The following is a 250,133-nucleotide window of genomic DNA, read 5'->3' on the forward strand; positions in this document are numbered from 1 at the left end:
AATTCACCACCACGTATTCCGAGATTGGTGAATCCAGGACACAATGAGGAGAAGAAGAAGCAGAAGGAAAAGACGCATAAAAAGGGTGGTAAGGTAAAGAAAATTTTGACTGTGATTGAGTTGATCGCATTTGTGAGCGTAATGGGGTTGTTAATTGCTAGCTTATAACTGTGAACAAATTGAAAAACCATTTGATATGGGAGTTAAAGTTGTGGAAATGGCTTGTATTGGTATTGGTAATTGTTGCAAATCTGGTTCTTTAGCTTTGCTTTTATGAAGAACCAGATCCTCCCAAGATTCTCAGCCAAGATTAATCAAGATGCAATATCAGCTTAGATCAACTTCAGAGAATCAACTAAACCCAATAAGACTCGTAACAAAAAGGATTGATTACAAACTTAGAAACCAAAAACAGCAAGAAAACCAATCACACAAAACAGAGCACAAGCTTTAACGTGGTTCAGCCATTAATGGCTTACATCCACGAGTGAATTCCTCAGACAGCTTTATTGAATGATTCAAGAAGTTTGTTACAGAGATTCTAAGAACAAGAACAAGTAAGACACTTCCTCTCAGACTTCCCTCAATCTCTATCACGCACGATGATCTCCAAACCAGAAGGCTGCAGCTTATATACCAGTCTTGTAACAGCTCTAACAACCCAGATTGCACAGCTCCTTGACACGTGTACTCTGAGTCTGTTATTTAACGAACTCAGCTTCAGCTAACCATCACGTGAAGAACCCGTGACTTCACTTAAGTTGAGCATATCCAAAACGAACTCATGTGTTGCCGTTTCGAAACAAGGATTGGCTGTGCTTCTCACGTGATCACTTAAAGCTTCTGAACACTACTGGAAACGCTGTCGTTTGCTGGCAAAGGTGTTTGAATTCACCTTTCAGCCAACAGTAATCTTTTGTGGTCGATTGGTGACTAAATGGTTGATGATTGCTTTAATTTGCTTGATTGAAAAAAAACTTCAAGCTAAAGCTTATGGTTCTGTATTACTTGGATGGTTTGAGGAGGAGTGTTGAGGCCTTTATTTGGTTTGCTTTTGTTCTTTTGTCTTGGTGTTTGTTGTTTGACGACTGTGGAGTGTAGAGATCAAAAGAGACTAAAAAGATTATAAACTATATTACAAGAGGTTCTTGTTGCTTGTCTTATCGGGACTGTTCTGTGGATGGTTAAGACTTACTCATTTAAGTTACTGGTTGCTTCAAGATTATCAAAGAGATTCTTCGACCAGATTCAAGAAGCCTTGTTTGATGAGTATGTTATTTTCACTAGTTCGGGTCCACCACTAATACGGCTCACTGAAAGAGTAGGCCGCACGAATATGGAGAATGAAACTGGAAATCAAAAGGAGGAGGAGACGATTCATCATGTTAGAGGAAAGCGTAAAAAGATGAAGAAAATTACCGCATGGACCATGGAAAAGTTAATAAATCACATTAGCAGTAAAAAGCTGTCCATTGTCTCAAATGAACTTGATGACTATGAGTATGATGTACTTGGTGGTGACCAAAACAAGAATATTGGAAGCGAAAGCGAAGCAGAGGCTGCTGCTCTTCAGATTTTTCGGAACGTTGCCCGACCTGACAAAATGTGAGGGTACTTAAAAACTGCTAAAATTTCCACCCACATGCATTTTGTTCTATTTTTCACTTCTAGAATTATGGTCTCAGACTTCCCATGCCTACTGTTTTTTTGCGTTGGCAATGACCAGTTATATGGAAAAGGATGACCTCTTGCGGTTCTTTATAAAGGAAGAGGTGGACGAAATCATGCGGCGGTTGGGAGTGGCAGAAACTGGAAGGGTCAAGAGGTCAGATGTTAAGAACTGGGTGGTAAGTTCTTTTGTAAACTGTGCCCATGACTTTTTGTCAATTACAAATTTGGACATTTGGTAAGAACTTACTGTATACCATACCCGACCGTATGGGTGCCATTATAAAATTAGAAAGTCAATAATATTTAAAATAACCAAAAGCTATATGGTCGATAGGCTTTTTGCCCATATGCTTATGTATTAAGATCGTAAGGAGAATTTAACAAATTAATAAATTATCGTGGATCAAATTGGGAAGTATCCAATACATGCAAGCAAAGAATCCAAAAGAACAAAAGCTAAAGAGGCATAATGATAATAACCAATAACAGACAAATTTCAAATTAGCTGTTCTTTCCATTCCATTTCTCTGTGAATTCGTGAATAGATTACAAAGAATTGATTGCTATTTATAGGAAGCAATTAACCAGCTTTGAGTTATGAAAGCAATTTTAATTTGCATTACTCTTTACAATTATCTTTGATGAAATAACAGCACATTCTTTGAATCTCAAAAATTTTGTATGTAACACACTTTGTGAATTGATTAGTGTGATGTGCATACGCATCATAAATCATGTAGTTATTTTTTAAATTCACTTTCTTAAGTCATTAGTGTGAAAAACACACATTACTTAAAACAAAGAATGGATAGACGTATCTCATAACAAAAGAAAAAAAAACAAACAAATAATCGATTGTAGTTTGGGCAATTCATCAAACAATTGGAGCGTTTCCATATGTGCCGGTAATTTAATTTTTAGTAATTAAACCATTGTTATGATGCACTTGGTTTTTGCAGGTAAATGTTTACAAGCAACGGAAATCTCTGGCACATTACTTAAATAATTCCAAAGAAGCCATGCAAGAGTTGAACAAGCTTTTTACGGGGACTGTGATGGTTCTGATCATCATTGTGTGGTTGCTTATAGTGGGTTTATTAACCGCTAAAGCTCTGCTACTTATTTTATCCCAAGTTGTACTTGCAGTGTTCTTATTCGGTAAAACTGCCAAGAATGTATTTGAAGCCATCATATTTTTATTTGTGACACAGCCATTTGATGTTGGTGATCGATGCATCATTGATGGAGCACAGGTAATAATTACTCAGTCATCTTTCTAACGTGTATACATGTGATTAAATTTGTAATATTGATCGAGCAAATTTGCTTGACGCATTTTATATCGCAGATGGTCGTTGAGGAGATGCACATTATGACAACCATTTTTTTGAGATATGACAATGAGAAGATATTTTATCCAAATTCAGTTCTGGCTACCAAACCCATCAGCAATTTTTACAGAAGCGCAGTAGAGGATGCTGTGGAGTTCGCCATTGATGTTTTCACGCCAATGGAAAAGATTTTGCATATAAAATCTCGTATTAAAAAGTAAGTAAAATCTTTCAACTAAAACCTTCATAAGTCAACTCTTTCAACTAAAACCTTCAATGCGTGCATGCATCGCTAGATCATGATTTCCATAATTTATATTCGCTATAAACTTCAAAAGGCAGATAATGTGTTAACACATGGTTTACTATATTAAGTTTTCTTTTTATTTTACGGAAGCTACTTGGAGTTTAGGCCCCAACAGTGGAGTCCAACCCACAGTGTGGAGGTGAAGCATATTAGGGATGAGAAGATGATAATGGGTCTTTACATCACTCACATCGAATTACCGGGAGAAAATTAAGAGAAGATCTAGATTAGTCTTGGAGCTAAAGAAAATCTTTGAAGAAACTGGTATAAGAGTATATCATGTTCTGCCTCAAGAAGTTCAAGTCAGCTAAGTGGTATCAGCAACTTCAACCATTCCTCCACCTGAAAACTGATAATGGTGTCACTTCTTTCTACAGAGTGCTCTTTGTTGAGGATAAATCAGCTCCACACAACAGCTAATCCAAGATTGGCTAATAGCTTCCCTATATCCAATGCATATGTAACCGAATAATTTATTATAAGCGCTATATATATGTAAGCTAGTTCGTAGTTTCTCTTTGTAATGGGGTGTGTGTAGAGAGAGCACGAAGAGGCTGGGAATTGTAAGCTTGATTGCTTGCAATCATTTCATATATCTGCTAATTCTTTGAAGGGCAACCTTATAATTCTCAATGTCATAGCCAATCAAAAAATTGGCATGCATGAAATCAACGTCTAGCTATGGAGATAAAGAGCAGCTTTCTTATGACTCAATTTCTAAGTCCGATTTTCACTATTGTAGTAGCCTGCGTGCCTTTGTTAAAAAATAAATAAATAAATAAATAATAACAAAAAATGAAATTGGCCTGCATCAATATATGTAAATTGCAGGGTCATTTGCACCAATGAAATTGAAGCATGAACACACACCCTAAGTGTTTTTGTAAAAGTTCAAGTAGTCAACTTCACATCCGCCCGGCTGTAATGTACCGTGATTTAGGAGTAAATCATAAAGGCTGCTATTATTGTAACAAATTGAGTTTAAATCGATGAATAAGGTCTTCAATTGGGGGCTGGTCAATCAAACGGAACAATTCTGAAAGCAATTTTGTGTTAATCACGGATGGCAGGAAAAAATAAATAAAAAATGTTGTGGCAAACTCAATTACAATTTTTCCCTCGGTTTTCATACGAAGAACAATCGAAAATGATTTTCTTTTCCCTTAACTGATTTCATTACCCAGCGTAGATATCACTGTAGCATTTATATGTCCGTATATGTTGAATGGTCTTTATGTGAAATAATAAAAATTCTAGTCCTCAAGAGAACTAAATTAGAATTCTGGCACAGGCGAGTAAAAGAATTCGTCACGAGGAGAAAAAACTCAATTATTTTATGATAAGGGAAAATATTCTAAATTGTGTGTTAATTTCAATCATAATGGACACGGTCTGAAAACTAAATATGTAAAAATTAAAAAGAACTCTAATTAACTGGACCAGAAAACAATTTGAGATGTCAGATGTTACAGAAAATTAAGCGCATCCATAGAAAGTCAGCTTAATTATCTAGCTATAATTGCATTTGCACGTAATTAGCCAAATAATTCAGCCTGACTAATGATCAAGAATGCTGTCCACAGAGAAAATTAAATTAGTCAATGTTTTATCTGATTTTCGTTATGTAATTCTTTTAGACCTTAATAAATATGCATGTGAAATGCATTTGAAGATAGAAACAGTGTCTAAATCTCTCCACAAAGCTTGCAATATTGCCTAGGGAAATAGGTTAGAAAATTGATGACAATAAAAATAACGTCTGGGGTTAAGCATGTGATGTCCTTACACTATATTAGTTAATTAATCGCGTCATTACGGACTACATAACTTAAACATTAACATATGGGAGCCTTTATGTTACATTGAATGTACCATACACAACCAACAAGAACCACATAAATTGTGGGACCCACATAATTGTGTGGTTCTTGTTAGTTGTGTATGGTACATTCAATGTAACATAGCAAAATCCTTAACATATATCTCCAAGGTCAAATTTTACAAACACGTTGAATATTAAAAAAAAAAAAAAGAGAGAGCGCATGTGCTTGTATAATTTATAAAGAGCGACTTTGAAAACGAGCCTTATTGAAAGGTTTCAAATTTCAATTACATAACTAGGCCTTTGGGCGAAGTGGTTGTGAGGGCAGCAATTCAAGTCTCCACAAAAGAATTGTGGGGGCTAAAATATTTATAAGTCTTTCTCCATTGCGAAATGCGAATGGAGCAGAAACATCCCTCGTCTATGAGGGTCATTTATCTGGACATATACTTCATTGAATTTATGTAATAATGTAAGTCCCAATTGTGTATATCTGATTGTAAATATCAGTGCAAAATCTGCTATAATAATGTAAGTCCCAATTATATATATCTGATTGTAAATATCAGTGTAATATCTACTATAATAGCAGTTGTAAATATATGTGCAATACAATAATCTGATGTGTAATCAGTATTAAAAAAAATCAATTACATAATTAAGTAATCAAATACATATGTAAAATAGAAATTACAAAATGACAAGTCAATGTTTTGTATAGAATTGAAAATAGTTCATATCATTGGTTGGTGCAATCAATTTGCTTAAACGACACCGTCTGCTTTTCAGTGTCATAGCCAACCAAGAAATTCATCTGCATCAACTTACCATATATAGCAAGACTTTGATCAAATCCTTTAAATATTAAGCAAACAAGTTCTCTGCTAACCCTAGTGAAAGTGTTCAAAGGACTTAACTTCACATATGCACCAGTAAAATGTACAGTGATCTCTGGAATATTAAAATCAGAAGAAAAATTGTAACAAAGATCTAGCAACTCGTTAGGGTCTTTAATGGGTACTGCATTGATCAAACTTGAGACTACTGACACTAATTCTGAGCTAAACACTTGTGGCAAAAGTGTCAATGTAGTACCTGAATCAATAATAACATTGCCCTCTTTAGTTCCTGATGAAGAGCTATCAAGTACCTCGATTCTTTAGTTTCCTACACTAATTGCTTCAAGTGTAAGAAAGTAGACGGTTTTAGGAATTCTCGCAACCAAGGGAGTAAAAATCACCCAAAAACCTAAAACAACTCTATTAGTACCAAAGTTGATTTTGATTGATTTTGCGCCTCAAGTGATAATAGAGGTACCAAGCAATACGAGAATTTTCCACCCAATGTTGAAATGAGCTGAAAATGAGCTAGAAATGTGTTTGGTTACTGAGAAAAAGATCAAGAAAATGAAGGAAAATTATTTCACTTTTATTTATTAAAACGGTTGTACATAAAATGAATCTAAGCTGCTATTTATACTTGAATGAATACAAACGAGAATCTTCTTGCTAGATACTTCTAGAAACTCTATACACACACTCACACATTGAGCTAGTGGTTACTAAACCGTTACAACAATATTGCCAGCTCAGCATAACTAACTTATGATTATAACATACTCAGCTGCAAGGGAGACCATCAAGCTTATTGTGCATCCTCTGTAATCAGGCTTATTTAAGAATGCTCCGTAGATCGTATATTAACATTAGCATCAACATACTCTCTAACATCCCCCCTTAAGCGAAATGTTCCAGGAAGAACATTAAGCTTCCATCTCAGATAATGAAAATGACCATAAGATAAGGCCTTTGTAAAAATGCATGCTGTTTGATCAACACTCAGAACATAGCAGATATCAATTTGCTTAGCCAATACCTTTTCTCGAATGAAATGAATATCCAGTTCAGCATGCTTGGTTTTGGCATGATAAACTGGATTGTTTGCTAAAGCAATGGCTCCTTGATTATCACACCATAAAAAAAGAATGACATTTGATTTGATATGCAATTTAAAGAGTAAGGCTTGAATCCATAGAATTTCTGAGGTTGCTGAAGCTAAGGCTCTATATTCAGACTCTGTACTGGACCTAGAAACAACATGTTGTTTCTTTGATAACCAAGAAACCAAATTTGGACCCAAGAAAACAGCATACCCAGTTACAGATTTTCTGTCATCCTTGTCACCAATCTGCATCAGTAAAACAATTGAGCTGCAAACTACCATAGTTATAGAATTCTAAGCCAAAGTGAATGGTCCCTTTGAGGTAATTCAACAATCTCTTACAGGCCTGCCAATGATCAGGAGAATGATTGGAAATAAACTAACTTAGTTTATTAACAGGAAAAGCAATCTCTGGTTTAGTAAGAGTAATATATTGAAGTGCTCCAATTAGACTTCTATACTAAGAAGCATTATCAACAATAGCCCCTGAATTCTATGTAAGATGATGGGAGGTAGCCATAGGTGTAGGATATAGGCATCATTTATCCATGTTATTCTTGGCTAACAAGTCTGCAATATATTTGGCCTGAGATAAATGAATACCTTTCTCTGTTTTGGTTACTTGAATGCCTAGAAAATAGTTCAACTTTCCTAAATCTTTAAGTGTAAAAGTTTGCGGCATATCAGAAATGACTTAAAGAACTAGAGAAGAATTTGAACCAGTAATAATAATATCATCAACATAAACCAACACCAAAAGAATGTGACCATTATGCCACTTGTAGAATAAGGATGTGTCTGATATGCTATTAACAAAATGCCACTGATACACCATAGTTGTTTTAAATCTATCAAATCAGGCCCTAGTTGCATGTTTTAAGCCATAAAGAGCCTTTGTAAGTTTGCACACATGATGAGGCTTAGATGCATAAATAAAACCTTCAAGTTGTGACATATATACATCCTCTTCAAGAAAACCATTAAGGAATGCATTATTAACATCAACCTGTCTAATAATCCACTCCTGCATTACAACCAAGCTAAGGATAATTCTAATGGTTGAAGCTTTAACAACCAGACTGAAGGTCTCATTGTAATCCACACCTGGAGTTTGAGCAAAATCCTTGGCTACAAGTCCAGCCTTGTATTTAGAAATAGAGCCATCTGGGTTATATTTGATCCTGAATACCCATTTATTTTCTATGACTTTTACAGGGGAAGAAGGTTGAACTAGAGTCCATGTCTTGTTGGCTTGTAAAGAGTTAAACTCTTCTTTCATGGCGTGAAACCACTTTGGATATGCTAAGGCTTGTTTTACATATATTGGTTCTGTGGGAGCAGAAAGTAATGCAGCTAAATATGTTTTTGGTTTGAATATACCAGCCTTAGACTTAGTAATCATTGGATGACCAGGTGGCTGAGATGGTGGAGGATTATGAGGTGGAGAAGAATGTTGTGAGGAGTTGTGTCTGTGATTAGATGAGGTTGACTGTGAGTGAGGAGAAGTTGATGAATGATCAGATGGATCAATATAAGAAGAGGAGGTAGCAGTTACCTGTGAAGGCAAATGAACTGAGGGATTACTTACTATAGAAGCTGCTGACAAAGGCTGTATCATAGAATGTGAAATAGCATCTCTGGATTGAGAAGTAGAGAATGACTCAGATGAACAAGACTCTTGAACAAAAAAGAAATCAACACCTGACTGATAAAGAAAAGATTGCTTATTAAACACAACATGATTGGACACATACACCCTGCCTGATGAATGTAAACACTGATACCCTTTGTGATGTGAACTATAGCCAATAAAAATGCATCTTCCTATTCTAAACTCTAGCTTGTGTTTGTTATAGGGTTGCAAATAGAGAAAACAAGAGCAGCCAAAAACTCTGAACATATTATAATATGGTTGTTGTTGAAAAATTTTAAAGTAAGGTGATTGATTTTTAAGCACAGGTGTAGGTAATCGATTGATGAGATAAGCAGCTGTGTGAAATGCATTCCACCAGAAAATCAAGGGTAATTTGGCTTGAGCTAACAAGGTAAGACCAATATCAACAATGTGTTTATGTTTTCTTTCAATCCTACCATTTTGATGATGAATATGTGGACAGGGTGTCTAAAATGAATTCCAAAGGATAAAAGTAATAAAGAAAAAGACTTGAACTCTTCTCCCCAATATGTTTGTACTGATTTAATTTTTTTTGTTCAAATGGTATTCTATAAAGGTTTTGAATGTGATAAAGACAGAAAGAGCATCAAACTTAGCAGTTAATGGAAAGATCCAAGTGAATCTGTTGTAGTCATCTAAGATAAACAAATAGTAAGCGTAACCTTGTGTGGATGTAGTAGAAGAAAGTCCCTAGAGATCTATATAAAGAAGTTGTAATGGTTCAGTAGTTTTGGTATCAATAGAATTAAAATGTTGAAGATATTTTTGCCATATTGACAAGCATTACAAAAACTGAGTTTATGAATTTCATTAACATCAGCAGATGGATTGCAAGATTTTAAAACACACTTAAGTGCATGACCAGCTGGATGACCAAGTCTTTTGTAACGTAAATCAACATTGACTGACAATGAAGAGACTTGCATTGCAACTGGAGTATAGATATCTTTATTCAAATGAAACACATGATGAAAGAGACAGAATTAGAACTATTTGACACAGAATTACTAGACATAGTGCAAAAGGGAGAAACAGGTGAATGGAAAGTTTTGGAAGAGAGATAGTCTAAGATAGCATGCTGAGTGGAGGAAGACACTGCTTGAACTCAATATAGACCTTTTTGAGTAATCCCTTTAAGTAAGATAGTCCTTGTTCCTGGCCTTAATGGAACAGGCATTGCCAACAAATTCAACAACAACATTGTTATTAGTGAGTAAGATCTGTTGAAGAGATACTAGAGAGACAAAGAATGAAAAATGATATTGCAAAAACAGAATGAGAAAAGGAGTAAGAGATAGGATAGGCTGCCATTGATTAATGACTTAAGCTTAATTTGAGGGGGAAATTGAAGTGTTGATGCAAAAGTTCATATGATTCAAGTGCTTGTATAGATTTTATCAAGAAACAAACATCGTATTTGTTCTATAATATGAATTCAGATATTGACAACTTCCTCGATTATTGTTGCGTGGATTTTTGTTATTTGATATTTGCTTTGCTGTGAAATCTTAACGAAATCGTAGAAAAAATTATTTTAGCCAGATGCATATACATGCAGAAACGTGATCACACAGGCCAAAGTTAGCATTCTCACCTTATGGCGTAGTAACATCTAAATTCTTAATCTTTATGACTTCTCAAGTATGGACTTAATTTGACAATTTGTGTCAGATTACGATGACATTCATTAATTTTAGCAGTTTGTAACATATTATGATCACAACAAAAACTTAATTAATATCGGTAATGCCATATTTACGAAGTTACGAAACAATATAGTGCTCTTAGTATCCTAAGAAGTATGACATATCATATGACATTTTTGAAGAATTGTTATGTTATTTTTCTTGAAGTTGTTACAATCTACAACTAGATTACTATCTAGGATCTAGATCTAGTGGGAGTTTGAATTATATATATAAAGAACAACACAGACGTATATCGAAAAAAAATTAAAAATTTGTGAAAAATAGAAGCGATACCTCTACCTCATACCTAAGAGATATATACATTCATATTAATATTTGTCTAGATCTATTTATCAACCCATATTTTATAGAAGAGGGAAATTAAAAATTGAGTACGTGAGAAATCAAAGTGCCCTTTACATTAAGATTGAAAACGCCAAGTCACCAACCCACCACACGTGAGAAATCAAAGTGCCCTCTACATTAAAATGTAAAACGCCAAGTCACCAACCCACCACTAGGGAATAAAGTTGCTTACCATGTGTTACTTATTGCATCTTTTTTTTTTAATTACGTTATTTGTAATTTTTATTGTACGAGGAATTATTCTATCTGCGACTCAGATACAAATATGGATACGTGGAAATTGATTATGATTAATGTGAAACATAAGAAACTGAATATATCTCAATATCTAACATTTTTTATAGGGAATTCTAAGATATCTAAACTTAACTCTAATAATTGGGTAAATTAGAATGCGCTAAATACAGCACTCAAGTTTAGCCTGTATGCGTATTGTATATACCGTGATAGGCCAAATTTCAGTTCAGACAATTATTAAATGGTTTTCATAGGATTTTTTTTTCCCTAAATTATTATCTCGTCTCTTAAGGATCTTTTACGTGTTAAACGTGAAATGATTTTTTTTTCTGAATCATTAAAAAAATGTATGATTAATCAGATACGATTTTCTAAGTCCTAAGCGGTGCAGATGCTAATTACTTTTTTTAATTAACTATTTGAAATTGTTTTTCGTTTCATATGAAGCTGGTTATATATATTTTTTATTCATTTTTTAACTGCTTAGCACAGTGAGAACCCGATTTCTTTCTCCTTTACTTGAGCGTCCCTTTCTTACATTTCTAGATAATCACATATACTAACTAACCGTTCTCAGGAGTGAGCACCCTCATTTTTTTTAATATATCAGATTGTCCGAATTGCTTACAATTAATTAATAAATTCGAAAAATAGAGTTTCATTACTCTCATATTTATCTTGAGGACAACTCTGTACCTGATGGTTTGGCTAATAATATTAGTGCGTTTCAAGCTCTACAAATAGTTTGGCTAATATCATATTTAGCTTAGCGTTAGAATTATATACTCTCATACAATATGAGAATATTTCTTTAACACATATTGTGAAGCGAAAATAATACATTACTTAGCTGTTTCCAAACCATATGACAGATGCTTTCAAGAATTTATAAAAATACACTATACTTTCTAACCATGATAGATATACTCAATGAAGTTTGACAAAATCCTAATGTGGTCAGTACCAATGGTTTTATGAGGTTCAATATAACAGTTTAAGATGCCTAAAGACTCTAGATAATTTTTATTTTCAACATATACTTCAAGAGATATGTATGTGGGGAGTTGTGTGGACATATGGTTTACAACATGGTGAAGATACTTAGAGAGCAAGTCCGAACACGGAAGTCTAACCCATAGTTTGGTGATTAAGGATGAAAAGATGATAATGAGTCTTAATATTTTTTATTCCAAATATAAAAGTAGGAAAGAATTTGATCCATATTTATGTCCTATCGGGATTTTAAAGATCTTAGACAATCCTAGGCCACCGCTATCTCTCATGCATATGTAACTGAATTAATTATAAGTTATATACAGGGTGGGCCATTAATTATAAGTTATATACAGGGTGGGAAAATGGCCCACCCTCAGCGAGACCGCCAAGGCTATGGCCTTGAATTTAAATTATTGCTGTCGTTTAATAAGAAAATAATGAAATTCTTGCAGGTGTTCCTGTCCATTACTCATCACAATAAAGGTTTTTTTTTTTTAATAAGCGGGCCTCTCAAAGGAGGCATTTATTAATAATAAAAGAAACGAAACAATAATAGAGAAATTAGGGTACAGAATGGATCGTTCCCGTTACAGGAATCATAACATGTCTAATTACAAAAAGAGCGGTTATAAAATAAAAGATACAGAAACCACGTAGCATGTCTAACACTGAATTTATATTTTAGAAAAGCATTAGCATTTTGAGCAAGAAAATTTTAAATTTCAACATGTGGATCACTCAAACTATATCTTCACTCTTTAGTCAATTATTCCAACAGGATACTCTCACACTAATGAAAATATAAGATGAATTTAAGTAATTCTATAATATATATCAGTGTAGAAAAGTATTTAGAAAAAGCCTAAATTGTTGTAAAATTCATAGTAGCATGTCAAACAAACTGAATAGGCAGGAAAAAAAAAGGACAAACAAACACAAGAACAAAAAGATTGAAAAAAATGATTAATCCCACCACATTTTCATGAACCAATAATATAGTACTTCTCTAATGAGGGTCGGGGTGGGCATCGGTTCAATTCGGTTCGGTTTCGGAATAAATTTTTGGTTTTGGTTCAGTTCAAGTCCGAAATTCAAAAAACAAACCGTTCAGTCTTTAAGGAAAATAAAACCCTAACTAAAACCGATAGTTCAATTTGATTCGGTTTTTTTGTAATAGTTTGCTTATTGGGTTTGGTTTCGGTTTTTTAGTAACTATTTGCTTAATGGTTCGGATTAACAAATCAGATTTTCAGTTCAGGTTAACCTTCACACAAGGCCTACTATAATCAATGTATAATAAAGAAAATTAAAATAATTTACTGATTTGTACTAAAAAAACTTGCAAGAATTTTGGACTAAAATGAATAATTTTCAACATCATTGTCACTGCTTTAATATCAAAGCTTTTAGCACAAAATATAAATAAAGTAAGATAAGTTTCTATGCTATAATTTAATTTTCCAAAACCTAGGGACCGGGATATCTTGCCCTATTGATTTTGATCAAGGACCCTTTTACAAAGTTTGCAAAAAATATTAGGCCACAACAGAATTTCTATATGCAAGCATTTCCTAAACATTGGGCCATACCAAAATTTTATAAACGACAAGGATCCGAACGATATTATTAGTTTGATTCAAGTTTTATAACTTTTCATCCAAAATCCGAACTAAACCAAATGGTTTGGCTCGGTTTTTATATATTTGGGTTTTTAGCCTCAAAAAAACCAAATCGAAATAAATAAAAAAATTTGAACAGAACTGGACTTTTCAGTTTCGGTTTATTTTTAATTTTTTTCATGCGAACATTCTTTTAAACCATAAGGCTTAAGAGAGTTAGTTTTTAACTCTTAAGCAGCATTACTTTATAGCATGTCCGCATTTAAAAAAAAAAAGGTGTTCACACCTAATAATGATTATATATTAGTCATTCTCTAGTGTGGGTGCCCTTATTTTTTTATTCGGACATGCTTTTAAACCACTGGGTTTAAGAGAGTTAGTTTTTTAACTCTCTTAAACAACACGCCTTTATAATTTATTAAAAAATAACTCTCTTAAACAACTCTTTTAAACAGCACGGTTTAAGACCGTGTCTGCATAAATAAATAAATAAATAAATATATATATATATATAAATGTTCCAGTCCGAAATTTTAAAGTGCGGAAAAATGCAGGAAAGTTTTAAAACCGCATGGTTTTAAAAGCTTAAAACTGTAAGCCTTTAAAACCGTGTGGTTTTAAAACTTTCCCAGACTTTCCCGCACTTTAAAATCCATGACCAGAAAACTATTATATATATATATATATATATGGTGCCCTTTATCTAAGAATGCTTATATATTAGTCATTCTCTAGTGTGAGCGCCCTCATTTTATTTTATTTTTTCTATATGATCATTCTTTTAAATCATGGGCTTTAAGAGAGTTAGTTTTTAATTCTCTTAAATTGCACGGTTTTATATTTCATTCAAAAATAACTCTCTTAAACCGCATTGTTTAAAAGCATGTCCGCATTAAAAAAAAAAATAGGATGCCTGCACCTGAGAATAATTATATATTAATAATTTTCTTGTGCCTACACCCTCATTTTTTTTATGCGGACAGACTTTTAAACTATCGGGTTCAAAAGAATTAGTTTTTAACTATCTTAAATCATACGTCTTTATAGTCCATTGAACATCTTAAACCGCATGGTTTAAGTGCGTATACACAATTAAAAAAAAAAGGATGATCGTACCTAAGAATCCTTTTGTAGTGTGGGCGTCCTTATTATTATTATTATTTTAATACGAGCATGCTTTTAAATAATAGGCTTTAAGAGAGTTACTTTTTAAATCTCTTCAACTACACAACTTTATAGGGTAAAAGCTTATTTAGTCCCTATATTTTAAGATTAGTGTCTGTTTAGTCCATATATTGTTAAAAATGTCTCAAAACATCCATGTCGTTAAAGTATTGATACCCCTACCGTTACTTTTTATTTCTTTTGGCTTACTTTTACAGTATTACCCTTTTATAATAATTTTTTTGTTTTGACATTAATAAAAAGAAAATAATTAAATTACCAATTTCACCCTAGAAAATAAAAAATTATATTAATTTTTTTACAAGCACCATTTGCACACTTGGTAGTTTGCATACAATTTTTTACAATTAAAAATTAATATAATTTTTTTTATTTTTAGGGTTAAATTGGTAATTTAATTATTTTCTTTTTATTAATGTCCAAACAAAAAATTATTATAAAAGGGTAATATTGTAAAAGTAAGCCAAAAGAAATAAAAAGTAACAATTTAATTTTTGACAATTAAAAATTAATATAATTATTTTTTATTTTTTTGGGTTAAATTGGTAATTTAATTATTTTCTTTTTATTAATGTCCAAACAAAAAATTATTATAAAAGGGTAATATTATAAAAATAAGCCAAAAGAAATAAAAAATAACGGTAGGGGTATCAATACTTTAATAGCATGGATGTTTCGAGGCATTTTTAAAAATATAGAGATTAAATGGATACTAATCTTAAAATACATGGACTAAATGAGCTTTTACCCCAACTTTATAATTCATTCAAAAATAACTTTTTTAAACTGCACGGTTTAAGAGCATGGTCCGCATTAAAAAAAATATAAGGGTGCCCTCACTTGAGAATAATTATTTATTAGTTCTTATCTAGTACGGGCACCCTTATTTTTTTTTCATATGGGCACGCTTTTAAATCATAGGGTTTAAAAGAGTTAGTTTTTAACTCCTATAAACCGAACAACTTTATAATTCATTAAAAAAAATCCCTTAAATGACACGGTTTAAGAGCGTGTCTGTATTAAAAAAAATGAGCGTGTTAGCACCTAAGAACAATTATATATAAATATATATTAAACAAATATTAATAGCGTGTGATAAATATAATCTTTACATATGATTTTGATAAAAATAACAAACATATTATAGGTGTTTATTCATACGTATGTGAGAGAAAATTAACTTTTACTTCCAAACTATTGTGACAAATATTTGTTAAACATTTAAATATTATATCTTTTAAGTTACAGCTTTTCAACTGCAACACCAATCATATCATATCTTTAAGTTTCTTCAATCACAACTCAATCAAACTATGAAGTAAAAGACTCTTTGAATAATTGAATATCATACGACCCCTTTTGGGTTGTACTATTTTATATGATAATGATGTTTTCTCCTATTACCTTGTCACCCTTTTGTTTTCTTTTAAGCTCAACAACCGGAAAATTCTATGAAAGGGTGTCATTACGTACAAAATGGGGTGCCCGGCCTATTTAGGTCCACCTCTGATTACCTGTTTGTGTGGGTTACTACCATACAGATAATGTTAATTACCTATTTGTGAGGGTTAGTACCTTAAAGATTATGTTATGAAAGCCAAGCTTTGGGCTAAAGTTAGTTCAAACGTCAAGGGTCACTAGGATTTTCGGTTCATGATGACTATAATTGTTAGGCTTAAAAGAAGAAAAACAATTTTTTTTTTAAATAAATCATTCGTATAGTACTAACCTTCAATTACGATTTACTAATAAAGAACTTGTATTAAGAAAAATAAGATCATTTGTAGCATATGTCTAATCAGTAATCGAAATGGATTGAAATAAAAATCCGACCAAATTATTTATTTGTACTACATGAATTAGAATAAGAATAATTTGTGTTCTCATTAATGAGTTTTTTTTTTTTGGGAATCGAAATCAAAATTGTTACAATTTATTAAAAAGCACTTAGTTAACTATTGTCATCATTATTAGTCATTATATTAACAATAATACTAATACTTGCTTAGTCAAAATAATTAGTTTGTAACACAATTGATTGTCAAATGATGTGTACTAAATGATTGATTCATATGATAGATAATTAATATGATCTTTGGTCTGTTCACAGACAATTAATTCTTTTTGAGCAATTTGCTTGTTTATATTTTAAGCACCATCTAAAGCAAGGCCATGATCTTTATTTTCTTCATTTCTACATAACAATATTTTTTTAACCAAATGGTCTACTACGCTTCAGGCATGCCGTAGACAATTCCTCGATATTGGATTTTCATGTCGCTTCAAGGGCTAGTGTCTCCTCAGGGACTTCCATTGCTCCAAGGACTTACGTCTCTTTATGGATTTTCAACACTTCAAAGAGTTGTATCTGTTGGATTTTTAATCCAATAATGTTGGATCCTTAATCCAATGTTGAGCTTATTTGTGAATAATTATGTGTTGTGGACTGTCATATAAGGTTAAGCTCAATTAAAAGTGATCTATTTAGGTTTTCAGTATTATGAGCTTTAATGTATCTAATAAGGTGTTAGCTTTTAATGCGTAGAGACTCAATAATATTATAATTCTATGACGGGCAGAATTAAAAATACCCAGTGACAATAGGAAAATGTTGTCTATATAAGTGGCTGGTCCCCATGTCACACATATCTTTTTATTCTTTCTGAAATCTCATTGTCAGAGAGAGACCCTGAGAAAAACTTAAAGGATTCTCTAAGAGAACATATAGATCTGGAAGGCCAACCACACAACCCTATAGAGGAATTAAGCGTTATGGATTCATGTACACTTAAGCATAATTTTATTATTAATTCTTGGTGATACAACATAAATGTTCATGTGTTATAATTGATGGTTTTCACCAAAGGTTTTCTTGCCCCAACAGTATCACTTAAGAGACACATATTTCTTTGGAGACTTTTTTTTCTTTAGAAACTTCTATCTCTCTGGAGACTTTGTCTCTTCTAGGACATGTTCATATAGGACATGTCTCTTTAGAGACGTCTTTACTATGACCATTAGTTCATTTGGAACCAGTGATTAATGGGAATTTTAATTGCTCGAGCATTATTTGCAACAGAATCTTCTTTTGAGGAATTGTATTTTTAGAAACAAGTGATTTGCCACACTTTTGACATGTAGCAGACGTTTCATTATCTATCTTTACACTTGATTATTCGATAGGAACAATCATCTTAGTTAATGTAATAACATCTCTAATATGTAACTTGGTTACGTTTTCTGCATTTAGTAATGCATCAAGTGATTGATTTGCAATTTTGTTGTAAATGAACTATCTTTCATAGTTCATTTTCACATTGACTGGTACAAAGATCTAAATAAAACATAATAAAGAAATAAATGTATTGAGATATATTGTGCCTTAAGGTTATCTTAGGTGCTAATTAACTTAGTTCTTGTGTGGTATTGAGGTATTGTGCTTTTTCAGGTGTTGTAGAAAAAAATTATAGTTAAGAAATAAAAATTGATAGTGCATTTAATTAGGACTTTTAAAAAATAATTTTAATAAAAACAGTAAATATGTTATAGGTTTTCATTGTATAAATGTGAGAAAAAATCAACTTATTATTTATTCCCAACTATAATAATAAGTATTTACCAAATATTTGGCCGAGAAGGCCTCAAAGTCTTCGTCAACCACAGCTTTCATCCAACTGTATTATTTTTGTTGCCTCTTGAGGGCTTTGTTGTGGTGCTAATTGACTTGAAGTCTTCGATCATCAGCCACATAATCCCAATATGACCTAAAAGACTTCTGTTGTATGATAAAGATGTTTCTTCAATTATTTCGCCTCCCTTTCGTTTTCTTTTAAGCTCAAAAGCCAGAAAATTCTTGGAAAAGCTTGTGATTGGTGAACTTTTGTCCACACGTGAGGGCTCTTTAGGGAATTTCGTTTGATGATGACTATTGTTAAGCATAAAAGAAGACTAGAAATCATTCGTAATAGTTAGTATAGTTTACTAACCTTCGTTTACAAATTTTAATAATATAAAGGGTAAAAGCTCATTTAGTCCATGTATTTTAAGATTAGTGTCCATTTAGTCCCTGTATTTTAAAAAATACCTCGAAATATTTCTGTTGTTAAAGTATTGATACCCCTACTGTTACTTTTTATTTCTTTTGGCTTACTTTTATAATATTACCCTTTTATAATAATTTTTTTGTTTGGACATTAATAAAAAGAAAATAATTAAATTACCAATTTAACCCTAGAAAATAAAAAAATTATATTAATTTTTTTGCAAGCACCATTTGCACACTTGGTAGTTTGCATACAATTTTTGAAAATTAAAAATTAATATAATTTTTTTTTATTTTTTAGGGTTAAGTTGGTAATTTAATTATTTTCTTTTTATTAATGTCTAAAAAAATTATTATAAAATGGTAATATTATAAAAGTAAGCCAAAAAAAATAATAAGTAACGGTAGAAGTATCAATATTTTAACGACATGGATGTTTCAAGCTATTTTTAAAAATACAAGGACTAAATGTTCTTTTACCCTAATATAAAACTTAAAGTAACTCAAGTAAAATCATCATTAACATATAATATTTTTTAACACATCATTAACGTACAATAATATTTATTAACACTGTTTGCCTATTTTATGTTCACAGCTACAAATTTAGATATAATATTAGTATTTTTTTCATTTGGCTTAATTAACGGTAATACAATACGCTCCCACCCTTGTAAGTGGATTTGAAACTTTTTATTTTCAACATAAGAGATTTTAGTAACTCCATTAATAATGACACCCACAAATAAAATTAACAATTAGATAATATAGATAACAGTACTACATCATCGCAATAGATGATGGTCCAAATTAGTGATTAAGAATTTGTTTGTTTATAACAGGAGATGGAATAAAATTTAATTTCAGTTATAACAGGAGATGGAATAAAATTTAATTAGTGATTAAGAATTTGTTTGTTTTTAAATGCATTTATATTTAATTGAACTCTGGAAACTATTGCTCCAAGTGTATGAACAAAAAAGTCAAAATTTTGAACTTTTTAAACATATAATAATTGTTTTCACAAGAATCATATTTTTTTAATAGGCGTCAATTAATTTATATGATTAAATCTATTGTGTGGAAACAATAAATTATGGGTTCAAATTCCGCTTACATGAGAGAAAACTCATGTAAGAGAAAATTACGTAGTACGTATGTTTTCATGCAACTTGTCTTAGGATTGTTCTGTGGTGATTAATTGAGTTGTTATACGAACTCATTTAATTTGTACGCTTTCAAGCAACTTGTCTTAATTAGGGTTGTCTTGTGGTGCTTATTTGAGTTGTAGGACCTCTTTTGATTTGTACTATTTTATATGATTCATGCCCTTTACCCTCTTACCTTTAAAAAAAAAAAGATGATTATGATTTTTCTCCCATTATTGCCGCCTTCTTTTGTTTTCTTTTAAGCTCAACAGATGGAAAATTATTTCAAAGCATGGTATTGCGTGAGCTATAAAGTTCACACCTCAAGGGTCATTAGGGAATTTCGTTTGATGAGATTATTATCGTTAAGCTTATAAAATAGAAGACAAATATATTGCATACTAATCTTTGTTTACAAATTTAATAATGTTGATGCAAATTTTTGCTCAATTTACAATGATTGATTTGTGTTATGACTTTTTTCTAAATTAGGTTTTATTACTTATTTTCTCCTTGAAGCAAGTGTCTTAAATTACGTGTCTCCTTGTGGTAAATTATCTAGCAAAAAAGAAATAATTGTCAAAGGGGGGGCAGCGTGCCGGCGATAACCCTCTAACGCTTAAATCAGTTCTTTTTACTCAACTTTTAGAGGGAGAAAATCTAGAGTGAGATAAGCAGGGTTTTTGTACTCATTTTATGCTCTTTTTTCTCTTACCTTCAAATGAGGGGTCTTAGCCTTTATATAGGCAACTTAGAGTCAATTGGAGAGGTTATATGACACTTTTCTTGTGACAAATGTCAGCCAAAACCCATGCATGGAGACACATATTCATGTGTCAATACTTGTTCATGACAGGTAATCTTTGGACATTTGTTATGTTTTTGGGCCCTTAACCTTTAATGGACTTAAGCTTAAATTCAACACTTATATTGGTTTCTTACAAAGAGGATTGATTTTGCAATATTTTATTCGTAAGTGCATTCTGAAGAATGTTTGTTAGCCCGTAGGCTTATTCCGTAGAATGCTTATTGGCCCGTCGGCGCATTCCGTAGAATACATATATTTGCTCGTAGGCGCATTTTCGTAAGATGTATTTTTACTTATAGGCGCATTCCGTAGAATGTATTTGTTCGTATGTATATTTCGTAGAATGTTTATTTACCCATAGGCACATTACGTAGAATGTGTATTTGCCTGGAGGCCTATTCTATAGAATGTTTATTTGCAGTAGGTCCATTTCATAGAATGTGTATTTGTCCATAGGCCCATTCCGTAGAATGTATATTTGCCCATAGGCGCATTCATAGAATATATATATGCCCATAGGTGCATTCCATAGAATGCTTAGTAGCTCGTGTGCTCTTACTTAGAAATATTTTCTAAGTGTCGAAGTCATTCTTTATAAGGAGTGGACCTAGGTCATTTTTTTGTAAAGAATGGACCTGGGTTGTTCTTTGTAAAGAATGGACCTAGGTCATTCTTTACAAAGAACGAACCTCGATCACTCTTTGTTAAGTCATGCCTTTAGTACTTTGTCGAAAACTAGCCCTTTGGGCGTTTTATTTAGAACTATTTTCTAAGTTCCTAAGCCATTCTTTATAAGGAATGGATCTAGATTGTTCTTTGTAAAAAATAAACTTAGGTCATTCTTTGTAAGTATAGGACGGAGGTCGTTCTTTGTAAAGAATATATTTAGGTCATTCTTTGTAAAGAAATGACCTAGGTCATTCTTTAATGAATCATGCTTTTGGTGTTTTGTCATATCTTGTATTTAGATACTTTAATTAGAATTGTAAGTACCTTGGTCGTCCTACCTTGGCCGTCTTTATAGAGAATGGGCTTGGGTTATTTTATGTAAAATATTTTTATTGGGCCTCTAATTTTTTGCAAGTTTTTTGGACCTTTCATAATTTGGTCTAACAAATAATATAAAACTTATATCAACCAAAAAAACATCATCATTAACGTATACTTATATGTTGTGTATGGATATAATTTTCATTTTTATTTAAAATTATTTAATTTTTTATCACATATACTACAAAATATAAAATTAGTGAATTAGATAATATCTTTTATGTATAAATTAATTTTCATTATGATAAGCCATTGTTTGTTTATTTATTTATTTTATTGGAAAAGACATTAATTGACACCCAAAGTTTGCTTAAATTATCACACGTAAAACTCTTTAATGTCATAAATGGTCAAATAGACACTTTTTTTTTTTTACTATGATACCCCTTTTTTTATATAATTTTTTCTTTAAAAGGTAGGAAAGTGTGCAAAGTTTAAATCAATTTTTCAACCCTTACCTACCTCATGCTGGACCGTGGCTGTCCAAATAAAGCTAAGATACACTTAGACTATAGTCAAAACTATTATACTAAATAAAAATACAATATTAATAGAAATATAAATATAAAATATTAAACTATTATTAATATGTCGGATGATTTTATTAATACTAAAATCCATTAACCAAAATTTGACTTTAAAATTTATAGTAAATATAGTTGAAATAATTAAATAAAATTAAAGTGTAAAGTACTTTTTTATTATTAATTATTCCTTATTTAAACAATTCACAATGAATTATATCATTTATTTGAATTGTCTAAATTTATTAGGAGTAAAACTAACAAAGGAGCAAAAAAATTGAGAGAAAAAAATGTGCTGAGGCATTTTACAATTTATGGAGATGTAATGACCTTTTAAAATTAACTGCATGAATTATATCATTTATTTGAATTGTCTAAATTTATTAGGAAAAGCTATCAAAGGAGCAAAAAAATTGAGAGAAAGAAATGTGCTGAGGCATTTTACAGTTTATGGAGATGTACTGACCTTTTAAAATTAACTGCATGGATGTAGAAACATCTACCCAAGAGCCAAAGCGTCTGCGTACAGGAAAGACGTCGTAAAGAGGAAAATGTGATATAAACAAACTAAGCATGGAAAATGGTAAAATGTATGCTTTCGTTCGAAAATAAATAAATTGCATGCTTACTTCACCTATTGTGATGTCATCAAACGCATCCAATAACTATAAGATAAAAGTTAAGTTCGGCTACGTTGGATCAGCTCCATAATGGAGCACTGATGATGACTGATTATAGAAATAAATACTAAATCTACACTTACTAATACGATTTAATGGTTCTTATTAGTGTTCCACCATGGAGTTGATCTAACTTAGCCACTGCCTTATGCAATCCTTGATAGCTATTCCATGCATAGTTGTAGGCACCATCTTGAGCATCACAAAAAAGATTATCTAATTTTATTTTTTAAATATTTATTTATTTATGTGATAGATAACAAAGTAACAAAAAATTCTCTTATAAAAGTCTTCTTAAATATAAATAAGTTTAAATTATTTTAATTGAATTTTTCTCATTATATATTTTCAATAATAATGATACAAAAAAATAATATAATATTATTTAAAGAGGGTGAAATCACTCTTCAATATTATAGAAAGAGAAGACTCTCTCATTTGAATCTCTTAAAAATCCTTTTGTTGATGTAACTCTTCAAATAAGAAGTGAAATCTCATTAGAAAAGTTTTTTGGTGAATTTAATTTATATTTCCCCAAAAAGATCTCTATCGCATTCAAATAATAGACAGATTTTTAAGCCAAACAAATTTTAAAAATTTCCACCCAAGTCGCAACAATGAGATAATTGTCATCAGTTGAACAATAATGCTATTTTGGTCGTTTTAGCTGGGCTGTTGTCGGGCTTCATGCTGTGGAAAAAATCAATATTTTTCGAAGGAAACAGCATTTTTCTTCGCATAAAATTAACTCAAATACGATTAGATCCACAACAATCTTAGGTCAATATTGCTCAAAAGGTCAATATCCTCAAGCACAAATATCTAGCTCATCAGTCACAAAATTAACTAAAACACAACCAGGTCCATTACAATTATCTCAGACGTCGATCGTCAACCGCTGATTAATCTCGAAGAAAAAGCTTTGCTATAAGCAGGGCTGCGTCAAAACGAAACTTCCACTCAGGACTTTTTAACTGTTGACAGAAATTTCCCTCACTGCATATTTAGCTGAAGTATTGGCTATGGAATATTGCTACGTAAATCTCTTAACTAATTTGTAAGTATAAATACATGCTTGACAAAAATGGAATGGATGATAGAGCATACATTGGGAGCGCCCACCCAAAACTTTTCCAGTACAAATCTCACAATAATTTTTGCAACACACAGCAAATCATGTTTTCCTATGATTTTTTATTTTTTATTTTATTTATTTATTCATTTATTTTCAAGCATGATGAAATTAACACAAATATTTCATCATTTTGTTCAACAATCTATGACGTTTCTAAGTTGTTTATACGAATGTGACATTTTATTTAATTTCTTTTAAGGTTATTTTAGTATGACACATTTTCTTTTTATTTTTTTAAACAACAATGCTACTAGCAAATACATCTTAAGTAAAATTTCCTTTTAGTTTCCAATGCGCATTCATTCAACTTGTTTTTCAGCAGCATTTGTTTTGTCTTAGCCTTTGTGTTGTCTTGTGGTTCTTGACTCAAGCCTTCAGTCGACCGATATATAACCTCATTATCAATGGCAACTTAAGGACTTTTTGGCCGCCACACGACGACTACCCATGTTCATTTGTTGTTTTTCTATCCCTGTTTTTTCCCCTCCTCTTCCCTTTTCTGATAGAAAAATATTGGAACCATCTTATTCTGTGGGCCAAGATCATAAAACATATAGCAAGGGGCTTAGGTTTAATTTAGGTAACTTAAAAACTGAAAGTAATGCGCAAAATTTATAAAACCTGCTTGTTTTCATCATGACATCATAGCCCTTAGCTACACATATATTCATACAAATTGAACTAAGATCGCCGGTATTATATATTACATCATTAATTCAAAGGCTTAAGGGTGACTTAAAGTATAAGCAAAGTTGGCAGTCGCCTAAGGCCGCATATGTTATGAAGGTCCCATTGTGATCACCTAGACCTCATATATTAATAAGAGTCTTTTTTTTTAGTTACTTAGTATACTCATATTAATAGATTTTTTAAATTACTTATAAGACTAAAACCTTTTTTTAGGCTCTCTTTAATTAATAACTATCTTATAATTAATAAGCTTTATACAAATTCTATATTAATGTTAAAGAGTTATAATTAATAATATTGTCTAATCGTTAATTTATTATTAGTTTTTCTAAGAAAAAATTAAATTATTTATCTATTTTTAAAAAATTAATTTTTAACATTAAAAAATTTCTTGCACTCTTCTCTATAAAGAAAATTATATTTATTGGTTCACTTTTGAAGTAAAAAAAAAATATTGTTTCTTGAAATAATAATTCTAAAGGAAGTAAAAAAGATACCTTATTGACTACTTTTATTTTTTAAAATTTCTTATGCCATGTTGATTATTGATATTTAAAATATAGTTAAAAATTAATTAAACTCTGAACTCATTTTTGTATTAATCCAACAATATATTCCTTTTGAGTGTTGAGGCTGGTGAAAGTAAGGAGGCCTCATAAAAAGTAAGGAGGCAGCCCTGCAAGGGCTTGCTAGGATTTACCATTCGATAATACAAAAATGATAAGATTTGTTATTGTTGGATTCCAGGTTGAGATATTCATTTGCAGTAAAAGTTAGGGGGAGAGAGAGAGAGAGAACTAACAATTTGCGTGCATTTTGCTAGAAATTTAGTTAGCTTCATTTGAAATCTTCCATGGACATTAAATGTTGGCATGATTCAAATTCTCTTGCATATGAATGAAGGTTTGTGCTATGTTACATATAATATAACATAAAGCAACATTTGAGTTGTCACCCAAAATCAAAAAGTTGCAGCATGTGAAAATAATATCACGAATGAGTTTGTTTATGGATGCATAAAAAACTTTTAATTACCGTCAATCCATCAGAAAACCTAGAATATTCAATTTGAGGGATATTTTAATATGATAGAATTCTAATAACTAAATAAAGAAAATAAAAAGTTGGCTCTTATATCGGAAGTCTAAAGAAAAATAGTAAAAATCTTTAAAAGAACTAGGAAATAGGAAAATAATTTTTGCTTGAAATTCCTCAAATACCCTTGTGAACTCAGCAATTTTTTAAGGGAGATTGTCAATTTTTCCCTACTATAATCAATATAAACCATTTACCCCCTACTGTTTTTATAATATCCAATCACCCTTTGAAAGCATAATTTTATAATATTATCCTTATTTTCAAATACACTTTTATTCATACTTATTATAAGTTAAATATCTTATGAATGGAAATTAAAATAAAAAAATTAAGTATTAAAGACAAGAAATATATGTTTTGATACGAATAAAATATTTTTCTGTTCTTTTTATTTCATAAGTTAAATATCTTATGACTGGAAATTAAAATTAAAAAATTAAGTATTAAAAACAAGAAATCTATGTTTTGATGCAAATAAAAAATTAATAATAAAATATTTTCTGTTCTTTTTATTTTATAAATGTTTTCTTATAATACAAATTTTACAATATTTTAAAATTAAATGTAAAAAGTACAAGAAAAATATGTTATTTTTTATTTATCATTTAAGTTTTCTTATAATAATTTTTATCATTTTTAATAATTTTCTTACATATTGATTATAAGAAAATATTATAAAATAAAAGAGTTTGAGAAAAAATTTATATTAATTTTTTGTTCACATCAAAATATAGATTTCTTGTTTTTAATACTTAATGTTTTATTTTAATTTTCATTCATATGATTTATTTAATTTACAATAAATATGAATAAAAGTATATTTAAAATAAGAGTAAAATTATAAAATTGTACTATTAGAAAAATTATTAACTATTATAAAAATAATAGGAGTAAATGGTATATATTGATTACAATAAAAAAAAAATTGATAATTTCTTATTTTTTAACAATGTTAAGATTTTAGTAGTGAACTACGACAGCCCACACACGGACAAACCACAATACTAAAAATATCTTTAAAGTCTTCGTCAACCGTAACTCAATCAGTGAGCTAAAAGACTTTTTGAATAATTGAATGTGAGACGACCCCGTTTCGCACTAATTTATATGATAGTGATGTTCTCCAATATTATTGTCGTTTCCCTTTTTTTTTTTTTCTTTTTTCTTTTATGCTTAAGAACCGGAAAATTCTTTGAAGCATGTGATTGTGTTAGCTAGCTGAAGTTCACAAAATAAGGGTCGCTATGGATTTTCGTTTCATGATGACTATTATTGTTAAGCATGAAAGAAGAGAAAACCATTCAAATTAGGAGCCTAAGCTATGGTCCCCCCGGACCGTACATCCCTATGTCTCCAACATTAGATTTCATGAACGGTTACGATTAATTTAATTATTGTAACTTGGAACCGGTAATTAAAAAGTTTCCATGAGATGTTAAATGCTTACAATCTAATGGTTGATATTCATCCACATAATCTCTTTGAACACATAAATTCTCTCCCTAAAAATTAAATTTTCAATCTCTCAGTAAAATTCACACATCATCTTATTTATATTTAATTTATCTCTCTCAAAAATTAACTCTGGGTTTGTTTCCATACATATTCACGGTTTGTACTCCGAGTTATTTCTTATAAAAATTGGAGATTTGTACATTGAAACTAGGGGTTTCTTCGTTAACTCTGGGGTTTTTCCAATGCGTATTTGGGGTCTGTGTACTTTATGTTATTTCCATAAAACTTGGAGATTCATACATTGAAATTAGGGTTTAAAATTTATCGTGGGAACAGCAACGTTGTTTTTTGGGGTTTGCATATTTACTCCGGGATTTGATCTTGCTCTCGTTGATATTGGGGTTTCCCACCACGCTTTCAAGCAACTACTAAAGCAATAATTTTGCGTCTTATGGCTGTGTTGAGTTGCTTAAATGATCCATAACTCATGGAATCACGATATGAACTAAAAGACTTTTCGACTGTCATACGACCCCATTTGATTGGAACTATTTTGATACGATAATGTGTTCCTCCCGTTAATTTCGCACCCCTAATTTGTTTTCTTTGAAGCTCAAAAAGCAGGACAATTCTTTGAAAGCGTGTCATTGTGTGAGCCAAGCTCACACATCAAAGGCTGAAGACAAGACAGCCATTCAGACCATGAAATTAAATTTATATTGGCAACAGACTTAGTAAATGATGAACAATTGTAAAAGCATTAATTGACTATGGTCTTTTTATACTAAAAATTGAACAAAATACATTTAAGAAATTAGTCTTAAGAAAAAGCAAAAGCGTTTGCATAACAGAAAGACTTCGTAAAGAGTAAAAGGTGGTATAAGTGCATGCTTACTTCACCTGTTGTGATGTCATCATAGCTAGGCATCAAAAAATTAGAAGACAAGATCAAAGTTTTAAGCTGTCCTCAATAATTCTTATATGATTTATATTTCCCCAATAAACAATCTCGATTACATTGACATGTAGCTAAGCTTGATTCCCTTTCATCTGGGCTAAGTTCGCATGGAAGAAGTATTTTTAAGCCAAGCAAATTCAAAAATTGTCACCCAAGTTGCAACAATAAGATAAGGCTGGCGCTAACTTATATTTAACATAACTTGCGCCTCTCACAGCAATAGTACCCGGTCCAATCAGTAGTACTGTTGCTGTGAGAGGGCGTAAATTACGTTAAACGTAACTTAGGCCCTCCCATAAGATGGTTGTCACTCTAACAAAAGCTTACTGTTGATGCTGAAATCTGAACTAGTTGGTTAGAGACTCAATATCAGATCCCTGCATCAGCATTAAATTTGTTTGGTGGGAAGCTGCTGGTTGATCTCTAAGAATATTCTCTGACTATGAGCAGAACATTCATGAGCATATAATCTTCAAACTGACGATCAATAAGTACCTGAAATTACAGAGAATGGTCAGAGGTGCCAGAAGTTTTTCCGGCGTAAACCCTCCAACGCTCAAGTCAGTTATGGGGTTTACAGGAAAAACCAAATATGCCATTTTTCATATGGCTTAATAAACATTGCTTTAAAACCAAAAGCTTTTTGAATAATTTGCAGAAAAGTAAAATAGAGTATCCAGAAAGGATTTCTCCATCAGATCTAGAGAAAAAGGGCCCCCCCATTCCGCGTGGTTTTCTCGGGGTCTTTATAAAACACCTCACACCCACGACCTTAGATCGTGACAATAACCATTAATTGATCAAATTCGTGCCCTGTTTTTTCGGAGGAGCTTTGTGGTGGTTTATTTTAATTGAGTCTTTATTCTTGGTCATCACCTGGTCGAGGTGATCTGCTCAAGCTCATAGCACCTGATCGAGGTGATCTGCTCCACCTCATAGCACCTGGTCAAGGTGATCTGCTCCACCTCATAGCACCTGGTCGAGATGATCTGCTCCACCTCATAGCACCTGGTCGAGGTGATCTGCTCAAGCTCATAGCACCTGATCGAGGTGGTCTGCTCCACCTCATAGCACCTGGTCGAGGTGATCTGCTCCACCTCATAGCACCTGGTCGAGGTGATCTGCTCCACCTCATAGCACCTGGTCGAGATGATCTGCTCAAGCTCATACCACATGCTCATCTGCTCAAGCTCACACCACCTGGTCGAGGTGACCTGCTCAACCATTTGCTCACTTTCACTCGGAGGAGATCATGGTCACTCTATTTAATTCCTCAAACACTTACTATGCGAGAAAGTTACATTTTCTTGGAACTTGGAAGCTCATTTTCTTTCCTTTTTTTTTAATTTTTGGTCTTCTATTGAAAATTAATTAAATTTTTCAAATTATCTCTCCGTGTCCTCCTCTATATAAGCATAGACTCGTTGCCACTTTCTTATTATCTCACTCACAGCTTTGATTATGGCGACCTTCTTGAGTTGTGTATTCATTCTCTTCTTTCTTTGTTTTTATGTCGTCTCTCCTATAGAAGCTCAAACTGGAGGTTTCAGTGTTGAGCTAATCCACCGTGACTCTCCCAAGTCTCCCTTTTACAACTCCAGTGAAACTCCCTACCAACGATTGAGAGATGCTTTGACTCGTTCTCTCAATCGTCTCAATCACTTTAATCAGAACTCATCAATATCTTCATCAAAAGCTTCCCAAGCTGATATAATACCCAATAACGCGAACTATCTCATACGTATATCAATTGGTACTCCCCCTACTGAAAGACTAGCTGTTGCTGATACAGGAAGTGACCTCATATGGACGCAGTGCGAGCCTTGCCCACCATCACAATGTTACATGCAGGACTCTCCACTTTTTGATCCTAAAATGTCATCTACTTACAAATCTCTTCCATGCTCGTCAAGCCAATGTGCATCTCTTAACCAAAAATCTTGCTCTGGGGTAAATTGTCAATACTCGGTCTCTTATGGAGATGGATCCTTCTCAAATGGCAATCTTGCTACCGAAACTGTTACTTTGGGTTCAACAACAGGACAGGCCGTGGCTCTGCCTGGAATAACCTTTGGTTGCGGAACAAACAATGGTGGCTTGTTTAATTCAAAAACAACCGGAATTGTTGGCCTTGGAGGCGGCGATATTTCACTTATTTCTCAAATGCGAACTACAATTGCTGGTAAATTCTCCTATTGTTTGGTTCCAGTAAGCTCAACCAAAATCAATTTTGGCACCAATGGAATTGTTTCAGGTCCAGGAGTGGTTTCTACTCCCTTGACTAAAGCCAAAACCTTTTATGTTCTCACAATTGATGCAATCAGTGTAGGAAACCAAAGACTAGGAGTATCGACTCCAGACATTGTAATCGATTCTGGTACAACACTTACCTTCTTACCACAAGGTTATAACTCAAACTTGTTGTCAGTAATGTCTAGTATGATTGAGGCACAACCTGTTGCAGACCCTACAGGATCACTTGAACTTTGCTACAGTTTTAATTCACTATCTCAAGTTCCTGAAGTTACAATACATTTCAGAGGTGCAGATGTGAAATTGAGTCCTTCCAACTTTTTTGTGAAGGTCTCGGAGGATATTGTGTGTTCTGTTTTTACAGGTACCAATAGCGTGCCAATTTATGGTAATATAATGCAGACCAACTTTTTGGTCGGCTATGACATAGAACAACAAACTGTGTCATTTAAACCGACAGATTGCACCAAGCAGTAATTAATTGGGAAGCTTAAGTGATAGTCTCCACTCTACTGGAGTTTTGTCGAGTGACTTTGAAGCCACTTTCTTCGGCCGACCGACCGATTTCAAATTCTAATGCAACTGGAGCTGAAAAAATAAATGTAGTTTGCAATATTACTGGGGTGCCCCCCCCCCCCCCCCCCGGGGGGGGGGGGGGGGGGGGTGGGCGAGTCTGTGAAGCTTGGTTTTAATTTTGTAGTTCGCAAGATTGTATCATCCTACGAACGATTAGCTCGTTTTACTGTGTTTGGTTTTGAATCAATATGGCATAAATTAAGATATTTGATGTTATTTGTGTCACTGTGTCACTCAAAAGATCGTCAATCACTAAATCAACACAAAACACAATATCTGGTCCATTATTAATTAACAATCATCTATCAGTCGCCAACAGCTACGATATATATTCCACTCAACACTTTCTAACAGTTTGACATAATTAACTGCTTCACTGTATTTTCTTTTGTATTAATTACTAAAGTATAAGCTAACAATAGTATATAATTAAGATTTAATTATTCTGATCAGTTTCTATAATTCCCATAGCCCATTCTTTCAATATATATAAAAGCTTTTGGGTTGTCGTGTGGTGCTTGACTCTTAAGTCTTCAGTCACCGATAATAATTTTGCCCTCAATGGGAACTTAAGACCTTTTATGCTTCCATACGACGATCCGAAGACCATGTGCATTTGACTCTGCTGGTTTTCGGTCCCCCTAATTTTTATCTCCCTTTGCTTTTCTTTAACCTCAAAGAAGGAAAAATTCTTTAAACCATCTTATTGTTATTGTGTGGGCCGAGATCATAAAACATTGGTCATAACCAATAGTCCAACTCCTCAGTTAATTGCTTTGCTAAATATGAAAAGAACGCCGCTAAAACACGCCACTATAGTCCAAATAAAACCCTGTGTCTTGTTTCCATCATATTAGAAGAAATATAAATCTAATTAAATCCCCATAATTTCTTTATATAAAGCATTGAAAAATGATATTTATCTAATCGTTATAGAAACAACTATAAAATTATATGGTATTAATGTAGTTTTTTAATTAATTGTAACACCATATACAATAAAACCTCGATAATTTATAACCTCGGGACCATGAAAAATCTATTAATTTAGCTAGTATTAGTATATCGATAAATTAATAATTTATTAATTTATAAAGATAATATCACGTTCGTAATAGGGACTTTTATGAAGTGTGGTAGTATAATTCGATCTCTCAAAATCAAAAAGTTCTGATCCTTAATTCTTTATTGTCTCAAGGCTTGTTGTTGTTGGGTCTTCCCTCAAATCTTTATCATGAATATTTACATGTAAGCTTTAATTTTTTTAATTTAATTTACCGAATTTAGGGTTTTCAATTGTCAATATAGGATTTCTTATGTTGATTCCATTTTATTTGGAGCAATTTCTTGTATGTTTGGTTCATTTATTTTTCTTACATTTAGAAGTAATATATCAAAGACCATGAAAATTCTCATTTGTGCCTTAACAATCCGAAATTTTGTATATCATTCACATAATAGGTTTTTTCATCTTAATTATTTCTTTTTAGTTAGCAAATACTGAGGTGGATCTGAAAATTGTATCTTATAAATTTGGGTATATGGACATCTATTAGAATTTAATCTACGTTCATGCTTTTGGTCTTTAATTAATTGTCTGTCCCTGCCTCATCTTGCTTGAAACCACCTTTTAGTTGTTTCTTGCTGTTAATGTTTACAGCTTGTAGTAGTCTGTAATCATCGGAAAGATTTCTTTCCATATTTTTTTTAATACCTTTTTTTTTTCCTTGCCTAAGTGTGAAATTTTTGTGCTATATTTCAACAAATTGGGTTATGATGTAGATCCTTTTAAAGTCCCATGATTTCTTAATGATTTTAAGTCGTGAACTCAACGCTGTTTAACGTATCTGGGACTCGATGTACTCACTAAATTATTATTATTATTATGACTATTGAGGATGATGATAATCATCGTCATCATCCATATAAATTGCAAACTTGTTATATAATTGCCTGATGATGCAAAAAGGGAAAAGCAATAGAGATTAAAATTTAGACCTTTCATTTTAGTATTTCTTTAGGGAGGGTGATAAGAGAATCATTCTGTCGGTTTCCAACTAGACAATGCATATAGCTAAAGTTTTGCATCAATATTGTGATGTTGTGAAAGAGAGAAATGAGTTGATTGATGTGTAGTGTCTACAAACTTGGCACTGCAACTGCTGTGCAGTTTCTAAGTTTGAGAATATGTACTGATTTAATTAGAACTTGCAGATTCTTAACAGCCAGAATTTTCTCTTGAGCTACAACATATATGGGTTGCATTGGCATTTTAAAGGAGGGAAGACTTCAGTTGAGGTAGATCTTTATGATGTCTCATTATTTGTGGACTTTCCTTTACTAATTTCAGTTTTGTTGTTTTTGTTGGCTGTACTGTTGATTCTGTTGTTTTGTCACTTCTCTTATTGAGTTGATTTTATTTCTTATATACTAATATCAATCCCTCTGTCTGGTTAGGGTAATGGTTATTGTTGCATTTTTCCAACCAATTGATGCTTAAGTGCGATCCATAAGTGAAGATTTATCTTGCTGAATTTAGTCTCATGCTCGTGGTTTTCTTTTTGCTTTGTTTAAATGAAGATTTAAATTAATCTAAATTTTTTTGTTCTTGGTAGTTTTTTGGTTTTATTTGTTAAGCTAGAAAACTTGAATTTGACTTATTAAATTGGTCATTAGACACAAACAAGGTTATCAATAAGCCCATATTGCTTGATTATTTAGATTGTGCCCATACAAAAGGACTAAATGCTGAAAGTTCTCAAAAGTCTCTCAAAATTCGTGATAGCCTCGTGTTTTGTTTATATGATTAGCATCAATACATAATTCTTTTAGGTTAAATTGAATGCACTAGTACTAAAAAAAAAAGAAAAATTTGTTGTAGAAGGCGATATTTAATTGGTACAAAGGCATGAATAAGTTATCATAATTGCTCCTTGCATTTGTGTAGTTCGTTCATATTCTTAAATTGATGTCTAACTTAGGTACAAACTCCTGCAGAAGATTAATTGAGTAGATGGAATGTGAAGAAAAATAAAATGGCTTCCATGCGAATTACAAAATATAGTTATAGAATTTCTTTATTGATGTTTGAGTTGATTTATTGCAACATTTGATTTTCATTTCGTATTAGGTATTGCTATTTTTATCCTTTTGCCATATACTTATTATATCCTTAATGACCTTGCATTTATGGATTGCATGTCACTGTTGAATGGTTTGGATGAATGTAAGCGTGATTTGAAGTTAAGTACACCTTAATTTTTCTAATTTACTTATATGGGAAAAGTTTGTTAAGAAAGCATTATTTTGTTTCTTTTTTATTAACAGAATAAAATTCTTATTTATTTTTAAATTCATAATGCAGGTGATCAAGGATATTCTGCAAAAATGTATTGAAGAGTGAGAACAAATTGAAGATAATATTTAATACTTTTTTAAAGGTCACTAGAAAGTATAGAAGTATGATATATGATTATGGATGTTTAAGTATTTTTATTTTATCAACGAACAATGTATAATTTTTTTTTCATCAATAGAATGACTAAAATGATGTATTGAATTAATGAATTGAATGAAGAATAATTTCTTTTTCATCAATAGAATGACTAAAATTATTTATTGAATTAATGAATTGAATGAAGGGCATTGAAATGCTATGATAGCATGATGTTAATGTTTTTGTAGCATTTAATAAAAGTTATGTTAGACAATTGCAAGGGAACTGTACACGATTTGGTAGCGTTTTCTAAATGCTCTCTTTGAACAATGATAGCATTCACCTAAAGCGACAAAAGCTAATTGCATTGCACTAATTCAATGCTATGTATCATAATTTGTGGCATGTAAAAAATGCTACTAATGTGTAATACTTTTAGTTACACCGGCTAACTTAGCATTGTTCAAAATGCTACCATTCACTTTAATTTGGTAGCATTTTTCAGATGCTATCATACACTGTTTTTGTTGTAGTGTAATTAAAGAATATAGAGATTCTATCAAGCTGTATAATATGATTCTAGTTTGATTTTAATTGAGTAAATCAATGACTTGATAATTCTTTTGCTAGATTGCATGGTTGCATCACAATTAGATGATAACACATCAAAGAAGACTTTTTTGAGACAATATATTAAGTCAATTTTTCTCTTGTTTCTCTTAACCTATCACATAGAATACAACACTGGCTTCTCTTCTAAAAGTTGTAGAGAAATAACAATAACCAATGGAATGCATAAATCATTATGCTAGTACAACAAAGAAAATCTTAAACATATCATATGTGTTTAATTCTAAATTGGTTAATTATTAATTTATGTTTAGTTGAGTCCTATAGAAAAATAAGATTTCTTACTTTTCTACAACAATTATTGTTTAATAAATTTATTGAATTATTAATTTACTAAGTTGGGCCCACGTCTGAGTTGGCGAAAACTATTATTTAATCAATGTTATTAATTTATCGAGGTTCCACTATATATAGTGTTAATGTGTATTCTGTTGTCAAATATAAAAATAGTGCTGCTATTAACACCTCCACTTACAATGCAAATAAAACCCCTTTTTGGTCACAGTTACATCAAAAGAAAGAAAATCCATCCAAATACTCCCTGAACCTAATTTTAATAGATATTTTTGTTACATATATATCCTTTTGTCTCTTTAACGTGTTTTACAACCTTTTGTCTCTGTTTTCCCTCTCTACAATTGTTTTTCAACCTGATGACGGATTTTTAATCTTTCTGCAATTGTTTTTCAACCAGATGATGGATTTTTAATCTTTAATATTTATTCTTATATTTTGTAAAACTTCTCTTAATCTAGGCTTCCTTTCAATTAATTAGCTTTGTTTCTTAGTTTTTATTGCATACATTATGTATGATGCAATGCACTATATGAAACTTTAACAATTAGGTTTCCACTAAAAAAGAAGTGAATTTGAAAATGATCTCCTATAAAGATCAAAAGATTGCAAATTTGTTTTGAATTTGATTTGTAGTAAGATTTATAATACTTTATTGTCATTGATATAAATTAAACAACAATACACTTGGCGTTAAAAAAGAAATTAATGGAGTTTCAAATGAGATAGATTTTCATTTAAGGAAAAAACAAAAAAACAAAACTGGAACAAGCCAATAATGAAGGATTTGGTAATAAAACCATGATTAAGACAAAATAAATATTAGAGCTAGAATCCGCTAATAATTATAAAGATGATAAGGATATATTGAGTATATAGTAAAAGATGAAATTTCAAATTTTAATAATAGATCTATTGAGTATTATGATGGGTTCAAATAGAGCTCATCATAAAAGAAATATAAATAATATTAAACTCTTATATTCTCTAAATATAAAGCTTATTACACCTACACAATACACAGCCACTTAAACAATTGGACATTTTTTTTTCCTCCTTACAAACACTTATGAAAATTGATGCAGGTGCTCTTCGTTCATATATATATCGTGACAATAAACGGATTCTAAATATGTACATTTCCAAATACAAAATAATATTCGTTAGCGAGTATTTACTACAGTTAGAAACTCACCTCATACTTATGTTAAAGAATTTCTTGATTGATTTCTCTGGACATATTCCTGGGCATTACCAGCATGAATTTAAGGAAAAAATAACTAAATAATAACTAAAACAATCAAAATCCCCATACTCTCAAGAAACCTTTTGATGAAACGGAAACGTAAAGGGCTGAAAGATAGACGAAACACAAATTTTTGAATAACAAAGTTTGATTGAGTAAGCCTGAATTTAAAAAATTAGGATTTTGGACCCCTTTATATATATATAACCCTAAATATCGATAATTTAATAAAATAGATAAATTCAAAATATTATTTTATAATAAAATTCTCATAATTGAACTAAGAAAAGCAAAACAAACGGTGTTAAAATCCGATATTTAGAAAAAGAAAAAGATAAAATCCTAAAAAGAATTAAAAAAAAAGAAAATTCTTTAAAACTGAAAAATGACTAGGAAAGAATCAGAATTTCTAGCTTCTCCACGGGATAGAAAGCCAAACTTCGAAATAGTATATTATACGCTAAAAACGGACACCTATAGCCTAAGTTGTGCCCTCCGAAAGATACTTCACTCGAAATACACAACCATCCCACATCATCTTTGATATTACCATTACCTTATACTATTAATTAAAGATTGCGAATTTAATGTTCCCAACTTGCAACGATCTATGCTTTCCATTATTTTTTGCAAACAACATTTTCAGCATTTGAGTCGAAGACATGTACTTGTTTAAAAATTTTGCTAAAAACATGATTTAATAATAATACGGAATGTATTTGGTCCCTTATTAATAATTATGACGATCAGATTGTTTTAATTAGTTCCGTACAAAGAAATGAAAAGATGTGTGTAAATTGTATTTGTATCCGGCCTTTGACCTTTGAAAATTGCAACGTTAATATTTTTTCGTGCATCTCTAAATTACATTCTTTCATGATTCACTTGAAGATTATACAGCCAACAAATGCTACAAAATCCATGCAATAATGGAAATCATGAGTTGTTAATTTTTAAGAAAATCATTGTATATAAGGAAACTAGATTATATACGTTGAACCTTCCTTATTTTCCCTTTCTCAATTTCTTATTTCTAATTCATCTTTAACTCCATTTCCTCCTATATAAACACCCAAAAAAGTACTCTTTTTAGTTACAAATTAACATCTTATAATTAGTCATGGCAACTGTTAATGCTTTAGCAATTTCATTCTTAATTCTTTGTCTGTCTACTGTCTCCATAACAGATTCTAAGGGAGGCTTTAGCCTTGATCTAATCAGTCGTGACTCGCCTAAATCTCCCTTTTACAATCCTGATGAAACTCACCACCAACGAGTCACAAAGGCCTTGAAACGGTCTGTTAATCGTGTCAGTCATTTTGATCCAGTTATTATCACAGCAAGCACTGCCCAAGCTGACATAATCTCATCCCTTGGCGAGTATATGATGAATATATCAATAGGAATTCCGCCTGTTGAGATTTTAGCCATTGCTGATACTGGAAGTGATCTTATATGGACTCAGTGCAAGCCTTCACTGAGTGTTACAAGCAAGCAGCTCTGTTCTTTGATCCTGAACAGTCCTCAACTTACAAAGATCTTTCTTGTGACTCAAGGCAATGCACTGCTTATGAGAGAACTTCCTGCTCAACGGAAGAAACTTGTGAATACTCGGCTACGTATGGCATAGATCTTTCTCAAATGGTTCGACAAACGGCAGGCCTGTAGCTTTGCGCAATATAATCTATCATGGCAACCTAAGGACTTTTGGCTGCCAAAGGGGTGGCATCGGATTCGGATTAACCTCCAAATCCGATCGGATAAAAACTTTGCAATCCGATCGGATTTGATTCGGATTGGTTCGGACCCGGATCAATCCGATCGGATTGCGCTTTGCAATTAGAAAAACTAAATAATTGAATTATAAATAAAAAAAATAGTTGAACGGCAGCCCCAAACTAAATCCTTAAAATCCCAAACTAGAAAGAATCGAAGAAGCCCTTGCAGTCGCACAAAACCAGCCAAAGAATGGAAGAAGCACTTGCAGGTTGCAGCTGCACAAACCCATCCAAAGAATCAAAGAAGCATTTGTAGTCTGCAGCCGCACAAACCCAGCCAAAGAATCAGAGACGTTGCTACGCTTCCAGCTGAAGCCGCAAGCAAAAGTTGAAGTCCCAAAGCCAGCCGCTGCATTTATTTCTTTATTGCAAGGGTTTCCAATGGAGTCGGATCCATCAAAGCTTGTGAGTTGTAGAGGAATAAGAATAGATACTTTGACTTTCAAAAAGTTACAGAGATTTGGGTCTCTTGACTTTCAAGTTTTGTCTGTCTTTCTCCATTTGCTAGTTTGCTGCATTCTTTCTTATTTCCTCCATTTGCTAGTTTGCTGCATTTTTCTTATTTTGTGATTTCAATTTTGTATTGCAACTCAAAAACGATCTGAATTCATCTGATTTATTTTAGATCATCTGAATCCAATTTCATTATGGTATTACTGATCCGAAGAATTAATCCGAATTATTCATTCAATCCAAATCTGATTCGAACATATCCGAATATGTTCATATCGGATTCGGATCCGTTTTGAATTCGGATTACAATCAGATGAATTTTTTACCAAACCGAACAATTCGAATCCGATCCGTATCCGAATTTGCCCACCCTAACGGACAACCCCATGTTCATTTGTTGTTTTTCTATCCCTGTTTTTTCCCCCTCCTCTTCCCTTTTCTGATGGAAAAATCTTGGAACCATCTTATTCTGTCGGCCAAGTTTAGGTTTAACTCAGGTAAGTTAAAAATTGAAAGTAACGCACAAAATTTATAAAACCTGCTTGTTTTTATCATGACATCACAGCCTCATATATTCATACAAATTGAAGTAAGATTGCCGCTATTACATATTACATCATTAATTCAAGGGCTTAAGTGTGACAATAAGTATTTATGAAATAAGTGATCGCCTAAGGCTCCATATGTTAGGGATGGCCTCATTGTGATCATCTAGACCCGATATATTAAGAAAACTCATATTTTTTAGTTCCTTAGTATACTCTTAAATTACTTATAAGACGAAAGCCTATTTTTTAGGTTCTCTTTAATTGATAATTATCTTACAATTAAGAAGCTTTATACAAATTTTATATTTAATAATCTTAATGTTAAAGAGCTATAATTAATAATATTGTCTAATCCTTAATTTATTAGTAGTTTCTCTAAGAAAAAATTAAATTATTTATCTATTTTAAAAAAATCTTATTTTTTTAACATTACAAAATTTCTTCTGCTCTTCTTTATAAGGAAAATTATTACATTTATTGGTTCACTTTTGAAATTAAGAAAAAAAAAAGAATAGTTTCTTGAAAAAATAGTTCTAAAGGAAGTAAAAAAGATACTTATTGACTCCTTTTATTTTTTGAAATTTCTTACGCCATGTTGATTTTTTATATTTAAAATTAAAAATTAATTAAACTTTGAGCTCTTATATATTCCTTTTGAGTGTTGAGGTTGGTGATAGTAAGGAGGCCTCATAAAAAGTAAGGAGCTAGCCCTGCAAGGGCTTGCTAGGATTTATTATTAAAGAATACAAAAATGATAAGATTTGTTATTGTTGGATTCCAAGTTGAGATATTCATTTGCAGTAAAAGTTGGAGAGAGGGAGAGAAGGGGTGAGAGAGAGAACTAACAATTTGTGTGCATTCTGTTGGAAATTTAGTTAGTTTCATTTGAAATTTTGCATGGACATTAAATGTTGGGATGATCTTTTCAAATTCTCTTGCATATGAATGAAGGTTCGTGCTATGCTATATATAATATAACATACAGTAACATTTGAGTTGTCACCTAAAATAAAACAAAATCATAGCATGTGAAAATAATATAATGAATGAGTTTGTTTATTGATGTATAAAAATTTTCAATTACCATCAATCCATTAGAAAACCTAGAATTCAATTTTATGGATATTTTAATATAATAAATTCTAATAATTAGATATAAAAAAACGCCTCTTAAATTGGAAGTTTATAGAAAAAGATAAAAATCTTTAAAACAACTGGGAAAATAATTTTCTGCTTGATTGTTAATTTTTCCCTACTATAATCAATACATATCATTTACCTTTTGCTGTCTTTATAATAGTCAATCACCCCCTAAAAAATAATTTTACAATATTATCCTTATTTTCAAATATATTTTGATTCATATTTAATATAAATTAAATAACTTATGAATGGAAATTAAGATAAAAAAATCAAGCATTAAAAATAAGAAATTTATGTTTTGACGCGAATAAAAAAATTAATAATAAAATATTTTTTGTTCTTTTTTATTTTATAGACATTTTCTTATAATATATATTTCACAATATTTTAAAATTAAATGTAGAAAGTACAAGAAAAATGTGTTATTATTTATTTTATAATATTTTTATTATAATATTTTTTTATCATTTTATAATAATTTTGTTATGTATTTATTATAAGAAAATATTTTATAAAATAAAAAGTTCAAAAAAATATAATTAATTTTTTGTTTACATCAAAACATAGTTTTTTTAATACTTAATTTTAATTTTCATTAATATGATTTATTTAATTTATAATAAATATGAATAAAAGTATATTTGAAAATAAGGATACTATTGTAAAATTATACTATCCGGAGGATTATTAACTATTATAAAAATGGTAGGAAATAAGTGATATATATTAATTAGAGTAAAGAGAAAATTGAGAATCTCCCAATTTTTAGTAGTGTTAAAAATTTTAGTGATGAACTACAACAGCCCAACACCACAATACTAAAAATAATTTTAAAGTCTTCGTCAACAGCAATTCAATCAAAATATGAGCTAAAAGACTTTTTGAATAATTGAATGTCACACGACCCCGTTTTACACTATTTAATGTGATAATGATGTTTCTCCAATATACTTGTCGTCTCCTTTTTTTTTCTTTTTTTTTCTTTTAAGCTTAAAATCCGGAAAATTCTTTGGAAGCATGTGACTGTGCGAGCTAGCTGAAGTTCACAAATTAAGGGTCACTATGGATTTTGGTTTCTTGATGAGTATTATTGTTAATCTTAAAAGAAGAGACAACCATTCATATTAGGGTCCTAAGCTACGGTCCGCCCGGACCGGACATCCCTGTGTCTCCAACATTATATTTCATGAACGGCTGCGACTAATTTAATTACTGTAATTTGGAATTTTTTCAACCGGTAGTTAAAAAGTTTCCATGAGATTTTAAATGCTTACAATGTAATGGTTGATATTCATCCGCATAGTCTCTCTGAACACACACATTCTCACTCTAGAATTTAAATTTTCAATCTCTCTGTAAAATTCACACATCATCTTATTTATAATTAATTTCTCTCTCTCAAAAACTAACTCCGGTTTTTTTTTCCCGTACATATTTAGGGTTTGTACTCCGAGTTATTTCTTATAACAATTGGATATTGGCACATTAATTGAAACTTGGGTTTCTTCGTTAACTCTGAGGTTTTTCCCATACGTATTTGGTGTCTGTGTACTTTATGTTATTTCCATAAAACTTGGAGATTTGTACATTGAAATTAGGATTTGAAATTTTTTTGTGGGAACAGCAACGTTGTGTTTTGGGGTTTGCATATGTACTCCGGGATATGATCATGTTCTCGTTGATATTGGGGTTTCCCATCACGCTTTCAAGCAACTACTAAAGCAATAATTTTGCGTCTTGTAGCTGTCTTGAGTTGCGTAAATGAACCGTAACTCATGGAATCACGATATGAACTGAAAGACTTTTCGACTGTCATACGACCCCATTTGATTTGAACTATTTTAATACGATAATGTGTGTTTCCCGTTAATTTCGCATCCCTGATTTGTTTTCTTTAAAGCTCAAAAAGCAGGACGGTTCTTTGAAAGCGTGTCAATTGTGTGAGCCAAGTTCACACATCAAAGGCTGAAGACAAGACAGCCATTCAGACTATGAAATTTATATTGGCAACAGACTTGGTAAACGATGAACAATTGTAAATTTAAAGCATTAATTGACTATGCTACTTTTATACTAAAAGTCGAACAAAATATATTTAAGAAATAAGTCTTAAGAAAAAGCAAAAGCGTTTGCATAAAAGAAAGACTTCGTAAAGAGTAAAACGTGATATAAAGACAGTGAAAGTGTATGCTTACTTCACCTGTTGTGATGTCATCATAGCTAGGCATCAAGTAATTAGACGATAAGATCAAAGTTTTAAGCTGTCCTCAATGATTCTCATAAGTATTATGCTTATAGTTTAGTTTATATATATAATTTATATTTCACCAATAAACAATCTCGATTACATTGACATGTGGCTAAGCTTGCTTCCCTTTCATCTGGTCTAAGTTCACATAGAACACTACTAGAAAAATGGGCTACCATGACAGAGAATATATGTCATCCGACCCCTCTTATGACAGAGTTTCCATTTGTCATTGTAGCTCATCTCACAAATCTGTGACAACATTTTATCTATCACATGTTCCCATGACAGTGTATATTTATCACACATGTGTCACGAACCAAGCGACGTCGTTTTGAAAGACTTTCGAGAATTAATTGGAAATTTTAGCGGGTTATTTAAATTATTTTGAATTTGATGGGTTTCTTCAAAAGCTGTCATATATCAATGATTCACATTCTCTGTCATGAGATTTAAGGTTTAAAAAAGAATAAAATTATTATTTTTAATTTTGAAATTATAATAATATTAATTATTATTATTATTTAAATTCCAGAATTTTGAAATAAAAACAACAAAAACCACATTTAAAACTTGAATTAATTGAAATAAAAATTACATTCAAATTCATAAAAACTATCAAATACCAAATTGTGTGATGCGCTAAAAATTTCAATCACTTGAAACTTCCAACAAATAGCATCACAAAATATATGGTGAATCAAATCCGTATACAATATCTAATAAATCCTTTACAATATCCAATCACCAACACATCACTAGAAAAACAATTAATCCATAAAAAAAACACTCTTAGTAAATTCCCGAAAGCCACCAACATCACCTGAAACATAGGTTACAATAAAATGAGTGCCAAAAAAATACATATTAATATATTGCCCACTTACAATTAATCAAATTCATAATAAAATTCATCAGTGTCTAATTGATTTAATCAGCTTTGATACTAAAGGGAAAATGAGAATAAACAACCCAAGAGAAAATAGAAAATCACATTCGACAATTGACATAATGAAGCAGTAAGCTCACAAGCTGTAAAAGAGAAAAAGGGAAGAAAATAAAAATGATGATAAAGCAGTATAACCTGAATGCTTATGTAGCAGTGACAGTTGACTAGGTCTTCCTAAGAGTTGCTGGATTATAAAAGATTAAGTATAAACAAAATATTTTGCAACATAGTACATAGTAAAGAGAAATATAAAACCAAGTGCAATTAATGCCAAAGACGAGAAGAGAACTTTTAGTCTAGCCTTCTACAGATTTCAATTCTAAATTTCTAGATGAATTTTTTTAAAGAGTAGTTTTTCAAGACTACAATTTAATTAATGCACAACATCTAACCTTCCATATATAATTAAATAAAATCCATCAAAATCAAGCTAATAAAAAGAAAGGAAAAAGTTCTAAAAATCCAAAAGATAAAGAGAAAATGTAGAAAATTCTGGAATCACCAGAATCTCCTCAATCTACCAACTTTAATACCATGATTGTAGGCTTGCCAGTCTAAGCCCAAAGCGTAAAGCATAATCTAAAGTTTCCAGTGGGTGAAGAAATGATGATCTCTCAATCAATTCAAAAGGCAAAGACATTGTCGAGCGCATAAATTGTTAGCTTCTCTTCTACCACATCAGATCCTTGATGCAAAATTCAATGGGCAAGTAAAGGGACACATTGAGATAAATATTGGTCAATTTAAGAATTGAAAATGGAAGAAATAAGTTTAAATATTAGGACAGTCCAGACCAGGGGTTAACATGATAATGAAAAATTATAAATCTCATGAGTTATATATATACAAAAACCAAAAAAAGATAGATAGGCTGGAATCTCTTGGTTCTTAGGAGCAAAAGTATCATTATTTATGGACCAGCTGTTTCAATTTTTCCAAAATTACATCTTCAATTTAGCTTTGCAAGACCATTCTTTGCTCGGCTAGTTTACCTAGTCACCAACTCTGATTGTCCATTTAGGATTGAATCTATATACTCTTATATAATGTCTCTTCTGGAGGAAATAAGCAGAAAAAATATTCTAACTAGATGAGACCCTTTAGTGTGATGATGCTACGCAATGGATGCTTTAAATGCATCCAATTTAATTTATGATGCTAAAGGACCACCGAATACTGAGGACTAGTAAGTGCAACATGGACCACAAACCAAAACATTTCCAATTAACATAGCACAATATGTGACAAATCAAATTGAAAAAAAAAATCTTCCAAAAAGTTCAACATGTCAATTAAGAGAAAAATAATAGGATGCACATTAATACATCCATAAACAGCCTAGTTTCTCTATCAACAAGTTAGTCATAAGCACGAGTCAAAATAAATCATTTGACTGAAATGGTAGAAGACCAAGCAAATAAATGCAAGTACCACCACACAAAGCATTTGCATTTCCAAAAGTGAATTTCATAAAGTTTTTGCAGAAGATATCTTTCTAATAAAAAAAATAAACACAAGTACCAGTCAATTGTAATGGGTTTGAGAACCACATATACCTCTAAATTTGATTAAAACCTTGAAGTCACAGAGGAAATTTTTCAGTGTGTTAACAACATTGATATTCAGCAAGGCTTTGTGTATGAGATTCAGCTTGTGCAGCTTGGGCAGTGACCTGTGCTAGGGCCTGCTAGTGCTTCATTCTAAAGGCTCCCTAGGTTGCATCCAATGAATCAGGGAAATTAGTAATAGATAAACGCAAAATTTGGATACCCAAGTAACATAATGCCAGTGAGGCATGACATACAAAGCAATATAGACAATACAAGTTATCACTCACTCATTCAAGCTCTGGTCATCAAATTATAACCGGAAGCTAATACTCTTTCATTCTTGGTTGCTAATAAAGTTGTGACTAGATTGGAGAATTTCTCACATATTTGGCTTAAAGCTACATAAAGATCTCTATATCTTAGATATGGGAGTTAAAAGTGTTCACAGTTTACATGAAGACAATTGGATCTCCAACACTAGTAATACCAAGAGCTTTTCTTTCATTAATTGTTTGCATTAACCATATGCTTCATCTAAAAAGGGATGAAACTAAAATCAGGAAAGAAAAATGCCCGATTACCATTAAAACTTGACCTGGATAGCCTACTATCCAGTCCATTTGGATATTTAGAATACCAAAACAAGATGAGATTATCTCAGCAATGCACAATCACATTACAACATTGCTCAAAATGTTCTTCTTTCAGATTAATTAAGTCAAGAGTTTTTATCCCAATTACAGGGCACATTTATAAATTCTATAGTAAACGCTTCAGCAAGCTCTAATTCAAAATTCCATAGTAAATGCTTCAGCAAGCTCTAATTCAAAATTCCAACCGACTGCTAACAAATCAAGGCAATGAAGAAAATTCTCCATCCCTCCAAAAAAAAAATCAAAATTCAAACCCAAGGATTATTAGAATTTAAATGCGAAACCCAATAAAAATGAAAGCTTTCCTAAACAAGCTAAAATCTAATGAATAAATGAAGAAACTTTAAGTCTGACAAAGTTAAATTGAATTACCTGTGTAGGCGAAAACAAACTGAAATTTAGCGAGTCAAGCAGAATTGCGGGGCTCAACCTGGGCGGCACCTAAAAAATCGACGGCGGTTGAGCAATCACCAGACCAGCCGATATATTCTGATCAGAGAACCCCAAACCCTAGTGTACAAATGAAGGAACCCATCAGCTTACTTCTCACAAAAGAAGACAGTAACAGCAACTCGAACTTGAAGAAAATCTAAATTAAGAAGACATTAGCTATAGCTCGGAGTTGAAGAAGGTAGTAGGCTACCGGCAACAACCATTAAGTTGCGAAACAAAAGGAAATGGGAATAGCCAGCAAGCTAGAGATCGGGGATGAGGACGAAGACGAAGACGAAGACGAAGACGAAGAGCAGCAATTTGTTGTCGGCAAGCAGCACAGCAGATGACCAAATCTGTGTAGGCAGCGTGATTGTGTGTTTGTGTGTGATTAGGTTTGGATTAAGAAATTAGGGCTTGCCATGTGAAGCCGAAGGGGAGTCCAACACTTAAATTTTTTTTTATTGGTATCAAGATACGGTGTCGTTCCATGCCCAAATTGGCCCATTATAAATTCAATGTTTCATTAAATATTAATATGCTATCATGTGTATTTGATAGATAAATAAACTATCACAAATCTATCATGTCTTTACGATATATGAACATTCTATCACATGTCTGTCATATTTTTATGATAAATGATTAATTTTTTAAAATCTATCACAAAAATTCTATCATAGTAGCCTATTTTTCTAGTAGTAGAAGAAGGATTTTTAAGCCAAACAAATTCAAAAATTGTCACCCAAGTTGCAACAATAAGATAATTGTCACTCTAACAAAAGCTGACTACATGAGAGAGTTTCATTTTCTTGGAAGCTCATCTTCTTTACTTTTTTTTTTTTTTGGTCTTCTATTCAAAATTAATTAAATTTTCCAAATTATCACTGTGTCCTCCTCTATATAAGCATAGACCCGTTGCCACTTTCTTATTATCTCAATAACAGCCTTGATTATGGCAACCTTCTTGAGTTGTGCATTCATTCTCTTCTTTCTTTTTTTTTATGTAGTCTCTCCAATAGAAGCTCAAACTGGAGGTTTCAGTGTTGAGCTAATCCACCGTGACTCTCCCAAGTCTCCCTTTTACAACTCCAGTGAAACTCCCTACCAACGATTGAGAAATGCTTTTACTCGTTCTACCAATCGTCCCAATCACTTTAATCAGAACTCATCAATATCTTCATCAAAAGCTTCCCAAGCTGATATAATACCCAATATCGGAGACTATCTCATACGTATATCAATTGGTACTCCCGCGACTGAAATACTAGCAGTTGCTGATACAGGAAGTGACCTCATATGGACGCAGTGCGAGCCTTGCCCACCATCACAATGTTACATGCAGGACTCTCCACTTTTTGATCCTAAAAAGTCATCTACTTACAAATCTCTTCCATGCTCGTCAAGCCAATGTGCATCTCTTAACCAAAAATCTTGCTCTGGGGTAAATTGTCAATACTCGGTCTCTTATGGAGATGGATCCTTCTCAAATGGCAATCTTGCTACCGAAACTGTTACTTTGGGTTCAACAACAGGACAGGCCGTGGCTCTGCCTGGAATAACCTTTGGTTGCGGAACAAACAATGGTGGCTTGTTTAATTCAAAAACAACCGGAATTGTTGGCCTTGGAGGCGGCGATATTTCACTTATTTCTCAAATGCGATCTACAATTGCTGCTAAATTCTCCTATTGTTTGGTTCAGGCAAGCTCAACCAAAATCAATTTTGGAACCAATGGAATTGTTTCAGGTCCAGGAGTGGTTTCTACTCCCTTGATTGTTAAATCCAAAACCTTTTATGTTCTCACAATTGATGCAATCAGTGTAGGAAACCAAAGACTAGCAGTTATGTCTGGATCGACTCCAGGAGGAGGCATTGTAATCGATTCTGGTACAACACTTACCTTATTGCCACAAGGTTATAACTCAAAACTGTTGTCAGTAATGTCCAGTATGATTGAGGCACAACCTGTTGCAGACCCTAAAGGATCATTTGAACTTTGCTACAGTTTTAATTCACTATCTCAAGTTCCTGAAGTTACAATACATTTCAGAGGTGCAGATGTGAAATTGAGTCCTTCCAACTTTTTTGTGAAGGTCTCGGAGGATATTGTGTGTTCTGTTTTTAAAGGTACCAATAGTCTGCCACTTTATGGTAATATAATGCAGACTAACTTTTTGGTCGGCTATGACATAGAACAACAAACTGTGTCATTTAAACCGACAGACTGCACCAAGCAGTAATTAATTGGGAAGCTTATTCGATATTCTCCCCTCTACTAGAGTTTGATCGAGTGATTTTCAAGCCACTTTCTTTAGCCGATCAACCGATTTCAAATTCTAATGCGATTGGAGCTGAATAAAATCTATTTAAATAAATCTATTTCATTTTGTATTTCGCAAGATTATATCATCCTACGAACGATTAGTTCGTTTTACTGTATTTGGTTTTGAATCGATATGGTATAAATTAACTTATTTGATGTTATTTGTGTCGCTGTGTCACTGAAAAGATCATCAATCACTAAATCTAACACAAAACACAATATCTGATCCATTATTAATTAACAATCATCTAGTAGTCGCCAACAGCTACAATATATATTCCTCTCAAGAATTCCTAACCGTTTGATATAATTAACTTCCTCACTGTATTTTCTTTTGTATTAATTACAAAAGTACAAGCGAACAATAATATATGATTAAGATTTAATTATTCTGATCAGTTTCTTTTAATTCCCATTCCCCATTCTTTCAATTTTCTTTTTTTTTTATAATTTTCAGTTGCCTTATTTTTGTCTAAGCTTTTGGGTTGTCGTGTGGTGCTTGACTCTATAAGTCTCTATTCTTCAGTCGCCGATAATAATTTTGCCCTCAATGGGAACTTAAGACCGTTTTTGGCTGCCACACGACGACCCGATGTCCATGTGTATTTGACCCTGATGTTTTTCGGTCCCTCTATTTTTATCTGATTATCTCCCTTTCCTTTTCTTTGATCTCAAAGGAGGAAAAATTCTTTAAACCATCTTATTATTATTGTGTGGGCCGAGATCATAAACATGGGCCATAATCAATAGTCCAACACTTCAGGTAATTGCTATATTAAGGCGGCGATTATTTTTTTATTTGAAATCTAAATAGATTTAAATTAATCTGAATTTTAAATAAAGCTGAATGTTTAAATTAGAATGATATATTTGTTTTTTTCTGCCTGAATCACTAAAAATAAATATTAAGTTATTTTTTAACTTAAAAATCTGAAAATTAATATTTTTACATTTATGCTCCTAGAAATTATAAATGTTAAATAAATAATAAACATATCAAATAATATAAATAAAATAATATATTATCATAACATAAATCATATTCAATTGGATACAACTCTTCACTATGTTATATTATATATGTTAATCAATTTTATTGTAGTTTATGTGTTTTATATGAAAAATATTAATAAAAAATGAAGATGAATAATTTTAATATGAAGAAAATAAAAAGATAAAAATAATAATAGTCTACCACTATATATTAGCACAAGTTATATAGAGATGGGTAATAATACTAATTATTAAGTTTTAGTTAGATAAGAATGAAAATTAATTAATTAGATAGGGAGAAAATCTTTTAATGATATCTTTCAAATTCTTTAGATTAAGAAAAAAGCAAAAAAAATTAGCTTAATAACTTAATGATTTGACTGATTAAAACTAAGTCAATTAAGTCATTAAGTAAAAAAAAAAAGGGCTCCTAAATATAAAAAAAATGCTGCTATAAACGCCTCACTATAGTTCAAATAAAACCACGTGCTTTGTTTCAATTATATTAGAAGAAATATAAATCTAATTAAATCCCCATAATTTCTTTATATAAAGCTGAAAAATGATATTTATTTAATTGTTATAGAAACAAGTACATAATCATATGGTATTAACGTAGTTTTTTAATTAATTGTAACACCGTATACAATAGAACCTTGACAAATCTATAACTTCGGGATCATGAAAAATCTATTAATTTAGCTAATATTAGTATATCGATAAATTAATAATTTTATTAATTTATAAAGATAATATCACATTCGTAATAGGGACTTTTATAAAGTATAGTAGTATAATTAAAGAATACAGTGATTCTATCAAGTTGTATGATATGATTCTGATTTGATTTTAATTCAATAAATCAATCACTTAATAATTCTTTTGTTAGATTGCATGGCTGGATCACAATTACATGATAACTCATCACAGAAGACTTTTTTGAGATGATATATTAAGCCAATTTCTCTCTTGTTTCTCTCAACATATCAAATAAAATACAATACTGGCTTCTCTTCTAAAAGGTGTAAAGGAAGTAACAACAACCAAGGTAATACATAAATCATTATACTAGTACAACAAAGAAAATCTTAGACAAATCATATGTGTTTAATTTCAAATTGGTTAATTATTAATTTATGTATTAGTTAAGCCCTTTTAAAAAAAGAACTTTTTAAAATTTATTATCTAATAAATTTATTGAATTATTAAGTTATCAAGTTGACTTAGGACTGAAGAAAACTGTTATTTAATCAATATTATCAATTTATCAAGTATTAATTTATCGATGTCCTATTATACATAGTGTTAACCTATATTCTGATGTCAAATATAAAAATAGTGCTGCTATTAACGCCTCCCCTTACAATACAAATAAAACCCATTTTCGGTCATAGTTACATTAAAAGAAAGAAAACCCATCCAAATACCCTCTGCATCAAATTTAATATATATTTTTATTTCATATAAATCCTTAAGTTAAATTATTGTTATAATCCAACTCTTTAACGTGTTTTACTACCTTTTTTCTTTTTTTTTCCCCCTCCCTATCATTGTTTTTCAACCTGATGATGGATTGTTAATCTTTAATGTTTATTCTTGTATTTTGTAAAACTTCTCTTAATCTAGGCTTGTTAAGATTAAATGATGAGTCATATCATTGTTACTTAGGTGGAATGCTTAGTCAAGTGCTGAGCTGGATTTCTGTTTTGTAAAGTTGTTGAATACCCGCTAAGAGTTGGTTACGGTTTAGTTGTTTGTAGCTCATGCTTTGCATGCTTTAGAAGATTCTAGGCTTCACTATAAATATCATTGTATCAATTCAGATTAATAAGATTTTACAAAGCATCTTTTCTGTTTTCAACAATTCTCTCTCGTTTACATTTTCCTTTACTTTCCTGCCTACCAAACAGAGCTTCTACATTTGACATGGTATCAGAGCTAATTTTCAGATCAATCTAATGGCCTTAACAAGTTCGAGTTCACAGCTAAATACTTCCTTTACCTTCACCACTCCAATTAAGCTAGATCGCGCTAATTACACGATCTGGAAGCAGCAAGTGCTTTCTTCAATTCGTGGAAATGGATTGGAGAGCTATATTGATGGATCTAAACTCTGTCCCACTCAATATCTGTTGTCAGAGTCTGGAATAACTAGTTCTTCGAATGCTGAAGCTCAAGCACAAGAAAATCCAGAATATGGAGCATGGAAGCGTCAAGATCAACTACTGCTGAGCTGGATCATGTCCTCCATAAGTATCGATATACTAAGCCTTGTGGTAAACTCTCAAACCTCCTTTGAACTTTGGAAAAGTCTAGAAAAGCAATTTGGATCTGAGTCCATGGCAAAGAAGGTTCATCTGAAAATGCTTCTTAATAATTTGAGAAAAGGCTCTCTGTCAATGACTGAGTATTTTACTAAACTCAAAACAGTTACTGATGGTCTTGCATTAGCTGGTAGTCCTGTTAGTGATATTGACTTCATAACTCATCTCATCACTGGATTAGATCATTCTTATTATCCGGTTGTTGTTTATGTCGAGGCCAATATGTTGAAAATGGATCTGAGTGAAGCATACTCTATGTTGCTAACACATGAGGCTAGGCTTGCGAATAATAAACTTAGTGAGAATAAGGAAATGAAAAGCAATTATGCAGCAAACATAGCTCAATCTGGAAATTTTCAGAAGAAAGGGGGTAGCTCTAATAACTCTCAAGGGAACTGGAATCAAGGCAGGGGTAATAACTGGAATTTTAATGGTGGAAGGAGTGGTTTTACTGGAAATGGAAGAGGAAATAATCAAGGACAAGGCAGGGGTAATAACTGGAATGGTAACTTCAGAGGTAATCCTGGTGGCTTTAACAATGGATATGGAAGAGGTGGTTTTGGTTCTGGTGGATTTGGAAGAGGAAGCTATAGCTCTGCAGCTGTTGTTTGTCAGATTTGCTTTCGATACAATCACACTGCTGCTGAGTGCAGAGATCGATTTAACAAGAACTTCATTCCAAACTATCCACCTCAAAACCTTTTTCCAGGACAACAGCAAGGACCAAGAGCAGCCTTTATGGCCACTTCTGAGGGAGTAGCAGATCAAGGTTGGTACCTTGACAGTGGAGCTACTCACCATCTCACCAACTCAGTGCAGCATCTGAATGATGGTAAACTCTACTCTGGTTCTAATTCCTTGCTTATAGGAAATGGTCAGGGCTTACAAATCACACACATTGGCTATACTTGCTTTTACACCTCTTGTGGTTCATATCTTCATCTTCGAAACCTATTATGTGTTCCTAAAATCACCAAAAATTTAATAAGTGTTTCAAAACTTCTTGCTGATAATAACATCACTATTGAATTCATTTCTGATGCATGTTTTGTTAAGGACAAGGTGAAGGGAACACTACTTGCTCAGGGGATTGCTAAAGGTGGCTTATACAAGCTATTGTCATGTGAAGATTCTGTGCTATCTTTCAATATCTCAACTCTTAGTCTAAGTTCTATGATGTCAGTCTTATTTTCCAGTCCAAATAAAGAATGTCTTTCTTCTGTTGCGCTCAATAAAGAGTCTGTTACAAGTGTAAACTCTGCAAACTTTCTACATAATAGACTTGGTCATCCAAGCAAGCATGTTATTCAAATCATTTTGAAGAATTCTTGTATGTCTTCCAGTTACAATAATCAACACTCATTTGAATTTTGCAATGCTTGTCAACAAGGAAAGTTGCATAGGTTTCATTTCTCAACCTCTGAAATTAGAACTAAACAGCCATTAGAATTAATTCATACAGACCTTTGGGGACCTGCCTCAGAAATGTCTATGAATGGTTACAAGTATTATATTTCATTTGTTGATGACTATACTCGGTATAGTTGGATTTTTCCTCTTGTTCTTAAATCTGATGCTTTAGAGACTTTCAAAACCTTCAAACGATTGGTTAAAAAACAGTTCAATATGCCCATCAAAACCTTGCAATCAGATATGGGAGGAGAGTTTAGAATTTTTCATTCTTTTCTTCAACAAGAGGGTATTCAATCTAGGTTCAGCTGTCCTCATTCACATCACCAAAATGGTGTTGTTGAAAGAAAACATAGACATATTGTTGAGACTGGTCTAACCCTTCTTGCCCAAGCCAACCTGCCCTTATCATTTTGGTGGGAAGCTTTTCATACTGCATCCTTTCTCATAAATAGAATGCCCACATCAATTCTGAATAATATGTCACCCTTTCAAAAGTTACACCATCAGTTACCAGATTATCAGTTTCTTAAAGTGTTTGGATGTGCCTGTTATCCCCTCCTCAAACATTATAATTCACATAAGCATGATTTCCATTCTAAAAAATGCTTATTTCTGGGGTACAGCCCTCTTCACAAGGGTTATAAGTGTTTAGATAAATCAGGGAGACTCTATATAGCCATTCATGTTCAGTTCAATGAGTCTGAATTTCCTTATTCAGAAATGTTCTCTTCATCCTCTGTGTCTCAGTCTTCTGTTGATCAATCAGTCTTCTCTTCACCACTTTGTACTCTGCATGACAGTAGCTCGTATCAGTCTCCTGCTGCATCACCTTGTTCAGCTGTGCTGCCAACACCAGGTTCTTTAAATTCAAGACAACATCATGAAGCTTCTTCTTCATCAACATCAGTCCCTCACCAAACACCTCACATATCTCCTTTGCCTCAACCACCAATTAATCAACATTTCATGACCACAAGAGCCAAATCAGGCATTTTCAAACCAAAAACTTTCCTTACTGTCACACAAAGTTATGAACCAAAGAGTGTTAAAGAGGCTTTAGCTGATCTCAAGTGGCACATGGCCATGAAAGAAGAGTTTACTGCTCTGGAGAAGAATCAAACCTGGACATTGGTACCAGCAGACACAGCAACAAAAATTGTTGGTAATAAATGGGTATTTCGGGTGAAGTACAATCCAGATGGGAGTGTTTCAAAGTTTAAAGCCAGGTTAGTTGCAAAGGGATTTCATCAGACTTATGGCATAGACTTCTTTGAAACCTTTAGCCCTGTTGTTAAGCCTTGTACTGTCAGAATTATCTTAAGCCTTGCTGTCATGCATCACTGGTCAGTTAGACAGTTAGATATCAACAATGCTTTTCTAAATGGAGAGCTAACAGAGGATGTATATATGCATCAGCCTGCAAGATTCATTAATTCACAATATCCTTCTCATGTGTGCAAATTAAATAAAGCCTTATATGGTCTCAAACAGGCTCCAAGAGCCTGGTATGACAGACTCAAAAACTCTCTCTTACAGTGGGGTTTTCAAGCTTCAAAGTCTTATATTTCATTATTTTTTCAACACAATGAGAGGGATATAGTAATGGTTCTCATTTATGTAGATGATATACTTGTTACGGGCTCAAATACAGTTTTCATAGAAAAGGTTATCAAGCAACTTGGTTCTGAATTTGCACTCAAAGATCTGGGGGATTTCAGCTATTTTCTTGGTCTAGAAGTTACACCATCAGCTGAAGGGTTGCATTTATCTCAGACAAAATACATTTGTGATATTCTAAGCAAAACTAATATGCTTGGTAGCAAAAGTTGCAATACTCCTATAAGTGTTTCTGAGAAGCTTCAAAAAGACTTAGGCAATCCATTTGAGAATCCATCTCTTTATAGAAGTGTTATTGGTTCACTTCAATATGTAACTTTAACAAGACCTGAGATAGCATTTACAGTTAGTAAACTTAGTCAATTCTTAGCAGCTCCTACTGTTCTGCATTGGCAAGCCTGCAAAAGGCTGCTCAGGTATCTTCAAGGCACAGCTCCTTTTGGCCTCCAGTTTCATCATTCTGGTTCACTCAACTTGACAGCTTACTCAGATGCAGATTGGGGTTCTGATCCAGATGACAGAAGGTCAATGGGAGGTTATTGTATGTTTCTTGGCTCAAACCTTGTAAGCTGGTCATCAAAGAAGCAAACTCTTGTTTCTCGATCTACTGCCGAATCAGAGTATCGAGCACTTGCTTCAGCCACCTCTGAAGTGTTGTGGATAACCTATCTGCTGAAAGAGTTGAAAGTGCAGCTGGACACATCTCCTCTTTTATACTGTGACAATAAGAGTGCTGAGGCTTTAGCTAGTAATCCAAAATACCATACAAGAACTAAGCATATCGAGCTGGACCTTCATTTCATCCGAGAGCATGTGGCTAAGAAAGAATTCACAATTCAGCATGTATCAAGCTCAGACCTACTTGCTGATATCTTTACTAAGCCATTATCATTTGATCATTTTGCTTACATGAGATCTAAGCTCAATGTCTCTCCAAGACCTTGAGCTTAAGGGGGAATGTTAAGATTAAATGATGAGTCAGATCATTGTTGCTTAGGTGGAATGCTTAGTCAAGTGCTGAGCTGGATTTCTGTTTTGTAAAGTTGTTGAATTCCCGCTAAGAGTTGGTTACGGTTTAGTTGTTTGTAGCTCATGCTTTGCATGCTTTAGAAGATTCTAGGCTTCACTATAAATATCATTGTATCAATTCAGATTAATAAGATTTTACAAAGCATCTTTTCTGTTTTCAACAATTCTCTCTCGTTTACATTTTCCTTTACTTTCCTGCCTACCAAACAGAGCTTCTACATTTGACAAGGCTTCCTTTCAATTAATTAGTCTGCTGTTTCTCAGTTGTTATTGCACATATTATGCATTATGCAGTGCACTCCATGAAACTTTAACAATTAGGTTTCATTAAAAAGAAGTAAATTTGAAAATGATCTCTTCATAAAGATCAAAAGATTACAAATTTATGTTGAGTTTTATTTGTAGAATTGTAGTAATATTTATAATACTTTATTGTCATTGATATAAATTAAACAACAATACACGTGGCGTTAAAAAAAATAATAATAATGGATTTTCAATTGAGATAGATTTTCATTTAAGGAAGAACAAGGGGAAAAAAAACCAACTGGAACAAGCCAATAATGGAGGATTTGGTAATAAAACCATGATTAAGACAAAATAAATATTAGAGCTAGAATCCGCTAATAATTATATAGATGATAAGGATTTGTTGGGTATATAGTAATAGATGAAATTTCAAAATTTAATAATAGATTTATTAAGCATTATGATGGGTTCAAATAGACCTCATCGTAAAAAAAATATAAATCATATTAAACTCTTATAAATCTAAAACTCATTACACCTACACACTACGCAACCACAGCAACAATTGGACTTTTTTTTTTCTTCTTACAATTTACAAACACTTATGAAAATTGATGCCGGTGCTCTCCGTTCATTTCTTGTGATAATAAAAGGATTCTGAATATTTACACTTCTGAATACAAAATAATATTCGTTAGCAAGAATTTACTACAGTTTGAAATTCACCTCATACTTTTGTTAAAGAATCTCTTGATTGATTTCCTTGGACACATTCCTGAGCATTACCGGCATGAATGTAAGGAAACGACAATTAAGACATTCAAATCCTCATAGTCTCGAGAAACCTTTTGACGAAATGGAAACATAAAAGGTTGAAAGGTAGATGAAACAGAAGTTTCTGAATAACAAAATTTATTGAGTAAGTTTGAATTAATAAAATTAGGGTTTTGAACCCCTTTATATAATATCCTTAAATATCGTAAATTTATCAAAATAGACAAATTCAAAATATTATTTGATAATAAGATTATCCTAGTTAAACTAAGAAAAGCAAAACAAACGGTGTCCGATTCCAATATTTAAAAAAAAAGATAAAATCCTAAAAGAATCATGAAAAATAAGAAAATATCTTAAAATTAAAAAATGAATAGAAAATAAGTAGAATTTCTAGCTCGACCATGTAATAGAAGGGCCAAGTTTTAAAATTGTATATTATACATCGAAAATGAACCCTTATAGTCCAAGTTATACCCTTTGAAAGTTACCTCGCTCATAATATACTACCAACCTACATTATCTTTTAGGCTGCAGTAGGAATGGACACTGCCGCTGAATGTCCAGAACAATTAGCTTGACTAAACTCCACATTTTTCTCACATGTTTCCATTAGGTAATGTTCGGCGCGAAATCTGATAAGAATGTAACACATCCCGCGCTTGAGGCTGATGGGCTGAATTGGGTTATTGGGCCTAATATCGATTTTCATATGTAGGCTTCAGTTGCTGTCAGCTTGGATTCAAGAGTTCGCTGAGATCCGAATGATCAAAGAAAGCTGACCAATACCATGAAAAACTAGTCACCAAATATCGTACCATGCGAGAGCCCTATCGCCCAGCCTAAATGACAAATTTAGTGTGTGTGGGGAATTTTGAGCCTTGAGTTCTTGAGCTCTTGTTTCGACTACAAGTGGATAATTAAACCAAAAAGGTTGTTCTCGTGTACATTGCATTTGCTTTTATGCAAATAATGGAGCTTATTTGGAATTTGATAAAGTTTGTAATTGTGTTAGCTCTATGGTTAGGAAAAAAATTTGCCTTTTTCCATTCAATAGATACATTGTGTAATTGTGTGTTTCGTGCCTTCATTGTCTCTTTGATTACATATGAATTTTAGTGGTTCTACAATTTTTCTTCTTTACGTTTGAAGAGTGGACAAGAGTTGATTCGGAATCGATTAAGGTCGAACAACAAAACAAAAATTTGGGGTGGTTATTCAAGAATCCAAAATTAACCCAATTAAAATTGATGCTATTTAGATATTGCTGTTATTTTGTTTTAATTAAGATTTTGTTAATTATTTATACAAATAACTTCTGATTTCTCTTATGTTTTAGTTACTTTGACTTTCTCGCAAACCGACCCAACGCCTTATTTTATTAATGATAATGTAAAGGGTTGAGTTGGATTATAAAGATGGGACAAAATTCAACCCCAACTCGATAAATGATCCGGGATTGTTTAGATCGTGGGCTCTGAGTTATTTTAGCCCATCCCAAACTGAATGGTCTAGAAGACAAGAGCCTTAATGGGTCCTACTAGCTTTTGTATTAAAAATATAAAATCATCAAATTCAAACCTGCTCTGTTCTCCACTCTATTCATCTATCCACACTTTTTGGCTTTGTGAGTTGTGAGTGCTGACTTTTGACATAACTCGGCTCTGATCGTCAGTTGGGAGCCAACATATTAACATAAAATATTAAATATCTATGAAGCGCAAGGTTTGTACTTTCTTTTATCTTTGGCAATTGACATGAAAGAAATGGAAAAAAAAAATTTATATACGTCAGTTCTTACATCATTTCCCATCTAAATCAATACTACAAAAAATTAAAAATTGATGCTGAAGCCATTTTACATTTGAAAAATAAGGGATAATTTGAGTCTATTTAAGCTAATTTTAAGAAGGTCAAAAACGAAAAGTACAAATATAGATATAACAAGGATCAGCTAATGGCGGAGGTGAAGCTTCTGAAGACATGGTCTAGTCACTTTGCTTTGAGGGTTGTTTGGGCATTAAAGCTGAAGGGTGTTCAATTTGATTCCATAGAAGAAGATCTCTCCAACAAAAGCCCTTTACTTCTTCAGCACAATCCTGTTTACAAAAAGATTCCTGTGCTTGTACACAACGGCAGAGCAATCTCAGAATCTCTGGTAATTCTTGAATATATTGATGAGACTTGGAAGCAATACCCTTTGCTCCCTGATGATCCTTATGAGAGTGCCAGGGCTCGATTTTGGGCCAAATTCAGCGATGATAAGGTAAGAATAATTTCTCTTGAAATTAGTTAACAATTGATCTTACACTCCAGGACCTATTTTCAAAAAGTTGCTTTCTAGCTCGACACATGAGTTTGAATCATGATTTTATTTGTTGGTTGCATGTAAAACAGATGTATAAAAGATTTAAGGATGTACAAAAGATTCAAAGGAATGTAATTTGGCATATCTCTTCGATTTCAATATATATCACAGGTTTTTCCATCAATATGGGGTGTTTTCATCAAACAAGGGAAAGAACAAGAGGAAGCTTTTGCTCAGGTTTTTGAGAATTTTAGTTTTTTAGAAGAAGAGTTAAAGGGAAAGAAATTTTTTGGGGGAGAGAAGATCGGATATGCAGATCTTGCATTGGGTTGGATTGCTGAGAGGGTCTTTGAATTGGAAGAGATTGGTGTGAAAGTTATAGAGAAGGAGAAATTTCCATTGGTGTCAGCATGGATGCAAGAGTTTCTTAAGGTTCCAGTAATCAAAGAAAGCTTGCCACCTCACGAGAAACTAGTCACCAAAATGCGTGGCATCAGAGAGAAATATCTTGGAGCTGCACATCCTGAATGAACTGAATTAGCAGCTTCTTGTTGTGAATTGAATTAGCAGCTTCTTGCTGTGATTCAGGTTTATGTAAAAAATAAAATTGATGGAAATATGCGTGCTCTTGATAAAATACAGCAATAAGATTTCTGAGCACAATAGAGGTATCTATTGTCAGTGAACATTATCGACTTGGTGAACTATGAAATTGTTTTGTTTCTGATACATGGTTGTTCTTATTGCTGCCGTATTGCTATTGTATTTACTAGTTTCGATCAATTGATCACAGGGTCTTTGAATTTTACTAGTTCTAAGCTTTGTGCTTATTTGCTTCAACGGAGAGATAATGGTCTAGTAAAGGCAGTTGAATTTGACCTTGTAATTAGTGCCCTTTTTTCTCAATGCTCATTAAATCTGAAAATCAAATAAGAAGTTCATAATGATAAATGACCTACAAAGAGAAACATGCAAGCCTAGGACAATAGAGAGGAGAAATCGAAAACTACAAATAATGAGGAAGAGAACTTATTGTATTATCACACATCAAATGAAAATTCTGAAACATAAGAACACAAATAACAGCAACACAAAAACATAAGGATAACAACATAAACATAAAAACTAAAATACTTCACAATTAATCACTACTTAGAGCAATCAGTTGGTTTGAAAGACACAGTCTTTGCCTTTGTATCATATCCCACCAAGAAGTTCGCCTGAGCCAAGTTGCCATAAATTGATTGCCCTTCCATTCCTTTAAACGTGAAGCACACACTTGTGTCACTTGTCCTGATAAAGGTGTTCTCAGGACTCAACACCACATCTGCGCCGCTGAAATGTACTGTGATTTGTGGAGCCTTAAAGTCAGAACTATAAGGGTAGCAAAGATCAAGGACCCCCTCAGGATCACTAATGGGATCAGCTTTGATCAAATCGGACACTGCTGAAGTCAATTTTGAGACAATATCCGGAGGCAAAAATGTCAATGTAGTTCCGGAATCAATAATGATGTTGCCCTCTGAAGCATCATCAAAATGAATTTTCTTTTTGCCGACACTGATTGATTCCAATGTAAGAAAGTAAAATGTGTCAGGATCCTTGGCAACCAAAGGAGTAGTAACAACCCCAGTTCCAGAAACAACACCATTGCTTCCGAAATTGATTTTGCTGGAGCTTTCAGAAGATAGAAACGGAACCAGACAGTATGAGAATTTGCCACCAATTGAAGAACCCATTTGAGTAACAAGCGAAACAGAGCCGCCTCCAAGGCCAACAATGCCAGTTGCATTTTCATTGAAGGTTCCATCATCGTTATGCCCACAACCAAAGATTATATTGCGCAAAGCTACAGGCCTGCCATTTGTCGAACCTAATGTGACAGTCTCAACAGCAAGATTACCATTTGAGAAAGATCTATCGCCATACGTGGCCGAGTATTCACAAGTTTCTTCCGTTGAGCAGGAAGTTCTCTCATAAGCAGTGCATTGCCTTGAGTCACAAGAAAGATCTTTGTAAGTCGAGGACTGTTCAGGATCAAAGAACGGAGCTGCTTGCTTGTAACACTCAGTGCAAGGCTTGCACTGAGTCCATATAAGATCACTTCCAGTATCAGCAATGGCTAAAATCTCAACAGGTGGAGTTCCTATGGATATATTCATAACATACTCGCCAAGGGCTGAGATTATGTCAGCTTGGGCAGTGTTTGGTGTGATAATAGCTGGATCAAAATGGCTGACACGATTAACAGATCGTTTCAAGGCCTTTGTGACTCTTTGGTGGTAAGTTTCATCAGGACTGTAAAAGGGTGATTTAGGCGCGTCACGACGGATTAGATCAAGGCTAAAGCCTCCCTTCGCTTCTGTTATGGAGAGACTAGACAGACAAAGAATTAAGAATGAAATTGCTGAAGCATTGACAGTTGCCATGACTGATTAAGATGTTAATTTGTAATTAAGAAGAGTAATTTTGGGGGTGTTTATATAGGAGGAAATGGTGTTAAAGATGAATTAGAAATGAGAAATTTAGATAGGGAAAATAAGGAAGGTTCAACGTATATAATTTAGTTTCCTTATATGCAATGATTTTTTAAAAAATTACCAACTCATGATTTCCATTATTGCATGGATTTTGTAGGATTTATTGGCTGTATAATCTTCAAGTGAATCGTGAAAGAATGTAATTTAGAGATGCATGTAAAAATATTAACGTCGCAGTTTGCAAAGGTTAAGGCCGGATACAAATACAATTCACACACATCTTTTCATTTCTTTGTACGAAACTAATTAAAAGAATCTGATCGTCATAATTATTAATAAGATATCAAATACATTCCATATTAAATCATTTTATTAACAAAATTTTTAAACAAGTACATTTCTTCGACTCATATGCTGAAAATGTTATTTAAAAAAAAATCATGGAAAGTACAGATAGTCGCAAGTTGTGAACATTAAATTCGCAATCTTTAATTAATAGTGTAAGGTAACGGTGATATCAAAGATCATGCGGTCCTATCACCTGTTACAACTTGTTACATATTTTTTAATAGAGTGTAAATTACAGCAGCTGTAACTTAGCAATTATCTTATAAAGACGATAAGGATATTGGGCGTATTAGTGGGATTATAGAGTAATAGATAAAATTACAAACTTTGATAATGAATTGACTAAATATATGGATTTATTAAGTATTATGGTAAGTTTAAATAGCTTCACCCTAAAAAAATAAATCTGATTAAACCTTTATATTCTCTCCATGTAACGCTCTTTACACTTCCACACCAAAAAAATAAATTTGAAATTCACCGCATACTTTTGTTAGAGAATCTCTTGATTGATTTGCCTCGCCACATTACTGAGCATTACCGGCATGAATTTAAGGAAAAGATAATTAAAACATTCTAAATCCTCACACTTCCAAGAAACTTGTGGTATTACGTTGTATGATTAATTAAAAATATTGTTAATAAATGATTTAACAATATTTATGACGATTGGATTCTTTTAATTAGTTGGTACAAATAAATGAAAAGACGTGTGTAAATTAGGGATGGCAATGGGGAGGAGAGGGGAGGGGACCAATCTCCCCGTACCCATCCCTAATATTTTGCGCATGTCCCCATCCCCGTCCCCTCCCCATCCCCGTTAGAATTGCTTTAGAGAATCCACATTCTCTCCCCGAATAATAACAAAGGATTCCCGAGGGTCTCCGATTCTCAAATAATTAATATATTTTTTGCTTTCGTTTTTGAGTTAATTATATTAAATAAAAAATTCAAATAAAAGTAAAGTTCGAAATATATCTTGCATTAACATTGTTCAATTACAAAAGTCACATGCAAAATACAAATTATCAAAATAATTATCTTTGTCAATCTTCATAATCCTATAATAAAAAGAGAAAGAATTTACTTTTATATCGATAATAAAATAAATGAAATAAATGTAGATACTTAATTAATATTTTTAATAAAATAAAATAAAAATAAAAATTAAAACAAAATTTTTGGTCTAATAGAATCTACCCGGCCTTTTTAATGTCCTAAATAAAAATTTAAAATTTTAATTAGTTAATTGGGCCTAAAAGTTTAATAATATAAATGTTTTGATGTTTTTTATTTTTACCAATATTTACAATTTTATAATATAATTCAAATTTTATTATTTATTTACTAGTAATTTTAAAAATTAAAATTAAAATGGGGGAAATGGGGAGGGGATGAGGATTCCATCTCATTCTCTTCCCTTTCCCGAATAAAAAACTGGGTAAAAAATTTTCTCTATCTCTTTCCTGAATAAGAAATCGGGTATAAAATTATCTCCGTACTCTCTCCAAATGGAGAAAATCTCCGAGGATACCCCTGTGGGAATTTTTGCCATCCCTAGTGTAAATTGTATCCGGACTTTGGCCTTTGCAAATTTCAACGTTAATATTGCATTCTTTTATGATTCACTTGAAGATTATGCAGCCAACAAATCCTACAAAATCCATGCAGTCATGGAAATAATGGATAGTTAATTTTTGGAAAAAAAAAATCATTGTATAAACGCCCCAAAATTACCCTTTTTGATACAAATTAACATCTCTCATTTGTGTCATTCTCAGTCATGGCAACTGTTACTGCTTTAGCAATTTCATTCTTAATTGTTCGTCCCTGTAGTGTCTCCATAACAGAAGCTACGGGAAGGCTTTAGCCTTCGCCAATTTCTTTCAGCTGACGCAAATAAGCACTGCGTTGTGCAACGCTTAGAACTTTTATCAAACACCTTGTAGTCAATTGATCCAAGCTCGTTAACAACAATAATAGAGCAATAAATAGCCTAATACAAACTAACGTGTACAAACCGATATGATATGAAAGTGATAACAGTTACTTTTTTTTCAGTTATACAAATTCAGTTGGTTTTACACAACTAATCTTCTCATGCCATGAATTACAACAAGAGGCACTGAATTCATTTAGGCTATGCAGCTCCAATAAATTTCTCTCTGATGCCGCGTATTTTCGTGACTAGTTTCTCATGAGGGGGCAAGCTTTCTTTGATGATTGGAACCTTAACAAACTCTTGCATCCAAGCTGACACCAGTGGAAATTTCTCCTCCTCCACAATTTTCACACCAATAATCTCTTCCAATACACAGACCCTTTCAGCAATCCAACCCAATGCAAGATCTGCAAACCCGATCTTCTCTCCCCCAAAAAATTTCTTTCCCTTCAACTCTTCTTCTAAAAATTTCAAATTCTCAAAAACTTGATCAAAAGCTTCCTCTCGTTCTTTCCCTTGTTTAATGAAAACACCCCACATTGATGGAGAAACCTGCATAACATATATTGAAATCCAAGAGAGATCTTGAATTCATCGGTTTGAATAAACTCATTTGCATCAACTGAATTTTAATAAATTTCAAGAGAAATTACTCTTACCTTATCATCGCTGAATTTGGCCCAAAAGCGAGCCCTGGCTCTATCATAAGGACCATCAGGGAGCAAAGGGTATTGCCTCCAAGTCTCGTCGACATATTCAAGAATTACGAGAGATTCTGAGATCGGTTTCCCGTTGTGTACAAGCACAGGAATCTTTTTGTGAACAGGATTGTACTGAAGAAGTAAAGGGCTTTTGTTGGAGAGATCCTCTTCTATTGAATCGAATTGAACACCCTTCAGCTTTAATGCCCAAACAACCCTCAAAGCAAAGGGGCTTGACCACGTCATCAAAAGCTTCACTTCTTCTGCCATCAGATCTTGTTTTGCACCTCTCAGAGTCACAGCTGAGCCTCGCTATCTATAATTCATACGTGTATTGCTTGTTATTGACCTTCCTAAATATTAGCTTACATATGGGTGGATTTAGATTAAAATTATCCCCTGTTTTGCATCATTCCACTATTCTTCCAGTATTGATTTAGTGGGGAAATGATGTAAGAGATGACGTGTATATAATTTCCTAGAGGCGTCTCTTTCTTCTTTTCGTGCCAAAGTTGAAAGGGCTTCTCACAATAATAGTATCCGATCCTACCAGTAGTACTGTTAGTGTGAGAGGGCCGTAAGTTACGTTTAAAAATGTGTACACTATCTTTCAAGAACGGGATATGTCACTTATGCCTCATAGATATTTTATGTTAATGGGCTCCAACATATAATCAATCAGAGCCGAATGATTGTATATTTAATTGTGGCACAAGGTGGAAAAATGTGGGCAGATGAATGTGCTGGTTGCAGAGGACATTTGATTTGATGATTTTACTACAAAAGTTAAATGGGACCAACTTTACAATTAGTCCACAATATTAGGTTCTTGCCTTCATTGACAATCAGTTTGGAGTGGGCTGAAAAAACTCAGAGCCTTTATTCTAAATTTATCCTCGTTAGAAATTAAAAAAGTACTTATTTTTCTATTTTTTTCTTTTCTCTCTCATGTGCACAATTTCTCTCTCTCTCCTTCAACAATTACCATTTTACCCATTTTCATGACCACCAAATCCATCATAATATTGAATTACATTTATGAGAGCATTGATTTGAATGGAATCCAAAATAAGAACTCAGTGCTGAATTCCAAATCTATTTTATATGTCATTGAAATCCTATTTTACTTTTTGATTGTGAATCAAAGTATCGAAACTTTTACGCGTCCGTACTATAAGCATAGCCATAGCTTAAAGGTGGCTGATGAACCAAACTTTGCTTCATTTTGAATGTAATTAAAAAAATGAACCATTAGGTGTCATTATCCTACCCTGATGGTCAAAAACAATTAGAGACTGGCTGATGGTAGAGGCTTTGCTAAAGGGGTGGTGACTTATTAATGACTGAGAAAAAAAAAATCTCAATATATGATTGAAAAATCTCAATTGCGATTTGGCCAGGTGTTGTGCATAGTTGATTTGAGGATTTGATATGTTTTTATTCATTAAAAACTTTGTTCCCTGTGTTAAACAAAGAAAAATATTAAAAAATAATTAAAAATAAATGTTGTTCAATATTGGTAATGGATTTTGTTGTGATGAAGGTGAGTATGGCGGTGATTCCTAAAAGAGAGAGAGTGGATGAGAGAAAAAAATGCAAAAGTTAAAAAAATAAATATATTTTTAATTTTTAATGAAGATGATTTTAGAAATAATGAAGTAAATTGAAAAAAGAAGGTTGCCGAAATAAATAAAGGACTCTTTAATTTCTCATATCTATATAACCCGACTCAGGCCTTTTTAAATTGTGGACTATGAGAAGAATGGGTGGGGTTAATTTAAGACAAGTGACTTGTATAAATCTTCCAATATTCGGTAAAAATGTAAAAATAAAATGTACAAAATAAATGAGATTAATTTTATCCCTCTCTAGACTTTCTTACTCATAAATTTCCGTCTAAGGATTTTTGATGACGTAGCCAACACTTCACTAGTGTTTTGTGAAGCTTTCATTAGCAAAATCATCCTAGTCGAGTCCAAAGAAAAAAATTCATCTTATTCCTTGTTCAAGAAAAAGACAATAATTGCAAATTGCAATCGAATAAAAGGAGTTTATCCTAACGTCTTTCATACGGAACAAGATAAAAAGTAAAGTGAAGAACACGAAATGCAATATATTAAAGACAAAAAATAGTGCATTAGAATATATGTTTCTTTTTATCTTTTAACTTTATCTTCATTTTAATTTTAGGATCACAATTCTCTCTTAATTTGATCATATCCTGAGTAAATAATTCAATTACTGATTGATAGTTAATAAAGAAAAAATAACAAAAGTTAAATCTTACCCATATATTATTATTAAAAGACACACGGCAGAAAATTTTAAAAAACTCAATAAAAATCATATCAAGAAACAATCATGTTCCTTAATTTTGTATAGACGTCCACGTGTGAGCACCATTGACTTATCCTATTCCAAGTCCGCCATTGACTTATCCTTTCCAAGTCCGCGTAGATGAAGGGCCTGAAAACTTTTCTACTTGACAATTGGGACTGAATTTTTCGCCAAATAATCCACGTTTCTTTCTCAGTTCCTTTTCAATTATTCATTAGTAATTAAAAAAGAAAAATTGAAAAAGAGGCTTTTGTGGATAAATAAGAGCAAAGAAATTAGAGAAAGCCAAGACACTTTGAACATATCAAGAAATAGAAGTGTTATCAACGGTGACATATCATAACCACAAATTTAATGAATTTTCAGGCGCTTTTAAATAATTTTGGTAAGAATAAAAGTTTAACTAAAATAAAAATAATAATAATAGTGGTTTGGTGAGATAGAAAAATTATTGAAATAGCTTTTGTTTTTGGGTTCTTATATGAGCAACCCAGAATGGTTTTGGTTCGACCCTAGTCCTCTCGTGCGGACCACTCCAAACCAACTCATCAAGTCCACTATTTAGCATAGCCGGGAGAGGTAAAGAAGACTTGTCATAACCAACTAAAATTCATTTGTATAACAAAGACAATGAAGGCATGAAAATACATCATGTATGTATTGAATGGGAAAAGGGAAAAAGGCAAATTTTATTCCAATCTTTAGCGAATGAGAAACAGAACATTCATGAAGCTAACACAATTACATTCCTTATCAAATTCCAGCAATTAAGCTCCGTTATTTGCATAAAAACATACACAGCTAACATCTACAACCAGACAACCTTGTTGGTTTAGCCTCTTGCAGTCGAAACAAGAGCGCAAGGCTCAAAATCCCCCACACATACTAAATTTGTCATTTAGGCTGGGCAGCAGCTGCAACATAAGGCTCTCGGATGGCACGAAATTTGGTGACTAGTTTTTCATGAGGTGGCCAGCTTTCTTTGATTACAGGGGCCTCAGCAAACTCTTGCATCCAAGCTGACAGCAGTGGAAACCGCTCCTTTTCTATCAGTTTCACACCAATTACCTCTTCAAATACGCCGATCAAATTAGCAAGCCAGCCCAATGCAAGATCTGCCAATCCAATCTTCTCTCCACCAAAAAATCTCTTTCCCTTCAGCTCTTCTTCTAAGAATTTCAGAGTCTCAATTGCTAGGCCAATAGCTTCCTCTTGTTCTTTCCCTTGCTTAATGAAAGCATTCCATATTGATACCAAAACCTACATCATTGAGAACAATATTGTTATGTCGCATCAATTTGTTCAAAGAATTTGATTAGAATAAACTTAAGAAAATCGATACTGACCTTATCTTCACCAAATTTAGCCCAGAAGCGAGCCCTGGCTCTTTCGTAAGGATCTTCAGGAAGCAAAGGATTTTGCTTCCAAGTCTCATCAACATATTCAAGAATTACTAGTGATTCTGAGATTGGTTTCCCGTTGTGTATGAGTACAGGAACTTTTTTATAGACAGGATTAGATTGAAGAAGTAAAGGGCTTTTGTTAGAGAGATCTTCATCTATGAAATCAAATTGAACGCCCTTGAGTTTCAATATCCAAAAAGCTCTCAAACCAAAGGGGCTTGACCACGTCTTCAAAAGCTTCACTTCTTCTGCCATTATGAGGCGTATGTTTTGCAGTTCTCATAGCGGAGCCTTGCTATTTATAGTATTAAATTATTGTTATTGGCCTTTCCAGAAAATTAGTCTAAACATGAATGGGTATAAATTTTCAATTTTAAAAAATTTCTGCCATAATTAATTCACAGAAAAAAAAATTTTATTAGATCAGAGAAAATAATTAAATTTTATTATTACTAGTTTATATTTCAATGTCTTTGGCATCACAAATAAAAGAGCACTGCAATTATTTTTTTAAAAAAAAATGAAAAGACAAAACGCTGATAAAATCAACATCAACCTCGAACGTAATTGATAACACGATAATCCCAATTCTGTCTGTACACTATTTTTTTTCAGCATTTAGTGTTTTTATTATTTTTTTCCCAAAAAATATTGTCGAATGACGTGAGAAATGATGTACATATTTATAATTTTTAAAGGAATCACTAACTCTTCAGACTTCAAAGCTCAAACCAAGAAAAGAAAAAGAAAATGATTTTTTTTTTAATATATGAGGACAAAAGAATATCGTTAGAATTAAATGTTAGAGTTTTATTGGTATTTCGAAGTATTAATGTCCCACATTTGAGGGAAGATAGAGAAATCATTTTTATATTTGATTTAAAATTAGTGATGTATTTGATTTAATTACAAGTTACAGTCCAAATAAATCAAATCTCGTTGTGATTTAGATTATTTATTTTGAATTAAATTATGAGGCACATGCATGATTAATTTAAATTAAATAAGTAAAGTGGGTAACTAATACAAATTAAATTAGGAAAAAGATTATAGAGGGTTTTTCTATACAAATGAGACATGCAAACCCTTTACGGCAAATCTATGACCTTCCTTCTATCTCATGTTTTCTTCATCAATTTTTCTTTTGTTGTTTCAAATTGTTGTCCTTGGAGTGCAACCTCACAACAGTATCAGCATTGAATCCTAGAGATGAATCCATTTATTCTTGTCCTTTATGCATCGAAAAATCTTCCTATGTAAACCGTATCAACAATTACCATTTATATTTTGAACTTTCAAAGAGGGAATATTGACTTATTTTTTTCAACATGAAACACATGTCTTAACGCTGCGTCAGACTCGTTAATTCAATAGTCAGGGCGGCCCTCCAATTAGGCCAATGTAATCAGAGCCACAAGTATAGTTATCTAATTAGGTCACTAAGCGATAGATAAAATAATGTATGGGAAAGTAGAGGGCAAATTGATGAATGATTCTTACTTTTCTCCGCGCGCAGTGCACTACATAAAGTTAGTAGGTGATGACTTATTAGTTCTCTTCATTTTTACACAATTTCAAATTATTAAATAGAGGCAAATGGATAGAAATTTTAAATTTATGAACAATTTCTTGGCAACGGAGGGAAAAATGTGCTGACTTATGGGTACTCTTGATTTTTATACAATTATTAACATGGCATGTTAATTAGAATATAAATTTTTGGTCCTATGTTACAACTGTGGCAAGGTACCACACTCCTATGCTCAACAGATGACCACATTTCTCTTAAAGCATGCCGGTCGAGTTGGTTAATGAAAGGTAAATTTACTTGTAACAAAACTGTGGTAATAGGCAACAATATTTTGGTCGGTTGTGGGTAACAAGATTAAGGTCAGATAAAATTATATAGTGGTTAGAAACAATTTAAAGGTTTAAAACAGATTTGTGTAAGATAATAGCAATCTCAAAGGTAATGGAACAAAAAATTGGTCATCAGCATCAATTTATAATTATGGAAGAATAAATCCTAAAGACTTCTACAAGCGAAGTAACATTGTGGATGAATAATGTAGTTAAAGTATATGTGTGCTTGCTACAAGAAAGCATATACAAGTTTACCAATAATGTAATTATCCACAACAGAACAATTACGATAAGATATATTTAATGATGTATTATGGACTACAGTGTATCCAAGTAAAGGAAATTCAAAGAAAATGCTCAACTACAAGGAAAGACTAGTTCCCCTAAATAATTGTTTCCAATAGCCAGTAATGGAACTTGCCCATTCCCACTCTGTTTCAGTTTAAGCTGATGAGTACCCAGAGTCAGAACATGTGCTGCAGAGCGGACATCAAACAGTTGGCCTATCCGACATCTTCGAACCCTAATGCATGTGGGTACATCTAACCAAATAACCCACTCTGCTTTCGATTTCAGAAACTCGAATAGATTACATCTAACGATTGCCTACAAGTGAGAGGCTGTTTTCATGTACTATTTGATCGGAAAATTTTAGTTCCCCAAATTCGATCCTGTACAACCAATTTCAGTCTTAAGTGCTGCCAAAAGATCAATGTCGAGATTTTTCCGTGAAATTCCTAATCACTGGTTGGAAAATTCTGAAACTCACGCTCTGTTAACAGCTCCTAGATGAATACACAACCGGTTGTAAAGGTTGCCAGTGGCTGATTAAATCATCCAAAAAAAAAAAAACTCACTAAGAAAGGATTTGGTGACACTCTCAAAGCTATAATTCTAGTAGCTGACTCATTAAAATTATGCTCTGAACCTATGAAAAGGTGTAAAGATGAGATGCCAATTGCATTCTGTAGTGTTTGGTCCTATGTATTTGATTCTTATATAGAGCCGGAACTTTCGCAAGGTACAATGCAATCAAGGGTTCCGTGGATCCATCGAAACAAGATAATTAACATAATTGTTGCTTGAAGAATTATAAACTATTAAAGATCATTCAATAACTCTCTCTCTGTTTTTTTTTTTTTTGGAAAAAGATTGATAGAGAAACATAAACAATTTGTTAATATATGCATATGTGTCGGCAAGAATTGCCACAAATTATAAAAATTGCTATTCTATTTATTCTACGAATTTAACATCACAATTATCAAAGCTTTCATATGGGTAGGGACTAGGAAGAAAGTAGCAGAAAGACAATCACAAGAAAACACTGGATATGTCGGCAACTCCTGGACAGGCGGCCAAGATATCAAATTGTAGCATGATAAATAATGCTTTTTTGGGAAGATAAATTAAGTTGGATGATCCTGATAGATCAAGAGATAAGAGTCTAATGTACCCCTTCAGGCACTTCCGAATTTTTTTTAATTAAACCTATTCCACGTTAAACTCAATTACAATTTCTTTTAATGTTTCATCTTTCTCAACATTACAAATTTACAATTGAACATAACCAAAAAACTTTGTTTACAAATAATAATGAAAAATTTTAAAGACAGAAAGATAAAAAGAAAGAGGGGGTGTCTATAATATGTGGGTGTACATAAAAACATTTGAATATATACATATATAACACTGAATGTGGGTTTCTGCTTAAAAAAGGATATGGATTTTATTTAAACTTAATTTTGTGTCATTTCATGTAATTTTAATGAAGACTAAAGTTGTAAAATACCTAAAGGAGCTTTCAAATGTTTTTGGAGGGTTGTCAACAGTTCAACTTGGCGGCAAAACCTGATTGATACCTCAACATTCTACTCTTTTTCTTCACGAGCCAGAAACGTAAGAGCATTGTAATAAAGATGATTTACCTTAGAAAGCAAGCAATCTAAAAGCTTTGTGCCAAGTCTCACTTGCTACAGAGCTATAAAACCCCAAAAGCTTATAGAGCTACGTAGCCCCAAATCTACTTGGGTGTCGGAGGATTTCGCCATTGACACTGCTGGCGCCCATAACCATCGATTTTATTCCAAGGACAACGCGTAGGAGCTAACCCCCTTGTCATCATAAGGAAATTGGTACTTGCATCCCAATTTTTAGGGCTGCCAACTCAGTTTAAAACACGGGCGCAAGCAGCATAAAAATTCGTGTGTGTGTTGCAGAGAAGACAAAACTGTGAAATACTGTAAATTTTTATTCAATCCTATGGCACGTGAGAAACAGAACATCGATGACAACACAAGTATAAAACAGAATCATCAATCATTTGCAGAAACCTGACAATTATTAATCTGCTAACTCGATTCATTTAGGCAGTGCAGCAACAAGAGAGGCCTGCCGCACGGCATGAAATTTGGCCAATAGTTTCTCATAAGGTGGCCGGTTTTTAATAATCAGAGGAACTTCAGCAAACTCTCGCATCCAAGCTGACAGCAATGGGGACCTCTCCCTTTCTATAATTTTAAAACCATCTACCACTTCCAATACACAGACAGTATTAGCAAGCCAACCCAATACAAGCTCTATCAATCCAATCTTCTCACCGCCAAAAATTTCTTTCCCTTCAGCTCTTCATCTAATGATTTCAAGTTCTCAAAAACTTTACCAATAGCTTCCTGCTATTCTTCCCCTTGTTTAAGAAAAAAAATCCCATATTGACGGCATAACCTTCAATATTTTATCATCCGAATTATATAAATTATGCTATGTGTGTTAAAATTAATTATTTAGCTAACCTTATCGTCGCATAATTTAGCCCAAAACCAAGCCCTGGCTCTCTCATAAGGATCTTGAGGAAGCAATGAGTGTCAATGTATTCAACAATTACCAGAGATTTTATTGTAAACAGGATTACACCGAATAAGTAAAGGGCTTTTATTGGAGAGATCTTCATCTATGAAATCAAATTGAATACCGCTTAGCTTCAATGCCCAAACAATCCTCCAACCAAATAGCTTGACCATGACTTCAACGTCACTTCTTCTGCCATTGTGAGCGAGGTTACGTTGTTTGAAGCTCTCGCAGCTGAGCCTGTACATGCTATTTAGTCTAATTATGAGATGCTAATTGCATTTTGTAGGATTCCATCCGCGGATGCAAAAAAGATTGACTCCGTTACTGCTTAAAGATATATTAAAGATCAATTATTTGTTTTATCTATGGCAGCAACAGGCGCAACACATCATTAAAATTGCCATTCCATCTGTTGTATATTATATGTATTCATTCACTGATAAAATTATCATTTTTTTTAAGAATAAGATTATCAAAACTTATAACAAGATTTTAATATTTCTATTTATGAATAAAAATAGGCCAAGATGTGCATTAATCTCTCACTTAGTGATTTTTTTAATAATTAAAATGGTTAACTCAATGTTAAGTCAATAGGATCTGGTCTAGGGATTTTCAAGTAGTTTTTAATTAACTAGCCATTTAAGTTCGAATTGCTGTAATCCCTTACCATGTTACAAATTTGTTAGAATAAATCATATAACTTACAAGATGATCCTAACCCAGATTTTAATTAATCAAGTAATGGAAATCTTATAAAATGTAAGCAAAATAATTATCAAGAATATAGGACAAATTAAGGAATTGAACAAGGCATTTCAAATCCAAATTTTATTGCACCTTTAGAAACCCAAAAACACTTGCGCCTTGAGAATTAGCTTAATAGCTTATTTTGAACGCCCTTTTGTGAAGTAGATCTCCTAAAGGGCATGGCATTTGGTTGTCTCTATCTGGCTGGTTTTCTTTGATTAAAGGAGAACCCGAAAAGAGTGCCATCCATTCAAATAATAATGGAAACTTTTCTTCAGTGACTAATTTCAGGCCAGTTACCTACACAAGCATGTTGACATAGACAGCAGGCCAGCCCATAACAAGGTCTACTAATTCCGTAGTCTCTCCACCAAAGTACCTTCTTTCCTTTCAGCTCCTCTTCTAGATATTTCAAGCTCTCCAGGGCTAGGATTATAAGTTCCTGTTGCACTTTTCCTCGTCTAAAAGTAGCACCCCAAACTGCCGGGAAAATCTACATATATTAATTAATATTAACATGAAAGCACTTCACAAAATGCTTTATATATATAGATAGAACAACTTAATTTGATTACCTTATCGTCACCAAGTTTGGCCCAAAAGCCGGCTTTTTCCTAATAAGCAAGGGGCTAGGGTTCTAGTTAAGATTAAGCCAATTTTATACAATGGGTTTCAAGATGGTAGAATGAAAAATTAGTATCACTAAAAGCATCCTATTTACATCTCATTTATAAGAAGCTCGGTTGAGTGGGTTTTAACTAGTTTCTTTAACTGATTATATGAGTTTGAATTCTGAAAGAGGTAAGAGTTAAAAAAATCAATTTGCCCACTTCCTTGCCTTTAAAAAATGTATAATAAGAAAAATATTACATTAGATTATTAAATAATCTATTTCAGTTTAGATTTTCTGTTTAAGGTGATTAGGTGGCTGATCGAAAAAAGGGAAAGCAGGATTCTGGAACCATGATACAATTATGATACTTTCAAAATAAAAATAAAAAAATTGAAAGAGAGAAAGAAAGAAAAAAGTTGAACAGCACAAACTGTTTACAATCTTATTAGATTTGGGGTATAGTACTGTTAAAGTAGCTCATTATTTAAGCAGCTCTATAAAGCCACGTCAGCAAAAGGTTGTTAATGAAGAATAACAGCTCAGCATAGTTTGTTAAAGGTCACTGTCCAGCTCATAAAATTGTTATGTAATAAATTGTAGCTAGCTTGTTAGTTAGGGAAAGTTTATTAGTTACAAGCGGTAGTCGCGTGTAAGCATGAACATGTAAACGATTGCTATGGACTGAATCTTCTGGAAATTCATATCTTCATTTTCTCTGAAATTTTCCTTTAAGCCAAACAGCATATCTCTGTTTTTCTTCAAGTACAGTAGCTATGTTGTGATAAATTAAAGCTATAATAAATTTGATTTAAAGAAGTTGAATGTAGAACTTGAAGCTCGTATCTCATAATACCCAAAGTCGAGAAAGTTCGAACATTAATAATTGTATTGTAGTCAATCCTAGCTATCACTTTTTATTTTCTTTCGTTCTATCCTAAGAATCTTCAAGAAGATGAGTTCCAGCTTTCTAGCGGCCATATTTCTCCTAGAAATTGTCCCTTGCTCCCTTCATTCCGGATGCCAAAGCATACAAGCAGCACGTGTCATAGATTCCCAAAACAAGTATACAGGAGAGATCGAAAATATTAGGATTTTTCTCGTTTTGATCATCATCTCTACGATCTGACAATGAATGGATCATTTGCAGTAAAAAAGGCATACTATATGTACACAATGAATTGAAACTTTGTTGTTTAAATTGTTGAGCATAATAAATAAGAAAAAGTGGATGTGAGATTGTAAGTGGCTGATATGAAAGCAAGGAACTTTGCCCTTTTTAGTTGCCTTCTCCACCATTTGTTTCCTCAAACTGCAAAAGTTACTTTTCTTTCTTCGCATCTTTATTTTCGGTGTATTAAACCATTTGGTATGTGAAAACGACATTGAGCCCCGACTAATCCAGATTCGAGTCAGGTAGGATCACTAGAGCGGCAAAGCTCTCCTAACAAGTATTTAACACAGTTGTATTCCCAAATCTCAAACCAAAGACCTTACTTAAACTAGAACAATCCCATATCAGTTGATCTACGCACTTATTGATTTTTTTTGCATCTTTATTGATTGCCTTCTTGTGACCTCATCTCTTTTATATTTGTTCTCCTCTCAACTTTTCTGAGTAAAAAATTTCTCCGTGCCCTAACTTCATCTAATTTCCATGAACCTTATTTGTTTCATATTAAACGAGAGCGGGACTTAAATCTTTTAAGGCATACAAATGTTATAGTAATTAATCCAACTATATAATCATATGGCAAACGATGTAAAAAAAAAAATGAAAATCCTAAAAAGGTGATAGAGCGACAATAAAAATAACAGCACACCCAGCCTATTTTATAGTGTAATATTATTTTTATCGTCATTATATTAAAATTTTTCGGTTTGAATATCAGTGAACAAAAAAATAAATTTATAATTTTTTTATCATTCTATGCCGTCGGTTTGATGTAGGCAGTAGGACCCTCCGTCAACTGCATTTGTTCCCAATGTTTGCACGTATATAGCATTAATGGACATTTTTAAAACCTGAAAGTGCTAGCGATGACAATTAAAGTATTGAGAGAGTACCTAAAGTCAAGCATGCGGTTGTGATTTGGTGAATGAATTATGGATTCGGTATGTTCAATAAAGAAATCTACTTTACAGAAGAGACAGAATCGAGTATATATATCCTTTAATCACCCTTTTAATAAATATTACAGAAAAAAGTATCAACAAAGAAGAAAAGTTGAGCCTTAGAAAAGTATTTATTTATTTGTTTCCTGAATCTTCCTTCCAAATTCACTATAATCCATTAATTAACTACAGAATTTGTTGATTCTACTTCGCTGGAGAGAGGATTAATGGCTAACTAAAATTGTAGATAATCATGTACGTACCAATTTCAACTATGAAGTGTGACCCATATTCAAAATCTAAAATGCAATAGTCATTCTAATACATAATCACAAATTACTAGTGACATTACAACTTATTTAAAAGCCTAAATAGTATATAAATAAATCAAGCTTGATATCGTCATTCATCAATAGTATACTATATACTACTAATCTTGCTTACACATCCTCGGCAACACATGCACGGCAACCACTTGAAACCCCCTCGGCGGATCCACCAACCAAGCCCTTGCTGGCGAAGCAAGCACGTCCACAACCATAATCCTCTCCCCATTTTCACAAACTGCACAAACTCTCCCTCTCGCCGCCGTGATTTTCTCGGCACCTTTGAGCTCAGCCAGCTCAATCACCTCATCCCACCAATCATGATCAGCATCATACTTGCTCAAACGACCTTTCCCTTCATTCACCACATACAGCTCCTCCTCATTCATCGTCGACGCCGCCGGCCCGTTCCACCCCGCATGCATTCCTTCGGGCATTTCCTTCCATTTGTCCAACTCAACGTTATAAATGGCACCATCTTTAGCTCCATTGCCTTTAAGATTCACCATGCAAAGATTCCCCTTAAACCCTACTGCTTCCACGGCTTCTCTGCTAAACCTACCATCTTTGAGCTGAGCTTTCTTCTCCCATTTCCAATCCTCACGGTCACTCTTCAAATCCCATTTCTTCATTGATCTCGCAACGTCTCCTCTATAGTGGGCCCCAACTCCGCTTGCAACGTAGACTACACCGCCAACGGAACCCATGGCACACCACCGGCGAGGGATAGAGAGTTGAGGGCCGAAGAACCAAGTGTTGGACTGAGGGTTGAAGGCCAATGGGCTAGCAAGAGCAGGGAGAAAATGGGGAGTTGTGGCGGCGATGAGGACGAGATTGTTACGCACTCCTAAAGATTGCACCGGGAGTTTTCTCGACAAGAAAGACGGGTGGCGGTAGAGGAGGCGGAGAGGAGGGTTTTGAGGAGGGGCGGGGAGGGGGTTCCATGTCGATGAAATGGGGTCAAAACAAAAGAATTCCATTGATGAGTTGAAAGAATAATAATTATTATTATTATGAGATGGTTTGTTGTTATTGAAGAGGAGTGCGTAGAGGGAGAAGAATGGAGGGAAATAGGGAGAGTAAAGGAGGCGCCGCCACGAGTGGCAAACAGAGAAGAGCAGAGCAGGAGGGAGAGAAGAGAGGCAGCGATCGGCTAGGTGATTTGGGAGGCCAGGCAGTAATAAGAGTATGGTTTCATTTTGTGTGCCATGATCAGAAGTACTATTATTGTTATTGTCGTTGATGATTTTGCTACGATTTGAGGTGGATTGATCCATATCAATCCATATGGGAATTGCAAGGTTTTGTTGTGTGTTCTCTAAATTAATTTTGTGGGGAGAGTTTGTCTTCTTTGAAGCTAAGCTCTCATATCACTTCATAGGGCGGCTTAGTATTTGTTCATCGAAAAAGGTCGCCTTCTAATTAATGCTATGAAGGACAAGGCTTTCTTTTAACTTCTTCCTTCGAATGAGTGTGTTTGTAATTGTATTTGTATGAAATTTTATAGAAATGACAAAGGGGTTAAAACGCTGTTTTTTTTTTTTTTTTGTTGAAAAAAAAGCGTATAAAGTTGCGTGGAGTCAATGTAATTGCTTAAATCTGCCTAAGGTTACACTCTATATACTAAGGTTACACTCTATTTTTATCAACATTTCTTATATTAATAATTGTCTAATTATAAATATATCAGTAACAATCTCATATAATATGAGTTGTAATCTGAAAATTAATTTCATGTAATTTTAAAAAAATTATAAATATAAAACAAAAACTTATCTGAGAGAATTTTTGGTTCTTAGAATATGATGATTTATATCTATTTAATGGGTTCCTCTATGGTGTTGTAATTTTTTTACAGCATTAATAATGTTTTAATTGTATACCATTGGATTTAATCAATGGTACACAATATTTGTAGTAAAGAAAAAATAAATAATTTAAAAATAATGGCAAACAGTTTGTTAACCGTCTAGGGTGGAGAGTTTTATAAAATAATTATGACCACCCTTAGAGTTTGAAACAATTTCAGTTAAATAACATATTTTATTTAAAATTATTTTTCAATACTCATTTAAATTGAAATGTGATAATATTTTTTAAATAAATCTTCCAAAATCTATTACTATTAAGTGTAAAATATAATGGTAGGTTTTTTAAAACAAATCAAATAAATAAGTTGCAATTGTAAAATTTATATATGATATAACACTAATAAATAACACAACTAAGTATATATACTTAAGTAAATGCCACATGTCACTTTATTATTTTCACAAAAGCTAAATCTAACACATATTCCTAATTAACTTTAGTTTATGAATCATGAAAGATTATTTTATTGTTATTCTTTGATAGTAATTATAAAATTTTTATGTTACGAAAAGTCATTACTTTTATTATGATAATTAATAGTGGCAATAAATAAAAGATTATATCAAATAATATTTAATGGACAAAATGAGGAACAAAAATCATTGTATGTTTTTATATTTCCATTATAAAAACATGGTTTGGGATACTTTAACTTAAAATTTTGACACAAAATTTGAGTCACTAATATCTCATAGTCTAATGGTTGATATTGAAAGTCAAAGCAACATTTTATAATGTTATATCCTTCGCCATTGAATTGCATGAAATAAATAGTTTAATTTTTTGTTAAAAATTTAAATCAAAATATTTCTCACTCTACAGTTATATAGACATATATATTTTTCAATAATAATTGGTGAATAAAATATTTCTCATTTGTTGTGACTCATATAGTATTATTAATAATAAAATATAAAATAGTTTATTGCAATGCCTTTTATTATCATTATTGTTTAGGTATTAATGGTTTGTAATTAAATTCATACAATACAAATTATTATAAGACTTTGTGTTAAATAACCTACTTTATATTATATTTTATACTTAATGGTAATTAATTTAGGAATATTTATCTAAAAAAATTATCATATTACAAATTTAAAGGAGGGTTAAAAAGTAATTTTAAATAAAATATGTTATTTAAGTTAAATTGTTTCAAACTCTAAGGGTGGCCACTGTTAGTTTACAAAAATTCTCCACCCACTTAACAATGTGTTTATCATTATTTTTAAATTATTTTTTAATATAAATATTGCATACCATTGATTAAATTTAATGATACACAATTAATACATTATAGATGCTGTAAAAAAATTACAACATACTAGAAGAACCCCTATTTAATATTTAAATTATAAATATTATTGCAATTAATAGATGGGCCGTACTAACCATTCACTACTTTTCCAAGATTTCTTTAATATGAGAGGAAAAAAAATGATATCACAGTTGGGTTTCGATTATTAATTAAAGCAGGTAGGCTGTCTCTCACCTCAATATGTGTAGACGATTCATGTGGGTGGTCCATTAATGTTAAGCTTTTTTTATCTTTCCCATGTCTTGAAAGTGTCGAATAATTCACCAATAATGATACTAGATGGGCCATTTGGTGAGCCTGAAATTTGTGACAACTGCTTCCTTCGATTGGTACTGTAGTTGTCGAAGCTTGGGGCCTGCGTCTCAGTTCGATTGGTCAATTAGTCACTATCTTAAGAAACTGATCTTATCTTATTCTACATCAAAATTTCGGATCAATCTATGTTATATGGGCGGAAATATTGATCTGGCTTTGAATTTCAAACTATCAAGTTTTGGCAATTTTTATTTCTTAGGTGGGTTTTTTCACTTGGTCGTAGTGATCTTTTGTTGGGCAATCATTGCGCCTTATTTTTGTCAAGAGTGAGAAGACGGTTAACACTCAACTAAAATTCTCTTAAAACTCCTTTTCTAGTTAATTATATTTCAAAATATCATTCTATTTAGGGTAATTTATGAAAATAATCATAAAACTTTATTTGACCTTCTAAATTTTTCTTATCATAACTAACCAAATATTAATTTTTTGGACCAAATAGTCTTATTACTTTCAACAAATTTACAAACAAATGTTACTCCTAAAAAATCTAGAAAAAATCAGCACCTCAACACTCTCAATAAATTATTAAATCTAATCACTCTCAACAAATCACCAAACCCTATCAAATATTGCATGACTGAAAATATAATCATCAATTAGAAAGTTTTTTAAGGTCAGTGTTTGTTCTTACATAATATAAACTTTTAATATATTAATTTTATGATTTAGGTTCAAATTGATAGGTTTTGTTGTAAATGCTATTATTTTCCATTCATAAAACAATGTGGCTTCTTAAAGAACTTAATTTGAGTTAAGAAATTAAAAAAAAATCATTAAAAACAATAAAAACTTGAGGTAAAAATGAAACTCAAATAATGTGAGATAAGGGTATTTATGTGCGGCAAGCACTTGTCGCACATAAATATAGTGGTATTTATGTGCGACAAGAACTTGTCCTACTACCTTTCGCACATAAACTTCCTTGTGGCTCATAATCATAGTACGTGCCACAACTATATAAAATGTATCAGATACCTTTCAGAGGTTATAACTTAAGCTATATGTGTTCCTTTTTAGCTTATAATATACTGTTTCGAAACTTGCGATAAGACGAATCAAATCCCGAACTCTAAAACTTACTTGTCACACATAATCATAGTATGTGCAATAGTCATGTAAAATATGTCGCATATTCATCATATCACATTTTGTAGTGTGTAATCATATTTGTTTTATTTTTTAATATGCTTCAAGCTTAATGGATTCAGTTATACTTCAAATGTATTATGACGGTTGGTTGGAGATATTGGCGAATGGCTGTAAAGAGTACGTGAATGCCAAGAATAGATTTTGTTTAGTTTGAAAAGATTGTGTGTTTGATCAGTTTCTTTCAATAATGGATTATGCTTACTATTATCACAATTAAGACAACTTTCGCAGTTCATTCCTTAGTCCGGGTGGATTATACTTTACTATTTTGGATTTCACCATGTATCTTTTACAATTTATGTAATTAAATTATTATATTACATTTATAACAAATTAAGAACATTAACAAGTTAAGACATTAAAAAAAATTGAAATTTTGTACGACAGGTTGCTTGTCGCACCAACAGTGCACCAAAACTGTCTTTGATGCAATAGCCAACATGTGTACCAAATTCACCATCCATGATACTTGATATGCAAAAAAACACATCAACAAATTCAACAAACACCCTGTCGCATCTTTTCATTCTTGATTACATAAAAATTAAGCACAAATTATCTAAGAGACATTTTATTAAACACCTAATGTGTAATAATTGTAATTCATCCATTTAACAAAATTTCTTTTCATTATATCCCTCTAACAACCTATAATAATTTGTAATTCCATTCAATTCATAAAAAAAAAATGAAACTAGCTTACTTAGGGTTTAGGCTATTTTCAATTTGTTGGATTCGTTTTGGATTTAGGTGGATTTGATGGATTCGAGTTCGTTGTTCATCTTTGTTGTTGTCGTTTCACGTCGCCATCCGCTATTGCTGTTGATGATTCAAAAGAAAAAAGCTGGTTATGGGTTGGTATGGGAGAGAGGGAAGTCTCGATTGAAATGAATTGGTGCAAAAAACTTATGTTTTGGTAATTAGGATAGAAATAATTATGTAGGGTTATATTAGAAAAACCATAAAATTTTATGGCCATTTTCATAAATTTTCCTTTAAATAAATGTTTTTTTATTTATAAATCTTTCAAACTTTCTCTCTCTAAAAAAATCAACGGCACTAGTTTCCTAAAAAGATAAATAAAACAAAAAAACTGATTTTTTTTTTTTAAATCAACATCCAAATAAAAAAAATTAGTAAAAATAATAATTCTCCAATATTTAGAACTTGTAAATGATAATAAGTAAAATGTAATTGCTCATGGCTATATTATTCTTCTTAAGAGCTCTTGTGACTGCATCTCACATTGAGTATGTGTGTCTTACTCCTTCTCTTATCAATAGGATCATGTTTCTTTCTCCTTTTTTTTTTTTTTCAAAAATAGAAGAGAGAGAGACAGAGTATGAGCTACTTTGGAAAGAACAAATTTTGAAATTGGAAAAAAAAAATTCATACCAACGAGAGAGAGAAAATATAAATGGAGTCTAATTCTATTTGTATGTCTTCAAATGTAATTGTGATACAAAAGGAGTTTTATGACTTTAATGAAAATGTGCCAATAATCCAACCTTTTTTTGTCAACTACACGTTGACGGGCTGGGGTTTCATAAGCGTTTTTGTGCTTTATTAGAAGAGTAGTCCTATTACCGCACCTCCATTCCTTTTTAAACACCCCATCCCATTGATTGAAGTACATATTATTTCTAACAACACGCATTATATCTTGGGCCTTGAAGGCTTGGGCTTTCTATGAATCTCTTTGGTAGGCCTACCCTACATGCAAGTTGGATAAATAAATGAAAGAAAAATATTCAAAGAAACATATGATTAGGGGAAAATAGAAAAATAGATTGAAATTCAATCTTGCTAATAAATAAAATGGTTATTATCGTTTCAAAAATTATGAAATAAAAAATAGGTACTAAAAATATTAGAATGTAAGCCGTTTACTATTATATATGTACAAGATAGTATATTTTACTATATTTTTATTAACATAATTGTAGAAATAATGACATTATGCTGCAAGAAATGAAGAAAAAGACATTGCACTCAAATTTGCCAAAAATTGTAACATATATTGAAATTTGAAGAATCAACCTATATTATAGAATAATGTTATTTGCACTTGATAATCCATGCAAAATTACACATAAGCACTAAAGATAAACAATTAAACATTTCACTACAAAACAAATTTATTTTATTAATTTTGTCTTTTTGTACAAATGTTGTGGTTCTATTTGTCATGCGTGATTTTTTATACAAATGTCATGTGAAAAACAGCTATTTCCATCATTTGAAACTCATCTGTTATTCTACAAATTTTTTACCTTTTTTAAATGCGTTTTCACCCATTAAAAAATGAAATTTAAAAAAAACTCTATCTAATTTTATTTGTTATTTATTAGATTATTGGCTAAAAATTAGTACTTTATCAGTAAAATATAAGATTTTGTAAAAATGTAGTAGAAAAGCATAACATACTTATATTTTACGCTCCTTTGTTGTTTCTTGAACTCTGATGCAGCGAAACGATAATAAATTATTAATAATTGAAAGAAGTGAGCTGAAAATATACCACTTAAAAACAGAAATCTTACACCCCCCACCCCCCGCCCCGCCCTTTTTTGTTCAGCTACACTACACCGATCACGTGTTCAATCTCATAAAACTTTCACTTTTAAGATTCAACCGTCAAAGAATCTGCCACGTCACAGATCCTAGTACTGACCAACGATGAATCCAAATCCACGTGTCTTTAACCCAACGATCTAAAATTAAAAAACTGAACGTCACATCTCGTGTAGACGATTTCCTCTTCTCTCGTCAACACTAATTTTGTCTTGCCCTGGAAGCTACCTGCCAACGATAACAGCCGTTGAAATTCACCAGATCCAAGTATTCAGCATCTAATCATTATCTCCATTTTTGTTCATTCATTTCATTAAAAAAAAAAAAAAATTTACAGATCGTTAGTTAGCCTTCTCCCTGCGGCGGCGTTTCGCGTCTACTCAGTATCAGTTCCAACTCCATCTCCATGGGACAGGTTTTAGACAAATTTCACGGTATTATTATTATTATTTTTTTCATTTTTCATTTTATTTATTTATTTTCTTCCGTACTAGTTGATTGATTATCTGATAGCGATTACGGTGATATTAATTCATTAAAGCAGAAACGCTGCACAGTTACAATTATACCCTTAGATATTGCACAAATTTTTTGTATATGCCATTAGTCTTAACACGGTGAGCAGGTAAGGAATGGAGGCAAAAACAGATAAGATTGATTACTGATAAGGTATACCAGCGCATCAAAAATCAATCTGGAAGGGCAAATTTGGCTTTTGAAGATCTGTATATTGCTGTCCTCCTTGTGTACAAGTGAGAAGCTTTCATTTGAATATGATTAATTTTAAATTCTTTTTTTTTTTTCTTTTTGGGTTTGTATAAGTTAGTTAGCCGGTTAGTTTATCTTTTAAGTAATATTACTTACTTCAATGTTGTAGTGATATTAATAAGCATCTGCCCGGCCCTCATTTTGATCCACCCTCTAAAGAGCAAGTCAGAGAAATGATGAAGGTACTCTAATTATTTTGTACATTGATGAATAGCTTAACAGCTTGGAATTGAACTTTTTCTTTAGAAGCTCTGATTTTTAAAGTTCCATTAAAGCCAAAGAACTTGATCGTGAGGATGAGATAGACAATTGCCTGTAAGGTTGTTTCCTATATGTAAAAGATCTTACTGATGTAGATAAATTGTCAGTTATCATTACATTTCGAGAAAAAATGAACATCGCAAGTCAGTTTAGGCCTTTGTCTGTGCTTGTGGAATGGGCGTGTTTCTTCTATGGATTGGGTTTTACTTTGTAGATTGTTGGTCGTTTATAAATTTTCTGTGGGGTTCCATTGCTTGATTAGGAGCTCAGTTATGTGGTAGATGAGTAAGAGGCCCTGTGGCTGTTGGCATCAGAACATGTCGAGAAAGATATGTTAAATTGAGGGAAAAAAAAGTTTCTTTATGGATTATATTCAGCTAAATATTTCAGTTGACTTCTTGATGAATGTCAACCTCTTTATACTTTTGATTCACTTTTCAGTATATGAAACAATCAAAATTATGCGGGAAAAAGTATTATGCTTGTGGGTTTTGTGGTCGCTTGTTTATATTTGGTTAATGCTTACCATCCTTTTACATGGTGCTTGGTACTTGAGAGCCTATCTACATGTACAGTTCTTAAAACTCATGGACAAAACGCTTGTTTATCTGTATACAGGAATGTGATTTGAACCTTGATGGGGAACTCGACCATGAAGAATTTGTGAAGTTTATTCAGAAGCTAACATCAGATACCTTTATACTGGTTAGTCAGGGACTACTCATCACTTTGGTAGTAGCACCAACTGTGGCAATGGCAACAAAGAGGGCTACTGAGGGTGTCCCACACGTAGGGAAAGTGGTGCAAAGGGTGCCAAATTCGATTTATGCATCCCTTGTAACTCTTGCAGTTGTGTGGTTTCAAAATTCAGGACGGCAGATTGATTAGAGTGTTCATAATTTCCTTTCAGTTGAACCATCCTCTATGTATACAAGATTACTTCTTATCATGTGCCTGTCATTGGTAGAATAAGTTGAATTGTTGCTACTTGTTATATAAATAATTTGCAACTCTAGAGAAGAAACATAATTAGAATTGTATTACAACTTTTCTATTGGAAATTTGCTATGATGGTTGTTTCTACTAATTGTAGAATCATGTTTTGTTCTCCACTTAGATATTACCGCTTTTCGTGTATTTGTATGTGTGCTAATGGCTTATTCTGAGTGGAACCCTAATGCATCACAACCATGGTAAAAGATTTATCAACTTGATACAGTTTCTACATCAAGTCATTCTGTCTTGTACAATTAATCCTAATTAAACATTGGTAAAAAATGGAACTGATACTTAAAAAAACTCATAATTGCACTTTAATAATTGTAGTGAACAGTTAATACACACAGGCCAACTTTCCGAGAAATCTAAGAAATTAAAGAATCAAGAAGCATTTGCTATCAATGCTGAATTACCCTAGTTAAATTGTTACAGGCAGGTCCAGCATCAGGTCGATAGGTCATGAACCAAGTAAAATCAAGAAATGTTCAGCATTTCTAGCTTACGTTTGGTCACGTCAAGATGTTCTGCATAACAGTTGACAAATAATACTGTATTAGAGTTGTTCTGCACAGAGGAAGAAGATTGTAAAGTGGAAGGAAAGGTTATTTACTCTGCTCAGATGCTGTTGCTTTCTGATTAGTTGTACGGAAAAATATGTTCCCATTCTTCTGATAAACAGCCTGCAGGAGGGGAACAATGAGTGTACGCCCAGTTGAAAAGTAACATGCAGTGTCAACGTATATACAAAAACATGTACTACTTCAGCCCAGTGAAGGGATTGACAAATGCAAGTATATATTCAAATTATTGCACTCCAGCATAATTACAAACTTCTATAACAAGGTTTCAATAACTCCCTATTGTCACAAACCGTAATTTCAGAAGATAAAATAAAATGAATGTGCCAATGCATTATCTCCATCCATTCATGCATCTGACAAAGCTGTTAAAAAGTAAAGAAAGTTTTGATCCCTTCCGGTATGTATGAGATCATGGCACCCAGGCCAAGAGCATAGAGAATTTGCACTTTACAGTTTTTGGACTTCTTTTTATAACCAAAGATTAATTTATAATCTAATTATTCAACCGCCAAGACATGGCATGCATAATCCCCAAATAAGGAAATAAGGATTTAAAAATTCGTTTACTCCCAAAACTTTTGAACATACTAATTCAAGTTTAAATCAATTCAAGCACATAATAGCTACATGGGAAGTGCACGAGAGAGCGACATTGAAAAATGAAAAATTCAATAAAAAGAAGAAAGAAAAACCTGAATACATCTCCTAAATTTGGTACTTCCTTCAATGAATTATAAAATAGTATCTCATAAATTTTGTTGGGAGCAGAAAACTGTGCGAAACTACTCAAAATTTCAGCCTTCTACTCCAAAATTTAGCAATCACTCAAAATCATGTATTTGCTGGCACAACTCATATCAAGTTTCATCCAACCAAAACTCCAAAATTCCAATTCAATTATGCAGGACTCAACTCAAAAAATGAGATTTAAACCTCCAGAAACCATGAGTCCCAAACTCACGCCCGCTTTTCTAACGCCATCCTAAACATTAGCCATTAACATGGACCAACTTCTCAAGCATTGGACAACCTTTGAATTCTTTTCCCAGCTATTTCAATTGAATTTGAAAATTCAAGAACTTCAACTCAACCACCATGCTCTAAAATAATCAAATGTAAGTTCAATAACAAAAGAATAATATGAAATTTTCAACAATCAGCAATAATTTAGGTTTTATGCCAAGAACTAAACGTAATTAACAAGTCAAGGTTGCAGCAAGACACTATGAGATATTCGAAGAAACAAAATGAAAACTAAATGAGCAGTGGAAATTTAACGCAGTTAGCAGAGCAATTAGAGCTAACCCGAGATGAGGAAAGACTGTTGAGCTCTGCAATTGCAACCTCATGGCTTTTTACCTGAAAATTTTTAGCAAAACAAAGTCTTATTTAATGATAAAACTACAATCGAGAATTAAAGATAATACAAAGAAAAAAAGAAAAAAAAACCGCTTTGATTAAATGGGCTTTGAAGTCTGAGGCATTTGAGGAGGAAGAAGAAGTTGAATATGCCATCACTCTTTCTTCGTTCTGCTCTGGCCTGTGAGTGAATTATTATGACTCTAGTGCAAAAGCAAAATCTCTGATTCGGTGGTATTTTCGGTTCGGTTTTCTTTAAAACCGAATCGAACCGGCTCAGTTTGAATTCCTGATAAGTTTTTGGGACCGATTAATTTGTGAACCACTCGGAACCAACCGACTTGATGTTTTTTTAACCGTCTTTGCCGGATTGAGTGGCCACTTCCTCACAACTGTGAGGGTAGTGGCAAACCCCCAATCTCTCATAAATATTAAAAAATATTAAAATTTTAGCAGTGTTATATAACATTTAATATAAAATATAATTGTCTGATTATAAATATCAGTTGTAATTTTATATAGTATGAGTTGTAATATAAACAATAGTCTCATATAATTAAAAAAAATTGTTTCTGCAAAATAATCTATTAATGTCATCATGTCTAAATGTCGCATTAGTTCACAACATAATATGTGCACATATTTTCAAGATCACACACTTCTTTAAAATTGAGAGCTACCTAATTTCATGAATACAACACAAAAATAATTAAACTCATTTCAAATTGAATCCATCTTCGTTTATTAGTTTTAAATAAATCATCAGAAATTAATTAACTAACTTGCAAAGGTGTAGTAATAAAATGTTCGTAAGTAAACTCTCTCCCCATTGTTATAAGCAAAAGAGTGACGACTAATCAGAATGATATGCCTCTAAATTTGAATCATTGGGTTTGATGAATTCAAAGGATTTAAACGAGAAAAAAAAGAGTAATGATACAGTCACAAACTCTTGTACAAACTGATGTGGCATGATAAGATTGGTTGAATTAAATATCACTTGGCCCACATGATTTGTTTTTATTAATTTATATTTTCATTCAACCAATGAATTAATGCCACGTCAGTTTGTACAAAAGTTTGTGGCTGTATCATTACTAAAAAAAAAAAAAAATACTCCATTTCTTGCATATATATAAAGTATGGAAAGCTAAAAAAACGCTGGTGCTTTCACTATTTCTAATTACTTCAAAAACCTGCCATTGTAGGCCAAACTTACCAATATTACTTAACGTGGTTTTGCATTTGTTTCAAGATTTATGTACATCAGAACTTAGCCATATAACCAGCTATTGATAATATGATAAATTGTAGATGAAATTAATTAGAATAATTGCATGCTTGTTTAGTAATTAATTTCTTAACACGAATGCACACGTGACAAAACACATTATATTCTATATTGTTGTATGCCTGACTGACTTGATAACTCGGCGGGGGGGGGGGGGGGGGGGGGGGGGTAAAGAAGAATTTCTTCAAGATTAGATACCAATTCGACCATTACTACTTGTGTTTACTTGTGTGAGATGAACCTCTTCTTCAATTCAAACACAAGTTCTGATCTTCGACTACTCTTCTCCCCATAATTTTGATGGTTCATGGTGTGGGAAACACATACAGCCATCTTCATCTTGTCCACATTCTCAATTTCCTTGAATAAGACTGCTTGTTTTGGGTTCCAATACTTTGGCCTGCGCTCTATGTATACGCATGCATTCAATAGTAATATAAGTAAAAGTAATTAATTTGAACAAGAGAGTTGAAACCCTAATTTAAAAAAAATATATATCTAACATAGTAAGTAGAAATTTTGAGGTCAATCAATTGCTTACGCTTGTATAGCTTTCTTAAGGGCATTAATAGCATCAATGAGAAATTCTAGAATATCTCAGATATACTACAACCAATTAATGCATGCATGACAAGTGTAATTGAATTTAATACAACCACCACTTGTATGATAGTGGTTCAAAATAAATACACACAAGTCATGGTATTATTATTTGTTGTATGAATGACATGGTACCTCAGACGTATTCTAGAATTTCTCGAAGTGGAGACATCAATGGTGAAATCAACAATAACTCCCATGTCAGGGCTTCTCCTCAAATTGCTTATAGGCTTTGTGACCAGAACAGAGTTGGGATGGTAAAATTTTTCCATATCATACCATAAAAATACATAAGTCAGCATGTTCATTTCTTCCACAATCATCTTCACCCAGAAGAAAAATGTAGATTAACTTCCAAGACAATCTAATTGAGATAAATTTAAATCAGAGTCTGTTACTATTTAGATTATTCTAAAATGCAGCTGCTAAAATGTTTGGTAAACAAAATGTGTGAGTATATGATAAGAAGCCACGTAAGTTAAAGAGGACACCTAAGCCTAACAGCAAATATGAAAGAGTATGCTTGAGCATGAAAGCCATGCATGAAACATGCATCACGTGGAAATAACATGAGAGCAAGTTCTGGAGCAAGTTTCAGTTGGTTTACTACGTCAACTAATCGTGGCAGAGTTGGTAGGGACTAGGGATCATATCTTTAGTTGTTGCATTTGAGTTGTATATTGTTTCGAGTTTATAGCTAGGTTGTTTAATAAATATTTGCTACTTCTTATTGTTAGCTTTGTTTATGCCGTCATTCACGGTTGCAAAACAGAGTTGTTTGTTACATTTAGAACTATTAATAAGCTCCAGTGATTAATAAAGAATTAGGTAGAAAATTATTCAAACTCTTTGTCTTGTGGTTGTTGTTCTCACCCGAAGAAGAACATTTTAATTTTATTGATCGATTGTAGCTAGCTACTGACTGGGACCGCATCAGTATATATGTATGTCTGGGTGTGTGTGTGTGTGTGTGTGTGTGTGTGTGTGTGTGTGTGTGTGTGTGTGTGTGTGTGTGTGTTCTCAAGTTCCAATGCCCTCATTTTTTAATGGGACACGTTGTTAAGCCGTGCGGTTTAATAATATTAAAAACTGATTCTATTAAACCGCAAAGCTTAAAAACATATCCGCATAAAAAAATAAAAATAAAATATGAGGGCACCCGCACTGAAGAAGGGCTATATCAATACAAGAATTAAGGCCTTTAGCGACAAGTGTTTTAGCAACAAAGTTGTCTTTGTTGCCTTAAGTGTGTTATAGCAACATAAAAAATATTTTTTTGCCAAATACTTAAGAAATAAATTAATATTTAATTAACATTTTTAGCGACAAATATTTTGTAGCTAAAGACATACATTAGCAACGAATTAGCTTTTTGTTGCTAAAAGTTTTAGCGCCAAACTAAATATTTTGGTGCTAAAACATTTAGTGACAGAATCCTCTTCGCCAAATAGTTTTGTCACGAGAGAGTGACCAATGGCGACAAAAAATAATTTGTTGCCAAATCTATGTAATTAAAATTCTGAATTTAAAGATTTAACTTCTTGACTTTTTGTGACAAAATTTGAGTTTTGTTGCTAAATGTTTATTTATAGCAACAAATTCTAATTTTGTCACTAAAAGTCAAAGATTAAAGATTTAAATCATTTTATTTCTGCCAAAATTTTTAAAGTTTGTCACGAATGTATATTTTTAGCAACAAGTGTAGAATTTTGTTGCTAAACAAATTAAAAAATTTTAAAGTAAAAGGCAGGTGGTTTTCCGACAAAACAAGTTTTAGCGACAAAATTTCAATTTTGTCGCTAAAGACTCCATCTCTCTATTTATATCTCATACACTTTATTTTTTTCACTCTTTTATTATTTCATTCTCTAACTTTTATTCTAAATTATCTCATTTATAAGTTTCTTTAACTTTCATTTCCTCATCTCTAATGTATAATTCTCATTCTTTCATTCTCTAACTCAATCTCTATCTTCTTATCTCTTCTATTTCTCTTCAATATGGTGTAATTTTTTTTATTTATCTTTTTTTCATTACAATATTACATGATTATTACATTTACAAGTTAAGTAATTATTGTTTGTGTTTTTTTGTAGGAAATATTGAAGTTCAATCACACCACGAGATGAAGAAAATCAATAAAGTTATATTCATTTGTAATTTAAAAAAATAGATATTACATCTTGTAATAATTTTTATGTATTTGTCATCAATAATAATAAATCTTTTGTATTAATTAATTTTTTTTCTTAGAATGGTATTAATTATCATTGTATTTAATTTAAAAATTTTTGATATAATAATTTTGTTGAAAAAAAAAATTATTTCTACACAATTGTTTTGTAGTAAAATTATTTATTCTATTTCTTAGCAACAAAATAATAATGTTGTAAAAAATATTTAGTGCAAGGGCAACAAAAGAGTTTGTTGCAAAACAATTTCGCAAACTAGCTGGACACTATTTTACTACGAATCTATTTTGTTGCAAAAAGATGTTTAAGGCGAGAAAACTTTTGTTTTGTTTGCTGAATATAGAGCGCGACGGTGCTAGGCTGACGACCTTAACGAGAAACGTATTTTTGTTGCAACAATCTAAGGCAACAAAATTTATACTTTCAGCAACAAACCCTTGTTGTTGCAAAAGGTCATTATTGTTGTAGTGTATATGTATATATATATATATATATATATAATGAAAAGTCACAACACCTTAATTTTAAATAAGAAGCCCCAACTTATTTATCTGAACATCGTCGATAACACAACGATCACCAACATCAAAGGGGTGCATGAAAAACACAAAGATGATGGATTCAAAGGTGGTTTTGTAGGTGTTTTGAAACATGAATCCAACAAACAGCAATTGGGAAGTGACAACGAAGACTACTTGGGTTGTGGCCAATCCCATTACCAAAAAGGAAACCACAATTATAATCATACTCACAATAGCACTGGCCAATTTGTGGAGTTGCTGAACAACAGTCTTGGTATCATTCAAGGAAAATGTGCCAAAGTTTTACGTTCGATGTAAGAATGCCTAAACAATTAGTTTGAAGACTGTTAATTAACAAGTATCGTAAACAGTACTTTAGGCGCAAACTCACCTTCATATGGTTTTTTTTTGTTAGGCTTTGACTTAGGATGTTCTCTTACTTATTATTTGTTTCTTTTATTTGCATTTGCTACTTTTCTTTTGTTACCTATTTCTTTCTTTGGCTTGAAAGTTTTGGTTTATATCCCCTCCAAATGTTTTTATTTTTATTTTTATTTTAATTTACAAGTAAGGGGTCTCGCCTAACTCCCACCCTATGGTGGTTAATTTTTAATTAAAAAAATAAAGATAAAAAAAATTCCACTTATTGCATATATAAATTATGAAAAGCTAAAATACTACATTGGTACTTTCACAACTTTTAATTACTTCAAAAACCTGCACATTGCAGGCCAAACTTAGCAATATTAATTGACGAGGTTTTGCATTTGTTTCAAGATTATGTACATCAGAGCTCAGAAGTTTAGTTGAAATTAATTCGAATAATTGCCCACTTGTTTTGTAATTAATTTCATAGCATAAATTTGCACATGACAAAACATATTATGTTATATGTTGTGTAGCTGACTTGGTACCTTACAGGTAAAGAAAAATTTCTTCAAGATTAGATACCAATTCCTCCATTATTGCTTGTGTTTATTTGTGTGAGATGAACCTCTTGCGGCAAGAGATGATACTTGATACCCAAGTTCTCAAAAATCTTCTTCAATTCAAACACAAGTTCTGATCTTCGACTGCTCTTTTCCCCATAATTTTGATGGTTCATGGTGTGAGAAACACATACAGCCATCTTCATCTTGTCCACATTCTCAATTTCCTTGAATAAAACTGTGTGTTTTGGGTTCCAGTACTTTGGCTTGCTCTCTATGTATCTGCATGCATGCAACAGTAGTGTGAATACAAGTAATTAATTTCAACAAGATGAAAACCTAATAATAATAATCTAATTAACATATATAAACAGTAAAACTTTGAAGCCAATCAATTGCTTACGCTTGCATAGCTTTCTTGAGGGCATTAATAGCATCAACAGAAGTGGAGACATCAATGGTGAAGTCAACACTATCTCCCATGTCAGGGCTTCTCCTGAAATTGCTTATAGGCTTTGTGATCAAAACAGAGTTGGGATAGTAAATCTTTTCCATATCATATCTTAAAAATATAGTAGTCAGTATGTTCATTTCTTCCACAATCATCTGCACCCAAAAGGAAAAAAGTAGATTAATTTAACCTCCAAGAAAATCTAATTGGCATAAATTTAAATTAGGGTTTTTTGTAACTATTATACTTTAACTTATTTTAAACATGGCTACTAAAATATTTGATAAAGGATATGTATATATTCCGGAATTTTAAAGTGCGGGAATGTTCGGGAAAACACATAAATCGTATGGTTTAAGTATTTTAAGTTTTAAGCCTTTAAAACCCTATAGTTTTAAAGTTTTCTCGGATGTTTCCCGCACTTTATGATCCAGGACTAGAAAACTACTATATATATATATATATATATAACCCTCATTTTTTTTAATGTGAAGAAACTATTAAATCATGTGATTTAATATAGTAAGTTTAATTAACTATTAAACAGCATGGTTTAGTAGCGTGTTTATAAGAAAAAAAAATAAAGGCACCCACATATGTGTGTGTGTGTGTGTGTGTGTGTGTGAGAGAGAGAGAGAGAGAGAGAAGCAATGCAGGCACCTTCATTTTTTTTTTCATACGAACAGGCTGTTAAATCGTGCGATTTAATAAAATTAGTGCAGACACACTATTAAACCGCACACTTTATAGCGCATTAAAAAATGACTTTATTAAATCACACAGTTTAACAACGTATCTTCATTAAAAAAATGAAGGCACCCACCTAAGAATGATTTTATGTATATAACCTTAATTTTAAGGAAGAAACCCTAACTTATTTACCTGAACACCGTCGATAACACAACGGTCACCAACATCAAAAGGGTGCATGACAAACACAAAGATGATGGATTCGAACGTGGTTTTGCAAGTGTTTTGAAACATGAATCCAACGAGCAGCAACTGGGAAGTGACCACGAAGACTACTTTGGTTGTGGCCAATCCTATTACCAAAAGGGAAACCACAATTATAATCACACTCACAATAGCACTGGCCAATTTGTGGAGTTGCTGAACAGCAGTCTTGGTATCATTCAAGGAATGAGCCAAAGCTTTACGTTCGACGTAAGCGTGCACCTAGACAATTAGTTTGAAGACTGTTAACTAGCAAATACTATACACACACACACAAGGAATTATTAAGTTATATTTAGTTTTGAAGTAATTATTCGAATGCATTAACTGATACACACACACTATTGCGTGGTTGAATTTAATTATAAAATGTACATGTGATTTCTTACCACCCAATTTCTGAAAGAAGACTTGGAGATCCTGCCAGTTTCGAGGGCACCTTCAAAAAGAGGAAATATTGTATGCACCTCCTCCCTCTTTAAGAATCTTAGTAGATCTTGTTCTTCTATATACCTACAACATTGAAAAGAATAGTAAAATATTAATGAGACGATATATATGTATGTGCAGTAATTCATAGTTACTTATGGAATGGCCATTTCCCCCAAACATTATTTCTTTTTTTTTTTAATTGTCCTAACATATCCAAAAAGACGGTCGCTTAGTAACTCTATAAACCATTTTGAAAATTAGTATAATATATATAATAGCTCTAAATCCAAAACAAATTCCAAGTGGAGAGTCGAAGGCTGGGCTGGGTGGATGAACTTGGGGCCAAACTTGCCATTAATTGGATGGACCAACCTTCCATTCAATTAAGCCGTTAATGAGTAGCCTGTGGCGATATTTAATTTCCTCAACTTATCTCACTAAACACTACTTTTTAATTAATATTATTCTTATATAAGAGAATCTCTTTTATTTAAATGACAATGGCCTCGAGAGTCTCTTTGGTAACGTCTAGGCTAACCACTGCCCAGCATACTAAGATATTTTGTCCGGTCAAATTAGAGTAATGGTACTCACCGGACCCGACCTTGACTCACGCCGAAATGATTTTTGAAAAAAAATAAAAAAGATTGATGTGAAAGAATATATTTCTAACTTGCTGAGTGAGATTTGAGTGGATCTAATAATGGGGTGGGTACCATTTCTCCTCAAGGTGAGGTGGCATTCAATATAAACAAAATGATCAAACATAAAACAAACGGAAATAAAATGATAAAATGAACTTCCCAAAAAGTAAACATGGCTCGTTCTTAATTTAATTATGATAAATATATGCTCTAGTGCGGGTTAAAGTAATACGTCCACTACCACTAACATTTCACTGACTAGATAATGTATTTGTTCGAACTAGTAATGGTAAAAAAATTAAAGCTAGTGCTATCTGTAGTGCACCGACTACATTTGACTTTAATGATTACTACTTAAAGTTCTTTTGTATGAGATGACATTTCATGGAATCATGATCACCATGTAATAAAAAAATATTAATGTATAAATTTAATGGGAAGAAAGAATCATTCATATAGTAGAACCTATACATTATAAAATTAAGTGCATGCGCATTACTAGCTATCAATAGTAATTAATAATATAATTTACCACCACCTGAGCCTGAATTTCAAATTCAAATCCATAATTAACTAAGAAATTTAAATTTTTATGAAACTGTTTGATCAACTAGTAGACATCTAATCTGATTATTTAAGGACCGAAAGAGAAAAAAATTTCAAAAATCGCCTATGAGAATATATATATCTCTGAAATCAAATGGATATGACCAGTTTTGCAATTTTCCATAGGTACTGAATACTTTTCAAAAGTAATACTATGTTTCTAGCATATACAATGAAGGGCATTCACCAGGACCGGGAGCATTCACTATTATTTCTCTTTTAAAGATACTATTGACAAGTGACGGACAATGAATTAAAGCAGCAAATTAAAGAAAGGCTGACGAAACTTGGTGTGAAAGGATGGAGTTAGGTTAATTAGGTATTGAAAGAGAAATAGGTGGAAGAAACCTACCACCCCGCTGAATGATATTAACTCAAATTCTTGCCATGTGAAAGTGATATCAAATCAAGGAGTAAACAGACATGATGTTCAACATGTACACTTCACTTTGAAAACAGTATGTCTCATCTTTCTATGCGTAAAAAATATTGAGAAAAATGATGAGTGTGGAAATAACAAGAGTAAACTATCCAGTAACATTATTCTCTTAGTCTGAAAAAATTAAATACATCGAAATAAAACTTTACAACTACCAACATATCCTATCTTCAATCAATTTAAGGTTAAGCAAACCGATGAGTCTCTTGTATACACACACACATATTTCAAATTGATATGTTGTTTTGGATCAACATCCTCTCATAATATGTTTTTCTCTTAAGTAAAATTTATTCAAACGATTGATGGTTAATAAACTTAAAAAAATATAAGCGGTTAAATCTTAATTATACACTGACATGTAACACAAGATCTTTAAAAATTTAAAAGAGATCTAATCATGAGAAGATCCTAATTTATTTATTCAATGACCAAGTAGTAATTCAAACCCATAATTAAAAAAAAAAATTATTTAAACTCTTTTAAACAGTTGAAAAAAGTACAAAAGACTAAAATATTAGAGTAATTATAAATAAAACTTTTTAACAAATATTTTGGTCTTTTCATATATTTTGTCAACGTCTGGTGCGTTCAGTATTTTTCTCTTTAGCAATTGGACCACCCTGCTAAATGATAACTCTAGCCCTTGCCACGTGAATGTGATTTCAATTCAGTAAAACAGAAATGCTATTCAGCACACATCAGTAGTTCAGTACTGATTTTAAAAAAAAAAAAAAAAACATATCTATCATTTTTTTTTTCTTTTTTACGGAAAAAATGATAGGGAGACCGGAGACTTAGTTTTGACACATGGCTGAGCGAATACGGCAAAAACGACGGCGTTTTGTGTCGGATTATGTCAGAGTTATTTCTCTTTGTCAGCTGTCACAACTAAAGAACAAAAACTCAAAAAGGCGTATGTCAACCCTCAGACTGAGTCACTGAATATGGTTGCTCAAGTGTAAGAAATAATGAACTTACTTGGCTCCGTGCTTGGCCACATGCTTGAAGATCCTCTGAGCAGTAGTCCTCGCTTCCCATTCACTATTAATCTCTGACTCCGCCGCCTCAAATTCATCCACCGTCTTCGAAATCGTCGACAAACCAGATGACCTAACGTACTTCACAAGCCTCTTCACACTCCAAGCCGTTGCCCTTCTGTGTAAACTCAGCCTCTTCAGCCTCTCCATGTCGATCCTCCTCGACCCAAACTTCTTCGACACCGTCCGTCCAATAACGTCGCGGTTTCTCAGCCTCGCCGGCAGAGATTTCGATGCATGAAAGCCATTCAGCGGCAGCTTCTCCATCTCAGTCTCATCCAACGGCGGCCCGGACAAAGCATCAAGAATAAAGTGATGAAACACGCTCTCTTTCATGCGGTCAAAGAACGTTGTTACGTGAAATGAAGATGCAAGAACTTTAACCAAAACTATTTTCAAAAGCCAAATAGTGGCTCCAATAAGCACAGCTACTAGGGCACGAAAAATTTTTTTAAGCACAGGATTATGTTTGTGAACATTGGGGAATAAAATCATCCAAGAAACTAAAGCAAACCCTAGCCATGCACAATTTTGAAAGCTCTTGCGTAATCCATAAACGAAGTAAAGAACTTTTTCTCTAAGCATGAAGTTGCGTTCTATGAGGAAAACAAGAAACCCTACGACCCAACCGGAGACAAGGCGGCCGCAAAATAGAACCAGGATCATGAGACACCATTTCCATAACTCTAAGCCCCATTGAAGCTTATCTTGCAGGGATCTTAGGGTTAAGGAGCATACTAAGCAAGTCATGATGATGAGAAACAATGTCCATTCAATCAATGCTCTCTTGTTGATCTTTCTCTCCTTTCTTTTTCGGTACTTGGCTTGTGTATCATCTTCTCCGTCGCCTCCAATGTTCTCGAACCACTCGTCGTCGTCATCGGAGGAGGAGGAGGCGTCGTCACGTGGGTTTAAGGGTTGGTGATCATCGGATTCGATGATTGTTTTGGGAGGAAGAAGGTGGTTTGGTTCTGCAAAACGGGCTTTGGGTTTCGAGAAGCTGAGGCCGCGTACGGTTTTGTTCGTTTTTGGTGTTGTTTGCGACGGCATCGGATTAATGTTATTGGTGGTGGTCTCTGCCGCTGATCCTTTGACTTCAGGGCTAAGATGGTCCATGAAGAGAACCACTTGATCGGCGGTTAGTATTTGAGGGTCTGCGTTTTTGTCCTCCATTAGCAAAGTTTATGTATAAAGAGAGGAGATTTGTGAATGAATTGAAGTTTATGTGTAAAGAGAGGAGATGTGTGAATGAATTGAAGTGAAACTAAGGAAATTGTTAATGTTAAAGGACTATATATATATGGATCGAGAGATGGACATGCCACTTGTTACATCACCTGTGCGTCCGTTTAATGTAATTTCAATATGCATACATTTATTTTAGAAATGGTGAATCATAACGCGAGAAATGAAACAGTTTCATTTGATACTTTCCCTTATATTTGTATGAAGCAGAGAAAACATGTGACTTGTTGAGTTCTTGAACAAGTTGCTGGATATTTGATTTTGTTCTGTTTTTGTAATTGTTAGGAAATTTCTTTTGTGGGAACCGAGTATTTTTAGGTAATTTTTTTAATTCAATTAATAAAATATTGTAGCTGATTTTTAGTTGTATAATACCAATCTTACCTTTAATTAATTAATATTTGCCCAATTGTTGTTTGATTTATTCTTTGATTTATCGTGCTTTCACTTTATATATATATATATATATAATTTTAAAGCTTTTCTATGTGGTAAATTTGACACATGTTTTTCCTTTATATCGTGAAAATTTGTTTAATGCAAAATTACTTTAGTAATTGCATAATTGGACCCAGTAACAACTAAGAAGTGAGGGCGCGCAATTGTCAGTATCAGTCTTTAATCATCACTTGTTATATTTTAATCAGATGCATGATCGTGATTAATTAGTGTTCACGATAATGCTTCTGAGATCTCTCATGATGTTTCCGAAATCATAATAATCCGAACTGTAGGTCAAAAAAATTACAGCACGAGGGCACTCAATTGTGCCAGCTAGCCTGGGCTTTAGTTAAAGTTGTGATTCTTATCAAATTTGTACTAGAAGCCTTGATGTAAAATAAAATTATAAAATTTACCCGAACTTGGGCTAATTACTTTAGACTTTGGTGTGGACAGTGGAGCGGGGTCTTGCATGCTAATTGATATGAACATCCTTTCATTTAAAAAATAAATAAATAAAGGTATAACATCATTTTTGATGCCACGTGCTCTTTTTCAATTTAATGCTTGAAAAGATATTGGCAAAAATAACATTAACGCGTACTAATTTATTCACTTTATTGTGAACATGATAAATCAACATTATTTATAATTATTTCTGTCAGCATTTTGCTAACTTTTCATCACTTTTAACATTTTTGTACTAAAATAAAAAATAATGATGTTAGATAGTTAACTATTTTAGAAATAAAAATCATCCTTGAAAAGCTAACGCAATTAGCTTAACTCTTGCGACAGAAGCAAGAGAAAACCATCTTAGAACAACTTAAAAATTTTGCAAAAAAAGGTTGTGAGAATGGTGTTTCAAAAAACTCAAAATAAAAAAAAAAAAAAAAACTTATGAATTGGACTTCTTCCATTGGCATTAGAACAACTGAAAAATTAGTTCTCAACGCAGTTGATGCTGTATGCAGGACCATACCAAACAAAGATCGCGGACTTTGTCGGTTTACAATAACGCGACTCATTAGAAAAAATAATTACAAAAAGAAAGTGGTTCATTTTTTTAATTACTGGAAAGACTATATGCTCATGTCGACATTGGGTCAAGTCCTGTGTGGTTGAAAATTCATATGTTTGAGCTTCATTTCCCATCAATTTAAAGGTATTGAAACTATATATTACAATTTATATAAATTTTGGAACCATATCAAAATAATAAATTTGGAATCAATAATTTAAAAGATTATTAGTAGTTCTCTTTGAAACTTACGCAGCACACAGCCATGTGAAGAAACATTTAATGACGAAAATCGCTGCTTGAAAAGTGGGGGGATGTGCAAAACTTCAAACTAATAATGTAAATTCAAACACATGAATCACATGGAGATTTCTAAATTAAGTTTTCCAAAGCATTTTTCCTTTTCGCTCGTGCCTATAAATCACGGAAGAGATTTTTGAGAAATGAATGTACAGTTGTGAAGGCTGAAAAACGATAGGTTCATACAATGTAGTTTCTTGCCCCGCCAAGCTGCAGCATTCAGATTAATTGCCCAAACACAACCACATAACCCCACAAGCCCCACAACCGCATACACACTCTCAACAAACACAGAGGAAGGGAGAGATGATATTCCCTTTCAGTTTCTCAAATCACTGCAGTGTGCATTTTTAATAATCAAACGAACCCCTGATACCCTCAAGGCTCTCTCCTAGTGATAACCTGCAAGGAGAATTGAATGAACGTTATTAAATGGGATTTCTATCTCCAAACAACTCCTGAAAAGGTTAATACCATGCTTGTGTGTTTTTTCGAAGAAGATAGCTCAACTACATTTAACTAAGAGTTCAACAAAATGAAAAAACCCGAACCCTGATTGGGTTTCTACACTAGTTGTGTTCTTCAAACTTCATAGTCTAAACTAAACCCTACAATTCTTTTATGTTATGCGAACTAAATTTAAGATTAAAAACAAAATTGGAAACAAAACCTGTCTTAGCATAAAGAATCATTCCAGAAATAGCACGAGCTAAAATCCACAGATGGGTTTTATGAATAGTTGTACAACCAGGGAGACTTTGATGTGGCAATGAGAATATGTCACTTTATTTACATTTACTAGAATCAAGATAAATGTGGAGACAGCAGTATAAAATCGTTACTAGACAAAGAAACAACTTTCCCACAGCTTTAGCATGTGAGCATAAATTGCGCACAGCAACAACCTAAGAGATAAATCAAGCTAGTAAACTAAGGCTGGACAAAGTTACTAAAAGAAAGTCTGACACCTTCTATTGAACATAAGTTTGTAATATACCTAAAATATTTTCAAGATATCAATCCGACCAAGCCAAGAAACAACATGAAACATGAAATTTCCCTAACGGTCCTACTTCATCTTTGTTACTTCCCAGACAATGAACTTACCGGTAGAAGTTCTATCCAATTAAAAAATGATTGTACATACAGGGGAAAAGAATAGCAAGAGATAGGATCCCTACAAAGTCTCTAACCACAATCCATCTCCAATTGACAATTTTCACTATTAACTACAAAAGCCAATTGCATATAAGATCTAAAGCATGTTCCTCTGTTATCATCTAACTCTACTTTTGCGTATTATGTTTGGGATTCTTCCTCTTCCCACCACCGCAGAATCAATTTGAACCTTTATTCGCTACTATGTACTTGCAGAATTATATCCAGTGTTATATCTCCTGTCAAAGTGTTATAACTTCCATGGTTGTCAGTTTTGTCTCCTTCGTCCCTAGAGCCCTTCACTGTCTACCATCTTATTCACAGTGAACTAATTGTTTGATTGTATTTTAAAAAGCATCTCTCCAGACGTTCCCATACCATCATAAACCTAAATGGCCTTAATTACTAATAAGCACATCTAAATTCTGTCTGTCTTCTCGTCTCATCACTTTCATCTATTAAATCACACTCATTTAGGCTACCATGTCTTTGGTTGTAGTCATCATAACAGAACTTAGGTTCCATAAGCATATATCCCTCATTGAATTCTACCTAGCACTTCACTATACCATAGTTTTGCTCTTATTGGATGAGAATAGTTTTGCTCTTATTGGATGAGAAACACAGCTTCAGAATGCTCGTCCTCTTAACTTTTCCCCACAATCCCCTCTATCCCTTGGTACAAGCTTCAGCTCGGGTTCATCATAACCAGATGTGATACAGTGAGAAAATTTCTAGATACAGCTTCCACAAAGCTTCTCAGCATCAAGTTACACGACAAGGAATATATATCACTTCCATATAAAATTTTGATACCGAGTGAATTAAAATACTATTTCTGCCATATCAAATTCATAGAGAAATGAGCCACTCGGCCTTGGGCCGAGTGGTCAGGGCTGCTGCCCTCCAAGTTGGAGGGCAGCAGTTCGAACCCCCACAAATGCATTGTGGGGGTATTCCTTCCTCAATTAAAAATTGAGTGAAGGTAGTTTATTTCCTTACCCAAGAGTGAGGAGTAGACATCCCTCGAATATTTATGAGGGTTAAAATCTGGGCAGAGCTCCATTAACATTGATGTAAGTTGGTCCTAGTAATAGTCTGATTTGTAAATATCAGTTATAGTCTCATGTAATATGAGTTGTAGTTTGAGCATTAGTCTCATGTAATCAAAAAAAAAAAATTCATAAAGAAATGGCGAACTTACTTATGCATGCAGTATTTGAATTCTTGGCTCCGAACAAAATCTTTTTCTCCTTCTTCAAGCTACATTTGAAACAAAATGAGTAATAAATAATGAAGATACAAACTATAATAATGCTAGTTAATTAAGAATAACCTGAAATGAACTATCTTACTGGATCACTCTCATAAACAAACTCATAGCAAGTAGGGGAAAGGCATCGCAAGGCGCAATTCTCTTTCGCTATCATTGAAGACTTACATTGCGGACCCCATAATCCACTAATTTAATCAAAGCACAACAAGCAAAACAATGAGAACAAGGCACAGAAGACAACCTCGTCAGTATCATACATTTACTTATCTAGCTGCAGAAAAAACAAACAGTCTAGCTCGCCGGTTTGATGTTATACAGAATTCTACAAATTTTACTCTCTACGACGTTTTACACTTTCAAGTACAGAAACAAATCCTTCTATATACAGCAATAAAATACAAAAAGAAAACCAATTTTCAGATATAATTGGAAAACCAGTTTAAAATAAAAGTCAGTTTGTTGTTATTCCTGTGGTAATATTCCTATTATATCCAGAAACTTTGAAACTGTATGACAAAACAACAGAGATAGAAATTACAAAACTATAATGCAATTAAAAGTTTCCAATAACAAAAATAAAGTTCATCAATTTTATTGAGCAGAAAACCATTACCTTTCTACATCAGCATAGCAATCCATCTTCTTCTGTCTCACCTCAATGTCCTTTTATTTTTTTTTAAGATAAATAAAAAAACAAAGAGATTAATACACACACGAACGAAATAAACAAAATTATCCATTAATTTACGAAAAATAAATAAATAAAATTGACTTACAGATATCGGGCGACGAGATTTGGCGAGGACTGGAGAAGCAAACAGAAGAGTCGATGCTATAAGAAGAAGAAGAATTAAAAGAGAATTTCGACGAATCTTGCGGCAACTAACCATTACTGGATACCAAACTTTGAATCTCTCTGCTCCTAAATTTGTGAACTTGCAGTGATTATATCTCTCTGCGCGCGTGTGTGCGAATATATTTGTTTTATATGTTTAATAACTTGGATTTGGAATAGTGTTGGAGTTGGAGTTTGATTCGTTTGTCGAAATTAATAGTGGTTAGAAAGTACAAGCAGCGGATACTGTATTTCTGACTCGTCTTAAGATTACATTTTCGTTTAGCCCCAAGAGTTTTTGATATATTTAAAGTCATACTCAAATGTTTTGACAATAGTCATTGCGATCCCCGCATGAGTATGCTTGTTTCCATCGAGTTTAAAATGTCCGAACCAAAAGATGCTCAACGATTTCACAAACCTCTCGTACTAAAATTTCGTTGACCCTTTTTATAGTAGAACACGCACTTTATTACATATATTTCTACCATTAAAAAAAAAAAAAAAAACTATACATTACATAGAACACGCACTTTATCACTCGAATTATCTTGTTCAAGAAACGGGAATGGTGACAGTTTTAGGTTTTCGAGACACTTCAGGCACCTTCTTGGCCACAGTGACAGTCAAAACACCATCCTTGTAAATAGCTTTAACCTCCTCAAGATTTGAGTCCTGAGGAAGGGTGAATTTTCTCATGTTTCTTGCTCGACGCCTCTCGATTCTTATCGCCTTCACCGCACCTTCATTCTCAGCAGATTGCCCCTTCTTCTTCTACCCAGATATGTGCAGAATCCCATTATCCACCCTCACCTGTTAATAATCATCATCATCCCACGTTAAAAACTTGTCAGTAATTGATTAACCTAAAATTTTTATTTTTAAGTTAACGTGTGTTCTAAGAAAACATGTACATACTTTGATGTTGGAGGCTTCAAGACCAGGCATGTCGAGAATAAAAGAATAGTGAGATGGATCTTCATAGATATCAGCCGGAGTCCTCAAAATGGCCCTTGCATTCTTCACGTATCGCCGGCCCGGCTGTTGCAGCATCTTCTCCATCTCCTCCGGCTTATCTCCTCCGGCATGTTGTTCAGCGCCTTCTGCATATCCCTCGTCAATGTCTCCACCATATTTCTTTTTCAAATTAGATAGATATCAGTTTATCTGTAGCTGAGCTGAAATCAAAATTGCAATGATACGAGTGGAGTAAATAATTTTAATTGCTTGTAAGTCGAGGAAATGAAAAGCTGGTGTTGGATAAATATATATGAGGAGCTTGATAGTGATTAGTTAGGTGCGGTTGAGACACAAACTTTGAGAAGCTGTGTTGTGTCTTGAATTGAGAATAAACCTCTAGAAAACCCCGTGTTCTCTGCCTAGAAGCTGACGTGTTCGAACTTTTAACATTGGTCAAAACTATCATCGTCTAGTACATAGTTGCAATCCTCTTCAAGAAGCCAAAATATCGTTTTACAAGAGATATCAAAACCTTACAACCAAAAAATCGAAAAAGAAAAATCAAGAAAGAAAATGTGGTTCGTCACCTTGTGTGATGGGCTAAAAACAACATAATTTTCTGATCAACCAAACAGAAAATTCACGGATTTAAATTCACAAATTTTACATTTTTCAGTAGTGTCCATTTCTTCTGTAGATGTGCTTCATGAGGGTGCAACTACCTCCATATCATCAGGTCTGTTCTCAGGAAGAATAATTTCTTCTGACAATATAAATCTATCGGTTGCACCGAATATATGGGCCATTTGCAGAACTGTCGTCCGACAAATAGTTGATGTTGGTAGGAGAGAATCTGGGAGCGAAGGCATGCACTCCGGCAGGAATTCCTTCTTGTTAAAGGTTGGTTTGTATAGCGTCAAAACTGCTCGACAGAATAAGAATCTGCGACAACATAGATAGAAAAGGTTTTGAAATCATATATTTTTCTGAAGTAGTTTTAATTTCTTCATAGCATTCTAGTGTGAATCACATCATTTGCAGGACCAAAAAGTTCAACCCCCCATAAAAACAAGGTCAAGGATTGAACAGTACCTCAGAAGAAGCCTACGTAGGAATGGATCTCTTAAAATTTGTGCCCATACTAGATCAAGATTGTCTGATGTTGCCAAAGTTGATCCCCAGTCATTTAATGATGACGAAAGAAGCTTCTCAGCCTCGGTATAGGTATCCTGAAGAAAAATTTCCTCCATCAAGACATAATAACAAACCAAAGAAATTACCAATAACAGTGAATATACAGAATGGTAGATTCTTACGCACCATCTCATTTTCAGAACCCAAAATACCAAGCAGCAGACAGAAGGCCTGCAAGGGGGCTGTGAGAAAAATGGTGAATGAGCTACCACTTGGGCTGCGAGAGAAATCAGTACCAGCAATGGGAATTGTACTACTCGGTGATATAAGGAGTGCAGCTGGCTCCCCTTTTTCAGATCCTTTTATAGCCTGCAAGCATTCATCCAATGCCATGATAACCTCTCATAAAGGTTAAGCAATTCATGGATAGTGGCTGGGACACTACAGAAACCACTCAAGTGACAATTAACACTACCTTAAGTTTTTTCTTTTTTAATTTTTTTTTCCTTTTTCTCCTTTCTGAAAATAACAGTAGATACAGTTTTGAATGACGAAAATATTGTAACTTCAAATAAAATGTCAAAAACTAAATAGAGTAATCTTAGGAGGGACACAGCATTAGAAAAAAGACGCATATGCATTTTCTAAATTCCCGCATTGTATCTCCTTTTCCAAGTCCTCATTTACACATAAAACCCAACAAATAATTAACAATTGATTCTCCACTTTGAATTATTACGTAAAACTAATAAAAACTTCAACCATGAGCATAATAGAGAGTAAGAATCCACAAGCTTGCCTTAAATGCTTCACTGCCATCACTGTCAATGACTATAAAAAGCGGTCTTCTTGTGAAGGGAATAATATCAGAAGGATAAATGCAATTTAATCCTGAAAGAGAAGTATGTCAGTAAAAACAAACTACAATCTTTGTGGAATCAAGAGTTGAACATTACAGAGACACCAAACAGAACAATATCATATTGTATGACTGATATTGATCACATTTCTGAAATAAAGTGCCAATAAAACCACAGCAATATATACATATATTCGATGGTTTTTGTTAATGTTTAACAGATTATGAAAAATCATTTTTTAGGAACAGATTCAAGCTATTGCAGAGCTCATTTTGCATGGTATTTCAATCTAGAAAATTACTTTAATGATTAGTCACTTTCACACTGCAACAAGCTATTAAGAGGGGCAAGATATAAAGGGAAGAAGAGATGCCTTCCATGTCAAACCAAATTGAAATTGAGATTGACCCGCTTTTCCCTCTTTTTCTCTCACCCTCTCTCCTTTCTATTTCTCTCCTCTCCTCTTATTCCTTCCAACCAAACACGGGCATTGTGTTGAGTCATAATATAGCTGATTAAATCTCACATGTAAACAGTATAAATAAGTTAAAATAACAACACAAAAAATCATGCCCAATAGGAAGAGAGTGTATAAAATGATATTGAAGTGCCGCCATGCAATCTCCTCAACCTGGTTCAGAGAAGTGGATCAGGTTATCACTTGGATAGCTGAATGAGATAGAGTACCTCTATTTCCACGAGTGCCAAAATGCAAGCAGCCACCAAGGTCATCCATGCAGTCTCCTTTATTTAGCCCCAAGGTGGGGTTTGGGCTATTACATGGGGAGATGAATGGAGAAGCAGAGGTTGCATCTGAGGAGATGGTATGAGACTGAAAATTCCTGTTAATGTTTTCAGCAGCATTTATTGAATTTCGAGCACCTGATGGTGATGAAAATAGAGTTTTCAACACATTCTAAAGCAATCTGAATCGAGTAGAAGGCATAAAACATCAAATTCCTATAACAAACAGAGTTTCACAATCTTGAACTCGGGCATAACCAGAACTTGTGTTACCTGATGCAGATAAATAAATTAATAGAACGCCATCATGGGGGAGCTCCTCACAAATTGTAGCCAGAACCTGCCAAGAGAAACTACAGTGATTGTAACCTGAAAGAAGATAGGGATTAAAGCCTGGAAAACATAAAACCTTATGAAGTTCCTAGGCAAACATTATTTCTTAGTTGCAGTCTAGATAAATCATGCCTATTAGCATTATCCACTGCACAAGATTGGCAAAGCCTCCACCTCCGGAAGAATAATAATAACAAAAATAACTAAATGCCAGACTGTTAAATCATATTGATTGAAATTTAATCCATAAGCTCCCCATTTTTCTCATAAACCTATATCATGTAGATAATGCAAGATCATTTTTTTTGCAAATAATAGGAAAGTTTTCCAAGGATCCTCAGTTAACCAACTCTTAAGGTATTTAATGGCATGAAAAGTGCTTTAAAAAAGACAAAAAAAGTAAAAACTATGACCATGAGTAAGAAAAAATCTCTCTCCATGTAATGGCCTTGAGCTCCACGATGAACAATGGTATCTACAAATTTCAACTGACCTGCCTAATCTTGACCAAAAACCAGGAAAATCCTTGAAATTTTTAAAGAGTAACTACTATTATAACTTGAATATTTTACAACCAAGGTAGAGAACATTGGAAGTCATTACAAAGAGGCAGGTGGCAGATTGAAAAGATTAATAAGTCATACTCACTGCAAGAAAATGAGTCACAGATGGACGATATAAGATGGCTTTCCGAGGGTTAGGTGGTAGAGAAGGATCAGCAATATCCTGAGAGTAATTTATGCGACTAGGCCCTGGGCCCCCATTCTGGCCAGTTTTAATATTACTTGACTGGTAAAATGAACCACTGGGTTCCCACTCCAGGCACTGAAGCATCCTAAAAGTATCAAGAGTGAGCTCCGAAAATTTGATCTGTTCAAGAAATCAACAACAAATGAAACGAAAAACCATTATTTTAATGTATTACGTACAGTAATGTGAAAAGAAATAAGTCACCAAGTCATTTGAGTTAGAAATTAAGCATAGAGCATTTCAACTTCCATATCAATGGCAAGAAGAGAAAAAGAAAAACTTTAATACCTAACCTCATTATGATGATAGCTGCTAAGTATTGCATCTCGCAGTTTTAAACTTCTCACAGATGCAGAAACGTGTGGCAGATCATCTGGACGGGGATCCAGTACAAGGCTATATCTTAAAGGCCTGATATTCATAAAAGCCGTGTCAGCTTTCAAAAACCTAACTATTTCCTGAACCACCAGCTTCCATTCCTTAAAGTCAGTTTCCTGGAAACAAGATCATCTGAAGGTCATTATCTGATCTGTCTACAGGCCAACAAATGCCAAGTATTTCTTATTCCCATTCACAACATTCAAGAAAAGTCATCCAAATGTCACATGATCAAATGGCTTCAATGTGCATAATACAGCAGTTAACCCAAATGGGACCATGATAAAAGATGAAGCCATAACAATAACTTATGCTGCAGGTCAGTTTAGTTCATAAAATGACACTCTGTTAATGGTTGCAACCAATTTCAAGCATTATTCCATACTCCCTAAGAAACTTGAAAGAGGAATAAAAAAAATTTATTGAAAATATTTTCAGAATCCTAATTATTGTTGGAATTTCAAACAACCCTTCCGCAACATACTGCCCCTTGCCAGGACATTTCCATCGGTCCTTTATAGTGCATCACTTTTCCCAACCCAACAATGTGTGAATGAGCTGTATAACTATTATCTTTATCTTTTTTCTGATAAGATATAACTTTTATCTTTATCAAGTCTATGGTCTCAAATAGATGCAAAGAAAACATTATACATAGACTAATATAAAGAAAAAGAAGAAGAAAATGTTCATTATTCAGAGGTGATAACCAGAGAAGGGGGGGTGGGGCGGAAGTACCTGAAACACCCTTTTGCATTCATCAAGCCACATTTTCAGCTGGTTAACCAGCTGATGCACCATTTCACGTCGGTTCAAAACTAAACAAACCATCAAAAACCTAGCAAGAAATCTCAACTGTTTGTTGGCCAAATTGAGATGCTGATGCAATCCATCTCTGAAATACTCCCGCGTCAATATCGCTTCATAGAAGATATACGACTCAGACAAATAACTCATATCACTTGTCCGCATATATTGTCCAAAATAAAGCTGAGCAATCCTGGAGGCAATCTCTCCAATCTCATATCTCTTGAGCCCCGCTTCAACAAGCTTCTCCCTGTTTTCTTGCTGAAACTTCCACAACTGCGTGTACACCTTGAATACCTTGTAAAAGTACGTATCGTACCTAAAACAACACATTTTAATTAACTTTCTGTATACTTTTACTTCCTCTATTAGAGTATTTCCAAAGATAATACAATTGAAACACGTCTTCTTCGATTCAATTCATTTTATGTGCATTTTCTCAGTGGGATTGTTTATCCAGTTGCATTCTTCTCGATTAGAAACAAAAACTCATAGCTTCTCCAGAATCAACATTAGTACATTAATTCAAAAGCACCAGGTGAACGGCATTTGGTGTTTCATTATACACGGATTTTATTTAGCAACAATAATAGAATTTCTTGAAATTTATTGCTTTAACTGATAAGAAACACTGAAGAAAAAGAAATCAATCTAAAACGAATTCGCAAAAATGAAATTCTAATCAACTAAACAGCCGCAAATAATAGAAGACTAGTGAATAAAAATTAAAAATTAATTTTTAAAAAAGTGAGTTAACGAGAGAAGAACCTGTTGCGTTCATAGTAAGGCAAGTCTCTGATCTTTGAAAACTTCTTATCGGCTTTTTCAACAAGAGACCAATACACTTCACTCACTGGAATATTGCTACTATAACTCAAATTAGTGCTATTTATATTTTGCTGCGACATTTGTTTTCGGCTTAATTTCTTCACATCATCGAGCGGTCGTCGTTTCGATTGGATTCTCGTGTCGTTTTGCAGTGATCCGATCACGTGTAAGAGATGAAGAATGGGGAGGGGGAGAAGGTTGACGAGGAAATTCCGGTGGGCTTACAGACTGAGAAAAGGGCGACTCACCGGAGCTGGCGATTTTGTGTGCGTGAGCAAGTGAGCTTCCTTTTGAGGGTTAAAGTAATTTCTACCTTTCAATTTAACTGTGATTGGTAACAATCTGCGGTCAAAAGAAATAAGCGGTTTATTAAGTTTTCGATAATTTGATATTATACTAAACTAAAATTTTACCATCGAGATGTAAAGTAATATTCTAATTCATGTTTTTAAGATAAAATTCATTCTGAATTGATTGAGGGAAGTTTTTTTTTTCCCCTTTCTCTAGGCTCATGAAAAATAAAATAATATTTAATTTACGATAACTCTCTGTCAATATTGATAAAAATAAAGAAATTCTCATTTGATTTTTTTTCTTTAATCACCATTAAACTAATTCTCTCCCGACCAACGTATTCGAACACTTAAGTGGCGTTTGTTTTTTAACTTAATGACTTAAATTAACTTAACTTAATTAATTAAGTTAATTAGAGATGTTTGTTTTTATAATTTAATAGAGATGTTTGTTTTTATAACTTAATGAGATTTTTTTGATAATTTTGACTTAATAAAATAAGTTAATTTTTTTGACTTTTTACTTAATAGAGAAATATGAATTAAGTCAATTACTTGTTAATGTCAAAAATATCCCTGTTTTATAATTTTTTCTCTTTCAAAAAAAAAATACAAATTTTCTAAATTTAGCAAGCAACAAACACTATTTTCCTCCAATTTCTAGCATCTACCTTTAAAAAAAATTAAATCCATCCAATTTATCTCCAATTTCTATTTATTTTGGGTTAAATTGTAATTTTGAGGGGTAAAAAGGTCATTTTATTAACATTTCGTTAAATCCACTAACGGGAATTAGACGAAAGTGGACGAATGCAACAAAAAATAAACTTTAGGTGGCGCGCTGAAAAAAAAAAGTATTTGTATATTTTTTTAAAAAGTAAAATAAATAGGTGGACGAGTGTAAATTTCTCTTATTTATTAGATTGAGGAGTGAGTGTGTTTATTTATAAAAATTAAACTAAAATCAAGGAGCAGGTAAATCAATTGGTATAAGACTGTTATAATTTAATTAAAATTTTTGATTCGAGATTTGAGAATACAACTACGTTAAATATTCGTTAAGAAAATATTTTATCACTTTAGTGATCTTACTTAAACTTGAACATGAATTAGTCTAAGTATAATGTGACATTTGGATATCAAACAATTAATATATTAGAAAAATAAAAATTCAATTAAATAATGAGAGTCGCAATGATGGGACCCAGCGAAGGAAAGTCATCGAACTCAAAAAAATTATCATGAGAAAAATGATAAGACCTCTAGGTATCACTAGAATGACAAAAGACAAAAGCGTGTCATAGCGATGGCAAAGTTTGATCTTGTCTCATTAGGGTGGCGTTAAACCATACGTATAAAATTTTGTTACAATGAGAACAGGAAGAAAACATTTTTTAGTTGTTTTGACTTTTGAAAGTACAAATATGCTCGTTTGACTGAAAATACACAATATAATGCAAGATGTGTATAATATACACATTTATATATATGTGTGTGGGTGTCTATATATATATATAAAAGAATATTAGTGAGATTATCATTAATAAATAAAAAAGTATAGATCTTAAAATATTTGTTAATGAAAATATAATTTTTAATGTATTAAAATCTGTGTGTTTTCACACTTTAATAAAATGAGAATGTTCTCATTAGAAAATAATTTCACACACACACTTTAAGATGTCTACTTATACATTTTTTTTAAACTCAAAGAAAATGCTACATCTTTTTTTAATATTAATTATATAGATTTTCTCATGTAAATTATTTTTATTTATAAAAAATATCTCACATGTTAAATACTTAAATTTACTCCTAATAATCGCCCTACATATAGCTTAACATGTAATGTATGATATATTAATACTAATTATCCCACAATCGATTAAAAATAAATAGCAAATGAGGTGTTATGTTATGTGATGTTAATAGGATGAATCTCTCTCTAGGATATCATAACTCTATTAAATTTCTATCACTAATATGTATATAAAAGTTTAAGGTTTCGCACTTCCCAAATATTTTCTCTATTTCTTTTTTTTTTTTTTTTTAAGAATGAAACAGAGTAAAAGACCACAAAAAGAAATAATCAATAAAATTTCCTTAATAAACAATGAAAAAAAAAGAAAAAATGATGATGACATAATCTATGATTTAAGCGATTGCAAAGCGACTGACAGAAGAGTATGGAAGCTGCTGAGCTGGACCCCCTGGACAGATGAAAAATCCCACATAACCATCCCAATTTCTAATTTTATCATTAAAAAAAAAAACACACACACAACCTTTTCCTCTTTTATCTCCAAGCTAACTCTCATTTTCAACTTACTTTTTTTTTTTTTAAAAAAAAAAGTTTCAACTTACTAATTATACGTACATGACTTTCTCGAATTGGGATATGCTTCCTCATATATTAATATTATTAAATACAACTATTTGAAAACTTCCTCCAACGACCGTCACTTGACTTGCTTTTAAGTTTTAACAAACTCTCTTATTCTCTCTCTGGGGCATGTATAAATTATAAACGAGTGAATATTGTTGGATCTGCACCTCATCAGATTTCGCCTTTTTCACAATTTCCTTTTTTACGCAAAAAAAAAAAAAGAAAAGAAAAGCAAGAAACATCTTTCAGTTTCTGCTAAATCACAGGTAATTTGATATTTAAATACTTATTTCCGTAATTTTTGTTTAATATGTTTTTGATATTATTATTACTGTTTTTATTGTTGTTCTTGCTGTGATGGGATGATTGGATACCGAGAAAATTGGATAATCTATATCTTTGTTAATTGTTACTATCACCGTATCTTTTTCTTTTCTCTTTGATCATTTTTGTTTGTATCTTTCTTCTCATGTAGAAAACTTCATTAAGAAAATTTAAGTAATTTGCTTCAAAGGTTATTATTATTATTAGTTACGAGTTCGTTAGCTGGAACTTTCGACACTTGATGATTATCTTATTTCCATTTGGCTGTTGAAACTTTGAGTGGAGTAAGCCTTATCTAGTGGTCAATAATGGAGTAGTTGAACTGACAATTTAGCAAGCGATCTCTTATACTTCTTGACAAGTGAATCTAAATTGCTTAATTCTTAGTTGCAAAGATTAAAGGAGAAGATTTCGAGGTACCTCGAAAGAGAATTATGTATTTTGCTTTACCGGCATCAGTTTCTACTGTTATTGATAAAGTTTCTAGAGCCTCTCCTTTTGAGGACTGGAATGTTGTTGAGTGTGACTTCGTCTTTTGTTGAGATAGTGTGTCGTTTCCTTTAATATAATTCTTCGAATATTCTGGTTTCAAACTTAATTGACCTTTTTGTATGTGCTACAGCTATTTTAGCTACTAAGTTGTGTATAGTTTTTATGCTAGGGAACATGTCCTCTAAATATTGAAGATATAGAGAGTTTAGTGTTCTATTTGCCATTAAGTACTTAAAAGTACGAGCAGGTATAGACAATTTGAAGGATTTTTTTTTTGTTGTGATTTGAATCATAGATGGATCCTGTAGTTTGGCCATCTTGCTTTTTGTTTGCAATAATTCGACTAATTCAATTCAATTTAATGCTGGGCGGTACTAATGGTTCGTCATCATATACTTAGTGTGTCTGGATAATGTTGGTATCTTGAAACTTTATTCACAAAGGATATTCTTATATGGAAAATCCTGAACATTGTTTTCTGGAGTGTGTATCATTGCTTAGATGAGTTAATTCTTTCATTTTCAATCTTTATTATTATTATTATTATTTTTAATATTGTGTTCCATGAGGATTTGGTTCTTTATGCAGGCATACTATCACAGTAATTGTCTATGTCTTCACCTCTGCTTATGTACTCTTGGCAGTTGTAGACGAATTTTTGGATGTGGTTATTATATGTGTTATATTTGTCTTCATCTGTATAAAAATATGAAACAGGAGACCAGGATGAGGTCAAATGCAAGATTTTGTTAGTGATAATGGAAAATGTTAGCTGTGGTGATATCAGAAATTTTGTTGAAGAGGACGTAGAACCGCCAATGCAATGTCTTCTGGTAACAACTCTATGCATGGGCTTAACAATCATAGGTTTCAGGCTAAAAACTCTGATTTTGTAAACAGGTAACATCTTTATCCAGGTTCGCTGGAAATGACTGCTTGTGCAAATTCTTATCTGAGATTTTATATTAAACTATGTGGGTCTGGCACAAGTTTAGAATCTGATTGCTCAAAATTGATTTGAAGTAGAATATATGTTTTGTTCAGTAGGCATAAAATTGAAACACATCTTGCTCCAACGAAACAGAAAGAAGACAATTTCATTTCTTTTCAAGATCGAGAGGCTATGGTACCACTACTCTTGCATTTTCATGCTAAACTTTCCATTATAAAATTACAATGAAGATTCTAATTCTCTTGCATTAAATAAAATTATGGCAGGAGCTTTATTCACGAGCTAGAATGCAGAAAGAGGAGATCCATAGTCTTCGTCAACAAATTGCTGTTGCTTGTCTAAAGGTTTAACATTTCTTTGCTTGCCTTTTCTTGTCTGCATGTGGAAAGTATACATTCACTGCACTTTTATGTTTCTGACATAGGCTAATCTGTATCATATCAGGAATTGCAGCTTCAGAATGAGAAATATACACTGGAGAGGAAAGTCTCTGAGTTGAGGATGGTTGTTTCTCTTGAACAATAATCTCTTAATATGCATATGCATATATATACATACATACATATTAAGTAATGTTGTTTTGAGTGTTAGGCAATTGATGAGAAGCAAAATGAAGCAATCACTTCTGCCTTAAATGAATTGGCTCGAAGGAAAGGTGTTCTTGAGGAAAATTTAAAATTGGCTCATGATTTGAAGGTAAATAGCAGGTTCCACATATATACCTTGTCCAACAACAAGGTAGAAGTGTTTACAATGGTATGTTATATTTAAAATAGTAGGCCATAAGTCCATGATTGAACACAGGCAAACAGTTAGTACTGATATGAGTGACAATATCAATGTTTTGAAAATGGAAAATTACAGGCATTTTAAATGGCTCTTGACATGTATGTATGGAGATGTTAATTTATAGTTTCTAGTTAAGTTATAGTAAACTAAATTCCCCGTATGATCCTCTTGAAGTTAAGATTCTAATATCAGCTTTCATTAAAAAAAAGAAAAAGGAGAAATTGATTGTAACAGAACAACCTCTCATTAGATAAAGCACCTTAAATTGGTTGTGAACTTTGGTCTTTATCTATATGCTAAGATTGAGAGAAGATTTTACTAAAACAAGGAAGTTGACGGGCAAAGACAGTACTGCTTTGAAACCTAACCTTATTGAAACAGAATGAGTTCTCTAATAATTAGTGGTTTAGGTTTTATGGATTGTGTCTGAATATAAAAATGCTCCCTTTTGTGGCCCAAGAGCTTCCCAGAAATGGATTATACTAAACCCTATAAGTTTTTCATTTAGTCAGGTCCACAGGTTTCATCAGTAAATTGTACAATATGAAGATAATGTACTGCATTCTGTAATAGCGATCACATAGGTAATAGCATATATTGTCTACGATAGTGCTGAGATAAAGCCAATTTGATGAATCTTACCTTTGTTTGACAATTCTGCTGCAAAATAGGTTTCATGAGCTTTATAATCAGTAGGTTTCTTTCTTCATGACTCCATTTGAAGTCTAGATGATTTCTTTCATGCTCAACCATCTAAACCAATATATAAAGTTATTATTGGTGGATATATCTAATATCCACAGATTTGTGATAATAATATGTCAGTTTTACTTTTCTCACAAATCACCTTAGCTATTGCTTCTCTGATTCTCCTTTTGTATACATAATTCTATTTTAAGTGCAACTGTTTAAGGTATCGCTTTGCAGGTTGCTGAGGATGAGAGATATTTTTTCATGTCATCTATGCTTGGATTACTGGCTGACTATGGTCTTTGGCCTCATGTCACAAATGCTTCTGCCATATCCAACACTGTAAAGGTATTAGCAGAGCAAAGCTAAACTATTTTACCCTGGTTACAGAAAAGGAAAAACCAAAAATCACCAAGGTATAAAACAGTAGCTAACCTTGTTAGAATCAAAGGGGAACTGAAAACTGCAAAAGGCAGTCCTCAAGATATTCATAATGTTGGAAACACATTACTTACTTTTCTGTTTCTGGAATTATATTTTCTGATACTTGTCTATAAATTAGGACTTACCTATCATTTTCTTTAACATCTGCAGCACCTGTATGATCAGTTACAGTCGCAGATTCGAACTTCTTACGTAAGCTTTCCTTTCACAAAATTTTGCACCTCTTTTATTAATTATGAATCATAGTTCATTAAATACATTACATATTCTTGTTTCTCATTCACTCAAAATCATGAATGCAGTATCAATATTGCATCAGAAGAGAAAATACTTCTCCATAGGTTGGGTAACTACAAACCTGAGCTTTATGTAATTTTTGGTCTACCTCTTCGGATCAATATATATAACCTTGCTTCTCCATGTTTTTGCATTGGACCCTTCAATTTTTGAGGTGTAAATATTGAGAGCTTCCTTTCATCTTCCTAATTTTATGTGTGCATACAGCCACGTTCGCAGAGGAAAATAAACCTATCAATGGAACTCCCTGTTATGTTTTTCCAGATTTTTTTTCTGTTTTAAAAATGTACAATTGTGCAATATTACTTGGTTGTCCCTTGTAGTTGTAAGGTGGAGGTTGCTGCATTTATTTTGAGTTTGACGTATGTCTAAATTTTTTTATATAACTTTTTAAGTTGGTGATATAGGTATTTTTTTTTTAACTTCTATCACAGGATAGAATTAGAGATTTAACACGAGAGGGAGGAACTGATGCTGGAGCTGGATCTATTGACACGGTAGTACTGGCATGTAATCTACTTGATTTCAATCTTGCTGCTTTTCTTATCTTTTCCTCGTCTTTACTGTGATAATTTTTCAATGTTTTTGTTCCCATTTTATTATGACATTCTTTATGCTATTTTGCATTCTCTTGGTTGCAGGATCGGCATGGTGTTCCTATGCATACACCCAATGCTGCTGATCGTCCTGAACCAACTGACAATATGCCAAGAACCATTCATGATGACAGTCATAGTGAAATGAAAAATTTATTGCATAACAGTCAAATGCAGCAGCTATTCAATAATGATAGTTCTCAGGGTTTCTCATTTGGTTCCAACAGGTTAGGATGATATATTTTATTTTGTCTTGCAGTTTTAATCTTCTTTATCTCGTTATATTTGGCTATTCATCTTGTTATTTCATCAGATATGATGAAACTTACTTTAGCTACCGTTTAAACAATTGTATATTATTTAGTCTTGATGCAAAGCTTTTAAATCCCAAGGAGCTTGTATCTTATTTCTTTTTATAAAATTAAAAAGAAAGAAGAAAAAATGCCAAGGATATATATGATACTTTGGGGTCATCATTTCGTGTGACGGCATGTTTTCTCTGTTATATTTAATAAAACATATCTGATGTACATTAGCATGTTTTGTTGGCCTGATAGTAATAATGCAGATTTTCTTTCATCCTTGAGTATTATAGCTTCATCTTGTCTATAAATTGTATTTTCTCCTTTTTTTTGAGATTGACAAGCTAACTTGGTTGTACATGGGAAAACTCTTTGGATTTGACCAAGTTGACTTGTGCAAGTAGAAGCAAAAATTGGCTTGAGTAGCCAAATTGCGTGTTCATTGGTCTGTCCGATGGGTCTGTCCATGGTTACTCTTGGCCGCCCCCCCCCCCCCCCCTTCTTTTTCTGCATTTAATGACATCACAAATTTGCATGTTTAGTCATGGCAGGTGCATCACTTTCGAAATGTGCTAAAGAATTGTTACTTGTATTCTTTAGTCTCAAAATGTTGATGCATTCGGATACAGAAAAACACCATCGCATTGCTGGATCCTGATCACTTAAAATCTAATAATATTCAGAGTGACTATGTTTTCATCTTTTCCTTTTCATGCATTCAAAAATCTGTAATTGTTGAATTTTTTTTTTTGAAAGGGCAATTTTTAGTTTGAATTGAATGGAGTTTATGTGTGTCATGCTGTGCAATTTTTTCTTTGAACATGCATTATTAAGCAGGGAAATTATTTTACATTTTTTCTGATTAAAAACCCCTTTCTTCTGATATTTTTCAGTTCTTACCTAACCATGCATTTGATTCTTAACAGAGAAAATCTTGGCAATGTTCCTAATGCATTAGATTTAAGGGTCGCCAGGGGACCAGAAGAGATGAATGCATGGTTTCCAAGTACACACAACGAGATTGCTTCCTCTATTTCTGAAGGTTGTTGATATATATTTTTTGGTAAACAATTTATGACTTTTTTTGGAATCTAAGATGGGTCATAGCAATTCAGGCGGCCCTGGTATTGAGGGATTTCAAATTATTGGTGAAGCTACACCTGGAGAGAAACTTCTTGGATGTGGATATCCCGTCCGTGGAACTACTCTTTGTATGTTTCAGGTGAAAATTTAAGTTATATGAACAGTGAAATATGTTAAGCAGATATTTGCATAACGTATTAACATTTAATATCTTAAAAATTTGTGTTTTAGTGGGTTCGTCATCTCCAGGATGGCACCAGACATTATATTGAGGGTGAGCATTGAAATAAAGTTTTGACTTTTTGCCGATAGGCTTGTTAAAATATTTTGATTTCCATTTTAATTTTTGGTTCAGGAGCCACAAATCCAGAGTATGTTGTCACAGCTGATGATGTTGATAAACTAATAGCTGTTGAGTGCATACCAATGGATGATCAAGGCCGTCAGGTAATATATTATAGAGTGATGTTTATTGCATGTCATATAACCAGCATTTCTTTTTCTTTCTGCACATAAAAAACCATGCATAATCTTCCAACTGATGTTAAAAGTTAGTATATGAGTTGAGATCTTTCTGGTCATAAAATATGTGGGACCTTACGGATAACCGGACCAAGTGCACCGCCATCTGTTCTCTAAGATTGACATGACTTATTGAACTGTCATGAGAAAACTGAGATATTTCTTTTTGGATTCAATCCTAATATGTAAACTAGATGATGCTTCCATTCCTGAAGTAGTTATAGTTGATCAAGACTGCTGCGAGGCAATTGCATCTACATTAAAAGTTTCATTTTCTCCTTGTGGTAGTGAATTTAGAATTTTAATATGCATATTCATATGCTTATATTCACAGTCATAGAGTTTATATCACTTTTCTGGGGAAAAAAGGCAGTTAAATTGTTGGGAAATCGTTGGGAGATTCGGTTTTTCTGCCTGTAGACATTTTTTGAAACTTGTATATTCTTGTAAAAATTGAACATGTTAGCTTGCTTGATGCTTGCTGAATTTATACTTCCTCTCTTTTGGCTGCATTAATAGATCCCTTGTTAAATATGAAGTTTATTTCTTTCAGTATTCAATTTAGCCTTTTGTAATGCTCCACTAAAATCTTCTGAGTGACACAAAAGTTGCAACTTTTGATGTTTTTGGTACATGAAGATGTTGTCTTCCTGAACATTTCTCTTGCACGACTTGATGTTTTCAGGGGGAATTAGTGAGGCGTTTTGCTAATGATCAGAACAAGATAAAGTGCGGTAAGTGTCTATGATTAGACTTGATTTATGTTGGACCTAAGAGTCATAAAACTCGGTAGTGTTGTGAACATTGCTTTTGCAGTATAATCTGACTTCCTTAAGAATCCAATGAAAGTGATGTTCATATACTTAACATGCATTTTAGTAACTTGGTAGATCTCGAGTTGATACAAGAGGTCTGGGTTTCGAATCGCACTCACATGGGAGGGATGTAATGTCAATCATTCTATGCTCAAGTATTAAATTTTAGAAATAATGAAAATTTGTATTTTAGTAAGTTGGTGAAATCTATAATGTTGGATGCACATTATAGTAGAGCCTTGTTTGGACCTTTGGGTAAAAACGTAGGCTGGATTCCATTGAACATTGATCGGTAACTTTTTTCCTCATGTATTGATTTATTGTGAAAAAGAAGAAAAAAATTGCTTGAAGTGACTTGGAAAGTATCAATTCTTGGTTTGATGCCTCATATAGTTTCAGCTGTTGCTCTTCTCATCTTGAAAAAGCTATTTGCATTTTAGAATAGAGAAGTACAGATATGCATATCACTAGGATAATATTCTAATTTGTTAGGTTTTCACCCATAAACTTTTGTTGTTTGCATAGTCTGACTAGCTCTTTTGCAGACCTCGGTATGCAGAGCGAGATTGATGCATACATCTCCAGAGGTCATGCCACATTTAGTGTTTTAATGCTGGTAGGTTTTATTTATTTAGCAGTTGTTCCAAATATGTAATGTAAGTGTTTATTTGACAAAAGAAACTTTCTTGAAATATTAACTCATTAAAAATAATATTCTTGAATATTATAATTCATTTTTTTACATTAAAATTATAACACTATTTTAACATATAAGTATATTTAAATTTATTATTAAATATTCATAATATTTAAATTTAAATTTATTATTAAATTAATATTAAAAATATTTAGTTACATTTTGATAAAATTATAAATTATGAAATAAGTATATTATAATTGTTGGAAATATATTTCATAGATAAAAATAAAAATTTATTTGAATGAGTATTTATATTTAATTAATACCATGACGTTGATGGTATAATAAATAATTCAAAAAATTTTAGTTAATAATAAAAAATTGTAATAATTCAATTAAACTATGATTAAATAATTATTTATTTATTTTTAATTTATTTTAATAATGACAATAATTCTTTATTGTTGCTATCCAATTTAACCTTAAACTACACCAAACCCAAGACAGTATTAAACATAGTCAAATGTCATCCTACCTCATCTCATCCTATTCTATCCTATCCTACATACCAAACACAAGTGATTTTAATAATAACATTATAGTATATGATTCACTCTTACAGAGGAAAATGAATTTCACTTTTAACTCACATTGCAGCCAGCTGCCTCCTCAACCACAGTTCATGAATGTGAAGTCTAATATTTGTAATCCCAAAACTATTGTAGGTAAGAGCATAACAAAATTATTGTAGCATGTAGGGAAAAGGAGGGAGAATTCTTTGAAAAAAATTCTCAAGTTTACAAAATGTTGAACTTAAAGTCAAGGATCCCGGGCACATAAAATTAAGAAAGATAAAAAAGAAATGAAAAAAGAATCCCAAGTCATCTGTTCCAATGTATCAAGAATGTGATGTAGCCTTAAAATTTTCTTATTCTGCAAGGAATGATCCTGGAAGGCTCATCTATTCTTCATCCTTCATCGGTTTTTATTTTGTACTTTCCCAGATTGTTTACTTGTGTAAAATGTCTTTCTGCTTTTCCGTTGTACAATAAATTCACAAAAAGTAATGCAAAAATGTGAAAGAGTATACATCTGTTGTAACTTAAAGTTTTGCTACGACTTTAACAGATGGATTCTTCTGAGAATTGGGAGCAGGCAACTCTTATATTGAGACGGTCGATTTACCGAATCAAGATCGATAGCACAGAAGCTATAATTGAAGAGAGATTTCCAAAGGAAGTGTCGGTATGATATTTACATTTGATATGGCCTGTGAACAAGGAGACTTTTTATTTTAATTTTGAGTGCAATAGTTATTATCATAGCTCAAGTCAGACCACTTGTTGAACAATAACTGACTGACAAAGCATAATGTATATATTGCATTCAAACTATTCGCCCTTACTGCCAAGTTTAGTGAACTCTTAAATCAATTAATTACCAATGTGTAGTGTAATCTATAATTTTTCTGCTTAGTAATAAGTAAGTACTCCATTGATATCATTGGCAATTTTTAAACATGAAAGCTAGTAGACATCATTATTTCATTTTTGACAAATTCTACATTGACAACAAATCTTGCAAGGATATGCATGGTTAGAAGTTGTTAACCATGAGCACCTTGATTGAACATTTTTTTTAAAATTATTTTGGTCAGTTTGAAATTTGAAATACGATGCAGTTTTCCTTAACTTTTAGGATTACATAAATAAATAAATAAAAAGGTTTGATTTTAATAAAGCAGAAAGTTCCATCACGTGTATGTGAACATTTCATAATTTTTTTTAATCTTACTGATATTGCAGATCAAAGTTCCTTGTGGGCTCTCAACACAATTTGTTTTAACATTCTCTGATGGTTCTTCATATCCTTTCAGCACGTACAATGTTCGGTAATACATTACTTACTTTAAACATTTGAATTTCTCATGGAATTGATTTTGTTATTCTTGATTTATTTCCTAATAAATCATCATTGCATTACCTCATTGTCCATTGTTTAGTCCATAGTTTTGCTTTGCTGGGAAAAAAAAAATTAATAATTAGTCGAAGGGGAAAACACAGGACCTGTTGTTTATTTTTGCTACTGATAAGTATAGTTTATTTGTGCTACTGATAAGACTTAAGACCTATACATTCATTTTCCTGTTTAGTTCCAGTTTCTTATGCCCTACTAAGTTTCAACTTTCTTTCCTTTTTCCCAACAAGACTGTAAAGTGAAACATGTTCTTGTATAAATTTTATCGCGGCTCTCTTTGGATAATTGTGAAGACTCTTTATTTGGTGCATTTATTAACATATCAGTTTCTTACTTGAGGCGTTTGATAATTTTTTTTTGTAGAATGCGCGATACTCTTGTGCTGACAATGAGAATGCTCCAGGGCAAGGTAATGTTCCTTATATTTTTGTCATTTGAATTAGTATGCAATCTGTTTATTCTGACCACTGTATTTCGAACTGGTATATCTCTGGAGCAGGCATTAGATGACAAGCGAAAGGGAAGAGCTTAGAACCTTTTTCCTTCATTCAAGTATTGAAGTATAGATTTATAGTCACCGTTCATTCATGACTAGATAATTGAAGATAATAAAATAGCATCAAGGTTTGTACCATAATTTGAATTTGGTGTGAGCGTATTATAGCTATCATTGTAATATTATTATTAATCACAAATGCATTGTAGTCAATTTTTCATATATACATGTATTTTGTGATATTAACTTAATTTTTTTAGGTAATGGCCAGGGTAAAGGTTTGATTCTAGTGGTAAGGAGTGAGTTTTTTATAATTCGGGTTTTGAGTTTGAACCTCACTAGCGTGTATGCATTAATAATAAGAAAAATAATGATCAATAAATTTTACTCTAAATATGTTGTGTTGTGCAACTTCGGCATGATATGCACGTTAGTATTAAAGTGTAATCCTTTAATCTTTTTGATTTTTTTTTTTAAAGAAGCTGATTTGTAAGAAAAGAAGTTATCTTTAAGAGGCGTCAATTTGTGTAATCGTGTTGTGTTTTATTCTATTATGTCAAATTTAAACTAATATAGATATGATGCATTTATTAATAGCGTTAAAACATTGAATTTACATATTTAACATATTTAATAAAAAATAAAATTTAATTAAAAATAAATGCCAAAGTTTTTAAAAAAATTAATCATAAACAAATTATCATGACATGATAAATTTATAACATAATATAAATATGATATGAATAATTAATCTAATGTTTGACATATATATTAATTAATTTTTTAATAATATTATCATTTTCCAATATTTATCAACACATACTAATTTTTTAGCATTTGCGGTTACTCCCTCATTATTAATTTTCATACGGGCGTGATAAATTTGGTAATTTAATTAACAATGGATGTAATACAGTAGTGTACAAATACAAGTCTAACGGTAGGATGACAGATGGTTCAAATTTATTTATTTTTTTTGAGAATACAAATAGTTCAAATTTTGATTGCACATACTAGAGCAAGAAAGTCAAAAACGAACGTGGCAAGATGAAAAACTCAATCTCAGGATGGCCTACAAGATAATTTGGTCAATTTTTTTTAAAAAAAATATTAGGAGCTAATCCATAATTCGTTGTCTTCTACTGATAGAAGTGGGAACTTTCCTGCAATTTTATTCCAATTTTCTCTCCAATTTCCTCAATTTTTATCTGACTAACAAGGTAGTTGAAAGGAATGGAGCACATTGAAACGGGGAGAGTACCTCTCCGCTCAGTCAATAGCAGGGTAACATAATTTATTCACCTAATTTTAATTTCTCAGTCTTTGTCAAAATGACAGATATGTGTTGTTGATCAACTATAGTAAATAGAAATTAATACCTAATTAACTTTCTTTTGTTTATATTTTGAGCAGTTTTGCATACATAAGTGTAATTGATTGACTGACTACATATAGTTGAGAAGAAAATTTAGACACAAACCTTAGCAAGTTTCATTTTTAGCCAGTAACTAGACAGTTTGATGGTTGATTGTCGTTTTTTCTTAGTCCCTTGGTTTTTCTGTAACCCACTTTCGATGATTGAAGAATAACCAAGTCTCAATTACCTAATTACTCAAACTCCATACTTGCTGCTGAATGGTTTTCAGGTAGTTTATTTGACAGGACACCTGAGTTCAAATCTAAGGGGTGGTAGAGGCTAAAAAATTGATTTTGGCCTTTGCTCACACTCCTAACTTCTTAAAGAGAAAAGGAAAAATTTCCAGACTTCTCATACCATCACAAGAAACCTTGCCTGTTGAATCACATTTGTTTTCAATATCTTATTTTCTTTATCTCTCGGTTTCGTTGAGAGACTATTTTGACGATTTAAGAATACTCATTTTCATTTGATCTAATGTTACCTTCACGCATTGATTTTCGAATATTGATTTTCAAATTATGTTCTTTTGATGGTTGCAAAAGGAATTTACCTTCTACTTGATTGAGAAATGTGAGTGCGTGCGTATATATATTTGTATTTTTATTGCTCTTTATCTTATCTGACTTTCATCTCTATATCATAGGATTCTGAGGTGCCTTGTAAACATAAGAAATGTGGACTTGCAATTTTGTTCTTTATCTTGGAGGCTGTATCAGTTGTACTGGATATATTTGAAAAAAGCAAGGGGGCTTCTCTTGCTGCGTTCCTTTTTTCAGCATTTGGTTTTGCTATGACTATTTATGTTTGTTTTTTGGAAAGAACTTTCACTGCTATCAAACCACAAGCTGACAGGCAACTTGGGATATTAGATATTGCCTTCTCTGTGCTCCAATTGATTGCTACATTGATTCATCTTATTCTTTTAGTTTCTGATGCGAAGTATAATTATAATGCATCTGTTCTTTTTCCACTAGCCTTTGCTATCATTGCTGTCCTGTTTGTTTTTAAAGAGAGAGATACATCTACTGACTCGTCTCGACAAGATTTGTCTCCGTCAGCTAATGATTCTCTACTTAGTACTCCTTTTGAGCTTTATCTGAGTGGGATTACGGTGGAAGGTGACAACTCTGAGAATAACTTACGCTTGTCTGGACAAGTCCAAGGTGGTGGATATTTTTATCTATAAAACACAATTTTATGACCTTTGCTGGAATTTAATATGACTCATTGCAAACTCAGAGGGCCCTGGGATTGAGAAATTTCGGATTATTGGCGAAGCTAAACCTGGAGGGAAACTTCTTGGATATCCCGTAAATGGGACTACTCTCTGTACATTTCAGGTGAATTTTTGTGTTAACTTGTAATAGAATTGAAATATGTTAAGGCACTTTTGTACATAATGCATTAACCTTTTGCATTTTAACAATTTATATATTAGTGGATTCGTTTTCTTGAAGATGATACCAGGCACTCTATTGAGGGTAAGCATTGAAATGTGTTTTGACTTCTTGGTACTGTGCTAGTTAAAAGAGTATTTGACAAGTCATAGCCTTTTATTTCAGGAGCCACAGAACCAGAATATGTCGTCACAGCTGATGATATTAATAAACTGATAGCTCTTGAGCACACGACAATAGATGATGAAGGACACGAGGTACCAATTTGGAATAATGGTTTTTATGAATGATATCTTTGTTATTGAAAGTTCATGTTTCAACAGCTACAACTCAAGACTGTGTAGTTCAAAATATGTGTATACATAATTTAATGATATTTATGTCATACTCAGCGTTTTTTTTTTGCCTTTTGAGCGTGAACAAGCAAGTATTTAAGCTACCGCAGGTACTTAGTGTTGATAGATTTGAAGGAATTAAAGGAGATCTAGAGTTGACTAATTAATTCTTTGGATATCCTGAAGTTTAGGGATTGTGTTACTCTGTGCTGAGTTAGGAAATAACTTTTTGATATTCTTTCCCTTTCCTAGAAGCATAAGTTAGCCTAAGTTTCTGGTGTAATAACTTTTACATGTATTTATAACAACAATATAATTCAATTTTTCAGAATTGTTTCACTCAACATTTTCCCACTACAATTAATTTATAAAGGTAGTATTTTATTTTTGTCATCAAAATGAAATCTACTGACTTCTTAGAGTTCATTAAGCCAGGTGAGAAGCAGTTGAATTTACGCAAAAAATCAGGTCTCTGTTCTTACCTCGTGATAGTGAATTTGGTATATAAATAATCAAAATTCATATGATTGTATTCCTGGTCATAGGGTTTATTACTGTTTTTTGACAAGAGTAGTTTAATTAGTCTCATTCTGTATTCATTTCCTCACATTGTCTACAATATTATTTATCCCTTGTTATATATGAAGCTTATTTTTTAATCATTCTTCAATTTGACAATTTTTTTTTCAAGAGACATAAGTTGCATCTGTTGGTTTTAGTGCCGTCCTGATTATTTCTGTCATGGCATTTGATGTTATCAGGGAAAATTGGTCACTGTTTTCGCAAATGAACATTCCAAAATCAAGTGTGGTAAGTGGATATGATTTTAGATTGATGTTTGTCAAACCTAAATATATTTAAAGTTATGTTTGTAATATTTATGACTCAATATTATCATGTTCTCCATGTGTGGAGTGGAGTTCTGTTTCCAGGATGAAGCATCAAGCTCATGCTCAAGTCCTAAGCTTTTTGAATGTTGGATCTTTATGAGCACATAATGGCTTCCATAAAGGATAAAAATAATATGTGCCATATTTCATGAAATTTCTTCTTTATACAAGTTACTGGTGCTTTCAATGTTCAAACTGCCCTGACTTTTCACTAGATAATTTTTGAGCCTCCACTGATGTTGTTCTGGGTTGTAGTACTATGCAGTTGTATAATAATGTCTTTGCACTTCTTCTAACGTTGAAACAATGCACCACTCAGTATTGTAGATATGCTAATGAAATTGTTAATATCACAATTGCAGCTGTAAGAGGTCTTGTTGAATAAGTTGATAAACAATGATTTATGAAACTTATAGATGTGTATTTTATATTGGTTAAATTAAGGTTGTGTGCACATTGTTATAGCCATCTGACTGTGGCTTTGAACTGAAAATGTGAGAGTAGTTTTTGTAGAACGTGAATTCCCATCCACCGAATTATTTAGAGAGAGAACAGTTGCTTGAGGTGACTTGAAAGACCAACGCTTGATTTGACACCAGATATTGTGTTAGCTGTCACTCACAACTTTTGCAAACTAAAAGAGTTAGTTAATTACATTTTAGCATGGCTACAGAGTTGATTGGTAATTGTATGATAACTTTATAATTAGTTTGAATTTTGCCTCAGAAATTTTGTTGTTTGTGTAGTTTTCTGATGTGCTTCTTTGCACGGCTGCAGATCCGGATATGCAGAGCAAGGTTGACATGCACATCTCCAGAGGGCAAGCCGCATTCAGAGTTCTTTTGCTGGTAGGTTTTCTTTTAGCCATTAAATGTTACACGAAAATGTGAAGAGTATTGGATAACACAAATCTTTTGCTACAACTTCAACAGATTAATTCTTCTGAGAATACTTGGGAGCCAGCAACTCTAAGCTTTACACAGTCTAGATTCCACGTCAAGATCAATAGCACAGATGTTGTGATATCTGAAGGGGATCTTTTTAATATAATTGAGGTATGGTACCTTACAGTTGATGCAATATCCATGAAACAACAAGGTTATCAATTTTCATTCTAAATGCTTCGGTTATACTGTAATTCAAATGGTCAGCTTGTTGAACAAGGTCTGACTACAAAATTCATTCTATTTATTGTGTTAACAATTCATACTAGTAGCTAAGGGTGGGCTAAAAGACTGAACATCAAACTGAACCAACCAAACCAACTGTTTTTGTACTTCATCCAGTTTGCTTTATTTTATTTTACAAGAACTCATAATTAGTTTGATTCGGTTCAATACTAGACTGTATGGACAACTGAGGATTGCTCAAGAACAGACTGAAAACACAAAATTAAGCCAAATCTGTTTCATTCAGTTTGGTTCATTATTTGGATCAGTCAGAATTTTCTGAACCAATTGATTTTCAGTAAAAGTAAAGCCCAATCAAAATCAAAAGCTAGCCCATAAATAGGTTGCATCAAGTTTTGGGCTGGTGTTATCATGTGGAAGGTTAATGTGCACTGTGAGTGAGTTGGCTTTGATACCATATGGACCATGGATCTAACTAATACTCAAAAGAGTTCGTGAGTTGAGTTGCCTCAAGCTTATATACTGAGCCCATGATTTATTCTTAGTGTGACATAATCATAATCTCTCTAACACAAGATACAAGGTATTAAGACTGTGAGGATGTGTATGGGTAAAGACGATTAGGCACGAGATTTCTGCTCTACCTTTTGCTTCACTAAAATATTATTTTTGGAAATCGTAGGATCATGTGAAAAGGATTTGATTTTGCTTTCAACAAAATGTTCAATTATCTATGTGTAAGACTTCACATATTTTTTCCATCTTATTGACATTGCAGATCGAAATTCCTATTGGGCTCTCAAGACAATTTATTTTAAGACGCTTGGATGGTGAATCCCATTATTTTATCACAAATAATGACCGGTAATAGATTACTTGCATACATTTGAAGTTTGCATGGATTGATTGGATAGCCTTGATTTAATTTCTAATAAATCATTATTACAAAATTTTTATGGTGAAGCTTTTAATAGAGTAGACTTCATTGTCCATTGTTTACACCCATAGTTTGGCATACCTAGCTACTGGTTAATATCATTAGAGAGAAAGGACCAACCGTTGCCACTTCCACTAAAGGCTAGAAAAGCAGAGATGAGGTTGAAATTGAATTTGAGTCCTCATTATGATGTTTATCATTCTCTATTGTGCTATTGATGCTAAATTACAATTGTTTATTTTGAAAGAAAATAATTGGAGAAAGACAAAAGAAGCTAGAACAGAGCAAAGGGTTTTCCTTAAGACCATTTATTATGCCTTGCACAGTTTTCTACTCTCTTTCACCATAAAATTATGCGTGTGGGACTTCATTTTTTTGTAAACTCTGATCGTGGCTTTCTTTGCAAGATTCTGAAGATCAGTATTTATCTGGTGTTTATTTACTAATTAATGTCATGCTTCTAATGTGATGCATTTGTTTTATTATTTTTTTCCTTGGTAGAATGCGGGATACTCTTGTGCTAACCATGAGAACGTTCCGAAGAATGGTACGTTCTTTCATAATAATGTGTAGTTAGCAATGTCCCAAACTTTCTTCTTGTTTGGTCTTTGTTTTAATCTTTCTGCTCATAATTTAAAGGATCTACTTCCTGCATAAAATTACAATATAAAATTTTTTAAAAAAAATATACATGACAATAAAAATTCAAGTTAAAGAAGTACAAAAATTCACAACAATAAATTACAACAAATTTGGAAAAAGAGATTGATAGCTTTTTGTCAGGTTAATGTTTGTTTAAAGACATTTTTCTAAATGGTTTAATTTCAGGTATTGCCACCCACTGTAGCAGCATTCATTCCAACTGATACAGAGCTAGTTACTTATCATCTAATGAACAAGGTGTCTGCTCGTAGTTATGAACAACTTGATCGATTTATCAAAGACATAGAACTTTATGATTATGAACCTTCAGAGCTCTCAAGTTTAGCGTATCACTCTGGTCACGACAAGAAGTACTTCTTCACACGCTTAAGCCACCCTGCAAGGACTGTTAATAGACAAGCTCAGGGTGGATATTGGAGGAAAACGGGGATGCCATCTTACGTTAATAACAAAGATGGAGATGCAGTCGCTAAAAAGACTTCACTGACCTACTTTAAGAAGCAGGATCCAACATCAAAGCCAGAGAAGACTCATTGGCTCATGAAGGAATACATGCTTCTCAAGAGTCAACAACCGAATCAGAACGATGAAACTCCATGGACCCTCTGTGTTCTCTACGATTTCCAAAGAAAAAGAAGAGAGGGGCCTTTTAAAAGAACAGAGAAAAACCTCTGGCGCCGAAACAACTGTTAATAGACAAGCTCAAATAGCTGCAACTGATCAGCTTCCATGTAATGCAAATGGCTTGGGTTGAACAAGGAGACTCTGATTGCGGTGAAAGAAAAAAAAAATTCCAGGGTTACGCTATAGATATAAAGTTTATATCTCGACTTATGTATCACATAAATTAGCTTTATTGATTCCTTGTCTTTCCATCTTATTGTCGCATGTCGAATTTTATGAGATTCAGCATTTAGTGTATTAGTAGATAAAAAATTTATCCCCCAATTTTGTAAGTGTAACAAAACTCAGCATATGAAGTAGTTTGCCATTGTTAATCTCACCACTGTGTTTATTCTTAGCGTAAATTTTGGATCGCGTCTCTGGCGAATTGACTGTTTTTAAAATTTTTTGTTTTACTTTTCAAAAACTTCAGTCTACTTCATTATTTGGTCAAAAGATAAAAGGGTTGGTTGATGAATTTCTTTGGTCTTTCAGCAATAATAAGGGGTAAATTAAGAGAGGGGTTTGAAAATAAACAGTCCACGAGGAAAGAAATTTGAAATTAACCCTTATTCCTGTTATATTGGAGACAATATGCTTATTACTCCAAAGACTCACCTTAAGTTAAATATGCATAAATATGAAGGACTTAAGTGAAAATATATCGATAATGTTTCCCGCGAGCGTGGACCGAATTTAAAAGCGAGTTTTTTGATGTTTTGTCCTTGTTTTTATGATTAGACAGGCAAGACAGCCATTTTCGTCAATCTTATTAATCTCTAATTACTGAGAATTTTCCTTCGACATTCTCGTGCAACGACTGCATGGAGGAAACCATTTTTCTTCTAATCATTTTCCTTGTCATTCAATGTCTTTGAATTACGAAACGGTTGAAAATTAAAAAAATGGACATTGAAGGAAAGACATTGCCTCGCCGTTCTAGAAGATCAATCTTGAGCAAGGTAACTTAATTTTACTCGCCCACTTTTATTTTTTGTTCATAAATTTTAATTCCCAACTTTCTGTTGTTTATTTTTTTGAGCAATCTGTAGACACACTGCGTTGGTTATGTACTTGAATTCAGCTGCATTTGACATTGGCGCCAGAAATAAACAATTTCAGAAATTAGATGCAAAATTCAGCAAGTAATGAGATATCTGTCAAAATTGGCTGCATCTAGAAGTGTTGAATAAACAAGAATGGTTGGCATGGCTGCATCTAGAAGCTTTGACAAGAATGGTTGGCATGGCTACATCTAGAAGCTTTGACAAGAATGGTTGGCACATGGTTTTGAAAATTGAACACGGCTTTCACCCACCAAGCTTTGATGAACACGGTTTTGAAGAAGATTTTGATACCCACGGCTTTGACTTTCTTGGCCATCATTTTGCTATAAATACAAGTGCAAATGAAGAGCTTATTCATTCCATTATTCAGAGAGCAATTTAGGGAGTCTGAGAAAGAATTCAAGAGCTTGCATTTATGAGCTCTTATTACAGTGATTGAGAGAGTTTGGGTGTATTGGGGTTTTTGAGAAGTGAGCCAAAATACTACAATACTTGTAACTCCTTTTCACTAGTAAAACATTTCCTTCTGTCTTCGCCCGTGGACGTAGGCTAAAAGCCGAACCACGTAATTTCTGGTGTCCTCTTTTTGTTCTTGTTCTTTATTTTCTTCCAATTTTACTTTAACTGCGTGTCTGCTTTGCCACTCAATTTCCTAACAGTGGTATTAGAGCTATTGGTTGTATTTTTTGGAGTCAGTTACTGTTCACGTATACGGCACTGTTCACGTATATGGTTTGTCTACACATACAGTATACGGTACTATTCACGTATACGATACTATTCACGTGAAACGGTGGAAGCGATCCAAGAATTTTGCGGTACAAAGCAGGGAATAGTGGTGTGAGTAAAGCAACTATGTGATTTTGTACATGTCTAGGAAAGTTCTGTCACAAAGGCGATAAGAGCCTAAGGAGTCTGGGTTTTAAGTGGAACCATTGTGACCCCTCCAGTCTTTCCTGGGAACTTTCCTGGTGTGCATTCTCACACATACTCACAACTATTCAAGGTGGTACACTAACTTGTGTGCAGTATTTATCAACAAAATGGCGGCAAAGTATGAAATTGAGAAGTTTAACGGAAATAATTTTTCGTTGTGGAAAATGAAGATGAAAGCTGTATTGAGGAAAAATAATTGCTTGGCAGCAATTGGAGAAAGGCCCATGGAGATAACTGATGACAAGTGGAACGAGGTAGACGGCAACGCTATTTCTGATCTACACTTGACACTTGTGGATGGAGTATTATCCAGTGTGGCAGAGAAAAACACGGCGAAGGAAATATGGGATACTCTCACAAAATTGTATGAGGCCAAGTCACTATACAACAAAATCTTCTTGAAGAGAAAACTCTATACTCTTCGAATGACGGAATCTACAATGGTGACCGACCACATCAACACATTGAAGACTCTATTTTCACAACTCACAACGTTGGGTCATAATATAGAGGAAAATGAACGTGCAGAGCTTCTACTTCAAAGTCTACCAGATTCGTATGATCAACTCATCATCAACCTGACGAACAACAATCCAGTGGAGGGTCTAGTTTTTGACGATGTTGCAGTCTCCGTATTAAATGAGGAGAACGGACGAAAAAATAAGGAAAACAAACAAGCAAGTTCGCAGCAAGCGGAGGCGCTATCGGTGACGAGAGGGAGATCAACAGAACGTGGCCCCAGTGGGAGTCAAAGTCATGGTAGATCAAAATCCAGAAGTAAGAAGAATGTTAATGCTACAACTATGGCAAGAAAGGGCACGTCAAGAAAGAGTGTTGGAGTAACCAGAAGAGAAAAGAGGACAAAGAACCTGAGTCATCAAATGCTCAGGGGTGTGTAGCAAGTACCTCAGATGATGACGAAATTCTCTACAGTGAGGCAACAACTGTTTCAGAAGGCAGAAAACGACTATGTGATGTCTGGCTTATAGACTCAGGAGCTACTGGCACATGACCTCTCGGAGAGAATGGTTCCACACATATGAACCTATCTCAGGAGGATCTGTATATATAGGTAATGATCATGCCTTGGAGATCGTTGGTATTGGTATTATCAAAATAAAAATGTTTGATGGTACAATTCGCACAATTGGAGAGGTACAGCATGTCAATGGCCTGAAGAAAAATCTATTGTCTTTGGGACAAATGGATAGTCATGGGTACAAAACTCATGTGGAGAATGGAATTATGAAGATCGTTAAAGGCGCGCTTGTATTGATGAAGGCAGAAAAGATCGGTGCTAATCTATTCATGCTTAAAGGAGAAACACTATAGGAGGCTGATGCGTGTGTCGCGTCAAATGGAGAAGAATCAACGATGATGTGGCATCTCAAACTTGGCCACATGTCAGAACAAGGCTTAAAGATTCTCTCTAAGCGAAAATTGCTTCCGGGGCTCAAATTGGTAAGTTTACCATTTTGCGAGCATTGTGTTACAAGTAAGCAGCATAGATTAAAATTCAGTAGATCTATTGCTAGAAGTAAATGCATTCTAGACTTGATCCATTCTGATGTTTGGGAATCACCGGATATATCCATGGGAGGTGCAAAGTACATGGTGACTTTCATTGATGATTATTCCAGAAGATGTTGGGTGTATCCAATTAAGAAAAAGTCAGATGTATTTCCTGTGTTTAAAGAATACAAAGCGCGGGTGGAACTTGAATCTGGTAAAAAGGTCAAGTACTTGAGGACAGATAATGGTGGATAGTATACAGACGGTGAGTTTCTTGCTTTCTGTAAGCAAGAGGGTATTCAGAGGCAATTCACGGTGGCATACACTCCTCAACAAAACGGAGTTGCAGAGCGGATGAACAGAACTCTTACAGAAAGAATAAGAGTTATGTTGAGGACTGCTGGTCTACCCAATTCATTCTGGGCAGAAGCAGCCAAAACTGCCTGTTATATAGTAAATCGATCACCATCTACAGCGATTGGGTTGAAGACAGCAATAGAGATGTGGACTGGAAAGCCAGCTGATTATTCCTACCTACATGCATTTGGATGTCCTGTGTACGTGATGTACAATGCCCAAGAAAGAACAAAGCTGGATGCAAAATCTAAAAGATGTATCTTCTTGGGGTATGCTGATGGAGTAAAGGGGTATCGTCTGTGGGACCCCACTGCCCACAAGATCGTCATCAGCAAAGATGTTATCTTTGTAGAAGATCAACTGCAAAGGAGAGATGAGGATGATGGCACTACAAAAGAAAAGTCAGAGATTGTGCCAGTATATGTGGAAAATAATCTAGAAGATTCAGATTCTTCTGAAGCAGCACCAGAGCACGAGGAACAAGAACCAGTCGAGTCCGAGACTCCAGAAGTTCGCCGGTCAACTCGTGAGAGACGACCGCCGGTGTGGCACTCGGAGTATGTCACAGAGATCAACGTTGCATATTGTCTTCTAACGGAGATGGAGAGCCATCAACTTTCCATGAAGCTTTAGAAAGCTCAGATATTGCTTTGTGGATGACAACAATGCAGGAAGAAATTGAAGCTCTACACAAGAACAAGACATGGGAACTTGTACCACTACCACGTGGAAGAAAAGCCATCGGAAACAAATGGGTCTACAAGATTAAGCGTGATGGCAATGACCAAGTGGAGCAGTATCGTGCAAGATTGGTGGTGAAAGGCTATGCTCAGAAAGAAGGTATTGACTTCAACGAGATATTTTTTCCAGTGGTTCGACTCACAACAGTCAGAATAGTCTTGGCGATGTGTGCTACATTTGACCTACATCTTGAGCAGTTAGATGTGAAAACTGTATTTCTTCATGGAGAACTTGAAGAAGAAATATATATGCTCCAACCAAAAGGTTTTGCAGAAACAGAAAAGGAGAACTTGGTTTGCAGGTTAAACAAATCTCTTTACGGTCTCAAACAGGCGCCGAGATGTTGGTATAAGAGATTTGATTCCTTCATCATGAGCCTTGGATACAACAGACTCAGTTCAGACCATTGTACATATTACAAGAGGTTTGAAGATAATGATTTCATTATTTTGCTGTTGTATGTGGATGATATGTTGGTGGCAGGTCCCAACAAAGATCGAATCCAAGAATTGAAGGCACAGTTGGCTAGGGATTTTAAAATGAAGGACTTGGAACCAGCAAACAAGATTCTAGGGATACAAATTCATCGAGACAGAAATAACAAAAAGATTTGGTTTTCGCAGAAGAATTACTTGAAGAAAATCTTGCGACGCTTCAACATGCAAGATTGTAAGTCAATTTCTACCCAATTTCCTGTTAATGTCAAATTATCCTCAAGTATGTGTCCTAGCAATGAAGCGGAGAGGAAGGAGATGTCTCGAGTACCGTATGCATCAGCAGTGAGAAGTTTGATGTTCGCTATGATATGTACAAGACCAGACATTGCACAAGCAGTGGGAGCAGTCAGTCGATACATGGCGAATCCTGGTGGAGAGCATTGGATAGTTGTGAAGAGGATTCTGAGATACATCAGAGGAACCTCAGATGTTGCATTATGTTATGGAGGATCAGAGTTTACTGTCAGGGGCTATGTGGATTCAGATTTTGCAGGAGATCTTGATAAAAGAAAATCCACTACTGGTTATGTGTTTACACTTGCAGGATCAGCTGTAAGCTGGGTTTCGAAACTGCAGACCGTTGTGGCTTTATCTACAACAGAAGCAGGGTACATGGCAGCTACACAAGCTTGCAAGGAAGCTATTTGGATACAAAGGCTATTGGAGGAGCTCGGGCACAAACAACAAAAAATTTTTGTGTTTTGTGACAGTCAGAGTGCCTTGCACATTGCAAGGAATCCAACTTTTCATTCCAGGACAAAGCACATAGGAGTCCAGTATCACTTCGTTCGTGAAGTAGTGGAAGATGGAAGTGTGGATTTGCAGAAAATCCATACCAAAGAGAACCTAGCAGATGTTTTGACCAAGCCGATAAACACTGATAAGTTTGTCTGGAGTAAATCCTCTTGTGGCCTAGCAGAAACGTAGGCAACATAATTATGGCGAAGCAGAAAGAATGGTGTGGAGATTGATTGTTTTTCAATTTAATCTCCAAGTGGGATAATGTCAAAATTGGCTGCATCTAGAAGTGTTGAATAAACAAGAATGGTTGGCATGGCTGCATCTAGAAGCTTTGACAAGAATGGTTGGCATGGCTACATCTAGAAGCTTTGACAAGAATGGTTGGCACATGGTTTTGAAAATTGAACACGGCTTTCACCCACCAAGCTTTGATGAACACGGTTTTGAAGAAGATTTTGATACCCACGGCTTTGACTTTCTTGGCCATCATTTTGCTATAAATACAAGTGCAAATGAAGAGCTTATTCATTCCATTATTCAGAGAGCAATTTAGGGAGTCTGAGAGAGAATTCAAGAGCTTGCATTTATGAGCTCTTATTACAGTGATTGAGAGAGTTTGGGTGTATTGGGGTTTTTGGGAAGTGAGCTAAAATACTACAATACTTGTAACTCCTTTTCACTAGTAAAACATTTCCTTCTGTCTTCGCCCGTGGACGTAGGCTAAAAGCCGAACCACGTAATTTCTTGTGTCCTCTTTTTGTGCTTGTTCTTTATTTTCTTCCAATTTTACTTTAGCTGCGTGTCTGCTTTGCCACCCAATTTCCTAACAATATCTTGATGGGCTTGATTGATGATTTAATATTGCTTCGTTTCTTTTATCTTAGTTTTGGAAAGATTTGACACTTAACTTGATAAAGAAAGTGAAGAGTATGTTTTATGAGCCCCTGTCTTTGTTCTTTACTACTTCATATGTTGACATTTAGAGATCCTAACCATAAATTCACAAAATGTAATGCAAAAACGTCAAAGAGTATACTTGTCTCGTTATTCAAAGTTTTGCTTCAACTTTAACAGCTAGATTCGTCAGAGAATTGAGAGCACAGAAGTTGTAATTGAATTGAAGAGGAATTTTCAAAGGAGTTGTCGGTATGCTACTTACATTTGATACAGTCTGTGAACACAGCGAAATTTTTTATTTTCATTTTGAATGCAATGTTTATATTGTAACTCAAGTCAGACCACCTGTTGAACAAGAACTGCCTGACAAGCAAATTGTAATCATTGCATTCAAAGAATTCATGATTAATCAATAACTTTTCCGCATAGGAATCAGTACTATATTGATATCATTGTCCAGTTTCTAAACACAAAAGATACTAGATATCGTTACTTGATGCTTGCTCTTATTGATTGCAGATCAAAAAGTTTCATCACTTACATGTAAACATTTCATATGGCTTTTTTTATTTATCTTATTGATATTGCAGATCAAAGTTCCTTTTGGGCTCTCAACGCAATTTGTTTTAACATGCTCCGATGGTTCTTCACGTCCTTTCAGTACATACAATGTTCGGTAATATACATTACTTTAAACAATTGAATTTTGAATTGATTTCGATACCCTTGATTTTTTCCTTTCCCTAGAATAAATCATCGTTGCTTTACTTCATCATCCATTGTTTTTATCCATGGTTTGCTTATCTAGGAAAAGGTTACAAACAGTCAAAAGAAAACATACATGACCTGTTGTTGATTGGCATTTGGCGATAAATAAGCAGGGTTCAAATTCAAAGTATACTTACAGGGGGCAGCTACTTTGCATCAGGGGTTTGGTACCCAAGTCATTTGTCTTATAGCAGAGTGACCTTTGGATTTAATCTAATGGCTGAAGAAGAGACACAGCACGGTAGCTAGTAACCTGACAAAAAGGTAATGGCCCGGTAACCTGCAAGGGATCCGCTTTTTGACAAAAAATAAACGACTGTAATGGGTTGGAAGTAGTTAAGTATCGCATGCAAATAAAGGAAAAAGGGTGCATGCAAGTTATGGTTAAAAGCAAGACATTGGAAGAGTGCAAGTATGGGTTGGGGTAAGATGGATTTGAAATTTTTGAAAATAGGGATGAAAATTTTAGGAAGTGGATTTAAAGGTAGGGTCAGGAATTGCATTGCGTACTTGGGGGAAAAAAGGAGAAATATCAAATTTAATCATGAAAGTAGCGTGACATTAATTTACAGTAAAGTGACCGTATAATTAGTTTTTTTTGGAAAATTTGTGCATGAGTAAAGTAAATGAAAACTAGATTGGAAAAAAAATGTGAAGAAAAAATATGTACCGGGTAATAATAATAATTATTATAAATAAATAAATATTGATCAACGAAAAATGACAGTCTAAATTGAGGTGAAGTATAAGTTAAAAGAGGAAGAAAACTAAGAGAAAACTATCTTGAGCTTGATGAACCAAACACCCTATCACAGATTTTCTCATCAATAGTTTATCGCAGGATGAGTGTTTTGTGTAAGGAATCCAGCTGGCACTTAGATGAATTATAACATACAAGTCGCTAAGTCGCTAAGTAAGGCTAGAAATCAATTATGAACAACAACAACAACAATAATAATATGATAATGATGATGATAATTAGCGTAATAATAATAACAATAAAATTAAAAATAGTAAATCACCAACCAAGAAATAGAGGCTTAATTGAGATGAAGGATAAGATTAAAAAAAAAGATAAAAATATAATGGACTATTGTGTATGGTAATTGACATTAAAATATAAAATTAAACAAAATTTATTTATAAAAAAATTATGGAAAATATTAAAACACAGCTGAAAATTAAGATTACAGACAGTTTGAGAGAAATTGAGAAGAAGAGAGATGCCCAAAAAAAAAATTGAGGTTCTATTGATAGAAAAATAATTTTTATAATGTAATAATTTGCTGTTCATCATAAGCTTCATGCATGTTTTCCTCACAACCATTAGACGGAGAGCGAACGACTGGTGTTTTTTTAAGTCAACAGTACCCATGGAATAATTTGAAGCGTCTGATACGGTCAAAGAACGGTTGAGATTTGCAGGTTAATGTGTGGAATTGGTTGACCGGAATACAAAGATTCGAATACTACAACTTGCTTCACCAACCATGGTCACATGGGATAATCGTGGCCATTGAATCATGAACAGTTGAGATTGAGTCAAAATTGTCAGCTATCCTAGGTAATCATATCTATTGTAAGCTTATGTAATCATAAAATCAGTTACGGTCAACAAAAAAGGTCAATTTTTTTTACAGAAGCACAATTATCAGGCGGTCTTGATTAATGTTAAGGTTTTCAAACATGTTGAATAAAACATTGACATCCGTTTATCTGTTTGGAGACTTGAAAAATGTGAAATTAATATTTTACCTTATAGACAAAAAAAATACACGTAATTATATATAGTTAAGATATAATAAATAAATCATAATATATTACATGAAAACAAATATAAATTATCAAGTAAGCACAAAATAAAAGTATTATCGGTTGGTAAATAAACAATTGTTAATACTAAAACCTGTGCATAATTAATTACTGTCCACTTTGTGGCTTAATGGTTTTCAAAATCGTCATGCACTGAAATTGACTTGCATTTTTTTTTTCATGCATGGTTAGCATTGGATATTGTGGGGCATTATCTTGTAACTCAAGGTTTTTAAAGTGGTTATGTAAGTTGATGGAATAAGGTATTGCATTGAAGAAAATACATGATATCAATTAATGAATTTGTGTGTTAGCTAAATTTTTGGTTTCAATACCCAAGTAAATTAATGAAACTTATATTGAATAGTAAAGCTATGTTGTTAGCCTCTTCTATGTTGATAAATAAATAAGTTCTAACATTAATCCAATAATTATAGACTGTATTAAAAAATTAAACAAGTATATGTCCTCCCTTACGGCGCCTTACTCTCTAGTCTGTCTCATAAATTGACTTACGGTTTAACTCTCTCTGCCCCCCAAATCCTACCAGACAAGAGCCAATTTGCGTATTTTTTTTTCATAAGTTTTATAAGCAGAAATCTCAATAGCAAAACCTGGAAATTGTTCAGTGGAGTTCTTTAGAGATGTAATATTCCCTATTTGGGAAAAACCTAATAAAATAAATATTAAAGACTTTCAGGAACAAAGGATTACATATTTTTTCTTCCGATCCTTCTTCTGTAATGTCATACTCATCTCCTAGAGTTATTTTGTTACTGTGATTTTGGCTGAGATGAACAGTTTTTTATAGAAAAATATTAATGGTCATACTTTCATCAGTACTTTGCTGTAGCTCAGGCATTACTTTGCTCAAAGAAGATTAAGGGCTTGTAAACATTCTATCAATAACCTAAAGCTATTACTAACTGCAATGGTAGTTGATAAGATAATTGCACAGAGCAATAGGTCAAGAATCATACTGTAACAAAGAAAAGATAAAGGAAAACCTTTGTTTTCAAGAGTGAAGATGATGGCTTTTATTTGCCTCAAGAAACCAAATGATTTAACAGTAAATATTGTGAAATTTTGTGTGTTTGATGCTTCGAATTTGTTAGATTCTTATCTCATCCATATTAACATCCCATTTTACAGTCAGAAAAACTTAGCGGTACTCCCCCAGGTAATCATTTTTTGGGAATATAACATATCAACTCCTCTTGGGGAGGACCTTACTAGGTTAATGTACCTTACTCCTTACCCCTTGAAGAAAAGAGTTGAGGGGAGAAGAGTAAGGGGTAAGAATCCAACTCTCAAAACACAAAAATCAAATTTCAATCCACTGTTGATGTTTAACTGATCAAGCCTTCCCAGTGCCAATTCTTATAATCGCAATGATCATTTTTATTTATTTATTGTCAATTACCAAGAAAAAGAAAGGCTGCATTTAGTCAAGTCTCTGAAATATATAAACATACAAAAGGCGTTTGCATTTTTTTTAAATAATTAACTATGAGTATTTGTATTACTAAATAATGAGCATTTGCATAATTACATACAAAAGATATAAAACATGTTATTACTTACTAATGTCTCAAAGTTAATTTTCAACCCTGTCGCAACCCATGTAGGATCCATCAATAGTTTCAGAATTTCATTAACCTCAAAATTTCCATACATGTGCAAGATCTCATCAAGTACATTTTTTATTCTACAGAACTCAATATGATTGCCCTCCCGCAGTTATAGTAGCTTCACAAGCTGCACGACATAGAAAACTTGGATCAGATACACAAGTACAAATAACAAAGAAAAAAATGCTAAAATGTTAAAAAGTTTAGAAAGAATGATTGCGGTACAAATTGCTTCGATGCGCATAAGAATAATTGTATTGAGCATGTTCCATCCATGGAGAATAAATTAAAAATATTATGGCCAAAATCAAAGAGCATTTAATCTACCATCAGTTTGTAAAATTGTCTTAAACACCATCCAACAAATTATGACAGAATCCATGAGTGGTCAAGCATATGATATTAGGATAATAGCAAAATGTCAATAGAAAAAAAACAACAAATAGGAAAGAAGAGCAGTCAAAAAGACAAGAATTACATCACATGCAAAGTAATTTTTATAGCAAATATTTACAGAGTAAATTAACCTAACCTTACCAAAAGCTTAGAGATCAAAATCCATCATGAAAATCAGGCAGAATGCTCAGCAAAAGCAAGGACACCAAACTGAGATTTCTTCTTCAGCTCATGTGGGACTGGCCCAAATATTCATTTTCCTATTGGTCAGGCTGCTGTCTTGGCTGATGATTTTCTTTTTCCTAAATAAAAAGCATAGCACTGCAGCATTGTCATCAAATTTGACAACACTTCAATCACAACAACAGCCCAACAGCTTTCACAATCTCGCCTTTCTTCACTTTAGCATTAGGCATAACTTCTTTTACCGATACAAGAATTGTGTCCCCCAATCTTACCACTTTCTTCCCTTTCAGAAGTTGCATGCACATCATTTTCACCCCTGAATTGTCCGCAACTTTTAAGACGGTCCTCATTTGAATGAAAGTGCTTTGTCCCTGCAAAATTGCAAACCGAATGTTAAGGTCACATACAAGAGTCAATTTATCTAAATTTAACGCAAATAAAAAAAAAACTACATATTTTTCATCTAATTTCCAGCAATCTGAAGCTTAGCATCAAGAATAAAAAAAGGCAAATACAAATCAATATCTGAATTTAATTTCCAGCAATATGAAGCTGAGCATTGAGAATAAAAAAATGCAAATAAAAAGCAAGCCACCATATTCATACCATATGCAAGTAAGCAATTACTGACGACACAAAAGCTTCATCTCTTTAAGCTTCCTCAAATGAATCAGTACAATGGCACAAAACTCACTAAGCTAAGTGTTCTTGTTTCCAGACACAAAACTGAACTGACTTGCCCAGTACACTGCAAACTTGAGGACATATACTCTCAACACAAATTAACACAGTGGCAGCGGAATCTTCACAAATTCATAATCCTAGAGAACCAAATTTGGAATTAATGACGCAAATTACCTCCAGAAATTAATTACGGCAGCCGATGGCGGGTGAAGCCGAAAGAGTGAAGTTACAAGTCAATTTTTTGAGACATCCGAGGGAGTGAGGCAGCGTGAAGGAGCAAGACACAATCGACGGGGAAGAGAGAGAGCCGATGATAAGAACGGAGCATGGTGAGGGAGAATCGATTGGTGGTGAGAGTTGTGCCCTGAGGAGGTGAGATTGGTGGCGCTGTGAGTGAGGTGAGATTTGGCGAGAGTGAGAGGGAGAATGCGCGTGGGCTTTGCGTGAGATTCTCACTACAGTAAGAATTTGTACTGGAACTCTTTCAGCCAGTTACCCATTTTTCAATGGTTAAATCTCAGACCTCAAATTCCTTTGTTAGCTATCTAATGGCGCATTCATTAAAAGACAAGCGACTGGGGTAAAGTAGCTGGACCCATACTTACATACACTCAATTAATTTTGGGGCTTTAGGCCAATTGTTTTAATTAGACCTTTTAAAATATTTGAGGTTAAATATATGTATTAGTTTCACTAAAAAGTTATTTATTTAAAATCAATTTTTCTAACTTTCTTAGGTGCAAAATTATTGATCAAATTTTTATATTCTAATTTCGCTAATATATTTTTCTCAATATAGCTAAATCATTTAACTTTTCTTTCGACTTAGTTGATCTTAAATAAGTTTTTATCAATTTTAATTTTAAAAAAATTCTTCAATTACTAATTCTTCACTCTAATTCACATCATTTTTACTACTTTTGACAAACTTATCAAGATCTCCTTTTTGGGATCGAACTAATTTTTTAATTCTTCTCTTTTTTTTCTCCCTAGTTTTTTGTATCTTGGTGCACATTTTCTATTAGACATTTTTTCCTTTTCAGTGAAAGAAGAGTAAACAAGCAAACAGTTAGACTAGATAATTAAAAAAAAATAACTATAATATTTAAAAAAGAAACAACAACAATTGAATAACACAACTAATTAAGAAGAGAATAGTAAGAAAAAAATGGATATTTGAAATTTAACTTTAATGGATTGAAATTTTAAACAACAATGATCAATGGAAATAGTTGATTTTTTTTTCTTAAGCAAAAATTAAAGAAAGTCTTTTTTTCCATTATGCATTAAAGCATTGAATGTGTCATGCCTTTTTCTTTTAATTGATAAAAATAATAATGGATAACAAGTTAACAAATGTGTGACTTTTATAGAGTTTTAAATGAAATAACATTAAATAGTGATTTTGTAGAAATTTGATAATTTATTTGAGTAAAGAATATAAATGAATAATTCAATAACTATAATGTTGAAGAAAAATATGGGGCTTTCGTATACAGTGGGACTCGAGACAACTGCCTAAGTTGTCTAGAGGAAGAGCCGACCCTGGTTACATACATTATATGATTTTCGAATTTGTTTGTGCTATTCATAAGATGCATAAATTCATTTTCTGCTTAGTTCCAATTTCTTATGCCGTACCAAGTTTCAACTTTCTTTCCTCTTTCTCTACAAGACTATACAGTGAAAAACATCATTCTTATATAAAATTTTATCGCGGCTCTCTTTGCAGAATTGTGAGGATACAATTCTTTGGTGCATTGATTAATCTTCTAGTTTCTTACTTGAGGTCCTTGATATATTTTTTTTTCTTTTCTATTTTGTAGAATGCGTGATACTCTTGTGCTGACAATGAGAATGTTCCAAAGCCAGGTATAGTTTTGTCTCTTTTTTCGCCCCATATTTGTTGGTTGAATGGATATGCCGTCTGTTTATTCTGACCACTGTACCAAACTGGTATGTTTCTGAAGCAGGCGTTGGATGACAAAAGAAAAGAAGCATGGGGACGCTTTTCCTTCATTCACAGTACAGATTTTTAGAGTCACTATTCATTCATGGTAGAATCTAAAAACTGAAGATAATAGAATAGCATCAAGGCTTTGTATCATAGTTTAAATTTGATAAGGGCATATCCTAGTACTTTCTACATTTCATTGTAATATTCTTAGTTAGTAGATAGCACATGAATGATCAAAATGCTGTTGTTAAATTCTACATGTATTGTCGCATTAAGAAATGATCAATAAATTTTGCTTTTAGTATTGTATTTCACATTTATCAATTATACAGTTTTTTTTAATAAGATTTACCGATAGATTATCAAATTATTTAAGACTCAAATGTAGAGATCACAGTTAGGGATGTCAAATAAATTCAAATTCGCAAGTAGAAGATGGGGATCCACACGAATCCGGATCTGGATGCAAGTGCATCTAGAAAACCGGATATCTGGATCCAGATAAATTTTATTTTAAATTACAAATTAAATTAAAAATATATATTAAAAATTAAAAATAAAATTTATTTGTGGATTTATAATGTTGTTGTATATTATTCATGTTGAATTATTAATGGTTGGATTATGATTGAATTTTATTTGATATTATTAGGTAAATTATTGAATTTTATTTTAAATCAAAAATTAAATTTTATTTGTGGATTTATGATGTTGTTGTATCTTATTCATGTTGAATTATTAATTGTTGGATTATGATTGAATTTTATTTGATATTATGAGGTAAATTATTGAATTTTATTTTAAATTAAAAATATACATTAAAAATGAAATAAAAAATGAAAAATTAAATTTTATTTGTAGATTTATGAGATTATTTGTATGTTATTCATGTTGAATTATTCATTGTTAAATTATGATTGGATTTTATTTGATATTATTAGGTAGATTATTGAATTTTTAAATTATATATTATATTATTAAATTTTAATTTTTACGGATCCGGATATCTGAAATATCCGCCCGGATCCATTGCCGATATTACCCGCATCCGAATCCGCATCTTTTTTGCGGATCCATATGCGGATCCGAATTTTACCAACTCTAATCACAGTTAAGATTCCTAACATTACTCTAAACTAAAACCATCAATAATATGAATTACTCAAAACTAATCATAATGATACCAAGATTTCAAGCATATAAAGGCCTTACAATAGGCATCTATGATTGACAATCATAATGAGTTGTATAAGCCAATTTTTCCAATGGACTTATCTGAAGTTCAATAAATATAAATACTAAGGGGCTGAGCGATAACATATCTCTTATCACGAAACGTTTCGTGGGATTTGTTTCCCCCCTAAATTGTTCGCGGTTAAAGCTTGAGACTCATTGACTGAGTGGGGACTGAGGAAATTGCTCTGAACTTGCCAACGACTTGCTTTGAAACGACACGATGCAAGAAACCGTTTTTCTTCTTATCATTTTCTCGCATTCAATATTTTTGAATCAAACACACAGTTGAAAGAAATGGACATTGAAGGAAAGAGATTACCTCTCCGCTCTAGGAAAATCAATTATTTGAGTCACTTATCTTCAATCTTCAGCAAGGTGACTTCATTTATTCACCCTTTTTTATTTTAAATTTCGCAATCTTGATAATAAATTTAATCACCCAACTCGCTTTTTGTTTATGTCCATGAGCTTGTTTAGATACATGATGTGATTCCTTGAATTTGATTTGAATACTTTTACTGCTACAGAGAAGGGGATTTAGAGGTTGTTTTGTAGGCTTTCTTAGGTGTTTTTTGTTACTCTAATTGTTTTGTAGGCTTTCTCATGTGTTTTTTGTTACTCTATATATAGTATATAACTTGAGAGTCTAAGTACAGGCTTGTGCATTGCTTGGTAAAGATGGGAAACCTGGGCCTGCAGTTTTGTTTCTTTTCCTGGAGGCTGCATCAGTTGTGCTGGATTTTTTTGAGAGAAGCAAGTGGGCTTCTCTTGCTGCATTTCTGTTGTCAGCATTTGGTTTTGCTATAAACATTTATGTTTGTTATCTGGAAAAAACCAGCGCAGAAATCAAACCACCAGCTGAGAGGCAACTTGGGATAGTGGAGATTGTCTTCTCTGTACTCCAGTTGATTGCTACATTGATTCACTTTATTCTATTGGCGTCAGATGTGAAGTACAATTAAAGTGCATCTGTTGTTTTTCCGCTGGCCTTTTCTGTGATTGCTATTGTGTTCGTTTTTAAAGAGGAAGAAAAACTTACTAATTCATCTATTGCAAAAGATTCATCGGACGATGATTCTGTACTCGGAACTCCCATTGAACTGGATATGCGAGGGACTGTTATGAATCACGGTAACCCCAAGAATAAATTACGCTTTAGATCCAGACTATGCAAAGAAGGTAGATTCTTTTTTTTCTTCTTTTTTTATATATGAAACAAATTTATGACTTTTGCTGGAATCTAATAATAAGACTTGTTGCAATGCAGAGGGCCCAGGTATTGAGCAGTTTCAGATTGTCGGTGAAGCTACACCTGGAAAGAAACTTCTTGGATGTGGATATCCTTTAGGTGGTGCTCATCTTTGTATGTTTCAGGTGATTTTTTTTTTTTTTTCTTTGAGCTTATACAAACCGTGAAATATGTTTGGCAGTTATTTGCATAATGTATTAACATTTAATATCTTAACAAGTTGTGTTTTAGTGGGTTCGTCATCTGCAGGATGGCACCAAACATTATATTAAGGGTGAGCATTGAAATAAGTTTTGACCTTTTTGTGCTTGTTTAAATGTTATGACTAATATGTTCAAAATTTTTTGTTCAGGAGCCATAGAGCCAGAATATGTTGTCACAGCTGATGATGTTGGTAAACTGATATCTGTCGAGTGCATACCAATGGATGATCAAGGCCATATGGTATATATACAGAATAATAATTCTGTTATGTCATTCCTAGGTCCTTTTTGTCCTATTCTTTTCATGACTGAAAAGCTTAAAACTGGTAGCTAATGGACCAATGATTATGCTCTCTCATCTATGAGGCATGTGAGCCAAACACCACAACACAGACTTAAAAACAGACACAAAAGCAACTTATCATAGTTGAAATACTACATGAGGAGATTCTAAATGCTAAGTTGTCCCTTTAAATAAAAATTTAAGCCGTTATAATGGCTTAACAGTAGTATTAAAGCTCTAACACATTAAAATTCAAACATAATGTTTTCAGCTGATATTGAACTTTGTTATCTCAAGTGATATTGGAATATTCTCCATATGCTACTGATATGTAAAGTTAGTATTCCATTATCATCGAAATCAAATCCTGAACTGCTTTAGGTGATTATATCTACACTGAATTTGGAATTTCAGTACCCCGTTGCATGATGTATTACCATTTTTCCAGAAGATTAGTTAAATTGGTCTCAGGTTGTATTATTTTCTCCCTTTGTTTTGTTATTATATCCCTAGTTAAATATGAAGCTTATGTTTCCCAACATTCATGGAATTTAACTCTTTATTTATTTATTTATTTACTTGTGCATTTGTTATAACTTGCCCCATTACAATCTTTGAAGTTAAAAAGAAAAAAAAGTTGCTACTGTCGAATTTAATGCCTGAAAATGTTGCTATCCTGACTATTTCTATCATACTTTTTGATGTTATTAGGGGGAAATGGTGGAGGCTTTTGCTAATGGACATTCCAAAATCAAGTGTGGTAGGTTTATATGATTGGAATTGACAGTTATCAGGCCTAAATGTCATTGAAATTCTCAAAATGAAATTTATTAGTGATGTAATTAAGTTCTCCATATGTGCACTGATTTTTTTTTTTTCCCAAATCTTCCATCAAGACCAAAGATATTGGAATTTTGAATCTTTTTCATCACATATTGGATCTTACCAAGAATTAAAATAATTTTTTGTACCATCTTCATGAAGTCTCTAGTTTGTACAAGTTATTGATCTTTTCAATGGTCAAATCTTTTTCATCAGAAGTTCTTTGAGCCTCCACTGATGTAGTTTTCAGTTGCATTCTTTTGTGGTTAGTAATTATGTCATCAATTCTCCCATTAATGAGACATTATTTTTGTACAACTTAATATTGCAGCCATGCCAGTGAAATTGTTAACATCACGATTGCAGCTCTAATATGTCTTCTTGAATAAATCAACAAAAGATGGTGTTGGGATAATCATAATGGCCATTTGTTTGTAGCTTTCAGTTGAAAATGTGAGACTGATGTCCATTCAACCTAAATTTGTCACCTGTAGCCTTTTGCATTGATTTATTATTAAAACGAGAAAAGTAATTGCTTGAATTTACTTCAAAACCCAATACTTGTTTTGATAACTGATATGCTGTCAGCTGTCACTCATACTTTTGCTTGTTAAAACACTTAGTTTACATTTTAGGATAGAAAAGATGTGTATTCAATTTTTTTGAGCTTTTCCCTGAATTATTTGCATAACGTTCTGATGAGAAACTTTACAGATCCGGAAATGCAGAGCGAGATTGACATGCACATGTCCAAAGGCGAAGCATCATTCAGTGTTCTATTACTGGTAAATTTCTTTTATTTACTAAATGTTACACAGAAATGTCCAAAGTATTGGACTTGTGTCGTAACATAAATTTTTGCTACAACTTCAACAGGTTCCTTCTTCTGAGAATCAGGGGCCGGTAACTCGACCGGCAACCCTAATCTTGAGACGGTCAAGTTTCCAAATCAAGATCAATAGTACAGAATATGTAGTGATTGAAGAGAAATTTACAATTAGATTATCGGTATGCTACTTACAATTGATGCACTGTCTGATTGATTAGATTATTAATTTTCAATTTGAATTAATTAATTACACTACATAATGTCATTTTGTTGAACAAGGTCCAAGAAAGAAAGAATATCCTATTAATGATTCAACAATTCATTGTCAGCTTTGATGGACTCTTTAAATCAATCAGTTATTTCTTTATATATTAGAAAATAAATTTATCTTTCAGAGGCAAGTGCATTATTGATCAGTCACTCGTTTTTTCACATGCAAGATACTAGATATCATTACTTTATTGTTTTTTAAACAGTGCAACATGGACGACTTATAAGATATGGTTGAAAGATGATTAAGCACGAGATTTTTTAACCCACCTTTCTGCTTCAGGTTAAAATGCATATATATTTTTGTTCTGAAACTTGTAGTATCCTGCGAAAAGCTGCAGAAAAATTTTCTATTATTTATATGCAATGCTTTCATTATCTTTTCCCATCCTATTGATATTGCAGATCAAGATTCCTTCTGGGCTCCCAACAGAATTAATTTTAACATGCTCTGATGGTGCTTCGCATTGTTTCAGCACATCTGATTTTCGGTAAGATAATACACATTAATTATGCTTGGAAGTTATTTTGTTCCCAAATAAATTAGCAGTACATGTTCTTACAACAAAGTTTGTAATTGAGGCCATCCTTCATTGACCATTGTTTACACCCATAGTTTCCAACTTCTAGCTGCGAGTTAAAATCATTCAAAAGAAATTGTAAGGGACCCCTTGTCACCAAGTCCACTATAACTTGTATCTGTAATGATGTTTATCTTATTTATTTGGGCTATTGATACATTCATGATTGATGGAATATTTTCTGGGTAAGGGACTAAGTGGAGAAAAACAGAAGTAAGAGGCTTGTGTTTTACTTGGACCATTTACCATTAACGTACAGTAGTATGTAGCATAGCCAGAAATTTTCATTTAGATTTGTGGGGGTAGAGTGTCTAAGTGTAAGAAGGATATGTGGATGGTTAAGTCTAATATAATTTTTCATTTTCTTGTTAAGGTCTTATGCACCTGTGGATCCCAATTGCCTCTGCCACCAAACATGAAAGTCTTATGACTAATTTTACAAATGTTTCCTTCCAGCTGTCATGGTCTCTGGGATTCAAAACTCTTGTTAAACAAACCCAGTTGAGTAAACCACCATCTTTTCCATTTGAATTTCCCATCAGTTGGGCTGAAGAAATGTCTGCAAGAATAAAAATCCTTCAGTTGGGTTTATATATAGACACTACGTCTTTCCTAGTAGGGACTAAGTTTTGAAAGGTGTCAAATGTAAATCTTAATGTCAGATACTCTTCTCAAAAAAAAAAAAAAATGTCAGATACTCATGATAATTTATTTCTTATACCCTATCAAGATTTGTTTTTCTTTCCATCACTATACATAAATTATACAGAGAAATTTCATTGCTTGTAAACTTCCATCATGGATCATTTTGCAGAATTGTTTATGTGGTACTATCTGGTGCATACAACAGAAAAACTAGAATTGCATAACAGTGATTTCAGTTTGTTTATTAATGTACTGCGCTCTAACATGATGCATTTGATTTTTTTCTTTTTCCTTGGTAGAACTCGTGATTCTCTTGTGCTGACCATGAGAATGTTCCAAAACCAGGTATGTTTCCTCACTAGAGCTGCACCTAAGTGATTTCTGCATACATGTGAGTTGTCCTTTTTTTAACCCCAACAAATCTTGATGTTCTTACATACAATCTATGCTAGCGTAAGAAATTTTCTATCATCATTTGATGTTTATTCTCCAAGAAGTTTGCTTTGACCTGAAAAATAAGAAACATTATTATGAAATCTCCATGATTTTCCTTTCTTTTTCATTCTTTTTATGCTTTTTTAACTGCAAGATTGGTTTTAAGAAGCATCATCTCCATCCAGTATCTAGTTATAGTAGATGGTTATGTTATGTTCCATTGAGGATGGTATCTAGATATTTATACGGATGTTCTAATTTCTGGTAGAGATCAATTAGTACGGATCTATGAAGATCTTTTCTACATGATTAATATCCAAAACTAATTAGTCGGACAAAATTTCCATGGTTGAATTGCTAACTTGGACACCATGCTTCCTTAGATCACCCTTTGATTTTATTTGATCCTTTTTCCTTTTCTTTTCTTTCTTTTTCCTTGAAAAAGGCAAAACAGGTGACTAGAGCAAAAAGAATTAAGCCAGATGAATAAACTGGGAATTTTTCTCTTGGTAATTGGGTCATTGAAGCTATCAGAATCAGCGGCATTTTGTACGATAGGGCTGAAAAGGTATCTTACTATCATTTACTATTAGTTTTGCCTTTGTTCTTTTTATCTTCTCTAAAGGCAAAGCTAACAGTAAATGATAGTATGATACCCTATAATTTTGATGGAGTATTCTTTGTGGTCAAAATTATAGGGTATCATTCTATCAGTTACCGTTAGCTTTGCCTTTGTTCTTTTCCATCTTCTCCATATTATTTCTATATAACACATTATTCACTCATGAATGCCCATTGGTCTGCATTTAAAGTGATCTAATTTGATAACCCATTTGTTTATTCTGACATCTCTATTTGGAATTTTACATTATGACAAGAGAAACATAAGAGCATAGGCCTTTCTTCTTTCGAGTGTACATCTAGGCGTCTTAATCCATTCTTGGTTAAATATGGATAATTATAAATTAGCATCAAGCTGTTTCTCTAGTTTTCATTTAGTGAAAAATAAATATTTCCTAAAATTTTCTCACTGTTTGGGGTGGGAATTTCACCATGCTACTTGTCACAAGTATTTACTCTTTCTTGATTGAGACAAGACTGTACCTGATTGGAAATTGGGATTTAATGGTCTACAATCCGCTTGATTCTGCTGTTTAGTTTAGAGAGTAAGGCTCAAAAGTATGTTCAGGCATTAGTATGGCCTAAATAAGCTCTTATTGCAACTTTGAAAATGGTTGTTTACTTGAGCAGCAGACTGGGGCCTAAATAATAATGGCACCTGTTACAAATACTAATGTGAGAGTAGAATATATCAGTGGATAATGGAGAACCAATAATATTAATGTTCTAGGGTTGTTATAGGCTAGAAAGTGTAATTAGGGAAATGTTTCTTGAAAAATCTAGATTTTTTTTTTTTTTGGTTTTCCTCCTAAAAGAATTGTGAAGTCTGCTGTTAATAGAAATTCATTTCTCCCTTTGTATTTATTACCACTTATGCTTGCATACCTTTGCACTTATTTGCACCCATGCTTACACGGCCTTGTATGTACCTTTACATTTATATTTCATGCATGCTTAGTTATTTTTGTTAAAAATTTTATGAACATTGTATTAATTGTTAGCCTTGCGGCCTTGCCTATTGGCTTTAAACATGATTAACCTTTACCACAAGTTTTCACCGATCAAATTAACATTGTTAATATTTAATATCCTGCATGCTTTGTCCATGCATTTAATTCAAAGATGGCGCATGCATTTCACAAGTATTTATTCTAATGCATGCTTTTTATTGAATATTATGTGCGTTTTGTCTAAGCGTTAAATTTGCTTATGCATGCTTGCTCTATGCACTCAATTGTGATGCATCCTCTTGCTAATTCAAAGATGACTTTAAACATGTTTAACCTTTGCCACAACCTTCCACAGGTCAAATCAACATTGTTAATGTTTAATGTCATGCATACTTTGTCCATGCATTTAATTCAAAGATGGCGCATACATTACATGCATTTATTCTAATGCGTATATTGCATTAAATGTTATGCATGCTTTTGTCAAACCATTAAATTTGCTTATGCATGCTTTGTCTATACATTCAATTGTGATGGATGCGCTCTAAAGTTAATCTTTTTAGTTTCTAATTATTTATTTATGGCTATTAACTCTTTGACTTTTAATTCAAAAATAAATAAAATAAATAGTTGATGTATATGAATCAGCAATGTGTGCATATGATTTAAGATTTAGTGTTTTAAATTAGATTTTTTTTTAATAGAATGATTTTTTTTTATTAGCTCATTTCACAAGAAATTCTCTTACGTACTAAGGTCTTTCAATTAGATTTAATCCAAGATTCAATGTGAGTTGAACTTTACTCTAATCTAACTGTTCTTTTAAACCACAGTTTATAGTGGTTGCCCCAACTTGGGTCTATCATAAATTACGTGCCTTACAGGTTGGAATGAATCTTTGGGCTTAACATCGATTTTTCAATCCACTTGGCAAAGCGATGGAAGCATTAATACGGTCATTCATTTCAAGAAGTCTTTTAAATGTATTAGGGTCATTTTCATTTTCGTTTATAGGTGTAGCTTCCACAACGAACCAAATAAATGCAAAGTTATCGTTTCTAATCATTGAACATATTTTTTTGTTCGATTAAAACCCTTTTAAGATCTCTTACAGCATTTACAAAATTTAACATATTTCTCGAATCATTTCTACAAAATACACAAATATTTTTAAACTGTCGAGTTGGAAATTCTGTCATTATGACTTTTGAATAAAATGTGGAGGTTTTAGGTGTTTAAACCAAACTCTTTGAAAGGTTTGTATTGATAAATCTAGCAACTCACTCCTTATATATATACAAATTGTTGATTATATTTTTACACTCTTTCTTCTGACATTTGAAAAAAAAAAGGAAAAAAAAAAAGCAAGATTGTGCATTTGACTTTTGGTACTTAGAAGCTATAAAGGTTGTCTGGAAAACAAATTTCCTTGTCTAGTAATCATTAAAAAAAAAATCCACAAAGTCTTCTTTACATCGACTGTCAATGTACTCAAAGTGCTTGTAAGACTTCCCAAGTGTTAAATAGATTGAATAAGATTTTGGCATTATATTGAGTTCAAGGGAGCTGCAAAAGTTTTTAATTGCATTCACCAAGAATGGTAAAAATAATAATACAACGCGACGGCTACTACAAGCCAAAGGAGGGTCTGAAGGAGGTGTTGCACTGATTTGAATCTTGGACTTGGACTAGATCCTGTTTTGTCAAAGCGATTGGGTTTGTTGGCTAACCCCAAAGGAATGATTGGTGCCATATCTCAATTTAGTATTAATCTGGCCTTTTTTTTTTTTTTGGGTTTCTATGGGATTTGATTTCAAGGCAGGAAATTTGATTATGCGATCCGTTTGTCTCCGACCGCACATCTTAAATAATCAAAGGGACTAAAAATTCTACCTAAAAATCAATCGTAGGCCTAAAGGCCTAGTCTTATCCATAAGGTATATATTTCTTAGTACACCTAAGCCATTGTATAGGGGCAATCACAGTAGGTTGTGGTTTGGAAGGTATGGAAACATTAGAGTGAGGTTCAATTCGTATTGAAGTTTTGGCTAAACCTACTTGGAGGACTTTAGCCCATAAGGGAATGTCTTGTGAAGCGAGCTAGTCAAGAATTAATCATTTAAAAAAAAAAGATAGTTTAAAACACTAAATTATAAATTATATACATATTATTGATTTACATACATCGACTATTTATTTTATTTACTTTTGAATTAAAGGTCAAAACGTTAGTATCTACAAATAAGTAAATTAGTAGCTAAAGAGGCTCACTTTGGCAAACATGCATTATAATTGAATATATAGATAAAGTATTCATAAGTTAATTTAACTCATAAATAAAACATGTATAACATTTAATGCAAAGCATGCATTAAAATAAATGTATGTGATAACTTGTAAAATGCATACACCACCTTAAGATTAAACACATGGACAAAGTGTGCATGACATTAAATGTTGGCAATATCGATTTGATTGGTGGAAACTTGTGTTAAAAGTTAAACATGTTAAAAGTTAATAAGCATGACTAACAACTAATATAATACTTATAAAATTATCAACAAAAATGACTGAATATGCATGAAATTTTATGTAAGAATGCATGCCAATAAATGTAAAGGTGCATGCAAAGTCGTTCATGTAAGAATATGAGTAAATAAATGCAAAGGGAGAAATGAAGCCTATAAAAAATAGGCTTTATAATTCTTTTAAGAGGGAAAAAAAATTATAGATTTTTCATGAAACATTTTCTAAAACGGTTTTCAAAATACATTTATGTCAATTATCTCACATTTTTTCTAATTAATAACAACCCTAAAATATCTTAATATTAAATTATTAGTTCTTCTCCATTGGTGTAATCTACTCTCACATCATTATTCACAGTAGGTGTCATTGTTGTTTAGGTTTGAATCCATTATTCAAGTTTAATGAAACAACAACCATGGACAAAATCATAGCACCAACTTATTTTGTGTGAATATACTTTGGACTTTACTCTCAAGACCGCATAATAGAATTAGGTGGATCTTAGGCCATTAAACTCAAATTTTTAATTAGGCCCAGTTTTATTTCAATTAAGAAAGTCTCATCTTTGTAACACATGGCCCAGTAAAATTTCTGCCCGAATTATTCTATAAATATAAGCAATTTCTTAAACATCGCAATTGAATAATTAAAATGCTACAATTACTGTTCACAATTTGAGTACTGATTATGTTTTGTTATTTGAGATCATCAACCAAGCAGTCGGAGCCGCCGCTTGCAGCGAAGTTATTTGATGGACCCAATTGCAGTTCTGGAAAATAAATAAATACATAAAATTCTTTCCCTTATTGTCTTCAGCTTCATACGTCTTCGATGATCAAACTTTTTCTCTCTGTTTCTTCCTTTTAAACTATCAATTTTTCTCTTGAAATTTTTTAACAGCAACTTATTCGGTTCTTCCATTTGTTATCAAACTTTTGGCAAGCACTTTCAAATAAGGCATTTGATTGCTTTTATATTGTTTTTCTTAAAATAAAATAAAATAAAATAAAATTCCTCTGCACGTATCTATGACAAAGGGGCTTCTCATTCCAAGAAGTCAGGTTGGATTTATATTTTGGAGGAACCATAAATTAGGCTTTATTTGTATTGTCGTTTGAGATTTAGTTTCCAATTTTGCCATGCCGGATTTTCTTTTTTTGGGGGGAAAAAAAAAGGAATGAGTACTACTATTACACGGTATCTTCATTGACATGCCATTACGTGTGACAATTGATGATAAGTGACGCATCATTTAGATACAAATTACCAACTTATATTTCCAAACTACGTAAGCACTAAGCTATTTGAAACTATTTGGCCAGAAAAATTCAGGAGATTCCCATTGAAAATTAATTCATTTTAAGTAAAATTTCTTCTTGACTCCCTCAAATTTGCAGGGTCTATGTTATCACCTCCTAAAGTTATTTTTCCTCATTATTGCCCTCGTCGGACCAATCCTAATTTCACCAGAGTGTGTAAGGATATATGTGTATATCAGTGGAGCTATGATAAATTTTAAATTTGGACGTTCATTGATATGGATGAAACTATGGTGCAACGGTTGCACCGTACCACTCAATTTTGTCTTTTTCAATTAATTACATCTCAATACCTATATTTAAAAAAAAAATGAATAGACACTAGAAGTTACAAATTTTTATATATGAGTCCTCTTTTGGGATAAAAATGGATTTTAAAAATATTTAACTGTTACTATTATTAATATTTTTAATGTCATTATTATTATATTAATATTATTGTTATTATTATTAAAATTTATTATTTTAAATATTGTCATGTATTATTATTACTACCATTAAGGATTCTCATTGAAAATTAATTCATTTTAAGTAAAATTAATATTCAACAAAAAAATTCATTGTTGCAAACTCGTTCATTCTTTAATTTCTACTATCGAATTGTATGGAATTAATGAATAAGAATTTTTTTTCACAATTTTAAAAATTAAGATAAAAATTCCGTTTTAATTATAGATGTGTAGGGCACACAAATGTTGAGTTTCTTTTTTTTTTTGGTCCCCTATTAATTATCTTTCTTATGACATTATTACTTTTTATGGGGAGTGAGGTTACTTACGCTCTAAAAAATAAATAGTATAAATATACCCACAATGTCATTTATTATTAAGGACATTTTAATATAAATAACTAATAATTTAGTATAGACACACTTATAATGCACAGGTGCACCCATGAAATGTATAGTGTAATTATAATATTTTAAACCCTATTTTTTATTCTCAACAAACCCATTGCATCACATAAATTTGTTAGTTTTAACTAATATTAACTCTTAAAACTCAATCAAATTACTGACCACTCTTATCAAGGAAATCATAACTCTCAAGTTCTCCGCTTATTATGATGTAGAAATTATACTAATCAAATTCTCTCTCACACTCAATAAAATTCTGCCATTTAATTTTCATATCAGTGGGGCGTAGCAGTTGTTGATTATTGTTTGCTAAAGGCTTGACATAAATTGCTTATTTATTGTTTTGATTCTGAAAAGATAAAATGGCTTATTTGTTTTTCAATATCTAAAATAATAATACATATAATTTGCAGTGTGGACAAGAATTATTGTATAATGGGAAGAGCTTTTATGGAATCTTAGTTAAACTAATATTTGAAAGCATATAAGAACTCCTGGTGTCATGAATGTATGAAGAAGAAACAAAGAGGAAGCCTTAAGTGTATGTTTACAATTTTAAGAGTGTACAAAGTAAAATTTAACTTTTCAAAATACAATGAATGAGTATCCTGAATAAATAAATGGGTGTTTGGATCGTTCTTTTATAATGCAAATAACTCCATCCTTTCTAATTTCTATGGTAGTGTAATTAGCTAACTTAATCTAACAAGAAAGTCAACATCCCATTTTTCCTAACATTATGGGTCACTGCCTCTATGATACTCCACGCACACGTTATCTCCTCATCCAATAAATTTTTGCCACGATGCTTTTCACGTGACTATTTCCACTGCATCTATTTCATAGACGTGGCAACACACTATTTGTCAATTCACCAAAGAGTGTGGTTAGCTAACTTAAGCTTCCACACAGAAATGAGAAATGCCAAGAGAGTCTACTCACCTACACTTCACCAACCAATTAAAGCTTTGGACATTTTGATTAAATTCAAGCAACTTCCTAATTCACCACAAAAGAAACTCCAAAATTAGTCAACAAATTATCAACCCTGGTTGAGAAAAAAGCCCAAAAAAAAAAAAGGTGGGCAAAAGCACTTGAGGAAAAAGAATAAAGTAGAAGATAAGATAGAGACACATCAACTCCCCATCGACTCTACTTTTGCTTTCCTTCCCCTCTAAGCCCCAACTCTTTTTCCTGCCAACCTTTATCTTCTTTCCACGAAGACACTGCCCTTAAACAAACTGCTTTTCAAAATTCGGTACACTGAATTTCTCATTTTAGATTGAAACATGAGTACTTCAGTTGGGAATAATCAAAATCCATGGGCACCATATGCTACCTACAAAGATTGTTCGCAAGCGATATGTAGCATATATTGTCCTCAAGGGTGCTACACAATTTTCCCACCGCCCCCTCCATTTAACCTGGAAGATGAAGATGATGATTCAGGCACTGATTTTTCTCCTTTGATCATCGCGGTCATTGGCATCCTGGCAAGTGCTTTTATCCTTGTCACTTATTATACTATCATCTCTAAGTATTGTAAAAGAAGGAGCGATGAAACTGGCCTAGAGTTCAGTGAAAATCGAGATCAAATGAGTGCTGATGATCAGGCATGGCAGCTTGGTAACAATGTTGGTTTAGATGAAGCACTTATTAAATCTATAACTGTTTGTAAGTACAAGAAAGGTGATGGATTGGTTGAAGGCACAGATTGTTCAGTCTGTTTAAGTGAGTTTCAAGAACATGAAAGCTTAAGGTTATTGCCAAAATGTAACCATGCATTTCATCTTCCTTGTATTGACACTTGGTTAAAATCTCACTCGAGTTGCCCCCTTTGCCGGGCCACTATTATTTCATTTCCCGCTGCTCAAGCTTCAGCTCCAGGGGAAGTAAGTGAATCTGATGCTAATGTTTCTGCGCATCAATATCAGCACACAAATGACGCTGCTGTTTTGGTGATACATGACATCGAAGACGGGGTGAATAATGAAGCTGTTGTTAGCATTGTTGTTAATGATGAGGCTCCAAAGACACCAAATGTTCAAGATGATAGCATAATTGAAGTTGGGGTTGATGCATTGCCAATTAGAAGATCAGTTTCATTGAACTCTTCTTCGTGTCAAGGTCCATTCTTGGTTGCTGATATTTTAAGCACAAATGAAGAAGATGATGATGATGCAGAAATTCAATTGGAGAGCACTGAAAAGATTAACAGTAGTAGAAGCAAAGTGATGAATCTTGTTAGAAATTCTTCTCTTGGTTTGAAAAGATCAATTTCAACAGGGAGATTCAAGTTCACAAGGTATGGATCAAAAGATGGAAATTCCGTTATTATTCCAAATTAATTTTCCAGGAATGTTCTAATCCCCCCCCCCCCCTCCCCTCCCCTATTTTATTTTTATTTTCTTCTGTATCATATAGAACATACCCACATAGAGTTTTAATTGGATTTCACAAATTTTTATTTGACTTTGAAGATGAACTTAGATTGCTATTGATCAGTCTTAATGAAGTGTTCCAACTTGACAATTTCCGCATTTGAGTTACATAATGGATTACAACCTTAATCCTGGATACTCATTGATTATGATACAGAAGTGTTAGTGTTACTTTATTAGTTCTTTAGTAATTATTATAAACTTAGTTGGTACTATTAATAAATTAAATAAATTTTTGTTCCAATTGATGGAGAGTTATTAATGATGTTGAAAAACTAATGAGAGCTTTTGGTGGGTGGTAGAGAATTTGTGTGATTGCTCACATTCGTTTTTTATTTTTTGGGCCAATATTTTTAAAGTTAGTGTAATCTTGAGCTGGCGTATCATAACCTCTGCCAGCTAATTAAAGAAATTAAAGGGTAATTAAGGTCTATTATGAGAGTGCTGACATATTCTTCTTCCTTGGACTTAAATATTTTTCAAACATTTCATGTCCAAAGAGGAAAATTTTGAGAAGAGTAAAAAATACTAAGAAAAAAATTGAAGCTTGAATTGGTTGAAGTTAAGAAATGAAAACTGTTGAATTCATTCATCTCAAAAGCCCTTATTCTACAATTTTAGTTGTAAGGGGAACTTTTTTTCCTAGATTCATTTAAGGAAAAAAAATGAATACATATAAACTTGCCCCCCCAAAAAAAAAAAGATTTCCCACAATTTTATAATTGAATTCATAACTGTTTTTGTACATATTTTGTTCTGTTTAGTTTATTCAAATTAAACTTCAAACTAGCCCTGTTTCAGGTTCTGCTTGATGCCTGTTTTTTGGTCATCATACCCAAGGATCGTTTTTTTTTCTTTCTAATCTAGTCATAATTTTTTTCAATTTCCAGGAGATAAAAAGAAAAAAAGAAAAGGCAATAATTAATTGGATTTGACCCATAATTGACGCTGGTTTCATGTGGGATTTTGATAATTCTTGGTTTTATTTATTCCCGAGGGATCAAAAACAGTTAAAATTGCTTCTAGGGTTTATCATTCTCCTTCAAGTTTAACTCTTAATGGAGTCTTTGTTATTGAATAAAGAGTTCAATGTACCTTGAAGTAAACTTTGCTTTGCAAAAGAGGAAACACTAATTGCCCTGCATCTACGACTCCGTGCCTTTGCCCTGTGCTCACGCTTTGATTCAATGCTTTAAATTCAAGGCATTGAAAGAGTAAGTGGGCACATAATCGATGGGGAATCCAATCAACACAACACATCATGTCTCAACTCTCAACTGTCACTTTAATGTGAAAAATAATGCACCGTTTTTCCTTCTAAGATTTTTCGTCGTGACCGCAAAATTTCATCCATCAAATTTGGTATAATATATCATACTATTGTAAAATCTCTATATAGCTATATTGTTGGGACTTGAGACTGGAGAAATTTATTTTTATAAAGAAGTTATAACACAATAGGGTATAGTACAAAATTATTGTCTTGGTTTAATTATCCTTAATGCAAGTGATATGAGCTAAATTATATCATGTATTAATAAATTAATAAGTGAGTAAAAGTCAATAGATAGATATCAATAAAAATGATATATAGTTTAAAAAAACTAATACAAAAAGTTTCATACCAGAAAGTTACAAACATACTTGATAAGTTAGAAATATTTTGGCTTCAAAAAGAAGATAACTATACTGACCAATTACTACATACTAGCAAGTTGAAAGGTGTGGTTGGAACTTTAAAGAACAAATTATTGTCACAAGCAATTTTAGAAAGATATTTTGTTCCATCTTAATTATTTAATGTAACATGACATATATTTTTGAAATATTTATTAATATGTGGAGGTAAGTTTATTAAGACAAGACTTATTAAAAAAAATATAACTTATTACAATGTGGAGTTTATTCCTAATTATAACTGATCCCAAATTGAGATCATAAATTTTTATTACTATGAAGAAGTTATTCTTATATAGAGTATTTTTATTTGAAAGTTCTATTATATATTTAGATTTCATTAGAGCTTATCTAAGTAAAGATGAAGTTAAGAAAATTGTCGCGATTAAATAATTAATAACCCGATATGGGATGATATAAACTCATGACCGTATGAATAAGAAGAGGAAATGCGAACGAATTGAATTAAAGAATTATTGACAAGAAGAATATAACATGCTAAAAATTTATTCTTTCCCTTCCCATAACTTTTGACTAACCATTTGAATCTTTAGCATCATTTTCAGTAATTATAATTTTTTTAAGAAGGAATGTGTACCACTAGGCCAAGACCCAAGATGCCATTTACATTTGAGTATCTGACAAAATTGTCCAACTTATTTCTTTTATCTCTTAATCTAGAAAATGCTGAGATACCAAAATTGCTTTATGAAAGATTGTCTGTTACCCATCAATCTACAATTGAATATTTGACGACACATAAGATTTGACATGAAATAAAGTTGTTCAAAAAAAAAGAAATGTTGAGATTTAACCTTCAAGATTTATACCAAAGCAAAGAAACAAAACAAGAAGAAGAAAAAATAAAATGTCGATGATAAGATGGGTACGAGTATTATAATAATGTGTGATCCCTTCTGGCCTTTTTTCTATCTTCAGTAAAAGCGATTGCTAAGAACAGTTGTACATGTGTGCCAAGCAATTTAGGCTGTCCACATACATATTAACAACTTTTCAACCACCTTTGCCGTCGCCTATCAGCATCATATTGTGTGCCTGTTCTTTATTTTGTGAGGATCATAATTAAAAATGAATAAATCTCTTCATTTCTTGTCCCAAGTTACAAGGGTTAAGGTGACAAGTGACAGCGTAGAAGAATCTTCTTAGCACTTATGCTGGTTGTGGTTTGGGTTGTGTTTGGTTTTGGGCCGACCCGGATGACATAAAGTCCAAACCAAATGGGTCGGATACAGTTGAGTTTTGACATAAAGTACATTTATATATCCGTACATTTCGTTTCAGGCAAGTCTCATCCTATTATTAAAAAAAAAAAATGAAAGAAAATCCATTTCATTCATTTACAGGCACACAATTTTTTTTATTCACAAGAGTAACAGGTAGGTCAAGTCTCATCTTATATTCTTGTTGTTGAAAAATTAAAGAAAATTCATTGGTTAAAGCTTGACATGCATGTACAATTTCTGAATTCACAAGTTTTTAGAGCTTTCCCCGAAATTTGTGATCACTTGAGGATGTTGGATTTCTTGTAGACAATTAGTTAGCATTTTATATGTGTCAAACTAATTAAAAATAATTAAACACGCATGGCATATGCTTTTATTCCTTAGAAAATTAGCATAACCTCTCTTTCATCAATTAAAGTATTTTAAATCTACAATTAGACACTCAAAATGGTGTTAGTTTATTTTTAATCAATTTAAATATATATATATACACACACACACACAACAACACATTGTAGAGACTACACAACATGATCACTGCCTAGTTAATTCTTGTTTTTTTAATTACTCGACAGTTTCTTATGCATTAGAACAGCACCAATATTAATTAGACATATAGACTGAAGGACAGTAATTTTAAAAGAAAAAAAAATCCTATTTATTACTCAAATCTTCTTAGTTCATTTATCTAATTATATCATGTTACGTCAGTTTATATATCTTTGTATATATTTGTTCACCCATCCGGATTCACATTTCATATCTTATGGATTACTTTGAATGAAAATTAATAATTTTTTTTAATACAAAACTAGAAAAGATATTAATTAAACTAACCCGAATACAGTAAAATAATACACACAATTTCAAAAGTATATATTCAACCTATCTTCCCAAATATGTCTTACTTGCTCATAAAAGAAGAAAGAAAAATAAATTGCAAATGCCCATACATACATAACTTTTGTTACATCACCTAACAGCCCATGCATTAGCTTCGTAGCAAAACAAACCTTATTCTGTCGTCATTCATTGATTCCCACACGAATCTCATTTCAACTTCTCCTTAATATCTTTTTGCGTATCTTTCTGTTTCATCATCTGCACATTCATATAATAAGTTCACCTTAAAAATCAAAACCCCATTATCAAAAGCAAAAACAAAACAAATAAAAATACACAAGAGCAAAACCGCAAAACCCAACCCAAAAAGTAAAAATAAAAAATAAAAATAAAATAAAAATGGTGGCAGAAATCACTTCCTCTTCTCAATATCCTTACCCCATCAAAACCATAGTGGTTTTGGTTCAAGAAAACCGCTCGTTCGATCACATGATTGGTTGGATGAAATCACTAAATCCCGAACTCGACGGGGTCACAGGATCCGAATCCAACCCCATTTCAACGTCCGACCCGAACTCCCCCCTCATCTACTTCGGGGACAAGTCGGTCTACGTCGACCCGGACCCCGGCCACTCCATCCAGGCCATCTTCGAGCAAGTCTTTGGCCTGACGTGGGCCCAGTACACGTCATTATCGTCGTCGTCATCTTCTAACAACGAGGAGCTTCACGTTCTTCGTCCTAACATGCAAGGGTTTGCTCAGAACGCTGAGAGTACTCAAAAGGGAATGGCGGCGAGCGTCATGAACGGGTTTAAACCGGATATGGTGCCGGTCTACAGGGAGCTGGTGGCTGAGTTTGGTGTCTGCGACCGGTGGTTCGCGTCGGTGCCGGCCTCGACGCAGCCCAATCGACTGTACGTGCATTCCGCGACGTCGCATGGGGCCACTAGTAATGATACCGAGAAACTCATTGAAGGGTTTCCGCAAAAGACCATATTCGAGTCCTTGGATGAAAGCGGACTTAGCTTTGGGATTTATTATCAGTACCCTCCTGCAACCCTTTTCTACAGGTAAATAAATAAATTAATTAAATAACTAATATTGAACTTATTAGATATCCGGTAATCAGCTGAATTTGTGCCGGCACAGGATTAACGGCTAGGATTTTGCGACTGATTTTCTGCTGAGTGTTAAACTCAAATCCCAATCATTGATCCAGTGCTCAACACATAAATTTTGTCTATTAATATTACTTTTGTTGTTGTTTTTTTTTTTAAATTTTTGATTAATTTTAAATTTTAATGTTGAACCGGTCGAAAAGGAAAGCGAGTTTATCGATATGAGTAGTTTGCTGACATACGGTTCTAAGGCTCAGGACTCAGGAGCGTAATTTTGCTTCGACAAGAAAGAATTCATGTTGCGTGTCTTGTTTGGTTGATATAATAAGGCTTAAGCTTTACTCGCTTCAAGACGGTCGCTGTAGTTGTTTTATTAATTAGCTAAAGTTTTACGAACGATTGAGACGTTTAATAATAAAATCAAAAAATTATAATTTTATTGGATATATATATATATATAAGATTTCAACCAAAATTACATGTGGATAATTTAATTAGAAAGAAAGTCAATCGAATAAAACATTAACATTTAATATTATATATATGAAGAGAAGTAAACACACACTTTAAGAGTTTGGTAGCATTATTCTCTTTTTTTTTGTTGGTCTAATATGTGAATACGTCTGGAATTATTTAGATGTTTAATGTTAAATTACAATAGCGTAGTTTATCAATTGCTAATTGCTATGAGGGACTGTTTGTCAATTCCGTGTGCGTAGTTGTTTGCCAATTTTGTGTTGTGAAAAATTTTCAATTCGACGTAGGCAGATAATGAATTTCTAGAATACCTTAGAATAAGAGTTGGATATTTTTCAAATTTTAAAAAATGTAGTTTTTTTTTTTTTTGGAAAAATAACTATAAAATTATCTAAACAATTAACAAGACTTGAAAGGAAAATTTATCAATTTTATATCATACACATAATTTGTAATAACATGTATATTGATTCTTGCATATGAAGATGAGATGTCACAAGGTTTTTTGACTTTTGTGCTACACCATAACAAAGTTTTTTAATTGTAATATAATATTTCTTCAAAAAAAAAAAAAACTCTATAATTTGTGCGGACACGGCTTAATTTTTGTTCTGATAGGATAATTTATTTGTTCCCAGAAACCTAAGAAAATTGAAGTACTTGAAGCACTTCCACCAATTTGATTTGCATTTCAAGAAGGATTGCGAAGAAGGGAAGCTACCAAACTACGTGGTGGTGGAGCAAAGATACTTCGATCTCCTATCTGTGCCGGCAAACGATGATCACCCATCGCACGATGTCTCCGAAGGACAAAAATTTGTCAAGGAAGTTTACGAAGCACTGAGGTCTAGTCCCCAGTGGAATGAAATTTTGTTCATTATAACATACGATGAGCACGGTGGATTCTATGATCACGTTCCGACGCCCGTTACCGGAGTCCCCAGTCCCGACGATATCGTCGGCCCGGAGCCCTATAATTTTAAGTTCGACCGCCTCGGCGTTAGGGTTCCGACGATCTTCATTTCTCCTTGGATTCAACGCGGAACACGTAAGTCTGACTCTAACCCATTAATTAATTTCTTTTGCATGCAATGCATTCCACTGAAATTCTGTTAATTTTCGACTTTTGCGTATTGTAATTTTTATCAAATCAAGAGTAAAATATTGAAAGAGATAACCAAAGCTTCTTCTTCTGTTTTTTTTTTTCCCTGTGAAAATTATACAGTGCTGCATGGGCCTTCAGGGCCAAGTCCTACATCAGAGTTCGAGCATTCCTCCATCCCAGCAACAGTAAAAAAGATTTTCAATCTAAAAGAGTTTCTCACGAAACGGGATGCCTGGGCCGGCACTTTCGAAACCGTTCTCAATAGAACAAGTCCGAGAACTGATTGCCCTGGTAATTAATTACAACACTTTCTTTAATTCATCACTTATGTTCACGACATGAATATTACAAAATTATAAGGGGACAGGAGCACCTTGATTCATCTCAGTACTTATTTTTACCACTTGGATTCCTGACACAGTTTTTAAAGAGGGACCTTCCAAATTATTATTATGACATTAATCTCTTATGGATATGTATGTATTGGCTGTTGCAGTTACGTTGCCTGAGCCGACGTTGAAACTGCGGGACGGCGAAGCGAATGAAGATGCAAAACTCACCGATTTTCAGCAAGAATTAGTGCAAATGGCAGCGACATTGAACGGTGATTACAAAAAGGATATTTATCCGCACAAACTCGTCGAAGAGATGACGGTTGCCGAAGGCGCTAAGTACGTTGAAGATGCATTCAAGAAATTCCGTGGGCAGTGCGAGAAAGCCGAGGCAGAGGGCGTCGATGAGTCCCAGATTGTTGTTGTGCCAACCCCTACTACAAAGCAACGAAAGTCAAAATCTTTTGGTCGCAAATTGTTGTCTTGTTTGGCATGCAACAATTAAATTGTGACTCGTTCCAAAATGAAAATTTTACATTTTTCTACGCACGGTAGGGATTTGAAGATATATGCTGATGGAGATTGTTAATTTACTGAGCATTTACATTATTATTTGTACAGTGTCATTGACTTAACTTTTATTAAGAAGTACGACGGTGCCTAGATTCGATCTGTGTGTAATTAATTTATTATTATTATTATTATTATTATTATACTTTATTGACTAAGAATATATGTGTAATTAAGTATTGATAATATAGGATGGATCAGCTGCCCTTTACAAATTACAAATACCCACTTATTTTTACATTTGATAATATTCCTTGAACTGAAGATGAATAATATTAAATTTGTCAATGTTAAATGCTCAACAATTTCTTTTAGTTTTCTCTCTTCATCTCAATCCCACCTAAATCACTCTCTCTTCTCTCTATCTTTCTCCTCTATTTTAATCTCTCTTACAATCACACAACGATAATTTGACTCGTATCTATCTCATGAGTTATATGCATAAATCACAATATAATTAAAATACTTTTTTGGCCTAATATAAGGCGGTCACAAAGTAACTCCAAAACGACAGAATAAGAAAAAATCATATGCGAAGATTTGGACCAGAGTTCCTGGTTGCTTCAATGACATCAATCTTACGGCATCCTTTCTGTGATTACATCAATAAATTAACTTGTTTCTTGATTCTGTGATATTATGACAGATATTAAAAAATAAACTTTTTAGAGAGATCTTAAATATTGAATGATATTTATCATAAAATTGATTTGCAGGTATACGTGCAAACCAAAGAAAACATAAGAGAGACAGGGACTGAAGTGATTGAGGTGAGGTTCGCTAAAAGAAATTGTTTTTTCTTTTTATAAGAACTAAAAGAAGTTGTTGAATATTTGCCATAATATATTGATGTTGACAAATCTAATCCGTTAATTCATTTTTCAATCAAACAAATATTATCGAATATAAAAATAAGGATATTTTCAGGGGATGCTCATGTGCCCCTATAATCATATTGTTAAATTTACTTCTTTAAAATATTAGCGTAGCTCATATTAGAACCGAATCCAAATTCAAAAATAGTACCCGAACTGCTATATATATTTTTATAATAATATTGGGGCGGAAAAAGAAGGCCCATGAGAGGCTGTGGGTCGGCACGACAAGGCTCACTATTTGTTTCGTGTTGTGTCATATTGTGTCTTTTTTATTGCTGAGGTTCGGTCCTACACACTTGCCAAGTCTACGCTTGCTGTGTCATGAGTAGGGGTGGGCATAAACCCACAATCCATGAGTTTATCCAAACTCAAATTAAATTAAATGGTTTGGATTGAATAAATTATGAAAATGGGTTAGATGTGGGTTTTACGTAGAAAATCATTTCATTATGGTTTGGGTATGGTTTACCCATGAGTTATGGACAAAACCCCAACACTCAAATTTTTCAAATAAAATAAATAGAAACAAAATAAATGAACACAAATAAGTGAAAGACCACCATTAAATTTTTTACGGCGTGATCAATTGTCAACAGTTAGAAAATGAAAATAACAGTAAAAATAAATTTAAATTAAATAAATATTATTGTAAATAACATAAATTTTTTTGCTTATTTATAAAAATAATTCCTCCGACATGGAAGGATCATCATAGAAAGAGCAGGAGACTCTACAAAGAAGAAATTTATTATTTATCTTATAATAAATTTTTATTTGTCATTCAAGTTTTCTTGTAATAATTTTTTTATCATTTGACTAATAATTTTCTTATATATTTATTATAAGAAAATTTTCACAAAATAAATAAGTATAAAAAAATTTTATTATTAATTTTTTTGTTCATATCAAAACATATATTTCTTATTTTTAATGCTTTATTTTTTATTTAATTTCTATTCATGTGATTTGTTTAATTTAGAATAAATATAAATAAAAGAGTAGTTGAAAATAAGGGTAATATTGTAAACTTATACTATTATGGGGGTTTTTGGCCATTATAAAAGCAGAAGGGGGAAAAATAATATATGTTGATTACTGTAGGGGGGAAACTGGCAATCTCCCTAAAATTAAACGTATAAGTAGACAACATAACGCAAAACTACCAAAACGATAAATAAAAACAAATATTGCATAATTAAATAAATAACAAGTGACAAAATTTATTATTAGATTGTTAATGTCAAGTTTGTGAAAGTTTATTATTAAAGTGTACGTTCTTATTTATTGAGAAATAATAATTTTTGTGATTAAACTTTATTTTGATTTTCTAGTATTCTTTAATTTAAGGATTAAGTTATTGTAAAATTTATAATTTTTATCCACTATATATTTTTTATATTTTAATATCAATTTAATAATTAATAACAATTAATAATTATTATAATTTTGATATAATTAAATTTTATTAAAATAAAAATTATTTTGATAATAAAATTCAAACCAAACCCAAACCAAACCCAAATGATTTGGTTTGGTTTGGGTTAAAAATATTTGGGTTGGTTTGGGTTGGATCGAAATTTTTATGGTTTGGTTTGGGTTGACTTAAAATCCAACTCAAACCAACCCATGCCCACCCCTAGTCATGAGGTCATGCTTAAGAAAAAAGCACGATAAACTTTTTTCTTTTTTTTATTTTCATTTTTTTAAGAGGACAAGCCAAGTTGTTGGTACATTTTTTCTAGCTCATAAGTCCACGTGCCTTTAGATAAATTCAATAAAATCAAAAGTTTAAAATTTAAGTTCATATTCAATAATAACAAACTAATAATATTAAGAGAATGTAACATGAATTCTTTTTTAACACTTAGTAGTTATAACAACAATAATAAATTTTTCGTAAAAGTTAACTTAATTATTAATTTGGACTTAACATAGAATTATAGATCATACTTCATAATAATATTAATACATATATTTTATAAAATCTTGATGTTTTTAATTTTATTTATCAAAATCATGGTATCATCTATTCATTTAATAAAGTATAACATAAAACAATTAAAGTTTTTACTTTTAAACTATAATTAAACAAAGCCCCCAAGGGCGTGGTCGGGTTGATAACAGCATCAAGCTTGTAGTAGGTAACGCCGGGGTTTAAGTCTTGGGGATAGTAAGGGGGAAAAATAAAAATCTATTTGGGCTTTGCCCCCCCCCCCCCCCGCCCCCCCCTTTACTTTAAAAAAAACTAGAATTAAATGAATTTAAAAAGAAATCTAAGCTAATAAATTACATTAAAAGATTTCAATTGTAAGTTATATGTAAAATAATAAAATTTTAAGTTTAGTTCCATTAAAAAGTGAAACATGCTTGTTTCAAGGCCTTTTTGACATGTCGTGTTTTATCTCATCTCTAATCGTACTGTACTTTTAGGGCGCACATGCATAAAATTCTCAATCTAGTCCACGCGCATGCCGTGCCATTTGCAAACTGGCCCATTGACCATCTTTAATTGTGTTGGAATATTTATGAATGGAAATGGAGATTTGGTTCGGGGATCATGATCCCTATCCTTATCCCCAAACTTTGTGGCAACCCCAATCCTGTTCATACCCGAAATGTGTTATTTGTGCTAAATAAGGGATATTTTCGATAATCTTCTAATGGAGCGAGAAACACAATGGGGGTCGGTCCCTAAATATTTTTATTTTAATTTTGAAAAATGCAACAAAAAAAGGAAAAACTTATTTAATAGTGGCTAGGGGTGTTCATAATCCAATATGATCCGCTCAATTTGTCTGATCCGTAGAAATTCAATCCGTAAAAATCTGATCCGTGGATTGCTGGATTGGATTGGATTAAAAATTTGATAATCCGCAATTGGTGGATTAGATATGGATCTACTTCTGTAAATCTGTAAAAATTCGCGAATCTGCAAAAAAATAAAAAGTATTTATTTAATTAAAAAATAAAAATTGTATATATGACATTAGTACTTACTAGTAAATAAATAAGTTAAAATATAGTTATATTAACATTATATTATATTTTATTCGATAATAATATAAAATATAAAATAATTAAATAAACAAATATAGCTTCCTAAATAGTTAATTTCAATGTACTGATCTAAACGAATGAGATTTTTTTCGTTTTGGTATGTTATATTTTGAAACTTTAAATGTATTTTCTAGCTTTATTTAAATAATTAATTTATTTAAATCTTATTTAATTTTAAATTTGATAGATAGTAAAATTATTTTTATATTAAATTTTTTTATTTAGTTAGTTTGTGGATTTGACAGAATTAAAAATTTTCAGTCCACAAACCAATCCGCAAAATGGTGAATTGGACATGGATTAGGTCAAATCCGCATCCGATCCGTAGATGTATGGATTGAATTTAAATTGAATTTCATCAATCTGTGGATTGGATTGGATTGAAACTTTATAATCTACAAAATCGTAAATCGAATATGAATTGATGTCCAATCCGTAAAATCTGATCCGCGAACACCCCTAATAGTGGCAATCCTGCAACTCTTACTCGAAGACATGGAATCAACCTCTTGTTAGATATGGACGGGAAAAGTTACTTGCAAAAGAGCTTAATAGCCTATTCTTTTTTTTTGCAAACTAGTTATTACTTATTAGCACCAAACCTCTCAAAAAAAAGCCTTTGTCCAAACTCTTTTTGTACTCACATATCTCCCTTTTCTCACTTCCTTTGCCCATGAGGTAGTGATTTTTAATAACTTTTATAAAATATTGAAAGAAATGGACTCAACTCAAAAAGAAGAACAACCATATAACAATGAACCCTATAAAGATTAAACTTTACGGAGTCTAAAGAAGAAGAAGAAGAAGACAAGCAAGTGCAAGTGGGTGATGAGAAAAAGAATATGAGTGGTGCTCAAATTGGAACAAATGAGCAGATAGCAGAAAGAATTGGGCTCGACTCATTCGGGTCATATATAGGCCTCCAGATATGACCCGAATGAGTCGAGCCCCATAGATACGGGCTCGCAAAGATTTTTACATCCTTTGGAATATTTCACGGTTAAACGTCTAAGGGACCATTCCCACCCAAATTTAGAAAATGAGACTCTTCCCACAATAAGTACCAAACGATGCGTTTTGGGTGCAATATAAAAGGACCCATCTCACGTGACACACATATATGCACCACAACACACGCGTAACAGATCTCACGTTAGACTCACCGTTTCTCCAATTGCTCTCACGGAAATCTCACCTCCATCTGCTCATCCTCTCGCTTTCTCTCACAGTGGGTTTCTCCACGTGGTCTCTCGGCGTGGGTTTCTCCATTTGCTCTCTCTCTCTCTCTCTTCTTTATCCTCTCTGTTATCTTGATGTCGCTTCCCCCTCCGTTCTCATCGTGGATTGCATCTCTCGGCTTGCTTTAACTTTACTCTCCCAGCTTTAGTTGTTGTTTACTGTCGTAGTCGATTTATAGAGGTAATGCCAAAATTCCGTGAGTTGATTATGAATTTTTGAAAATTCAGTTGATATTGTGAGCAAGTGAGGTAGTTTATATTGATTTTTAATTGCACTTGGATTGATGGGAAAATTAGTTTAGATAGGTTTGATTTGTAATTGCATTTTCGATGGTCTTAGGAGCTGATTGAAATGACTTTGTGCTGGAGATGACACCATGATCACTATAACGGGAGCTTGTTTTATGCCATTATAGTTTTGGTAAAATACCAATCTAGATGAAATTGTTACTGTATTTTGTCATAATCTAAATCCTAAATAATATAGCAACTGCTATTATGAGTTTCCATTATTTGAGAAATCTATGGGATTGTAATATGAAAATGAAACATGTTTGTAGTGTGTTCTATAATGTATGTTGTGAATATGAACAAGCAAAATTTGGAAAAATCTTATGCTTAGTTTGGCTAGATTGCAATGCGCAACTCTTTAATTGTATACTGGTAATACTTTTGTTTGCCAGGCTTGAGCTTTGATTTGAGAATCATTATTTTGTGCCGTTTATATGCTATATGTGATGTTTATATTAGATAATCATCATTCTGTCTGTGCTATTTATATGCATTATGGGTTGTTGTTTATATTAGAACAGAATTTGTTCAATTCAAACACAACTGAAAGCTTGTGATAAATGCTGCAAAAGCAATAAGGTTTTACGAACTTCACGTACAAAAGAAAATCTGAATCGTAAATTTTGGAAGTGTAAAGGATGTGGGGCTTTTGAATGAGATGATGATTGGAAGAGCAGTGAATGTAATGACTTTGGAGGGATGACAGATCAAAATATAAACCAGAATAAAATTGAAATGTTGTTAGGAGAAGTCCGCAAGTTAGGGCATCAAATCGAATGCTTATCTTTTCAATTTTAATTGTTTGAGCAAAAACTTCAACAAAGACGACAACGTCAATTGTCGGAGGGCGAACTACAAAAAAAAGAACCAAGTGTTATTGTAACATACGTCCCATAAATAATTATAACTCTTTTAATATGTATTATATTTAAGTTTTGTAATTAACTAATGTACCATTATCTTTCTTTCTTTTTTTGAATTGTATCATGAATGCTTCAGTGGATGTAAATTATTGTTCGCAACAATAATGTTAACATATTAGCTTCTTTTATTAATATATTTGCTTCTTTTGTTCTGTCAGCTGACTTATATATTATATTTGAAGTTACTGATAATTGTTGCACATTAAAAAACATTTAAGCTTGAGATTAACACATATACCTAAATGCATTCATTTAGGAGACAATTTATTCATAAAACCAACATCCTGCATACCCTTCAACCATTCCAGTAGCACACGACTAAAGAATGAAATCCATGCAGTAAATGATAAATCTATTAAAGGACCATGCCTAGAACCAACTAGTGTACACCAATATTCCAATACCACATAACTAAAACTACCGATATGCCATTAAAGGAAAAATATACCATTACAAAAATAAATCCATATATGAAATCCACAAGCTCACATATCATAGCCAAAGGCTTGTATTCGAATATTAATGAGAATAAAACAAAAACAATGCTATTCTACGACATCACTTCGAAACTCCCTATCAACTACATATTCATTATCTTGCTGAAATAGTAGCTGGTGAAAATGTCCATACGGCTGGAATTGTAGTTCCTATTAGGGGTGGACAAAATCGGGTTCGGTTCAACTAGATTGGATTTTGGGTTGTTCGGGTTTGACAAAAATTAATCCGAATTTACAACCCGACCCGATAATTCGGATCGAATCGGGTCGGGTTGTAAATTCGGGTTGAATTCGGGTATATTAGTTTCGAGTTGGCCAACTTTCTTGATTTTGTTACTAACTATTTAAAAACACATAATTACAACAATTAAATACTAAATATTAATTGTTTAATTTAACCATATATACTATCAATTCAAAGCTTAAAAAAAGCTTCAAAAGTGAAAACTCAAGATTTAAAGAGGAGAAACTCGGGTCGAATAGCTCGGGTTGAAGGCTTGGAGCAGTAGAATGTAGATTGGTAGCACCTTGCAGCAGATCAGCGGCACTTGCGGCAAATCGGCAGCACTTGCGGCAGATCGGTGGCCACTGACACGTAGCAGCAAACCGACGGACACGTAGCAGCAGATCGACGGAGGCGTAGCAAATCAGGCATGGAGACGCGCAATAAATATGGCATGAAGATGCTGGTGAGGCTGTGACTTGTGTGGTGGCCTCTGTTGGCGGCTTGGCATTGGCCCAACGCCGTTGGCGGTGACTGTGTATGTGTTTTGTGTAGTGAGATTGGGGATTGTGTAATGAGATTAGGGGTTGAGGAGGGTTGTGAGTGCTTGTGTTAGTAATTATGTATTTTGAAAATGGGAATTGTGATTTGTGTGTGCTTTAGGTTTATGTTTTTTTTTTTATAGCAACCTGATTGGGTTTTCGGATCGAATCAAACTTGATTCGATCACAACCTGATCAGGTTTCATTGTTTTCATTCGATCGGGTTTTTTTTTATAACCAAATCCGATCCGAACCCGAAATTTTTTCGAGTTGGATCGGGTCGGGTCGGGTAATTCCCTAGTTCATATTAAAAGAAAAATTAAATATTTTGTTATAATAAAAGAAAGTAAAGTAGATTAGATGAAAATGTCCATGCGGTTGGAATTGTGGTTCCTATTAAAAGAAAAATTAAATATTTTGTAGCCTGTTTTTGCATTAGGTTGGGACTTTAAAATATTCGTAGATTTGCTTCTTGTCTCACCACTTCTCCAACAAGCAAAAGTCACATTTCTAAGTATCCCATCACCATCCTTTCTACTAGTTCTCCACATAACCGGAAATCATTTTCTTTTGTTGTACTCTTTGAAGTAAATAAACAGATCAGTATCACTATTGAATGACATCCCAATTATTAAATCATCGTCCTCCTCAATTTTCTCCAACTCTTCAACTTCGATGTCCTTTTCCATATTCTTTATTTCTAAAAAATTAAAATAATTCATATTGACAAAGTGCAAGCAACAAAATGAAAATAATTCATTTTAACAAATTTAATTTAAAAAAAAACAAAATAATTCATATTAACAAAAGTAGCAAAAACAAAATTAAATTTCAGCACAACCTCAGAAAACTAATTCATATCCTATGCAAGCTACCCTTGTTTAAGCTTCCATGAAAAAATCAGCACAACCTTACAAAACTAAACTAACTGATGATAGAAATTGTGAAAACAGATTATCATAATAACAGTTGAATCTAAAGCTAAGTGTTATTGTTTTCAACATAAAACTAAACTACCTTACTTGCTCAGTATTCTCAACACAAAATAACATAATTTGTGTCTTTGATTGCAGCGTATTTATTTATTTCGTGCTTAATATTAACTTTGTAATACACTTGAATGTTTGCTCCATCCTGCCTGAGGCTAGACTTGCAAATCAAAGTTATAAAATTCTATGGCTGCCGAACATGCTCCAAATCATGTTTTCTTGCATAATCATCAGTAATTATTAAACAATTAAACAACATTCTATAATTCCTAACCGCAAGTTTTAACAATTAGTCAATATAAATTAACATAATAGCAGCTAAGATGTCACAAATTAATAATTAGCACAAAAAAATTTCTAGTTAATGAAGCAAACTACCTGCAGAAATTGATTGTCGCAATCGACGATAAGTGAAGTCAGTCTCCAAGATGCAACTCAATTTCTCACACAGCCAAGACAATGAGACACTGTGAGAGAGACTCGATGGATTTCACACTGTGAGGGAGAGTCCACGAGTGGAACAGAAAACATCATGGGAGAATTAGTTGCTGAGATTTCTAGCTTGAGTGAGGAGTGTATTTGGTGTGAATGAGAGGGAGAGTGACAGCATTGTGTGAGATCTATTGCGCGCGTATTGTGTTTGTATGTTCAAACAGTAACCTTTTATATTGCACCCAAAACGCACCGTTCAGTACTTATTGTGGTGCTTGCTGTGTGCTGAATATTGGTGTTGCCCAAATTTTTATCATGGGTTGGAAAAAATTTCACATAAAATAAGGGTTAAAATGAAATTTACCAACTTCTAGGTATAAGTTACAGTTGGCCCCCTTACGTGTATTTTTCATGCCTAAAGTGCACCTAGTTATATGATTTCTCCATTTTAGTACTCATATTTGGCCCTCTCAATATTATCGATTTTATGTTTTAGCCCACTCAAATTTATGATTTCTATATTATGACTTCCCTTGAACTAAAATCTCGATTCCGCCACCGCTGGCCATCGCCAGTTTCCAGTTGTTGCCAGCCACTAGCAATATGTCAATCTTGGATTTGATTGGAGATTTTTTTTTAAACAATTTTTTTTATTACTATATCTAATATATTTAAATAAGACTCTTCCGTACGTCACTCAATTATGCAACAGTAGATATAATTTAAAATTTGAGCTATATAGCTGGCTTTAATTTTTAAAACCTGTAACGACTGGTCCTTATCCTCACATCAAATTACACTCATGACATTATATAAGGGTCATTTTTCTACTGTCTATAAAATATCTACCCGATGCTTGTTATTTTATGTCCACTAGAAATTGATATTTATATATGTATATAACATTATTGATTGCATTTTGAACATGTTTTTGCGAAAAATCACGTGGTGGAATCTATGCGCGATAGATCGGTCCATTCAATAATTTTCTTAATTATCCTTTTTTTGTCTATTTCATGATCTGTCTCATCTGTCTCACATACTGATATTTAGCACTACACGACAGCGCTGTTTCATAATGATTAATGTAATTGGAGAGTACTCGATCACCACACATTATTTAACTAATAAATTCGATATCTTTATTGGAACTGATTGGTTTGAACTTTCAACTTTATCATGTAGGCTCTTTCTCAAAGTAAAGAGCCAGGCTGTCACCTTTAATCATTAATCGAAGAATTAATTAACGATAAATATTCAACATTGTGATCATTTCATACCCCGAATTCACTCATGCAACTCTCTCTCTCTCTCTCTTTTTAGGTCTTTTTCTATTGTTTTTGGGTTGATTAACTAAGAATGATTCTTATTTGTCTTGGACACGCTTATTTAGTCTACTTAGTATTATTATTATTATTATTATTTTCAATAAAAATATTAAATGAGGTCATTTTCATCACCTTACCTGATCCTCGCGGTCAAAGATACATATAATTTCAATAGAAAAAAAAGTTTCAAAATTATCATAGCATGTTGTGTGTTGGAGTCATTCAATGTGTACACTCTGATGCATCAGTTGGATTCGTGTTACACGCATTTCTTATTTATCTTTACTTAACACGTTTTAAAACATATATTAATTACTAAAGTAAACGTTTTTTTTGTGAATATTCTTTTCCTGATTTCCTCTCACTATCCCAGGCCCTACCAAATTAATAAATTTAAATAAAATTTTTTTTATTTCTTACATAACCCGGCATCTTTCTCACGCTTTCCTCTCCTCTCTCCCTCTATCTCATTGTCTTTCTATAAATATCTTCGGACACAAATAATCGTCAAAACATCGTTATTATCACATTGAAAAAAAAAATAACACAAAAATGGTAGCCGAAGAAAGCAGCAGCAGCCCCATCAAAACGGTGGTCGTTTTGGTGCAAGAGAACCGCTCATTCGACCACATGCTCGGCTGGTTCAAGTCACTCAACCCAGAGATCGACGGCGTCACCGGTTCAGAATCCAACCCAGTCTCCGCCTCCGACCCGAACTCCACCCACCTACAGTTCAAGAACACGGCAGCTCACATCGACCCAGATCCTGGACACTCATTCCAGGCCATATACGAGCAAGTTTTCGGCAAGCCATGGGACTGGAACAACCCCGACCCGAATCCCGAGACGGGTCCGAAGATGAATGGATTCGTGCAGAATGCTGAGAGCATACAGAAAGGGATGTCGGAGATTGTTATGAACGGGTTTAAGCCTGAAACTTTGCCCGTCTATAAAGAGTTGGCGACTGAGTTTGCTGTCTGTGATCGGTGGTTTTCCTCGATACCGAGTTCGACTCAGTCGAATAGGCTGTATTTGCATTCAGCGACGTCGCATGGAGCTACGAGTAACGATACGAATAAACTTATTGCAGGGTATCCTCAGAAGACTGTTTTTGAGTCCCTGGAAGAAAATGGACACAGCTTTGGGATTTATTATCAGTCTTTTTCGGCCTGCTTTTTCTACAAGTAAGCGTATTCAACTTTTTTAATTAGTTTCTTTTTCGGTTTTAATTAACAAAAAAGAAAAAAAAAATAACGATGATTATGCTCGGTTCTTTAAAGCTGTTACAAGTGGGTACGCAATAATTTGTAGGGTACAGTTAGTAGTTTCATAAACTTCTATCAACACAATAACTGAGGGTAAATGCTCTGAGCTAATTTTTCCAATTATTTTGGATTATTTTAAATATTATATAAAAGATTTTTGTTATAGACGTATTTAAGTATTTTGGTTAAAATCTATATAATTATTATTATTTTTATATGTTGTAGGTTAATTTTTTTAATTTTAAATTATACAGTAGACATGACATTTATTTTTATTACCATAAATTTATAATTTAAACAGTAATTTTTAAGTAATTTTATTTAACTAATTGTAAGTTTGAATCCCGAATAAACAAATGATTAAACACTTAATCTGGCCTTATTATGGCACCGGCTTAAAAGTTGAAGCTGCAAACAACAAAGGTTTCGTTTGCTATAACTATTTAAATAAAGCTGGTTTAAATAAAAATTTTAGTAGTAGAATTTTTATAAGTAAAGTTTTTATTAAAAAAAAATTAGTTATTTGATTATCAATGAGAATTTATATTAAAAATAATAAAATTATTTTAATAAATAATTTTTTAAAATTATATTATGAAAAAAATAAAATAAAGTTATTAAATAAAAAAATTAAATATTTTAATATTTAAAAGAAATTTTTTAATCTCTACTGTTAAAATCTAAATCTGAACCTATCAAAAAAAAAAAAAATCTAAATCCGAGTTTTTACTAATAAAGGTAAAATAATTTTTTATATTCAAATGTTTTATTTTAAAAAATCAAATAATAAAAAAAATTAATAAAAAATTATGAAATTAAATAAACATGATGAATATTAAATAAGTAATAGCAAATAGTAGTAAGCCAATCGATCTCGAAAGTGCTTGCTATGAACTTAGATTCAACGACTCTGGCCCCACGTCCGCACCAAAACAAAATATTTGAAAGACTTTGTGGAGTGATCAGCTGGGCCACGGTGGATTAAATTAAAAGGACAATGACATAACGATAATTCTTTTTTTCAATTAATTGATGTAGTGTTACACGAGTAATTAAATGAAAATATTATTTAATTTATATAAATTATTTTTATTATTTTATATTTTTATTCAACTAGTTATATAATATCACATTCAATTTATAAAAAAAATAATTTGTAGAAAGACATCACTCAAATTGAAATAATGGCCGACTAACTTATATTTTTGTTCTATGATTAACATTTAAAGGTCAAATTTTTAATAGATTTTTTCCCTTTTTTTTAAAAAAGAACCAAAGAACCGTTGACGAATAAATGATAGTTGTTTATTTCGACAGGAGAGTTTGACTCCTCCTCTAGTTAAACTTCATAACATTTTTTTGACTTGTTCATGAGTTTATCAACACGACCGAAAAAGCTGGGTCCAGCTACATCAAAATGTCAGCTTTTTTTTTTCTTTTTTAATTATTAAATGGGTTTTCTGTCCTAATCTTGATTGTATTTTTTTTTAATTTTTTAAACTTTATTTCTATTGTGATTTTAATGTTCATTGACCTCATCCACTGGATATGATCTCATGAACATGTTTTAAATGAATTAAATCCTCTGCAAAATTTAACTACTATTACCGACCAGTCAGACAGCAAATTTTGTTTAAGACAAGTTTAGGTTACGAGATAATCTTGATTCGTTTTAAATTATAATTTTAATATCTCAAAGATAATATTTTTAAGGTTAATAGTTAATTCGTCAGGAACTAAAAATAAAAAATAAAAAATAAAAAAAAAGAAACAGATTTACAGTTCAACATGCATTATGAATACAGATCGGATCAAGGTTACCTAGTAGCTGGCGCATCGGATGCTTATTCCTTGGTTTTAATTTCAATCTATAAGTCAAAAACAATTGAAGCCGAATACTTTAATCAAATGCTATGACAATTAAGTGGGACAAGAAACTATTTTACATTGAATAAAAGAACATTTAGCAAGAAAGCAGCTCGATATTTATCTTAATTTTACGAGTCAACAAAGCAATTCCATCGATTAGCTGAACTTTTTGTAGCATAAAATATAGTTTCTTTTTTTTGTTTGGGGGGGGGGGGGGTTTGGGGGACTAATATTTCTTGTTGAATTTTGATGTGCTTTCATTTGGGGTTAAAATAAAACATAGATTAGATGTACCCAAAAAAAAAAATTAATGTACCCAAAAAAAAAACTTTAATTTGATCTTCCTAAACACATTCATACATTTAATGTAGCAGTAGCAGATCGATTTGATCATGGCTATATAACTAATAGATCCCTATATTTTTATCGTTTCATATATATATAAATATATTTTATCAGGAATCTTAGGAAATTGAAGTACATAGACAATTTCCATCAATTTGATGTAAGCTTCAAGAGGCATTGCAAAGAAGGGAAGCTGCCTAACTATGTGGTGATAGAGCCAAGATATTTTGACTTGTTATCACTGGCCGCGAATGATGATCACCCGAAGCACGATATAGCACAAGGCCAACAACTTGTCAAGGAAATTTATGAAGCCCTGAGAGCAAGCCCCCAGTGGAATGAGACCTTATTCCTCATTATTTACGATGAGCATGGTGGCTTTTACGACCATGTTCCTACACCGGTAACCGGAGTCCCGAGTCCCGATGACATCGTTGGCCCGGAGCCGTTCTTTTTCAAGTTTGATCGCCTTGGTGTTAGGGTTCCGGCCATCTTGGTTTCTCCTTGGATTAAACCTGGCACAGGTCAGTCAAATATGAAATATTCTTCAACTCCTATCTCTTATAAATTTTAATGTCCCATTTTGCCCTTTTTGTTAGTTTTTCGTTAGCTTTTTTCTTTTAATAAAATGATATATTTTTAAAAAAGTAAAGGGAGTGGGTAAAGTTTAAATCTTATTTTCTTCATAATTTAAACTTGGAACAACTAATAAATTAAAATTATTTAAAAGCCATTCAATCACACTGGAAATTTAATATTAATTAGTTTAATTTTCACAAAAGAAGAATCGATCCATCTTTCTTCTTAATTATGTATTTTTTTTAAAAATTATAACCAAAGGTTTTGTTCATTATAATGCAGTGTTGCATGGGCCCTCAGGGCCACATCCTACTTCACAGTTCGAGCATTCCTCAATTGCAGCAACCCTTAAAAAGATTTTCAATCTCAAAGAATTTCTCACCAAACGAGATGCATGGGCTGGAACTTTTGAAGGAGTCCTCAATAGAAGCACTGCAAGAGCGGATTGTCCTGGTAATTAATTAATTAATTAATTAATTAAACATTAATTATTCACGTCGATTTTATTTAATTAACGAAAGCACTAGCGATCAAGTGAAAGCGCAGACTAATTAATTTTGTAACGCACGTATTACTTGCGCAGTTAAATTGTCAGAACCGGTGAGAACGCGTGACTTTGATGCACGAGAAGACGATGAACTCAGCGAATTCCAGCAAGAATTGGTGCAGCTTGCGGCCGCGGTCAAGGGGGACCTTAACAGTGATTTTCTCCCGGACGATCTTCTAAAGACAATGAATGTTGGCGGGGGGCTGAGCTACGTTGAAGATGCTTTCAAGAAATTCTTTGATGAAGGCAAGAAAGCTAGGGAAAATGGTGCCGATGAATCCGAGGTGGTGCTGATGCCAAACAGTACAACTCAGTCTGGGTCTCAAAGGGCTGCACCAAAAACCTATCTCCAACAAGTATTTTCTTGTTTAATTTGTGATAATTGAGCGTGTCAATAAGTCACTCTGAAACATTCCTTGTGATTTTGAAATGTTTGATGTAACGTAGTGGGCTTGGTCCTCAGTGTGTTTGTGTGTGTGATATCTCCTCATAAATTTTGTTTTTTTTTTTAAGCAAGTAATTCAGCTAGTTGTTTCTTTCTTGTACAATGCTTGAGTTGGCTCACGTTTCACAATTTGCTAGATATAAATGAACTGGTTTATCATAAGTATTTGTTTATTTATTATATTTTTTTAATTTTTGATAAGAATGACTTTCATAGAAAGGACCAGAAGCTTAACAATACAAACGCCGCTGGGGCGTGAAACCAAGAAGGCAAAAAGTACAAATTTGTTGTGGAGCGCGAATGCAAGGTTACGTTCGACTTAAGTACCATGAACAAGTTAAAAGACCTATGACTCCAGTCTAAATTAATGCAGCCTCAAACAAATAAAACATTAATCTTAAAATATTCAGACACTAAGAATTTATAATAAAGGAGAGGAAAGATTTTACAAATAAAATCTCTAAAAACACAAGGAAATTTATGGGGTTAGTCCTACCCACTTCAACTAGGTAAAATTTCCTACAAATTGCGGGAAAAAAAAAAGTGGAAGTATACGATTGCACACAAAAATTACAACACAATTTTAGAAAACGAAAAACAAAGTAGATATACATAAAACAGAAGAAATAAACAACCGCAATAGCGCCTCCAAAACAAATAAGCCCAGCAAAAACAGTAAGCGGCAGAGCAAAACAGCAACTAGGCTGTTGCCAAAGCAAATGACAGCTATGAAGGTTAGGAAGTGGCCGAATAACGAAAGCTAATGGTGGGATGGGAACGGCATCCAAGTGAAAGCGATAGTCACAATTGGTCGAGAAATAGGAATGGCAGCAGGCAGCAGCAAGGAGCCTTTTCATGGCCGTAACTGGATTTGAACCACAAACCTGCACAGACCCAGATCTTGAAAACAAATTCTACCACCCACCTCCAAAACCCACCAATGGTCCATGCAAAAAATCACACACTAATCTCTCACCAAACACACGGAGTTTTAAGCCTTCTATTTATAAAATACCGGGTTTTTTAGAAATGTTGGGCCCATAAATAGCCCAAATCGACGAACAAAAGTCCAAGTAAAACCCAAGTTTAGCTATATATGTAAGCAAAATCGAAAATTTGAAAACTAAGCAGAAATGAACAAAGGAAGTGGAAGAGAAAACCAGCAGGAGCGGGAGCAACACTGCTGCATTTCTCACGAATTTCTCAGAGCGGCAAACTGTAACCCTGACAAAATAGCCGTTATACATGCCGCAGCATCACCGTCTGATAGAAAATTGATCAACGGCTCTCCTTCTTCCTCTTATAATCCTCCGGTGTACGAAGGGGACGGTCGCTTCACTTTCTCTGAGGTGTTGGCGTCCGTTGATTCCCTCAGCTCTCGCCTCCGCTCCATTCTCGATCATTCTGATGACCCGCACTTGATCCTACCCCTGACCTCAGGTTACTAGTTTTACTTACTTTTTATTTTTATTTTTTTCGAATTTTGAAGTTTAATGCGAAAGTTTCAATTTTCAAATTTAAGGCTATGAATAGGGCTTTGCAATTTTCAGTACAAAGTACTTAATAAGTGCTCTTAGATAAAAAGTGATTCTAGGTGCTTTTACATTAATAATTTTGATTCAAATTAACAATTTTGGCTTAATAGCAAGGAATAAATTGGATAGTGACATGCCCCTTCCTGTTGACATGTTATCTTCTTCAGCGTCTTTTGCATCAAATGAAGTGCAACCAGCTGCTGAGTTTATCAATGCATATAGACCAAAAATTATCGGAGTATATATGCTGCCATCAGTGGAATACATAATTTCTGTTCTTTCAATTTTGAGAATTGGGGAGGCTTTTTTGCCGCTTGATCCTACGTTGCCAAAAGATAGAATATTATCAGTTATTTCTTCTTCAAATGTTGGCCTTATTATTGCACGTGGATCTTCGTTCAATGAAAGTGGCATCGGTTATTACCTGCTTGATAAATCACATTGGCTTATAGAAAGTGGCATTTGTCCGGTCTTGTGCTTTTCCATGGAAGAAAGGGTGGAAGATACTATTGGTCGGTCAAATATTGTTTGTCATTGTGAAAATGAGAGACAAAGATCATTCTGTTATTTGATGTACACGTCAGGGTCCACGGGAAAGCCTAAAGGTGTATGTGGCACTGAGCAAGGTAAGCAGTTATTTGAAAATTGCCTCTTCCGTGGGGCTTATCCAAAATTCTTGTTTCTGAGTGCTTTGATTTTCCTGTTTCCCTGCAAGATAGTACATATCGATGATGTGATTCCTTTACTTTCTCTTTAAGGTCTTTTAAACCGCTTTTTATGGATGCAAGACCTATATCCCCTGCACGGAGAGGAGCTTTTATTGTTCAAGACATCAATTAGTTTTATTGATCACTTGCAAGAATTTCTTAGTGCTATTCTTACTGCTTGTACGCTGGTTGTACCTCCAATCATTGAGCTGAAAAAGAATTTAATTTCTATCATCCATTTTTTGCAGGTACAATTTATCTGCTATGGTTTACGGCTACTGTCTGACTGTCCTTCCCGTTAAGCTTGTTATATGTGGGCAGCTTTATATTAGCTGTGGTAATGCGATTAAGATTGTAGCAAAACACAGAATTTAGTTGCCCTCACTAGCAGTTTTGGTGGTCAACAGAGCATTCACTGCTTGATGGCCATATAGTAAATATCAATATTATGTTCTGAATAATAAAGAGAGGGTTAAACAACATCTTAATCATATCCTGGTTCTGTTAGATATTACCTGATCAATTCATCATTATCATAAAAGCTTAAGGTTGTTCTTGCATAATGTTTCATAAATCATCTTTGTAGACTTGTAGCTTATAGCAGTTCTTGTTTACCAACATTTTTTTTGGATTAAAATGTAATGATTGTAATTAGACAGTAGAAGTACCTCAGTTAAGAAATGTTTCAGAAAGCTTAAAGTACAAGTTCTTTACAATTGTCACAAGAATTCCGTTGTATGAAGAGGAGTTATTTGCCTGAAATAACTTGATTGTGATTTAGTTAATTTTATTCAATTTTTGTCTTCGTCCATTTTGTTGTTTTATTTCTGGATCTGAGTCATTCTCTTACTGATATTCTGAGTCAATTATAAATGAGTATCATCTTTTGTCTTTTTATTGTAGGCTTACTCTATCAGTAGGCTCACTACTGTTCCATCACTGATGCGGGCAGTCCTTCCTGCTTTGCAAAGTCAGCATAATGTGCATGTTCGTAGTTCGTTAAAATTGTTAGTGCTGAGTGGTGAAGTCCTACCTTTATCCATGTGGGGTATTATTTCCAAGTTATTCCCCAAGATCTCTATCCTTAATTTATATGGCAGTACAGAGGTTAGCAGTTGAAAATCTCATTTTTGATTTGTTATTTGATAAAAGTTATTAAATTGTGCTACTTTATCTCTTCTAAAGATATTCACTCGTGCCACTAATCTGGAATGCATGGTTAGGAAGTTAATATTCTGGAATCATTCTCAATTCTCTAATTTTTTATGTTCTTTCTTGTTTATCACATGATTGTGCATTCGATATTACAATGAATATTATTCTCTTATATGAGCTGAGAAAATGAAAATGCTTGCTCTTGATGCTAGTACTTGAAGGGTTGAGATAATGACTTGAAAAAGTTGTTGCAACAATATTGTGTGTCACAAAGTCGTGCTTTTGATCTTAGGATGAAACAGTATTTCTATTATATGCCTTTCCTTGAATGCTATTCTTGAATAGATGAATAATTGGCTTGAGAAAGATTTTTCACGTGTATCAGCTATCCTTTAGATTTTACATTTAATGACTTATATGTCCATTTTTGTATTAAGGTATCTGGAGACTGCACGTATTTTGATTGCAAGAGGTTGCCAAGTATTTTGGAGATGAACACTCTTGAAAGTGTACCAATTGGTTTACCAATTTCTAATTGTGATATAGTGCTTGTTGAAAGTGATACTGGTAAACCTGATGAGGGAGAAATATATGTTGGTGGTCTCTGTCTATCCAATGGATACTTTTCTGAATCAATTGTTATGCCTTCGGAATATGTAAAGTTGCATAACAACTCCATTTGTAACTGTTCTGTCAGCTGTGGAAGCCAAATGTATTTCAGAACTGGGGATTTTGCACGACGAATTCAAAGTGGTGATTTGGTTTTCTTGGGTAGAAAGGATCGTACTATAAAGATTAGTGGGCAGCGTATGGCTTTAGAGGAGATTGAACATACACTAAGAGGCCATCCAGATGTGGTTGACACTGCTGTGGTTTCTCATAAACATCAGGGAGAACTTGTCATCCTTGAAGCATTTATAGTATTAAAAGAGAAGAAAACATCTAGTGAAGCATTCGTATCATCTATCAAGAGTTGGGTGAGCAATAAACTTTCTTTGGCTATGATTCCCAGCCGCTTTGTCTTTATGGACTCATTGCCAATGACTTCAAGTGGAAAAGTTGATTATGCATCGTTATCAGCTTCAACTTCTTTCACCATACCTGCTCAACATGATGCTGATGAAACTAAAGCTAGTGATCTTTTGCAAGTTATCAGAAAGGTTTCCCCTCTATAATTGATACTCTCTAACATAGTTATTGATGTAGTTATTAATGCTCCGAAAAAGTCTTGTTCTTTTGATTTGTCTGACACTTCCTGGACAATCATTATTGTAAGGTAGTAAATGAGTCTTAATGTTCAAATTTGATTTATCTTCTAGCATATAATCTGTGTTTTACCATTTTCATTTTACTTCATCTTTAACATTTTACTTTCCACTAATCATTAAACCCTTCTCAACAACATTGCCTTATCAAAGAACTGAAACTGACTGTTTTAGAATGATTCTGACAGGCTTTTGGTGATGCTTTGATGGTTGAAGAGGTGTTGCACGATGACAATTTCTTTATCATGGGTGGTAATTCTATTGCTGCAGCATATGTTGCTCATAGCTTAGGAATCGATATGAGATTGATTTATAACTTTCCAACTCCATCCAAACTTGAAATTGCTCTTCTGGAGAAAAGGGAATTGTGCAATTTAGATGTTAGTGCTGATGCTAATTGGAAGTTGAATCGAGAAGAGGACAAGGAGCATCAGTTTCATTCAGGTTATTCTCCCACCAAAAATCATGCTGTTGTCTCTAAACGCTTGAAGGTGAATTCAAACAAATATTTTAAACCAGAACTTAATCATGACAAGGATGGTTTCCCTTGGAATTTATCTTCAGTACCCATGTCCTGTTCATTTAGCCGCTGTAACAAGGTTATGCATGAAGAAAAGTTCAGAGGGAATGCTCTATGTCATGTAAACTGGTCAGTAGAGGCTCCTAGAAATAAAAGAGGTTTTATTCAAGAATTGTGGAAAGTTCACATGGAATCTTGTGTTGATGCATCACCACTCGTTGTTCTTAAAGACTCGGATATTTATCTATTTGTTGGATCTCACTCTCATAAATTTATATGTGCTGATGCAAAAAGGTAGGGACCATACTATATGCACTTTGAAAATCAAGTTCTATCTTTTGTAAATTTCTAGCAAGGATTAAGGATGTTATGTTATGGCGACTATTCGAGAATTAATCTTTTTATTAGCATACGATGCAGACTCCACAATAATGTTTGAATTTTCATTATCTTCTGCTGCAAATGATAGATTTTCGTTACTTACAGATTTCATGTGACTTACAGTATCGCCTGAATTTATCTTTTATGGTTATAAGGATGACGTGTATGTACTTCATGGATCAGATAATGATTTTGTCACATCTTTGGAATGTTTAATGGCTGATGTAGTTGGAATTTATATGCACTTTATGCATCAGGCTATGCTTGTGTCTCATCATTGGAATGTCTAATGGCTAAAGTTGTTGGAGCTCGCAAGTCCTCTATCAATGCTACTTATCATTTTCTTTTAAATGATAAACGAAGGAGTGATGTTTAATATTTTACAATACTGTTTGTTAATGTTTGCCTCTAGGAATCCTAATTCTTTCTGAATGTGTATCATGCTCTAACCAATTCAGGATGAACTCTTCATCTTCTAACTTGACTGTTGTACCGTCACATATCTTAGGAGCTCTGTCCTGTGGGAAATCAAATTAGAAGGACGGATCGAATGTTCAGCAGCAGTTCTTAGTGACTTTTCTCAGGTTTTCATTCAATTGTCTCTGCTTAATCATTTTGTTTCCTTCCACCCTTGAGAATTAGAAAGGATTTTTGTATATTTTTTGTATTTGGTTAGGTGGTCGTTGGATGCTATAAAGGGAAAATATATTTTCTTGATTCTTTAACTGGCGATATCTATTGGACTTTCCAAACATGTGGTGAGGTATGATAAGTCAAAAGCTTTATCATATTGCTTTCATTTCTTGTGTAGAAGTTCAATGTGCATCAATCTAGGATTAGTATTATTTTTTCTTACCAGTTTGCATTACTTTGCTGTCTTTGTGGTTCCTCTAGCATTTATTTCTTGGGTTTTAGTAAAATTAAATTGGAATTATGATTGATATTAACATTTGTTGAAGTTGCATCATGTTTTCTTGAGTTCAATTTGCTCTTGTCCATTCATGTCAAATAATCAACCATTTTTTTGCTGGTCTGCTGACACTTCTGTTGTTGATTGCTTTTGCCACATTTGAAGGTGAAGTGTCAGCCACTTGTTGATGCGCCAAGACAGTTGATCTGGTAATTCTTTAGCGTGCTTCCTCTTGCCTTTTTCTTATGTTAGGCTAGGAATAATGAACGATGCACTCTAATATCAGAGATAACCATGTTGGTTTGCCCTCTTTTGGGTTTCATATAAGGTTATTGACTAATCATTTGTGGAATTGTGGAAATTTAAGATTCTGCTAGTCAAAGTCTTGCAAGATTAGGATTGCTTAAAGTGTTATATTTTAGGACTTTGGCATGACTTTTGAAAAGGTTAAATTTTGGATTAGCCCCCTCGTGAAATAACAATCTTCAAAATACTCTCAAACTATTGTAAACATCAACTTATCCCTATTTTTGTTAAGAAGATAAAAAAAATTATCATCAACATGCCCCTGGTTTCCCCTTATCTTTTAAACAAAAATGAGGGTAAGTTGAGGTTTACAATAGTTTGGAGGTTATTTTGAAAGATTGTCATTTCACGAGGGGGTAATTTGAAATTAACCGTTTTGAAAAATATCTCACAACTCTATAGTGGTCAGTTCAAGATTTAATCTAATGAACATGCAGGTGCGGCTCACATGATCACAACTTATACGCTCTTGACTTTCGAAACTACCGCTGTGTTTATAAGCTTCCATGCGGTGGAAGTATATTTGGTTGTCCCGCAATTGATGAGGTAAATATTTTCAGTAAATTATTGATTTGTCTAATCAATTCTTTTGGCTTACAAAACAATTGGGAACGGAATACCTAATTCATCTCTGCAGGATTTTATTTTAGTTTATTCACTTGCAATCAATATTTTTATTGTTCATCTTTATTCTTGTAGTACAATATATCGCCTTTTGTTGTGATATATTTGTTCATATTTGTACATCTTGCCTAGAATAAGAGTGACATTCTTATCCTTGTGTGTTACCTTTTAGTTTTAACCAAGTCTGCCTGTAGCAAATGATTATAGCACCATAAGATCATGTCATTATTCTATTACTGTCTATTGGTATATGTTCTGAATGTACTTGTTGGCTTATTTACTTCATTGTTGTTAAATAATGGTACAGCTAATGGAACATTGTTGACTACTCTTCGTGCTTATAATTTATGTGATGTGTGATTCAACCTTACTGTAGGTTCATAACGTGCTTTATGTTGCATCTACCAGTGGCCGGCTTACAGCAATATCAGTGAAGGTAGAAGAGACCGCAAGTTAATCAATTTATCAAGCCATTAACTTCTAGAAGGGTAGATTTTATTGAATAACTTGGGCTATATGAGCAACATCAATAGGACACATTGCTCTAATTGCAGTCTTGTATGCAGCTACCTAACTGGATTTCAACTACATCCATGCCTATCTATGAATGGATCTTAGCCGTAAATTAGATACGTTAACTGTGCCTGCCTCATAGAGGTGGTACAGAGAAGTTGTATATATATTTACTATCACCATCCTTGTTGCCTGGATTCTTTCTTTATAGTCAAATTAAATGTAATACTTCTGAGAGTTTGAACCAGAATTTGTCTATTAACATGGTCATGTAACCAGGATATTCTATGAAACCAATCAAATATAATGTGTTAGGAGTCATACATGCACCCAATGCATAAATTTTATGCAAGCTGCTGTTAGAGGTGATTCCCATCAAATACTGCAACCTAGTTAAATATATTTAAGCTCAATTGACTAGTGTAAAATTGTGCAATTATTTAGCAGTTAAGCATCATATATTTCCTTTCTGCATGGTTGATATGTCCAAAAGAGTGTTGTCACCATGTTAAAACTCAGTAGTTTTTCCCTTCTAAAAAGAAATATTTGTTACTGTTGGTTGAATTGTAGGCATTGCCATTCCATACTCTGTGGTTGCATGAGCTAGAAGTACCAGTATTTGCTTCGCTTTGCATCACTTCTGCAAGTAGATACGGTATGTGCTTTCGACTATATCTCGTTAATAGCTGATTCTTGTGATCTGTGGAAGATTTAATGAATTATACTATTTATAGAAAAATAAAATATAAATCCTTGATATTTGTGTGCCTGTTTTTGTGGCAGTTATTTGTTGCTTGGTGGATGGGCATGTTGTTGCATTAGATTCAAGTGGATCCATCATTTGGAGGGTATGGACTATCATTGTTTAATTTTCAAATTCATACCATTCTACTTATTACTTCATTTGGCAGAGTTATGTTGTATGTCTTTGCTTCATCAATGGTTACATTATGCAATTTCATAATACTTTTTCAGTGTAGAACTGGTGGTCCGATATTTGCTGGGCCCTGTACAAGTTTTGCTCTTCCTTCTCAGGTAAAGCATCATCTTCAGGTTCGATGTTACAAAATTGTTAGTTATATCTTTTTTATTAAATTGAAAATCTCATCTGTTACTTCAACTTTTGTTAATAAAGCAGTAACTCTTGAATGAAAAATACTATCATACCGTCAAGCAATTATCTCACATGTAAACATATGAAATGGAATTATGACTTAAAGGAAGTAACAATATTATCTCCAAAGGATAGTCTACATGGCTTATAACTCGTAGTGGAAGCAAGAGGTCATGGGTTCAAGTCCAAGGTGATATTTTTAGTTTGGGGTTGGGAGAGGTGGGGTGTAATGTTGAAAACAAAAAGAGGAACAAAATTGTTTCTATGATTAGAGCTGATGACACATTTATGAGACACATTCATTATGAAAGCCTTGATATTCAGTGATTTCATGAATACGAATGGCTTCTACGGAAGCATTGGAGAAGATGGCGAGACATGAGTTTGGAGTCATAGAAACAGAATTCCTGCTTACTGGCTTAAATTTCATGATAGCTTTCATGTCTTGATCATGGTTATGACACTGATGAAATGGTTAATCACAGCCTTTTTGTTCTTCCAGTCAGTTTGATCATTTTTGCATTCAGGCTTATATTTTATCCAATATAAATGTCAAGCTTCATTCCTGACCTAATTCAGAAAATGAGGAAAGTTAGAATTGGCTTGATCTAAAATTTTGCGCGTTTCCTCTTAATGTTACAGGCACTCGTATGTTCCAGGAATGGAAGTATTTATTCTTTTGAACAGGTAACAATTCAGATAGCAATCTAATTTAGTTTTATGGTTTTGAAATCAAGAGTTTTTGGTGCGTGCTTTTTTGTTTTCTTGGACAAGATGATACTTGTAGATATGTGCAGACATGATCTACATTTAATTCGAAAAGCATAAACGGTGTTGAGATTGCCAGACAATAATTCTACCTATGTTTTGTGAAATCGTCATTTAAGATACTCTCATCAAGAAGCTACCGAAAACCAATCCTCTTTACATAACGCTTGATGTTCATGAGCTGTGTATAATTCAGGAAAGCGGGAATCTTCTTTGGGAGTACGGTGTTGGAGATCCAATTACTGCTTCTGCATATATTGATGAGCATTTGCAATTGAAATCGGAATCCTCCCTTTCGATTGACAGGTAAAACAAACTACCTGTAGGACATGCAACGAAATATGACCTAGTACTGTAACGCATCAGTCTCTCCATTTCCAGGTTGGTTTGCGTATGTACCAGTTCTGGCAGCATACACATTCTTCGTGTCAATTTGGATGTCACCAGGAAGGAAAATCAATCGAAAGATCCCATGGTGCAGGAATTCGCAAAGCGGGAGCTGCAAGGTGACATATTCTCTTCACCTGTGATGATTGGTGGCAGGGTTTTTGTTGGTTGTAGAGATGATTATATTTACTGTATTGCCCTTGAAACCCAACGCCTAGAGGAAGAATGAAGAGTTGTTTTGTTTTCAATAATTCTCCTTTTCCAATTTTCTCCATTTCAGTTTTGCAAAGAGGTTTCTAACGCTAAAAATATCAAATGCATGCTTGCGTAGATGATCAAAACATTGAATCGTTGTTAGCTGTGGATCTTCTGGATCTTTAATGTGAGATCTAAATCAAAATCCTAACTTTAATTAATTTCCCAAAATGTTAGAAATCAGTTCCTATGGCAAAATATTCAGGGAGCCATGCCTTCGGTTAAGGACCAAGGCACCACTTTCTTTTGATAACAATTTTTTTATTTTCTTTCTTGTTACATGTTTTTTTTTTCTATATATAGCAAATTCTATCTTATGCTACAACAAAATTAGTTAAATTAGAAAAAGAAACCCCCCGTTGGATGCTGTGACTCATCTAATTTCTTGAAACCCAAAATGAACAAGGTCCTTCTGTGATTCGTGTAATTTCTTGAAACCCAAAATGCTTTCTCCGCTTTCCAATTCTTAAATCTCGTTGGTTTCTTCACACTTTTACTAGCCTAATAATTAGATTGAATCGTGCCCCAAATTGAACAAATTAATAAAACCAGTAAAATAGCTTATTTGAAAAACAAACCCCCCGCTATCATCGCCTTTATATACTTGATCTGTTTTGAAACTCTTTCTCTTTGATGGGCTCCTCCAAGTCTCCCATCCGCCGCCACCACCTCCTCCTCATCTAACCAAGAAATTAAATTTATCGAAGAGATATCAAGTTGATAGATCATTCAATCAATTTTCATTTTTTGGGGTTCTTTTTCTTTTTCAAAAAGGAAGATGGAGGAAAGAAAAGGAGATGCAAGAATATACATAATCTCAGGTTTTTTATTTCTTAGTGTTGTCTCTGGTGGAATTCTTTTAGGATTATACATGTTCCTGCCGGAAAAATATTCCTCGAATTATTATGCAGTCGCAGGGTTGATTCTTGTTGGTGTTCCTTGGATCTTTTGGTTCTTGGCTTACGTTTACAAATGTTGTTCCCCATCATATGATGAGAAGCGAAGCCTAAAAGGTCAGGTAACGCGCAGTAATACTGCATCGCCGGTAACACCATTGCAAAATGCAGCCAGCCCGAGAGCCAAGCCTACGTCCCCCACCGAGGAATTCCGCGGCGAGGAGTCTAACAGTGGCCGACGTGTTCATTTTGGTGAAGTTATTGTTCTGGGAAATGAAGAAAAAGAGAGCATTAGCAACGTTGAAATTTGCCAAAATGCGTCCAGAGAAGAGCATTGGCGCATGATATGCGAAAGCCTAGAGGAATCTGATGATAGCAATTTAGCATCAAATGATAACAAAGGTTTGATTGATGAAAGGGGAACGGAAATGCCATTGCCTTTGTTATAGCTGGATGTTAGATGAATATAGAGGTTAATTTTTTGTTGTGATTTCATCCATGCATGGACCAATTTGATGATATGAGCTATTAATTGATGACAATATGTCGCCATGCAACCGTGATATCAAATGAGTGACTGTGACAAATAGAGAGAATAGAATGTCCATGGCCTAAATGAATGCCAAAAAGTTTATTTTTTGTCGACGAGAGAAGAACAATGATGTTCGTTGGCATGAGGCAACAAAAAGAATCAAGAGTTGATTTTCGATGGATCGTCGCTGGATACTGAAGTTGAATGCATTTTGCAGGAAACGGATTAATTTCAAAAGGTAGTGTTTGTGTATTATGATTTACATTATCAACAAGTTGAGATTGAATTATTTGATGGTGTGATATGAGAATTATAACTCTTCTTTGACTTGGGATTCTGATTTGGCGGAATCCAGGGCTATATTGAGATTGATCCAAACTTCTGAAGAACTATATGATAAGGGTTTTCTTTAAAATAAATAAATAATGAATTTAAATGCCGTATCCAATTCCTAGAGCATGAAATGTATTTTGTGAAGTTAGTGAGCAGAGATATAGTCTAAGCGTTCAAACAATGGATATATATATTGAATCTTTATTGATTTATTATATGAATTAATGCCTTGTAAAAAAGCATGCATGGAGCTGCAACAAAAGGAGTAACCCTTAACACAGAATGGGAATTATTGACAATTAAATGTGCAATACATTTGAAAGAATTGCTGACTATAATCAATCAAATAGAACATATATATTCAACGTTAAAAAAAAAAAATCGTGACGGCAAAGTGGATATTCATCATCCTCCGAAATTTTCAGTATAAAAGGTACGTATTCACTTCATATATGAGAAATTAAATTCTTGATCTACAAAAAGTTCCAAGAAAATAATAGACCTAATAAAGGGTGCATTTGAGATTGAGGTTGGGCAGCTATAATTTAAAAACTACAGTATTAAAGTGTTTAGTAAACACTAACTGCTGTAACTTGAAAAATAATATTAAAATAGTATTTCACTTGTATCATAAAAAATCTATTATATCTTTAATAATTTTGTCAAAATCATTATTTAAAATTTATATTTATTATAAATTATTAATTTTTATTTCGTAGTTATAATTTTTTTCCACAACAATCGTAACTTAAAAGTACATCAATTCCAAATAAAACCAAGAATCTAAATCAAGTGCTTCATTATAATTAGTAACCAAGAAATTAACTTAGTTACAAGACTCGTGTATCTCTATCTTAGGTGCATCTACGTACCCTTTACCCATGGCTTGTTCTTCTCATTGCATCCATCACTCGCATCTTTTGGACAAAAATGCTTAATTCATGAGTGCTCAAAACGCATTTTGGTAATTGCATGCAGTAACAGTGACGGATGGCTGGTAATGGCCTCCTTAAACGGAAGAAATGAATGAATGGTTTAGAGGAGAAGCCACAGTGAGAGTGGAGCGTCTGGAGTGCATTTGAAATTCTTACACAGCCATTTGTATGCACTGTTTTACACTCTATTCAAATTTCCTTCACCCTTCAAACTAAGTTCAAAGCGGTTTAGAATTTTGATGATATAGCCTTACCTAAAATCCTGAAGATAGTGATGTTGTGGTAGAGCATGAAGATGTCGCGATTGCTGAAGATGTTGAAGCTGGTGTTCCTATTGTTGCTGGCAATAATGAAGTTGTTGAGGTTAATAGTAACCGCTGCAAATGGCGGTGCTGTTGCTGCTGAAGAGATCCCGCATGGTAAGGCATGAATAATTATGCATGAATTCACAAGAAGGCATACAATATCTCAAAGCAAAGCACCATATTTCAAACTTCTCATACCATTCCTAGGACAAAATCAGACCGAAAAATACATCACTGCAATCATGAGTGCAATACAAAATAGGAAACTAAATCAATAAATTGTTATCATTCAGGTTCCACAACATTCAAACTCTTAATACAGCAACCCAGTACAAACTAGGAACTATATATTCAACAATAAATATTAACATATAAGCTATACAGAGCACTTTAAGTTACTTCACATTACAGTTACTTGATCATATTTCAGATACCCATATCATCAAAACATGCCCTTTCAATTAAGGGTCTCTAACCTATGCCTGGGTACATGTTTTTAAGAAATATAAACCAAAATTTGTTCCTCCTAACTGCCACAAGCCATGCACTCTTCACGGTTTGTTAGAGAGCAAACCACCTGTGCCATCTTGGTTTCATCATCTACCACCAACTCAGGCTTTTCAGGCTTTTCCTGTATCACCAAGAGTTGAAATTTTATTATTATTGAGTATACAGAGAAACTGATTGTTAAAATGATGGTAAACAACAAAAATTGTTACCTTAAAAACAGAAGTATCTACAGTAAACTTGATGGCATCAGCAGCAGCACGTGACCGTAGATAGTACATTCCTGTTTTCAATCCCTGTAGAAACAGTGAATGTAAACAAAGCTAATAAGCAAATATTATGCTACTACTATATTAGCAACTATAATAATTAGTAGGAAACATCTGGAGAATATGCAGCGCGTTACTCTTTCTACTACTATGTTGTACTATAGAGAAGAAATGTTTTCAAAATAAATAATTAATAAAAATTATTTGAATTTTTTTTTTCAATAACACTCGAGATGATAAAAAATTTGAGCCTTTTATTGGTATTGAAAATAAGTTATACAGCAGTTAATACCCTTGACCATGTACGGAAATGCAATGAAGTCACTTTTTTAAAGTTTGGTTGATCCATGTGAATATTAAGGCTCTGACTCTGGTCTATATAGCACCCTCTATCAACAGCCATATCAACCAGCATCATCTGCTTGATTTCCCAAACAGTCCTGAACAAACGATGGGAAAAAAAAAATTGACTTCTTAGCCAGGGGCATCATATGGGAAAAATTAAAGGTGGCAAAGACAGCAAAATGACAAGTTCATACTTGTATATCATTTTTAATTCCTCAGGGATTTCTGGAATCTTCTGAACAGAACCATCATCGTATATTATCTTGTTCTTAATAGTAGGAGACCAAATACCCATCTCAGTTAAGTCGTGAAGAAGATGCTTGTTCACTACAACAAATTCACCACTAAAGGCAAAGAGACCGTGAGAAAAAAACATATGATAATTAGTCTTTTAAAAAATTAAAAACATACAATAATCAATCTTTTAAAAAACTTCAAATGAGCTGTTAGGGCAAACCTTAGAACTCTGCGACTGTAGATGTTAGAAGTATATGGCTCAAAGCACTCATTGTTTCCAAGAATCTGGCTGGTCGAGGCAGTTGGCATTGGTGCTACAAGAAGTGAATTTCTCACTCCATTCTTTGATATCATATCTCTAAGTACTCCCCAGTCCCATCGATCTGATGGAATTACATTCCACATGTCAGGTTGGATAATTCCCTGCACAATAATTTTATATTTTAAAATTTAACTAATAACACTGAACATGCATAGAGAACCAGGATTAATGTCATAGGCAAAAGTTTTTTTCTAATCTCTCACTCCATGGCAGGTGAAATCTGGCAGTTTAATCAGTTTGATTGGGTAACCTGAACATAATTACTGACCTATTCCAATGTCATGAAATAAACAAGAAAATATCTCAAACCCTTCATAAAAACTGGCAATTGGCCTAAGAATATCAATGTGAATAATGAATACAGGTAGGCTTCAGGATGTCAGATTAATTGAAGGATTTGTGATTGGAAAGGATGAAGTAATGGTTTCTCAACCTTCAATTTGCTGATGATACCATCTTCTTTCACTCAAGTGATGAGGAAAAGTTTACCAACCTTTTTAAAGTGGTTGACCATTTCCGTGCAGTTTCCGAGATGAGTAAATTTAAAAAAGAGCTGTATTTCTGGTGCCAATATCTCTGAGAACAAGCTGCTTGACTTAGTTTCCTCAATGGGGTGTGAGAGTGGTGAATGGACTTTGAAATACTTAGAATTACCTCCAGGAGGGAATCCCAAGGCTGGAGAACCTTGGGCTCCGGTTTTAGAAAAAAGTTGATAAGAGATTGGATAGGTGGAAAAAAGCTTGTCTCCCTAAACGTGGGAGGTTAACATTGATTCAATCAGTTCTCTCTAGCCTACCAACTTACTTTGTCTCTTTTTCACATTCCTATTTCAGTTGCTAAAAGAATAGAGAAGTTTATGAGGGATTTTTGCAGGAAGGAGTTGGGGAGGGAAAAAGGGATCATTTGGTGAAGTGGCGTATGGTGTCTCAGCCTATCTGTAAGGGAGGTTTAGAGTTGGGCAATTTGGTTAAAAGAAATAGAGCCTTGCTTGGTAAGTGGCTACAGAGATTTTCTTTCGAAGTTAACTCTTTTTGGCATCTGGTAACTAGAAAGTATGACATTCATGAAAATGAGTAGGATACTGCTGATGTCAATAGAGGATCCAGTAGATGTCCTTGGATTTAGATATCGAACAGTAGAGCTGGTTTTTTGTCAAATATTAAGTTAGTTATTGGTAGTGGGCAGAATATTAGATTCTGGGAGGATGTTTGAGTGGAAGAGAGGATGCTTAGTGAGTCTTTTCCTCAGTCATATAGTCTTTCTTTAGGACATAATTGTTCTATAGCTAATATGGTGAGGTTTTCATCAATACAGTGGAGTTGTGACTTTAGATTCTTTAAAACTTTGAATGATAAAGATCTTCAACACTGTTCTGACTTGCTTAGGATTTTAGAGGAGTTCATATTGATAGGATAAAAGAAGATAAGAGAGCTTGAACTTTAGAAAAATCAGGTTAACTTTTCTACCAAATCATACCTTCTCAGTCTTATAGATGGCTCTAACCCTATTTTTGTCCCCTCTAATCTGATTTGAAAAGCTAAAGTTCCCTCAAAGGTGAAGAAGATGGTGTGGGCTGTTGCTCAATCGAAGATTAATTCCAATGATGTGATTCAAAAGAGAAAGATCAAGTAAAGCTTTATCTCCGGATCGGTGTCTTGTGTAAAAATGCTTCAGAAAGTATTGACCACTTATATCTTCCCTGCTCAGCTGCTTTCTTCTTATGGTCCAAGTTGGTTAGTACTTTTAAATTGAGTTGGGCAGCACCTGCAACAAGCTTTTCTGTTCTCTTGGAAAAAATATTTGAGACTTAAAGGTAGAGTTAAGGCTTCTGTCTTATAGGATTTCACAGTTATGGCTACATTTTGGGTCCTATGGTTGAAAGAAACTTAAGAATTTTCTAAAACAAAGTGATGGAGGATTACATGTTTCTTTGGGACAGAGTTAAATTCTGGGCTTCTATCTCTCCACAATTTAAAGATTTGTCTTTCTTCTTTGTTTTGATTAATTGGGAAGCAACTGTGGTGTAAGTTCATTAGTTAGAATTTTTATCTTATAGGATTGACAGTTCTTGGGCTTGGGGATCTTTTACTTGTCCTTATGGACTTCTTGCCCCTCTCTAAGTGCATTTCCTACATCTAATATAATTATTTTGATTCTGAGCAAAAAACATAAAAAAATAGAGGCTGACAACAGTTCACAGAAACACAATGAACAAACTAACATGGAGATATTCACAATCAGAGAAAAGCAATCATGGTGCACATGCTTCAAAATACAAAAACTCTTATAAGGCTGTATACCTTGCTCACAGGGCTATTATGATATGTTTCATAGGGACCTTCTTTTGCAGCTATCTCCGAAGAAGTTTTCAGAGCATGGTAGTAAATGGTTTCAAATATGTCTTTGTTCAGTTGTTGAGCCTGAAATTAACATCTCACGGATTATTAGACCCAAACAGTTCCAAGTTATAATTCAAGCTGCAGCGGGATAGTTGGGGATTATCAATACCTCTGGTGATTCAAATGCCATTCCAAGTAAGATGAAGGTATCTGCTAGACCCTGAACTCCAATACCGATGGGTCTATGTCGCAAATTTGACCTTCTGGCAGTTTCAACAGGGTAGTAATTAACATCAATTATTTTGTTAAGGTTTTCAGTAACAATTGCAGTAACCTGTCCAACAAGAACAAGCAAGCAAAATCAATCAATCAAGTTTAAGGACGAAATAACATTATCAGTTATAAGGATGGGCATGTCAAAATAGGGCTATGCCAAACAATTCACAACCAATTTACTGACACAAACCTCAGCTAATTTTTCAAAGTCAAAAAATCTATTTTTAGAACCTCTGCTCCCAACAATCCTGGACGGATGCGACTCCACTGGAACATCCTGCAATAAAACAATGAAATGAATAACTAAAATGAACAACAAAACCACAGAAATAGGAACTTCATTAATTATGTACATCATTCACCTTCTCTCTAACAAATCGTGGTAGAGAAATAGATGCCAGATTGCACACAGCAGTTTCTGTTGGACTGGTATACTCAATAATCTCAGTACACAAATTTGAAGATTTAATTGTTCCCAGATTCTGCTGATTGCTTTTTCTATTGCAAGTGTCCTGCTCAAAACAAGAAAAGAGAACTAAATTCTAAGTGGGGCATATCAGAAAAACTAAAAAGAAAATGTATAGGAATAGAATAGAAAGTGAAATATTTTCCTTCACACACCTTAAAAAGCATATACGGAGTTCCTGTTTCTATCTGGGATGTCAAAATTTCAAACCACAGATTTTGAGCCTGGACAACCTTCTTTGCCTTGCCCTGAAGGCATAATAATAGAGAAGTTGACAATTAAATATTTATAGAAAAAAGAAGGGAAAAGAAAGGAGTTCACATCCAAACAATCTATGCAGTAAAGCCAAGAAGGAAAAACTGAAATTACCTCTCTCTCATAATGTGTGTACAATTTCTCAAATTCTGCACCCCAGCAATCTGCCAGTCCGGAAGCTTCATTAGGACAAAATAATGACCATTGCCCATTAGTCTGGACTCTTTCCATAAATAGATCAGGCACCCAAAGAGCATAGAAAAGATCCCTTGCCCGGTGTTCTTCCTACAACAGAAGATGATGCATTGCTTTTGTTGACAAATATAGTAGCTGGACAAAATTTAAAAAGCATCCTAAAAATTATAACAAAGCTGAAAGCACTCATATCTATTGAACATCTACCAACTTAAAAATCCATCACAATATTACTCGTGACAACCATATTCAAGTATCCATCTCACCATACCTTTCCATGGTTTTTCTTAAGATTAAGGAACTCAAATATATCAGCATGCCATGGCTCCAAGTAAACAGCAAAGGCACCTACAATACAAACATTACAAGTGATATTTTAAAATATAGTACTGATAAGCATTATATATGTAGCACTATAAAAGTAAGAAACAACATGAAAAATACCCTTTCTCTTGCCACCTCCCTGATCCACATAACGGGCAGTATCATTAAACACCCGCAGCATTGGGACAATGCCATTGGATGTCCCGTTTGTTCCACGAATATAACTTCCAGTTGCACGAATGTTGTGAACTGAGACACCAATACCTCCAGCTGATTTGCTGATAACAGCACACTCCTTCAAAGTTTCATAGATTCCTTCAATACTATCATCTTTCATACACACCAAGAAGCAGCTGCTCAACTGCCATAATAAATCATCAATGGTGTCAGCATAAAATAAGAAAATGTCTAAATGACATTTATCGTAACTAAACATGCCTGGGGCCTTGGAGTTCCAGCATTAAAAAGTGTAGGAGATGCATGGGTGAACCATCTTTGGGACATCATATGGTATGTTTTAATAGCAGAATCAATATCATCCTTGTGAATTCCAATAGAAACCCTCATCAACATATGCTGAGGTCTTTCTACAACCTTCCCTTGGACCTTTAAGAGGTAGGACCTCTCAAGGGTTTTGAAGCCAAAGTAATCATAGTCAAAATCCCGATCATAGATGATCTCACTGTCAAGACAAGCAGCATTCTGAAACAAAACATTCAAAAATAAAACCATTACCCTGCCTTCCTTATACAATACCAAAATTGTACATGTAACATTTTTAAAAAGGGAATAAACAAAGCAGAAGAATGGAAGTCAGCGTATGATTTGACAAGAGAACCAAATAAAATTCATAACAATCAACATAAAAAATATATAATGAAAAAAGAATACAACATTGCTAATTCACTCCTAAGAAGCAAAGGCACCTGATGAAGATAGATTTTAAGACTTATATATTTTTTAATCTTAGGATATTTGTGGAACAGATCGCAAGTGCTCTACATTCACAAGACACATACATCACATCAAAATATAACATTTATGCAACAAAAATTGAATTTGCTAATACCTTCATGATTATCTCATAAATATCATCAGCAATCAAAGGGGCCTTCAGCCCAGACCTTTCATTGTAATGGTTATACATGTCCTTGATCCTGCAAATTACCCATCAAACTAACTCGAATCAACTGCTGCCTCACTAAAAGTTCATGTTACTTCAACAAAAGGCTGATTTGATTAAAAAAGGAAGCAAAAAGAACCTACGTTTCCGAAAATGATTTCTTAGTGTTCTTGTGAAGATTTGAAACAGCAATTCTCGCAGCCAACTGTATTAAAGAATTTAATACAACATAAAATAGACAAATACTAACAAAACCCGGCAATCAAATCCATTTAAAACCAGAAAGATAAATAAAGACCCAGATCTTGAAAAATCAAAATGAACCTCACAGAACAAAACCCAGATACAAAAAAACACTCACAGATGCATAATCTGGGTGGTTAGTGGTCATAGCGGCTGCCGTTTCAGCGGCCAATTCATCGAGCTGGCTAGTGGTGACGCCTTTGTAGACTCCGGCACAGACTTTCTGAGACACAAGCACGGGGTCACAGTGCTCAGTGCTGAGGCCGTAACTCAACTTCTTCAGCCTCGCCGTTATTTTGTCAAAATGAACCGCTTCTTGCCTCCCGTCTCTCTTGACCACGTACATTCTGAAACTTGATTTCGACTTCTCTTTTTTTCTTTTTTGTTTTTGTTTTTCTCAGTAAGGAATTTTGTCGAACAAGTTGTGCGCACGAGAAGAAATGGGAGAGAGAGAAGCAACAGCGGGCATGGAGTTAAATAAGAGAAGAATAAAGTTATTAGGGCGTTTGAAAATATCAAATTTTATTTTAATTTTTCATTATTATTTCCGTTTGAAATTCGCGCCAAAATTTCCCACTTATCAATTTTAGGCGCGCTTTATAAACGAATTTCCGCCGTTTGGATTGGACCTTTAGTGAACACTTTAAGCATTCACATTTCTTACGTGCCGCGCGTGGCGCAACAAAAATAATTTTGGAATGATGGAATGTTTTCAAAATTCACATGTGATTTGGTAAAGTAAATTTAAAATGCATTCTTCAAAGCAATTTGGACAAAGAATTACAATTTTAATGATTGAAAATAGTAATTTGATTTCTTTTTATGGCATATTTTTTTCAAAATTCTAAAAGGTATGCATTTCTCTCAAATTATGCAACTTTATGATCGAAAGTAGTAATTTCAATTTGTTTTATGTCATTTTTTTTTTAAATTCTAAGAGACATGCATTTCTCCTTTTTTTTTGTGATTGCAGTGATTAATTAAAAACATTTTAATTATTCATTTAATTAGGTCATTGACTAACGTGCGATTTTATAAATGTACTAAGACAGTTTATTTATAAGGTAATTGAGCTAATTGGTCGCATTCTTGTCTCCTAAAATGATTTGTTGTGAATGCCTAAATCTTTTTCATCTTTGAGTTAGACTTTTGATAATTGTAATGTAAATATCAATTACTGGTGCGGTAGCTGAAAGCATACAATTGTAGCATATTGCTTGTTGTTTCTTCTTATTGAGTGATCGTGGCATCGGCAGATACCACAACTCTTTCTTCATTTCTTCATCACTTCTTCCAACAGCATTGACTTACACAGTCATCATATGCCTTGGCAAAAAGCACAGGTCAACTCTCGATGAGCTTAGGTCTGACCCTTTGCATGAGAGCTTTAACATGAGCCAACAAAATGTTAGGCACACCGTGAGAGAGTTTGAATAAAGGTTTAAAAAAAAACTCAAGGCAGACCCAACCCTTTATATATTTTTAAGTAATTAAATTAAAATAAAAAATTAATTTCCAATCATTTTAGATTCCCCTATCAAGTTTAATCATTCCCAAGTCAAATGGTGCCTTGAATTAAAATTTAGTATTAAAAAAATTAAATCTATAAACATTTATTTATTTATTTTGTGATAATTATTTTCTTTAATTCATTATTTATTAATTATTCTCTCATTATAAGTTTACAACAATTTTAAAAAATGTTTTGAAGCCTAGGCCCAGGCTAAGCCTACTTCCCTTAACATGGGTTTGAGCATGAGCTTAAAAAATTCAATCCGGCCCATCAATTTGCCATCATAAAAAATCGCAACCTAATCAGACAAAGAGAAAAAACATGTATATGGGCATACATAACAATATAAAGTCAATGACAGATCCATCTCAAGTCCACTGAAGGATTCAACCCTTTTTTTTTTGGTGGGGGGGGGCAGCATTTATCATTCTTTTTATACTTCTTTATACTTAAGAATCACCTGCTGCTCTCCTTGAGGCATATCAACAAAGGGATAAGACTAAAAAAGGGAATTGACAAAGCACCAGAGGTTTCTGATAATCTTTTAGAAATTATTCCGTGCATACATTTTGCCCTGCTTCTTGCATCTATTATCATGGCATTTATGTTTACGTGGATAAAGAAGCCACAAGATTGACTAAGAGGCTTTCAATTTTTGGTATGCAAGTTAATCTCAAGATTTTGGATACCCTCTTGTTTGTGGCTTGTGGATCTTATTTTTTTAAAAATTTTTTTATGCTTAAATTTCCAGCTAATTGATGCTAGTGCATAGCTCTGTTACGTCGTCAGAGAATATCTCTTTAATTCTCAGGTGTGGTTTCTCAGACTCGTCTGTGGTTTTGTTTATGAATGCCTTCTATCACATTCCAATTGTTGATACTTGAAAACATTCAATTAGGGAAGAAAGCTAATTCTCTCATTTGATTTGCAGGGTTAGTACTTTGATTCCTCTGGTATTGCAGCAGTATGGGGTATCTTGATTTACATCCTATATGCCATTATTCTTAATGCAGCCATAAATCAATGTTTTATTATCAATTATTAAAGTGAAGATATTATTTTAGCTTTTGAAGTAATTCGAAAAATGTTAATTGTTTGTTTTCGTTGTTTTACAGTTCAGGTTGCTTGAATTTTTTTGATTGCTTGGCTTGTATTTACCATTGGCCATATGTTTTTTTACGAAGCATTTGTATAATATTGCTGGTCTTGTTTTAGAGTTCAGGAAGCTTGATTTTGAAATTGCTTGCCTTCGTTTCTGATTCGATTGTGATTATAGTAGCATTTAAACTTACAATATATATATATATTTTTTGGGTATTAAGTATGCATGGATGTGTACTGATAATAGACAAAAAGGAAGCAGGTAAGACTGAGAATGAAATTCATGGATTTGTGACAACTAAACTCGTCAATGATTTTTTGCGACCTCCTTGAGTTTTTGTAGTCACAAAAGACCTTTTGTTACACTCACGCCCAAGCTACGGTAAGCTTTGGGACGCTCATGTAACCTTTGTTTACCGTCATATTGAGGTCACATAAACCACTATTTCTCATAGTGAGTATAATAATGGGTCTTTACTTCACCCACACGAAAATCTTTGAGAATTATAAGGGAAAAAGATAACTAGGAGATCATAATTATTGTTAGAGCTAAGAGAATATTAATTTGAAGAAGGTGCTATAAAAATTTATCATATTCTATCTCCGGAAGTTAATGTCAGCAACGTTGATTCGGTGCACAAGATTGATCGCAAGCTTAAAGTATGTTAATATGTTGGAACATGCATTTCATAGACAGATTGAGTGAGATTCAACTGATCCTCGACATTTCAAGGCAAACCAAATGCATACAATCAAATCGAATATGGGTGTGAAAATTTGAAATTCATTAATTCTGCTTTCCGTAATAGGGGAACTGAACTGAAGCGTGTATAAAATTAACTCGGACTTAAGAAACTCCATGTGCTTAATTAATGTAAGTTGGCAATTACTTTTCTTCAATACAATTAGGTTCACATTAACATACAATTAAGATGTTAGGTATATGAACTTTAATTAAGCATAGTCCTGATGCTCATCAAATACATAATTTACGTAGATGAAGTAGGACGACAAAAGCACTTCCCAATTAAACCTTCCAAAATTTGAAATTTATTAATTCTGCTTTTCGTTTACGTAGATGCAGTACGAGGATAAAGCACTTCCTAATTAATCCTTCCAATTATTCAATTAATTATTGGCACAAGCAGTTGGCTTAAATGAAATCATCTTTCGCTCAATGTCATTCCGACCAAAAAGTTGGTCTATAAGATGTTACCATAAACCGTATAGGGGCCAGTGTGGCCTCTAAAAGAAAAACACATAACGACTTTCGAAATATTCGTAAAAATGTTAAAAGGACATAACTTCACATCTGCACCTCTAAAATGTATTGTAACTTCAGGAATGTGAGGTCGTGAACTAATGTTGCAACAGAGAAGTTCAGAGAGGCTACCCTCGGGTTTAACTCCTTCAAAAAGTTGTGCATCAATCATTGAGTACATTACTGACTTCAATTTTGAAAAATACCATTGTGGCAATAATGTCTGTAGACTACTAGAATCAATTAAAATATCTCCTCTTCGAGTTGATCTAGACATAAATTCTAGTCTTTGGTCTCCTACACTAATTGTTTCAAATGTGAGATGATATAAGGTATCCTTATCAAGCATGGGACTAGAAACTACCCCGAGACCTGAAACAACTCCTTTTCAGCCAAAGTTGATTTTTCTTGACTTTTGACAGCCTAGGCAATACGAGAATTTACCTGCAATTGTAGCTCCCAACCACGAAACAAGTGAAGTATTGCCACGTCTAGGGCCAATAATGCCAGTAGTTTTTGAAGTGAAGTCGCTTCCATCATTGTTGTGTTTGCAACTAAAGATTGTTTTGGTAGTGCCACCAGCTGTCCGGATGTTGAACCTAGAGTAATAGCTTCCGTAGCATAATTTCCCCTTGAGAAGCTTGATTTATATTCTATTGAGTATGTGCAATTTCCTTTGGAGCAAGATTTATGAATGTAAGTGGAAGAATTTTTAGGATCAAAAAATGGAGCACCTTGCTTAAAACATTGTGATTGTGGGCAAGGCTCACACTGTATCCATGTTAAGTCACTTCCTATGTCGTTTCAACAGGAGGAGTACCAATTGATATACGCATTAGATAGTTACTACGACTAGGTATTATATCAGCTTAAAGAGTTTCGCTAAGGTTGCAAAAGGGAGATTTTGGAGAGTTTATGTGGATCAATGCAACACTGATACCTCCAATTTGAACCTTTGTTGGAGAGATAATATAGAGACAAAGAAAGAAGCAAAAGAATGCAAAGCTTAAGGATTTTGCCATTAAAACGACATTGAAGTGTAAAAAGTGAGAATAAGTAAATGATTATAATTGTAAGAGAGATTAACTTGAAAGCTTTCTTGCAAACGATCAATTGAAGTATGATTTTACAAAAGCTTCATGACATATTTATAGATTCTACTCGGGTGCTCATCTTAGGGATGTGAAAGTAGGCTTGACATATTTAAACAAATTTCACTTCAATTATACTTCTTCCATTATTAAGGGCAAGACAAGCTTTATGGCATTTAATAGAGTTCGGTCCGAGATTAATGCCAAACATTGTATTAGGCATCAATTTAAGAGATATATTAGATGAAATTTTACTTAAATGGTGGATTGATTCCTTTTGATTGTTGATGATTTGGTATATGTTCTTGTTACATCATGGTTGGCGTAACCATATTTGTTTCACATTGATAACCACATTTATTTGTGCTTAATTTCAACCTATGGATTAACTCAATTAATGCTTTAAAGGAAAGATGTAGACAAGTTTTCATAAATTAACTCAATGTGAAAATTAAGATTATTGGAGACTGAAACATCAAAGTTAAAGTGATGTCTGGTCTGGCATGCATATTTTGTTCTTTAATTAGAGCCAATGTAAACTAGATTCGAGGTCTAATTTATCCTTAGAATCCAAGATTTAGGATTTGAGGTGAAAGTGGTTTAAACTTATCCTACAATTTAAATTAAAATGACGAGAATAAATTAAAGTGAAATCTATTGAAATAAAGTACTTGGGTATCTGGATTTGCATCAACATGATCCATGGCCTAAATATTCCTTATTATTGTCAATTAAATCATGAGGGGGGTTTCCACTCTTCATGAATCACGCTCTAATCAATATAGTACTAAGGGCTTATCGTGCCAAATTGTAATAACCTTATACTAGGGAGTCGGTTAAACAAGTGCGGTATCTGGACAAGATTATTACTATTGTTACCCTAAAGGGCTACATATAATGTAATTTTGATGATAACAAACATGTGTATTAAGCGATTTAATAAATATTGTATTTCACAATTTTCACTAGTTTTTTAAGGATAATATTTATGCAAGTGAATCAAGTGAAATCAAGTTGAAGACACTAAACGAACAACGGCGAAATCAAGAATAAAGCTTAGAGCTCAACGGATAAATTATTGTGACAAATTCTTGTAAAGCTGGTATGATTTAATTGATGCATGATTTAGCATTTGAGAAGCTCAAGAGATTAATTCAATAATTACGTTTCATAAACTAAAAGGTTTTATTCTTATAAAGTAGAGCATTTTGTGGATTTGAGTAATTTGGACTTAAATCCAAAGTTTTGAAATCTTTGATTTTAATAAGTATTATTATTGAATTTCGGAGTTGGACCTTTTTACAAACATTTGAAATGTTTTGGGCTATACTATAATTTTTGAATATTTTGGACTAAAGTGAAAGATTTTGAGAACTTTGAAAAATATGGGGTATTATGTTAAAAAAGATCTCTTTGAGAAATAATAATATATTTGGGGTCATAGCATAATTTTAGAAAGTTTTGGAAAGATAATGATTATTAGGAAAGTAGTTGAAATTGGACTTATTTGAAAAGTTTTATGACGTTTTGGGCTATAGTAGAATTATAAAAAATTTTGGGCTAAAGTGTAATTTTAGTGAACAATGTTACTGTAGTAAAATTCAAAAATAACGGTAATATCACTGTTACAAGCGGCTAGCCGGATAAATCAAGCGGCTAACTACTTGGACACTGGAATCAAGCGGTTAGCCGGATAAATCAAGCGGCTAACTGCTTGGGCACTGGAATTTAGCTATAACGGCTAGTTTTCGGGCTCTAACTATAAAAACTCAACTCTAACTTCATTTTAAAAACTAATGCAAGTATAAATAAGATCATATAACATATATTGAGCTTCTATTTTGCAAATCATCATTTATTGAATCATCATTGAACTATAATTTGTTTATCCACTCTTAAAGAGAGTTTCATTGTTGTGATTTTTATTTCTCATCAAATTGTGAGTGTACAAGTGTGAGAAACACTTGGGGTGAAGAGATTGGAGAAATAATCTCTTGTTGCAAAGGCCCATTGACAACTTGAAAGTCAATTGTAAACATTTGAAGCCTTGGGAGGCTTGTATAGTGAAATCCTCAAGCCGGATGAGCTTAGAGGCGTGGACATAGGCAGGGATAGCCGAACCATGTAAAATCCTTGTGTTTGTTTTCTCTTTCCTTACTCTTTTAATATTGTGCTTGATTGAATTTATTGTTTTTTATTTAATTAAGGCAAAAGATTAAATTATTGTGCGAATTGTATTGTATAAGATTTAAAATCCCAATTCACCCCCCGCTTGGGTTGCATAACTTGCATTTCAACTATTTGTTGACGAAAAGTCAAAACATCCACAATAATAAGAGGGGAAGAGAAAGTAAATTTACCAAATAAAGCCCATGACACATGTTGAGACTTCACCTTTAACCCAAGCTTGAGAGAAAATTAGTTACTCACAATTAAACTAGGAGTAAAATAGAAATTTATTAAAATACATAGAAAATACAAGATCGAGAATGAATTACAGAAAATGGAACTCAAAAATGAATTCAGGGGAACTAAATTAGAGGGAGCCCCCTTTGTATAGATACATTGAGTGAATCATGGTGATCAGATTAAAAACATTTTGGACGCTCAGGATTGCGCCATATCATCGGTCAACAGTACGTAGTTTGACCACACGGTTTAAATAGTGACGCGGTTTGACCACGTGGTTTGAATATTGATGCGGTTTGAACAGTTAGGCGGATTGAATAGTGACGCGCTTTAGTTGTAAATAATCCCGTGTATATTCATGTACCGTACACATAATTTTTGGTCCACTAATATGCTGCCACGTCGCTGATCAACAGTATATAAGAATTTTAGTCCAATAGAATCATAACACCTCATCATTGATGTCCCTAACATAAATGATGTTTTTGTGCTATGAGGTCGATCACGACGTAAGGCTCGAGAGATCTTAAACATGGATTATTTTCAAGTTGAATTATTTTTTGTTGTTTTAGATTTGCAACTTCAAGAGCTAAATAATTGTTTCAATGAGGTGAATATGGAATTGTTTCTTTGTTTGGCATGTCTATGTCCAAATGACACATTTGCTGCTTTTGGTAAGGACAAGTTAGTACATCTTGCTTAATTTTATCCAAAGGATTTTTCACCAATAGAGCTTATAGCACTTAAGACTTAGCTTCAAAATAACGTAATGGATATGCGTTCCAGTACAGAGTTTGTAGGATTGAAGGGAATCGGTGACCTTGATAAAAGAATGGTTGAGACAAGAAAGATAAGGTGTATCTATTAGTATCTTTGTTGATGACATTAGCATTAGTTCTTCCAGTTTCTATGGCCACAGTAGAGAGAAGAACATTTTCAGCAATGAAATTTGTGAAGAATGAACTTCGGAATCGGATGGGAGATGAATGGATGAATAATAATTTGATTGTTTATATAGAAAAAGATGTATTTAATAGTATTGATAATGAGTTTATTGCACAACGTTTTCAGAATATGAAATCGCGTAGAGAACAATTGTAAATGTGTTACCAAAAATTTTATATATTCAAGTTTCAATTTTTACATTTTGCTGTTATTTAATTTAGCCCCCGGTAAATTATTTTTCTAAATCCGCCACTGTGTTTCAGTGTTAAAATTGAGAACTAAAAAGGGCATCTTTTTTAGTAGTTGGTTCTTATCACTTCGGTCAAGTATATACAAGGACCCTTGGTTTGACAATTAAGTTACTCCTACGTAAACTTGCAATTTGTCTGTCGTAAATTGTTGATTATACATGAAAATTTGGGCGTGCTTCTACCCTCTATTAAAGAGTTGTAAACCTGCCACTTCGGCCTTGGCCGAAGTGGTGGGCTGCTGCCCTCACAAGCATTGTGAGGGCAGCGGTTCTAGCCCCCACAAAAGCATTGTGGGGGCTAAATGTTCTTTATATCCTTCTCTCTTGCGAAATGTAAGTGGAGTATGGACATCCTCTCCTGTGAGGGGTTATTTGTATTGGGCATGTACTTCATAGAATTCATTGTAATAATGTAAGTCCCAATCATGTATATCTGATTGTAAATATCAGTGTAATACCTCTGCTACAATAAGCAGTTGTTGTAAATATCTGTGTAATGCAGTAATCTGATGATTAATCAGTCTCAAAAAAAAAAAAAAAAAAAGAGTTGTAAACCTGTTGAACATTCCTATTACCATCAAAATTAAGTTTCTGGTATCTTAGTTGATCATTGACAGTAGCCCTTTGCTTGTAGTTGTGGACTATTGATACAACAACTATATGCAGCAGTCTAGCACTCCAGTGGCTACAAGTTGGAAAGTGGAGCTTGGCATATTTTGGCCCAAGATATTCGCATGATGCCATAACAGAACCATTATAATCTAAGCAAGTTTTGTGATGTTTTTAATTTAAATATAAATAAATCTATAATGTATTATCATTTTAAAAAAAATACATTACTCATATGTTATAAAACCAACCGTGAACTATTACTAGTGGTATTTTAAGGTATTGTATCTCACAGTTTGGACACCATTAAATAGATCACTGATGTTCATAATCTAAAAAAGTAAAAAGCAATAAGAAATTAAATCATAGATAAAGGAAAGATAAGTGAAAAGGATTGTTAGTCCCCTAACATTTTTGGGGAAAGGGATATAAAATCCCTTAATATCTTAAAAATGACATGTAACCCCTAAATTCTACTAACTTTCAATTCATTTTAACTGAGAAAAGAATAATATAATATATTTATAAACAAAAAACACTTGTATTTATAAGAAATGACGTGTAAAATTTTTTAAAATCTTCCTTCCTGAAAGACTAAAATTGTGCCTGCGATTGCTTTGAAAATTAACAAAATTTAGGGATTATATATCTTTTTTTAAAATATTAGGGATTTTATATTTCTTTCTCCAAACATTTAGACGCTACAGTTCCATCTGTTTATTATTAATTTATTATGCTACAGATAAGAAAACGCGCCAAGGTGCCGCCTTAATTTGAAATTCAAATAATCAGAGAGCCGTTACCGCTCCAAATCGAAAACCCTAATAAACCCCCCCCCCCCCCCCCCCCCCAACCAGCACCGCTTTAGTTTCAAAATTCATAAAATCAGAGAGACGTTTTTTCGATCCAAATCTAGATTTCCGAAATTGAAAGAAACGCAAAATTATAACGTCTCCTCTGGCAGCTTCCGAACAAAGCAATCCAAATAATTTCTTTAGGTTCTGCAGCAATTTCACAGATTTATGAAGAGATAGGGCGGGAGACAAAAAGAGAAAAAGGGAGATAGAAGAAGTGGAGCGAATCAAGAGCGATAAGAGATGTAATAAGAGACGCGCAGGTCTCTTTGAAGAGGCCCATCAGTTTCTCGCTGGTGCTTCGTCTGCCGAGTCTTGTAGCCTCTGGCTTCAGCAATTGCTTGACAATTACGATTCCTATGGGTTTAGTAAAGAGGAAATGATCATGATGAGTCGGCTCATCGATTTGGTTAAAGCTAAAGTCATCTCGGTGAAGGCCGCTCGCTGTTTCTGTTGAGAATCGTCATTTTTTAATTTAAGGTATTTTTACCGGTTTGATTTTCGTAATATTTCTTTCTTGATTTATCTTCCCTTGGAATTTGATTTAGGGTTTGTTTCAGGGTGCGTTTTGAAAAAAGTAATCTTGTGAGGAAACGTGTTATGAAATTATGGGTGAGTTAGAATTAGGACTTGTGTGAGAGTGCCTTGTCTAGAAGTGAATCTTCGTACTAAATCTGCTTTTTGAAACAGAGCATAGACAGACTTTTTATTGAGAAGCACTTTCCAGTAATTTTCTAAAAAGGATTGAAGTGTCTATTTGAGTATAAACTACTAAACTAGATACAAAAAATGTCTTTACGATGAATGTTGAGTTGTGTCCCACATTGGCTAGTAAAGGGGAGATGCTTGGGTTTATAAGGTGGTAGGTCATTCCACTTAAAAGGTTAGTCTTTTGAGTTGGATACGTAGAAATCTTATGCTAAGTCCCTCCAACAAGTGGTATCAGAGCTAGACCCTAGTAGCCGGAATGTGGTGGTGGAACAACTCAGGTTTGTCGGATGAAAGAACCGGAGTCCGGCGGTGGTTTCGTCTGAGGGGGGGATTGTTGAGTTGTGTCCCACATTAGCTAGTAAAGGGGAGATACTTGGGTTTATAAGGTGGTAGGTCACTCCACTTAAAAGGCTAATCTTTTGAGTTAGATACCTAGAAATCTTATGCTAAGTCTCCCAACAATGGATTTAGAAAAAAATTGCTTTTAGAGAAATTCTAATACTTGAGACAATTGAAGTAGAAAATTTCTTAGGATGTTTGGTAAAATTTATTGCTTTGTTTGGTTAAGAGAGAATGGAAGACCCACAGAACTGACACTTTATGTTTGCTTAACCTATGATGCAGTGCACAATGTGATCTTTAATTGTATGTTGAAGCTTCCATATGTCTATGGTAGATTGTTGGGTTGCAAGTATGGTTGAAAAATTAACAATTTCGCAACTTTGACGTGTTATCAAACACTTAACTAATTATTTGCAATGTCTGTATGCATCTCTATGGTTTTTGAACTTGTTTAACACATATCATTAGAGTTTAATTTATGGATTTATCATTTGGTCCATTACTTGGTGTTATAACTGTTTTCTCATGGTTTAACATTTTCTTCCATTAAACTGTAAAAAAACAAAATGTTGGTTTGACGTCATATGAAACTTTCGTTCATTTTATGTCTCCTCTTCTTGTTGTAGCATGCTGGAAGACTCCTGATTGGGATTTATAATATTGTTCTTTTTGAAGGATTATCAAGGCTCTTAGGTGAAAATCTTTGTGGCTTTGTTTGTGGATGTTAAGTAAGTAAATCACACAAATAGGATTAACAAGCCAAATGGATTTTTTTTTAAATTTTTTTATGAAGAATAAATCAACTAATCTTTGAAACTTAACGATTTTGTGAGCTGCGTAGTCCCGTTGATGCAGTCTCCTGTCACTCTATTATGGCTGATGTCTCTGAATTAATGCTAGTTTCGGGTAGTCTTGTGTAAATTGGATAAATAGCTGGATATGGCGTGTTGTTTTGGTGGTTATGATCTCTCCTGTGGATTTGCACAATAAAGGCTTGGTTTCTGAATGAACTTTTGATTTGCCAGTAGATATATTAGCAGAGTGCTGGCAGGTTCTGGTGGTTCCTTCTGACTTTGTTGCTGTATTTGATGTGATGGTCTGTCTGTAGATTTGATTTAACTATGAGATTTGGAAGCCAGTGCTGTTGATTTTGTACCGGTTCTGGACAAAATAAGTGGGTGCACCTGTGCCTTATGGTGCAGTTATGTTCTTGAGGAATCTCTGGAATCTTATGATTGCTGTTTCGGTTTTTAACTACGCTGGAATCGGCTGGATAAGTTGGTCTTAAGCGAACCAGCAATGCTCATTGTACCTACCATGAGTTCCTTATTCTGCATAAATTCCAGGCACCTCGGTACAGTTGACCAGTAAACCAGCTTGTAACAATACCTCTTACTATCTGGAACTTCGAGTCTACGAATTTGATCGACTACTGCCCACTTGAGCTGGCGGACTATTGATGAACGACTATATCTCACAGCTTAAGAGGCATTTTATAGTAGTTTACCTATAAGTTCTTCCCAAAAATATTCTGCAGTTATAATATAGCGGCAAACAGTCTGCTTATTCTACATCAGATGCTAGGATGTTTGGTTTCAGCGGAGGAAAAAGCAGTTATGATGATTGTCAAAAGCCATAGTTGTTGCTTTTCATCAATCGCATCACCTGGTCAGCTGATATCTTCTGCTCTTTTAGATGGATTAGTTTCCTGAAGTTTGAGGTGCCACAGATTTTGAGGTGCAGAGTTTGGACTTCACCACCATTTTCATTTTGCATGGCAGATACTTCTAGTGTTCTATTCTTATTTCTTAATTTCTTTGCCCTTTCTTTTGGAGATTGGACTTTGACGTTTAAGCTTTAAAGCTTTGCACAGACTTTAAGTTTTTTTTTTTTCCCTCCTCCCCCTAATGATGTTAAGATGTTTGCATTCAGTTAATTCTTCCTTTGTTGCGGTGATTTTTAAAAAAATTTACAATATATTAGAAGTTTCTAACAGTTGATAAGATGTTAACATATTATGTAAGTTTTCACTCTCAATTCCAACCCCCACCCCAAACCCCCACCCTTTTTTTGAGATACTCTTAATTCTTATTAGTCTAATAATACAATTTGACGTTTCTGTGCATTGAACCCTGTAGATTCAATCTTTGTTCTTGTTCTATGCAGTGAGTTTCTGAAAAATTGTAAAAGGTGTTGCTTGTTAAACAAGTACTGAGAAAACCAACAAACTACTACAAAACTTGACTGCATGTAAATTTCAGCAAAACTAACCAAAAACAAGAACTATACGTGAGGCGGACAAATTCACAACCACGGACAATATCCAGCCTACAAAAGGTGAACACTTTACACAGCTTTATATGTTTCTTTGTCAGACAAAAGAAAAAAAAAATGATACGCTCTAATATTACTATCATTCATGCATTGATGGAACCTCAAGGGATCCCTGAATCCTGATGTTAACTGGTCGTTGTTCACCTAGTGTTCAAATCAAAATTCCCAACTTCACGCCACTCCTCCTGCGTGCCTGTGTCTCCATTTTCAGTTTCCTCATCATTCAAGAAATCTTCAGACGGTTCCTTTTCATCTCTCTGTGTATTGTTTCCCCATCCATTCATCATTTCATCCGGGTTCACAACTGGTTCCTGATCTCCTATATCATGCCCAATTGCAAGATTGTTTCCTTGAGAACCAAGTGCGCTTGCTCTTATTGGACCTCGGGCCATCAATTCATCACGAGCATGAGACTCCGCTCGAGCGTGCTCTGCCTGGACCATGGCTTGCATTCGCAACCTAGCCTCATGAGCCTCCCGACCAGCCTTCTCCCTTGACTCTATTTCAGCCCTCAATTCGAACATGGCTCGTTTCTCTTCTTGGAGGAGAACTTGCTCGATCATCAACCTCTCCTCAGATCGGAATTCACCGATAGCTCTTTTGCGGGTTATTATGTTAAAGGCAAGGGCCTGTTTCTCAAATGTTCCCGTGAACTCTGCGACTTTGGCAGCAATGTTGTTGTCCCACTGCTGTGAGCGAGAAGGCATCTGTCCTGTTGTGTCAGAATCAAGGATTCTATCATCTTCCTCTGCTTCATAGTCTGCTACAACATGGTAAGGAAGTAATCTACAAAAATAGAAATGAAAAAAATATGAATTCATAACATATCTTCTCATATCAGCGCTGCAAATCAGTGGAGTAAAATTTTGTTATTAGTGTACTACTTCCATATCATCTTCGTTTTCTATCTGATAAGCAGTACATTCAACACATGCAACTAGCAGATGGAACTATCCTGACTTGCCCTTTTCTATTTCTTTTGCAAATGAAAATGGAAAATATTCTACCTGCACTTGCCAAGTCTTCTTTCATTACATCTAAAAAACACCTAATCATGGGCTACATTCACAAAAATGAATACTATCAAATATAAGTGTGACATAATTGAATACTAGACCCCACATTAGAAATCGAAAGAAAGTGAGAAACCAAATTCTAGCACATAGGAGGAAAAAAAGCGTAAGGTTTGTACTAATATTAAGGCCATTCCAGAGAAAATGATGCCTTCTTCTACAATGTAAAACCTGGTGATGCTAGTGGATCAACAATTTAAAGTCCTTCATCAATATAATAATAAATCTTTGGCATTGTATCAATGAGTACTTGTGATGTCAAAGCTACATATCATACGCTAAATGCATGCTTCATATTTGATGCTTAGAGGAGAAACTCAAGAGAACTTTTCTGCCTCTGTTTGCTCCCTGCTTCCAAATTCAATCCACAAATATCATTTAAGATTAACAGGGAGTAAAGGGAAACAGGGATGGGGTTAGCCCCAAGTAACTAAACCTAAATAACCTCATTGGTGAAGTTGTTTGTAGGGATGTAGATTTCCACTAGTAGAAATAATTAGAAGAGAACTATTGCAGGTTTAGAATGGCATACTCTGGGCCACCACAAAACCAAAAGGAAGACTCTTTTTTATGTTAACCTTCATTATCTTTCAGTCTACCATTGATTGCTCAAGTCCTCACTCTTGAACACAAATGCCCACTACCTAGTTCCTGTTTGCCTGATCATCTGCAAACTGACATCTTGACACCTCATTTTCCAACCCCAACTCTTAAACTCCTAATAACATGACAGCAAATATTTCTTTTCTAACAGTAAATCAAAATCCTGGCCATTTCTAGAAAATTTAAACAATTACAATGTCTCACAACTTTACAAGGCCCTATAAAAACATGAGAATTGATGTAATATGCAATTTATTAAAACGGTAAGCATGTTGCTAACTTTGTTAAGTGGAGAAAGTAACTACACTAACAAGTAAGATTTGTATAGCTTTACATGCTGGTAATAGCAAAGTATGCATCACATGCTATCATGGAAGCGTAAACTACTAACTAATATAACATGTAATTATATCCTCTATATATATATATATATATAGAGAGAGAGAGAGAGAGAGAGAGAGAGAGAGGAAGGAAACATTCCTAGAACCACAATCAAAATAAACTATAAACCTCCTTTCCCGTACACCCAATTCTCATACTTCTTCAAACTGTAGGATCTTTAAAGCACAAATTACATACAAACTAATATAAAATTAAAGTACAGGGATTCAAGAAATAACATTATTCTAAAAGTAAAGTTTTGCAAGCCAAAGTGTTTTGAGTCAAATGGTGCATAATTCCAAACCCCAAAATCTATAGTTACTTCATATATGATTTCATCTCCTTATCTGTTGAGGAAGTCATCTAAAAATTAAAATTTCCATCTCATGCACATTAATTTAAATTTGATTACAATCACGTCACATATATAAATTTGTTTAAAAAATTATGCAGAATTTTCAAGAAATTAACTAAACTAATTATACAGTCCATGCATCAACCAAATAATTGGATAAAATCAAAATCCCACAATAATATGCCAAACCCATTTCTTTAATTGCCAAAAATATCTAACTTGCCACATTTCCTCAGCATTCGAAACATCTAAGTAACAAACTAACCTCTCACAGGCATCTTCCAGCGACGTGAAAGGCCGCTTAAAGTCTGGGTGGCAAACCCGCCAAGCGTCCTGATAAGCCATCTGCAGCTCCACTTGATTCAGTGGCCTCATCCCCTTCTGCTGCTGCTGCTGCTGCTGCTGCTGCTGCTGCTGCTGTTGCTGCTGCGACTGCTGCGAATTTTGTTGATTTTGCTGCTGCTGCTGCTGCTGTTGGTGTTGTTGCAAATTAGGGTTAGCGTTAGGGTTAGGGTTTGAATTAGGGTTTTGCTGTTGGAGAGAAAGGGCACGGTGGATTCCAGGTGGGCGTAAGTGGGCATCGATATTTGAAGGGAAACGAGAGATTGCCGCTTGTTGTTGCAGCTGTTGCAAGAGAAGATACTGTTGCTGCTGCTGCTGCTGTTGCTGTTGTTGATTTTGTTGATTTTGTTGCGCTTGTTGTTGCTGCTGGTGTTGTAAGAGTAATTGCTGTTGGTGCTGAGCTAAAGCCTTTGCTTCTTCCATTTCCCTTCGCAATCTGAGAGAATTTTGTTTTCCGAAAAATTAAAAAAGAAATTTTCTATTTTGTTTCTTTCAGCTTCAGGTGTTCCCACCAATGGGGTGATTCTGATTCATTGTTGGAGAGACGGAAATTATTGGCCTTGTTCGGGCCCATTCTACGTTGACCCCACGAATCTATTTGGGCTTGTTCAGACTAGAAGGAATAATTATGGTCCGGATTCGTTTATTTGATTTGATTCGGATTAAATATGGGGTTAATGCCACCCTACCCTCAAATGTTTCAACATATTCCACCGCGTACTTAACTGTTTTAAAAATACCTAATTCACACCTAAATTCGTTAATTTGACTGTTTATTCTAACGGTCAAAGGGCAAATTTTGAAGTTCATACCATAAATATTATTTGATGATGATAAATTAAATTTATTTGATAAGTTAATTGATGAGATTATTATTAATTATCTTTAATTAAGAATTTTTAATGTAAATATTAATTATTAGATTAATATTTTATCTCATTTAATTCTTTTCTAATTCAAGATAAGGGGTATTTCAGATATTTTATTTAACTTTCAAATAGCTCCGTTAAAAATAACAGTCAAATTAACGGAATTGGGTGCGCGGTGGAAAATATCAAAAAGTTTGGGTGTGTGGTGGAAAATGTCGAAAGATTTGGGGGTTGAGTGGAAATAACCCATTAAATGTGTGTGAATTTGAAAAAATTAATTGGTTTAATAAATAGGTAAACTCGACTCTATTTGATTTGCTAATTAAACAAACTGGATATAGGTTTGAGAACATTTATTCATTTAGTATTTGTTTAATAAATAAATAAATAGTAATTATAAATGATAATAAGTTTGTATCTTGTAAGATGTTAAATTTGTGATTTTTTTTATATTTTATTTTGCTCAATTTTGTTTTAGTAATTATATTTTTGTAAATAAGATTTAATTCAATTTGTTTATTAATTCTACTAAATGAATTAAATGAATCAAAACAAGTATTCGTTTAGTAAATAAATCGAATCCTAAGACTTCTATTAATTTAATAAATGAATTGTATTTGAATCAGTAAAGTTTTGACGCAATTCATTTACGAATTCGATTAATTTATTCGTTTTACCACTTCTAGTTCAAATTGAAATTAAAAGGAAGAGTGAAGCTTCTCAAACCCCTCAAAAGTCCTAATAACAGCTTCTTTATGAAGTTTACAATTTTAACCTTAATGAAAATTACTTCATACTATAAATTTTAGTCCTTGGATATTATCAGCATAGTGCTAGTGAATAAAGAATTTATCTTATGAATCAAGATTATTTCTTGATTTGATCATATCTTCAGCAAATAAAAAAATAAAAAAAAGTTAAATTTTACTCATACACTATCACTAAAAGATACATGACAGAAAATCTTTAAAAGTTCAGTAGAGTTCACATCAGGAAATGATCTTATTCCTTATCTTATTCATTTTGTTGAAATTTAGATTACCTAAATTGTTGGGTTATTTAATTTTCAAGAAATTAAAGATAAAACTGATTTCTTGTCTTTGGAAAAAACTGATTCTATGAAAGAGGTTATGATCCATTAAGCATATGTGCTTAAACATGAATCGTAATTTTGCTTTCGTGGATGGTGAATTTATTGACATTGAGGTAATTGATCACATTCAAAAAACACAACTTAACTCACTGTTTAATTCTATTATCTTTTTAATTTCTTTTCTTTTCTCATCAAGTGTACCAATCAATGAAAGGAGTAATAAAAGATTATTTATTGCAAAAGTACTCCTGGTGCAGGAATGGCAGAATTAGAAAGCTTATTAGATTCTTGGCCAATTCTTGTGCTTGAAATCAGCACTCTTTCAATGCTTGCTACTACAAATAAAGCTAAGAGGAAGAAACCAACACTCTTCGACATTTTTTTCATTTTTAAACTTGTAATAAAGAACTTAGAATAAAAAGATAGATGCAAGAACATGAAAAAAAATAGAACTCTATATATTTTCGGATTGTGTTCTGAGCGTTGAGCAATTAAAGATTTCATAAATGAGCATTGAATAAATCATGCAATTAAAACTCAATGCGTTTCAACAACTAGTCCCTCTCTTCGATTAACTAAATAGTTGAATTTTGAGTACATTGATAAAATCATGTCATTTTAAGAGTATAATTAACAATTAAAATTAAAAAATTTCAAAAAAAAATTTAACAATTAAAAGAACAACATCACTTTAGTTAGTAATAAACATTCAATTATTCAAGTTCTCGTTGGAATTTTACAAATATTTGTTAAATCTACAGTTACTAAGTGCCAGTTTGATAATATTGTACCTTTTAAAATAATTGCTATGAATTATACTGTAGAAATAACCAATTGTGAAGAAAATCAGTTAAAGTATTGATAAAATTTATTTTTAACAGTGCTGTAAGTTTTAAAAATAATTATATGTATTTGATAAATCTTAATGTTAAATTATTGTAAGAATATAAATGATTGAGTTAGATATAATATTGAATAAAATTTATTTACACATTTATAAACACACACAAACACATACATGCACATATATATATATATATATTTTTTATTGTGTATATTTAGTAGTTGAGAACTAAAAAAAGTATTTTATATTATTAATTTGATTTTTTTTATTTTGTTATATCTCAATATGATGATGATGATGATGATAATAATAATAATAATATCTTTAAAGTTAATGATTTTTTCCTTAATTAATAAGAATAACTTTGGATTTTATTAATATACATAAAGATATATATGGAATTATATTCAATATAAAAGTGATTCTCAAAATTAGATTTAAAAAGCTACCCCTTGACTATTTTCCAAAATTTGTTGCAGGATAAGGTGATTTTGTCAAAAATAATTTTTAACAAAATTTATCAAACACCAAAATTAGTTTTTATTTTTTCAAAATCATTTTTAAACTTCCTAAAAGTAATCTAAACGGGCACTAAATTTGATTACATTAAAAGAATTTCTTTACAACAAATAATCAATAGTCATACAAAATTATTTGCTAGTGCAATTCGTTCTTGTTCAGACAACTTAGTAGTAATTCCTGGGGAAGGAAAGATAATTGCTCCTTAATAGAATAATAAAATATTTTATTATAATCTTTTATGAAGTTAGCAAGCTGTTTTTTTTTTAACTCAATGTAAATTTTCAATCATTAAGTTATTAAGTCATTTTTTTTAACTTTATGCTTAATCTAAATAGTTTAAATGATATTATTAAAAAGATATTTTCTAAAATCTATATTTAATTAATTTATTAAACCTTATCTAAATGAAAGTTACTTTGATTCCAATAACATTTGAGGAAATGCCAGTAATTTGAGATTTCTTCATTGACTCTAATAACTAAACAAACTATTATTATTTTTTAAAATCTATTCAGTTTTCCCTCGATAGAAATTTAGTGTAAAATTAAAGTCAAACCAATAACATAAATAGAAAGTTTAGTCTTGGGATATTATCAGCATAGTGCTCGTGGATAAAGGATTTATCTTATTCATTTTGCTGAAATTAAGATGACCTAAATTGTTGGCTAAATTAATTTTCAAGAAATTAAAGATAAAACTGATTTCTTGTCTTCGGATAAAACATATTATATGAAAGAGGTTTATGATCCATTAAGCATACATATTTAAATATGAATTGTTATTTTACTTTCGTGGATTTATTGATATTGAGTAAGAATGGTGGTAGGTTGGGGGTGGGAAGACATACCAATTCCTCACCCCATTAAAAATTTTGCATTCATTCCCCACTTCATCCCCCAATTAATAATATGAGGAATGATTTCTCCCTCCCTGTCCCATTCTCTATTTACTTATTTTATAATAGATATGGATAAATTATTTCAATAAATTAAACATTAAAACTTAAATAAAATTATTACCATATTACAAAGTATTTAAATTATTCAAAAAAATCTCCAAAAGGTTGAAACAACATGTATCAAAACTAAAAAAATATTTGAAGAGAGTAGCACCTTAAGAGAGAAAAGAAAACATAACAATATTTTAGGGTTGAATTAGGATTAGGAAAATGCTACTTGCCCCGAGTCAAACCCCGGGTCAAACCCCAAATTTAAAACGGCTCCGTTTTACTAAGCAAAAAAACATACTGTTTGAACTAAAATTGTTTTCCCTTTCCTTCGTCGATTGAGGTCAACTTCAGCCATTATTGTCCTAAAATCAAGCCTTCGCGCATACCCAACCACCCCACTGCCACCACCGTTTCATTTGTACATGGGAGATAATCACCCACAACTCTAGTCCCGATTGTGTTTGTGTTTGTGCGTTTCTGTTTGTGTTTGTTTGAAATTTGGTAAAAAATTTTATACCATATCCATCAACACAAAGCTAATTAATCACCACCGAATGAGGAAAAAAAACATGATATCTTAGTTGATGTGTGATCTGTAGAGATTTTTAAATTTTTTGGCTCTTTTATCATTATCCGTGAATTTTGTGATCTAGGTTTGTGGCAGTGATTGAAGGGTTTTAATTTCAGATTGAACATATATGTTTCGTTTTGTATGTTGAAGCTCATCTTTTTAAGGGGATAAGATCTTTGACCAAGGTATAATATGTAATTGCTTAAAAGTAGATGAGTTGTGAAATCCATTTGTTACCTCATAAGATGAAGAAATACAGAAAGATGAGGATCCTATACTGGAAGATGTAATTGAAGTAGTTCAAGAATGGAAAAAAGACAGCATTCCAAGTGAAGTCTATAATGATGAAATTATGGCTGTGGAAGTACTCAAGGATGAAAATTCAAAGATGAGAAAGTATATTGCTAGAATAACAGTTAAGGGACAGCGGGGAAGCAAGGAAACCGAAAATGAAAAGTGATAGAGAAACAGCAGATGAAAGAGACAGGCAAAGGAAAAGGAAAAGAATTGTTAATGTCGAAACGGCGTCGTTTTACTAATTTTTCGGGGCTTGACCCGGGGTTTGACCTGGGATAAATAGCAGAACTCTTAGGATTATAATGTAGGATTTTCTTTTAGTTATAACCTATTTATATTAGGGAAAAATTAAAAAAAATTAACCAACATTATAATTGATAAAACAAGAATTATTGAACAAAAATTAAAAAAATATTCATATAAAATGGGGAGTGGGGTGGAGAGTACAAAAACAAACTCTACTTTATTAAGAATTTAAATATTATTTTTCTCTCATTGCCCATCACATTCTCTAAAAATTATTCAAAATTCAACTCATTTAGGATGGGTCACCATAGGACTCCAAATCGGTGGAGAATTTTGTCATCCCTAATATTGAGGTAATTGATCTTATTCAAAAAAACACAAAACTTAACTAGTTGTTGACTTATATTATCTTTTTTATTTCTTTTTTCTTTTCTTATCAAGTGAACAATAAAAGGAATAACAAAAGATTCTTTATTGCAAGAGTACTCATTTTTCTTTGCTTAACGGCAAATTGTTACAAAAGTAGTTATACGGCATAATAGAAACAACAAATTAACAAGCATAATCAGAGCATCCGTAGCCGGGACAAAGGCAAGGGAATGAGACTCTGTGATGGGCCTCCTCATCCTCGCCCTTCTTAATTAAACACTCTTCGGGTGTAAGCCCTGAGCAATCATCATTGTCAGCAGGTGATGGTGCAGGAATGGCAGAATTAAAAAGCTTAGATTCTTGGGCAATTCTTGTGCTTGAAATCAGCACACTTTCAATGCTTGCTACCACAAATAAAGTTAAGATGAAGAAACCAAAACTCTTCGACATTTCTTTCATTTTTAAACTTGTAATAAAGAACTTAGAATAAAAAGATAGATGCAAGAATCATAAAAAGAAAAAGAAAAAAAAGTAAAGCTATATATATTCTCGGATTGTGTTCTGAGCGTTGAGCAATTAAAGATTTCATGAATGAGCATTGAATAAATCATGCAATTAAAACTCAAAGCGTTGCAACTAGCACTCTCTTCGGTTAAGTGGAATTTGACCAATTAGATAACTAAATTGTTGAATTTGAAATACATCAATAAAATCATGTAATTTTGGGAGTATAGTTATCAATTAAAAGAATAAGAGTATCTCCAAAAGGCTCTTTAAATTTTATTCTTAAAAAATCAATTTGCTTACTGATGTGGCAAATAAGTGGATGAAAAAATACAATTCTCTCCAAAAAACTTATCAAATAAGAATAAGTTAACATTATTTTAAACAAATCTTTTCCACTATCAAATTGAGGTGGCGTTTGTTTTTTAACTTAATGACTTAAAGTGACTTAACTTAATTAATTAAGTTAATTAGAGATGTTTGTTTTTATAACTTAATGAGACTTTTTAGATAATTTTGACTTAATAAAATAAGCTAATTTTTTTGACTTTTTACTTAATGGAGAAATCTGAATTAAGTCAATTACTTGCTAATATAAAAAATATCCCTGTTTATAATTTATTTTTCATGTCTATCCCAAAACTCACGCATAGATATTTACCCCACATAAAAATATCCCATTTTTTATTTCTTATATTATATACGATAAAATTTAAAATTTATGGTATTTTATATATTAAAATTCTAAAATAATTATGTATTCACTTGAATATAGTTTTACTTATAAATGTTAAAATATTGTGGTATTTAATATATTATTTATTTGATATTTAAATTTAATAAGGATACGAATGTAAAAGTACATATTTTCAGCTTTTTAAGTTGAAAAAAACAAACAACTTAATCCTTATTTTTCGAGATTCAGACGAAAAAACAAACATATTATTCAGATTTAGACATTCAGACCTATTCAGAATTCAGACTAATTCAGATCTATTCAGATTTCAGACAAAAAAACATACGCCACCTGAATTGTTGTTATGTTTTTAAAAGAAAACATAAATAATAATTATTGCAGTCTTATCTTTTTAATAAATAATAATAAAAAATTAATAGAAGAGAGAGAAACTCACTTGGTAATATTGAAGAGTGAGAAACAAATTTTATTTAAAAAATCTAAATTAACGTGTCTTTTGAAATGTTTAATATTGATATGGCTCTTCAAATAAAATTCTATTTCTTATTTAATAATGAACATTCGATTATTCAAGTTTTCATTGGAATTTTACAAATATTTGTTAAATCTCAAGTTACCAAGGGCCAATTTGATAATGTTATATCTTTTGAAATAATAATTATTAACTATGCTGTAAAAATAATCAGTTGTGAAGAGAATTAGTTAAACATTTGGTAAACTTTTTTTTTAACAGTACTGTGAGTTTTAAAAGCGATTATATGTATTATTAGTGATAATGTTGAATAAAATTTATTTACATATTTACATACATACACACATATATACATGTGTAGGTGTGTGTGTTTAATTGTGTATATTTAGTAATTGATAACTAAAAAATTATTTTATATTATTAATTTTATTTTTTTATTTTTTTATCTCAATAATAATAATAATAATAATAATAAGAATATCTTTAAAGTTAATGATCTGGCAAAAGCTTGCTTAAAGACGGCTTCAGAGTCCGTAAGCTGAATTTCGTTTAATTTTATATACACGACACGTGTACACTTTTGTTCTTTAGACCATTGTGTTTATCACATTTGTAATATTTTGATGCATCTGATTCTTTTCTGAGGAGCTTTACTTCACTGTGTTGTCGATTAGTGAGTTGTTAAAGAGAATCGTTAAGTTGAGAGAATTTTATTTTGGTTCTGGTTGAGCTGTTTTTTAATTAGCTTCCTTATTTGTGTTTTATTTATTTAAATTATTTGATTACGGCAGGGCTTGTTTATGATGATTGTGCTTTTTCAGCAATGGGACTTTTGTAATCATCCATTGTTTAACAGTTTTTCTGTACTAGATTAGCTTGTCGAGAAATTGATGCCTTGGTTAAATATCTTCAAATCATGTACTAATTTCTTTCTTGTTAACTATCATATTCTCAGACAAGCTTTATATGCAGTGACTTCATGCAGTTTGATAATTATCTAGACCTCTTGCTTTGATTCTTAGGAGTTGTTGGAGGGAGATTGTTTTATAATATATATGGAATTGTATTAAGTGTAAAAATGATTCTCAAAATCAAATTTTAAAAAATACCCATTCCCTATTTTTCAAAATTTGCTATAGGATATGATGATTTTGTCGAAAGTAATTTTTTTAAAAATTTACCAAACAACAAAAATAACTTATATTTTTTCAAAACCACTTTTAAACCTCTGAAAAGTAATTTCAATGAACCCAAAATTTATTTACATTAAAAGTATATCTTTACAACATACTAATCAATAGATATACAAAATTATTGAAAAATCACTCATTGATTCGCTGGAGCAATCTGAGCAATTCGCTCTAGTTCAGACAACTTAATATTAATTCTTGAGGAAGGAAAGATAATTGGATCCTTAAGAGAATATCAAAATATTTTATGACAATCTTTTATTATAAAGTTAGTGATGGGCTGTTTGTATTTTTGGTCTAATAGTTTAATTAACTTAGTTTTAATCTGGTAAGTCATTAAGTTTGTTTGTTTTCTTCAACTTAATGAAAATTTTCAATCATTAAGTCATTAAGTTAATTTTTTAACTTTTTACTTAATTTAAAAAGTATGAATGATATCATTAAAAAATATTTTTCTAAAATCTATATCTAATTAATTAATTCAACCTTACCCAAATAAACTTTACTAATTAGCACTATTATCCATCTCTATAATTTGTGATATTATAGTGGTAGACTATTATTATTTTTATTTTTTTAATTTCTTCAAATTAACATTATTCATCTTTATAATATTTTATGAATCTTTTTTATGTAAAGCATCATAAACTACAATAAAATTGTTTAACATATACTAATTTAAAACATTAAAAGGTTGTATTCAATTGAACATGATTAATGTTATGATAATATATTATCTTATTTATGTTCTATGATATGTTCATTATTTGTTTAACATTTGTAATTTGTAAGAGCACAAGTGTAAAATATTGGATTTTAGATATTTTAATGTAAAAAAATAAACAACGTAATACTTATTTTTAGCGATTCAGACAAAAGAACATGTAATCCATATTCAGACATTCAACTTTACTTATAATTTGATTAATTTAGGTCTATTGATAAGATTTCAAAGAGAAAAAAATCACCTTAATCTAAAAAAAAAAATTATTAACATCTAATGAACCCAAATTTGCCAACAACATGGAGGGTTTAGGTCTCCCACGTGACTATGAAAGTTCATTTTCTTGCTATTTATGTATAGCAGTTTAATTGACAGTTTTCACATTAGACTTAATTATGAATTTTTGAATTGAGTTTATAAACATTTTTGTACTATAAGACTATAAGTAGCATTAAAAAAACTAAAATTGTTTTGGGTGGGGCCATTTGAAGATTTGAACTCACCAAACTGCTTGTTACATTTATTTACTAAATAAATTCATTCTCAAATTTTGAAATTTTAAATTTTACTTGATAAACTAACATAAATACTTAATATAACCTTACTAAATTCAATTTTTATAATAACAGTGTCTTTAGTCACTAGAGCCATTAAATTCATTTATAAACTTTCACTGAATTAATTAATTTATTTATTTTTAACAATGATGGAGATAGTAATGTAACTACAATGAAATCATCAGCCTAGGTGTCACTTCAGCTCGCGGTGATAATCGGATAATTGAGAATCAGCCATGCGTAGTGGCTAGGTTAAGCTATCATTGGTGAATGGTTATGTGGCGTAGCTTGATTCAGCTCCATTAATTGGCCAAATTCAAAAGAAAAGAAATTTAACCCGTTAATTAAAATCAAGATTGCTTTTGATTAATGAAAATTAAAGCTTTCAGTAAATTCAAGGAATACTATTATAATCAGAGCAGAGGACTCAATGATCGATGATGAGCTCCATTTTAATGCGCAGCAAATTGTGGGAAGATAATTGAAGGTAAAAGATTGCCACTTGTAATCATGTTTCTAGCCAATTAGGATTTAACAAAACTATTATTAGGGTTTAACAACGTTACGTTAAATGTAAAGATGGGTTTAAAGAGTAAAAATAATTTTTTTTTTTCGTTTTAACTATATTTTAATGTCGTAATTGTAATTTAATTTAAAAGTATTTTAATCATAAAAAATTATTTCAAAAATGTGTTTGATAAATAATTTAGTAGGTTAAAATAGCTCGACTCATTTATTTTTTTAATTAATATAAATGGAGAAGTTTCGTAGGAAAAACCAATTAAATGTTATCCAATGTTCTTCCAACTTAAAAAATCTGAATTTGAACAATACTGTCTTTTTTTGTGTGTCATAAGTTAATTACCAGCTAATTCACTTACTCATGTGCATCAGGTTACCGCACACGGTACTGTAGGACCTCGATCAAAACCTTTACAAGTTCTTTACTAACCCTAACGAAATGTACCTTTACTTCAAGTTCAGAAGAAATAATTAATTTTGTAGCAGAGATCTAGCAATCAATTAGGGTGTATGATGAGAGATTCTCATCAAGGGCTAGCAGGGGGTATAAGGCCGCACTAAACAAGAGCGTTTCACCTTCAATTCGACATAAAATTTAATAATCCTTATTTTCTCAATGCTAAACGTTCAAGAACATTTTATTAAATGGATCCCAGATCGCAAACTAATAAGGCATCTACGTTAGATAGAGATCCTTAAATAATAAATATTCTTTCTGGCTTCATGAGTTTGGCCAAAGTACCAATTAGATGGTGCAACATCATCAAACTGAACCATTTTGTTGTCGCTAGTAGTCACCTGCAACGGCAAACTTTGCCCCATCAAATTTTCTCCCGTTTGCCATTTCTGGCCCCAATTGCGAGTCATCTGCAGCCAAACTGTCTTCGAGCCCTTAATCTTCTTATTCAACATCACCAGGCCCCTCCCCCACCCAGATTGTACACCAAAACCAACAGCCAATGTGAGCTGTACCCACAAGCTCCTGCAATGGTCTCTCTTCCAGCCATGTCACCGTAAAATGTTGCTTGAGCATCCTGCCATCCTGCACCATTTTTGGTCACGACCATTGCTAGAAAAGTTTTGAAAATTAACCATGCCAAGAAATTCCTACAACCGGCAAGTTTGCTATTGTCTACATATATATATATGTATAGAAACTTTTCCAAGATCTTGCGTATATTGTGTTTTAACATATTACAAAATTAGCCTAACAAGTTTAACAAATTATATATATATAAAGTAGTTTTCCAATCAGGGATCCTTGACTTTAATAAAGTCAGGAATTAATTAAAAGATAAAAAAATTTAGATTTTAATACATTACATGATAAAATACAGTGCATTAGAATCTGTGTTTATTTTGTCTTTTAACTAATCCCTAATTAGAAAACTATATATATATATCAATTGAGAATGGTTATAATGAAATATTTTGATGCTAATTTTTTGTGAACTAAAAAAATAAATAAGTTAGGCGATATAATAAATGAGACACAAATAAATTACATAGTTCAGTACTTGGTTGACATCCAAAAGTATAAAAAGAACAGTTTCACTATTCAATGAGAATTACAATAAAGGTTTTTTTTTTTTATAGCTATTTGCTTGTATCCTTATACATCAAGAGTTCTTTTTTTATAATACAATTTAGATTCCGAATCATCAATAACTCCTCATTCTGATGATCTTTATCATTTAATTTGATACTAACATTTATCTCCTTTTTAAATTGAGCTTTATTCGATATCAACGTTTATCTCCAACATTTATCTCCTATTTAAACTCACATTGGGCTTCAGGAGCTTTTAGATTTTTCTATTGGGCTTAGACAAGGCTTCCAACTATTGGACCTTAACAACTTATTTGCCACGATTGTGCTATCGTGCTCTCCTGCAGTCATGTTTATTTGACTTATTAGCTTCTTTCTAATTAGCTTTTATACTCTCATGCTATCATGCTTTCATACTCTCATGTAATTGTGGTTATTTGACTTATTAAATTTCCTACTTCTAGGCTTCATGCTACCATATTCTCATGCTCTCGTGTTGTCATGCTTTCATGTAACTATGTTGATTTGACTTATTAAACTTCTTGTTACTGAGCTCTCATGCTATCATGTTTTCATACTCTCATGTAGTCGTGCTTATTTTACTTATTAAGCTTCTTGCTGCTAGGCTTCATACTACCACATTCTCATGCTCTTATATTTTCATGTTCTCATGCTCTCATATAACTATGCTGATTTGACTTATTAAACTTCATGTTACTGAGCTCTCATGCTATCTTACTTTCACACTCTCATTTAGTCGTGCTTATTTGACTTATTAAAATTCCTTCTACTAGGCTTCATGCTACCATATTCTCATGCTCTCGTGTTGTCATGCTCTCATGTAACTATGCTTATTTGACTTATTAAACTTCTTGTTACTGAGCTCTCATGCAGCTGTGTTCTCCCACAGTCATGCTCTTATGTAGTTGTGCTTATTTGACTTATTAAACTTCTTGCTCCTAGGCTCTTATGCTATCATGCATTTGTGCTCTCATTCTCTTATTCTATCATGCTCTTGTGGTCTCTTCTAACTGTTCTCTCTTGTAGTCATGTTTTTATATAGCTGTGCTTATATGACTTACTAACCTTCATGCTATTGAGCTCTCATACTCTTATACTTTCATTTTCTCATATAGCTATACTTATTTGACTTGTTAAGCTTCCAAAGCCCGCATGCTCTCATGCTCTCATGTAGTTCTGATCTCTTACAGTCATGCTTATTTAACTTATTAAGTTTCCAGGTACTGAGCTCTCTCACTATCATACTCTCATGCCTCCTGTAGTTGTGCGCTCTCTTGCAATCGTGCTTATTTGACTTATTATGCTTCTCATTACAACAAAATAGACTGTTGATATAATGACATATATCTTATCATAGCTATTTGTTGAGTTGTTATTGTTTTAATAATTTTAAATTTGAGAATTAGATATTGTACTATTATCACAGTTGTTAGTTATCTCCAATGAACTGTACATATCAACGTATTACACTTGTACAGTTAACTTTCTTCAGTGTCTTTTATGTGTTGTTATTATATATGGTACTTATTACATACAGTTTTGGTTATTATATATAGTTTCGATTAACAAATGCATTGTCTATTAAATTCACCAATTCTCTCTTAAATTGGTTGATACCAAACATAATAAACATTCCAATTTTTTGTACATGATCACTCCAATAATCCCACAACTATCCTAGCTAGTTTCAATTCACCTATGCTGTCTAGTGACAACACAACAGCACTTTTTTTTTGGTGGTGGGGGGGGGGGGGTGAATATTCCCAGCCTATTGAAAAATCCAAATAGTTCATTTGATGGTCCTGTTGCTTCAAAGATAATCGATTCTCTTTACTCATTTCATGTAAAAACTTTATTTATTAGTTTTCTGGAATCAATTGTACATATCAAAGTAATGCACTTGGTACTTTATTCAACGCCTTTTATATTGAATTGAGAGGCACCGTTTTTAACCATTTTATAAACAAATTAGCTACGCTGAAGATTATGATTAGTGATGATTAATTATATCAAGCCGTCGACACATCCTTCAATTTAAAGAATATTGGAGAGGGAACAAAATTTGGTTAAAAAAAAAACCTAGGGGCTGCCATTTTTTTTTTAAACATAAAGAAAGAAAATAAAAATAGTAATAAAAGAGATATGAGTGCATATGGAATTGCATATAAAGAAAGATAGTTGCATGAAATAAGAAAGCAAACCAAAATTAGGCCATGGAGGAGCAAGCAGAAGTGAAGCTGCTGGGTCGATGGTTCAGTGTCTTTTCAGCGAGGGTGGAATGGGCACTGAAGCTCTAGGGAATCAAATAGGTGAAAATTGAAGAAGATACTACCAACAAGAGCTCTCTGCTTCTTAACTCCAACCCAATCTACAAGAGAATCCCGGTTCTGTTTCATAATGAAAAATGCTTCTCGGAATCACTTGTTATTATTGAATACATTGATGATACTTGGAAGCACAATCCATCAATATTGCCTCAGGATCCTGCTGAGAGGGCTATGGCACGTTTCTGGGCTAAGTTCATTGATGAGAAGGTATATATACATGTATCATATTATATCTTCTGATGATGATCATCTCTCATCCCCCATCTCCTTTTAATTTTCATTGCATTTTTAGACACCTACCAATTGGATAATGAACATTCAAATTCATCTTTTCCTTTCTACTTCCGTATTTCTTTTCTTTAAAGGAGGGGTGCGCAGAACTCAAAACAATTTGTTAAGTCCCTACCACCTCTAGCATTCATACTCGAGTGGGCAGTTAAATAAGTTGCTTGAAAATCACTCCAACTTCCACCCATAAAATAAAATTACGAAATAATTTACTTGAGTCACATACATCAACAAAATTAAATTTCAACTCCGAGTTCATAAATAACTGCAATTATGAATATACTTTATTTTTTCGTCAGCTTCTTTGTCCTTGTTTCAATTTACCAATTAATTTTCATAATTTAAATATTAGTATGAATGCAAATGACCTTGTAATATCTCCCGCTCACAGAAGTTTTAAGAAACGTCATATTCTCGAGAGGAGAGCGACAAGAGAGGCAGGTGAAGCAAATTAAAGATGCCATGGAAGTTATTGAGAAAGTGCTAATGTTGGAGCTCAAAGGCAAGAAATTCTTTGGAGGAGATGCCGATGTCGGGTTAATCGACATCGTATTGGGTTGGTTGCCCATATGGCTGGACGCCATTGGAGAAGCTGCTGCTCGCACTCAAATTATATTTGACTCTCAGAAATATACTTGCTGGGACAAATGGACGAAGAATTTTTCAGAGTTGCCATTTGTCTGCCACCGAGGGATAAATTGGTAGTGCACTTTAAACAACTTCGCAAACTTATGCGAGCTTCAGCAGCAAGAGTTGCCAGTAAAATATAATATCAGAGCAGTTCGTTTCTCACATTTCATCAGACAATTAATTTCTTGCTGTTAATAAGTTAGTCGGGATACGTTCTTAGTTCTTATTTCAACCATCTAACTATGGCGTTATTGTTAATTATTTTTAAGTTTTATTTTCTCAAGATCACGTCTTGCCTGTAATGTTACACATGTTTAATTAAATGGACTGATTTAAAATCCTTAATTTTGGAGAGATTGTGGTCATTTTTTTTCTCTACAATTTCTTGCAATTTCTTGCAACTTGGAGCATAACAAGTAGTGTTAGACATCTCAGAATTATTGCTATTATTTTTAAATTTTATCTCTGTCATTCATTTAATAGATAGTGAAATAATTATGTAACTAATTTTTTTATTAAAAATTATCAAACCATGAGAAAGATCGAGTAAAAGAATTTTAATTATATTTCTTTTGGATTGGGGTGTGTAATCATGTTTAAAAGAAAGCGACGTATGTTTGTGAAGGGTGGTAATGGAGATAAATAATAAATTTATTTGGGTGCAAATTTTAATTAGAGACAAATTAGGACTGTTATAAATGTTAAAAGAAAATTGTATTTTTTTGTTTAGAAAAAAAAATGTCTTCTTGTGATGCATTCTAAAATCTATCACCTTTCAATTGTCCAGCTGATAAGCGGTTGGTTTTTTTTTTTTTTTTTTTGAATATTACATTAATACACTACAAATATTGTAAAATTTACAAGTAGAAGTATTGCAAAAAATTCCAATTGGGTCGTAGATTAAAAAAAATAAATAAATATGAAAACGTAGAAAAGTTAGATTAAAAAAATAATAATAAGAAAACGCGCAAACGGGTTGTAGTATTCTGCACCGGCTGGAGGAAAAACCTAATCCGGTAAATTATTCTTGTCTCGGCTCACGGTTGTATTCTGCACCGAGTGGAGAAAAAACCTAACTCCGTAAACAAACAGGTGGTCTCTTAAACCCTTTTTGGCTCCATCTAAAACCCTTCTCTTCAAAACGACCAACCGTTTTTTCTTTAATTTTCTTCGCCAATAATCCTCTAGCATTTGCAGAGTAAATATGGAGTGAAAATTACTAAAAGAAAAAAAAAAATTATCAGTACACGGTGGCTCCCTCACTCCTTCTCTGCTCTCCTTTATTGGAGTCTCCATGCATCGGAGCTCTCCCAAGTTTCTACGGTTAGTCATTGCTCTTCATCCCTCAACACTAACTTCGATAATTTTTTTTCCCAATTCATTTAAATAACTTTTTAATTTTAAATATTGGTCTCCCAAGTTCCTTTTTCTCAAATGGAGAATAAGATTGATGTTAATGGATTTGCTCTTTGTTGAAGCCAATTGAAGATTTTTATACATTCTGTGGCCTGTTAAAAAAGTGAAATAGAAAAGTTTCTTAGGATTGCCAATACTAAATCTTGAGTGTATATGCATTGGTAACAAATAAAAAAGAAGTGGGATGAACAGTTTTGTGACATGGGTTTTAATAGGTATTTGGGTTTGCCAAGTAATGCTTGATTGTTTAATTATTATTATTATTAGTTTGACTTGTTTTATATTGTTTGTTGTTGTCTGTTATGTGCTTTGTGTATTTGAGAGATGCCCTCCGTATAAAGGTGCATTGCCGGAGATTCTTGTGCCTCCTCTCAAGGGCAGACCTCATGTCATGCAATAGTCTGAATCTGTTTATGCATAAATCATCCACTGCAGTCTGTTCTTTGAAGCAATTATTTTGTGCTCCTGTGGCAGAACTTTGTATTGCTGCACATTTATTTATTGAACATTCTGTTGCTGCTGTGCTTCAGTTTGATGATTTTGTGGTTTCTATTTTGAATTAAAATTTGTAATCTAAATCATTTCTGTGGTCCTTCTTGACATTTGTTAATTCTTCTTATGACAGAGAAGAATTTGCTTCTTGCGTATCCCTTATCGTTCAACCTTCATATAACAAGTGCAGAAGTAGCTATAGAATTGGTGTTCTTGTTGCTGATTGTTCCAATTCGAGAACCTACTGCACTCATAATTTGTTAGAACCAGGTAGTGTAAAGCATTCCTCAAACATTCAAGTTTTCAGTGATTCCTCTAAAAGCTTTTCAAGCTATATTGGTAATTCTCCGAGCTTTTTATCTGGTGAAAGTCATTCTATTCTTCAGTCAAGTAGTCTTCAGCATTGGTTCAAAAATTGGCAAAAACTGAGAAAGCATAAGCTCACGGCTAGCACTTTTGCTGGGGCAATTGGTTTTTGGCCTCGCAGGAGAGTTCAGCTCTGGCTAGAGAAAATTGGGGCAATTGAGCCATTTTTGGGTAACCTAGCAACGTGTTGGAGCAATATCAAAGAAGAGGACGCTCTTGAAAGATACAAGCTGATAACCGGAAATACTGTTTACTTTACAGAATTTCAGGTCTACAGAGATAAAAGCCGAGATGATGATTGGCTAGCAGCTTCACCAGATGGGTTGGTTGATAGGTTTGTTTATGATTTGCCTTCGGGTGGAGTTCTAGAGATCAAGTGCCCCTTCTTTAACGGAGAATTGACGAGGGCTTCCCCTTGGAAGCGGATCCCTCTTTACTATATTCCACAAGCTCAGGGTTTGATGGAAATCTTAGACAGGGATTGGATGGATTTTTATGTTTGGACTCCTAATGGCAGCAGTCTCTTTAGGGTATACCGAGATCTAGAATACTGGGATGTTATGAAAATGGCGCTTTCTGATTTCTGGTGGAAACATGTCCAGCCAGCAAGGGAGATGTGCAGTAAATATGTAATTTCAGATCCTCTTAAACAACTAAAACCTCTAAAACCAACTCCTAGACATGAATTATGGAGTTATTTAGTTTATGACAGCAAACGCATCATTGACAACTCAAGTTTACTGGTGCGTGAAATTGGTGGGAAACTGCAAAATTAATTGTCTGGATGTCCAAGTTTTGTTTATGTCAACGTCTGTGGTTTAAGGTAAAGGTACTTCATAATCTTATCTGCATGTACCTGGAACAATGTTTATGAGAAATTGAAAAAATTTGTACATCAGGATATCTCACAGCCTTCACAGGCAGAGATAAGAGAGATTCACACAAAGTAGTTGTTGACCAAGGTGCAGGGCTGAAGTTGCTCAAAGATAAGATATTTTTCTGATTTTTGCACCTTGATGACAGTTGTCCTGTATCCTGGTCTTGTTTTTGCCCCCAAGCATTGCAATTTTTCAATTATTGTGAACTCTAGTTTCTGAAGGAAGGGTTTTACTAGAATTGAGGACATGTGATGATCTTGTACTCTCCGCTGTCATGCAAGAATCATTAATTTCTTGGGGTCTAGAATTTGGGAGATTCTGCTGTAGGCTGATTTGTGGATTAAGGTTTCTTGAAAGAAACCAACCCTACATGATCCTAGGAGAGCTCTTATACCTGATTTGGTAGGATTTATGAAGATCAGATTCCCCATATACCCGTAAACCATGGGAGGTTGAAAGTTCTGGTGATTGGTTACTTCGTGGAGGAAGAGCCATGTCCTGTCTATTGCTAATGACTGTTTTCAGCTCATGCTTTACCAAGAAATGATTGTATTCTGGTTGCATGGCTTGGTTTATTTCTTGCATTTCAGTCTAGGTGACATGACGGGACAAGATAAGGTAGAGAAAAAGTGGAAATGCAATGCGTACATATATAAAGTATGCAAATGTTTTTTTCCTTTAGATGCATGTTAGAAGGAAGCAGTAAATTCTTCTGGTAAGTGACAGAATAAGTTAGTGGAAATCAAAACTTCAGAAGTTGAGCATTCTAACGATTCTGGTTTTTGTAAGCCCTTCTTCTCCCACTTCATTTTTATTTTGAACATGTCTAAATCTGTAATATCTGCTACTGAGCAAGTAATGTATGTATTGCTGAATTTGAACCCACTACTGGCTTGATTGACCATGATTCTTACCTCTTTAAGGTTTTTATTTTCATACTTATTAGAAAAAAATGGTTTTTATTTCATCTGTTTTCTCTGGAGTTCTTTTATTTAACTTGAGAAATTAAGTGGGTCTTTGGCCATTGCTAAACAATCAGGTTATCTTTAGCAGTGTAGTTGTTATTACAATCCTTGTGCTGGAGATTTTTTCTTTTGGTCCTTTTATCTTAATTCCTTGTAATAAGAAACAAAACATAGAAACTTGTCTAACTATTTGACCTGGGTTGTTGACTGGTTGAGGTTAGAGTAATAAGGTCATTCAGGCCTGGTTCTTCTTGACACCTTATTCTCTTTTTGTGAATCCCATATGATTAATATTATGTATACAAATCTCATTTCTTATTCAAAGAAAAAAATAATGGGGGGAGAGAGAGAGAGAGAGAGAGAGAAGGTTGATAGCATCACATGTTTAGATTATGTTACAATGCCATTACCTTATGCATCTGCATGTCTGGGGCCATTCTAATGTGGATGGTTTGTTGTATTTTACTCATTGTGCCCTGTTAGAAGGAATTCATCGATAATAAGTTAGTGATTAGAGAATCTCATCTAACTATTTTGGCTTAGATCTTTGACTGGTTCAGGCTAGAGTAATAGGGGCATCCTCATTGTCATTGACAGCTTGTTCACTTTTTGTGAACCCCATACTATTTATATTATAAATACAAGTCTTTTTTTCTTATGTAAAGAAAAAAAATGTGGAGATAGAGAGAGAGTATCATTTGTTTAAATCATGTTACTATGTCATATATTATGTATCCGTATGTCTGGGGCAGTTCTAATGTTGATGGTATGTTGCATTTTGTGCATCATTATACTACATGAATTGAATTTATCTCATTGATGTTCCGTTGCTTATATGTGATCAAGTCTGTTGTTATCAAATTTACATATGATTTGAGCACCTTGGCTGTTAATTCCACATTTTCATTTCATTTGTTACAAAATGTTGTGGGCTGTTTCATAATCAAATTCAAAGCCTATGACTGAAACCAGCCCTTGATCATTTTAAATGCATTTGACAACACATTTTTTCAGCACTTAATAATTTCAGGTGTTTGATAAGACTTGATAATTAAAAAAATTTGCTTAAAAGACCAATTAGGATTTTTTTTCCTTATTTATTTTTTTCATTTTTTAGTCCTTCGTTTACTATAGTGATGCTAAATTTTCTTTTCTGTCATTGCTACTGTTTTATATTCATTTTCATTTTCAATGTACAAATTATTATATTTTCATTTCCAATGTAAGTTTAATTAATCGTCCCTTTCATATTTTAAATTATATGATCTCTCATGTTTTATACGTCAGATCATTAGAAAATTCAAGTTTCAATTTTTCATCTCATGAACTTAAGCAATTATCATTTCAGTACTAGTAATTCAACCGAAGTTTTCAGCTATTATTCCCAATATTGTTAGATATCTAAAGAGTTGTTCCATGGCAGTGCTATTGTCATGTTTGATGTTTCCATAAGCAGTGCTTTCAGTATTCTCATAGCAAGGAGAGAATGTATCATCCTATCAGTTGGTGAGCTTATCTCTTCTTATAATTGAAAGATTTCAGTCAATGTCCTAACATATTCAGTTTGAATTAACATTTTGTCATTTTGGAAAATTTTCAAGTTTCTAGATTGATTTAAACGCCAGAACAAATTTAAAGCCACGACTCTAGAAGGATCAGCTAATGTTTGCTTGCAGATCCACTTATATTAGAGGTCAGCATTCATGTCTCTGTTGTTGAATGCATAATTTAAGTTGGATAGTTCTCTCTTTCTTGGAAATGCCTTGTGCACTGTTATGTAACATGAATCATGAAGTTTTGGTTGTTTGGGAGCCACTCAATTTCTTGAAATCCTTTATTTTCAAAGTGAATGATTGCATAAAAAAGTACAATTAACAATCAAGTACTTGTATTTAGGACCTTCCAAGTTAGATTAACTTGCTATGAGATGCCAATTTATTTAGGCATTTGTTACTGGAATTAGGTCTTTTTGGAAGTGTTATACAAGTCATATTTTAATTTGTAGCATGCATATTTTCAGGATGACTCCCAGTTGAAGGATATTCAACTTCTGACTGCTGTTGCAGCAGGTAGTAGCTTATGGACTTCACTGTTCAACTCCTAATGCTGTTGTATATGGAGCATCGAAGAAAAAAGTATGACAGTTCATACCTATTGTAAAGTACAGGAATTTTGAATTTAAGAAACAAGTGCGATAGTTCATATCCGTTGTAAAGTATGGGAATTTTGAATTTGAAAGTAGGGCATCTTGTGGCGTTATGATTAATTATGGGATGCTGCATCTTTTTTTTCGCTGGCTTTTCATGCTGAGGAACATAACATTTGTGGAAGGTGTGCCCAGATTTGGGGCTACAAAAGTTTTTGAAGAATATTATCTGCATACTTAAGTTGCATATGCTGTCATAACCTTATGGATTAAACAGAAAAAGAAAATGCTAATAACCGTAGATATGCATTCATAGGAAACTGACCTGCTTCCCAGCAACTAGGCATATGAAACTGAGAAAAGCAGCAGTTATTGGTACAGCTATACTGTCACAACCAGATTCACGCCTTTTCAATTTATATTTAAGGATCATACTAATGTGCATCTGTAGGGCATACGTTGAGGGCATCCTGTGTTACCACCATTAAACATGGCATTGATATATTATCTTTTTGAATTTTGTGGTACCAGCAAATACCTTTTAACATATGCTTTTGAAAGTAGACAAACAGTCAAGCCTTTATCTTACTCTGGGGCATACGTGCGCCTTCAATGGGTTCTTCATTACAACTGTAAACTCATGCCTCTCTGATAAATCAACCTCACCTCCATCCACAGCCTTCCACTCAAAACACCAAATCAGATTTGCTATAAAATACTCCAAATGAAGCATAGGCAAACCAAGTCCAGGACAAATCCTCCTTCCAACACCGAAAGGCATTATCTTAATCCCTCTACTTCCTGTTATATCAAACACCCTTTCACCATTGTTGTCACCACTCAGAAATCTCTCAGGATTATATAGAAATTCTTCCTATTTTTTGGTGGAATGTAGGCAGAGGCATACGTTATATGCATTGAGAAGATATGAAGGTAATATCCTTCAGAAATGGGAGGAGATTTTGGCATTTCTCCTTGTTTGGAAGTCGCAAGTGTATTGTAATTCACGTTGATTTTAACGAAAGATTATTTGTTTTATAGGAAGAAAAAAATTAAATAAGACGCTTAAAAAAGTCCTTAATGTTCAAATTTTTAAACATAGTTAGAAGGGGATTGATTATAACTTTTAAGGTATAATATATCTGTTGTTATGAATTATTATGGAATCCACCCAATAAATGAAAGCACCATTTGTGATTAATCGGCTCACCACTTTGAAAGTGGATTCACCACTTTGAGTTTTATAAACATATATTCTCACCCACTCCACTGAGGCACCAACTATATATACAGTTGTAGTTTGAGCAAAATGTAGAACTTGAAAAATGAGCTTATCTTTGTCTATTGATCTTCTTTTAAAATCTTTGCAATATTGTAGTAACATAAATAAAGTTTCGTTACAAATTTTCTTATCCAATTCTAAAGGATTTGCTTCCAAATTTATGGTACACAATTCTTTCAAATTTATAGCATATGTTATTTTTTTTATTAGAACTAGTTCTTCTTCGGAATATTTTTGATAATTAGCATCTTTATTTTGGTCAGTGAAGTTGTGATTGGATGTCTTGAATGCTCATGTGTATGCTTATTTAGTAGCACCCTACCAAATATTTGTTATAGAATTTGAAAACATATAAAACATGGATGAAATTTTGAAAACAAAAATCTTCAAAAATACAGCACAAAACCAAGAGAATCATTAAAGACAAAACACATCTTGATATTTTACATTATATATAATTAATGAATCATTATTTAATAAGGGTTCTTTTATTTTAATATATTAAGGAAAAATTAAAAGAAAAAAAATTCAAATACACTGCATTGAGACATATATTTTTTTCTTTTCTCTTGCGTCTATTCCTAAGATCCTTTATTGAAAGGTCACCCTATAAAAAATATATTTATTTTATTTCCATGTAAATTTTATTTGGATCTAGGACATATGTGAGCCCGCAATGGAGTTTTCATAACCACAGTGAATTCTTGCTTCTCTTCCAAATCAACATCATCTCCATCCACAGGCTTCCACTCATAGCTCCAGATCAAATTAGCCACGAAGTACTTCAAATGAAGCAGAGCCAAGCCAAGGCCAGGACACATCCTTCTTCCAACCCAAATGGCATCATCTTTATCTCTGAGCTCCCTCTTAAATCAAACATTTCCTCACCATTTTGTTCACAATTTAGAAACCTTTCAGGCTTAAAAGCCATTGGATCATCCCATACCCTGGGGTCCCCCCCAATATCCACCAGCATGAAACGTAATGTAGCAATTTTCGGAACCAAAAAGCCATTAAATACTATATCATCTGTCACAGCATGTCCTGACAGGAAGTGAAACGGAGGATGGCGCCTTAAAGTTTACAAAATTACTGCTTTCAAATATGGCATCTTCGGCAAATCATCCTCCATCACCTGTCGAGGAAAGTAAGATTAAAAGATACATCAGTGGTTTTGACGCATGTTTTAACACTTTTTGCCAATGGACTAATTCTACCTCAAATTATCTCCAGAATACAACAAAATTAGAATATGGCAATTAAGTTGTATTCGAACTATTCTCGAAACACTATTAATGAACGGATAAACTTCAAACTTCAATCACTCCTAGATGGAATGACCATACTCATTTTACCTTTAAAAATGTGAAAACATCAATCTACCCTTATTTTCATTCAAAAGATGAGGATAAATGATGAATGAAGGGTGCTTCAATGTTTTTTTTTTTAATTCTTTTATCTCTTCTTAATAGTAAATATGATAAATTAATGTTTTCACATTTTTAAAGATAAAACTGAAGATTATCATAGGGAGGAAATTGAAGTTGACACTTTATGGAAGGGGTAGCATTGATAAAATTAAGACAAAAGAGTTGGTTTTTTTTTTTTGGGGGGGGGGGGGGGGGGGGTGCGGCGGAGGATATCAAATTGTACATTATCTTAGACTCGGAGAACGTTCATTTGTACAAAGGAGAGTAGTTTATGCAAATAAATTAGTACTCCAGTGTGTCTGAGTACTAATTAAAATACTAATTAAAAATATTATCTTTTCATAAACATTTTTAAAATGACATAATCCTTATCCTATTAATTGAAATCTATTCAAAAATAAGGAAATAACAATAAGAATCACCTGTCTCTTGGCATCTCCAAGGACCCCTTTAATCTCTTTGAATAGCTTCTCCTGAACATGTGGGTACTTGACTAAATTTGCCATGACCCATTGCAATGATGTTGTTGTTGTAGCAGTGCCACCGTCGAGAAACTCCGAACACAAACTCATAATCTCATTATCATCAAGCTGTCTCTTCTCCTCCGGGAGTTGCAGATCAAACAAAGTATCAACATACGCTCATACATAATCATCATCATCATCATCTTCTTTTGCATGGAAGCTTAATCTTTCCTCTGTCAGCTTCCTTCGCTCTCTAATCAATGGCATCAATACGTTGTCTTGTTGCTTTCTTATTTGGCAAAACTCCTCCCATAACTTCCGAAACACAATCTTTGTGACCCTTGGACAGAAATTTAGTACATTAAATCTTTTTAGATTCAGGACCATCAAACGCTGAACATCCTCAACTTCTATAATCTTCTTCTCATCAAGCTTGTCACCAAAGCACATCAGAACCAACAAGCTAAACATAACAAACAGAAAATGGTCAAAAACCCCAACTGCAGTAGCATGATCATCACCATTTTTGGCATTGGCCAGCTCAGAGTTAAGACGGTCTAAGAGAATTTGCAACACCCACTTGCGAGCACGCCAATAAGATCTCACTGGCGGAGGAGATAGGATCTCAGAGGTCAAGTTACGGCGCAGGAAGCGCCACGTTGGTCCATAGGCGGCAGTGTTGATGTTATGCTGCTTGCTACTAGTGATTTTCGCAATGGCAGTGGCTGGGGGCCGGTTTGCAAAAACAGCCGAGTTCTGAATCAAGGCCTGGTGAATGGGGAAGCGATCTGCGATGATGATGGCAGGCCTAGAGCCGATATGGAGGGTGATTAAGGGGCCATATTTGCTGTGAAGAGTTCGGATGATTGTTTCAAGTTCGACTAGAGACTTTATGACCAATAGAAACTTGCTAATGATGGGAAGTTTTGAAGGGCCTGGAGGAAGCTTGTAAGTTTGATTTTTGTAAGAATTAATAAGGTTGATGAATGTCTTGATGAAAGCAGAAATGCAGAGAAAGATGAGGATGGTGAAACAGGTTTCCATCTTTGGGAAAAAAAAAATTAAGGGAAGAATGAGTTTGTTGGGAGTAGGATATAAGAAGACTATGAAGATTGAAGAAGATATATTAGTTTCCATTCTTGGATCTGACGTTAATGAGTTTTACATTTAATATAATTGTATCTTGTCTCTTATCTGGATCTGATTCAGTAACAATAATGATATAGATTCAGGTTCTCAGACTTCAAACTGCCTTATAATATATTATGATAGTTTTCATTTATTTATTTTTTACTGTTTCCCAAATTTCTCGATGGAAAAATAATGTTAGATAGGATCCGAATTGCCTAATAAATGTTAGTCATCTTTTAAGTATCACCTTTCATTTTATTTATGGAACTTCCTATTTAACATATTATTTTACTACTAAAGAATAATATATGTGTCTGATTAGTAGAGCTTTTCTCTAATGCATCCCTCTAATTTTTAAAAATATAAATGTGATATTTTTTTAATGTTATAAGAGGTTATTACATCATTATAAAAGAATTTTTCAGCAGTTTATAAATTATAAAAACTTTTTACAATATTATAAAATTTTGAATTCACATTTAAAAAATAATAGCATCCACACCTCCGAATAATTATTGTTTATCATATAAAATCATTCAAACTTAGAAAGCAAACAATAAAGAGATAATAGTCTAAAAATCCAAAAATTGTTTTTTTTTTCCTTAAATTTTATGTTATTGCTTTAAGGCCAGGGATGTAGCTAGTAATGAATAGTTAATAAATGAAGAATCTAAATGGTAAAAAAAAAAAACACTAGAAACTTAAGGTAGCGTTTGTTTTTTTGTCTGAAATCTGAATAAATTTGAATTAGTCTGAATTCTGGATAGAGCTGAATATCTAAATCTGAATTAAATGTTTTTTTTTTGTCTGAATCGCTAAAAATAAATATTAAGTTTTTTTTTTAGCTTAAAAAATCTAAAAAATAATATTTTTATATTTATGCCCTTACAAATTATAAATGTTAGCAAATAACAAACATCTCAGAGAATATAAATAAAATAATAAATTATCATAACATAAATCATATTCAATTGAATATAACTCTTTAATATTCTATATTATATATGTTAATCAATTTTATTATAGTTTATGATGTTTTTATATGAAAAATATTCATAAAAAATTATAAAGATAAATAATGCTAATGTGAAGAAAATAAAAAGATAAAAATAATTATAGTCTACCACTATATATTATCATAAGTTATATAGAGATGGGTAGTAATGCTAATTATTAAATTTAATTCATGTAAGGATTAAAAATTAATTAATTAGATAAGGATATTTTGGAGAATATATTTTAACAATATTATTAAGACTTTTTAGATTAAGTAAAAAGTTAAAAAAAAAACTTATTGACTTAATGGCTGCAAATTTTCATTTAGTTAAAAAAACAAACAGATTTAATGACTTAACTGATTAAAATTAAGTCAATTAAATAATTAAGTTAAAAAAAACAAACGGCCCTCTTAAGTGTTATTCTACCATTTTACTTTACATACTCCAAGTTTTCCGCTACGTTTAGAATTTATACATTGTATATAAGGACTCACCAAAAACTTAGGGCAGATAAATTAAAAATAATTTATCTGCAAAAGTATAAGAACAACTAGGGAAGTGTAACAACAATTATCGTATAGTCTTAACCAGATGAGTTTTACGCCTGTTGAATCGTTTTAATAATTATTAACATATGCATGCTTTATGCGGCAATGACTTCCTATCAGTGTGTTAAAGTCTTAATTTGTTTAATTACTTTTGAAGAAATTAATAAATCAGATAGAAAAGTTAAATGATCTTTGTTTAATTAATTCCATAAGAAATTCTGTTAATGTCTATGGTACTTGGCGGTGGAGCTCGGCAAGCGATGACTTCGTGCAGGCTGTATTTAATTTGTTAGCCAAAAATTTGAAGTATTCTTTTGATCAGGCTTGATTTAAAAATAAAATTAAAAATATTATATCTTCTTATAATCTGGTAAGAAGCTTCATTTATAAATCTCAAGTTGGTCTTTTAGAATATGTTGTTTTAGAGTCAAAATAGTAGAAGGCTTGTAGAAGTTGTGTTTGAAGGGGGTACAAGAGAATTTTCCAAATACGAGGAAGAAGTGGGTAATATCTCAAATAAGAAGGGGGAAGAGAGAGGTTTCTCTCGGGTATAATTAACGATAAAAGTAATTATAATATTTTTAAATCAAACCTATTGTAAATGAATGTGGGATTCAAATTAAAAGGACTGTCCTGATATGTTGAAGGCTTATTTATTTATTTGAGTCAGTTCGAACTTTAAATCTCTTATTTTATTCGAGAGATTTTACTAATTATACTAATTGATATCTACATATTTTTTTAAAATGAACAATCATAATCTAATTTCTCATTCAGGTAATTTTATTTTGGCACTATCGGAGTATTTAAGTCTTGGCCAAATAAATTTGTTTACAAATATCTAAAAAGAAATTCTCTCATACATAATAAATTGCATTTGCAACTATACATACTTAATTTTACCCAGTTTTCTTTCTTTCACCGCTTGGAAATCACAAGAGCAACTTTTGCTGTGTTATTTTCGGTGAAGTCAAACTTGAGGCTACTTAACTATTGGGACAAAATTTTGTATTTTGATAATTCTTTAAAGCACTGTGATTTTTCCAAAACAATAATTTTAAACTTTCCCGTTGATACCCATGAGATTTCGTTTTAATTTCTAAATAATGCCTCTTTATTTTATGAGATGATAAAACTTTACAATTTGTAAAATGACTTGTTTACAATTTCATGTAGAGTTAGTAGAATGTGACACGACCTATTTACTCGACAAGAATACAACATGAATAAATGGATCATGGTCATGAACAATGATACGATTATTAAATAAGTTTAGTCTAGATTAACACGATTTTTTTCATATCTGGTTATGGTTGACTTATTTACTCTGTTAATGAAATGATTATTAAATGTATTTGTATTAAAATATACATATATTTTCAATTCTAAAAGATTGTTGCAGATTCTTGTTATGAAAACTTAAATATTGGATATAATTTTTTTTTTTTTTGGTGAAGGAAGAACATTATTTATATGGAGTTCCATTTTGTAAGTTCTAGGTAGATTGAAAACTCCAATGGTTTCGTTTGTGATCCCCCCCCCCCCTCCCACCTTGTCGTGGCGTGCCCACTTTGTATTTCGTGTCGTGCCTAATTCATTTTGCTTAGTTCTGGTCTGGCACACGTGTCATGCCCACTCGTGCGGTGCCTAAGAAAAAAAGTCCAACAATCTTTTTTCTTTTCTTTTAATTTTTTAAGAGTGCATGCTAAACTGTTAGTGTACT

At 33.0% G+C, this 250,133-nt stretch overlaps 25 protein-coding genes, 5 long non-coding RNA genes and 1 pseudogene across 59 annotated transcripts; 17 read left to right on the forward strand and 14 right to left on the reverse strand.

Moving 5' to 3' along the window:
- The first annotated feature begins 914 nt into the window (after positions 1-914).
- Positions 915-1,982, forward strand: LOC112498864 (mechanosensitive ion channel protein 9-like). The gene is made up of 2 exons (XM_025100638.2): positions 915-1,605; positions 1,727-1,982. Exons 1-2 carry the CDS (start codon positions 1,181-1,183, stop codon positions 1,908-1,910), a joined length of 609 nt encoding a protein of 202 aa, XP_024956406.1. The 5' UTR covers positions 915-1,180; the 3' UTR covers positions 1,911-1,982.
- A 653-nt stretch (positions 1,983-2,635) lies between these two features.
- LOC107177749 (mechanosensitive ion channel protein 5-like) lies at positions 2,636-3,981 on the forward strand. The gene is made up of 2 exons (XM_025101620.2): positions 2,636-2,924; positions 3,020-3,981. Exons 1-2 carry the CDS (start codon positions 2,691-2,693, stop codon positions 3,221-3,223), a joined length of 438 nt encoding a protein of 145 aa, XP_024957388.1. The 5' UTR covers positions 2,636-2,690; the 3' UTR covers positions 3,224-3,981.
- A 25,794-nt stretch (positions 3,982-29,775) lies between these two features.
- LOC102619023 (aspartic proteinase CDR1-like) lies at positions 29,776-31,471 on the forward strand. Its single transcript, XM_006484673.2, has one exon. It carries the CDS (start codon positions 29,888-29,890, stop codon positions 31,154-31,156), a length of 1,269 nt encoding a protein of 422 aa, XP_006484736.1. The 5' UTR covers positions 29,776-29,887; the 3' UTR covers positions 31,157-31,471.
- An 878-nt stretch (positions 31,472-32,349) lies between these two features.
- Positions 32,350-34,792, forward strand: LOC107177756 (uncharacterized). Its single transcript, XR_001508713.3, has 3 exons — positions 32,350-32,503; positions 33,470-33,553; positions 34,620-34,792. It is a non-coding gene; the product is annotated as an uncharacterized LOC107177756 (long non-coding RNA).
- Positions 34,793-43,576: 8,784 nt separating this feature from the next.
- Positions 43,577-47,050, reverse strand: LOC102618726 (uncharacterized). 5 transcript variants are annotated; one of them, XR_008054210.1, is made up of 5 exons: positions 46,827-47,050; positions 46,614-46,693; positions 45,537-45,691; positions 44,116-44,164; positions 43,577-43,854 (listed from the first exon to the last, which is right to left on the reverse strand). It is a non-coding gene; the product is annotated as an uncharacterized LOC102618726 (long non-coding RNA). The 5 variants fall into 5 exon arrangements; XR_008054208.1 differs by lacking the exon at positions 44,116-44,164 and having other exon boundaries at positions 46,827-47,034; XR_003066354.2 differs by lacking the exons at positions 44,116-44,164; positions 45,537-45,691 and having other exon boundaries at positions 46,556-46,693; positions 46,827-47,025.
- Positions 47,051-47,531: 481 nt separating this feature from the next.
- On the forward strand, positions 47,532-48,857 carry LOC102618445 (aspartic proteinase CDR1-like). Its single transcript, XM_006484672.4, has one exon. The coding sequence runs from the start codon at positions 47,571-47,573 to the stop codon at positions 48,855-48,857; it is 1,287 nt and encodes a 428-aa protein (XP_006484735.2). The 5' UTR covers positions 47,532-47,570.
- A 10,113-nt stretch (positions 48,858-58,970) lies between these two features.
- On the forward strand, positions 58,971-60,374 carry LOC102618160 (glutathione transferase GST 23-like). Its single transcript, XM_006484671.4, has 2 exons — positions 58,971-59,605; positions 59,819-60,374. The coding sequence occupies exons 1-2, from the start codon at positions 59,297-59,299 to the stop codon at positions 60,176-60,178; spliced, it is 669 nt and encodes a 222-aa protein (XP_006484734.1). The 5' UTR covers positions 58,971-59,296; the 3' UTR covers positions 60,179-60,374.
- Positions 60,375-60,580: 206 nt separating this feature from the next.
- LOC102617878 (aspartic proteinase CDR1-like) lies at positions 60,581-62,176 on the reverse strand. The gene has a single exon (XM_006484670.3). The coding sequence runs from the start codon at positions 62,074-62,076 to the stop codon at positions 60,796-60,798; it is 1,281 nt and encodes a 426-aa protein (XP_006484733.1). The 5' UTR covers positions 62,077-62,176; the 3' UTR covers positions 60,581-60,795.
- Positions 62,177-64,418: 2,242 nt separating this feature from the next.
- On the reverse strand, positions 64,419-65,536 carry LOC102617590 (probable glutathione S-transferase). The gene is made up of 2 exons (XM_015532134.3): positions 65,077-65,536; positions 64,419-64,969 (listed from the first exon to the last, which is right to left on the reverse strand). The coding sequence occupies exons 1-2, from the start codon at positions 65,386-65,388 to the stop codon at positions 64,616-64,618; spliced, it is 666 nt and encodes a 221-aa protein (XP_015387620.1). The 5' UTR covers positions 65,389-65,536; the 3' UTR covers positions 64,419-64,615.
- A 2,577-nt stretch (positions 65,537-68,113) lies between these two features.
- LOC102617304 (probable glutathione S-transferase) lies at positions 68,114-69,142 on the reverse strand. Its single transcript, XM_006484668.4, has 2 exons — positions 68,802-69,142; positions 68,114-68,715 (listed from the first exon to the last, which is right to left on the reverse strand). The coding sequence occupies exons 1-2, from the start codon at positions 69,111-69,113 to the stop codon at positions 68,350-68,352; spliced, it is 678 nt and encodes a 225-aa protein (XP_006484731.1). The 5' UTR covers positions 69,114-69,142; the 3' UTR covers positions 68,114-68,349.
- Positions 69,143-77,174: 8,032 nt separating this feature from the next.
- Positions 77,175-78,832, reverse strand: LOC102617001 (F-box/kelch-repeat protein SKIP25). The gene has a single exon (XM_006484667.4). It carries the CDS (start codon positions 78,647-78,649, stop codon positions 77,477-77,479), a length of 1,173 nt encoding a protein of 390 aa, XP_006484730.1. The 5' UTR covers positions 78,650-78,832; the 3' UTR covers positions 77,175-77,476.
- A 5,972-nt stretch (positions 78,833-84,804) lies between these two features.
- On the forward strand, positions 84,805-86,719 carry LOC102616702 (uncharacterized). The gene is made up of 4 exons (XM_006484666.4): positions 84,805-85,037; positions 85,229-85,355; positions 85,481-85,553; positions 86,251-86,719. Exons 1-4 carry the CDS (start codon positions 85,010-85,012, stop codon positions 86,518-86,520), a joined length of 498 nt encoding a protein of 165 aa, XP_006484729.1. The 5' UTR covers positions 84,805-85,009; the 3' UTR covers positions 86,521-86,719.
- Positions 86,720-86,922: 203 nt separating this feature from the next.
- LOC102616412 (uncharacterized) lies at positions 86,923-88,822 on the reverse strand. Its single transcript, XM_015532141.3, has 4 exons — positions 88,662-88,822; positions 88,518-88,571; positions 87,242-87,311; positions 86,923-87,155 (listed from the first exon to the last, which is right to left on the reverse strand). The coding sequence occupies exons 1-4, from the start codon at positions 88,725-88,727 to the stop codon at positions 87,106-87,108; spliced, it is 240 nt and encodes a 79-aa protein (XP_015387627.1). The 5' UTR covers positions 88,728-88,822; the 3' UTR covers positions 86,923-87,105.
- A 5,128-nt stretch (positions 88,823-93,950) lies between these two features.
- Positions 93,951-100,062, reverse strand: LOC107177755 (mechanosensitive ion channel protein 10-like). Its single transcript, XM_015532128.3, has 5 exons — positions 98,612-100,062; positions 95,899-96,022; positions 95,438-95,731; positions 94,508-94,710; positions 93,951-94,386 (listed from the first exon to the last, which is right to left on the reverse strand). Exons 1-5 carry the CDS (start codon positions 99,841-99,843, stop codon positions 94,119-94,121), a joined length of 2,121 nt encoding a protein of 706 aa, XP_015387614.1. The 5' UTR covers positions 99,844-100,062; the 3' UTR covers positions 93,951-94,118.
- Positions 100,063-101,754: 1,692 nt separating this feature from the next.
- On the reverse strand, positions 101,755-112,039 carry LOC102615830 (uncharacterized). The gene is made up of 15 exons (XM_006484664.4): positions 111,681-112,039; positions 110,844-111,231; positions 110,021-110,221; positions 109,626-109,847; positions 108,918-108,984; positions 108,588-108,782; positions 107,840-107,931; positions 107,227-107,409; positions 106,999-107,135; positions 105,865-106,848; positions 104,888-105,759; positions 104,725-104,774; positions 104,191-104,296; positions 104,040-104,098; positions 101,755-102,079 (listed from the first exon to the last, which is right to left on the reverse strand). Exons 1-10 carry the CDS (start codon positions 111,818-111,820, stop codon positions 106,611-106,613), a joined length of 1,863 nt encoding a protein of 620 aa, XP_006484727.1. The 5' UTR covers positions 111,821-112,039; the 3' UTR covers positions 101,755-102,079; positions 104,040-104,098; positions 104,191-104,296; positions 104,725-104,774; positions 104,888-105,759; positions 105,865-106,610.
- Positions 105,502-106,372, reverse strand: LOC107177751 (17.1 kDa class II heat shock protein-like). Its single transcript, XM_015532121.1, has 3 exons — positions 106,301-106,372; positions 105,865-106,083; positions 105,502-105,720 (listed from the first exon to the last, which is right to left on the reverse strand). Exons 1-3 carry the CDS (start codon positions 106,370-106,372, stop codon positions 105,502-105,504), a joined length of 510 nt encoding a protein of 169 aa, XP_015387607.1.
- Positions 112,040-114,456: 2,417 nt separating the features above from the next.
- LOC102615526 (hypothetical protein) lies at positions 114,457-125,089 on the forward strand. 6 transcript variants are annotated; one of them, XM_052439102.1, is made up of 20 exons: positions 114,457-114,685; positions 115,824-116,135; positions 116,262-116,361; positions 116,454-116,531; positions 116,632-116,691; positions 116,779-116,883; positions 117,904-118,014; positions 118,261-118,302; positions 118,842-118,913; positions 119,049-119,230; positions 120,199-120,347; positions 120,421-120,527; positions 120,620-120,662; positions 120,744-120,835; positions 121,596-121,644; positions 122,271-122,341; positions 123,494-123,610; positions 124,171-124,256; positions 124,706-124,751; positions 124,842-125,089. In XM_052439102.1, the coding sequence occupies exons 2-20, from the start codon at positions 116,059-116,061 to the stop codon at positions 124,872-124,874; spliced, it is 1,620 nt and encodes a 539-aa protein (XP_052295062.1). In that variant the 5' UTR covers positions 114,457-114,685; positions 115,824-116,058; the 3' UTR covers positions 124,875-125,089. The 6 variants fall into 6 exon arrangements, with proteins under 6 accessions (XP_052295062.1, XP_052295061.1, XP_052295063.1 ...); XM_052439101.1 differs by having other exon boundaries at positions 115,953-116,135; XM_052439103.1 differs by having other exon boundaries at positions 114,458-114,685; positions 115,953-116,135; positions 118,842-118,904.
- Positions 125,090-125,707: 618 nt separating this feature from the next.
- LOC102615249 (uncharacterized) lies at positions 125,708-132,613 on the forward strand. Of its 2 annotated transcripts, none has more exons than XM_006484662.4 (11): positions 125,708-126,122; positions 126,902-127,421; positions 127,498-127,598; positions 127,697-127,739; positions 127,821-127,912; positions 128,752-128,800; positions 129,658-129,728; positions 129,813-129,935; positions 130,789-130,874; positions 131,449-131,494; positions 131,776-132,613. In XM_006484662.4, the coding sequence occupies exons 1-11, from the start codon at positions 126,072-126,074 to the stop codon at positions 132,301-132,303; spliced, it is 1,710 nt and encodes a 569-aa protein (XP_006484725.1). In that variant the 5' UTR covers positions 125,708-126,071; the 3' UTR covers positions 132,304-132,613. The 2 variants fall into 2 exon arrangements, with proteins under 2 accessions (XP_006484725.1, XP_024957056.1); XM_025101288.2 differs by lacking the exon at positions 125,708-126,122 and adding an exon at positions 126,129-126,484.
- A 10,618-nt stretch (positions 132,614-143,231) lies between these two features.
- LOC102614953 (uncharacterized) lies at positions 143,232-143,985 on the reverse strand. The gene is made up of 2 exons (XR_003066297.2): positions 143,770-143,985; positions 143,232-143,359 (listed from the first exon to the last, which is right to left on the reverse strand). It is a non-coding gene; the product is annotated as an uncharacterized LOC102614953 (long non-coding RNA).
- Positions 143,986-144,082: 97 nt separating this feature from the next.
- On the reverse strand, positions 144,083-145,038 carry LOC127901721 (uncharacterized). The gene is made up of 2 exons (XR_008053957.1): positions 144,673-145,038; positions 144,083-144,185 (listed from the first exon to the last, which is right to left on the reverse strand). It is a non-coding gene; the product is annotated as an uncharacterized LOC127901721 (long non-coding RNA).
- Positions 145,039-147,728: 2,690 nt separating this feature from the next.
- Positions 147,729-158,057, forward strand: LOC102614360 (uncharacterized). Of its 8 annotated transcripts, none has more exons than XR_371247.4 (12): positions 147,729-148,066; positions 148,348-148,870; positions 148,959-149,065; positions 149,172-149,214; positions 149,293-149,384; positions 150,138-150,186; positions 150,963-151,033; positions 151,125-151,256; positions 151,753-151,838; positions 152,873-152,918; positions 153,454-153,576; positions 157,813-158,057. XR_371247.4 is itself a non-coding variant. In XM_025100674.2 (11 exons), exons 2-11 carry the CDS (start codon positions 148,798-148,800, stop codon positions 153,496-153,498), a joined length of 744 nt encoding a protein of 247 aa, XP_024956442.1. In that variant the 5' UTR covers positions 147,729-148,066; positions 148,322-148,797; the 3' UTR covers positions 153,499-155,405. The 8 variants fall into 8 exon arrangements, 5 of the variants coding, with proteins under 5 accessions (XP_024956442.1, XP_052296267.1, XP_015387631.1 ...); XR_008054346.1 differs by lacking the exon at positions 157,813-158,057 and adding an exon at positions 155,413-155,722; XR_003066296.2 differs by lacking the exon at positions 157,813-158,057 and adding an exon at positions 155,464-155,722.
- Positions 158,058-160,419: 2,362 nt separating this feature from the next.
- On the forward strand, positions 160,420-161,853 carry LOC102614079 (RING-H2 finger protein ATL52-like). Its single transcript, XM_006484659.4, has one exon. It carries the CDS (start codon positions 160,573-160,575, stop codon positions 161,629-161,631), a length of 1,059 nt encoding a protein of 352 aa, XP_006484722.1. The 5' UTR covers positions 160,420-160,572; the 3' UTR covers positions 161,632-161,853.
- Positions 161,854-165,515: 3,662 nt separating this feature from the next.
- Positions 165,516-169,188, forward strand: LOC102613775 (non-specific phospholipase C4-like). The gene is made up of 4 exons (XM_006484658.3): positions 165,516-166,558; positions 167,722-168,131; positions 168,309-168,479; positions 168,685-169,188. Exons 1-4 carry the CDS (start codon positions 165,888-165,890, stop codon positions 169,023-169,025), a joined length of 1,593 nt encoding a protein of 530 aa, XP_006484721.1. The 5' UTR covers positions 165,516-165,887; the 3' UTR covers positions 169,026-169,188.
- Positions 169,189-179,924: 10,736 nt separating this feature from the next.
- LOC102613480 (non-specific phospholipase C3-like) lies at positions 179,925-184,700 on the forward strand. The gene is made up of 4 exons (XM_006484657.3): positions 179,925-180,672; positions 183,082-183,491; positions 183,829-183,999; positions 184,130-184,700. The coding sequence occupies exons 1-4, from the start codon at positions 180,041-180,043 to the stop codon at positions 184,477-184,479; spliced, it is 1,563 nt and encodes a 520-aa protein (XP_006484720.1). The 5' UTR covers positions 179,925-180,040; the 3' UTR covers positions 184,480-184,700.
- Positions 184,701-185,157: 457 nt separating this feature from the next.
- LOC102613188 (putative acyl-activating enzyme 19) lies at positions 185,158-194,974 on the forward strand. Of its 3 annotated transcripts, none has more exons than XM_052439282.1 (17): positions 185,168-185,978; positions 186,241-186,699; positions 186,832-187,028; positions 187,684-187,887; positions 188,373-189,095; positions 189,389-190,014; positions 190,610-190,685; positions 190,778-190,864; positions 191,177-191,220; positions 191,755-191,863; positions 192,318-192,377; positions 193,025-193,109; positions 193,238-193,302; positions 193,430-193,489; positions 194,211-194,255; positions 194,533-194,642; positions 194,718-194,974. In XM_052439282.1, the coding sequence occupies exons 1-17, from the start codon at positions 185,672-185,674 to the stop codon at positions 194,950-194,952; spliced, it is 3,492 nt and encodes a 1,163-aa protein (XP_052295242.1). In that variant the 5' UTR covers positions 185,168-185,671; the 3' UTR covers positions 194,953-194,974. The 3 variants fall into 3 exon arrangements, 2 of the variants coding, with proteins under 2 accessions (XP_052295242.1, XP_052295243.1); XM_052439283.1 differs by having other exon boundaries at positions 185,847-185,978; positions 186,188-186,699; XR_008054016.1 differs by lacking the exons at positions 193,025-193,109; positions 194,718-194,974 and having other exon boundaries at positions 185,158-185,978; positions 194,533-194,576.
- Positions 194,975-194,984: 10 nt separating this feature from the next.
- On the forward strand, positions 194,985-196,695 carry LOC102612887 (uncharacterized). The gene has a single exon (XM_006484655.4). The coding sequence runs from the start codon at positions 195,757-195,759 to the stop codon at positions 196,321-196,323; it is 567 nt and encodes a 188-aa protein (XP_006484718.1). The 5' UTR covers positions 194,985-195,756; the 3' UTR covers positions 196,324-196,695.
- Positions 196,696-198,226: 1,531 nt separating this feature from the next.
- Positions 198,227-205,494, reverse strand: LOC102612388 (ribonucleoside-diphosphate reductase large subunit). 2 transcript variants are annotated; one of them, XM_006484653.4, is made up of 17 exons: positions 204,999-205,490; positions 204,781-204,842; positions 204,584-204,671; positions 203,953-204,216; positions 203,635-203,875; positions 203,462-203,538; positions 203,110-203,280; positions 202,896-202,988; positions 202,637-202,786; positions 202,465-202,551; positions 202,168-202,332; positions 201,960-202,079; positions 199,558-199,760; positions 199,295-199,444; positions 199,048-199,195; positions 198,699-198,782; positions 198,227-198,610 (listed from the first exon to the last, which is right to left on the reverse strand). In XM_006484653.4, exons 1-17 carry the CDS (start codon positions 205,224-205,226, stop codon positions 198,506-198,508), a joined length of 2,436 nt encoding a protein of 811 aa, XP_006484716.1. In that variant the 5' UTR covers positions 205,227-205,490; the 3' UTR covers positions 198,227-198,505. The 2 variants fall into 2 exon arrangements, with proteins under 2 accessions (XP_006484716.1, XP_006484717.1); XM_006484654.4 differs by lacking the exons at positions 198,227-198,610; positions 199,048-199,195; positions 199,295-199,444 and having other exon boundaries at positions 204,999-205,494.
- A 1,294-nt stretch (positions 205,495-206,788) lies between these two features.
- LOC102612192 (uncharacterized) lies at positions 206,789-207,632 on the forward strand. Its single transcript, XR_371246.4, has 3 exons — positions 206,789-207,051; positions 207,145-207,204; positions 207,325-207,632. It is a non-coding gene; the product is annotated as an uncharacterized LOC102612192 (long non-coding RNA).
- A 10,563-nt stretch (positions 207,633-218,195) lies between these two features.
- LOC102611901 (uncharacterized) lies at positions 218,196-221,583 on the reverse strand. Its single transcript, XM_006484652.4, has 2 exons — positions 220,978-221,583; positions 218,196-219,086 (listed from the first exon to the last, which is right to left on the reverse strand). Exons 1-2 carry the CDS (start codon positions 221,475-221,477, stop codon positions 218,441-218,443), a joined length of 1,146 nt encoding a protein of 381 aa, XP_006484715.1. The 5' UTR covers positions 221,478-221,583; the 3' UTR covers positions 218,196-218,440.
- Positions 221,584-237,334: 15,751 nt separating this feature from the next.
- On the forward strand, positions 237,335-242,703 carry LOC102611599 (hypothetical protein). 10 transcript variants are annotated; one of them, XM_052440103.1, is made up of 5 exons: positions 237,335-237,617; positions 238,336-239,397; positions 241,835-241,917; positions 242,013-242,104; positions 242,432-242,703. In XM_052440103.1, exons 1-2 carry the CDS (start codon positions 237,589-237,591, stop codon positions 239,342-239,344), a joined length of 1,038 nt encoding a protein of 345 aa, XP_052296063.1. In that variant the 5' UTR covers positions 237,335-237,588; the 3' UTR covers positions 239,345-239,397; positions 241,835-241,917; positions 242,013-242,104; positions 242,432-242,703. The 10 variants fall into 10 exon arrangements, with proteins under 10 accessions (XP_052296063.1, XP_024956433.1, XP_052296062.1 ...); XM_025100665.2 differs by having other exon boundaries at positions 237,337-237,617; positions 238,336-240,230; XM_052440102.1 differs by having other exon boundaries at positions 237,337-237,617; positions 238,336-240,230; positions 242,020-242,104.
- Positions 242,704-244,623: 1,920 nt separating this feature from the next.
- On the reverse strand, positions 244,624-246,885 carry LOC102611308 (cytochrome P450 89A2-like; annotated as a pseudogene).
- Between the last annotated feature and the right edge of the window lie 3,248 nt (positions 246,886-250,133).

This window comes from Citrus sinensis, chromosome 4, assembly GCF_022201045.2.
Source record: "Citrus sinensis cultivar Valencia sweet orange chromosome 4, DVS_A1.0, whole genome shotgun sequence".
NCBI classification, from domain to species: domain Eukaryota; kingdom Viridiplantae; phylum Streptophyta; class Magnoliopsida; order Sapindales; family Rutaceae; genus Citrus; species Citrus sinensis.

Coding starts and splice junctions, on each gene's coding strand:
- LOC102615526 (XM_052439102.1), top strand. CDS start 116,059: ATGTCTTCTGGTAACAACTCTATGCATGGGCTTAACAATCATAGGTTT. Junction 119,231..120,198: donor TTCTCATTTGGTTCCAACAG/GTTAGGATGATA, acceptor GATATTTTTCAG/TTCTTACCTAACCATGCATT. Junction 122,342..123,493: donor CATTTAGTGTTTTAATGCTG/GTAGGTTTTATT, acceptor CGACTTTAACAG/ATGGATTCTTCTGAGAATTG.
- LOC102611599 (XM_052440103.1), top strand. CDS start 237,589: ATGCATCGGAGCTCTCCCAAGTTTCTACG. Junction 237,618..238,335: donor AGCTCTCCCAAGTTTCTACG/GTTAGTCATTGC, acceptor TTCTTATGACAG/AGAAGAATTTGCTTCTTGCG.
- LOC102619023 (XM_006484673.2), top strand. CDS start 29,888: ATGGCGACCTTCTTGAGTTGTGTATTCATTCTCTTCTTTCTTTGTTTT.
- LOC102616412 (XM_015532141.3), bottom strand. CDS start 88,727: ATGGCATATTCAACTTCTTCTTCCTCCTCAAATGCCTCAGACTTCAAA. Junction 88,572..88,661: donor AAGCCCATTTAATCAAAGCG/GTTTTTTTTTCT, acceptor AAAAATTTTCAG/GTAAAAAGCCATGAGGTTGC. Junction 87,312..88,517: donor ACAGTCTTTCCTCATCTCGG/GTTAGCTCTAAT, acceptor CCCCTCCTGCAG/GCTGTTTATCAGAAGAATGG.
- LOC102613188 (XM_052439282.1), top strand. CDS start 185,672: ATGAACAAAGGAAGTGGAAGAGAAAACCAGCAGGAGCGGGAGCAACAC. Junction 185,979..186,240: donor GATCCTACCCCTGACCTCAG/GTTACTAGTTTT, acceptor TATCTTCTTCAG/CGTCTTTTGCATCAAATGAA. Junction 187,888..188,372: donor ATTTATATGGCAGTACAGAG/GTTAGCAGTTGA, acceptor TTTTGTATTAAG/GTATCTGGAGACTGCACGTA.
- LOC102616702 (XM_006484666.4), top strand. CDS start 85,010: ATGGGACAGGTTTTAGACAAATTTCACG. Junction 85,356..85,480: donor GCTGTCCTCCTTGTGTACAA/GTGAGAAGCTTT, acceptor TCAATGTTGTAG/TGATATTAATAAGCATCTGC. Junction 85,554..86,250: donor AAGTCAGAGAAATGATGAAG/GTACTCTAATTA, acceptor ATCTGTATACAG/GAATGTGATTTGAACCTTGA.
- LOC112498864 (XM_025100638.2), top strand. CDS start 1,181: ATGGTTAAGACTTACTCATTTAAGTTACTGGTTGCTTCAAGATTATCA. Junction 1,606..1,726: donor GTTGCCCGACCTGACAAAAT/GTGAGGGTACTT, acceptor GGCAATGACCAG/TTATATGGAAAAGGATGACC.
- LOC102615249 (XM_006484662.4), top strand. CDS start 126,072: ATGGAGCACATTGAAACGGGGAGAGTACCTCTCCGCTCAGTCAATAGC. Junction 126,123..126,901: donor TCCGCTCAGTCAATAGCAGG/GTAACATAATTT, acceptor TCTATATCATAG/GATTCTGAGGTGCCTTGTAA. Junction 128,801..129,657: donor ACATTCCAAAATCAAGTGTG/GTAAGTGGATAT, acceptor GCACGGCTGCAG/ATCCGGATATGCAGAGCAAG.
- LOC102611901 (XM_006484652.4), bottom strand. CDS start 221,477: ATGGAAGAAGCAAAGGCTTTAGCTCAGCACCAACAGCAATTACTCTTA. Junction 219,087..220,977: donor CTGGAAGATGCCTGTGAGAG/GTTAGTTTGTTA, acceptor CTATTTTTGTAG/ATTACTTCCTTACCATGTTG.
- LOC102617001 (XM_006484667.4), bottom strand. CDS start 78,649: ATGGATCAATCCACCTCAAATCGTAGCAAAATCATCAACGACAATAAC.
- LOC102614360 (XM_025100674.2), top strand. CDS start 148,798: ATGCGAGGGACTGTTATGAATCACGGTAACCCCAAGAATAAATTACGC. Junction 148,871..148,958: donor ATCCAGACTATGCAAAGAAG/GTAGATTCTTTT, acceptor GTTGCAATGCAG/AGGGCCCAGGTATTGAGCAG. Junction 149,385..150,137: donor TGGATGATCAAGGCCATATG/GTATATATACAG, acceptor TGATGTTATTAG/GGGGAAATGGTGGAGGCTTT.
- LOC102618445 (XM_006484672.4), top strand. CDS start 47,571: ATGGCAACCTTCTTGAGTTGTGCATTCATTCTCTTCTTTCTTTTTTTT.
- LOC102617304 (XM_006484668.4), bottom strand. CDS start 69,113: ATGGCAGAAGAAGTGAAGCTTTTGAAGACGTGGTCAAGCCCCTTTGGT. Junction 68,716..68,801: donor CTAAATTTGGTGAAGATAAG/GTCAGTATCGAT, acceptor TCAATGATGTAG/GTTTTGGTATCAATATGGAA.
- LOC102614079 (XM_006484659.4), top strand. CDS start 160,573: ATGAGTACTTCAGTTGGGAATAATCAAAATCCATGGGCACCATATGCT.
- LOC102617878 (XM_006484670.3), bottom strand. CDS start 62,076: ATGGCAACTGTCAATGCTTCAGCAATTTCATTCTTAATTCTTTGTCTG.
- LOC107177749 (XM_025101620.2), top strand. CDS start 2,691: ATGCAAGAGTTGAACAAGCTTTTTACGGGGACTGTGATGGTTCTGATC. Junction 2,925..3,019: donor GCATCATTGATGGAGCACAG/GTAATAATTACT, acceptor TTTATATCGCAG/ATGGTCGTTGAGGAGATGCA.
- LOC107177755 (XM_015532128.3), bottom strand. CDS start 99,843: ATGGAGGACAAAAACGCAGACCCTCAAATACTAACCGCCGATCAAGTG. Junction 95,732..95,898: donor CTTCTTTCAGAAATTGGGTG/GTAAGAAATCAC, acceptor CTAATTGTCTAG/GTGCACGCTTACGTCGAACG. Junction 94,387..94,507: donor CTCAAGAAAGCTATGCAAGC/GTAAGCAATTGA, acceptor GCATGCATGCAG/ATACATAGAGAGCAAGCCAA.
- LOC107177751 (XM_015532121.1), bottom strand. CDS start 106,372: ATGATAGTTTTGACCAATGTTAAAAGTTCGAACACGTCAGCTTCTAGG. Junction 106,084..106,300: donor GAACACGGGGTTTTCTAGAG/GTTTATTCTCAA, acceptor AATTTGAAAAAG/AAATATGGTGGAGACATTGA. Junction 105,721..105,864: donor TTGAAGCCTCCAACATCAAA/GTATGTACATGT, acceptor ATATCTGGGTAG/AAGAAGAAGGGGCAATCTGC.
- LOC102612388 (XM_006484653.4), bottom strand. CDS start 205,226: ATGTACGTGGTCAAGAGAGACGGGAGGCAAGAAGCGGTTCATTTTGAC. Junction 202,552..202,636: donor CACGATTTGTTAGAGAGAAG/GTGAATGATGTA, acceptor GTTTTATTGCAG/GATGTTCCAGTGGAGTCGCA. Junction 198,611..198,698: donor TAGATACTTCTGTTTTTAAG/GTAACAATTTTT, acceptor TTGGTGATACAG/GAAAAGCCTGAAAAGCCTGA.
- LOC102613775 (XM_006484658.3), top strand. CDS start 165,888: ATGGTGGCAGAAATCACTTCCTCTTCTCAATATCCTTACCCCATCAAA. Junction 168,132..168,308: donor TTGGATTCAACGCGGAACAC/GTAAGTCTGACT, acceptor AAAATTATACAG/TGCTGCATGGGCCTTCAGGG. Junction 168,480..168,684: donor TCCGAGAACTGATTGCCCTG/GTAATTAATTAC, acceptor TGGCTGTTGCAG/TTACGTTGCCTGAGCCGACG.
- LOC102618160 (XM_006484671.4), top strand. CDS start 59,297: ATGGCGGAGGTGAAGCTTCTGAAGACATGGTCTAGTCACTTTGCTTTG. Junction 59,606..59,818: donor CCAAATTCAGCGATGATAAG/GTAAGAATAATT, acceptor TATATATCACAG/GTTTTTCCATCAATATGGGG.
- LOC102613480 (XM_006484657.3), top strand. CDS start 180,041: ATGGTAGCCGAAGAAAGCAGCAGCAGCCCCATCAAAACGGTGGTCGTT. Junction 180,673..183,081: donor TCGGCCTGCTTTTTCTACAA/GTAAGCGTATTC, acceptor ATATTTTATCAG/GAATCTTAGGAAATTGAAGT. Junction 183,492..183,828: donor TTGGATTAAACCTGGCACAG/GTCAGTCAAATA, acceptor ATTATAATGCAG/TGTTGCATGGGCCCTCAGGG.
- LOC102612887 (XM_006484655.4), top strand. CDS start 195,757: ATGGAGGAAAGAAAAGGAGATGCAAGAATATACATAATCTCAGGTTTT.
- LOC102615830 (XM_006484664.4), bottom strand. CDS start 111,820: ATGTCGCAGCAAAATATAAATAGCACTAATTTGAGTTATAGTAGCAAT. Junction 107,932..108,587: donor TGGCACTCGTGGAAATAGAG/GTACTCTATCTC, acceptor CTTCTCTTTCAG/GATTAAATTGCATTTATCCT. Junction 107,136..107,226: donor TGGGTTCTGAAAATGAGATG/GTGCGTAAGAAT, acceptor ATTTTTCTTCAG/GATACCTATACCGAGGCTGA.
- LOC102617590 (XM_015532134.3), bottom strand. CDS start 65,388: ATGGCAGAAGAAGTGAAGCTTTTGATGACGTGGTCAAGCCCCTTTGCT. Junction 64,970..65,076: donor CCAAATTCAGCGATGATAAG/GTAAGAGTAATT, acceptor TATGTTATGCAG/GTTTCTCCATCAATGTGGGG.